The sequence below is a fragment of the Acinonyx jubatus genome, chromosome A1 (genome assembly GCF_027475565.1).
Source record: "Acinonyx jubatus isolate Ajub_Pintada_27869175 chromosome A1, VMU_Ajub_asm_v1.0, whole genome shotgun sequence".
In the NCBI taxonomy this organism is placed as follows: Eukaryota; Metazoa; Chordata; class Mammalia; order Carnivora; family Felidae; genus Acinonyx; species Acinonyx jubatus.
The window spans coordinates 178,069,769-178,358,126 of NC_069380.1; the positions used below are offsets into that span (position 1 = coordinate 178,069,769).

The following is a 288,358-nucleotide window of genomic DNA, read 5'->3' on the forward strand; positions in this document are numbered from 1 at the left end:
GCAAACGATGGGATGTATTGGTGGGGTGCCGGTGAACGGTTTAGAGAATTCAGTGCCATGGCTGACAGAAGGCCTCCTGCAAATGCTCCATCAGCTGGACGAGCAACACTGAGACATACTGCTCGGGTAGGAGGATTTGCCCCACACAGTCTTCCCCACACACAAGGAGGGCGCCAGGAGCTCGGCTTTAGGGAAGATGATGCCACGGGTGTGTGCAGGGCTGACTGAGCTTTGAAGGTGTGACTGAGTGAAAAAATCCCACTGCAGGACCTTCGTGTTTTTCTTAGCACTCTTGACTTGGTTCACCAGACAGACTACAACTACCATGAGGACAGAGGATTCAAACCCCATCGCTTCTTGGCCTTTTGGCTAAGATCAAGCGAGGATTCAAACCCCAGGTCTACCCCGTTTCCCCACTTTTTCTATCTGCTTCTCTCTGCAGGGGTGGTCCCAGAAATGTGAACCATGGCTACAGAAAGCTTTGGCAAGAGAAAACCTAGTTTCTGACCTTCAAGTGGAAAGTGCAGAAGAAGGGCTCTGATTGGCCCAGCTGGGGTGCCATGCCTATCTTTGCTCTAAGAGTGATAGCCAATGGGATGGGTCACTCTTGACTGTCCAGCGTGGGTCATCTGCTCCACTGCTGCAGCCAGTGCCCTTAACAGAAGACCAGGGCCAACAAGGACACCATTTCGAAGCTCTGAGCTGTGCAGGGAGGAGGGGCCACAGGAGCAGTGGGACACAATTCTTATGCTGGACCTGTTGTGATTGGTCAGGGACAGCATTGATACTCCTTTGAAGACACTGCAAAACCAACCTTCAATGCGTGGGGTGGAGTTTCACAGCAGAAGAGAGAATGCACAGATGGCCGGTGTGTTTAGAGAGTGCAGTCCTGGGGGTGGGGGGTGGCCCTGGGTTGATGGTGAGACACTGGAGTGGATAGTTGGGAAGGAGGGCCTGGACACATGTGGGGAATAATGGTGAATTCTACACCATTATAGGTTCCTCCAATGTAAGAAATATTCAGCTAACAAATATTAGCTGAAATATTAGGGGAAAAGCCTCCACAGCCAAGTGAAGGGGACTTGACTCCCTCTGTCACCCTCTCCCCAGTGGCCTAGAGAAGGTCATGCATATTAGTGTCACCTAAGTGACTTTCTCATGGGATTCAGGGCCACACCATTTTGCCTCTGTCTCTGCCTGAGCTTCATTCACATTTACGGGTAGGTCCCTCAAACTTTGGTGTGCATATGACCATGGATAAAAGAAAGTCTCTGGGCCCATCCCAGTTGAGAAAGGGTGGTGGGCCAGTGGGTCTGGGATGGGGTTCAGGCATCTGTATTTTTAACAAGCTGCCCAAAGTGATTCTGATGTGGTTGGTGGTGCAATGTACCTGGAGGAAGGTTGCACAGGATAATGTCAGAAAAAGGAAGAGGGAATTGGCTACTTGTCTGTTAAAGGCTGATGTCCCATTATCTGCAACAGCCCTGGCTGAGCAGTCCTTTTAATCTAATGATAGAATGAGTGGTGGTTCTGGCAAAAGAAAAACCAAGAAAAACCGTCTCCTGCACAGGGGGATGGGCAGGGAGGAAATGGTTAGGAAGGGGCAGGTCAAAAATTAGGGAAACACAGATGCAGTGGGGGGGGGGGGGGGAGAAAAGAGAGAGAGAGAGAAAATTCATTCAGAAAGGCCACTTTATTGATGGAGATAAAACTGAAAGGAGCTTTCCATAGCCCTCCCTCACTCACTTCAGTGGTTTCACTGGGCGTCTGAGACTGGCGGGGGCAGGCGTGTGGCCAGCCAGCTCCTCGCTGCCTGCTCCATGTCAGGCGGCCACATCAAAACACATCACAGCTCATAAAGACTTGCAAATGCACCTCAGAATTCCCCCAATGGTTCCTGGAATTTTTTTTTTTTTTAATATTGTACAAAATATGTTAAGTAGGAAAGGTCAGCTGTGCTGTGACACCTACAGGACGTCCTTTTAGGATTACCGTCCCTGAAACATTACTTCTTATTGCAGTGAAACCTCTAGAAGGTAGAGCTGTACAAAAAAAGGAAAAAAAAATTCTAAACAATTTTATTTTAAGAAGAGCAGCAACTTAACACTGCTGTAGTTCATTGAAATTTTCTTTCTCAAAAATACATTCCTAAATATACAAACTATACAATCTTGTCATTTTAATGCTGGTTTTTTGTTGTTGTTGCTTTTTTTTTTTAATAATAGAACCCAAACTAAAAAAAAAAAAAAAAAAAAATCTGTTCGTCTTCACACCGACAAGAGCGCTAGAGGGCTTGTGACCCAGTACCTTCATATAACACCACATAAATAACTTTAGCCACAGTCTATGTTCACAGCGTGGTCAGTGGAACAAAGGAAATACTTTTCTGGTGATTAGACATCGTCTGCAGAGAGGGTCGGGATATTTATCCGAGGCTGGGTAAAAAATGCCATCTTCTCCCTGCAAAAGAGGCCAGCCCTTTAGACATATTATGGTCAGGATCATTCTTTGTTGTAGGGCTGCCTTGTGCACTGCAGGATGTTTAACAGCATCCCTGGCACCGTGTGTCAGCATCAGCTCCCCCCACCCCCTTCCAGTTGTGACAACCAAAAATGTCCCCAGATGTTACCAAAGGTCCCTGTGGTGCCCACGTCATCCCTGGTTGGGAACCTCTCATTGAGGGACATTGGCAGGACCAGCCACCTTCAATTCAAGTTATGGGCCTCTCTGAGTTTAAAAGGGTCCCTGGGTCATTTGTAGTGTTGTTTGTCTTAGATTCCCAGTTGCTTACAAAGTAAGAGATGTCCAAATACAATTACGCAAATGACAGTATATTTAAAATGTTTCTACTCCAGAAAGGCTTTTTTTTTTTTTTTTAGCAGCACATACAAAACCATGAGTGCCTTACCTGAGAGATATCATGAGTCTAAACGCAAGGCCCTCTGTGAATGGGAGGTCCCAGCCAAGTGGCATTTGGGGCCCTCCCATGATCTGGCTGGATCCGGGCAAGAAGATGCCTCCCTGAGACCCTGGCAGGCAGCAGGCAGAGCCAGGGAGGCCAGGCGAGCATCCGTCACCCCAGGCTTATGTATCATTTCAGCCAATCCTCCATAATGACTGGTAATGGAAATGCTAAGAGGAAAGGCCAGAGCAGGTGGCTCATTCATTAAACAAGAGGAGCTAACAAATTAGCTCGAGTTGTGTGGGGACTGATAAAGACAGCTGAGGGAAAGCACTGTGGAGCCCACAGAGTACCAGGGATGGCTCAGCAGAGCATGTGCATCTGTCACAGGGAGAGCTGGTGCTCTGCCAGCGGAGGGGGCTCAGGACAGCGGCCAGTGAGACGGAGGCCAGATAGGCTGGGTGTGAAAGGGTGGGGCCCACCTGCATACCTGAAAGACTGCACTTCCGGGGGCTCCTTACAGCTCTGGCCCCGAAGCCTGTGCACATCCTTGGCAGCTGCCCGCATCATCTTGTCTGTCTGAAGCTCACCCTTGTGCTCTGCTCGGTCCATCTGTAGGGCAAAGCAAGCAGGGCTGTGAGGTGGCACAGGGTCCTTAGGGCCTCTAGAAAGGGGTCAGCCAGAGAACACTTTCTAGCACAAATGAGGGGTCTACTATAGTCAAGAGGTCTGAGGATCGCAGAACAGACACACTCACTGTTTCTGTTCCACCAGGAACCTCTGCTCACAAAGGTGAGAAGTGATCCCACCGTCTGCCAGGGTGGACAGGTTTTGGGGGCCAGGGAGCTGAATACCCGTGTGGTATGGAGATGCGTGCTGCCTAGTGAAATGTGTGCTACCTTTCTAATCCTCAGGGTCACCTAGAAAGGTAACTATGATACTTACTTCTACGTTACAGATGAGGAAACTGAGGTTCGGGCATGTTAAGACATTTCTTTAATGTCAAACACCTAAGAAGTGGTGGAAACACAATTCCAATCATGCAGCTGTGCCCAAGGGCTTTGGGAACATTGCACCCCTTCTTCCTAAGGCAAACCTACAGAAGCACTTTTGAGAATAAACCACAAAGAGCCCTGAAGTATCCATGTACCACATACTTGAAAACACTGCTTGATGATGGAATTTTGGTCAATGAAGCCATCATCTAAATGTTTCTTTAGTAGAAGGTCATTATCAGTCAGTCATGGATGTACTATTCTTTTGCTATTGAAAGGCCAAGTTTTCTTAACCGATATTTTCTTAAGGCAGGGCACACAGGGCACATATGTACTTGTTTTCTTCTTCTTCTTTTTTTTTTTTTTTGCCTTGCCAACCAGGAACCTCAAAGAGAAATGTAACAGACCACTACAATTAAGTTAGGGATATGTTTATTTCCTTCTCTCCTTTAAAATGTTTTCTAACTTTATATTTTCCTGTAATGCTCTTATTGTAACCCTATGATAAGTATACAGGGTATAAGTGGTAAATTAGAAATAAACATTTCTGGAACTTAAAAAAAATTTTTTTTAATGTTTACTTTTGAGAGAGAGAGAGAAAGAGCACAAGTGGGGGAGGGGCAGAGAGAAAGAGAAAGAGAAAAAGAAAGAGAAAGAGAGAGAGAGAGAGAGAGAGAGAGAGAGAGAGAGAGAGAATCTGAAGCAGGCTCCAGGCTCCAGGCTGTCAGCACAGAGCCTGATGTGGGGCTTGAACACACGGACCATGAGATTATGACTTGAGCCGAAGTTGGATGCTTAACCGACTGAGTCACCCAGGTGCCCCAATGTTTCTGGAACTTCTGAATTACCAGAGTCAATTTGAAGTCCTCAGGCCAGTCCAGACTTTAGAAGGTCACCACCACTTTCCTACTCTAAGGCATTATCACCTGTATTAAGAGCTGAGGCTTCAGCTAATGGCTCTCCCAACAATCCAGGCAAGTATCTTCTGTAAGGTGCTTTTTGCACGGTTTGGCTGTGAGCAGAGAAAACTAGCAAAGGTCATGCCTGCCATGGGTGACAGTCCAGGAGTGGCAGATAGTATATAAATGAGTTGAAAATGGACTCTGTGTATTGACCATATGTTGTTACTTCTTCATGACAGGCTGGGACCTGTCAGCTTACGAGCCCACTGGTGTCAAAGTCAAGTTTTACGCATCCAATTGCTTTATTTATTTGTTTATTTATTTGAAAGAGAGAGACAGAGACAGAGACAGAGACAGAGAGAGAGAGAGAGAGAGAGAAAGAGAGATAGAGAAAGAGAGAGAGAGAGAGAGAGAGAGAGCGCACACACGTGCCAGGGAAGGGCAGAGGAAGAGGGAGAGAGAATTCTAAGCAGGCTTCATGCCCAGCACAGAGCTCAACACAAGGCTCAAGCCCACAACCCTGAGCTGAAATCAACAGATGCTTAACTGGCTGAGCCACCCTCACCAACTGCTTTAAATGTAGCTCAGATTTTTTTTAGCCATTTAGAAACTGCCAGCTCTACATACCCCATGAAGCTGTACCCTTTGCTAGCCATTAATAAGATAAAGCCCAGGGTTATAAAAGACCCTAAGCCACTGCTGCTTTGGAGCTCTCTGAACTGGAAAGTCCTCCTGTGTTGCTGAGGGACAACATCTAGATGCCCGTGCCCTTTCTCTACTGGCATTTCCCCTGCCCTCCTCCCCTCTAGGTGGTGACCCAGAGCAGTGGCCATGGGGAGTTCTCATGCTATGAGGGACTTCTTCCACATGCAAACTTGTATCTTTGGAGATACCCACTCTGTGGGACCACACTGGGCAGACACTGGGGCAGGTCAGCATTTTGTATTTACTCTATTAAAGTGTGTGTCCCAGCGCAGATTAGATACCCGATGTTTCATGAATATACATGTGAATAATAAGGCCTTGTACACATAAACAGGGAAATACAGCAAAAGGGTCTGATACCCAGATCAAGAGTTAATAAAGTTTACTAGGCAAAGGGATTCCTTGGTCCCTTTGCTGATGGACATGGGGGGGACCCTGGGAAAACTCTCAGTGGGTCACAGGATTGTAGGAGCTATTCAAAGCTCTGGTCTCCCTCCCCTGCAGCAGCAGATGGTCCCCAGGGCAGAGGGAGCCATCTCCCTTGCCTCTTGCACAGCCCTTACCCGCTTCTCCAGCATCCTCAGCAGCAGACGGAAGCGCTCGTCCTCACGCAACCACTGTGGCAACTCCTTCTCCCCATGGCTCTTGGCTTGTTCAAGCTGCTCCTTGAGCTCCTTCAGCACTGAGATCTCCTGAGTCAGCTGGCTGTGCCAGGTCCTGGTCGCCTGCAGGTCTAGCTCAAGGTCCAGTGATGTGCGGATCAGGCGCTCAGCTCGCAAGGATTTGACGGATGAAGGCTGCAGGGGTAGGCATAGCTCTGACTGGTTATTAGAGGGCTGGGTTCAGTGAGCCCCTACAAACTGCTCCCCTGACCCTCAAATACCCTTTTGTGTTCAACCGCAGGCTTCCACTCCTTCAAAAATGGGGCTCGCCCTCCCCCAGAGCCTGTCGATTTCTCCCACTCCCACAGCTTATCTGTTGAGCACCTGTATGTCCCAGGCATGGCGCTGGGAGGTAGAGCTGAGATTCTTCCCCAGGCAGGTGGCTCCAGAACCACCTGCTCACCCTCCACACTGCCCAATTGCCCTGCTCTCAGTGCCCCGATTCACACTTGGCTCCTGGATTCTTGTCATTATCCTGCTCTGAAGTTGTTTCTTCCTCAGTGCAGGTCTGAGCTCACTTGAGGGCAGACATTAGGTCTTCTCAACTTTATGTTCCCGTAACGGATGAGTGTTGGTTCTGCTTGTCCAGCACTTGCTTCCCCTTGCAGTAACAGTGCCCTCATCTTCCCTTGGGGATCCACTCCTACTTCACATTCAACCTACATGGTGGTTCATACGGGACTTCAGGGACAGGATGTGACCCGAAACTTGGCAGTGAGAACCTCAGTGACTGTTTCAGGGGTGAGTATGTTATCTAAGCCTAGCCAATAACCTCCAGTACCGGCACTTTTGCTTAAAAAAAAAAAAAGCCATGAAAAAAAGAGCATCCTTTACACACAGTTTGTTAAGCCAACAAGATATCAACCTGGAACTGATCGTGGCCATCTTTCCTACCATACGGTGTGACCCTTTTTAAGAATTAAGCTAGGGGTGCCTAGGTGGCTCAGTTGTTTGAGTGTCTGACTTCAGCTCAGGTCATAATCTCGTGGTTTGTGAGTTCGAGCTCCACGTCGAACTCGCTGCAGTCAGCACAGAGCCCGCTTCGGATACTCTGTCCCCCTTTCTCTCCGCCTTTCCTCCGCTTGCACTGTCTCTCAAAAATAATAAATAAACATTAAAAAAAAGAATTAAGCTATCTGGGGGGAGCAGTGCCATGAGAGGGGGACTGGGGCTTGAGGACACTCTCTCAACAAAGGATCAATTCATGCCTGCAGGTCCAGCATCCTGGGGTTTTCCACTAATGAGCCAGTGAATTCTCCTTTGCACTCTCCAGCTAAATTTGAGCTGAGTTCTTCTTATACCCATACAGATACAGTTATCTGTATGGACGAGATCCCCAGTAATACAACCGTTTCTTCTCCTTCTCTTATCACAAAACAATAATGATTTAAAAATGGCTGACTGAGGGAGGCAGAATTCTAAGCCAGCCCCAAGTTTCCCACCACCAACACCACCCCCTACCCCAGGCATGCCCTCCCTGTATAATGCCCCCTCTTCAGTTCAGGGCTGGGGGCACCTGTGAATACCATGGGATAGCACTCCCATGATTAAGGGGTGACTTTCCTGGTGGGCCCGACCTCATCCACTGAGGCGAACTGGGCCCTTTCTGGAAAGAGATCTCCTGCCGGCCTTGAAGAAGCAATGTGTGTTGTGAAAAGGGCCACATGGCAAGGACATGAGGATGACTTTTTCATCCATTTCCTGCATCTAGCAAGAAAAGACAAGGGATTCTGCCAATGTCCTGGGGGAGCCTGGAAGTGAATCTTTCCCTACTCAAACTCCAGATGAGGATGTAGTCCGCCAACACCTAGATTTTAGCCTGATGAGATGCTGAGCAGAGAATCCGGCTATCTGTGCCTGAATTCCTGACCTGTGGAAACTATGAGATCCTGAATTTGTATCGTTTTAAGCTGCTAAGTTTGCTGCGATGTGTTATGCAACAGAAACCAAACATAATGACTAACAGATTGATCTGAGAGATGGCACATAAGACATTACTGCCAGAGCTGAGCCATCCTCAGTTAAGGCTGGCAAGCATACTTTTGGGACCGTGAAACAGCTCAGTGCACAAGTTCAAGTTCTATAATACCCTTTGAGGGAGACCATCATCTAGTGTGTGTTCATGAAGGAGCAGGGTCAGGAAATTCAGTTGAGTGATCTGTGTGACTCAAGTTCTCAGAGTAACTCATGAGGCTCTTTTGCTTTGTTCTGACTGATGTCCAACCTTGGAAACCTGCCTGGACAGGCCGAAGCAGAGAGAGACAGAGCTCAGGCAGCAAGGGGAAGAAGGATTGCAGGACCCAAGGGCCCTGGCCCAGCCTCGGGACTCTCCTGCCTCTCAGAACAGAGTTAGGATCTGAAGGAAACGTGGGCTCAGATCCAGCAAGGGTTCTGTCAGGAAGTCTTCCCATTGGCTAAGGGAAAAAGAGGTGAAGAGGGGGAAATTGTGTAGGCCTGTCTTGACACGGAGTTGTAGGAACCACAGGGGGAGCAGGTAGGAGCTTCCATGGAGGCCTTTCTCCAGGTGTGGATCATGAACACCTGCCTTATCAAAATGCAGTTTCCAGGACCCCACCCCAGCTACCGAATGAGACTGTCTGGGAGTGTGGCCTGGGAAATGTGCACTGTCAGGAACCTCCTTAGAGGACTCTTGGTGCTCCAGAGACCCTGCAGCACCAGACAGGGCTGGAGGAGGGGGGCCCCAGGTGGGCAGTGGGCCATCCCTGTCACCTGAAGCCATGTCCACAGGCCCCTGCTGCCAACACTTTTGCCCTTCCCTGTGGCCTTCTTTCTCCTGTGCTCTCTAGTTCTTTCTGGAGCCTTGGGGGGTGGTGATGATAGACAAAGGTCCTATTCCTGACTCCTCTGTCTGCAGCAGGTCCGCAGGAACTTCCTGTGCTTGGTGCTGCTGGTACTCTCTCTCCCTGCATGTTCTTTTCGCTTTGCACCCTCTGCTTGTCTTTCTGACATTCTAACTCCTGCTTCTTCTGGTTCTGCAAACTCACCAGAGCTGCTGTAGACTCTGTGCTGAAAGCCCAGAGTGGGAAGGGCTGTCTGCATCCCCTACAGCTCTGACTGGTAACAAAGTCCATACCAGGAGCCAGTCCTTTGCCTAACACCACTCGGTCCCCATCCCTGAGCCAAGCCTCCATCAGGCAAGGTAGGACCTTCTCTGCAAAGGCAGCTCATGGCCTCTCCCTAGTGCTCTTCCAGCTGGACCGAGAGAAACCCATTTGCACCTCCCCGTTCCCGGTTGCTGCTTGGAGGTGTCTGGCTTCTCTACCAGCAGGGAGGGCTGTCAGAACCTTTGCTCGGTCAGCTGGATGTCACACTGAGCAGAGTGGAGCAAGGGGCAGGCTTCCATCAGTGACTGTGAGATTTTGAGTTGGTTAGCTCTTAATGACTTTGATTTCTACCCTGGAAGATAAGGCCAAGTACCATACTCTGAATCTAACCTATCTGTCATCATAATAATGCTACATTTACAGTTTGGAACCTTCCCCAGTGCCTACACAGGCTTTACAGTTGGTGAACACCATCAGGCTTGCAAAAGCAACATTGTTCAAACCGGTGGCTGAGAAGAAATGGTCAGACATGGGGGGTTGTGCTCGTGAGGGGTGGGAATGATGGTGGAGCAGGTGTACAAACGGCTTTGAGGTGACTGTCTTACCCTCTTCATCCGGACACTGCGCCGCTCCAGGGAGTTTCGAACAAAAGGTGGCTTCTTGGACAGCGTGGAGCTGTCACTGTCACTTCGGTTCAGCTGCAGGAAAAAAGTCCTGGGAAGTTAATTGGGGCCAGAGTACATCTGGAAGCACGCTGGGGCCAGAAGGGTGTTGGGGTTCCCGTGTGGTTGGCAGCACAGTGGGGCTGACACCAGACAGTGTGACGCCAACATCTCATGCCCCCCGGACCTACGACACCAAGGCCTGTTCGCATCCACTGTTCCCTGTCACCTGTAGAGCCCGCCTTGATGGCTCAAATGGAGCGGCTGTCAAGATACATGAGAAATATGAAATATGAGATAAGAACGAGCTCTGTGAGCTCCTGCCCTCCTCCGATTCCCTTCAATCACTCAGTTATCTGGACTCTCCCCAGAGGGCTAACACTCCCCCTCCACGGCCAGAGATCAGGAAGGACGCTTTTCTACTGAGAGTGCCCCAGACAGCGGAGGACTGGAGAGGGAGGCTGGAAGGGCAGCCCAGCCTAGGATGTGCAGGGCACAGGCTTCTTTCTCAAGTCACATTTCCGAGGTGATGGGATGGCCGCAGGCAGATGCCGCAGAGCCTGTTTGTTCTGGCAGGCAGCTGTCTGCTCACTTCTCAGGCCTCTCCCGAGTGTTTGTGTCAGTTGCTTTTGTGGTTACAGATAAGTACTAGTGATAATGATATTAATAGTCCTGCAGTGCAGATGCACACGGACACGGGCAACCCCAGGGATGTAACTGACAAAAGCTACTGCAGGAGGCAGTCTTTACAGAATCAGAAACAGAGTAACAGTAACAATACATGCCATGTGCTTTATGGACAGTTATATTTAATCCTCAAACAATCCCAATGGAGGGAATTGAGACCCGGGAAGATTAAGACACTTTTACAAACCACATGGCTGGGGAGCATCAGAACAAGAGTTCAAGTTCCAGTCAATCTGACTCTAAGGCTGGGTCCCCTCCTGGCCCCCAGGATGCACGGAGGGCTCAGAGATAAAAAGGATCTAGAGAAGGAGGGGTGGGCCATCTTGACTGGGGTGGATTTGTACAAACGGACTAGCTGGATTTCATACCAGGAGGGGGCTTTGGCCTACACTGCTCCAGGCCAATGGTGACACTCATGGAATGTGTGTGATACCAACTAGAAACACTGATCAGGACAACTGATCCTTATGTCATAGTTGTTCTGGGACTAAAGATGATGTTAGAAAAGAGTGATGAAAACTACATTAAGTCCTTAGCCTTAATTTTTCCTTATGTGAAGATGTTTGGTTGCATTTACTCTCAGACATGGTAGAGAATACTGTTGCTTTATTATTTCCATGTAATGGTTAGGGACACTAGGAACAAAGAGGTGAGATAATTGACAGTTCTGGGCAGCTAGTTCAGGAATGAGAATTTTGGAAGGCCTGTTTTCATCAGGTCAGGATGAGCCAACCAACACATGTGGCAACACTGCTGGTGATTGTGCAAGTGTCAAATACACAGGGGTCGTGGAGAACTGGCAGGGAGTGGAACACATTGTCCCTATGCTCATGGACTTCAAGTTCAGTAGGGGACCAATCCAGGGCAACTAACCAAATGACACAGGCTGTGCTGATGACCAAAGAAGGGAGATACCCAGCAGAGGACACTTGGTGTGCAGAAGTGTGGCATCAGGCCAGCAAAGTAAACTATTCCTATGTACCCTGGGAGAGGGCAAGGGAAGTCTTTGGGAGGTAGCTCTGAGTAACAGAAGGGCTGTGGGCTCTAGGGTCAGACCCCTGGATTTGCACCTAATAAGCTGTGTGACCCAGAGGACAGTACTCTGACTTTCTGAGTCTCAGTTTCTGCATCTGTGAAATGGGGTAAACATGATTTGCCCTGCAGAGTTGTTGCTGAGACTAGATGACACAGAAAATGTTTGTTTTGTAAGGAAATGGTGCTTATTAGCATTTGCAACTCCATTCCATGGGTGGGGAAATCCCCACCTTCTGACTCACAGTAGGAGACAAAGCCCACCTTCCACTAAGGAAGCTGGAAAGCGCCAAAGTCTTGCTTTCCCGGTCTCACTTGCAGCTAGAAGCAGGCGTGGGACTAGGCTCTGTCCATTGCATGCAACTGCCCAGGCTTTCAATCATAATCTGGCTAGCCCAATGCTGTTACTGTGCCTCTCAGATTTCACCAGACCACTTGCTTTTGTTCAATGAGCGTGCCCTTTCTGGGAGTATCTCAGGGAGAAGCCATCCCTGGTGAGCAGTGGTGCCCGCATCAGCAACCACAGCTTCCCTGGCCTCCTATAGGGTCAGGACTCTCAGGGGGAGGGATCGATATTGAACCCTGTGGCAGGAGTGGGACCAGCTGGGCCACGTCTGGCAGCAGCACTGGTATTATCCTCACTAGACTGGTTTTGTGGGATGATTTTAGCTGTGGTCTGGCCTGCCCCTCTTCCTGCCTGATTTCTGAGGCTGGTTCTACAACCTTCCAATGAATATGTGAGCTCCTCAGTTTCTTTTCCAGGAAATTCTTTCCTGCATATACTGCTCACAGTGTGTTTCCACTGTTTGCCATTAAGAACCCTGATTGGCACAGGACTTGATGGTAGGAAGTGGAGTGCCAGAGTCCCAGACTGGAAAACATGGAGCTGGCTGTGTACTGGGGGCAGGCTGGGGCACAGACCCCAGTATTTCCTGTGGGGAGTGTGGTGATATTCATTTTGTGGGTTCAAAACAGAGGGTTAAGTTGTCACCAGACCTCATGCCATCAGGGTTTTCAGGGAAGTGATAGGGAAAAATTCAGGATGTTGTACCACTGGCCTCTTTTTGCAGCCTTCAGTAAAATTTTACAAGAAAGAGACAACCTGCGGCTGAAGTGGGACAGTCAGAAAGCAAAAAGGAAAAACACTGGCATCCCTGCTTTTTGAAAGTGCATGTTACGCCACTTTGCTTTTACAAAAGACCTACATTGGTGCCTGTTTTCACTAGTTGAAAGACATGTGAAGGAGGATTTTTACTTTCGTGAAAAAGGCAAAAAGATAAAACAACACCTAGTGTTTCTTTTGCAGTGAGCCCTCATGGAGGCAGCGGCACCCTGAATGTGACAGGGGCACCTCTGAGCTCCTTCCCCAGGACCACACCGAGCATCTCAGCATCAGGCTGCCACAGCCTTGAACTGTGTCTGTGAGCATCTCCATTAATTCTGCGCATCTTTTAGCAGGATGCATCGTAAGGCATCAGAAAAGCCTAAGAGAGGTTATTTTTTAGGTCTGGAAGGGCTAAAAACATTTTCCACAAAAATTAATGGTAATTGCTTCTCTGCTTTATGCCACTGTGGTGTTGCCATACGAAAGGCCCTTCCCATCTGTTGCATGTGATGCATGCTGCCTAGGAATTTCTTAACTTGCAGCCTTGCCGGGTTGGAAACTAGTCCAGATAATGAAATATGGGAAGGGCCCACCATCGTGCTAGGTGTGTTATAGATGCTTAATAAATAGGATCAGAACTCCTGGTTATGTGAAAACGCCAGTCCTGAGAAAGGGCCGCTGAAAGGGAGTCCATCCAAACAGGGGACCAGAATCTTACTAGTAAGTACTGGGGAAAAAACTTGGAGACTTTAGTTGGAAAAGAGAAACACTTTACAGGAGTTATTACCTTCTATCTTCCATTTGACAAAATTACAACTGCGTTCGAATTCTGATGAAAAAGAATGAATCAATCATTTCTTCTGGTGTGATTTTTCTGTCAAGTGACATTCTTCACTTTGTGTTTGAATTCCAGGGCACAGTCACAAAAACAGCAATTTTGCCAAAACCAGAGGGTGTTCTCCATTACCCTAAGGGCTTTTCTAAATCTTTCAAATTATTCACACTTGCAGCATGAGTTGGGATTTTTCTCTTCTTCAGCTGTGATTCAGGAATTCCTTAACATCAAACTTACATTCAGTGACTTCAGGAAACTCTGTACCTTTCTCAAGATAGGCAGCCAATGGGCAGATGCTGACAAGCTCAAACGATTAGCTAGAGGCTTGACACAGAAGGGAGGGGTTTCTGTTATTTCTAGGAGGGACGTGGGGAATAACTGGCAAGTAGCTAGTAAGTTGGTTACAGTGCCATATTATGAAAAAATTAGCTTCTCCAATATAATTCTGGCTTTGGATACTGAATATCAGACATCGAAGATATCCCTCGGGGCACCTGGGTGGCTCAATCGGTTAAGTGTCAGTCTCTTGATCTCAGCACAGGTCACGATCTCACAGTTTCGTGAGTTCGAACCCCACATCAGGCTTTGTGCTGACAGTGCAGACCCTGCTTGGGATTCTCCTTCTTTCTCTGCCCCTCCCCCATTCACACTCTGTCTCTCCCAAAATAAATAAATAAGCTTAAAAAAAAAAAAAAAAGGAAGAAGAAAATGCCCCTCAATATCCCCTCCCCTTCCCAAATAGCATAGATGGTTAATTGACAGGTTGATGCAGGCAGGTTCCATGGGCCTTTCCTTCTGTGATGACTTACTGAAACACTAGACAAGGAAAGTTCTGCTTATGCTTCTAGTTGTTGTTCGCTGGTTCTCTGTGCAGAGGGGAAGGAAGGATGTTGACATACCACTGAGCCCAGGACTCAGGTAAGGTGTGCATGTGTCATATCTGTGCCATCCCTGAGGAAGGTTGGGAACCCCTGAGACGTGGTAAGCGCTTCACTTACAGGATGAAAGATGGAGGCTGGCCTACAAGGGGCAGACTAATGAGATAGACAGGTAAAGGTGTGAGGGAAAGAGCCTCCTGCAGGATTTCTGAACCTCAGGGCAGCCTATAGGAGAAGGCTAGCAACCAAAATAGGTAAAGAGGGCCAGGTGGCCAGAGGGAACTTGAAAGCTGCTCTTCTCCAATCATCTAAGGGAAGCTGCCCCACTGCTTAGCTCCAGCCAGCTGTTGCCATGAGACAATGTGTGGCCCATGGTGCCAGACAGTTTATTATTTTTTTTCAAGAGAAACTAGAATTTTATGTTAAATGTCTTCATTTTTACTTCATTTTTAATTGCCTTCCCTAAGTTTTCAGTGTTGGCAACAGGTTCAATTAAAACCAAACTTGTGACTAAATGGTATGGGCATGTTGCCTTTTTGCAACCTCGGGCCGCACACCGGATCGCCATGGGAGTGGGGAAGAAACGCCAGCTCAGGGATGGTGAGGGGTCAGTCTGACCTCAGCAAGCAGTCATGTAGAAGGGAAGGGCAGGATGTAAACAAGGAGGGAAAAGTTGGTTGGAATTATTAAAAATTGGCCACGTACTGGTTACCAAGCTTTTCCTACACTTTCTCTAATGCAGTCCCTAAAACAATCCTTTGAAGTCAGTCTATTAATTCCACATGAGGTGAGGTATTAACTTGCATGAGGATACCTGACAAAGTGAGGGTAACCAGAACTTGCACCCAGAACTCTGTGAGGCTGAAAACACTCACCACTCTATAGGAAGCAGGTACTCTGGGAGGAGGGCAGTACCACACATTTGCTTACCCGGCACACATACTGGCTTTGGGGTCCTGGGGAGAAGGTCTTAGAGCGGATAATGGTGCTCCCTCGAAGAAACGGCCCTGGGGATGGTGTGCCCACCCGTCGGTCCTTGGGCCGCACCACTGTGGGAGATGGGGCCGGGGTCTCTGTGTTGGTCTCTTTGTCCACCTGAAGAAGAAGTCAGAGCTTTGAGGCCACTTGTATCCACAGAGTATTGGCCACCCAGCCCAAGAGTTGTGGGGCTGACTCCCCAGCCATCCCCATTCCTGTCATGTGGACTTTGGCCCACAGACATAGTTGGGGGCTTCCTAGGCCCTGGCCCTGCCAGCGAGGACAGTGTCCAAGGCCCCAAGTGCTGGCCCCTATTCCTCCATGACTCCTGTGGGCTGGAGCACATTCAGTCCCCAAACAAGCTCACGTGAGCAGTATTTGGATGGATGTCCTCAACTTCATACCCTCAGGACTTATATGCCAACCACATTTTGACAAAGCCACATCCAAGGCCTCCCCTGCTGCAGCCAAGTGCTTTCCTGGAATTTTGGAGGCAACCTGCAAATCTCCTATTTTAAACTAGGCGTTCAGGTTTTCTACCATCCTTTCATAGTTACTGGCAAAAGACAAACGACAACATCTAAATGCAGGGTCCTGTTAGCCAAGACAGTGCTTTCTAGAATTTTGAAAAAGGTGCCTGCTTTGGCTGGAGAAATTATGGCCTCTTGGTGGGGAGCCGTTAGAAGGCAGCCCTAAGTTCTTCTCCAGCCCCTCTTGGCCAGGTACCTTTGTGCAGTGCACAACTTGCAACTCCAACCCTGCCTGCACACCATGGGGTGCTCTATTTCCTGCCGGTGGAAAAAACAGACAGACCTCTATGGAGAGTGAAGCTGGTTATAGTGTGTAACCCTAAGTGCAGCAGGGAAGGAGGTGGTGAGGGGAAACTGACTGGACTCCTTTTTCCTAGTGTACTTTGGGCAGATCCAAATGAAGAAATACATTCTTCTGAAACCTCAGAGCTGGTCTGCAAGGTCAGTATTATGGTCTCCATTTTAGAGATGAGCAAATGAAGGCTGGAGAGGGATGAAGGCACCTGCCTAAGACCACACAGCAAGAGGGTAGCAGAGCCAGCATCTGAACCCAGACTCATCTGGCTGCCAAGCTTTAGGTCAGTCCAGAGAAACAGGGGAGCTATGGAGGGCAGGAGAGATGAGGGGAGAGCCAGCCTCCTGCGGTTCACTGTCAGAGATGACCCCAAATACAGGCAGGACACTCCTCTGCAACCTTCTGCAGGTCACCCTGTCCTAAGGGCCTGTCCCCGGATGATGGAGGAGCATTTTCGGAATGCCTGGACTCAAGCACTGAGGGCTATTTCTCCAAGACAGCCCTTCCTGCCTCCCTGGCTCTGCCTACCTTTAATGCTGGGCACTCATGCCTATGCGGCAAGGCTTTCTCAGCGAAAACATCCTCCTCTCCCTCCTCCTCTTCCTCCTCTGCTGCTTCGTTCTCGCTGGTCTCCTCATACCTCCTGTGATGACAAAGAGCTTTGGTTACCTGCCCAGAGACCACTCTGAGCTGCTCACCTGTCTTTAAATGTACCCAGGGCAGGGCTTCCAAGCCTTTTCACAACCGAGGACACATTTAAACAAACCAAAAAAATTAGGTCTAATTGGCATACAACAAAATGCATTCTTATCACTGTACAGTTTCATGAGTTTTGACCCATGTATTCCCCTGTGTAGTCATTGCCACACTTGAGATACAGAACATTCCATTACCCTGAAAGGTTTCTTGTACCCTTTCCTATTTAATCTGTCCCCATCCCAAGCCCGCCACTGATCAGCTTTCTGTCACTACAGATTGAATCTGAGTTTTCTAACATTTCACATACATGGAATCAGAAAGTGTGTGCTCTTTTGTCCCTGAACTATGCTGGTGCCTGTTCACTTCTTTTTATTGAAGAGTAGCATTCCCAATAGGATGGACAGATCGCAATTCAGATAGCCATTCATCAGGTGATGAACGCTTGAATGACTTCCATTTCTTAGCAATTATGAATAAAGCTTCTTAAAGACATTCACCTACAATTCTATGTAGATACAGGTTTTCACTTCTCTTGGCTATTGTATTAGTTTGTTGGGGTTGCCACAGCACAATACCGCAGACTGGGTGGCTTAACGAACAGAAATTATTTCTCACAGTTCTGAAGGCTGAAAGTCCAAGATCAAGATGTGGACAGCTTTGGTTTCCTCTGATGCCTCTCTCTCTGGCTTGCAGATGACCACCTTCTTGATGTCCTCAAGTGGTATTCCCTCTGTGTGCACATCCCTGATGTCTCTCTGTGCCCAAATTTCCTCCTCTTACAAGGACAATAGTCATACCAGATTAGGACCTACCCACATTTTGATGGCCTCATGTTAACTTCTTCATTTCTTTTAAGGCCCCATCTTTACATTACAGTCACATTCTGAGGTATGAGCAAGGGTCAGAGCTTCAGCATATGAATTTGGATGGGCGGGTGGGGACACAATTCAGACCGTAACAGATGTATACCGAGGAGTAGAGCTGGGTCATACAGTAAGTATAGGTTTACCCCTTTAAGAAACTGACAAACTGGTTTTCCCACCGACAATATTATGAGAATTTCAGTTCCTCATCTCTATTTGCTATTGTCAGTCTCGAAGTTCAGTCATTCTGCTGGGGGTGTGTTCATATCTCATTGTGGTTTTAATTTGCACTTTCCTGCATTTACTGACCATTCGTATATTTTCCTTCGTGAAGTATCTGTCAGAGTATGTGGCCTGCTTTAAAACTTGGGTTGTCATTTTATTACTGAGATGTCAGAGTTCATTACATCTCCTGGATATGAACTCTTCGTACATATTTGCTCCACGTCTGTGGCATGCCTTTTCATTTTCTAAATAGTATCTTCCAAAGAACTTTGGTAGTGATAAAGTCCAACCTGGCAAGTTTTTTTTCTTTTATGATTTGTGTTTCTTCTGTCCTGCCTAAGAAATCGCTACCTGTCTCAAGGTTACAAAGAGTTTCTTTTATATTTTCTTTTAGTAGTTTTATAGTTTTACTATATGATCCATTTCAGATTAATTTTTGTATGTGGTGCTCAAAGGTTTTATTCTATATGGATATCCAATGGTGTTCTGGTACCATTTGTTGCAAAGAGTTTATTTTTGGTGATATCTTTCACAATGATTCTTTCCCTTCAGACTCCAGGGTTGGGAGGAGTTCTTGTGGCAAAGGGACTGCATTTGTTAATTGCTAATTTTTCTTTAGTCCCATTTTTACTTCTCAAAGACATACATAACTGCCAGACTTCTGATCAGCAGGAGACAGAGTTGCCATACTGAGTCAAAGGAATTCCAGCCAAAAGCAGAGAATTGGATATCCAGTAAGCTGGCTCAGTGAGACTGTGGACAAAAATAAAATCTCCCTTGGGATTTTCCTGATGGGGAGAAAAGATCTTGGATCTCCAGCCCCAGTCGCTGGACCAAAACCTCCCCTGTTCTTAGATGGGGACCAGTGCTAACAGAGACTCCTTGCTCTCCCACCCTTGCTTCACATCATCTTGATCTACACATAAAAGGACCACTGAACATGGGAACACACAAAGAGCACCTCCCTAAGAATATGGCAGATGCCACATTGACCAGCATTTAATGAAGGCTTACTAAGCGCCAGGTGCTATGCTAAGGCCTTACAACAACACTGAAAGCAATTATCGTCTCCATTTTACAGATTCAAAAGCTGAGGATCAGGCAGTTGACAGGCCTTGTCTCATGTCACAGACCACGAAGTGGTACAGCCAGGTTTCCAATCCAAGGCTGTCCAACTCCACTGTAAGTGCTTAATGACTACGAAGTCTTTTCTTTTTGACCGGGAACCTGATCTAAAGATTTCTGGAAAGGAAAAAAAAACAAAACTCAATTGTAGAGAAAAATGATTAAAGTAGACATCTTTTCACCCTTTAGAGTGGCAAAATATATAGATATCAGATAATATCAAGTGCTGGTGAAGGCATGGAAAATAGGCATATCTCCGCAGGGAATAGACATCAGAGCAGCCAATTTACACTCTGAAGTCACTTTAGCAGTATCTTCTAAAATAAAACACGTGTGTATTCTTGATTAAGTACTGTAGTTAGATTATATTGAGTATTGGAGAGGGTGTAGCTTAAGGGTCCTTTTACTCGCTGCTGGTAGGAGCATTTGCTAGTACAATCTTATTTGAGAACTATTCTGCAATGCCTATTAAAATATAAAGCACACATGCCCTGAGGCCCAGCAATGCTATTTCTCAACCTCTGCCCTAGACAAACACACACAAGTTCTCAAGGAGGCAAATACAAGGACTTTCACCCTAGCATTGTGATTATATTCTCTTTTATTTTCTAATACTCTTAGAATTTTGTTTTGCTTGTGGATCTTAAAAAAAAATCCAGTCTTGTGATTATATGCACTAAAGAAACCTAAGAAAATAAAAGGAGGGAGTAACTATGGTACCCTGGCCCTTGGGTGCTGAGAGAGAAGGAGTGGAAATTAGCAGAGGGCCAGTCTTTGGGGGACCTCCACACATGACTCTGGAGTGGAGCAGGCACAGCAAACCTAGTTAACATTCCAGGACCAAGAGAAGCCTCCAGTCTGGGCGGGGGGGGGGGGGGGGGGGGGGGGCGCGGTGCTGTGGATGGATTTACTCCAGTACAGCAGCTCTGGGATTCCCAGTCCTCTTTGTAAGTCAGTGTCTAGGGAAGTTTGAATGGCAGGGGTGGGGAGAGAGGGGGCCACAAAGGGATAGAGAACAGAAGGCAGTTGCTAGGGGATGGCTTGAAAAGTCTCACCACAAGCTTGGAATTTGGCAGAAACCACTGATCTTGTGCCAGGGTTTTGGAACACAGGTCCTGGGCCTTTCCGGCATCAGACCTTTGCACAGCCTAGCCTAGCACAGCAGTGTGCCACAGAGAGTTAGAGAGAGAGAGGGAGAGGAGAGAGGGAGAAGGAAAGGGGAGGTAGAAATGAATGTAAAGAGAGAGGAAAGAGGGGGAAAGAAAGGGACACAGGGAGGGAGAAAGAGAGAAAGAGAGAAACAGATAATTTAGAGAGAGCCCTAAAACAAACAAATGAACACATAAAAATTCAGGGACCTTACCCCACCCTTTATCACATGGAGAAATAAACAGTAAAAGAGAAGTGTGCCTGTGGGCCATATCCAGCCTACCGCCTGTTTTGGACAGCCCAAGCTGTGAATGGTTTTTATATTTTTAAATGGCTAAAAAACACAAACAAACAAACAAAGAATGATATTTCATGACCTGTGAAAATTACACGAAATTCAAATTTCAGTGCCCATAAGTAAAGCTTCAGTGGTGGGGACATGATGGCAAGTATCATCTACAGATACTTTGATGCTGTAACAGGAGGGCTGAATAGATGCACCAGAATCCACAGGGCCCACAAAGCAGACATTTACTATCTGGACCTTTCCAGAAAACATTTGCTGACCCCCTTCTGAGACCAAATGTATAACTGGAGGCTGTAACAGAATAATGCAGAAGAGCTACTGAGTGCTTCCCATGGGACAAAGTCTGTGCTAAGTGCTTATCTTATCATGTATAATTCCATTGAGTCTACAAAATACCCCATGTGTTGTAGACACTCATTAAATCTGTATTTCACAGAGGCAGAAATGGAGGTTTAAAGCCATTGTTCTTGGCCCTGGCTGCACATTAGGATCACCCAGGGAGCTTTTAAAACTTACTGATGCTCAGGCCTCACCCAGACCCAGGGTCCCACAGGAAGCTGGTTGAGTAAAACTCAGAATCCCTATCTGTCTGAATTCAGAGCACGTGCACTTAAGCCCAACTGTACTTCCCCCAAATGGCAAATTCACAGGCTGTGGTCATTTCTGAGATGGGATTCGCCTTCTCCCTTCCTAGCTGGGAGCTGGCGTTCCTTCTCATTTCCTGAATGATCATTTCTACCATCTGTTGGGTGTCCGCTATGAGCTTTGCGCTTTATCTTCATTATAGTGGCTTTTCCTTTAGTGGTCTGCAGTAAGTCCACTCAGTCAGTGTGATGTCCCACTTTTCCAGACGAGGCTCAGCCAAGGTTAGAATGACTGTCCTGACAGTGGCTGCCCTTGTGGTGGAGGGCAGCGACCGGCCCAGACTGGCCTTCCAGAGAGCCAGTTATGCTCTGCCTCTTGATGCGGATGCTGGTCACACGGGTAGTTTGGTTTCTGAAAATTCACTGAGCTGTACACTTAGGGGAACTTTTGTGTGTTGTGCCACGCCGCAAGAAAAAGTTAAAAATGCTTTGCCAAAGGTTACACAAAAAACCATGAAGCTAAGATTTGAATCCTGGTCTATACTATTTTTTCCTAAATGTGTACTGAGACTTTTCTTTCAGGATACAAGAGACTAAGAAGCACTGAACCACACAGACAGAACACTGTCTCCAGTTCTTCTGTGGACACCGAGGAGAAGTCTCTCTCTGGAAGCATGTCTCTAATATATCTGGAGAGAGAAGACCTCAGGCCTGGAGACTTAGCAAGCAATACGTCTAGGTGGGTTTTAATGCTCTTGCTTTATTTTCATTACATTTAAGTTTTCCAGTTACCTTCTGAGGCAGACATGGCTCATGGTCTCCCTAGTATCCATTTCTACTTTCTTAGTAACAGAACCCTGATTTTTGTATCCCTTGCAGTTAGGTACGCCAAATGGCTAAGCTCAGCCAGTGAGAACCAAGCAGAAACTGCTGGGTGGGACTTTGAGGAATGCTCCTTGGTTAAAAGGCATACAGGCACATTCTTTTGTCTTTCCTCTTTTCTGATGCTTGCCTGATGATTGGTGACTCAGCAGCCATTTTGAGCTACAAAGAAGCCTCAGCGATGGCAGTCACCCAGTAGGAAAAGCAAAGCAGAAATAGAGGAGGACACTGGGTTCCCTGTAATGCCATGGAGCTGACAGATAAGGCTTGGATTGCTTCTTCCCATTCTTCTTTTTAAGTAACAAAGCAATAAACTATCTTATTTAAGCCTATTATTTCTCCTCCCTGTTCCTAGCAGTCAAATGAAATTCCTTATTGAAACATCTTCAATTTATGGCAGATGATATTTACTTTCCATTTATAGTAATATAATTTTTTTTTTTTTTTACCAACATAAATGTGAGTCAAGTTAGGCACTAATATGTGACCTAGCATGAGTGATTTATAGCTCACAAAATGACAAACTGAGAAGAAATTTTGGGAACTATCATACCAGGCTATACACAGTTGATTTTGGAACAACATGGATTTGAATTGCACTAGTCCACTTATATGTGGATTTTTTTTTTTTGAATAGTTACTTCTGATTTTCTTAACATTTCCCTTTTTCTGGTTTATTATAAGAATACAGTATGTCACACATACATACAGTATGTACAACATACAAAGTTTATATTAATGGACTGTTTATATTATTGGTAAGACTTCTGGTCAACAGTAGACTATTAGTAGTTAAGTTTTGGGGAAGTCAAAGTTCTGTGTAGATTTTGGACCATGCGGTGGCTCAGTGCCCCTAGCCCCTGCGTTGTTCAAGGGTCAATAGTACTGCCTTGTTGCCTATAGAGAACCCATGAGGAGAGAGGTTCTCTGTCTTCCCAGGGGAACACTTCTCTTGGTTGCCTTGGAGTTTGGGGAGCTCATTCCTGCATCCAGGTCCAAGCCAGATCAGTTCCTGAGGCCCAAGTGAGCCCTCACTTACCAGCTGTCTTCCAGGGTCTGTGTGTTGATCCTTCCCTCCTGCCTCTTCTCCAGCTCCACTGCTGTCTGTTCCAACAGAGCAGACACGGCATCCTGTGGAGACAAAGGCCCAAGGGTTCATCTGCATACTACTTGCAAGAATCACAGCTTAGAGTGTGAACTTCCCCGTGAACTGAGACTAACATTGAAGTCCAGAGTGGGTATGTGTCTTGCCCCAAGGTCACTTATAAACTGGAAATACGGCACTTAGTTCATCTAATTTGCGATTCTCCTGAGAATAACTCCTGTATGCACAGACAGACTTTTGGAAGACAGTCAAGTTTAGGAGTTGAGTGAGGCAGAAATATAGGTCTCTCGCTGTAAAGAGATTATAGTGTAGTCAGGGAAACCATCACATGAACTGTCAATAATGTGATAATGTGAAACAATGTGATCAGGACTTTGCCAGAGGTTAAGCTTTGGATATTTAGGAACAACAGAGCAATGGCACTGTCAGGTTGGAATTGCATTCAGGGAAGACTTCCTGGAGGAAGAACATCTATACTGAATGGTGTCTACAATGAGGAAGCCTGTGTGACTTGAAGAAATTAATCTGAGACTCAATTTCCTCTAGAGTAGTTTCTAATAACTACTACAAAAGGTTGCTATGAACATTGAGAATATATACATAAGATATATAAAGAAGAGTACCTAGCACATAATTAGCACTCAGTAAATGGCAGCTCATAGTAAAGCAAAAACTGACCTTGTAGCTTTCTGAGCACATGGCTAATTTGCAAACACCCTTTGTAGTGTGGGCCAGAGCTTGGAAAAATCCCTGAAATTTTCTTTTAGGGAACAGGGGACTAACACCAATTGGAGGCCTGGTATACGTCAGGCACTGGACAGACAACTTATGTGTAACATCTTATATAATCTCTACAACTATTCTGAGAGGTAGAGATTATGATTATTCCCTTGAGAAATGGAACAAGGAAACTAATTGTGCCTAAGGTTGGTGTCACTTACCCAAGGACATGCTCCAGAAAGTAAAGGATGTTTTCAAGATATTTGCCAGCTCATGGACTCCTTTTTGGAGTGAGGAAGACCTAGCTTTGTTGTTTATTGGATGTATGTCCTTAGGTAACCTTTCTGAGCCTTGGTAAGTGGCACATAATAAATAGGACAGTGCCTGACACAAAAGGAAATGCAGGAAATGATAAGGATTATGAAAAAGAAGGAAGAGGAGGAGGAGGGGAGGGGAGGTTGGGGGGAAATAGATTTGATCCTTCCCCTTATCCTTACCACCTGACCTAGCCCATCTTCTCCATTGAAATTCTGGGCAATGACTGTCCAAAGTAACCAAGTACTGACAGAAGGAAGACACACTACAGAGAATTATGAGCTAATTTGAATCCCAAACGCTTTCTCTTTGGGATTCCAAAAGGATCCTGTATGCTGTGACACTCTATGTCCAAGGGCAACTTCACTGCTTGGTTGAATCTTGGCTAGCAGATGTGAGCTTCCCAAGTACAGAAAACAATTTCAGGACATTAAAAAGAAATTGTTTTTAATGTTTATTTATTTTTGAAGGAGAGAGAGAGACAGAGCATGAGCAGGGGAGGGGCACAGAGGGAGGGAGACACAGAATCCAAAGTAGGCTCTAGGCTCTGAGCTGTCAGCACAGAGCCCAACGCGGGGCTCGAACCCCCAAACTGCGAGATCATGACCTGAGCTGAAGTCGGAAGCCCAACCGACTAAGCCACTCAGGCGCCCCCCAGGACATTTTAAAGTGTATTGCACTAAAATGAAACCAATACATATTTTTAAACCAAAAATAGGCAAATGTAAGATTTTTAAGAAATATACAATAATGAAACAAATACCATTTATCAAGCACTTACAGAGTGCTCTTCACATATACTTCTTCAAACCTTCCTAACCACCTTTTTAGATAAGGATTTGGCATGAAAAAAGAGGTTCAGAGCAGTGAAATGACTGATCTGTCACCCACCTAACATACCCCGGTCAGTGTTGTTTTCTGCTGTGTCTTACAGCAAGCCTCCACCAGGGACCACTAGGCAGATAGCAGTATCTCAATAAAGGTTCATTTTCTACCTTCTACAGGTTTCTCCTTCCTTTTCTACTTCATTAAAAAAAAATCATAAATTAAGGTTTTCATCAGGCTAGTTATACTATGGCAAGCAAAGTGCAGAAGGGGGGAACACAGATGAGGAAGGGGAAGGTTGCAGATAGGGGCTACCTGCCCGTTTGCAGAGGTCTCTCCTATCTCATCATCTTCTTCTCTGTTCCAATACCCTCTGTTGCTTCCCCCACCTCTGAGGCCCAGTCATCTCCAATTCTGGGAGAGCTTTGCCTGTCATCCATCCAGGTGCTGCACACCTAGGAGGGTGGTGCAAACCCGGGGCCCAACTCACCGTGCTTTCAGAACCTGGGGTGGGGACCTTGGCTCCCACTGGCTTGGGCTCCCTGCTCTGCTTCTTCAAGTATTTGTAGCTCAGGAGGTTGTACCAGCGAGTCGACCTCTCCCCAGACCGACAGACCTCAGCCAGGCTGATCTGGGCGCCTCCCTAGTTGAGGACAGGAAAAGGCATAAACCAGGGCTGACAAGGTATATTCTGACAAGGCTCCTGGGGAGAGTATGAGAAACATCCCCAGATGAGATAGCAGCTTCCGGGAGGAGGAAAGGGCTAGTTGTTAATTATTTCCAATAACTCATTTATTCACTAACTTACTCATTCATTGGTTTACTCATTCACCAAATCTTTACTAAGCACCTATCGTATGTTTTTTTTTTTTAATTATGACAAAACCCATAAAATTTACCATCTCCTGCCCCCAGCTTTACTGAGATGTAACTGAAATGTAACACTGTACTAGTTTAAGATGTACAACATAAAGATTTGGGTGGTGCCTGGCTGGTTCAGTTGGTAGAGCATGCGACTCTTGATCTGAGGGTCCTGAGTTCGAGGTTCACGTTGGGCATAGAGTTTACTTAAAAAAAAAAAAAAACAATTTGGTATGGTATTTATTATGAAATGATCACCACAGTAAGTTTACATCCACTACCTCATGGCTAGAAATTTTTTTTCTTATAATGAGACCTTTAAGATCTCCTCTCCTAACAACTTCCAAATATGCAATACAGTGTTGTTTATGTACCATAGTCCCCACGGACTACAGTGCATGGTTAGACCTTATTTACCCTATGACTGGAAGTTTGTACCTTTTGACCCTTCACCCATTTCCCCTACCCCCCGCCTCTGACAGCAATCAATTTGTTTTTCGTTATTATGAGTTTGGTTTTATAGATTTCACATGCAAGTGAGATCATACAAGTATTTGTATTTCTCTTTCTGGGTTATTTCACTTCATATAACGTTCTCAAGGTCCATCCATGTTGTCACATAAAATTTGCCATCTTAATTAAAGTGTATATAGTTCAGTAGTGTTAAATACAGTTACATTGTTATGAAACAGATATCCAGTACTTTTTTCATCTTGGAAATCTGAAACTCTATACCCATTAAGTAACTTCCCTCTTCCCTTCCCCTGGTCCCTGGCAACCACTATTCTACTTTCTGTTTCTGTGAATTTGATGACCCTAGGTCCCTCCTATAAGTGGAATCACACAACATTTGTCTTTTTGTGACTGGCTTATGTGATTTAACACAGTGTTCTCAAAGTTCATTCATGTTGTAGCATGGGACGGGATTTCTTTCCTTTTTAAGGCTGACTAATATTCCATTATATCAAGAGACCACATTTTTAAATCCATTTATCCACTGATACACTTTTAGGTTGCTTCTGTCTCATGGCTATTGTGAAGAATGTTGCTATCACTGGGTGTAACCTTGGATATATACCCAGTTGTGAGATTGCTAGATCGTATGGTAATTCTATTTTTAATTTTTTGAGAAACCCCCACCCTCGTTTCCATAGCAGCTCTGCATAATGTTTTACCACCAACAGTGCACAAGGGGTTTCTTTATTCCACACCCTTGCAAACATTTGCTATTTCTTGTCTCTTTGATAACAGCCTTTCTGAGAAGGGTGAGGTGCTATCTCACTGTGACTCTGATTTGCATTTCCCTGATGATTAGTGATGGTGAGCATCTTTTTCTGTACCTGTTGGCCTTCTGTATGTCTTCTTTAGAAAAATGTTTATTAAGAGCCTCTGCACATTTTTATATTGGATTTTTTGCTTTTTTGCTATGGAGTTGTATGAGTTCTTTATACATTTTGGGTATTAACCCCTTATCAGATACATGATTTGCAAATATTTCCTCCTATTCAGCAGGTTGCCTTTCCATTTTGTTGATGATTTCCTTTGCTGTACAGATTTTTAATTTGATGTAGTCCCATCTGTTTATTTTTGCTTTTGTTGCCTGTGCTTTTGGAGTCAGATCCAAAAATTATCACCAAGACCAATGTCAAGGAAGAAGATTTTGAACAACTCAAAGGGCCAGCAACAGGGGACTGGAAGAATAAACTATAACATATCTACACAATGGGATATTATATAGACATGTATAAAAAATGAGGAAGATCTCTAGGTGCTGATGTGGACAGACTTCCAGGCTGTATTGTTAAGGGAAAAAATAGAATAGTGCAGAAGAGAATATGCAGTATGCTACTTTTTGTATAAGAAATGGAAAGAGGGATAAGAATACATATATTCTCTCTCTCCATACATATATATACATACATATATGTATGTATACATATATGTATGTATATATATACATATGTATATATACGTATATATGTATACATATATGTATACATATGTATATATATACGTATATATGTATACATATATGTATACATATATATATTTCTTTTTCTGGCTTATGTATATATACATACTATATTGCACCATATTTGAAGTGCAAAGGGTAGTGAACATTATCACATGTACATATGTGCAACAAGAAATAATGGGAAGATAAAGACAACACTAATCAAAGTGGGTAGCTATACAGGGTAGGTGGGATTGGGTGCAAGGGAAAGGGAAGCAAGATTGCTTTTGAGTAAACCTTTCTATACAGTTTTTCTTTGAATGGTGTAAATGGATGCCTTAAGATGAAAACAACCTCCACAAAATTAATCTCACTGAATATAACCTCCCAGAGAGGGGATTTATTTCCAGTGACTTGACTTTTTACCATACATCCTTAGTGGAAAAAATGACCAAATACTTTTAATCACTCTTCACAGGTCTTACTATTGTTTCAACATGTCCTCTTTGGAAGAGCCCTGACCAGGTTTGGGGTTAGCAAATTCACTGTCCTGAAACACAAGAGTGGCTGTGCCAGAGGGTGGTAGAAATACCACAAGCTGGTTTGTGAAGTGGGCCAGTAGCTGAGTGGAGGCTTGGGTGGTACCTGGGATGGGGAGGGGGCTCCCCAATCTACCTAGGATCCTTTCTACCAGTTTTTCCTTCTATTAGGATGCACCAGGGCGTGGCATGGACTGTGCAAACTCATTGTGTGTCTAAAGGTTAATTTCTAGAACAGTGGTGAGCAAGTGAAGAAAACAAGGTAAATGACTCCTACCTGCAGGACTAGAGTCTGTTCAGGAATTAAATACCTGTGCATTTTAGTCACCTGTAATAAATTTAAATATACACAAATATGTGTATATTACTCATTTACTCAATAAATATCCTCTGAGCACTTTGCAGACTCTGGAGCCATAGAAACATGTAAGACAGGATGTTGCCCCCAAAGGGGTCACACTTTCTTGTGAAGACAGACAAATGTGTCAGATATTACAGTTCAGAACATGCCAGGCCATGTTTGAGGGGCAAGGGGGAAAGAATATAATGACAGCTTTGAGGTGTAACACTGCCATCAGATTATTATTAATTCCAACAAGATATACTGTCTATTTTGGGCTGGCTCATAGGTATAAATGTGGTCTACTTTGGTAAATGATGCCCTGTGAGGGCATTCATTTATTTATTCACTACACACAGGTAGCTAAGTAGCCTCTATGTGCCAGACACTGTTTTGAAGGCTGGGGATACAGTAGGATTTAAGGCAGATAAGAATCTCTGTCCTCATGAGCTTACATTCCAGTCTGGGGGAATCAGATAAACAAATCTGTAAGTAAAGTCAGTGTACTATTTCATGCATTACTAAGAAAGAAAAATAGTTGTCAATTACACTCTGACCTGTCATCTAGTATAAACTGCATCTTGATTCTAGAGATTTGATAAAATGTGAGAATCATGTATACCCTAAAATCTGTAATACTGATAAATGTTAGGTGGGGGAACGCACTGCAGAGAAAAATAACACGGGGGCAGGGGACAAGAGTGGAGGGGGAATGTAATTTTTAAATAGGATGGAAGAAAGACCTCCCTGAGAAGGTGACATCTGGGTCAAGCCCACAATGAGGTGGGAGAGTGAGCCCTGTCCATCAGTATCTGGGAGAAGAGAATTCTGGTCAGAGGGGCCAGCAAGTGCAAAGGCCTGGGGCAAGGAGCATGCTGGTATATTCAAGGGGGAACAGGGAGGCTGGAGGAAGAGTCTGGGGATAAAATCTGAGAGATAACAAGAGACAGATCCCCGAGGGCCTTGGAGGGCAGGCAAGGGGCCCAGGAGTTGACTCCAGATGGACACAGAAGCGAATGTAAAGTTTTAGGTAGAGGAGTGGTAAGCACTGATTTGCAATTTAATAGGATCACTCTGGTGACTGTGTTGAGAGGAGATGAAGGGAGGCAAGGACAGACCAAGGAGACCCAGGAGAGACTGCTGCGCAATCCAGGTGACAGACAGCAGTGGGACAGGAGCAGCGCTAAGTGGCCAGGGTCTGGGGATCTTCTGAAGAGGGACCTGCCAGGAATTCCTGAAGGATTAGATGTGGAGCGGAGAGGAAGAGACAGGTCAAGGATGAGCCTGTGGTCTCTGGCCTGGGCAGTGGAAGAACAGAGTTGCTTTTAGCTGAGACAGTAAAAACACAGGAAGACAGATCAGGAGTGTGCTTATGGACAAGTTCATCTGAGATGCCTCCTGGACAAGCAAGAGAAGATGTGGAACAGACAGCAGAGGTGTTATGCAGCTGCGAGTGGGGAGGCCCAGGCTGGAGCCATACATCTGACATGGTGTTTGAAGCGGGAGAATGAGATGAGATTACCAAGGCAGTGAATGCAAACAAACAGCAAAGGGGAGAGGGGCGAGTCCTGAGCCCTGACACACAGCAGTTGGGGAAATGAGAAGAATCAGCCAAGGAGACAGAGATGCCAGTGATGAGGGAAGAACACTGACAGTGAGGTGCTGGGGAAGCCAAGTCAGGGCAAAGGAGGCCGAGGAGAACTCTGGGAGCAACTGAACCAAACACAGTCGACAGGCCAAGGAGGGTGAGGATGGAGAAGTGGCCACTGGGGTTAGCAACGAGGAGGCCACGGATGACCTCGGGGAGCACATTTCTAGCAGAATGACGATGGCGAAATCCCACGGAACTGGGTTACGGAGAGAACAATTCACCTTTTGCTATAAAGGAAAGAAACAAAGTAGTAGCTGGAGGGAGAAATGGGTAAAATCTTTCTTTTTGTTTTTTTTTTTGTTTATTTTTTTGTTTCTTAAGAGAATTAATAGCCTGTTGGTGTACTGATAGGCCAGGCCCATCAGAGGAGTGAAGACTGAAGAGAGGAAAGAGCCAGAAAATAACAGGTAGCGAGAAGTCGCCTCACATGGCAGTGGGGGGGGGGGGCCGACCTCAGTGCCAGGAGAAATGGCAAGACCCCAAGAACCGTGGGGAGCAAGGCCCTCAGCAGGGGGAGTATGAGGGTAGGAGAAGAGGCCAGAAGTCTGAGGACAGGGGAGAGGGTAAGAATTCGCCCCTGGGAAGGGGAAGGCAGTACCAGTGCTGAGTAGCATTAGGGCTCATGTGAGGTTTGTGACCACAATTTTAACAAGAGACCATACGGCATGGCTGTGTTTTAGTGCATGGGCGGAGAGTTCACTTTGACAGGGCTGGGTTTTCCCAGGTGGGGATGGCAAGGTGAAAAAAGCCTCTTTGTTGTAATGGTTAACTATGGAATAGGAGGGGTGCCTGCGAAGTGGGCTTTCTTAACAGAACCTTCTCTGAGTGGCACTGACCTTAGCAGCTAGGGAGTGGACAACAGGGTACAGCTGGAAAGCCTGTGACCCCGATTATGCCATGCTAAAGCATTCAGTAGAACAGTTGCCGGAGATAGTGGGCAAGGCAGGCCACGTGTTCATCCAAACCCATAATCCAGGTCTGTGGACAGGGGGGACGTGGTAACCACCTGAGAGGCGGGACAGTATGAAGGCTATGTGTAAAGAAGCTGCAACCAGGAAGCGGACTTCTCCACTTACTCGATGGATGACCTGGGCAGGTTACTTAGCCCTTTTGCGTCTTGATCCTTCATCTGTCAAGTGGAGGCAATCCTAACGCTTCTTCCTCAGGCCACTGTGAGGGTTAAGGGAGACACTGCATGCAGATTTCTTAGCCCAGTACTACACACAGACGCTGCTCAGGATGGGTACCACTGTGGCAGCCTGGCTCATTAAGCAGCTCAAAGCAGACCAGGGATTCCCCAAACCCAGCAGTGTAGGGAGACCGCGTGGGAGCACACGGCCTTTCTAGTGTCTCACTTCCTCGCTTACTCCTCTAGCCACCAAAAGACGGCAGCCTGACACTCTATATCCCCACAGGATACGGGAAAGTACATTTCCCATTGGCCACAGACAGAGACAAGCCACAGTGGGATGAGCGCTTTGGCTGCTGCCATGGCAACCAGCAATGGCCACACTTCAATTAGGAAGGAGAAATAAAAGACATCCAATTAGGAGAAGAAAATAGGATTGAGTCTCTTCTCATTGAGGAATTCCCAGGGCTGAGGAAATGTTTCACAGAAGAGCCTGGGATTGGAAAAGCTTTCTGCTCTGGTGCCCAATATCTACCATGCTCACCAGTCTTCAGTCACTGTCCTACCTGTGGGTTCCAGGGAGCACCATACTGGTACAAACACCAAGGGGCTGATGTGGGTGGGCTGCAGAAAGCGAGCTGCCTAGCTTCTAACTGCTCATGGCTCTTCTTGACTGTGTGACCTTGGGAAGGATCTTTTACCTCTCTCTGCCTCGGTTTCCTCACTGATATAACAGTACTTGTTTTATAAGATTTTAGTGAGGGTCAGATAGAGAAACTACACATAAGGGGCTTAGCTCAATGCCCACCACATAAACTGCATTCAATCTATGGATGCTACTGCATTACTGTCAGTAGTAACATCAACAACATAAATGGCAATGATGCTGTTTTGTACCCCAGCTGAGGAGAGCAGGGGACTGATAGTCAGTGAGCATCTAGTATGTGCAGACACACTGTTGTTTTACATCCTTGCTATGGGGACCAGCGGCAATCAGCAGTACTTGGGAGCTTATCAGAAATGCAGAATCTCTTGGTGCCTGCCCCCACTACTGCCCCAGACTTGCTGGATCAGAATCTGAATTTTAACCGGAACCCCAGGTAACTTGTGTGCATGTTCAAATTCCAGAAACACAGCTTTAATCCTCGTTTAATCCTCAGAGAACCATCTGTGAGGTGGGCAGTGTTAGCTGGATTTTACAGATAAGGAAACTGAGACTGAGAATTAAAGAGTCATAGGCAACGCAGCCTCGGGCACAAGGGATGAAGCCCTGCAGTTCCATGGTTGACAAAGGGGCTTCTCGCTTCCTCGCCCCCTGCTCTCAATGAGTGTGCCAATGCTGTTCACCTGTGCAACAGTCCCTGCCTGGAACCCAAGACAAGCTTCACACTACAGCCTGTGTTTTCTCCAAGCCTTCTCCCTGAAATACAAGGTGGGCCAATCTCCAGAAGGACAGAAGTCTGGACAGACAGTCAGACAGAGAGACAGGCACAGCCCTCACCAGGCACTCCTCCAGATGGCTTCTGTCAGTGGTACAGACATCAACTCTTAAGGTCTTCTGGTGAAGGGCTGGATAGGACATGGACACCCAGAACATTTCATTGAACATGAGAGTGTCTGAGGCATCCAGGGGCCGGGTCCGGAACAGGCAGGTGGTGCTTTCGGAGCAGGGAAGGATAGCTACACGAATGTTCCTAGAGAGAGACAGAGGAGAGCCTGAGTCAGCCTGGGTCTGGGATAATGTGTTGGGCTAAACTGTTGCCGCAAATCCCTAAGACAATAACAGTGGAGGAGTTTGTAATTTCTCAAGCGGTTATGCAGATATTTGTAAGGGAAGCAGAGAGGGTCCCAAGGATAACAATTGCTCTTCCTTCTCCCAAATCTCCGATCCTTAGAACCTCAAAGAGTATGGAACCTGAGGTCAACAGTGTGCAAACTTCTGTGCACAGAAGGATCAGCAAGATTGTTAACACTCAGGAATCCTTATACAGCTGCTGGTAGGAAGGCAAAATGCTACCGCCCCTGCAGAGGGGAATGTGACAACCCTAACACAATTCCAGATGCACTGGCCTTGTGACCCCATTCACCTTGCTTCTAGACACTCTTCCACAAACACCACTGTACAAGTACCAATGAGATATGGAGAAGGTTACTTGTTCTGGCACTGTTTGTAAGAGCAAATGACTAAAGGCAACCCTAGTGTCTAATCTTCTTTATTCTGTTTGTCCTGCTTTCCTCCTGTCTTTCCCTTTCCCACATGTCACAGACTCAGATGCTGGCCGGGTACAGACCTCAGAAATATAAGCTCCCGCTGCTGCCCCAATGCCTATCATCTAAAGGAGAAACCTGCAGGCAGGTGAATGCAATGAAACATAAACCCGGTCTGCCAAGGCAAGAGCCAACAGGCAAATAGCACAGGTGTTTGCTGTATAATCAACTGTAAGGTAATACCCATCACGCCCTTCCAATAGAAGCACAGTGACAGGCGCAGGCTCTTGAGAATTTCAGGCCTCTTTCTGTGTGCAGTATTTGAGCTTAGAGCAGATAATAGGGGCCATGACCCTCTTCTTTGTGAGGCTTCAAGTTCAAAGGGCAAGGATTTGCTCACCACCCTGCTCTTAGTGCTGGCACATGGTAGGTGCTCACAATGTACTTGCGAAGGAACTGAAGCTGCCTACAGTGCTTCTCGTTCCAGTCAGCGAGTTTGCCATCACGCCTGTATCCACATCCACATTCACAATACTGACACTGTGCATCATGGTCACACAGATGAAATATGCACGGGGCCCGAGGGTGCAGCGGGCAAGGGCAGGAGAGTGCCCCCGGGGATGGCTGCAGAGGTTGAGAGGCTCATACAAACCCTGTCAGCCACATACTCACACTTTCTGGTCTTGTTGCAGCAACAGAGCAGAAAGGTTACTGAGCTGGATGATTAATATTGCAAATTGCTTATTCTTCTCATCGTACCTGAAATGGAGAGGGACATATGGAGCATGTATGAGTAACACATTTCTCTCTCTCTTAATCATCACAGACATGGCTGCTGGCTGCTTGGGGGACTGTGGGGAACTTGAGAGCACAGGCCCAGGCCATGCTCTCTTGAGAGCACAGGCCATGTAGGGATGCAGGTTCAGACCTGCCGGTCTGAAATTTTATTTTAATTGTTTTTTTTAAATGAAGTGTCAGCTTAGATTTCCGTTTACTTTTTTTTTTTTTTTACATTTATTTATTTTGAGAGAGACAGAGTGTGAGCGGGGAAGGGCCAGAGAGAGAGGGAGAATCCCCAGCAGGCTCCACGCGGTCAATGCGCAGAGCCCAACGCGGGGCTTCAACACCATGAAACCGTGCCGTCATGACCCAAGCCGAAATCGAGAGTGGGATGCTCAACCGACTGAGCCACCCAGGTGCCCCTATCAGTCTGAATGTTTAAGGAGAAGCCAGAAGATTGTGCTGTGTGAAATCTCTTGATACTTGAATATTGGCAATTTCTACCAAAAATAATATTGTGGCCATCCTGCATCAAGAGAAAACACAGGAACAACAATCTGGGCTGCAGCCCCCAATGGCTGAAACTTCAATGGGACAGTAAGCCAAAAAACCACAGCAACAATGGCCCCAAAAAACAAGGCACAGGAGGTCTTGGTCATGGTCTTGCTCTGCCACTGGCCAGCTTAGTGAGTTGGGGCAAGTAACAAGGTCTTCAAAGCCTCATTCTTCTCTTTGGTAAAATGTGGAGGTGAGAGGGAGGGAAAGGATGGCCCTCTTTAGTTAGGAGGCCACAAGTGTCGGCAGGTCCTGCTGGTTCTGCCTTTCTCCCCTAGGCAGCCATGAAGGTCAAAACTGAGAAGATGCTGCTGACCACCCATGTGCTCCTGCCCTCCCAGTCACTTACTTCAGGGCAATCTGAACCCGGGTTGCACCCACTGCTTCGGATTCGTCACTGTCAAAAGCGGCAGCTTCTGAAGCACCCGGTCTGAGAGGCAACACAGGGAAGAAGGAGGGTCAGGCTTCCCTGCAGTCACCTGGGGCCAAAGTCATCTTCCAGAAACAGGGTTCCCTCTGGGAGGGCACAGTCGGGTCCTCAAGGAGGAAAGTCTGGGTCAGCTCAGACTCCCTGCAGATTCCGCCTTCCCACGACTGCTCGGGATTCCTGTCTTGAAGGGGCTGCACTTCCTCCAGCATGAACTCCCCCAGCCATACGCTCCTTAATGGCAATCGTGGAACTAGCACTCCCGCGAATGTGAAGTGCCCCCAGCCCCAGGAGGAGCAGCACTGTCTGCATCTTCAGCCTATACCACACAGGGCTGAGTCACCTGGCCATGCCCTTCTGTGGGTTCCTCCCACATACCTGAGGGGGCCCAGGCTCTGCATACTCAGACTTCCCAGAGACAGTCAAGACTCAGGGACCCACCTCTGCACAGAAGCCTCATACACACCACTGTCCCCGGCCACGGATTCATCTGACACAGCAGCTGACACACAGGCCACTTTCAGGCTGCACCCCTGGGCTGTATTCACAGCTGGAGAAAGGAAGGATGGCAAGACAGGATTCAGAAACCAGGACACTGTCTTTGCAACACACACTTATGATCTACCCTCTGCCCCAAGAGAGTCCTGCCAAACACCACCACTGAACTCGACAGCAAGGTCCTGCCTTCCTTTGGGGTGAAGGAAGGGGTAGCGGATGATTCTGTGTTTAGCATCCCACACTTGGAAGCCAAACTGCATGGGTTCAAATCTCAGCTCCACCACTTACTGCTTCATGACACTGGGACATGGATTTCACCTCTCGAACCCTTGGATTCCTTATCTGTAAAATGGGAATAACAACACTTACCTGGTAGGGCTGCTGGGGGGACTCAATGAGACATTATAGGGAAGTCCTCAGTACAGAGACTGGTGCAGGAAAACGCTGTAAAATTCAGCACCACTATCCTTATTGCAACGGTCATTCCCAGCACTATGGTGATGCCTTCTAGATCAATCCCTACACACCTGGGGCGGGGCGGGGCAAAGTAACAACTGCTGGACCCTTGGGAGGGGCAAGTGGAAGAAAAGGGAAGATTTCAGCACGAGCTATCCTGCTCTGCCTGTCCCATTCCACTCCTAACTCAGCTCTCCAGCTCCCTCCCCTTGATGGAGGGCCTCAAAGGTCTCCGACCCAGGGCTCAGACCAGGCACTTGGCTCATGCTGCACATTCCTTCCTTCTTCAAGTCACAAGCGCTGGAGGCGTGGCAGGCCAGGCTCAGAGCTACCAGCACGGATAGGAAGGCTCCTGAGCTCCGTGCAGTGGGGGGGCAAGACCAGATTCAGGCCCTTCGACCTCACAGCTGGCACTTCTGACTCCCTGCTGTGTGCCAGGCCCTGGGGCAGCCTGGAGAAGAGGCTGGGGATGGGCCAGGCTGGGGAAAGGGATGGTGACATTGAGCCTGGGAGAAGCAAAGTGGCCATCTGGGTGCAGGTCTCCCAACCCGTGTTCCATGCCTGCTGCAGCCAGCGGAGACCTCCCGCCTTCAGACCCATGCATCTCCACCCTTCACTAAACCACTTAAGGAGATTAATTTGTCTGCTGACTGAACAGCGGCACTAATCACATAACCTGCTTAGTGTCAAGCTCAGCCTGGCATCGCTCACTGCAGGGACGGCTTTTGGAGATGGCATGAAGGGAATGCCATCCTGAGACATGTGTGGTCCTTGGCCCACAAGCACTGAGGACACTCTGGGGGAGAGAAGGAGGGTCACTCCCAGCACTTTGCTGGGTCCCTGACTTGGCTTATTGCCAGCCTTTGACAGCATGTCAAGAGCTCTTCTGGAGCCTCATTACAGGTTCCACCTGCACTCGCTCCTCTCCAGGGGACAATTTTCTGAAGTTTGCCACCTGCTGTAGTAGGAAGCTGTTTTTATTTTTGTTTGAGAGCACTCAGCAAGACTCCCTTCCTGATGAGGGAGCCCCAGGGATCTCTCGGCACCTCTTCTAAGGAAATGGCTGGCAATCACCCAGCAGACCCTTTAATTAACCAGGAAATCTCGTCTCCCCCCCTCCCCCCCCCCACCCTTGCTCCCACCAGCCCTTGCACACGAAGAGATAATTCTGGGCATAGCGGCAGCCCTCCTGCCCATTTCTGGAGCCTTATGGCTGAGATGGGTCTAGCTTCTTCCAGCTGGCATCACAAGGAGCCAGGAGCAGGAGCCCTGTGTGCACGAAGCCAGCACATGTCTTAGTATGGGTTCTGGGCAGGTGGTCCTGACCGTATCTTGTATACCTATACTCAATAAGTCATGGCCAGGAAAGCCTGGGAGCCCCAGGGCACCCTGCTCACAGTTCTGACCTTCACATCAGATGGGTGTGGTGGGGCCAGTGAGCACCAGAAGTGTCCTAGGAATAAACACACAGGGCTGCCTCACATCCTGAGAGGAGTGTGACAATAAAGAGGTTGGGTTCTGGGGTCAGGAAAACCCAGATTCCAATCCCTTCTTTCCCATTTGCTGGCTGGGGGACCTATAGCAAGTGATATCACCTCTCTAAACCTCTGTCTCCTCATCTGTGAAATGGGCATAACAGAAGTAACCTATTTCACTGTATAAACCACACAGCCCGTCACACAACATACCCCAATAAAATGTAACTATTATAATATATGCTGGCTGCTAAAGAATTTTTCTCCTAATAAATCATAACTGTCACCATCATCATCTTCTGTTTTAGAGATTCCTACCTGAATCTCAATCTATACCAAAATATTCTTTCTGACCCCATGCAGAGTGGGAGCCAGATCCTGTCATTCCCTGGCTTCAAATGGTCATATGGGTCCTTGCTGCTATTAGGATAAAATCCAAACTCCTTACCATGGCCCACCAGGCCTTAAATGACTGGGCCCTTCCTGATTCTCTGGTTTGCTGGTGACCTCTAACCTGTGGCCTCAGAGGTTTTGCTCTTACTTTTCCCAAAGCTGGCTCCTTCTCACCGTTTAAATGCTCACCCAAATGTCGTCTTCCTTCACAACCCAGTCTGAACTGGCAGCTCCACCCCGACCTGAGGGGCCCCATCACATCCCATTTTGTTTTCCTCCTAGGGCCTTTACTGGTCTGGTTGTATAGTTAATGTCTGTGCCTTCAATGGCATGTAAGCTTCTTGGGGACAGGGACCTGGAGCTTGCCAGTCTTCCATACTGTGTCCTTGTGAGTCACCCTGTGCCTGGCACATGGCCCATATGCTGACTGAATAAATGAAGGAATCCATGTACAGACATTAGCACAAGATCTGGCATTTAGTTTTAACAGATACTTAATATCAATTGAATGAATGGATCCATCATGGAAAAACTCTTAGCCCAGGATCTGGAACGTAGTGAGTACGTAAAAATAATGTCTCCTGAATGAATAAATGGACTGATATACACATAAAGCCTGGGCAGATAGAAAGCAGTCGGTAAATGGCCCTAATTATCACTGGGGTCTGCACTCAGGCCTGAGTGCAGTTCCTACCCTGCCTGCCCACCCCCCCCCCCCAACCATGGTTCCCCTCTGTACCTTGGCCCAACTGTTTGCCTTCCGTTCCTGGTTCCTCTGGCCGGTACCTCTCCCGGGTGCCACTGCCAAGGCTCAGTTCACAAAGAGTGGCACTCAGCTCTGGGTCGTCAAACTCCAGGGGGCTCAGGAAGGTGTCTCCAGCCAGCAGGGGGTCAGCAATGAGAGGGGAGCAGGGCGGGGACGGAGAGGAGAGTGAGGAGCGGGGGGACAGGGAGGTCATGGACTTCGGGGTGCCAGACAGGGAGCGCAGGGCCTGCAGGCGGCTGCCCCCCTCCGCCTTTTGGGTCTTGGCCACCTCGTCCTCATGGATAGTGGTGATGCAGCCTGAGGGCCGGAAGCCCGTGGCCCCCTCCAGGAGCAGAAACTCCACCTTGCTCTGCAGCTCCGAGTCCAGCTGCTCGAAGGGGTCGTAGTAGAGATCAGTGAAGCTGGCTGAGGTGGAGGAGTCCAGGCTAGAGGCGGCTAGGGAGCCCCGGCTGGATGCAAGGGATCCAGGACTGCTGCCTGAGGAGAGGGACTGCATGCTGCTTGAGAGGCTGGGGGCACGAAGACAACAGAGGGTGAGGACACACAGAAGGAAATGGGCTACCCTGAACCTCCTTCTTGGCTCTGAGAAGCACTACGGCTGCTCAGAACACTTAATTTTGTTGGACCCTCTTGACAGTCTCCAGGGGAGACCATACACCCCCATTTCACTAAAAAGGCATCCTGAGAAGGCCACATAATCAGAAAGTGGCAGAAGGGGGATTCCAATCCAAGTCAGCGGCCTTAAAAGTCCACTTTTTCCCGTTTGCCAAACCTCCACTGGCCGTAGTCCATTTTTACGCTATGTTTCCTTGTATGAATCCAGCCCTATTTCTTGATATTTTTCTTCAAATAAACTCACTCTTTACTCTTCAACACATTTATTTTAAAAGTAAACTTTACACCCTAAGTGGGATTGGAAAAGCAGCATCATTTATGACAAATAGAAGGCAAGGATTAAAAATATCTGATGGAACAAAATATATTAAATTCCAGGGATACGCTGTTGCCCACTGAGGCCCAGGCCTGAGGCCTGCTCTCTCTGCATTGGCAAAGCAGGTGGGCAGATATTAGAGATGTGAATGGCACCTGACAGGGGGGGGTCTTCTCCTCGGTGCTGTCAGGAGGGCTGAGGGCACCATAGTGCAGACAGGTGAGGGACCCTGCCCTGGCCATGCCACACCAGCCTCGAGTCCACCAGCCTAACCAGCTGCCCACTGTGCTTCCAAATGTCCACACTCAAGCCATGGAGGACCCAGGAAGGGCAGAGCCTGGGCGACCTCAGGATGCTGGTGTCTGGCTGTCCCCAAGGCCACACTCGTGGCCCACCGCTCACCTTTTCAGCTGGGTATGCAGAGCTGCTACCTGCCGGGTGGCTTCCTCCAGTTCTCTCACCAGCTGGTTCCTCTTACTGTTTAACTTTAACCTGAAGGAAGAGAAGGCATGAGTGGGGAGCACAGGGCGGGGGTGGGGGGGAATCCAGCCTCCATCTTCCTAGACGAAGAATCACAGGCATATACGTGTGAAGATGTACATGCAGATCCACAGACACACAAGAATTTTCTGGGAGTGTTTTACTATGATCTTTGGGGGAGATATGGCCCCCACATATGATCCTATAGGAACTGCTATATTCGTCACCTACTATATACCAGGCACTGTGCTAGGAAATGGGTAACACTGCCTTCATTCATTTGTACAAGAACCCTGCACAGCAAAATGGTTTTTACCACTTTACATATGAGGAAATTGAGGCGCTTAAGAGTTAAATAATTTAACGCTGGAGGATTAGTGGTAGAATTAGAATTCCACCCAAGCAGCCCTCCCTTCTCCTCCTTTTCCCTCCTTCCTTCCCATCCATTGGCCCCTACTCACCCACCAATATTTGCTTAGTGCCTACCTCATACGAGAACCTGGTGGCACTTGGCACTAGGGATAAAGATATAAGCAAAACAGAACTTGTTTCTGCACTTATGGAGCTCACATTCTGCTGGGGAGGGTGGGGGAGGACACACATTAAAAAAATACTCAAATATCAAATATCTAATGAACATACTGTGTGTCAAGGTTTAGGAATAAAAAGTACGGAATAGTGGAAAAGAACACAGGAGAGACCCAATTTAGACTAGCAGGTGGGATTCTTGGAGCAAGTGACTTTGTGGCTTAGCCTGTGCTGTCCTGAGCTCCCTGGGCTCACAGTTGGACCTTTCATAGCTTCCCTGGCAGCTGGGTAGGTGGGGCATGGGACCAGGTTCTGGCCAATAGGAGGTGAGCAAAGGATGCGCATCAGGCTGAGGTAGTTAAGAGATGTTGGTGGATCTTCCCCACTGCTCCCTGAGGGCTCTAAAGGAGCTCGTGCCACAGACGGAAGAGCCTGGGTCCCTGAATGACCAAACACACATAAGGCTGCCTGTCAGCCAGGAAAACTTCTACTGTATTTAGCCATAGAAATTTAGGGGGTTGTTTCCTGCAGCAGGTGGCCTCTCCTGACTAGCAGAGAAATTTAAGCTAATATGAAGGATGGGCAGGAGTTGGCCAGGAAAAGCGCAGGGGAAAGAACATTCCAAGAGGGGAATCACAGCAGGGACCTCTTTCATTTTAAAGACATCATGGCTGCTGTGAGGAAAATGGGCAGGAGGCTGTGGATGGGAGACAGGGACAAGAGTTGGGGTGGCTATGATGGTGTGCTTCAGATGGAGCAGACAGAGAAAGGTCATGGGCTGGATGAGGGGCAAGGCCGAGGGAGTTAAGAGGAAGACTGTGAGGTCCCTGCCACTAGCAACTGAATGGATCTGAGATGGCTTCTGTCGGGATGGGAGAGTGATGGGCAGAGCAGCCCAGGGGAAGGGAAGAGTTCCCTTATGGATGTGTGGGTATGAACACTGAACAGGTGAGCTGTTGTAAATGTGGGGGACTCCCATCACATGATGACCACATGAAAAAGATGACCATCTTCTATGGACCAGATTGTGTCCCCTTACCCCCAAAGTCATATACTGAAGTCTTAATAACCTAGTACCTCAAAATGTGACTGTACTTGGAGATAAGGCCTTTAAAGAATTAAGGTAAAATGAGGTCATATGGATGAGTCTTAATCCAACATGACCGGTGTTCTTATAGGAGGAGATTAGGACACAGACATGCATGCAGAGCGGACCATGTGAAGTCATGGTAGACGTTCATGTATGGATGGCCACCTTCAAGCTAAGGAGAGAAACTTCCAAAGAAACAATCCTGGCAGCACTCTGGTCTTGGACTTCAGGTTCCAGAACTGTGAGACAATACATTTCGCCTATTTTGTGGTACTTTGGTGTGGCAGACCTAACAAACGAATGTACTGCCTTAGGGTAAAATATAGTGGGGGGAAAAAAGGGAGGGCCCAGGACTAAGCTCTGAGTATAAACAGCACAACAAGGTTGAATGGACCAGCAACAGTTGGCAAAGGAATCTGAGAAAATGAGCCCAGAAGGCCCAGAGAAGATGCATGGAGTGTGGTGGAGTGTCCTGGAACTTGGGAGCAAAGATCTGCACCAAGGCAAGTCTCATATCTGATACTAAAGCCCAATTCAGTAACTATCTCCCTGGAGGCAAAATCCTTGCATTTAGAAGTAACCACTGGATATAGGCCCATCTCTCAGGTTCTCTCCTGAGATCCTGCATGGAGGGCAGCTTGGATGGGCTCTAAGCAGTGTGCTGGCTCCAGGAATGGCTCCCTCTAACCCCTGGAGTGAGCCCACTCTAAGGTCCCAGGATCTGACAGGGAAGGGGCTCCATCAAGCAAGGCTGTGCCCTAACAAATGCATGATGTGGGCTGCCCTCGTGTATCCGCTAGATTTATGGTTCTCAGTGTGTGGTCCACAGACCTCCTGTAGCAGAAAGGAAGGAGTGCTTATTAAATGCTCAATCTTGGGGCCTACTTTGATCAACTGACTCAGAAAGTGTGGGGCAGGGCTCAGGAATCTGCATCTCCATTAGGGCTCACAGGTGATTTTTAGGCACACTAAGGTTTATGAGCTGCTGCACTGGTTGGAGGCTGGACGTTGTATCTCCCACAGACAAATGTGTTCCACTGTCGGCCTCATATCCCCTTATGCCACCCTGCTAGAGAAGGAATGACTGACCCGTTTGCAGAGCACAGCCAATCCGGCCTACGGCCTGGGAAAAAGAGTTCATTCTCATGGGAAAACCTAATCATGCCATCCCTCCACCAACACAGGCCCTGCAATGAAGACCAGAGCTTGCTCTAGACAACTGAGCAAGGTGGTGAGGGACTCGACATGGTCCTTGGCCAGCTCCATCCCTGGCGCTATTCTTCCAGAGTCCTGCTTAGGGCTGGTGGGGCAGGCAGCAGACTGGCAGATGGAGCCCATAATGAATAAAATCCTCGACTCTCAGTGGAATGGACAAGACCGTGGGATCTCCTGACTCTCCGTAAGACCAAGCCGGGGCTCACCATTTCTACCTGCATTTTCCTGTTTTCTGGGAGAAAGATCATAGAGACGTATTCTGGCAGTAAATGCAGGTCACACTGGAGCCCAGCTAGGATGCCAAGGGGACTGGGAATCGGGTGGCCTCAACTTCCTGTGCACAGGGGCGTAGCTGCCAGCAGCAACATGCAGGTGCCGAGGCCTCCTAGCATAGGCGTTGGGCTTAGCAGGACATATGGCATTTGTGTGTGATGCCTGGCACATGCTGGGAAGCCACGGATGCATCAGCGTGGAAGTAGGAAGAGGATCCAGAAGGTGGAGCTAGAATCCCCACGAGCTGTGGCTCAGTACCTGGGGTGCTGGTTAAAAATGCAAAAGCTTGGGCTACATCTCAGGCCTGGGGAATTAGTCCCTGGGGAGGAGTCCAGGGAGTCCACACTCTAACAAGCACCCTTTGTGACTGCAGAGCAGCTCTCAGAAGTGGTGGTGAGGGCCCACGGAAAGGGACGGGGGTATGGGGTGCAGGGATGTCTGACTGTGACTGATCTGTGATTGAGGTTTGGCAGGTCTGTGGTTCCTTCCTGGGTATGTCTATTCCTGTCCATCTCAAAGGCCCCTTGAGTGGAGAGGCTGATGTATGAGGGTAAGGAGCATCATACGCTCATTTGGAGGCTGGGAGGAGACAACGAGAGAGAAGAGAAAGGAACATAAGAAACAAAAGACAGAAAGAGACCTAGACAGAGAACAGCAGAGTCCAGGGGATGAACATATACAGAAAAACACGGGACTAGAAGCAAAGAGCTGTAGACACAGACAAGAGATTGCTGGGTTGGTTTTCTCCTCTCTCCTCTGGAGGATGATCAGAGCCATCAGCATTGTCCCTACCCTTCCTGAGGCTCTCTCCTCTTCCTGCCCACATGCCCCCCCCAGCTTCCCTCTGCACATATCTCTGGGACCTCTGGGCTGCCTGGCTCAGCCACTGCTATGGGGTGGGGATTCTGGCTTCCCTGGACTGGCTGTGTAAACTTGCCATTCTCAGCGGCAATCGGACCTTTGAAAGACAGGGCTGAGACAATAATAAAAGCCCTTTTGACCGGGCAGTGGCCTCAGCAAGCACGGGCCCCAGAGCCAGCAAGCCTGGGTTCTAATCTCAGCTCTGCCATGTGGTGGTGTTGACCGAGCCTCGGTTTCCTCACCTATAAAATAGAGAATAGTCTCAGGGTTGCTGAGAGATTTAAATGAGATGATACAGGATACTGGGTCTAGCACATAGTGGCGGCTTTTGCCTGTAGCATAGGAGTCTCTAAGATAACCTCCAATCTTACTTTCAAGAAACCAAAATTATTATAGCAGGGAAGAGCCTCAAATCACAATCTGATCCAACTGCCTGCCTTCAGACTATATAGGTATTCAATACGTAGTTATAGTTTTTTTCCCTATCAGGCAACTGAAGTCCATATTGGTCAATGACTTGCTCAGGGTCAGCAGTGGGATGGGTTTCTTTTTTGATCCAACAAGGAGTAAGGCTGCCATGAAATGTGTTCTCTTCAGCTGCTGGCAGTGAGCATCATCAACAGTGAAAGGTTCCCCATGGAAGCTGTAGAGTCTGGGAATAAGTGAGGGACCCAGGGGACTGTTAGAAGAGGCCAGAAGATACACGCAGAAGCCTGGCAAGGGTGTGCGTAGGCTGGCTAACCATTTATTCAACTAACACTGGAGGTACGAGGGTATATAGACACAAGCCTTCTGCCCAAAGTATGCAGCCCCAGGGAGAGCAGGACAGAGTCTTGCTGCTGACGATTTCTAGCAGGTGCTTCAAGGGCTGCAAAACACCAATTATGGAAGCCCTGTCCTACTCCTCCTCCACTTGTCTGGTGGTGGGTCACCCCATCAGCCATCCCTTCCAGGGGAGGATAGAAACACTTCCCTGGTAGCCATTCTGAGAAAGGGCTTAAGGATAAATGGACTCTGCTGTGCTTACAAGAGGCCAGGCAGAGGCTGGTCAACGTGACCCTCGGGCACCCTACCATGTGCAAGGGGGGTTTATTCAGGTGCTGGAGTTGGATGTCAGCTGGGTGCTAGAGAGCTCAGAAGGCTCCCGAAGGGGAGATGCAGAGAGCGCACATCCAGGCCCCTAGGACTCCTGGTCCGCTTCCACTGGGCTGGAGGCAAGTTTACCTGCTTTATAAACTGGGCTTCTGCCTCTGATTTCACTGGAAAAGAGGAATTTCCTTGCTCATTCTTGCCCCCAAACACAAATGCACATGCACGCACACATACACAAACACACACACGTATGTGAAAATCACTACCTTTGCTTCTAAGCTCCTTAAGGGTAGGTACCTTGCTCACTAAAGTCTGCTGCCTAAAAAAGTGAAAGTAACTAGAATAGATTTTAAAGGCACTGGGGCAGGGATTGTGACTTATTAATTTCTGAATCCTCCAAACTGCCTTGCACGGAAAATATGTACCAAAAAAGCCCATTTCTCAAATAAATGAATAAACGATACCCTGACGGACAGAATGAAAGAATGAATGAGAAGCTGAGGACTGCAGGGCCTGCCCTGAGCACAGGGTTGTGTTCTGTGCATGTGGGTGTGGAGGCTGGGGAGACAGTGAAGGAAATCAAGTCTGTTATCCAGAGAACATAAACCAGTAGCTTTTGGGTTAAACCAAGCCCACAGATGAAGGTGATTTAGCCTTCACAATATTACTAAAAGTTATTAAATTAGTTGTCAATAGTTAAAAATACAGACAATTCTTTTCTTGAAATATGGGGACCTCTGGCAGCCTAAGGCCTGAATTCCCACCAGCCAGTGGTGGGAGTTGGCACCCACGAGGGACAAGGGGGGTTCTGTGCACTCCAGTGGGACCCAATCTATCAGCAGGTGGGCCTCCAGCATTTGTATTGCCTGTTTGGCTCCTATCAGTATCTCATTCTGCACCCACATCGAAATTAGTGTTTTTCAAAGTACAAACTGCAACCCCTTAGCATGAGGTGAAATCAATTTAGCGGGTCATGTTGTCATGTAAAGGAATGCAAGAGAGAAAATATCAGAGGGCTATCACACATAGTAAGAGTATACATGCTCTATTTTGTCCCTATCATGTGAGTCACTGTCACCGAGTTGGCAAATGACTACTCTACATTACATAGGGTTGTGTGGCTTATGTTAGTCAGAAGATAATTTCTGAAAACCTGCACCCGAGCACACTTTTTGGTGCTGCGATTCCCTGTGTAAACTCCTAGGTATCTGGTATTCCGGGTGGTGAATCATTTCCCCCAGTTTGCTACTTTAGCAAGTTGCAAGATTTCTACACTGAGTGTTCTTAGAGAGGAGCCCTTACGCCCCAGGTGGTCCCTCTCACCCCTCCTGCTTCCGTGGAAGACAGACCCAGGAGGGTGGGTCCCAGGCCCCTTTTGGCCCCAGCCCAGCCCCACCTCTCTGTCAGCGCCTTGCTCTGGGTGTCCCGGGCTGCCTGCAGGTCCTTCTCCAGCCGCTTCCGGGCCATCTCCAGCTGCTCCACCTCCCCCTGGGTCCACTTTCGGGGGCTGATGAAGCGCATCTCCTTCAGCAGCTCCTCCTTCTCGTTGATGAGGATCAGCCGGTCCCTTTCGGAGTCTAGCACTCCGGGCCAGGCCTCACTGTCAAGCTTGGCCAGCTGGATCTTCAGGTTGGCGATCCTGTGGGCAGAGAGGGGAGCATGACAGGTGTTCCCAGCGGCACTGTGGGAGCAGGGTAACAGACTGTGTTTCCAACGTTATGAGGTACCAGGAGCCATGACATCCTCAGAGCAATCTTTGGCAATGACTGTCTTCCCTTGGACCAGCAGGCCATCTCAAGGAACATATTTTCATCTAACAAACACAAATGGTGCCTACCGTGTGCCAACAGTGAGTAGGCTCTGCAGGGGTGGGAACGGGATGTAAACAAAGCAATGTCCTTGCCCTCAGGGATATTAAGCCTGGTAGAACAGAGAGCTGGATTCATCACCAGGCAATAGCCTCCTACCGCCAGCTATGTGACCTTGGGCAAGTCACTTCATCTCTCTGGAAGGAACAACAAAGGCTCCTTTGTCATGGGGTTGTGGTAGAAAGTTTTTAGACATATTCCATGAACTCTCAAAGCATGGTATTTGGCACATAGTAAGCACTCAAATGAATGTTTCTGCTGCTATTGTTATTACCTGGTCTAACCACTTACTAGATATATAACATTGGGTAAACTCCCCAAGACTTGTTCTGAAAATGAGCAATAATGTGCTCAGAGTGTCTGGCACATAACTCGTGCCCAACCAATGGCAGTCATGGACCCACTACAATGACAGACAGCAAACCCTGAAATTGGTAACTGTATGTTCCTAGCCCAAAGAATGGTGTCAGCACAGTGTGGTATAACCAACTGTGGATTTGGGGTCAGAGGCCTTTAGCCAAAGTCTTGGCTTTGGCCTTGACAGAAGGACCATTCTTTTTTTTTTTTTTTTTTTTTTAAATGTTTATTTTTATTTTTGAGAGAGAGAGAGAGAGAGAGAGAGAGCAAGCATGAGCAGGGGAGGGGAAGAGAGAGAGAGGGACATATGGAATCAGAAGCAGGCTCCAGACTCTGAGCTGTAGCATAGAGCCAGATGTAGGGTTCGAACTCACAAATCATGAGATCATGACCTGAGCTGAAGTTGGACGCTTAACCAACTGGACCACCCAGGTGCCCCTATAAAAAGACCATTCTTAAGAAATCATTTTGGTATCATAAGCTTCTAGTACACTGCCTGGTACACTGTAGGCACTTATTAAATGTTAAAAGGAAGGAGGTGGGAGCTCAATCCCTTAACTTTTTTGAGATGCAGTACCCTCACCTGTGAGGTGGAACATGCAAGGTGGGTTATGAGAACTGACTGAAAACTTATCATAAAGAGTTCTTTATACATTGCCAAGTGCCCATACAGATTAGGTATAATTACCTTTGGATCCAAGAAAGATTCACAATATAACTAAGATTATTGCTACAAATATCCAAAGAAATCATGATGTGACCCTTTAGGATTCAGCCTTTGCAAAAAGGGCTTTCAGCTATCACATCCTAGCCTCACCTGATCCATAAAGGGTGGTAAGAAATGGCAGTGAATCTGTTGGACAGATGTCTAGAAATAGGATATGGTTCACCTAAGACTGCAAGTCATAAAAGTGGCCAATACATGTTGAGAGCCCAGGTCTCTGGACTCCCAGCTCAATCTTATCTGCAGATATGTGGCCCAACTGTTATTTTATAAAAACATCATTAGGGTCAAAATCTCCACACTGTGCAGTAAAAATCCCATGCAGACAAACACATCTAGGTTTGCTCATTGCCCAGCCAAATGTATCAGAGGGATTCTTAGAGTTGATTAATTTAAATTCTGCATTCACAAAGAGAGTAATCTGGGATAACTTGGTAGCTTCCACCACTCTGAGGATGGAGTGGCGTGGACAGGTCTGGCGGGGGCTCCATTGCGCACAGTACACTGAAGGCTTGATCGATGCTTACATGTACTTTCTAGTGGTGCTTTCCCAGTGTTCCTTAACCTTCAGGCCACCTTTGGTGAAGCTGATGAAACTACTAGACTCACTCTGCAGAAATGCACATGTGACAAAACGTGGCACACAGACCTTTCATTACAGCTACCTGCCCTCCTACCTGGAGTCCTGCAGCCTGCTTTCCATTCAGTGGCTGCTCTATCCTTGACACTTAAACTACCTCTGGGTGAAGAGTGAGGCTCAAAGCTGGATTTAAGCAGACGAGCCAGGAAGCTTTGTGATGGGAAGTTTAATGGTTCAACCCCAGAGGGAAGATTTCAATTCTTCAGTCTCTCCAGAATGGATCTTCTAATATAGGCATCATTGCAGACTGGAATATATCCAGGGTTCAGAGTGGTCCCCCTTCAGAGGGGACACGTGGCTGTCCAAATGCAGAAGTCTTGTTGTTTTGCTGGGCCTCTAGGGGGAGCTGAAATAATGCACAGTGTTTTTTTTCTACCTGACCAGTATCCAATTTCTCCTCCTTCTGTTAACAACACTCCCAAGTTTTCTTTGGGATATCACTCCTCCAATACTTAAGTCTTTTGGTTCCCACAAATCTGACCTCAATCCCCTTCCTAGAGTTGGGCACATGACCCATGCCTGGACCTTCAGAGAATTCTAATTCCTCCAACGCTGCAACAATAATTGGATCACTAGGAAAAGCCAGGGAGCCTCAAGCCTTAAACCTGTTAAATCTGTTGGGATAGGTAGGTCCTCCTGCTGCTGGGGTTGCTAACCTGATAGTATATAACTCTAGAATTGCTGGGGGTCACCTTTACATTTTGAAAGGAAAGTCTGTCAACACAAAGGCAAGCAGGGTAGAGAAAAGAAGAGAAACTGAGTTTATGTAACCTGATTTGAATCCCTGGATCCAGCTGTGTCTGAAGCTGGTTTATCCTAGGACTTTGGAATTCAATAAGCTGACAAATTCCCTTTTTTATTTCTTCTACTTTCTATAGGATTTCTGTCATTGCTGCAAAGGGTTTTGCTGCTCACACAGAGTTGGCAGAGGGGCAGAACTAGGCACTGCCACACCCTACGTGGCCTGGCTTAGAATGCCATGGGCCAGGCAGTGTAACCTAAGGAGGAATGGATGTGATATTCCTAGCTTATTCACCATTATACTCTGTGGGTTCTTACCCAGTAAGGCTGGCCCTGTGCATAGGAAGCTCACAGACTTGGAGCCAGATTGTCCAGAGTTCAAATTCTGACTCCATCATCTTGAAAAGTCATGATCTCATATTTTACCTTTCTCTTCTCTAACATGGAAATCATATAAGATGTGCTATAAGGTTGCTTTTAAAGTTAAATGAGATGATACACATACAAATGCTTTAATACAACACCTGGCCCATAACAGATGCTCTAAAAACATCACATTTGATTACTGTTTTAATTTTATTTGTGGCAGTGGAACCCAACTGCTTAGGAGACTGTGAAGCCACAAAATATCTAGTCACTGGGATCTACACTGTTTATAAGCATAGCTTGCTCCCAGTTGGGCAGGAGACACTCAAGTGTTCAGTATCCAGAGGTTTTTCTCCTATTGCTAAAACCTCAGAAGTGCTCCTTCAAACCAGACTACTCACAGGATCATTGGAAAACCCTGATTAGAGAAACTGAGCTCAGCAAGTGGAAAGAGAACTAGGCTCTGAGATTTAACAGATTTGGGTGCAAAACACAGCTTCTACTTTTTATCTAGTGAAGTGTCCCTGGCTCAGTCATTTCCTGAGTTCAGAGAAGGTTAAAATATATGTGTCATAATAGTTATCTTCATAATCTTTGATTATTAAAGATGAGGTGTGTGAAAAGCCAGGCATGGGGCAGGCACTCTGCAATGGCAATTATCATTGTTGGAACCATCCCGCCCCCAGCCCCTAATTACCTTCTCTTAGCTTCTTCATATCGAAGGCGCAATCTGACCTTCTCTGCCAACTGATTGTTGCTGCTTGCGCCAAACTGGGGGAAAGAACAAAGTGGGGAATTATATGGCCACTGTGGCCGGTGTTGAGGTGGATTTCAAGAGCTCACGAGAGACTTGACAGCTTGCGTGGGAAGTAGCTAAGAATAGCCCCCAATTACCAAGCTGGCTGTGTGATAGCAGGGAAGCTAGTCAGGCAAAGACACTTCCTGCAGGCTGTGGGAAGACCCTCAAATTCAGACATCTATCATTTCTAGAAGAGAAGCTGAGAGCCCAGAATATCATCTTGCAGCCCCGAATGGCTTAGAGCCCATTCAAGCCCCAGCAGCATGGAGGACAGCTGGTCAGGAGGAAACAGGGACAGCCAATATACAAGAAAGGCATCCTGGGGGTGCTGGGGAGGGGCTCAACTGAAAACCCAGGGAGGCTGCAGCCAGGACTGAAACACTGAGTGAGCGAGGAGAAGGTCCTAGAACCTTCAGGGAGGCCTACAGATGGCTTGTAGCTGGACACATGGGTGGTCTGGAGACGGAAGGGACAGCCCATTTGCCATGTCTTTCTGTCAAGAGTGGCAAGAAGCTACAAGGTTCACCCAAGCAGATATGGATATAGCTTCTCTTCACAAGTGGGGACACAGCTATATGAAGAATCAGATAGGAATAGCATTTAGCCATGGAGGCTGGGAGGCGACTTTGCTCAATGTCACCTGCTCTAGGAAAACAAAAGTTCTCCAAACATTCCAGATGGCTATGGGTCAGTCCTGCTCTAAAGCTTTCATGAAATAAATCTGGATGGTGCTCACACTATTCACTACGGTGCCCAGACTGAGCTTTTGAAGAGAGCTGTCTGAAAGCTGCATGTATTGTTTCAGGATGAACAGAAGGAAAGTATCATCTGCTTCACAGCTGGTGAAAGAAAAACAGAATGGTGTTGCAAATCTGTAGGAAGGAAACCAGAGAGAGCCACTGGTCCTTCACACATGCTTTCTGTGCAGCATCTAGAGACGCAAACGCATGGCTAGGCAACACTCAAGACCGAGGCTTTCCCCCCACAGCGCCGGCTTTCCCCCCACACCATCATCTCATGTCATCCTGGGGCCAAGAGGTCTGCAAGAGAATGGAGCTCCAGGAGGCCACGTTAGCAGGCAGGCCCACAGAGAGATACCAGTCACCTCCCAAGGTGAGAAATGAGAAGGCGGCTGCCCACTACGGCAGCCTCCTGGGTACAACTTCTACTCACACTTCCCGAGATGTCTGTCTGGGAGCTCACGTCCAGGTACTGTTTCGGCAGTGAGAAACCTGAACTTTCCAGAGAGCTGCTGCTGGACCACAGGTCAGAGTGGGACCCTCTGTCGATGAGGAAGCCGTCCTTCAGCATGGCGAGGCTCTAAGGAGGGGAGGGCAAGGTTAGCAACACAACTTTCTGGGAGGGAGCTCTGGTTTGTCACCCTCCATGTGCTCTCCTCTCCACTTCTGTAATGTGGTAGGAATCCTAGCTCACTCTGGATATTCCACTTACCTCGTAAAGAGCTGGCAGCAAGTGGGTGGTTGCTCAGTGCCGGGTACTGTGCTGGGTGTTCTACTCAGGAAAGACTGGCATGGACACTGGCTCTAGAGCTACACTGCCTGACTTGGAATCCTTGCTCTGTTACTTGCTAGCTGTGTGACCTGAGCTAGTTGATTAAGCTCTCTGTGCCTCAGTTCCCCCTCCTAAACAAATAGGGATAACCACAGGGCCTGTCTCATAGGACTACCATACTGATTTAATGAGATGGCCAGTATAACGTGCTAGTACAGCCAACGCTCAGTAATTGTCAGCTTTATCATCATCTTACTTAATCCTCACATCAGTCCTCTGAAAAATGACCTAGGATTATCCCCATTTCTTTGCTAAGGGAGTTGTTACATGCAAAGGCTGGCAAATGACAGAGCAGGATGTGGTCCTGGCCTGACTGAAGATGCAGTGCTCTTAAGTGAGAGTCATGATAGGAACATGGCTCACGACTGTCCACGAGTGCCTGAACGCTTTCATCAGGTTGCTGCCCTGGGCAAGAGCTTCAAAATCATTCTGTTTGTCCTAGAGCATAAAGCTCCCTTCACTAAATCAGTTATAGCAACCCCAAGCCTGAGTCCTAATCTGCCAGTGGGAACACAAACAAACACAGTATCTCAGAGGTCAGGGTCATTCCGGTGAGGGGAGGTAGAGTGTCTAAGGGTTAAAAGAATAGACATCTGTGTCAGTGTTTATGGGTTCGAATCCTCGCTCCACCATGGACTCTGGGCTGTGTAGCAGTTATCTGTATGAAGGGAATAACCTAGGGCTGATGTAAGAGATAAGTGAGATATAATGCATGCAAAGTGTCCAGTTCAGTTGCCTGGCATGTTAAATCACACCAATTATCATTTGTCTGGTCCTCAGCAGAGGAAGAGCATGCAATGTAATTCTTATAAAGATGTTACATTTCGGTGTCAGGGCTGTGGATGTCAAAACCATCTCCCTCCGTTTGGTTCTTTGAGAAGTAAGCCAGGTGGCCAGAGCCAGTGACAAGGACATGACCTTTGGACTCGACCAGATGGCTCCTAGTACAACTCTGCCAGTGATGTGACTTTAGGCAAGCCACCTATCGCTTCTGATCCTCCTTTTCCTACTCTACACAGTGAGACTGAAAGCCCAAAAAACTAGTGATGAGAGCTCAGTGATCTGTGCAGCATGTGGAAGTAGTGTGAGTCTTGGCACAGAAAAGTGCTCCGGGCACACGTGGGCAGCTCTGTCAGTTAAGCATCCAACTTTGGCTCAGGTCATGATCTCATGGTTTGTGGGTTCAAGTCCCATGTCGGGCTCTGTGCTGACAGTGTAGAGCCCTGCTTAGGATTCTCTCTTTCTGCCCCTCCCCGATTTGTGTTTCTCTCTCAAAATAAATAAACTTAAAAAAAAAAAAAAAGAAAGAAAAAGAAAGAAAGGTGCTCTGAAGAAATTGAGAGATGGGACCCACATCACTGGAGCTCTCATACCTTAATGAGATCTTGCTTTTCTTTTTCTCCACAAGTGATGGCCTTTTTGATGGCTTTTGTTTCTCTCAACACAGCCTGAGCTTCATCCAGTTTGTAGCTGCCCTGAGCATCGGACATTTTCTTATCGATTCTAGGAAACAGTCAATGGGAAAGGTCAGAAAAAGATAGGGTGAGGGATGAAGTCTCCTCAGGGGATAAGACGATAGGCTTTGGTCCTGCAGCAAGGCTCCTCTCTGTCCTGCACACCCTCCCTTCCCCAGGTCTAGCTGCCTGTGAAATATCCCACAGGGTGGGGCTGCAGAAGCAACACCACTCTTCAAGTCAAGGGTCCTCTAAGCATCAGCTCTTACAGGAAGTGTTCCCTGATTACCTCCCTGCTTCCTCCAGGCTAGGCTAGGTGTTCCCATCACACTGCACATAGCTGGACACTGCAATCATTATGTTGTGTTCTAGTTAGCAGGGCATGTGGTAGTATCCTTGACTTGTTACTAACAGGCTTGGGACAGGGGCAGGATTGAAAATGTTTAAGTAGTTTCGGTATCTGGCACAGGACAGTCCTTTAACTCAAGGTCTCTCAACCTCAGCATCTTGACATTTGGGTAGGATGATTCTTTGTTGTGGGGGGCTGTCCTGCACATCGTCGGGTATTTAGTAGCACCCTTGGCCTCTGCCCACTAGGTGCCAGTAGCATCTTGGCCCCAAGCTGTGACAACCAAAAATGCCTCCATACTTTGCCTAGTGTCCCTTTGGGAAGAAGAGCAAGATCTCCCTCAATTGAGACCCACTGCCTTTACTAAGTATTTGCTGAGTAAACACACAAGGAAGGAAAGGTGTGAATGATGGAAAACTCTCAGCCCTGCTACTTAGTAGTGTGACCTTGGGCATGGCACTTAACAAGAGGCTTAGCTTCCTCCTCTAAAATAACCTGGGTAATGTCACCTGCCCAGCCCATGTTCATGAAGCTGTTAGGAATGTCAAATGGGATAAGTAAAGGATGGATAATCAAGTGCACTGGGAGGTACGGGATAAAATCAGCTTATCTAGGCCCCATATACAGGTTCATTTTGGAGGGTGGAGGGGGAGTTTAAAAAAAAAAGAAAAAAGTTAAGGACCACAATGCCACTTTCTGAAGGTCAGACCAAACCAGAGATGGTGGAGGTCTCCACCCTCTGGGGAAGGAGGCTGGGGTATGGAGAACCTTCAGAAGGCAGAGATAAATTTTAACTGCTTCACACTTTCCCCAAAGGCTAGGCCTGAAGTTTTAGTCCCCAGTGGAGAAAAGGAAGTTTTACCATCTGAGGGAACATCACAAACCCATTATTTCAGGATGAGAAACCGCTCACAGGCACTCCTCTCTGGTTTCCTGCTAGAAGCCAAATTGTCCTGGACTAAAAATAACCTGAGTGGGGAATCACTGATGGGGGGAGCAGGTTTTCATCCTGGTCTGTCTGTGCCTCCGAACAGGAGAGAGGGAGAGGACTCGGGAAAGAACTCCGGTCTCAGCACGGCCCTCCCCCTTCCCTTCCCTTCCGTTATTTCAGCCTCCGTGGAGAGAAAACAAAGCCCCATTTATGTCTCCCCACTAAAAATAGCCTGTCTATTCCTTTCGAGGACTTGGGCCTGAGCAAGCCTGCCAGGTTGGCTAACACTGGTCTCAAATTTAGTTTGAAAAATTAGTCTAAATGGAGCTTTCTGCAGCAGAGGCGTGCCCGAGATGCTCTGTGGAGGGGAGGATCCCCCAGGATGGGAGGTGGCCCGGCCCCAAATGGAGGGGAGAAGGGCAGGGAAGATGCCATTTGCTTGAGTCGGGCTGGGGGCTCTGGGGAGGGGGCTGTGCCCAGCTGTCCTCTGCCAACAGGGTGAGGATGGCTTTGAATCCTCAGCAGGATAAGACAGAAGCGGTTTGTCTGCTGTGCCTTGGGCTCCTCAGACAGCCTCTACCTGATTTCCCTCAGGGGCCTTAGCAACCCAGGCTCTGGAATTTGGCTCCAGAGAGTAGCTCCAAGAGGGAACACTCTTGGGATTGAGGTTGGGGGGAGGGGAACAAAGGGTCACCATTATGTGCTCAGTGAATGAATCTCTCTCTCTTTTTTTTTTAAGGGAAAGAAAAGTTATGTGGTTGTAGGGGAGAGGAGGGTGTAGCGGGCTGCATGTGTTCTAGAATTTCCAAATTATGCGGCTGTCCGGAGATTCACACACCCGGGAGCCGCAGGACAGCCACGCAGAAGCAGGGCAAAGGCTCTGACAGCAGGCAGCTCTTCTTGGCAATTCTTACCTGGGCACGATGGCTTTGGGGGACGTGCCTTGAGATGCTGCACTGCTCCCCACCCACAGGGGTGACATGCCACATCGCATCTCCTTCCTGTTTACAAGGGCTCAGGGCAGCTGACAGGCCCAGGTCCTTTTGATTTTTCTTCTCAGGCTCCTAAGAGGCATCCTTCAATCCTCATCAACATTTCCTTTTTTTAAAAAAACTGGGGCTGCTGACCGTGAACTGGACAAATGGAAGAGTTTCACCTTCCCCCATGCTCTCAAAGGGAGGAGGCTGAGATAGAAGTGATTAGATCACCTCCCACCACTAGCTTCTGAAAAAGATCCCAAGGAAAGAGGCCTCATGTTTTCTGGGTATGATGAGGGGGTTATCCAGGATGAGGCCAGGAAGGAAGGTATTAGCACATGAGCTTCTAAATCCAACAGTCCTGGGTTCAAATTCCAGCTATGATGCTTACCAACGGGGGGTGGGGGTGGGGGGTGGGGGGGGTATATTTTCACCCTCATCAGTGCCCTCATCTATAAAGTGGGGCAGAACAAAAACTTCTCTTAAAGGGGCAAAGACAATGAAACGAGGTGACTGATGCACAGTCATTGCCCAGCACAGACCCTAGCCTGGGGTAAATACAGAGTTCATCTGAGTTCCTCCCCATATCCAAGCAGGCACCCAGCTAGAGGTCACCCCCAACACCCCTTACTGACCCTCACACTCACTGCCAGGCACTGTCACATGCTTTAGTTTCATCTTTACAGTGACTGATTTTTCAGATAAACCAAAGCTCAAGGGGATTATGTCATTTTTGTAAGGTCCCAGGGAACTGGGATTTGAACCCAGGCCATCTGCCTCTTGCAGCTACATTCCTAACCCTCTATGCCAAGGTGTGTATTAAAGCAGATGTCTTCCTCCACACTGAATGTGGAGCCAGCTTTGAGCGTGGGCAGTCAGAACTACCAGGAGTCTTATCTGGGCCTGATATCAAACATCAGTTGGGCGGAGGGAGGAGAGAAAGAAGGCTTGTCTTTGGGGTTTCAGCATCAGCTTACCAAAGAACAAGAATTTTCAATGCTGCTACAGGGTGACAAAGTGGTAAAACAGGTTTGTGGTGGCTCAGAGAATAATGGGAAATGTTCTAACCAGAAGCTCCTGAAGACTGCAGGAAGGGGGAGGAGGGAAAGGCCCCTGCGGTAAGATGACGTGGGAGTGAGTAGTCTTTCAACTATGTGTTCAGAATTTGGAGGGCTCATGAGGTTATTTGCTTTATAGGTCACGAGAAGGAATTTTCTAAGCTCATATTACTGCTCTCAACTGTCACTGGCATACGTACATATACATATATTAATAACATATGTACCTATATAAGCACACATATATAAACCATAATTTATAATAACTTGGAATACCAAAAGAACCCTATTATACACAATCTATAATACAAAGCCATACTTTCTTAAACCTTGTGTGGTGGGGGATTCATGGTAGCTCTCCCCTCCAGACAGTGGGGGCTTGAGGGATGGGAAGACGTGAACAAGAACCAACCAACCCCTCCAGTGGTCACAGTTCCCTGGATTAAGAGAGCCTACAGACAGACATCCCCAGGCTTGGAGCTGTGGCCACAGAGTGGTGGGGGTGAATTTGAGGTTCAGAGAATGAGGAAGAGGTATAGTCAGACAGCGAGAAAAAGCAAGTGACTATAGAAGCTGCTGACTGTAGAGATGTGGCCTCCCTGGGAATCTACATGAGATGTCCCTTAGGACAGAGAAATCTCCTGGATGCTCTCCCTGGGGCTTCCAAGAGGGGTCCCAGGCACCTCTGTAATAACTATACACTGAGTCCTTCAGACATACCGAACATGACTCAATGCAGGTTTGCTGCATGTGTGATTATTCCTAATAATAGCGTGACTCAGTTTCCTCATCTATAAAGTGGAGTTGGCCAAAAGAACATTCTTTAGAGAGTTGCAGTGAGGATCAAATGAAGTCACTCAAGCAGAAACACTGAAAGTGCTTCCCGGCAGAGTAACTGCTCAACAAATCTTGCTAGTATAATAACGATAAATAGCCATCAACGCACCTGCTCTAAAGAAACAATAGAGATGTACCTTGGTGGCAAGTCAGCTTCTACAAGTGAAAATTACACTTGGTCAAAGTTATCCTGGGAACTCCTTAAGTCATCTATCTAGCACAGTGTGCGTGGCACCATGCATGCTCTTCTAGCGACTGGTGCTGGGGAAGAGGCCCTTGCTCCTACTGTGGGGCACATTCGCTGTTCGTCTTTAGGGGTTATGGGGAAAAAAAGTTTGTTTTTGTGTGTGTATCAGATCCTACTGGATCTACTGGAGGACATGAGACAGGTGCCCATAAGTGCCCAGCAATACTCGTTTCTATGACAGAATACTTGTTTTTACGACTAAAACTCAACTGAACGGAACAGACTTTAATGGCTTCAGGAATTCAGAGATCTCTGGTTTGAAAGGATTCCTCTCTTCTCCTTCTGAACCTCAACCTTGGGTGACAGTATCTTGAGTAAACACCAGTGGAGTAGAACTGGGATCAAATGATTAGAGTGGCCTTAAAGAAGAGAGGGAGAGAGAGAGAAAGAGAGAGAGAGGCAGGAAGGGGATTACGGGGCATCCCTATGCTCTGCATGGCAGGGTAGACTTACTTCTTCAGGGTCTGAAAGCCACGCTCTTTGAACTGCAGCTCCTGCTGGAGGTGAACCATCTCTCTCTTTAGCTTGTTGACCTGGATGGCAGAAGGCCACACATGGGGCTAGATCAGAGGTTGATACAGAACTGCAGGCTGCCTTCTCCTCTAAGGGGAACCCAGAGCCCCCCCACTGCCCCTCAGGCCACAGGGTCACAACACTATCCCCTCAGTGATGCTGCCTTGGTCTCTGCAGCTGCTCGTGTAGTCAGCATCCAAGCCTGGCTGTCCTGCAGGTCAATCCTGGCTAGCCCTCACTTGAGGGAAACAGGAAGTGGACAGGTGTCAGCTGACCTGGGATAGAACTTGGCCTTCCCATTGCCTTGCTGGACGACCTCTCTCGAGCCATCTCACCTCCCTGAGACTCCCTCTCCTGTTCTGATAGGTGAGGAATATGGTAATTCACAGGGCTGTGCATGGGTATGGAGGTGAGAGGCAGTGCAATAACTTTAGAGGCAAGACATGGCCCGGGAGCTGGATTTGGCTTGCAGGAATGCTGTGTTTGGTTTGCAGTTATAAAATTTAAAAATTTAATTGCTAATAATGAAATATGGAGAGATTTCACATAATAAGCCTAAGTATAGCTCTCTTCTAAAAACAGAAGATCTGCCAACACTGAGCCCTCATTCCAGCACAGCCACAATAGGGTAGGGCTGAAACTCAACTACCCCTTTAGACAGGGCACACCTCTCTAAGGCTACACTCTTCCCAGCACACCCTACTGCTTCACCCCTGGCCCACTTCCCCCTTTTGTTTTCTTGTAGGCATGATTTTGGAAAACCTACCTGAAGTTATCACTGAGCCTGCGTTCCAAATACTGGCTTTCCCTTGAACAAGTCACTTAACTGCTGTGTCATAGTTCCACACCAGTAAAATGGGAATGATATTTATTCCCAAGAAGTCATGAAGTAATTATCATGAAGGAACTAAATAAGACAATATAGAATAAGCCATAGCTAGGAAGAGAGCACACTGCGTTAAGAACTGTAAGTTCTTTGACCTTGTGTAAGCCCTGAATCCTTGTGACCTTGGGGCAAGTTACCCTAAGCTTCTGTTTGCTCATCTTTAAGTGCAGATATGGACAACAGCTGCTTCGTGGGTTTGCTGGAGGAACACGAGACCGCATTCATGAAGCACTGAGCACCATGCTTGGTCTACAGTGACATGGTCGCTGCTGTTACCATTACAATTACTGTGACAGCTGCTACCACTGCTACTACTGCTGTTATTTAGGGTCCTGTCAGTCAGCACCAGCCATCACTGCCTGGTGGAAGCGTCTCCTTTGGTCCAGTGGGTGGGCAAGTGGTCTGTGGCTGCCTCGGTGACCCCCCTTCCACAGTGCAGGCAAAGAGGCCCTACCCGGGATTTTGCTGTGGCAATTTCAGCTTTCAGGATCTCAGGGTCATACTTAGAGCTGGATGACGAACCCGACACCACTGCAACGAAAAAGAAAAAAAAAAAAAGTTCTGTAGAAGAAACACATTTTGGGAGAGATGGCTTATTTGGACATCTACATAAACCCAGAAAAGAATCACTAATCATGAACAAACTAAATGCCCAACAAGGGGGGGGATTTTTATTTTTTATTTTTTTAAGTTTATTTATTTATTTTGAGACAGAGAGCACACAAGCAGGGGAGGAGCAGAGACAGGGAGAGGACTCCCAAGCAGGCTCTGCACCATCACTGCAGAGCCGGATGTGGGGCTTGAACTCATGAACTCTGAGATCATGACCTGAGCTGAGATCAAGAGTCAGACGCTTAACTGGCTGAGCCACCCAGGCACCCCAGTGAAGGGGAATTTTGCTAAATAAATATGGTACATGCATAAGTGAGGATGATACAACTTAACGTGATTTAAAACAATTGTACACAGGAATTCTGAACAAGGGAAAATGTCCAAAACTTACTGCCACCTGAAAACAGTAGTTTATAAAAAGCCATAAAGAGTAACTTAAATTTGTTAAATATACACAGTTAACAAACATATATATACACATATGCATCTAGAAAAAGCACAGAAAGAAATATAACAAAAAGATAATGTTGATATGTAGAGATATGGATGATACATAAGACCAATTTTCATCTTTGTATTTTTATTTTCCACACTAAGAGGAATACATTTTTATAATCAGAAAAATAACTAAAAGTATTATTTATTGTACTCTACAATATTAATGTACTTTAAAAAAATTTACTTGAGAGCATGCAAGCAGGGGAGAGGGAGAGAACTCCATGCTCAGTGCAGAGCCCAAGGTGGGGCTCAATCTCACAACCCTGAGATCATGACCCGAACGGATGTCAAGAGTTATCAAGAAGCACTTAACCAACTGAGTCACCCAGGTGCCCCCTTAATGTACATTTTTAAGGGAAAATAAATTACCCATAACCCCACCACCCTAATTCAATTCTCTTTTCTCAAAGTTACTTTGATTATCCGCAGTTGTTATGTAGTTGTAATTACTGCATTTAAAAAATTTTAAAATAGTATTTATGTCTTGAAAAGATATTTTAAGGCTTACAAAAATGAACGTAACAGAGTAAAATACATTTGAAGTAAGGACATGAGACGAAGGGAAGACAAGAATGAGGAATCACATCCACAGGTGTGAGGTTAGTTAGGGCTCATGCAAACATGGAGGGTCCCCTTCCTTACCAGACACCACAAACCTGGCTCTGAGCTTCCTAACTGGTGATGTGAAGAGGGAAAGGGGCCCAATGTACAATTCATGGTGTCCTTAATATAAGCACAACCCCACTGTTCACGAAAAGGATAGGGGTTCTTAGTATGGAGCAGAGAAGAGCTTCTCCCCTGGGGCCTTAATCCCAACCAGGTGTGCAATTCCATCATTTCCTACCCCCCCGCCCCCCACCCCTCACATCCCACCTAGTGTCTTCTGGACACTATGTGTGCACGTGCACAGTGAGATCAACTGCTGGGGCCTGGAGTTTCCTGAGGACAGAGACTGGTGGCAATTTCCATTGTTGGGAGGTAGGGCCTTCTGGTTATGCACGAGTTAAAATGGAACACTGAAAAGTTCCGGAGAAGGGAAATAAAACTGTCTGCATAATAACAGTAAAGATGATAGGCGGTGTTGCCTTTGTGCCCAGTTTACAGTGATGATGATGAGGAGGAGGAGGCTTTACCAGAAGAGATGGGTGGTGGGAACATCTGGATGGGTGGGGAAGACCTTGCAGTCCCCATTGTCAGCTTGGAATAGGGACTTCAGAATCACATGTTTGTTTCCAACTGGAAGCTTTCATTTCCTGCATTCTAATTCCTCTGATGTTTGCTGAACTTAGGGATTTCAGGGTGGGATTTGGCTGGATACATAGCTGGAGGCAGTGATTTAAGCAATTTCCCCCTGACAGTCTTTTTTCAACAAAATTTTGAGGTCATTAATATTTGTTACCCACTGATTAATTGTAAGAACATGATGAAAAGAGTCATTGGTGAAGAAAAAAGATGGGGATACACTCAAAAGGGGGTGTCCATTCTATGAGCACCCCATCCTGTCAACCACTCTACTAACCAGGCTGTGCCACTGGACTTGGGTCTACACCACAGCGAACTGTAAACGAGAGAGTGTTAGCAGCCTGGGAGAACCCATGAAGAACTGTAAGACCTACCCTAACAGGGAGAGCATGACTGTGGGGACCAGAAACACCAGTGCTGATCTGTGGAAAGTGGGCGTGCTCCTTGGACATGCTCAAAAATCTTGGAGGGAAGGGAACCCAAAAAAGGACAGACTCCTGGGGCACCTGGGTGGTTCAGTCGGTTGAGCATCTGACTTTGGCTCAGGTCATGAGCTTGCGGTTCGTAAGTTCGAGCCCCACGTTGGGCTCTCTGCTGTCAGTACAGAGTCTGCTTTAGATCCTCTGTCTCCCTCTCTCTGCCCCTCCCCTGCTTGCTCTCTCTTTCAAAAATAAATATTTTTAAAAGTTAATGAAAAAAAAAAGGAGAGGCTTGATTTTATTCCTATTAAAAAAAAAAAAAAAGAATGGACTCCCACCAACTGAGCCACTGGGGGCTTGGATTCTTATGCTTTGGAGTACCACCGTGAAGTGCACTATTTGTATCCAAAGCTGTTAAAATGGGATGTAGTCTGTTACCATTTTTTTTTTAAGTTTATTTATTTTGAGAGAGAGCAAGAGCATGGGAGTGAGCTGGGGGGGGGGGGGGGCGAGGAGAGAGAGAGAGAGAGAGAGAGAGAGAGAGAGAGAGAGAGAGAGAGAGAGAGAGAATCCCAAGCGCCTCCACACTGATACAGGGTTTGATCCCATGAACTGTGAGATCATGACCTGAGCTGAAATCAAGAGTCAAAAACACTTAACTGACTGAGCCACCCAGGCATCCTGCCTGTTATCATTTCTTAAGTAAACATTTTACATAAGTAAAAGATGCATGTGGAAAGGTGCACAAATCATGTGTGCAGCTTGGTGAATTTTCACAAAAGAAACACACTCAGCCAATAAGCACCACAATCAAGAAAAAGGTCATTGACCTCCTTCCCCTTGTGCCACTATCCCCTCACTATCCCTCCAACAAAGGAATTTTATATTCGAACAGGACCTCACAGGGTGACTTTAAATGCCCACCTTTTTATAGCTTTTGATTTGTAAGCTTTTTTTCAAGTTACAGATGACCACAAGTTTAACAGTCCAACATAGTACAAGGTTTGTTATAAAAAGAGAACATTCCCCAGGTCCCTATCCCTCACTCCTGAAAAGGGAATCATTTCAATGTGTTTAGCTAATTTCTTGATTACCAAGAGGCAGCAAGTTATTTTTGTTTTAGGCATTATGTACTTACTTACCTCTCTGGAGGACAGGGAGTTAGCTTCCCACCCTTCTCCAGGCCTGACATGGTACATGTGCACCCCTCCCAGCTCCCCATCCTCGGAGACAGCATAATCTTGGTGAAAGCCATCTTCAGTGTTTGCATTACTTTCACTCTGTAAACACAACTTGGGCCAGAGGCATGTAGCTGACTTTGCTTACTTTTCTTTTCCGGCACATTTTTTTGGGTTTGTTTTTCCTAGAGTTAATAATTGTCATTTTTATGCTTGCTCACTTTCTACAAACTGATCACAGATTCAACCTCACGCTCTGCCAGTTATCTGAATCTCCCCTCACAGGGTCCAGGTCCGTCTGCGTCCTGCTGGTTTCTGCCCTTTGGCTCTGCCTGGCCCAGGCACGTGCCTGCTTTGGCGTGAGCTGGTTGCTCTCTGTGCTGCGGGCATCCTGAGATGCCCTTCCTGCCTCTCTCCTCTTTCCTAAACACCATGTCTTCCCCTCCTACCAGCTCATTTCAGTAGAACACCAGCAGCTTCCCAAGGAGGAGGCCACAAAGGAAAGAAGCTTTTGAAATCATGCATGTCTAAAAATACCTTTGTTCTACCCTATGGTTGATTAAAGGTAGTTTTGCAGGATATAGAATTCTAGGTCGTAAGTGATTTTCCTTAAAAATTTGAAGTCATGGCTCCATTGTTCTAGGTTTCTAGTGTTACTGCTGAGCTACTCTGAGCTCTGATAATTTTTGTGTGGCCTGGTTTTTCTCTCTGAACGCTTTCAGGATCTTGGATCGTTCCATGTTTGAAGCGGTACAAAGGTATGTCTTGGTGTGAGTGGACTTTCATGCATTGTGCTCACTAAGCCCTTTCAATCTAAGAACTCTCTTCCAACTGTTCTGGGAAATTCTTCTGAAATTATTTTACCTGATGCTTCTTCTTCTCTGTTTCCTCTGGAACTTTTCATTATTCTGATAGGTTTCCTGGCCTGGTGCTCTACTTTTTTTTTTTTCCCCCTCTCTTCTTTTCCACCTCATTGTATTTTTGCTCTGATTTTTTAGAAGATTTCTTCGGGCTTACTTTCCAATCTTCCTACGGATTTTAAATTTCTGCTACAGCATTTTAATTTCTAAAGATTCTTTTGTGTTCTCTTAATGTTCCCTTCTATAAAATATAGCATCTCTTGTGGCGCCTGGGTGGCGCAGTCAGTTGGGCGTCCGACTTCAGCTCAGGTCACGATCTCGCGGTCCGTGAGTTCGAGCCCCGCATCGGGCTCTGGGCTGATGGCTCAGAGCCTGGAGCCTGTTTCCGATTCTGTGTCTCCCTCTCGGCCCCTCCCCCGTTCATGCTCTCTCTCTGTCTCAAAAATAAATAAATGTTAAAAAAAATAATAAAAAAATAAAAAAATAAAATAAAATATAGCATCCCGTTCTTGTTTCATGGGTGTGTAGCTTCTCTTGATGTTTTCTCCACGTATACTCCCTGTTCCCACAAGGCCTCCCCATCACCAAGGGTTTGTTTTCATCTCTATTTTGCATGTCAGAGGCTTTGCTCAGGTGTCTGGAATCTCAGTTGTCTGCTCCAAAAGCAGAATGGAGGGGCACCTGGGTGGCTTAGTCAGATGAGCGACCAACTTTGGCTCAGGTCATGATCTCATGGTTTGTGAGTTCGAGCCCCGCGTCGGGCTCTGTGCTGACAGCTCAGAGCCTGGAGCCTGCTTCGGATTCTGTGTCTCCCTCTCTCTCTCTGCCCTTCCTCCACTCATGCTGTGTCTCTGTCTCAGAAATAAACATTAGAAAAAATTAAAAAAAAAAAAGCAGAATGGAGTGAGGTTTGTTGACTGTGGCTTATATGGTACATGCTTTGGCTGGACTGTTTCATCTAGAAATGCTCAATGTCTTTACATCTCTTTTATCTGGTCAGATTCCCTAGACTCTCCAGCCTGGGTGGTAATAGCCTGGCACCATTCTGGGGACCAAGTGGTACATGTGAGCTGGGATCTCAAATCCTATGGGTCCGAGTTCACTTAATCACTGTGTTTTCACTGTGGTGCACCCCACCTTGTATCCTGCCAGGTTGGAGATGGGCTGTATGATTTGGGGAAGAGATTTGCTTGTCCTTTTCCTAAAACAGCTTTTACCCAATCCTCTTTATTTCAGGGCCTCCTCAAACTTGACTTACATTCCCAAAGACAGCTGAGGATTCCAATTCCCACGACTTTTGCCAGTGATCTACGTAGACCAGAGTGCTGGTTTTCCTCACGATCAGCTTGTATTCTCTTTTCTCAGGTCTATCAGATAGGTTGTCACCTGCCCATCTGCTTTCCAGCTTCCACATCTTATTGTCACTCTTTTTTCTCCCAGTCTCCCTGTCTTTGTGCATGTACTCCTTAAAAAGGAAATCTCTTATTTTGCATTTTCTTGGTTTCAGGAGTGAGGGAAATCAGGTAGGTGGTTCAACTGGCATTTTTAATTACAAGGTTCCCAATGATTGCTTTTTCAAATGGGAAACCAAGGCCTAGAAAGAGGAAGGAACATGGTGAGGGCCCAAAGAACCCAGTTATCCTGAGTTCTCATCTTTCAGAGGATGGGAGAACCCAAATGTAACACAAGAACCTTAGAATTTGATGACTTGTATTAAATTAAGAGAAAATTAAAAAAAAAAAATTTTTAATGTTTTTATTTATTTCTGAGACAGAGGGAGACAGAGTATGAGTGGGGAAGGGGCAGAAAGAGATGGAGACACAGAATGTGAAGCAGACTCCAGGCTCTGAGCTGTCAGCACAGAGCCCGATGTGGGACTCAAACTCATGGACTGCGAGATCATGACCTGAGCCAAAGTTGGATGCTTAACCGACTGAGCCACCCAGGTGCCCCAAGAGAAATGTTTTTGAGGTTAGATACTCCTGGGTATAAAGGCTCTGCCACTTTTTACTAGTGTGACCTTGAAGAAGCTCCTTCCCCTCTCTGGGCCTCAGTTTCCTGATATGTAAAAAAGAAACAATACTTGCAGGATAGTTGGGAGGGGAAGGTTACTTTAAATAATGGATGTGGAATGCCCATCACATTGCCCTGCAGGAATGTAACAGGTGCACAATAAATATTAGTTCTCTTCTCTTTCCCCATGGAGCCAGAGACTGCACCAGAGGTGCTGACAAAGCCTCCACCCCCAGGACCCCACCTGTGGCCAGGCCCCACCTCAGCCAAGGCCAGGTGGCAAAACTCTCACAAGCTCAGGCAAGCCATCTGAATTAGAAACAAGGCATGTGACCTCACCAGTCTATCAACATGTTGGAGAGCTTGACTTGGAAGACAAAGCTGGTTTTAAAACCCATAGAAAGTCATGAGGAGGAAGGGTCATGTCTTTTTAACTGGGATGCTTAGGCTGGGGATGCCCCAATTCCTGGATGGTTTGGATCCCAGATCTGGTTACCAGAGATGACCTCAGTCACTTTAGGTGGAAGTTCTTTAACATTCAAACCAGTGGTGCCTTTGAACTTGATGGAGTCATATGATAAGACTGCATCATTATTTCCTACCACTAATCATGTATTTATTCTTATTAGTTCCAGGAATCTGTTAAAATCTTTTGTCATTTCAATGCCAGTAAATTAATAATATCAAACAATTGTTATTATTTATTGAGCTTAAGAATATGACAAGTACTTTTCCAAGTACTTTACATCTGTTAACTAATTTAAGTCTCATAACACCCCAATGAAGGTGATACCATTATTATTTTTTAAAATGTTTATTTATTTTTGAGAGAAAGAGAGAGAGAGCAGGTGAAGGGCAGACAGAGAGGGAGACATAGAATCTGAAGCAGGCTCCAGGCTCTGAGCTGTCAGCACAGAACCTGATGTGGGGATTGAACTTACAAACTGTAAGATCATGATCTGAGCTGAAGTCGACACTTAACCGACCGAGCCACCCAGGTGCCCTAAGGTGATACCATTTTTATGTCAATTTTATAGAAGAATTTGAGGCAGAGAGAAGTAGCATATAACTTGGGCAAAGTTACACAGCTAGTAAATGGCATATCCTGGATGTGAACCCAGGCAGTCTAGCTCGAGTTCATACTCTCAAAATATTATGTAAAGTATTTAAGAAGAATGTTGAGCCATTAACATATTCTAAGGGTACTGGTTTACTGATACCAGTGGTTTTAAACTGGGAGAATTTTGCATCCCCCTAGAGTATATTTGGCAATGTCTGGAGACATTTTTGGTTGTTATAGCCTGCGGTAGGGGGTACTATTAGCATCTAGTGGGTAGAGACCAGAAGTGCTGCTCAACAACCCACAATATATAGGACAGTCCCTACAGTGAAGATTTAGCTGGCCTCCAATGTCAGTAGTACTGAGGTTGAGAAACTCTGACATGGACCCAGGAGAGGAAGGTACCATAACATTTTATATTTAAACAGAAGGGATCATACACATAAAGAGGTGAAGTATGTTCTCCAAGAGGACACAGTAACAGTGGAGATTCAAACTCAGGCCCTCTGACTTCAAAGTCCAATGATGGTCATCTCCTACCATCAGGCTTCTCTGTGGAAATATATCATTCCTGCCCATTTGGCTCTTTTCCCCACCTTGACTTTTTATTTTGGAAACTAAATGTATAGCAAATTTGAAAGACTAATATAATATTAATACACCCTTCTTTTCCTAGGTCCACCAATTTTTAACATTTCCCCACATTTGTTCTATCTATCCCTCCCTCCTCTCCAATTCTTCCTCTCACTGAGACGCCTGGTTCATAGAAAGCCCTCAATGAATGATTACTGAAAATGGTGGGTGGCCAAAAAATGCAAACCTGTCCTCTATTCAAAACCACCAACATGTCATTGGCAGCTACTGATCAGCTTACTGAGACTGATGGCATAGTTATATTGTTTTTTTTTCCTGCTAGATCTTTTTTGAAATTAAGGTGTAGACATGATGCCACATGCATGTCTTAAGAACAAGGACATTCTCCTACATAGCCACAATATGATGATCACAATTAAGACAATCTTCCAAATATCTGAGAATGTCTGTTATGGCTGCTTCCTCCTCACCCTCCCACCCCCCTGCCTGCAACCTCAACCCAGGGTCTAACCAGGGTGCAAACATTTAATCTGGTTTATGCCTCCATTGGTTTTTGTTGTTGTTGTTAAGTATAGAAGAGTTTCCCCTCTTTCTAGTTTTTCACACTTTTCCCCCCTCGAAGAGTCCAGGCCAATTATCTTGTAGGACATTCCACATTATGGAGCTGTCTGGCTGTTTCTTGATGATTTGATGGATGGTAAATATTTTTGTCAAGAATCCTCCACAATGTTCTTACTGCATCCCATCAGAAAGCACACGATGTCAGTTCGTCTCCTTACGGTGATGCTAATTTTACACCTGTGTAAGGCGGTAGCTGCAGTTCTTTCCATGTGAAAATACACTTTACCTTCTGAAATTCGTAACTGATTTGTGGGGTGATACTTTGGGTCCATGTAAGCATCCTGTCCCCCAAAATACGAAGGTTCATTTTTATACACACTTGTCACTTCTCAGACTGCAGGGCTTTAGGAGAAAACAAAATCACCCCACCTCTTCAAATCTGAGCTTCACTAGGGACAATAATATCTCCCTGCCAGGACTGTAGCAAGGATGATGCTATAGATTGAATTCCCTCCTCCCTGCCCCCAATCCATATGTTGAAGCCCTAACCCCCAATGGGATGGTATCTGAAGAAAGGTCTTTGGGAGGTGATTAGGTTTAGATGAGGTCACGAGGGTGGGGCTTTCATGATGGGATTAGTGACTGTACAAGAAGAGACTGTGCTCTCTGTCTCCCTCTCTGCTATGTGATGACACAGTGAGAAGGCAGCCATCTGCCAGCCAGAAAGAGGGCTCTCACTAGAATCAGACCATGCTGACACCCTGATCTTGGACTTCAAGCTCCAGAACTATGGGAAAATATATTTCTGTTGTTTAAGCCACCTAGTCTCTGAGATTCTGTTATGGCAGCCTGAGCTGCCTAAAACAGATTAAGTGCTAAAACGCTCATGACAGTCTCTAGGACATTACTTGACCTAGAAAAAGGTAATAAGTATAATATAGTTCTTTTCCATAATCTGAGACTCTGGGGATTTGCTTGAGTCGCCAGGGAAAAGGGCAGGGCTGGGAAAGTGAGTAACTGGGCAAGTTCTGTCCCCAAGGCGGACTGAACTTTTCAAAATGAGGGCTTCACACAGGAGAAGTATCCAGTGACGCAGCCAAGCTATGTCAACCTAACAGCATGGCCTAGTGCTGGCCCCTTCGCCCACACTGAGGATGCTGGAGGGGCAGATGGGATGGATTTACAACTTACTGCTGCTCTCACCAGCTCTAAGACCCTGGGCATGTCATCAACTCCACTAACCTGTTTCCTTCCCTATTACAGGGGATATTAACTGTCCTCATCCACAGGATTATTATGAGGATTCAGTGAAATAGCATTTTCAGCCTGACATGTACTAAGCACTCAAAAAACATGGGGCAGGGCTGGTTATTAGAAATAGTGGTAAAAGACAAAAAACCCCAACACATTGGCAAATGTAAGTAGGCTCCTGAACAGGTACTGGTCTGGTACTGCACTGGGAATGAAGGACTGGGGCCTTGGCATGCCTATTCTCCTGAAGATACCAGTGCGAACCAGGGAGACAGGAGCCCCGCCCTTACAGAGTTAACATGCCACTGGACGTAATACAGACATGTAAGCAGATGTCTTGTGACACATGCAATGAAGAAAATAAACAGAGAGCCATTACAAAGGCTAACACTGGGGAAGGGAGTCTGTTGATGGAGCTGTCAGAAGCGAGCCTCTCAGAGGAGATGACAGGAAGAATGGGACTGGAAGGGTGAGACCAGAAGGGTAAGAGGGAACCAGCTATGCAAACAGACAGAAAAGCATCCTAGGCAGGGGTGCAGCAAGTGCAAAAGTGCCAAGGTGGAAAGGTGCAGGGCAGGCTAGGGGAGCAGAGTGGGGGGCTCTGGAGCCCAGTGAACGAGGAATGGAGTGCAGCAAGTGGCCGCATGAGACAAGGCTGGGGTGGCTGCAGGAGCCTGACCACAAAGGGCAGTGGAGGCTGTGGAAGGAACGATGGGAAGCCACTGAAGGTTTTTTGTTTAAATTGTGGTGAAATATACATAGCGTAAAATTCATTTTTAAGTGTCCAGTTCAGGGGCATTAAGTACATTTACAGTGTTGTGCAACCACCACCACTGTCCATCTCCAGACCATTTTCATCCTCCCAACTTCAAGCTCTCTCCATTGAAGAAGAACTCCCTACACCCCACATCCTCTAGCCTTTGAAGGGCTTTAAATGAGGAGGTCTGTAAGCTGGCTGATAGTCTGAGATGACTGCAGACGAATGAAAGGCATGGAATGAAAGAGGCATATGAATCACTGCAAGGCAGAAGCAGAAGGGCTTCGGAGAGGATGGTGGTTTGCACGAGAAGCAGAGATGGAAGAAAACTGGCAGATCTGAGAAGCACTGAGAGGCGAGCCAGACAGGACTGGGTGCAGTCCTTCCCGCCATCGTGCAGGGGTGCGGGCGCTGGTGGCGGGAGGTACTCACAGCTGACCTGGGAGCCCAGCTTGTGCTCCCAGACGGCGTGCAGCTGCTGATACTCCTGCTGTGCGAGCTCTAGGCGCTGTTGCTTCACCTGGTAGATCTCCTTCTGCGCGCTCAAGGCCTCCTGGGCCACCACCAGGTAATCCTTCAGCATGTGCTCCTGCTCCTGCCGCCATTGCACCCGGGGGTCCTCGATCTGAGTGGTTTCTGGAACAGACCCCAGAGACCCTAGGTCAGCACCTCACCAAGACATGTTGGGTCGGTGGCCTGTGGGATGCACTACCAGAAAACAGAGAATATAGTAAACGGAGTATCACGATAAAAGCGGATGCATTAAACTTACCTGTTAAGCAACAGAGACTCTCCATTTGGGTTAAGGCAACAAAAACAATATAAACCAGAATTAATTTCCATACCCAAAGCCAGTCTGTCTCAGAACAGCAAGGAGAAGGACCAGGTTTGAGTTCTAATCTAGACAGAGGCTCAAGGATATTACAGATCCTTACGGTCATCAGTTTTGGTAAAGAGTGAAGAAAAAGAAAACAAAAAATATTTTAGAGGCTATGAAAAATAGGGACCCGTTGCCTGCTGGAAATGTAAATTAGTAACAGATTTAGAAGAGGACTATCCGACGATGCACATTAAGAGCCTTGAAATGTGAATACCCTGTGACCAATAATTCCCCCATAGTATTAACCAGTAATTCCCCCACAATAATTTATTACCAAGTGTAATAAAAAATTCAGGCAAAGATGCCTTTGTACCAAACTGTGATAATAGTGATGAAAAGGATAACAAGCGCTAATATAACATCTACTCTATGCCAAGCACTGTTCTAACTACTGTACATCTCTTTGCCCCTTCAATCCTCACACTAACCCTAAAAGTAGATTTTGTTATAACCCCCACTACATGAAAGAGAAAATCTAGGCACAGATTAAATACCTTGCTCAAGGTCACATGGAAAATAACTGGTCAAGTCTGCTATATTTACACAACACGCTGCCACAGCCACCAAAGATAGTGTCTTCAAAGAAATGCGAATGAAACAGAAAGAGGCCTATTATGTATAAGTGAGTGGAGGTGCAGGGGGCAAAACTGAATAATGCTGTATTTATTGAAACAATATGTACATTCTCAAAAGCATTAGGAGAATGCTTAGCAAATTATCAGCAGTAGATCTGTCTTGGTGGTACGATATTTCTTCATTCTTTTAAAAAAATGCAATAAATATGTACAGTGATCATTCGAAAAAAGGTCAAAATCCAAAAAAACAATAATTTTTTTATATGTACAATGGAATACTATTTGGCAACGAGAAAGAATGAAATATGGCCTTTTGTAGCAACGTGGATGGAACTGGAGAGTGTAATGCTAAGTGAAATAAGTCATACAGAGAAAGATACCATGTTTTCACTCTTATGTGGATCCTAAGAAACTTAACAAAAGACCATGGGGGAGGAGAAGGGGAAAAAAAAGTTACAGAGAGGGGAGAAGCCAAACCATAAGAGACTTAAAAACTGAGAATAAACTGAGGGTTGATAGGGGGTGGGAGGGAGGGGAAAGTGGGTGATGGGCATTGAGGAGGACACTTGTTGGGATGAGCACTGGGAGTTGTATGGAAACCAATTTGATAATAAATTTCATATTAAGAAAAAAAGAAAAAAATTACTACCTATTAGAAAAACAAAAACAAAAAAATTTTTAAAGCTAATTTATTTATTTTGAGACAGAAAGAGAGAGAGAGAGAGAGCAGGAGGGGCAGAGAGAGAGAAGAAGACAAAGAGAATCTAAGCAGGCTAGAGGTTATCAGCACAGAGCCCGATGCAGGGCTTGAACTCACCAACTGTGAGATCATCAGCTAAGCCAAAACCAAGAGTTGGACGCTTAACCAAGCAAGCCACTCAGGTGCCCCAAGATAGACATTAAGAAAAAAAAAGGGATAGCTAACAGCTGAACAGACATGGAAGATATCAAAGCAATGTCAAGGAATCGATGCCCCTCAGCTGCCAACCCTTCAGCCATCTCCCCGCTGGTGGGTGGGGTTGGGGGGCAAAACACACCAGAAACTGTATAATCATGGTCATGTGGTGAATCCAGCCAGTGGACAGGTTCTGCTTAACCGAAAGTGTTTTATTAATTTTAAGTTGGTTACTGGTATATAAAAACAGGGAGATGTAAACATTACAATCCTGATCTCTGTTTTTTTCAGAAGATCTGGCCATGCTGAGTCCACAGTTTGCCACAGACCCAAGTACTCCATCAGTCTGCTGGTCTGCTTCATTCATTTATGTCATGGGTCTGACTCCTGGGGAATTTGAGTTTGTGCCTCCTTTTGTAGGGCCGATAGCTCCCATTCCTCATTCACCAAATGAGCATTTCCAATGAAAGAAAGAAGGTATAGGGAGGATGATCACAGAAGCAGCAGGGCCAAGTTACTGTCCCTACCAGTAACTGCTGTGTTACAATGGGCAGGTTGCTTAACCTTTCTGCATCTACCTCTGTAATTGTTAAAGAGGGTAACAGGTCCTGCTTACCCTGCTTCTAGGAAGCTATAAAGCACTTCTGCCCAGGTAAAGTAAACAAACGTTGGTGAGAGTAAAGCCCAAACTATTTACTGGGGCCAGTTTTTTAATTGTGAATAGCAATTCTTTAAACTCTTCCTCCTCCCTTTTTCTGGGAAAGAAAACAAAGTCTAAAGATTGCTGGCAGGAGCCACAAGATTGTTTCTCATAAGGAAAGCTCTGCAACCCTTCCACCAGGAAAGGAGGAGGAATATTTACAAGAAAAGATTAAAAAGGGGAGCATTTGGGGCGCCTGGGTGGTTCAGTTGGTTAAGCATCTGACTTCGACTCAGGTCACGATCTCGTGGTTTGTGAGTTCGAGCCCTGTGTCGAGCATTGTGCTGACAGCTCAGAGCCTGGAGCCTGCTTCAGATTCTGTGTCTCCCTCCCTCTCTGCCCCTCCTCCGCTCACGCTCTGTCTTTCTCAAAAATAAACACAAATAATAATAATAAATAAAAAAATAAAAAGGGGGGAGCATTTTATAAAGCTGGGTCCTGTGTCCCATCAGTAGATATGGATGCCCTCAGAGTCAGGGACTCCTGAGTGCCCAAGCATTAGCCTCAGACATCCAGCTGACAGAGCCCACAGAAGATACAGCTGATCATGGCCAGGCTGGAGATGTTTTCTAAAATATGTAAATTTTTAAAGTTTACACTTTTGGGGAAAAATACAAAAAAGGAAAATCTCACAATTCTACTACCGCAAATTTATAAAACAAGTGAGAGTTTCCATGTCTCTAATCCTACTCCCTACAGGTAACTGCTGCTAGGAGTCTCACACACTAAAAGATACTGCCCTTTAATTACACATAAACCTGTTTGTTGATACATATGTGTCTGTATACAAAAACTTATTTTTAATGCAACATGGCCCCATGTTATATATACTGGTCTGTAATTTGCTTTCATCTGCAAATGATAGATATTGTTCATCCTTCCTTATTGGGTGAAGATTTACCTCAAGTCTTTTTGTTTATTCTTTTTTTTTAGTTTTATTACTGTTTTTATTTATTTTTTCATTTTTTATTTACCTTGATCATTTAAATGGTTGCATAGTATTCCATGGAATGGGATTAGGCTGTATTTATGGTAGGGTATTAGTGGCTTCCCAGACTTCTACTGGGAAATATTTGGATTGTTTTAAGTTTTTTTGCTATTACAAACAATGTTGCAGCGACAACTGTTAAAAAAAATACTTGTGTGAACTTGTATGATTAATTCTGCAAGATATACTTAATACAGGGACTACCTTTGGAAAGGTTGTACCAATTCTTATTCTCACAAACAGCCTATGAAAGTGCCTTTTCCCCCAGATTCTCAGCAAAATTGCTTTAAAAAATGTTGGTACTTCATCCAGTAATTTTGGGTCCTGGCAGTATATTAGAATCAGCTGAGGAGCTACAAAACAGCAAAAACACAAAAAACCCTGAACCCTGCGCCAGAACATTTATATCAGAATTTCCATGAGTGGGACCCAGGCACTGACACTTGTGAAAGTTTCCCCAGGTGTCTGTCCCCAGACAGACGTGGCTGAGAAACCTTGACTGACACAATTAGAATCACTTGGGGGGAATTTTAACACTCCTGATACCCAAGCCCCACCCCTGGATCAATTAGATCAGAATCTCTGGGGGTGGGGATGAGGCAGTGGTGATTTGCAAAGCTCCCCAAATATTCCAGTGTGCCACCAAAGGTGAAAACCACTCTCTCAGAGGTGACAGCACAGATGCGCTGAGCGCTCACTGAAGCTGGCAGGCAAGGCTGGCAGGTGTGATGCTGAGCTCCAGGTAGGATCTCCCGCCAAAGGGCTGGCTGAGATGCTGGCCCTTGACCAGCAGCAAGGGCACACCTGGATGAACCCTCCCCAGAGCGTTCTGTTTAGTAGCGCCCTCTCTGTGGCCAAGGTCCTCTACTCCTTGGAATATAAAAGTATGGGAGAGCCTTAATTGGAGGCTGGCTACCAATTTGGGTGGCCCAGTCTCTCTTTCATAGTAGAAACCAACACAGATAGATGAATGCACACGTAGACAAACAACACGCAACCTCATATCAGAACACTGGTTTCAACCTGGCTACATGTTGGAACTACCCCAGAGATTTCCACTTAATTGGTCTACAGTATGAAGTGGGCATCAATGTATGGCTTAAATCAACTTTATTAAGGCAAAATTTAAATACGATCAATACAGGCATTGTGTATAGTTCGATATGTTTTGACAAATGTATACACCATAAACCATCGCTTAAATCGATGGGTAAAATGTTCCCTTTACCTCAATGATTCCTGTACTCTTTCCTTGTTACTCCCACCCACCTCCTCCCTCCTCTTCAGCCTATTCAGAACTTCCTATCGATGGATGCATAAGTGTATGATCTCTGAGCCTTCCTTCTTATGCTCAGCATAAGGCTTTGAGACTCATTTATGTTGTATCAGTGACTTGCTTATTACTGCTGAATAAAATTCTATTGTATGAATATATCACAGTTCACTTTTTGAAAAACCTTTAGGTTGTCTCTCTCTAGTTTGGGATTATCATGAAAAGCTGTAATGAACATGCATACACAAATCTTTGTATGGGCATATATTTGCATTTCTCCTAGTTAAAATTATCCAGCAATGGAATTGCTGGGTTGTATTGTAAGCATATGTTGAATTTTATTAAAAAAAAACTGGCAAACTGGGGCGCCTGGGTGGCTCAGTCAGTTAAGCGTGTGACTTCGGCTCAGGTCAGATCTTACAGTTCATGAGTTCAAGCCTTGCATCGGGCTCTCTGCTGTCAGCACAGATCCTACTTTGGATCTTCTGTCCTCTCCACCCCCCACCTCTCAAAAATAAATAAACATTAAAAAAGAATAGAAAAACTGTTTTCCAAAATGGCTGTTCCAATTTACATTCTCACCACTAATTTAGTGGAGTTGTAATTCTTCCATATTCGCCAACCACTGGTATTGTTAATCTTCATTTCAGTCATTATAGTGGGTATGCTGTGGTACTCGCCTGCAGTTTAAATCTGCATTTCCCCAAGGACTGATGATGGAAACATACTTTTATGTGTCCATTGGCCATCTGTATGTCTTTAGTGTTTTTTAAATCTCTTTCTTATTTTTTTTATTGGGTTGCTGGGCTTCTTACTATTTTAAGATAGGAGTCCTTTTATATATTCTTGATATAGGTCCTCTGTTAGATCTAAATATTGTAAGTATTTTTTCCTTACCTGTGGCTTACCTTTTCAGTTTCTTACTGGTGTCTTTTGAACAATAGAGGTTTAAATTCAATGAAGCCCCATTCATCAATTTTTCTTTTATAGTTAGTGGTTTTGGGGTCTTGTCCCCCCCCCCCCCCCCAAAAAATCTTTGCCTGTTCTACAATCTTGAAGATTTTTCTCCTATGTTTTCTTCTAGATGTTCTCTAGTTTTCCATTTTATGTTTGGGTCTATGGTCATTTTGAGTTTATTTTTATACACGGTGTGAGGTGGGGGACAGAAGTGGGTGTATTTTTTTCCATGTGGACCAGCAACTATTGAAAAGACTGTCCTTTAGGATACCGGGCTTTTCAAAAGTTCCCAGGGGTGTCTAGGGAGTTGTGTTAACAGCCTTTGTCCTGTATTAGTCAGACTCTGAGAGGGTCCCCCCAGGCCCAGCCTCTTCTGCTGGTACCCTCCTTCCTGAGTCTATCACATTTGAATAGATATCTTTACATCAGGCAGGATCCTTGAGATCACCTCGGCTAGTTATTTTTTAGTTCTCATTTTTTTTAATTAAAGCTATACATGGGCACAGTTTAATCACTGAGCATTTTACACACCTGGCTACATAAAACATCATTACCCCATCCTCTTCCCTCTCAGGCTCTCCTCCCCAGAAGGCAGCTACTGCCAACACTTAGCTAAGCGCAGCCATCACTGAGAACCCCTTCTCTATCCTCCTTCGTGCTCCAAACCTCCATCTACAAACGTATTCCACACACGTTCTCCACACTCACAAGCTCTGCATATAATCCACACACCACCTCCTCCACACACCACACGCATACCCACACGGCTAATGCTAGTGCATTCTCCAAGGGCTTTAACAACAATTGTCTTAAAAACAGCTGAACATCTGGAGAATGCCCAACCTTGTTACTATGCAAAGGAATGCAAATGAAAAGCAGTGAAGCAACAGTTTAAACGTATAATGAATTTATCAAGAAATAAGGAAATGAAAATCACCCCTTACTGATCAAGGCATGAGGATAACAGTACCCTTACTGCCTATGGCAATACAGGTTGATACAGTCTTTTGGAAGTTCTTATCAATTTAGGAACGAATATGTGTCAGAAGTCTCAAAAATGTTCATAGTCTCTTGCTTAGTAATCCTATATTTGGAAATATAAACTTAGGAAATTGTCGCAAAGGAGAGGAGCAATATGAATAATGATTCTCCCCCTATTTATTTATAACAAATAGATGGAAATAGTGCAGGAGGTCAGCAATAGGGGTAATTATGGTGCATTTGTTTTATGTGTTAAAATGTATTGATTACATTCATTTGATGTACTAAAAATGACAATATGAAAACTGTGTGGCATCTCTCAAATACTCATAACACAATATGAAGGGAAAACACTAGAACACATAATTTGATCCCTGATTAAAACCATCTAATCAAGGGTGCTTAGGCTGCTCAGTTGGTTAAGTGTCTAACTCTTGATTTCAGCTCAGGTCATGATATCACAGTTTGTGAGGTCTGTGGGCCTGCGGGTCTGGGGCACCGCAATCAGGCTCTGTGCTGACAGTGTGGAACCCGCTTAGGATTCTCTCTCCCTCTGTCTCTGCCCCTCCCCCTGCTCATGTGCACTCTCTCTCTCTCTCTCTCTCTCTCTCTCTCAAAATAAATAAACTTAAAAAGAAACCCAAAACACAAAAACCATCTAATCATGATGGATGGAAACAGTCTGTGGGAGTACTGAACACTCACATCTGAAATAATGAAATGGGTTATATTTTGGAAACAGTTGTCTATATTTGTTGGTTCTCACTCCTCTGTCTGTCTGTCTGTCTCTCTCTCTCTCTCTCTATCTACATATCTATATCTATATATAGATATAGATAAAGAGAGAGTGCACAAGCGAGGGAGAGGGACAGAGGGAGAAAGAGAGAGAGAATCTTAAGCAGACTCCACGCTCAGCAAGGAGCCTGACATGGGGCTCGATCCCATGACCCTAAGATCATGACCTGAGCTACTGACTGAGCCACCTCAGGCGCTGCTCCCCCACCCCTACCCCTGGTCTTCTTTCAGACTCACTCCAGTCAGGCCTTTGCCCTGAGTCCTTGTCCACAGCTTCCCTCGAAAGTTGGGTGTATCTCAGTCTTCATATCTGACCCATCAGAAGCATCTGACAGGGCTGACGACACTCTCCTCAACATGCTTCCTTCAGGATGGCCTGGTTTTCCTTCTGCCTTTCTGGTCACTCCTCACGTTTTTCTCCTTTCTGCACCCACTTACTATCTGAGAACCCCAAGACTCATTCCTTGGTCCTCTTCTCTTTGATTTACTATCTGAGAACCCCAAGACTCATTCCTTGGCCCTCTTCTCTTTGATTTACTCCTTTGGTGATCTCAGCTAGCTTCATGTCTTTAAATACTACTGTGTTGTATGCCAACAACTCCCAGACAACTAGCTTTAGCCCAGATCTCTTATCCAAACTCCAGATTCCTCCATCAAACATACCAGACTTCTCCCTCAAGTCTTAGATGTGTAACAGGTATAGAAGACTCGACATGTCCAAAATCATTTTCCTCCCTACACCCAATACTCTAGTTTTTTCCATTCAATAAATGGCAACTCCATCCTGCCAGCTGCTCTGCCCCATGAGGGCCATTCATTCCTCTTTCTCTCATGTTCCATATGCAGTCTACCAAGAAATCCTGTTGTCTCTACCTTGAAAATACATCCACATCTGGCCACTTTTCACTACCTCTACCACCAAGGCCTTGGTCTGGGGCACTGCCCTCAGTCACCTGGATGACTGCAATCATCTCTCACAAGCTTCTCTGCTTCTGTCCTTGCTCCACTAAGTTCTATTCTCAGCAAAGCAGCCAGAGTGGCCCTTTTAAGACATAAAGCAGATCATGCCACTCATCAGCTGAAAACTCTCCAATGGCTCTCATCTCACACGGAGCAAAAAGCTAGAGCCCTTAAGGCAAACCACCACCCCATCTATGCCCTGCAACTCTCTGGCCTGAGGTCCTTCTCCCGGCTTCCTTACTCACTCTGCCATGTGCACACCTGCCTCCTTGTCATCCCCATGCAAGCTAAACGTGGCCACTACTCAGAGTTCTTGCTCTAACAATTCTCTACCTGAAAGACCCCCTTATCTCCCTCAAGTCTTAGTTCAAATCTCATTTTCTCAACCAGGTCTTCTTCCTGAAGACCATGGCCACTGTCCCTCCCCACCACCCTCAAACTCATCCCAGCACGTCTCAGCCCACACTCTTTTTCTTTCTCCTGTAATACTTTAATTGTCTAATGTACTACATAATATGCTTATTTGTGTTATTTTTTTGTCTCTTCTGCCAGAATGAAAGCTCTCTAAGGGCCAGAATCACTGCCATTACAAACACTCTCATGTATCCCAAGTTCCAAGAACAGTGCCTGGAACATTGCAGATAGTCAGTGAATATTTGCTGAATGAATGAATGCTGGACAGTGGATTGAACCTATTCAATTCTCTTATGTTTATAACTGGAGAAGGTAATTTCAGTCTGTGAACAACACACACACAGAGGACTGGTCTGAGTCCCCGGCTCTGAATGCTTAGGCCTCGAGGGTCACACTCCCACCACCTGTACCCCACACAGGCTCCATCTGCAGAAGGTGGTGCCCTCCATCCAACCAGGACACCTTCAAAGCAAAAGGCACCCAGTGGTCTGAGAGCTGGTAAAACTGTCAGAATTCTTCCTATTGTGGCCCCCATTTACTTACCCACCCATACATCCCATTTCTGCCATCATCTCCTCAAGAGTAAACTCTGCCACTGCTTGCTATTCCTTCCTGCCTTCTATTTCTCCAACAACTCCCAGAAGCACCTTAAAATACTGCTCTTGCCATCAGATTTTAATGAGGGGGATGAACTCAGTAATTAGACACAAGGAGTAGACTGGTTTGGGTCCCTATACATCACTGTTGAACCCAGCATACCGTGCAGCCCTCCAAGCATTAACCTCATTCCCTGTACACACTCAATTAGGCATATTTACTTCTCATTCTCTAGCATGCAATTGTGAGCGCTAATAAAAACCTCTGCTACCCCCAACAATGCAATTAATGTCATTAGCTGTCTCTCAGAAACTTGTCTACACTTTGGTGCCGACGAAGTCTGCTCATTCATCCATTTAGTCATGAGTTCATGCACGTATGCCCTTTCCTATTTAGCAAAGATTAAGTGCATACCTACTATGTGCCTTACCAAGCACAGGCCTGGGGCGGCATGATGAATTAGACACTGCCCTGCTTTACAACAGGCAAATGGTTATACCACAGAGTGATGAGGGGCACGACAGAGGCATAGCCAGGTGCTACTGAACTTGGAGGAGAAAGCGAATTGGGGAGCACACTCGGCTCCCTAGTAGCAGTTCGAATCCCAGCTCTGCTGTGCTTTAGCCCTGAGTGTCAAGCAGTCAGTGATGACCTTTAAGTTGCATTTATAAGACAGGGATAATCATCCTAACACCCCTCAGGGGAGCCAGGAGGATTAAGTGAGAAGGCGTCTATCAGGTGTCTATTCCAGCACATGGCACAGATTGTGTGGTCAGTAAACAGAGGCTACTAGGATCTCGTGCCCTATTCTCAGCCTTCAGGCCTGGCCAGGCACATCCCATTTCATTCCATTCACCTCTTTCCTGACAGGACAAAGGGAATCCTACACTTCAGAAGGCTGGAAGCAAGACAGGCATGGACACGTGGGGCAGTGAATTTCAGAGGACAGGACATAATCTTGGCCAAGAAGGTGTACAAAGGATGAAGCCCAGGGGCGCCTGGGTGGCTTGGTTGGTTAAGCGTCCGACTTCGGCTCAGGTCATGATCTCAGGGTCCGTGAGTTCAAGCCCCGCGTCGGGCTCTGTGCTGACAGCTCAGAGCCTGGAGCCTGTTTCAGATTCTGTGTCTCCCTCTCTCTCTGCTCCTCCCCTGTTCATGCTCTGTCTCTCTCTGTCTCAAAAATAAATAAACGTTAAAAAAAAAAATTAAAAAAAAAAAAAAAAAGGATGAAGCCCAAATACCCATTAAGTCTCCTTGGCTCAGGGACCGTGACCTGGGTTCCTCCACCTGTTAGACAACACGCTTGTCCCTTTTTCAACCTATTCTTACATCATTGCCTCAGAGACAAAGACACTAGGAATCTTTACTCTGGATCAGGATACTTGGATCATGTACATGAAGCAAAGGTCAGCTGACCACTATAATGAGCTAGAGACACCACAACTGATACCAATCCACTATGGACACACATGTATGCATGCTGCTAGGGACATGCCGGGGCTCTGGTCTGGTAATGACAATGACACATCTGCCTTACATGGAAAAAAATCTGTACGCACAAAAATTGGTATATGTTAGGGGCGTCTGGGTGGCGCAGTCGGTTAAGCGTCCAACTTCAGCCAGGTCACAATCTCGCGGTCCGGGAGTTCAAGCCCTGCGTCGGGCTCTGGGCTGATGGCTCAGAGCCTGGAGCCTGTTTCCGATTCTGTGTCTCCCTCTCTCTCTGCCCCTCCCCCGTTCATGCTCTGTCTCTCTCTGTCCCAAAAATAAATAAACGTTGAAAAATTGGTATATGTTAAAGAAAAGGATATCTGCATATACACACAAACATACAATCGGAGTATTTCTGGAATGATACACAAGAAATTATTAGCAGTGGTTGCTTCTGTAAAATTGGGGAGATGGGTTGTGAGGGGAGAGTTTTAGATTCTATTTAAAATCCTTCTAAATGGTTATTTTGTACGAGCATACATTATCTATCTATATCTACATCGACATCTCCATCTCACTCTATATAAAACAAAACACAATCTGGCTTCAAGAGCCTCTGCCGGCAGCTCTTCCAGACTTGGGGGGTGGGTGTGGAGGTAGAGGGATGGGGTGCAAGATGGGGAAGGGATGCTGGACAGGAACTTACTGGTGTTGTGGTCTATGAAGTAGTCTCCGACCTGTGGGTCATACGCCTCTTCCCATCCTAGTGGCAACTCATCACTAATGCAGTCAGCAAAGGTGAGTGGTTTGGTGTACCTGGCAAGGGAGAGGAGAAACACACTCCATCAGCCCAAGGTCCCCAAAGCCCTGCAATTCACTGCTTCTCTCAGGCCCCCACTCCTCTGGATTGACCCAGCAGAGCCACAGACTTTGCACTGACCCCAACTCTGCTGTGCCCAAGGCCCCCAGGAAGGTGAGTGCATGGCAGCAGCAGCAGGATTACATCACCCAGGAGGGAAGCAGGGATTCGGCATTCCAGGCCTAACTCTGCCACTGATTTGGGAATGATGTGAGCACGTCAGCTTCCTTCTCTGGGCCTCTGTTTCTGCATCTCTGGGCAGTGTGCAGAAAAAGGTTCGAAGGTCAAGTCTCACTTCTGGACTGGGACTCCAGCCCTCACTGGCTTCTTCATCTGTGACTCACTTGCCCACCCCACCCCCAGTCTTCATCCTGGCTCTACCCTATGTCTGTTGTGCCCACTTGCCCTCTGGAAAGCTGGCTTACAGCAGCATCTAGAATGACAGATGTTCCATCCTTATGAATTTGGCCAGAAGCAGTATTTATCTGCTTCTTGAGCCGTTTCTAAATGCCTATACCCACCTCTGTCCTTCCCCAGATAACCCAGGCCAAACTGATCTTTTTGGTAATAACCACTCTCTAAGACCCCATTTTGGTGTTCAGTGGTGGTAATCACCCACTTGGTGGCTAAGTCAGACAGACAAATCATCCAACTAAATGAACTAAGGCCTGTCAAGGCTGGAAAACAGCACAAACCATCGTTTAAGCATTTCAGTCAGAGTGCAAGGAGCCACGAACCTACAGCCAATCAGCCTGAGTGGCCCCTCCAAAAAGCCCCTTTGGTTTCTCCTATTACTGCCTCTGCTTAAAACCCATACTCAGATGTTCTCTCTCTCCAGTCTGTTCCCAAGCCCTCAGAGTCCTGGAAGGCCACAGGGCTCTGTTTCGTCACCCTTTGGATAGAGTGGCTAGCTTACACACGACAGGACAGGAAGAAAATAGACTGAAATAGGGTCCAGCATTTCTGATCAAGACCTTCCCTCCAAGCCTCAGAAAACTACCCTCTCTCCTGTACTGTGCAATCTCCTTTCCTATAACCACTCCAGCTCAGATTTAAAGCAAAATATATAGGGGAGGGGTGCCTGGGTGGCTCAGTTGGTTAAGCATCTCACCCCTGATCTCAGCTCAGGTCATGATCTCACACTTCATGTGTTCAATCCCTGTGTCAGGCTCTGTGCTGACAGCATGGAGCCTGCCTGGGATTCTCTGTCTCCCTCTCTCTCTACTCCTCCCCTTGCCCTCTCAAAAATAAACATTTAAAATATATGTGTGTGTGTGTGTGTATACACACACACACACACACACAATAGATATATATATACACTATACTACTATACACACACACACACACACACACACACACACACACATATGTGGGAGAAAAGAAACACTGAAAAAGCCTCTGGTGGACAGAATGTGGTGTGCCCAACGTGCCACTACATATCCAAGGTCAGGAAGGCTGCGAAAAATACCTACTGAATAAATGGAGATTCCAAAAGCTTCCGTTAGTCAGTAAGTTACTGCTGCATTGTGGGAGATGATGAGGGTGAGGCTAGAGGTAAATATGATATGCAAAAGACTAAGCACCGTCAAATAAGGATTCAATAAGCATCACTTATATTGGCTGTGTGGGTTTGGCAACTTATTTAACTTCTCTGAACCTTAGTATTTGTATCTGAAAAGTGGGATAATAATAACTGTCCAGGTTAGGTTAACTAACGTCATGTTTTAAGAGCATTTAGCACAGATACTGGTGTGAATGAGTGCTCACAAAACATCAGTTATTGTTATCTCCATTTCCCAGAAGGGGAAACTGAGGCTAAGAAAGACTAAATAACATTCTCCAAGTCAATGACAAGACTGGGATTTCAAGCAAGGAAATGTGTCTCCAGAACTCCTGCTGTGTGTGAGCTCAAGAGTTCTTTTGAAAGTTGACATCTTCAGTGCATCTCCTGAGCCCCATGGAAAAATCACAAGCCACTGTCTTGGAGTCAAAGCAGGGAAAAATGGAGAAGACACACAGGTGATAGGGACTTCCCTCAGCAGACGATACTCCTCATTCAGGTACACCTGTGCCAGTCTGGATAGAAGTCCTGCAAAGCGGTCTTCAGCCCATGCCACCACCACCACCGCATGCCCTGCCCAGACTTCAGAAACAAAAGGCCACATCCCATAGTGCCTCCCTCTCCTCAAACTTCACCAAGTGGTTCTCCCTTACAGACAATGAAGACCAGTGAACTCCAAGAGCCAAATCTCATCCAACAACATTTTATGCAGCAAATCTTTGAAAGAGCCTCTGAAGAAAAAGTCCACACACAGGCATACCTCTCCACGGAGAGTTACTCTCTTACTGAGGAAAGAAAAATCTGTGAGGGACCAGGAATGTTAGAGTCAGACCTCTTTTTCTGACTCATTCTTCTCTCTGCCCTCTGCCCTGAAAGCCTTGCCTGCCAGCCTGGCTGCAGAGATATGAATCTTACTATATATACCTTTTGCCACCCAGAAAACCAAAAAGATACGTCCCTTTCTGACAGTTCCCCTGGATCATCACCTTTCAAAATTCCTCCCTAGGGATTAATTAAATGCTTTCATCAATGGTGCATCTAAGCAACAGATTCCTGTGTCCCCCACAACTGGTGCTTGATAAATATTTGTGGAATGGGTGACTGTAATAATGAATATGTAGGAATGAAAAATAAATGTATTGTTCTACATTTTGCTAATATGGAAGGATGCTCTCAATATATTATGAGAACAACACTGTTGAAAGAGAAAATTGACAGGATACTACTATTGTATATTTTGCCTAAAAATTTGTGTGCAAGTGTGTGTGCATATTGCATGCGTGTGTGGAGAGAAACGGGGTGCTCACTTTGGCAGCACATATGGAAGAGAAACTAGAAAGATGTACATTAAAATGTTACCTTGGTACACAGATTTTAATGTAATTTCTTTTACTAATTTCTCTGTAATGTTCATGTATCAGTGTAATTAAACTATTTAATAATGGCTAAATCTAAGCCTAGAAAGCAAGTTATATATGTCATGTTCTCTCTCTGGGTAGTAGGCACTATTGTTTCATTTTACGAATGAGAAAACATGCTCAATATCACACAGTTAGTAAACCACAGAAGTATAACCTGAAGCCCCACTACCTGACTCCCAAACCTGAGCTTTGCTCATAAAAATTAACAAGACCAAGAACAATCTGGAACACAAAGTAGGCTATGCCAGAGATACAGATGACGACTCTGGACCATCAGGGGCAAGTCTGAAGTAGGCAAAAGGCACTGGAGCTTTGGTATATTTGCACCTTCAGCCCCCTGTGCCTTGGTACGAAGATGTTCAACACATTGGATAATCCACAGCTGCTTAATGAAAAGACAATCAAATGTTTCAAAGTCATCCAAGTCATCAATACCAGTGATTCACTGAACTCTCTGTGAGGGTGAGGACTGGAGATGGGGCAGGTCTGCAACACCAAAATGCATCACTTTTCCAGAAAACCATACACCCGGCTGATCATTCCAGCCTTCGACACTGAGGAGTCAGAACTGAGATAAGTAAGCGCAAACATCAGTAATGTGACTGTCATAGAGATATCCTACAGGAGGCTCTGAGAGGTGGACTTCTACTTGCCGCAAACACAGAAACTGTGCCCATCAGGGATAAAGAAGAGTGAGTCAAGAGGGCACCCAAAGACAGAAGAAGAGGGCATGTGGAGAAAGGCAGGCTCTGGTTTGACATTCAGGGTTCCCCCTCAAAGCAATCTTGGGGGAAAAGCCAGAGGGCTGATATCCTGGATCCCAGAGCTCTTCCATGGGAAAGAGAAAAGCTTCTATTGGGAGACTATGCAACTTACAAGAAATCTGGACAGCAACATTCTCTCTGGAACAAATGCCAAGAAGGAGATGAATTATTCAGTGTGCAGCAACGTGTCATTCAGAGAATCAGGATGAAGAGAAGTGTTTTTAGCTGCACAAAGATTTAAACACACACACACACGTATATGCACGTGCACACATTCACTCTTCCTGCCAGAGAGAAGAACGGTCTGTTTAAACCAGTTCCCCCTGGGAAACTGTGGGTGCTTCTCTGGCCTGCAATGTTTCCCCTTGGGCAAGTGCCAAGAATGTGAGCTGGGAAGAGATGTCTGCTTTCAGATGTGGCCCAGACTTGGGGGCTTGCCTGGAACTCCCTGCCCCCACCCTCTGATGAAGCGATTCACCCCATTTCAGCTTCAGGGCAGTCTCCAGCCTCCACGTCCTGGGCTACTGAAAACCCCAATCATGAAATCGAAATGCCCCAAACGCTGGAGGGGCAAGAGGGAAGAGGGCCAAGCAAAAACTAGTTCTGCCTCTTCTTAATTACAAATCTCTGAAGGAACACAAACATTCCTGAATGTTTCACAACAGGTCCTCCTGGAAAAGAGGCCCGGATGTGTCACCTTGGAGACAGGTAGGTTCTGCCAGGATCACCCTATGGGGATCACACTACAGGGAGCACAAGGGCACACCTGTCCAGGAACACAGGCTCCTTGCCCTCCTCCAGCTTCGTGTTGCTTTCCTACGGTCTGTGGGAGAGGCTCCCAGATTGCCATGGCTGGCATTCGGTATTCAGGCGGTGCATCCCTTCTAAGCAGGCAGCTCAGAGAATGAACGGAAGACCTTTTGCCAAGTCTAACACTGGGTGGTGATTCTCTGGAGACTGAAGAACGCGTAGCATATCTTTCATGTTCTTAATGCTTCCCCAGCAATCTGAATGCTTCCCACAGTAACCTCATTATGGCCTTCCAGCAGGATGCTGGCCCCCAACTGGGCTCTCTCAGAGGGCCAGCTGGGCGGGATCACTTTCTAAAGGGCCCTCCAGATTCTAAGCCAAGAACTGTCCAAACTTTCAGCGGAACCTCTCCTCCCAGCTCAGGCAGGATGAGCCAGCCGGCTCGTCCGCCCCGGGTGTTTCACACGCATAGTTCCCATAGCTTAGATTGCACAACTGACTTCGCAGCCTCACCTCCAGGCTGCTGCAGAGCACAGCTGCCCCTTCACCTTTTGCACCTTGAAGGCTGGGGTGGGTAGGAAGAAAGTGCAATATTTGAAGTCCTCCTTCATTCCTTTAATTCAGTTCTGTTCAAACACCTTCATTCATACGTCTAACAAGTCTGGGGAAGACAAAATCTCAGAGCTTGTTAGGAGAGCTGCGCACACAGAACAGCTGAAACTTCCTAAATGCCAAATGCAGAAGTGGACAAGACAGACAGGGACCTGTCCTTACATTCTAGTAGGAGACACACCCCAACCAGGAAGCAAGTCACCGAAATCATGTCAGAGATTCATGCTATTCAGAAAAATACAAGGGGGTGGGATCAAAGGTAATGGGGTGGGGGGTGGAAGAGAGGGAGTGTCAAGGGAAGCCTCTTGCAGAAGATGATCTTGGAGCGGAGACCCGATGCTGGGAAGCAACGGGAAAGGCCAGTTGGGGCGGGACAATGTTGGTGAGTTTGAGGAGGAAAAAGGCCACATAACATATCTTTATGTTATAAGCGATGTGGTAGGGACACAAGGGTGAAGAGGACAGACTTTTAGGGCTCTGGGGTCCCTGATAAGTGCCACCCCTGTGCCAAGTGGCAGAAGGTGATCTAGAGAAGCTCCCTGCCTCACCTTCTGCTCTCCTTCTCTCTCTCTCCTGTCCATCAGTCCTTCAAGCAACACATATTTACTGCACAGACACAGTAGCCTGGTCCCATGCCAGACACCATGAGGGCTCCAACACTTGCATAAGCCTCGTTTCTGCCTTCAGGAGAAGTGGGTCTGGCTAGGGAGCCAAGGCTTACCCTTAAAACAGGCAGTGACCCATCCCCATGGCATTTGGTGATTGCATACGAAGTGGCTATGCTACCCGGGGCTGTGAACCACAGGCAATTAGAGGATGTAGGGATGGTTACTAAGCTGCTAGGTCAGCTGTTCAGACGTGAAAGGCCAAGGGTTTGGGAGACTGGAGAGACTGGGGAAACAGGGTGTCGTCAGGAAAGGCTGAAGGAGGCAGGAAGGAAGAAGAAGGTGGTCGGCTTCACAGCTACTGTGGAGACAGGTCAGCTACTACCCACAAAGGCTCAGGAACTCATGCTAGTCTGAAAACTTTGCTCCACCTCTTCCACAATCACAGGCGTGCTACGTAACCTCTTTAGGAGGAGTTTCCTTCTCTGTGAAACTTAGAGTCCCAATCTCATAAGGGTGTGGTGGGGATCAAACAAGATAACCCATATGAAGTGCTGTGCACAGGGCCTGGAATGTAATAAGCCCTCAGTCACTGTGGGTTGTTAACGGGATCTGTTGAGAGGCTTTCTGCTCTGTGCATTGTGAGAATTGTGCATCACCTTTCCTCTTAGGTGGTCAGATGTGTTAGTGATCCTCATCAGCATCATTCTTCATCTCAAGAGATAACCCATGGTGGCTAAAACTCCCAAGCTCTACAGTCAGCCACCTGTGTCCCCAAGCAGGCACTGTCACTTACTTTTTGTCCTTGGGCATGAACCCTAACCTTCCTGAATTTGCTTCTTTGTCTGTATAGTGGGGATGTAGAGAATGATGACCTAGTTAAGATGACCTGTGCGGACCCCATGGCATACAGGGCTTCAACCAACATTAGCTGGTATTATGAGTTAGGTTTTCTATCCCTATTTCCATGAAGGGGAAACCGAGGCAAAATAATCGTCCAGGTTAATAGCCAATACACCCTGCACTGTACTCCACAGCCTCCTTTCCTGGAGGGGCTGGGACTACGTATACTCTCCCTTTTTGGATTAAAAAAGGGTTTGTCTCTCCCAATCTGCTCTCTGGAGGAGGTGTTTACACCAGGAACTCCCCAGCTCTCCTCTTAAACAATTCCCTCCCTTCCTCCCTCCACTCTCAAAACACCTGTCTCAACATTCTGGTGTTTTTGCCCCCAGACCTCTTTGCTTCCCTACTTTGGTTGGGCTGATTTATCCAGAAGCTTTCTTGGCCTAGTCCACTCCCATTCCTGGAATTTTTTTATGGGGAAAAGATGAGGAAGGAGCAAAGCAGGAGGGAGGGTTCCAGACTGCTCTCCATGCACTCCTCTCCTCTTTAGGTTGCCCCCTTCCCATACACACCAGTGGCTTACCCCCCTGCTAAATATTGTCTTCACTCTGCCCCCACTGAGTTCTTGGGGCCAGTCTCCTTCCTCTACCTCCATCCCCAGGTCTCTAGGTCTAACCATTCCCCAATTCCCTCCAGCTCACTGACACAGTGATAAATCCATGCTGCTATCCCTCTGCATACCACTTGCTGGGATTTAAGATTATGGCCCTGAGAACCAGATGGTGCATTAGAGTAGGCATGGCCAACTGACTACCGGAAGGCCAAATTCAGCCTAGAGCCTGCAGTAGCTTGTTTTAGCAGTAGCTTGTAGCACTTTGTTTTAAAAGTGGAATTACCATGACTTTTGGGGGCAGCACTCTTACTGAACACCTTACCCTGCTCTATAACATGTCACTCCAACTTGTGTCTTACCAAAAGGCAGCATAGAGTAATGGTTGAGAGTACAGGGCTCTGGAGCTAGACTCCTGGGTTTGAATCCAGGCTCTGCCATTTTCAAGCTGTATGACCTTGGGCAAGACACTTAAACTCTCTGCAGTCCAGCCTTCAAATGTGAAAAACAGGAAAAATAATAATGCATTTATTGAACACTATGTGCCAGGAACTCTTCTATGCACTTTGTGTATATTAACTTACTTGGCCCTCATAACTACCCTTTTAGGAAGGTACCTTTCAGATCTACTTCACAGTGTTGAGAATTAAATGAGATAATGCATAAAACAGAAATTTGGAATACAGTGAATAAATGTGAGCAATTCATTATTATCTTCATTGCTGTCCAAAGGAGGCCTCTAATGCAGAGGTATTAATGAATGATAAAACTGAACAGGACATCTGGAATCTGACAAACCAACCCCCTTGTTTTACTGAGGATGATGCGAAAACTGAGGCACAGAGAGAAAAGACTTGTCCAGAGCCACCCAAGAACCCATTAGCAGAGACTAAAACCTGGAATCAGTCCCAGGCCTGCATCACACTCATGACACCAAGAGATCAAGCCAACCTGGTGCTGAATTTGGCTCCGTATGAAATGCAGTGAAAATCTGAACACCCTGCAAGACATAATTACTGATAGTATTTTCTGGGCTAACTAACCCTGCAAAACTAAGGAGAATTACCACTGGGCAAGAATCCACTCATGGAGAGACAAGGCTGGGAGATGGACCCTTCGTTTTGCCCATTTCCTCATTAGAGGGCAACTTCCTGAAAGCCCAACACCACAACAGAACAGGGCACCTGCTTTATGTGTTTGTCCCTCACCCAGCTCCTCCCCAGCTTCATCCTCATTCCTGAATTGGAGCTAGGCTAAGACAGTTCTGTGCCCTATAGAAAGGGCCAGTTCTGTCCTTCTTAGCTGTGTAAATTTAGCCTATTCCTTCCCCAGCTCTGAGCCTCAGTTTCCCCATAGGTATAAAATGGTTAAGAAAGTCTGCCTTGCAGGGTTCTTGCAGAGGCTAAATGAATTAGTACATGAGAATGACTCAACACAGCACTTGGCATGTACTGTTGGGTAGGCTATGGAGAGCTCCTCCTTTCTGTAGTCAGGACCTTGAGGACACTCACCCCCCAGCTTTACTCCTTCTGGTCCCATGAGCTAGGGGTCTCCCCAGGTGCTCCAGCTCTAAGAGCAGAGACTATAGCCCACCCTTCCCTGGAATTTGACTATTCCTCTGTTCTGTGAGCTCTGACCCTCCCCCACCCATGCAGGCCAGAAGAGCTGGTCCTTCTAGAAGTAATTGGCTATGAAGGCTTCTCCGGGATCCTGCCTTGATCTGTGGCCCCTTCCATGACAGCACCACTTAGAGCACTGGAAGGGGAAAGACGAGATCTGGGTTTGAATCTTGATGCTGCCACCAGATTAGCCATGGAAGAAGAAGCCAGGTTTCCTACCCTTTCTGGGCTTCCCATCTGCAAAACAAGGGAGTTGTAATATGGTATCTTTAAGGCCCCCTTTGCAGTTTTAGCCTGCATAAATCTATTATTTGGCTGCCTGTCCCAAAGGTCAAGAGCATTGTGTGGTTGCAGTGAAACAAGAATGAAAACATCTTTTGCTGAAATCCTGTTAAGTATGAGGCACTGGACCATATGTTCTATATAAAGTAAATCATTTCCTTTATCTTCACAACATTTCTGTGAGGCAGGTATTGCCACCTTTATTTAACCAACAAAGAAACCAATGCTGAATCATTACCATCACCACCACCACCACCACCATCATCATCATCAATGCTAAATTTTGTTGAGGGTTTACAAAGTACCAGGCACTATTCAGGCTCCCTTACATAGACTATATTTCAATGATTCTAAGCTGCACATTTAAAAATACATCTTAACATCTCTGAAATTGGGATGTGTCTTGCCACTGCTTACTGACATCTTCCACTGTCAGCCAGGCTGCAGTCCTGATGGAGGTGTTCCTGCCTGTGTACAGACATCAAAGACGTCATGGGCTTAGGATAAGATCCCAGAGAGGACAGTGGAGCACTTTTATCCCCTAGGAACCAAATGGTTGTGGGGAAGGGATGAGGAGGCAGTGACCAGACACGATTAGCAACATTCCCCAAGCAGGAGTGCAAAGTAGGCTAACTCTACATGATTGCCTAGCTGGCTTCAGAGCTCAGCACCAAAGCCTTTGACTTCCTTTATAACAAGGCTGTACCACCAACACTTTGAGGGTAACAAGGAAGCTATTCAAAACACAGACACCAATAATCCTGAGTTAAAAAGTGACTCCAAAGAATTGGATTCATGAAACTAACACAACACTGTATGTGAACTATACTGGATTTAAAAGAAAATAAATTAAAAAAAAAAAAAGAACTGGATTTGGAATAGGAAGATGTTTTAGGAATCCTGGATCTTTACTTTGTTTATCTAGTGGGGTTTTGTTTTTTTGTATGTATAAAAGTGATATGTGAGTTAAAAAAAATCTAAGTTTGAAAGATTTATTTCAATAAGTATGAGATATGTGTTTTATGTAATTTTAAAACACTGGATTATAATTTAATTGGTAGCATTTTCCCTTTCTTAGTGGCACATGAAATAATGGTGCTTCTTAAAAAAATGAATGTTGAGTTGATTTGTAATAACCCCAAGCTGGGAACAACCCAAATGTCCATTAATAGTTGAATGGATAGACAAATGTATATCATATAATGGAATACTACACAGTAATATAAAGGAACAAACTATTAATCCATGCAACAATGTATATGAATCTCAGAAACATTATGCTGGATATAAGTCAGGGAAACAGAGACTATACTATATAATTCCATTTATATAAAATTCTGGAAAATAAAACATAACCTATCGGGACAGAAAGCAGATCTGAGTTTGCCTGTGGATCCAGGTGGAAAGAGAGAGGGGTTACAAAGGGGCACAAAGATGGAAATGTTTGTTATATTGATTATGAAGATGGGTTCACAGATGTACATATGTATGTCAAAACTCATCAAATTGCCTCTTTAAATGCATACCATTTAGTGTTTCAATAATTGATTTCTCAATAAAATTGTAAAGAAAAAAGGAAAGAAAAACCCTATATTCAATGCAATAGAATAATAATTTAAGATAATCTTATAAGTACTACTATCAGGTCCATTTTAGAGATGTGGAAACTGAGGCAGAGAGCAGTGAGCTGATACACCCAGGAACACTCAGGTAGTTGAGACGTAAATCCAACTGGCCTCAATTCTCAGGTCTGCCACTGAGTGACTGCAGCCATGGCCTTTTCCCATCCTGGGCCACTATTTCCCCATCCCTACCATGAAAAGATGACACAGTGATTGCTAAGGGGTTTTTCAGTACTGAGTTTCCAAGACTGCCCTAAGTACTTGTCCACGGTCACACAGCCACAAAGAAGGAGATTCTCCTAGGCACCCAGATTTCCTGACTCCTCCCCCAGTTTCTGGTGTCTATATTCACTCATTCTATGAGCACCCCTCCTGACATCTCCTTATTATATACAGCAGTAGTTCTCAACCTTGAGTTGTATCAGAATCCTCTAGAGGGCTTGGTAACCCACAGATGGTTGCAAACCCCTCCACCCAGGTTCTGATTCAATAGGTTTCTGATTCTGGGCAGGGCTGAGAATTTGCATTTGCTACAAGCTCCCAGGTAATGCTGATATTTCTGGTCCTGGTACCATACTAGGACCCACCAGTGGGTCCTAAGCCTCCTCTACCTATAGCCTCCTCTACCTCATAACTGCAGGGACTTTATTTATTTATTTTTTAAGTTTATTTATTTTGAGAGGGGGGAGGGCAGAGAGAGAGAAAGAGGGTCCCGAGCAGGCTCCACAATCAGCACAGAGCTGACGTGGAGACCGACCTGAGGCTTAAACCCATGTACTGACAGATCATGACCTGAGCAGAAATCAGGAGTTGGAAGCCTAACCGACTGAACCACCCAGGTGCCCCATAACCGCAGGGGCTTTAAAGAATGGTATCCAACCTTGTGTTCAAGAAATGCCTCTCCTTCTCCATGAAAGCTTTCTGCCTCCCGCCCCACTCTGCAGAGCCTGGTCACGGTCACCCATCCTCTCCCAGAGCACAGCCATGTAGGCAGACTGTATCAGCCCTTTGCCAGTGTTTGCTGAGTTCCTGTCCCACACAGTATCTTGCCTGAGGTCCCACAGCCAGTGAGCATGGAGACAGCATTTGGATCTGATCCAGGAACTCAGGTTCTCAACTACTGGGCTGGTCTATTTATAGTAGGCCCTTAGTGAGCATCATTTTCTTTCCTATTTATTTCACATCAAATGCCTTTTTTCACTTTGCATCCCTTTGCAGATGGAAGGCCAAGCAGGGCTGGGGGCTGGGGTGGGGGCAGCTGGCAGTACCTGGCCTGCCAGCTTTACAGGATCTTGTTCTACAGGTGCAGGACTAGATCACAGAGTCCACTGGCCCTATCTCTGCAACCATCAAGGGTATTCTGGGCACCCTTTGTGTCTTCAGATTGACACCTGCCATCTCATGCTATAGCCCACACAACTTCTATCAGCCTGGGCCCTCCAAACTCTATATCTTGCTATCTCTTGCTGCCCCTGTATGCATATATCAGGGGCTCCAAAAACCTGGCTTCCAACCACCCCTCTTTTCCAAGGCTTTCCACCAGGATCACTGAAAGAAGCCTTTTCAAAGCTGAACCATGTATTTGACACTAGATGTGACCTGCCAAAGCCCTGGGGGGGCATGACTCTGCCCCCCACACCCCCTAACACTATCCTATGGGCAGCAGGGCCAACGCAGCTTCCTGGGTTGCCCACCTAGACAGTTAGGACCTTCCTGATATCTCTCCTAGATATTGCAGCTGGCTGCTCTAGGAAAGCACAAGCCGGCATGGCCTGGCTGTGTCTGAGAATCTGAAAAGCTGCAGACACCCAAGTGTCTGCTGACTGCATCACAGTGAGCAGACTGATCTAGCCCAGAAGCTCACCTTGTCTGTCCATCTGACTGCTACTTCCTTATTTTCCAAGATCACAGAGGACTACAGTAACTGACTACAAAGGAGCTTTGCACAGGAGTTGAAAAGAAAATGGTTTCACCTCTAAGAAATAGGACTTTTTTTAAGGGTTTATTTTCCTCCCATCATTTCCTTTTTAAAGAAGAAAATAAATAGAATGTTGTTCCCTGAAGGAAAGCCCTACCTAACAAGTGAACGTTCAACACCAAAGTGTTCTGAGCTGAAGACAGCTGAATTAAAGTCAGCAGCGAAACAAATAAGCAATTAAAACAGCTATTTCAGGAAGCCCTGGAAAGCAGCAGATACAATATGAATTATTCATTCATACTGCCGGGATGACTTCTGGGCATTGTCTTCTGTGCTCTGTTCTCTTGCTCTTGTTCATTCAGCCATTCAAGCACAGAGAGGGGACACAATACCCCGGCCCTGGGACACGGGTGCCCGAGCACACGCACACGCACACATACACCCCACAAGGAGGCCAGGTGGCCACTCCAGATGGTGAGCCACACTGAAAAGAAACCCACAAGTTGGCAGCCGCCTTCAGCTCCAGTGCCAGGGGAGAATGTATGAATATCCAACTGGCCCAAGAGGATTGTGGGGAGAGGAAGAGAGAGGGAGAGAGGTGTCACAAAAGATCACCTGCGCAGTGCAAGAGACTATATACAGTGTTCCTAATATTCCACAAGCTTCCTAACTGCTCTGAGATTGATCTGGGGGCTTTAAAGGCAATGGGTGGGATCTGAGATATCAGCTGATCCCCACCCTGAGCCCGCCTAGGGTCTGGATATCAAAGGGTGCATCCAGCTGGCCTGGAAGGGCTCCATCTGGACTCTGAAGTCATCAGTCCTCACTGCCTGCCTATAGGAGAAGCTCTGCTATGTATCTTCTCTCCATCTAGGTGATGGTGATCAAGTCCTTTTCGTCCTTGGGCCTCTGTTTCGCCATCAATGAAACAAGGGGAATGGATTCAACCAGACCCTTCCAGATGTGGCATTTCATGGTGCCATTTTGTCATGAAAATCTAATATCTGAAGGTCAGTGCTCCTCTGTAAGGACCAAGCGTCAAAACCTCCAGAGAGTAATAACGCTAGCACATGCTCAGTCCCTTATGTGTACAACATGGCATTAAACTCTCACAGCAAGCCGTTTAAGTGGCTCATATGAGCCCTGGCATAAATGAGAGGAGCCTTAGAGAACAACATTAAGTTGCCCAAGGCTGCTCAGCTATAAGAGGCAGCTTGAGGACTTGAATTTAGATCTTAATTAAAAAAATGAGTGGAGATCTCTGACTTACACTATTGGGGGGGCCAGAAGAGGGAATTAATTTAAAACTATCCCCTATAGGTTTACAGGGCTCTGTTGCTGACAGCTCAGAGCCTGGAGCCTGCTTCAGATTCTGTCTCCCTCTCTCTCTGCCTCGCCTGCTCGCATTGTCTCTCTCTCTCTCAAAAATAAAGACACATTAACAAAATAAAAAAAAAGAGCAGGGGGCACCTGGGTAGCTCAGTCAGTTAGGCCTCCGACTTTGGCTCAGGCCATGATCTCGTAGTTCGTGAGTTCGAGCTCTGGGCCAGGCTCTGTGCTGACAGCTCAGAGCCTGGAGCTTGCTTCAGGTTCTGTCTCTCTCTCGCTCTCTCTCTCTCTGCCCCTTCCTCACGCTCTCTCTCTCTCTCTCTCTCAAAAATAAATAATCATTAAGAAGAAAAAAAAAAAACCAAACTATCCGCTATAGGTTTAAACAATAAAGTCTGGTAAGAAGGGGGGTTAAAAAAAGAAGGAAAACTGGTAAGAAGAGAAAATAAAGGCTATCTTTACACCCAGCTACAAACTGGAAATTAGGAATTTTATTGGGAAAACCACAGGTGAGGGTGTGAAAGACAAGGAGGAAAAGAACTGTGTATTAGGTAAACTAATAGAGACGTTCATCTTGGAGCCCTGGGAGCAGAAGTCAAGGCTGATGACCGATAAAACAGGGGTCAGAGAAGCACCTGATTCCTCAAAGACAAGGGGCCTCACTTGTCTCACTGTTTTCAACCTACTCAGGTGCAACGTTTTATACACAAAGATGTTTAATGCAGCACTGTTTGTCATACAAAAAGATGGACACAGCCTCAAAATTGATAGGGAATGAATGGTGGGTAATAACCATTCAATGCAACTGTTTGAAATGTTTCTCATGAAACATTTTGGATGATACAGGAAAGAATGCTTATATTACAGAATTTAAGAGGGAATAAAAAAGCAGAATACAAAACTGTGCAGGAAGAGATGCCTGGGTAGCTCAGTCGGTTAAGCATCTGACTTTGGCTCAAGTCATGATCTCACGGTTTGTGAGCCCTGCATCAGGCTCTGTGTTGATGGCTCAGAGCCTGGAGCCTGCTTCAGATTCTGTGTCTCTCTTTCTCTCTGCCCCTCCCCTGCTCATGCTCTGTCTTTCTCTCTCTCAAAAATAAAATAAAAATATTCAAAAAAAAAAAAAAAGAAAGAAAGAAATTGTGTACACAGCGTAATCTTACCTGCCTGCAAGAAAAAGGAAAAATGACTACAAGGAAAAATGCCAAAATGTTGACCATGTTCACCTTTCAGTGGTGGGGTAATGTTCAGAGATTTTTTCTTTCTGCTGTTTTTATAACCAGAAAAAAGACAGAAAAAACACTAAAAATACCAAGTATATCTTCCTACTCCATTTCAGTTCTTCTATTTAGAACCTCTTCCTACCCCTTCATAAAAAAAAGTCATTTCAAAATGAACCCTAATTTTCTTAGAGAAAAATTCAAAGTATAGAAATGTATTAAAACATTGAAAGAAAACAAGCAGAAACACTAGTTACATGATCCTTGCTGAGGAGTGGAGCCAGGAAGCACAGTGGAGGCCAGTGGGACTCCCAGCGCGGCCCTGGGCCGGTTGCCAGCAGAGGAATACACTCAGCCCCCCTGGGTCTCCTCCCCAAAGCCTGCAGACCCCCAAAGGGACCAGCCTGGGAGGCTGTCTAGGGGCTGAGGTGAAAGGGCCTGGAGAGACTTGATAATTATTTCTAGATCCTCCTCCCAAAGGCATATGGGTAGAAGAACATAGAAGAAAACCAAACCACTGTCAATCACCCGAAATTATAACCAGTTAGGTTTTGCTGGAGGAGTGCCAGAGGAGGGTAATAAAGAGGGGGCAGCCTGGAATAGTCTGTGTCAAACTGAAAGTTGATGGAGATCAGATCATCCTGTCAGAACACAAACTGGTAAAACCATAGTTTGAATACTTGGCCATAGGAGCTATTAAAACAACTCTCACCCACTCCCCCAAACTCCTCTGTCTTGACAAGGTTCTGGCTCAGAAAAATGGCAGCTTCCTGCTGCTTCTGGTGAGGACACACGGCTCCAAGACCACTCAATGCATACTCCATGCTATTTCCGATGCTCCATGCCTTTGTCTTTGCTATTCCTTCTGCCTAGAACGTCTTTTCCTGGGCATCTGTTTATCTAAGGCAGGGGTTGAAGAGTTGTTATTATTATTATTATTATTATTATTATTATTATTTACCGTATGTCCTTTCATTGTTTATGTGTCTGTCACTTCCATGAGTTTTAAGAGGGCCTGAGCTGTGTCTTATCAATCATGGTAACCTCAGCATCTTACATGAATGGGCACCAAGCAAATGTTTACTGAATGAATAAATGAACTCATTAAAGAACAAATGAAGAAGGAAATATTTCACTGGAATTCCCAGCAGGGTTCACAGAGAGGCCTTCTACCTTCCAAGTTTTGCTTGTCCTAACAAAGGGAAATTTGCAAATGAAGAAATACTTCAGGGTCCTCAGAGTTCTTCCGCATGCCTGACCTTATTTGAGTCTCAAAAAACTATCAGGACAACAGAATTTTTACCATCATCATCACTTCCCCATTTTACAGATGAGCAAACCAGACACTCTGAGACTTTCCTAAACTGACAGGGCTCCTGGGTTTGTAACAAGATTAGACAGGCCACCTGAGCCCTGGCCCACTGCTTGTTCCTCTCCACCGCGAACTCTCTCAATGGGTCTCCTTCCTCATTCCCAGCTCGCAACTAGAGAAATGTGGCAACAGTCCATTCTCCTTCCCCTGGGAGCGCACATCACAGTGGGTAGTGACAGAGGCCTTGGGCCCCTACTCTCATTTCACTCATTAGAATAATCATCAGCGTGTAGAAGTGGATCTCCTTCTAGCACAGGCATTCTGCAGCCCTTGGATAGTCTGCTTATAGGCCTGGGGGAAGGAGCTGACACTGGAGAGTGGGAAGGATCCTTGTGGATTCTCTATGGGCTTCAGTTATTGGTGAGCCACTGCTCCACCACTACAGAAGATCCCCAGACCAGAGTAGGGCATGGGCTAGGGCCTCTCCCAGCCCAGCTGACACAGAGAGCCCTTGCCTGACACTGAGGTACTACTGCTTCTTTTCCATGGACATCAACACAGAGGAGACTGGAGCCTACCTTACTTAGGTCAGGGGAGCAGGCAAGGTCTTTGGGACCACAGAGAGCTGGCTTCCCAGCTATGAGGGCTTGTGCCACGCTCTTCCCCTCTGTGGCCTCATACAGCATGCCCCCAGCACAGAACAGGGCTCAACAAGCATGAGTTCCTTTGCTTCCTTCTACTTTCCCAAGACTTCCCATCTCTGTATCTGCTTGTTGACATGTGGACTGTCTGTCTTTGCCACATAAACAGAGCCGACAGGCCTAACTTGCCACTGTCTTACTATAATGGAGCACAGAAATAGTTGATGTTCTCTACTATCTACTGAATGAATGAAACATAGGACTCGTGAGCATTCCTTCCTTTTCAAAGGGAAAGGTTTTGAGTTTGTGGGGGCTTTTTTTGAGGGGTCTTCTCCCCCCTTTCTCTCTCTCCCAAGGTAAAGTCACTGAGCCCAACACTTACAAAGCCAGCTCCAGACTCCTGCAAAGAGTCCCAGGGGCACAAAGCACACAGTCCACTCCAAGGCCTATAATAGGTTCACCTTGAACTCAATGCCCTCCACAAAGTCCAAGGCGAACTGAAAACCCCCCGAAGAACAGGCCCTGAGAAACCTCCTTGCAAAGACTTTGAACTGGCAGACCCAAAACAGGTCCACCAAGGAGAAACTCGCTGATGGAGTGGACTCCGTGGGCATCCAGTAACCTCTCTCTCCAGGCTGGCAAAAGTCAGGCCCTGGAACTGGGTCCATGGTGAACACCCACGCATCCCGTGAACTTCAGGAATAATTATTTATTCTTGTACACAGGGCACTGCTAGTGCCAGGCACACCCCAGGTTCCCCAAAAATGTAGAATGTGGAAAAGAAAGGATGATTTTTTAGTAAGCTAAAATGTACTTTAGAAATTTATCCAAATACTCAAAATTTTGCTTTTCCCTAAAGAACAGGAAAACCAACGAGAAAGCATTCAATAATGAACCCCTATCTGCTCAAGTGCATCAATACTGAAAAACAAAAGATGACAACACATTCATTTTTTGAAAGAGCCTAAGCCAACGAACAAATAACTTTTACACAGCTTTTATGCACCTGGCACCAAATACTATATATGAGCTTAAAATCAGCTAGAAATAAACACATATTCATTCACACATGATAATATACATGGAGGGATGAAAACAATGAAGACATTGTTCAAAACGAAACTTTCGTGAAATGTGCCACAGGATTCACAAAAAGGAGAGATTTGTGCATGGGGGAGTATTCCCAGGAGGCTCCAGAAAGGAGGCAGGAAGCCTAAGGGCAGGGATTGTTCAACCAAATAAATAATGTTGTATGTCTCCTACCTTCACAACCATGCCCTGTGCAGCAGAGGAAACTAAGGCCTTGAGAGGGGCTGTGGCTGGCCCAATGGTACACGGCTATAAATCAACAGCTGGCAAGACCTCAGTTCAGAGGCAAAGGCAGTCCAGCCCCCTTGGGGGCTTAGGGAGGGGAAGGGCGCCAACCCTCATTCTTTGGGGTGGGAGATGAGAAGGCTCAGCAAGGTCAAAGCTGGTGGATGCCAGGAGCAGGGCTGTCATTAAGTTTGCACATTAGTAGCTTCTTGTCTCTTTACTTAAGAACTTTACATGCAAAGGGCAAGAACTGCCTCAGGGTCTGGAAGAACAGCGTGGCACTGGAAGAAAATTCTGGAAGGAAGAGCCAGGCTGGTCACGGTGGTGTAGCTCCAAGGAAGCTGGGGGTGGGGGGAGGTGAGGGGAGAGGTCAGGGTGGCCTTTCCTTAGGGAAGGCAGGAGGAGGAGGTGAGTAGACCTGCCAGTGTGAGTCTGAGAGACCCAGGGGAGGGTTTCCAAGTGGGAGAGAAGGCTGCTAGTGAGGTAGAAGGAACGGGTGGGCTTTGTAGCACACAGGTCTGGGTTCAAATTGGAGTTCAGCCATGCACCAGCTGAGTAACTTCGATTTATTAGTGATCATGACCGTGATAGTTCTCATTTACAGAGCATTACTGTGTGGCAAGCACCAACATAAGAGTTACACACACCAACTCAATTTAATCCTCACAGCAATCCTGTGGGAAGATTCTACTTTGTCTAATTAAGGATTGTCATCCGCATTTTAGATGGAAATTGAGGACTGGAAAAGGTAAGCCAGTTGCTCGAGGCCTCACAACTGGAAAGTGGTAGAGCTGGGGTCTGAACCCCCGCAAGCAGTTTCTGTGCTCTTAACCACCACGCACCATGCCATTAGTAAAACAGGGAAGTTTTAAAACCAAGTTTAAAACATACCAAGTGATTTTCACAATCAGAAAAATGAAGAATGGAAGGCCCCGGCACCAAGTTGGAATTCAATGAATGGTAAGGGAACAATCAAGGGACAAACCCAAAGCACAGCTGAGGTCACTCAGGCACAGGAAGTAGCTGTCAAGGGGATACTGTGTGGTTCTTGCTTCGTCAATGTTATCTGATCACCTGGCAGAGAGGTCCCATTCTTCAGATGACAAAACTAAGGCTCAGGGAGGTTAACCTGCTTAAAGTCAGAGTTGGGAAGCAGTGGGGATAGGAAGCCAAGAATGTCTCAATTACTGGGTATACTCAGTAAGTGTGTATGCAACATATTTTCAGGTTGTAGTCGTTGATGTTTATTGAGCTCTTACCCCGTGCCTGGTTTTGTGCTCAGCGCTCTGTGTGCCCTGTCTCATTCTACACACCCAACCATCCTCGAGGTGGGTACTCAGATTAGTGCCAGTTAACTGGATAGAGGGTCCTAAGGGTGGGAAGGGGCAGCTCTGGAGTCTGAATCCACATCAGCTTCTTTTACTGCACCAGCCACCCACTACATCATTCCAGGATGACTGGGCAGAGAATGTGGAGCCAACCAGGGTATCCTGGATGGAAAGAATACAGGGAATGAGAAGGTCACTGGGCAGCCACGCTGGTCTCAGGGCTGAGTGGAGAGTCTACTAAACGACACCATCAGGATCTGAGTTGGCACAGATCCAGCATATCTGTGTATGCTGCCTTGCTGTCTCCCTGCCCTTCTCACACTCCCCCTCTGCCAGAGATGCCTGACCCCCTTCTCTGGGGAAACTCACCCCCGGGCATCAAGACCCCCCACCCCCACCTTCACCAGGTGCCCCAGGGGGCATTCTCTTCTGGTCTTCCAGCACTTCATTTGGACCTCCTTCCCATTGTGTCCTGCCCTTCTCTCTCCTACTAGAATGCAAGTTGCTTTGAGGCCAAGTGTATGTTGCATTCACTTCTGAATGCCATCAGTATTTTACATAGCCCGTGTGGATACCACGCTTTTCCGTGGGACACAGGACACTCCACGTGGCATATGTAAAGGCAGGAGTAAGCACTGGGTCTCTCAGTGAGAAAAGGATACCCTTTTCAATTCCCCTTTAGATTTTCAGATTCCAACGAGAACAGTCTCAGTCCGGTGATAACTCTGTCCTTAACCTACAACATCTGCCAGGCTCCTTTTTGCATAAAGTTAGATCAGACTGCAGGTTCACAGCCTCCCCATGAACTGTGAGCTAGGGATTGAGAACATTATTTTGCTTCATGGCTTTTGCCCACAGTTGGGAAGAGGGAAAATAGGAAGAAGATGTACCAATGACTGAAGTTTGGAAAACCCTTACTTAACCCAATGTCTGCAGTCTTAGGCATTAATGTGCATTTGCTGAACACATAGCTGAGTAAGCCAATGAGGAGATGAACGAGTGAATGAATGAATGATCATGATAACGACAGGCTCTCCTCCATTTCCTCCCTGCTTCCTGCCTCATCTTGCCTTTGGCCAGATACCATTCATCTCTGAGTGGAGAAAAAGAGAACATAGCTTAAAAATAGAGGGCCCAGGGTATGTGGGAAAATTAGTACACCTGGTCCATGTGGACAGTCTCTTGGACTGGCCCTGGGGACCAGCAGGGGAAAGTATGAAGGACAGTTGTTGGGATTTTGCTGCCAAACACCGATTTCTACCTCTCTGGGTGGGCACATTGCCAATTTTCTGGGGGGCATCACCTCTCTAGGATTCACAGCCCGTGTGCTTTGGTGGGGAGGTGATTTCACCCCAGCTCTGGAGATACAGGCCTGACCAACCCTCCATGCTGTGCCCCCAAACCATGGCTCCTGGTCAGGGGCAGGCAAGTGACCCAGCATGGGCCAGTGAGAGCCAGAACTTCTGACTGAGCCATGAAGGAGAGAAACCTCTTTCTGGACTTGTCCTGAATCCTAGAAGCCCATCACATCAAAACTGAGAATGAAACCAACAAAGCAACAGGCAGAGTTGGGAGGTGAGAGAAGCTATGGCCTGACACTATCACTAAGCCAACAGCAATTTTTTCCTGGATTTTTCCAGTATGTGACCTCTAGTATTTAAATGTTTTATTTTTTTTAATTTATTTTGAGAGATCACGTGCACAAGTGAGGGAGGAGCAAAGAGAAAGGGAGAGAGAGATTCCTAAGCAGGCTCCATATTGTCAGCACAGAACCCCACATGGGGCTCGATCTCATTAACAGTGAGATAGCGACCTGAGCCAAAATCAAGAGTTGGACGCTTAACCAACCAAGCCACCCAGATGCCCCTGTGGCCTCTAGTATTTAATGTCCAATGCAGCTGAGGGCTTTTCCACGGGACCCTGTAAGAATAACCTGGAGATAAAAGATGAAACAGGTGTTTTAAATAGCAGAGGTAGAGACAGCTCACATTTGGAGGGCCCAAGTGGATCACCACCCTTTCTGCTAGGTGAAATGTTGAGTACTGCTTTGAGGAGACCAAGGTCACTAAGAAACCTTGTACCTGTGTCTTCTGCAACCTGTTAGTTACAAGGTTGGGGCTGGTGGAGCTGCTGGTCCAGACCACCTCTTCTCCAAGCAGGAGGGTTTGGAAGACCCTGGCCCAGTGGGCCAGAAGCACTCAAGCTCATTCCCAGCCCTGTGCTGCTATCTGCCAGCAGAAGCAAAGTGAAGAGCCAGTTTAATGAGGGAGAAGGAAAACAGAATTCCTTGAGGATCCTATTGCCTTGTAAGAGACCAGGATGTCACTCCTAGCTTGGAGTAGCCACTCACTGACTGTGTGACCGTGGGCAAATTCTGTGACAGGTGCACAGTGAGTATTAGAGGGCTGGTAATACCGCCTACAGGGATATACTGAAGGCGAGGCTGCTTGACCATGAGTAGGTCCTGCAGAGAGGGACAGGAGGCAGGAAGTTTTTATAGGGAAGAGAAAAGGGGGGGTCTCTGGAACCTAGAGGTGGAAAATATTTAATACAAACAAAAACAAAAACCTCCCTACAGTCGTAAAGTGGGGGAATGCTGTATATGAAAGGAGATTTCAGGAGGCTTGCTCAGAAATAGGTGTGCATGGGGAGAACTAGACTGGGGTGTTAACAACCTAGGTGCCCAAGAGGTCCTGCCCCTCTGTGGCCGAGTGACCCTGAAAGTCCCTGTGACACAATAATGGCACCTCAGTACTGAAGACTTTGAAATCACATCTACTCATTGTGGAGATGGGCAAACTGAGGCCCAGGGAGGGGAATTGACTTGGCCATGGTCACTCAGTGGCAGAGCTGGATGTAGAACCCAGCTTGTTCCAGAACCCCAGGCATGTCAGGCATTCACAGCCTTGCTGTGCCTCAATTTTCTCCTCTGTAAAATGGGGTAACAGTAGTTCCCACCTCACAGGGCTATGGGTGGTTTACAGGACAATGAGTGTACCACCCCAGGCATCATATCTGGCATATGAAAAGCAGTCAAGGCATGTTAGCTATTATAATTTCCAGACTACTCAGGAACTTTTCCACCAGGAGAGAAACCCCTTTATTCCTACATTGCCAAGAACCCAGATTATAGTCTGGGAACTGGGCACCCCACCCCAACCAAATTCCTCTTAGGCCACATTCGGGAAAGGCCTCATAAGGCTCTTTCCTGGGTTGATAATTTCTATCTTCCTTTGTGTTTCTCAAGTGGACCCTAACCAGCCTCCTCCTCTATCCTCCATGCCCCCAGCTTTCCGGAGGGAGCCTTTGTGTTTCCTCCTTGGAGAAGCCCTTGTTTGTGATGGCCATCACTCCCAGCTGGCAAGTCAGAGAAGCTGTCCTCCGGCCGCTCCAACATCGAGGTGGGATAAAGGCAGGCCTGTGCTCGCGGCCAAGCTCCCACCCCACCCCGGAACTTGCTGAGAGGTGTGTTTCCCCAAAGGGACAATGATGTGTGGCCCTTCCCTCTGCAGGCAGTGCCAGCGCGCTTCCCATCCGGCCGTGGATTAAAGGAGCCTGGGTAAGTGCCCAGGCGGAATAAAGCCTGCAAACATCCTGGGGACGTGCCCGTCCTTGGCAGTAGAACAGTAGAGAGGGTGAGGGCAACAGCTTGGGTCTCCCTGAGCTGCACCCTACCTCAACGTGTGCGCAGGCACATGCATGCACGTGCACACACACACACACGCACAACACTGCAGTCATATCCCGGGAGCTCAGGGCCTGTTCTGTCATTTGGCAAGCTGTGTGCTCTGCACCCATCACTTCATCTCTCCGTGCAGTACCCCACACCTGCCAAATGGGGCTGACAGTTAGCACCCACCTCACAGGGTAAAGAGGCCCAGGCATGCCAGGTGTTTGCACAGTGCTTAGGCAGAATAGGTGCTTGATACTCTACACTCAGTACTCTTTGCCATGGTAGGTACTACAAATAACTAAATCACTATCACAAGAACGACACTCCTCTGGCCCTTCAGACCAGGTTAGATCCCAGCTTCACCTCAAATGACTTACAGTCTTTCCTTGTGGACAGTGACCTCCCTCAAGGACAAGCATCAGAATTGTGTAGATCACTGCAGTTTCCCCAGTGGTCAGGGCACAGAATAATGCCCGGTGCTTATGGTGATAATGAACATATAGGGATTTGGCTTTTGGGCTGACTTTGCCTAAAAATGACTTTATAAAAAAAATCACTATCAGATTTCACCCAGGGTAGTTAATAAACGAAATAGATCCACACATGGCTTCCTCTTCCCCTTTTTTAGACCCCTCCCCTGACACTACAATTCAGGATGTATGTGAGAAAACGAGGCCTGTGTCCAGATTGGGCCATGAACTGTCAGAATGGCAAAAACAGGGTTTTAGTTCCATCTTGGTGGGAGAACCACAAACATGTCCCAACAGAATGAGCAAAAATTTTGTAAGACTGCTTCCTCAACACGAGTATCTCGACAAAAGGTGCAAGGAGATCCTAGAGCAGCCACTGGGATCTGTGGCACAGATTTCCAAATTCCCTCTCCAGGCAAGGCAAGGTGAGGTGAGCACTGTGGAAGGAAGATTGGAATCTGAGAGTGAACCGCTCCAACATGGTGGACGAGAGAATCAGTCCCCTTGGAACTGTCTCACTCTGGGAGAGTCTGCCCTAGAGCACAGCTGGACCAAACCAGTTAGTTAAAGCAAGAATTCACAGTATCCTAGGCCCCAGGAAACAGCACACACCCCAGTGCTCCAAAGTCACGGCAGATGACCTGGAGAGACCCTGGCCATGGTCCCTGAGAAGGACTGTTGTCACTCAGGGGCCAGTCTAGTGGGTTAGGGGTTCTTGCCAATGCCTGGGGGTGATTTCTGAGGACCCCATCAGGAAAGGAAGAAGAAACCTAGAGTAACAAGCCCAGTGTCCCAGATTCAGAATGATTTTCTTAGGATTAGGAAATAATGCCTATCTAAGACAGGGGCTATAGGTGTATTTCCTGTTCTGCTCAACTCCCCCTGTTCTTTATGGCCCCTGAGACTCCCAGCAGACCCTCAGAGCATTTGTCCAGTGCCCCCATGTCAGACAGAAAGCATCTGGGGGACTGACGGTGACACAGCTCCTGACTTAACCACATGGCTCCACAAATCATTTTATAGGTACCAAAACATCCACCATCCCGTTAAAAAATAAGGCATGTCTGGCAATCATTTCTAAACCACCACCAATTTATGGAACTATCTCACTCAAAGAGCATTCCAAACTTGGGCCCTGGGAGGTCCTCAGCTTTTACTTTTTAACTAATTCTAACTAGTCACACAGGTTTCTCAACAATGGCTCAGCTGAATTCCTTTGCTTACAGCAAAACAGTGTATTCTGCATGCATTTATTCCCTCAACAAGCATTCAGGCATGCCTGGTAAGTGCAATGTGTGTGCTATCTCTTTAAAGTGTTTTTGCATCTCCAAAATACAGATTCCTAGCATAACTCCAGATCTGCTGACATGGGTCTATAAACCTGCCCTTCCCACACCCTTCTCCTCTTTGCTTCTTATATCAGACACAAGGCACCTAATTAATTCCAGGGAGGCCTAAGCTCCATGCAGCTGGAGAGCCAGTGCTGTGGCATCCCAGGCCACGGCTCTTGAAGGTGCCTGCCTCCCTTGGCCATCTGTTTCCGTTGAGATGGGATCAGTCATTTCTCCCTGACAAGGCGGTGTAGGGCAGAGCTCCTCACACCACACAAAGTCCTTGACTGCTGGCAATACTCTTATTCCCAGCCTTGATGTGGTTCTAAGAGGCTTCTGTCCTATTGCAGCCTCGTTAATTTTAGACCTTGGATTTGGATGTAGAGTGTCACTGCCATTGTGAACTGCAGCTCCACAGAAAAACTGGGCCACAGAGGAATAAAAAAATTCTGGTAAAAACTACAGACAATACTTGGTAGTAATAATAATAATTTTAGTATATGTGCTACCAAAGCAAACACAATAATTAATATTTCCTGAGGCTATACTGAGTTCCAGGAACTAAAGTAAGCTCTTACTGCAGCTATCTTGTTTAATCCTCATAAAAACCCTGTGAAGTAGCAATGAACATTTTCCCCTTTTATACAGGTGGGGAAACTTGAGATTCTGTTGTCTCTTGTTAAGAGTCACACAGATGGTACAAGTAGATGCTGGGATCGAAACCCAAGTGTCCTGACTCCAGAGCCCACACGCTTAGTCATGGGAAAGTCAATGACTAGATAATTATTATCTTGATCCCTGTACTTAGAAGATCAATTAGGGAAGCAACAGTCCTCATGATCTAAAAACTTCACCTATGAATGAAGTACTTAGAAAATCAGCACTACTCAAATATTATTCCCCATCTAATATCAGTGTCTAGCCCGTTAACATTTCAGGTCAGCATCCTCGTGGGTTTGGTTGGATGTCTCAGCAATCGACAAAGCAGTGCAAGTACAATGCACATCAACGGAAAGGGAAATAGCTAATATTCTAAATGATGTGGGATTTCATGAAGTTGGTGAAAGCAAAGCCAAAGAAGTAGTCACACTGGGTCCAAAAAGTGGCAGAGCTCCTCAGTTAACAACTGAGAAGACCCGCCGGGGTGAAGAGACAAAAGAGGCCCTTTAAATAAGGAAATAAATGAGGCCCTTGGGAGCTGCTGAAGCTCTCTCTCGTATTTTGCAAAAATGACCTTCCTTATGAGTCTGCTGGGAAGGTCACGTGAGGAGAGAAAGCTCTTTTTGCTATTGTTAATTGTGCCAAAATAATTATGCAAAAGGGAACTCACTCTGTTCATACTAAGCATTACGGCACAGTTGCAACTATGACTTAAATTTTGTTGACTAGAACATAAAATACACTTATTGTCATAACTTTCAGTTTTGTTTCTCAAAAGCAAAGTCCTAATAAAATCCGCCCCCCACCCAGTATTTATGGTGAATGTTTGACCTCTATTTTAAGTGATTTCTTTTCTAAATGAAACCTCCCCTTGGAATAGGAACCCCCCTCCCCCCGCACTGCTCTGTCAAGCTGTCCCTGCTTCCTGCGGTGGGAGACACATGCGGAGGGTTGAGCAATTATACCAGTGCCTCAGACATGCAGAGAGGCTTTCCTTCATCATAGTACTTTCTCATCTACTGTTTCATCAGATGACTTCAAGAACTCTAGGAGTTAAGGAAACCATGGACTGTTATCCCACACACGTGTACCCACTTTGTAATTTGCAAAGCTCTTATGCAAAGCTCTTATCACTTCTGTTATCTCATCTTGACCCAAAGGACACTTCTACAAGGCAAAAGTAACACTCACATGTTACAGGAGAGGAAACAGAATCAGACGGAAAGAACATGCCCGAGGCGCCATCACTTATTGGTGGAAGAATTAGGCTTGGAACCCAGGTTTTCACTGCTTATTTTCTTCCATGGGATACCTGACTCTCTCACGCTTCGAGGAACAAATGAAAATTCTGCAAGCTACTGAACATTTTTTCAGGCCAATAAAGTCTTTTCAGAAACTATCTGCAAGCCTTAAAACACCCCAACATACCTTCTTTCCTTTCACAGAAATGGTCCCAGGTCTTCAAGCAAAATAGTGATAATTAGTACATTTCCACGGCCCTATCCTGACTGTTCTAGGTGGAAAATAAGTATCAGAGGAGCTCTAATTCAAATGCTCAGAATGTAGAGGCCTTAAAAGCCTCTGTTTGAGTCTGCTGCCTGATAGCTTCCTGTCAGCTACAGTCAGGTGTTGCAGTGCCCTCTATTCCTAACTGAGCCAAGGGAGAAGCATATGAATGATCAAGAAATGCCATCAGTGGGAGACTGAGTTGGGGTGCTGGGAAAAACCTTCAGTCCTTCTGAACCCCGAAGGACTAGGAAGAAACACCCCTGGAAGCAAGAGTTCAACTTCTGAGGTATAAATCACAACATTTTTGCAAACAGCCCTGTGTGCTGTTGCTGACAAACAGCATGGTGTGGTTGGTGGAAGCAGGAATGTTCTAGAATCACTAGAATCATTAGTGTTCTAGAATCACTAGAGCTCTGCAGCCTTGGGCAAACTACTTCCTCTCTTTGAGGCTTGGTTTTCCTCACCTATACGATGGGGATCATCAATTAACACCCGTTGTGAAAGTATGTGACAGAATGTGGATACACGGTTAGCACAGTGCCTGTTTCATAGTAAACGCTCAAAACATAGGCTATTAAGAATAAATTCAAGTGGATGGCACATGATTTGTATTCAATAAATGTTAGGTCCTTCCATCAAAAAACTACTTATGTGTCCCCTAGTGAGGGGACTTCTTGACCTTCAAAGCTATTACTACAGCTTTGTGCAAATGGGAGAGAGAACTAAAGTCAGGCAAGTTCTGTACTGGGAGTCCCCCAGCAATGGGAAGTGCATGCAGGGGCCTTAGGAGGACTCTCAGGGCTGGGCCGGTGGTTATGGAACAAGAACTCCAACCTCTGGGAGCCCAGTTGTTCCTTGGATGGCATAAACAGGAATGAGTTGTTTAACCTTGGAACTGAAAATGCCCTTTGTTCCCTGCCTGATGCCCAGACACAGGTACTTGGCAATGCACACTTGGATAAGCCCACTGGCTCAGGGTGGGAATGCTTAGGAGCCCCACAACAGTGACCTCAATGCAGGTACAACATGATCTGCCTCTGTGCTTTCAAACCCTCGTTCTCTGCTGAGGAATCTCCAATGGCTCCCCGTCACATACAGGCTTCCTTAGCTGGGTCAAGAATCTTCCTCATCTACCCTCTGGGAGTTCTCTGCCTTTCCACAAACTGCCTCCTCTATGCAGTATGGTCTAGTCACCGGGTCCCTTCCTACTTAGATGTCTCAGCATGTGAGGTGTTCCATGACCCCTTGCACCACCCTCGAACACATGAGCGTCGGCCTTTCTAAGTCCTATAAAATCTCAGGGCCTCCACAAGGTCTCTAGGGATCTCCCTCTGCATGAACCCCAGCAGCATGAATCCAACACTTTAATTTCACCGCTTAAAACCTGAGTACACACATCACAGGCTGAACTGTAAGCTCCTGGGAGGTGGGGGCTGTGCCACATGTGCGATTCGCCCACAGCATCTTAACACTGTGACCTGGACCCAGCCAAGTGCCTGCCAAATAAATACCTGCCCAGCCTCATTTGTGCTGACTCTACTTTTCCATGGTTCCTTCCTGGTTCAGCTCTGGTGACCCCCAGAACGTACAATCTTTATCTGTATGTTTTTCCCTCTCCCTTCCTCTGCTCCACACAATTCAGATAAAACCAGATCCGCTGGACTCCAGTTGTGTCTAACCTTCCCCACCTCTGAAGTCTCTTAGTGGGCTCCACCATCGCTCACCACCCTCTGCACTGAAACTACCCACTACGGAGAGGCCAGTTCCAGCAGCTAATGAAGCTCTTGGAACCAGCACCCACAGAGACAGGACAGAGTCTGAGACAGGCTGCATGCTCCACTCTAGACCCTGCAGCCTGCCGGCACTGGGCAGGGAGCAGCGTGGCTCTAAATGTGTGGAGCAATCCCAATTTGCTAACACCCCCCACTGTCAGCCCACCTGGGGAAATGGGGGCAGGCTCAAATGCTGCCAGCAAGAGATGACAAGGGCTTTCTTTTGCTGACTGTAGGTGAATCACTGGGTCCTCTGCATGGCTTACTTAAGAGGGGGTCAGGGGAGGATTTGGCTGGCCAAGCCCTTGGCAGGGGTGTATCTATTGATTGGCACCTTACTTTTCCTCAAATTCATTTTTCATCAGCAAATGACACCTGTACCCCTTTGAAGAGGAATGGATATTCTCCCCCATTTGAAAGGCCTGTTACCCGGAAGGAAAAAGATGAAAAGATAAAAACCACCATTCCAGGTTTAGATCTGAAGCGTACCAGCCTTTTGATGTGTACGATGAGAGGTGGGGATTGAAATCTGGGTCCCGCTCTGCCCCTGCCCTGAGACATTAGTATCATCCAACAGCACGACTTGTTCATGCCTGGAGCTTGGGCTGGAGAGGTTTCCCTCGGTCAGTATTGAGCTGAGGATCCATTATATATGGCCCCCTCTGTGCCTGCTAAATGCCAAGTAAATGTTTGGCCTCCAAAGAATGCACACTCTACTGGCCCCACCCTGGAGGGCTTACACCCTCCTTCTCTACCTGGTTAGCATGTCTGCACCCTGCATACCTAGTCTGAGCACCTCTGATGAGAGCAAGTCCCAGGACCCACCAACCCACCTGCCAGAACCTTGTAACTCTCTACTGTTACAGCTGTCACACTGGCTGTTAGGATTCCTGAGTCTTTGATTATTGCACTGGCGTCTCCCAGTAAGCTTCACAAGGGCAGGGATGTGTCTGCTTTGCCCTATTGGTCTCTCTGGCTCCATGCACAGTAGCTGCTGCACAGAAAGCTCTCAGGAGGGCGTAGACTCTGGAGTCAGACTGCCTGAGTTCTAATTATGGCTCCATCACACATTAGCTGTGTGATATAGGCAAGTAACTTAACCACTCTGTGCCTCACTTTCCTTGTAAAATAAGGATAAGAATAGTAACTACCGATATCCAAGAGCAATATGAACTTAGGTACACAGAAAAGCTTTGTAAATGAATTTCCATAACAGTATTATTCATGATAGCCCAAAGTGGAAATAACCCAAGTGTCACCAATGGGTAAACCAAATGTGGTATATTCACAATGGAAGATTATTTGGCAATAAAAAGGAATGAGTACTAATACAGGCTACAACATGGATGAACCTTGAAAATATCGTGGTGAGTGAAATAAGTCAGACACAAAATGCCACATAACTGAATGGCTCCATTTATATGAAATGCCCAGACTAAGTAAAGCTATAGCGACAAAAAGTAGATTATTGGTTATCTAGGGCTGGGAGTGGGGGTAGGAGGAGATTGAGGGAATAATGGCTAAGGGGTACAGGGTTCCTTTCTGGGGTGCTAAAATGTTCTAAAAGTGATTCTGGTGATGGTTGCAAAACTCTGAATATACTAAAAGCTACATAGTTATGTTTTAAATGGGTTCCTTATAGGACATGTGAATTATATCTCAACAAAGCTGTGTAAAAAATTATAGTATCTATCTTACAGTGTTGTTAGAAAGATTACATTAAACGTATTGTTTGTGTGGGGCACCTGCGTGGCTCAGTCCGTCAAGCATCTGACTTCGACTCAGGTCATGATCTCGAGGTTCATGAGTTCGAGCTCCACACTGGGCTCTCCTCTGCCAGTACAGAGCCTGCTTTGGATCCTCTGTCTCCCTCTCTCTCTGCCCCTCTCCCACACATGTGTGCACACTCTCTCAGTCTCAAAAATAAGAAAATTTTAAAAATGTTTTACTTGTGAAATTGTTTATCTAAGCTAGCTGCACAATAATTAGTATTCATTAAACCTTGATTATGCACTGGGAGCTCTGCTAAGCACTTTACAAAGAGAACCTTACTTCAACCACATAGCCCCATGAGGTAAGCACTCACCCACTTTATAGATGAGGAAGCTGAGGCACACAGACAATAAGTAACTCACCTACAGTGACATGACGGGTAAGTGGCAAAGGCGGGCAAACCCACAAACTGAACTGTCACACACAGAAAGAACGATATTCTCCAAACCCAGGGGCCCCTGGACTTGAAGCGAGACCCACTTGGCAAAAATAGACAAACAATATTCTCCTTCACATCAGATGGGAGTGCCCTTGACAGGCCCCCATGACCTGTCAACTGGCATTCCCTCCCCCTTGGCAACTGAGGGGCGGCTCCCTCCCTCCCCAAGTCCCAGGTCCCTCACCCCAACCCCTCTGCTCTTTAAGAGCCCAGCTGGTGCAGCTCTGCCTCCCCCCTCTCAAAGCTCCTCCCTTCGCATACCTCCATGTGTTCTCACACATGCAAATGGTCATGGGCCAGGACTGGTTTCTTTAGCACCTCTCAACGTTTTTAACCCAGGAAAAGTCCCTTCCAATTCACAGTTTTTAAATATTTTTTGAAAATAAAAGAGACCCTGTCATGTCCCTGTTAAAGATTTTCCAGTGGTTTCTCACTGTGTTTAGAACAAAGCTTGCACTTTTGCCCAGGCCTAAAGGCCCCGCCAGTCTGACTCTCCAGCCTCCTCCAGCTCTGATCATTTTTTTTCCAAGGCTCACTCTACTCCAGCCACCTAGCACATTCTGACCCATGCCAGGAATGCCCTTCTCCTCTCTCCGCATGGCTAGCTTCTGGGCTTTCAGAGCCCGGTTTAACTGTCACCTTCCCAGACAGGTTTTATCTGAGTCATCTTAATTAGGTCCCCCTTGGGCATTCTCCATCAACGACACCATTTTATTTCCTTCATGGAACTCAAGACAAATGACAATTTCATGTTTGTGTCTTTATTTAGTCCTGTAATATCTGTCCCCAGTACCCACTGTAATGCAAACTGGGCTACAAGATCCACAAAAGCAGGGGGCCAGGTCTGTCTTGTTCATCACCAGGCCTGTATGGTGGGTGCTTAACATAGATTTTAGGGCTTCTCCACCTTGGCCTTCACCATGAGCCCTTGATGACTTTTTGGGCCAGATTATCCTTGGTTGTAGGGGAGCTGTCCTAAGCACTGTGGAATGTTTATCCACATCTCTGGTCTCTAACCATTAGATGTACCCCCCTCCCAGTTATGACAACAAAAATGTCTACAGATATTGTCAAATGTTCCCAGGGGTAGAGGCGGATGGGGGAGGAGGTGTCAAAATCTTTCCCAGTTAAGAACAACTGGTATATTTGTTGAAAGATACAATAAGTCAAAAGTAAGGAAAAGAGGGGTGCTTGGGTGACTCAGTTGAGTGTTGGACTTTGGTAAGGAAAAGAGGGGCACCTGGGTGGCTCAGCTGGTTGAGTGTTGGACTTTGGTTCAGGTTGTGATCTCACAGTTCGTGGGTTTGGGCCCCGTGTCGAGCTCTGCACTGGCAGTGCAGAGCCTGCTTGAAATTCTTGCTCTCTCCTCTCTCTCTGCTCTTCTCCCAGCTTATGTTTTCTCTCTCCCTCTCAAAATAAATAAATAAACTTAAAAAAAAAAGAAATAAAAAGTAAGGAAAAGAGAATTCATCCATAAGAGCCATATAGTTTGAGAGTGGGGTATCTGAACGCCAGGCAGGGCTGTTTGCCACCTCGTAGAAGAATGGTCAGGGAGAGGACAGTTGCAAAGTCCAGGTGTCCACAGAACCCAGACAATTTTTCACCATCAGTTGGTGTAGGTGGTTGGGTGGCTGGTAAGGGGAGTAAAGGATGATGCTCATTTTTCTTGGGTTGTCACCCTTATCTTTATATAACCCAAAACTTCCCAGCTCAGTGCTAATTTTTAACTATGGTCATTGTACCTTAGAAATAACACATGCTTTGCAATCAAGATTGTTAACAATGGCTGATATTTGTTGAGCACATACACCACCGAGTTTAATAGCAGAGCCTGGGCATCACTGCCTCAACACACCAAAGAAACTATAACAGGTTAGGCAGATAGAGTAGGTTAGGTAGCTTACCCGTGGGCACAAGCTGTGAGGTGAAGGTGCAGGGATTTGAACCCACTCAGTGTAACTCTTTGCAATAACTACTAATTTATATGGGTTTCCTAGCAAGTCAGAACACCAACCGCACAATGAACTTTATCTCTATTCCCTAGAGATAAGCCAGCCTCTAAACACACAGGAGGGTGTTCTCGTACACACGCTGAATCCCTTTGGCTGGGGATCACAAAGAGGTGTTAAACCACAAGGTATTGCTTTTGAAAATGAGAATGTGCCCTGGTTCTTCAGCTAAATCCCAAATTACAGAAGCAGAGATGGCAGACCACACTGGAAAGGCCTTTGAAAGGTTCTCAAACTGGGTTCTATTCAAGAGTATGTGGGATATAGGAGACCCCCATATCCAGGCAGGCCGGTGACATTGAGAAGCAAAGGGAGAGCTTCACACGTCATTTTTTACACAATGGCTCCACTGATAAAAAAAATTTAAAAGAAATATTGAAAACTCCTGAATAGAGTCCATTGTCCAAATTTTACAGATGAGAAAAACGGAGGACCAGAGAGGAAAAGTGACTTGCCTTAAGCCACACAGACTCCCCTGTTTGCTGAAGGGGGAAGGAAAGGAAGGACTCTGCAGGTGGATGAAGGTGTGTTTGAATCCCGGTTCTGCCATTTAACTAAGTTCTCTAAGATTCAGTTTAGTATTTTGAGAAATTAAAGTGATCATATCTCCCTTAACAAGTTTTATGAACAATTAAATAAGGTAATAAAGTGGTAGGAAGACTAGGTGTTTTCAGGTGCTGGCTGTCAGAGCAACTTGGAGATCGCACAGGGGTCAGAACAGAGGCTAGGAACCTACTAGATGGATCTATGTTCAAATCCTGGCACTTCCCCCACCAGCTGTGTTACTGTGAGCAGCTCATTCCAACTCCTGAGCCCTGATTCCTCATCTGCTTAAGTGGTGTGTGTCCTTGCTTATAGGTGTGTTGGGAAGCCCAGATCATACGAGGCATGCGAAGTGCCTGGGACATAACAGACACTAAATAAGCACCTGCTTCTTTCTCTGACTTCTGTGGCACCTTGGTTGGGGAACTGCTGCAGACATGTTCCCGTGGGTGCCCAGCGAGCATGCACCAGGAACCTCATTTCCTCCAGGGCATGCGATGCTGAGGAATCTTGGGAGGCACACCTGCACCAGCAAGAAGAAGGTCTGGATGATGAGCGGAGCGTGACTTAGAAGCCCCCACCTCACAGCTCCCTCAGAAAGAATGTATTGCATGACTGAACCTTTTATCTTGATTTTTTTGAGAGGGGGTAAAAAATAAAGGCAAGAACTTCAAGGTCAGGTTCACTTCCCTGCAGGCTCCTCCTGGGCTGAAGTGAAATTTCAAGAATGCAGCCTCTGGGCCCAGTTTACATTCCCACCCTCTCTGGTATCCAGGATACCAGAGGGACCTGTCGCATTCCATCCCACCAATCAGCCTCCTCAGTCACATTGTGCTGGGGGCAGGGCCTACCACTGGTTCTTGGGAGAAGCATCACTGCCTTAGCAGGAGGGTCATCCATTCATTCATTTGTGCAACATTTATGTTCAGAGCTTACTGGAGCCAGGCACTGGGGATACGGTTTTTATGGAAAACCAGCCCAAGCTCCTGCTCTGGGGGAGTTTGCAGTGCAGTAAAGAAGACAGCCAGACATAATGTGAGCAGTTCTATGAAGCAGCAGCACACAGTGGCATGAAACTGTATATGGCGGGGGGTGGGGAGGGGGGGGTCTGACCGACTCAGTTATGTTAGAGGAGGCTTCCTTGAATAAATGATGATTAAGCTCAAGGCTGAAGGGTGAGTAGGTGTAAATAGGTGAAGAGGCAAATACATTGGTAGAGAAACTAGCATTTGCAAAGCCTCTGTAATTGCCAGAGTACGGGGGTGGGGGAAGGTTGAGGTGGGGGACAGTATGGGCCTGGAGGGGCAAAATCAGGGTTAGACTTATGTGAGTATTCTATGGGCCATGTTAGAGCATCAAAGTGTTTCATGCAAGGGGATGGCATTGATCAGACTGCCTAAGAACCTCATAATAAGATCACCTTGGAGAACAGAGTGGGAGGGCAGGGTATGATGAAAAGAAACGGCACAAGTTAGGAAATTTTAGTAGCATGTCCAAGCCCCCAAAATGAGGGACTTGGGATGATGGTGGTTTGGAGGGCTATGCAGGTAGAGCCCGAGTTGGCGGTATTCTTTCCAAAAGTCGGTCTCCTTCTGGAAGGCCCTGGCAGTCACATCAGCACTAACCTCAGTGTTTCTCGATGGACATTCCCTCAGAGTAGCATCTCTGGGTTACAGTGGTCACAGAGGTGGCCCCATTAGGAATCTGATAAAACTACATCTGGCCTTGCATCAAAATCACTGCAGGGAAGAAATGCCATTTTCCCCACGGTGAGGCTCACAACACCAAGGCCACGTTATCAGACTTAAAGGCTCTGAAGAGATGGTCGAAGATTATAATGACATACACATTTTCCAGGCACCTCTAGTGCAAAATGGATGCCCCTTCCAGTTTTAGAAAGGGGGTGGGGGGTCTATAGATGCTTGTTTGACATTATATGCAGGAAACATGCTCAAAAACCATTTGAGGAAGGGAGGAGGACAGGGAGACAAGAGGGCAAGAACATAGCTAATTGGCTAGTTAGTAGTTTCTTGGACAGCCCATGAGCCTCATGGAATTCTTAGTCTCATGCACACGGAGATGCTGGCTGGCTTTCGGCCTAGTTAGATGGATAAACAAACCTGGCTACCCTGAATCTGGGGGTCTACCCTCTGAGATCAGGAAGTCAGGAGGCCCAAGATAAGGTTGAGACTCTAAAGGTTTCTCCATTCTTTTTTTTTAAAATTAAAAAAATATATATAATGAAAAACAAAACAAAACAAGAAACAACCCACAAACATAAGTGACAAAAACCTTTTCCCTCTGGGACACCTCGGTGGCTCAGTCAGCTGAGTGTCCGACTCTGGCTCAGGTCGTCATCTCTATCTCGCGGTTCCTGAGTTCACGCCACACACCAGGCTCACTGCTGTCAGCTTGTCAGCGCAGAGCCTGCTTTGGATCCTCAGTCTCCCTCTCTCTGCCCCTCCCCTGCTTGCACTGTCCCCAAAATAAACAAACATTAAAAAAAAACAAAAACAAAACTTTTCCCTCCTCACCATAGATGCAAGCCCCTAAAGGACCATGAATGTTAAGATTTCCTGTGTGTCCTTCCGGAAATATTTTCATAGACATAGCAGCATGAGTATGTACCTAGCAAGCACCCATGTGCACACCCACACACATATATACATGATTACACACACTTAAACTCTACTTCATGAAACCTAAGAAAGCAAGCCTCAATTATAAAAGTTTTCTTATTTATAAAATGAAGAAAGAAAAACACTGCCAATAAACTATAGCCCAGTGCTTTCTTTACCTCAGAAGATTTACTTTATCTGTATTGAAAAAGCTCATTTAGACTTACTTAGACTCGCAGCTCTTTTTTCCATACACGGAAAGAAAAACAAGCAAAATAAATTAGCTAAGGTATTGATAACCCACAACTCTTTCTCAACGCTGACTCATGGACACCTGTGTGTCCCTCACAGCACCATTCTTGGTGCCACTGAGTGCTGAGCCAGCATTTCTTTGAAGAGAGCTCCAATGATGTCTCTGTGATTTTCTTCCAAGCTACTGAGAGTTACTTTGAGTTTTGATTCTGGTGCCTTCCCGATTTTGCCAGAGGATGCCAAAGATAAGAACAAAGGTCTGTCCACAGTTGCTCTTAAATGGTTTGTGGGGGAAACAGCACCAGTTACGTTAGCGGGAACACCAGAGTTTGTGCATCGGTGGGCCATGACCATGGCCAACAGCATTTCTAAGATTCATCTCCAATTTGAAGATGTTAACACATAAAACAAACAAAACTCACAAGTTAATCTAAAAAGTGATGAATTATACTACAATGTATACACAACCTCCCTCAACTCTCAGTTGACTTGGGGTTGCAAAGTCAAATCACAACACAAGCCTGGCAGGTAAGTGAGTAAAGTGGGAAAGGTAGGGGCATATAAACAGGAAGTGGTTCTAAAGCAGCAATTCTCCAAGGGTGGTCCTACACCAGCAGCTATATTAATCCTGTGTGGGCTAAACGTTTCCATGGAATAGAGAATTCCTTCAGTCCTCTCCATAAGACTAGTACATATGGATGTACAAGTATTTTTAACCCCATTTCTTTTAACATAAAACATACTATTCTGAATCTTGCTATTTGCTTAATTGTATACCTTGGGATTCTTTCCATATCAGCACCAGTAGCTCTACCTCATGCTTAACTACCTACATGGCACTCCACTCCACTGCATGGATGTCCCTCACCTTACCTACACAGCTCCTAGGCTATTTTCTGGTTTTGTTGCTGTCACACCCAAAGCTACGTGAGGAAGTGGCAAAGCTGTAGTCTGAAGCACGATCTCCTGTGTGGGGAGGGGGTATGATGGTGATCATCATCTTCCCCGTGTGGAAGGCAGTACTCTGGTAATCCCTGTGTGGAAGGTGGTACTCTGGTGATCCCCGCTGTGTGGGAAGGGGTATTCTGGTGATCCCCCATGTGGGAGGGGGTACTCTAGTGATCCCCTATGTAGGAAGGGGTACTTTGATGATCCCCCCATGTGGGAAGCAGTACTCTGGTGATCCCCCTTTGTGGGAGTTGGTACTCTGGTGACCCCCCCATGTGGAAGGTGGTACTGTAGTGATCCCCTGTGTGGGAGGGGGAATGCTGGTGAGCCCCGTGTGGGAAGCGGTTACTCTGGTGATCCCCCTGTGTGGGAGGGGGTACTCCGGTGATCCCAAACCTGGCTGTGTGAGACACCCACAAGTGACTGTCGTGAGGTCAGTTTGGGGCTCTGGGGAGGCAGGAAGGGATTGGTTGTGGAGGATTCTGGATGTACTAGAAGATTCAGCAGCTGTAGGGGTAAGGATGGTGAAGAGGGACAGCTCTTTCCTGTTCTTCCTCTTCCTAATCTGCAGAGCCCTGTAGCCCCTAAATCCGGCCACTGTCTGCCTACAGCCCCAGATCCCCTCACTGCATCCTGCTCTCTGCTCTAGGTCCCCTTCTCCTGCCCTGCCAGCCCCACCCACCTCCTTCTATTTGAACAGAGGAAAGAGAAAGGCAAAGAGGGCCTCAGGGAATGAGAGCCTGTGAAGTTGGAGGGAGGCATTAGTTTCATTATCCCAGTATCCCCTCCCACCAAATCATCCCTCTTCAGCATATTCTGTACACATATGGCAGGCTCTGTAGGGGTAGGTGTAACAATAATGTTAGTGAACACTATGCTGAGCATACACAATCCCAATTAATCCTCATAATTTTGAAGGTACCAATTGTTAGCTCCATTTTATTGACAGGAAAACTGAGCCTTGAAAAATGTGAAAGCCTTTGCTCAAGTTACACAGCACATAAGTGGACTCCCTGCACAGAATGCCCTAGTTTTCCAAAGGTTCCTTCTAAGCTGGTGTTTCTTAAGCAGCAAACTGAAACTCAGAAGTCTTTTTCTTGGTGAGTGCAGGTCCCAGGCTAATCCCTAAGACCCTCCCACCAGGTACTATGTCTGTGGATGCAGTGAGGGGGACCAGGCTAGGGAGTGACAGGGGAGCAGAGACTCCTTCAGGTAATCAAGTGAGGAACTTACATTTTTAACCAAAGCCACAGTTTTTAATAAATACAGCTTTACATAATTTTACTTTCCCCTTTATCTTTCTACCCTTTTTTAAAAAGTTTATTTATCTTGAGAGAGAGTGCATGTAGAGGAGGGGGAGAGGAGGAGAGGGGGAGAGAGAGAGAGCAAGAGCACAAGTGGGGGAGGGGCAGAGAGAGAGAGAGGGAGAGAGAATCCCTAGCAGACTGGGCACTGTGAGCACGGAGCCTGATGTGGGGCTTGACCTCATGAACCATGAGATCATGACCTGAGTCGAAATCAAGAGCTGGATGCTCAACCGATGGAGCCACCCAGGCACCCCTATCTCTTTAACTATTGTTTGGCCCTATTGCTCCCACTCGCATTCACTGACCACCCAAAATGGTGGAAGGTCTTCCTAAGCTTTCCTCTCTTCCAGTGGGCAATGGGCACAAGGTCCTGGAATTCATACAAAGTAACAAAAAGGCAGTCTACTAATTCCGGGTTCATTAGCATGGCTCGTTAATTATAAATACTCCCCCCTCCAGCCACCCCTCTCCCCAAAATACCCAAAGCAGATTAAGGTTTAACTTTTGCTGGCAGAACACCTGCTTCTGAAATTCCTCCTCCCTCTGCCTCCTAGGATTTACAACACAAAAGTAAACATTTACACTGGTTAAGATTTACCAAAAGGAAGTGAGGCCTGGAATGAATCCTTTGAAGTTCTGTCTCAAAAGAAGAAGGAGCCCTTTTTTAAATATATAAAATAAGAAACCTCAAAGCCTTCTGAGTGATGTCTGACTTGGGTTTGGAGGTAACCAGGCCTTCTCAATTTTTCACTTGGAACTTGACATCAGCATATGTTAAATCTTAAGTATAACTCAAAACTACAGGTCTCTCTGCTCCAGGGTAAATGAGGTTATCAGTCAATAATGCAATCAAGTAGCTTCCTGGAAACTCTAGGGTAGAACTTTCTTCCTGATGAGATATTACCAAGGGGGTAGAAAACGGTACCCTATAGAGGGGGAGCCAAAGGGCAAGGCCAACTTTACAGGCGGGAAAGATCTTGAGACCCACCTGTTCCCTCCAGACAAAGCTGATTTTCTCAGTGAGGCATGTCTGTTTTACTGGAGGTGGGAGAGGGACAGGGCACAACCAGACCAGGATAGATGTTGGCTAAGTTGACAGAGTAAGTACCAGGTGCCCCAGCAACCAGAGTCACCACACACTGAGGTCACACAGATACCTTTGGGGAAAAGGAAATAAAAAAAATTCCCCATACCTACCCCAAGATTGCTGGCATAAGCCAATGGAAATGCTATAGTCAGGAAAGGAAGGATGACAGTAGTTGTGTATCTGCATCCAATCAGAACCTTGTATTCCTTTAGTGACAGCACCTACAGAGCAATCAACCAAGAACCTGAGCACATGGGGCAAGTCCCAGGCAGTGGTTGTGTGCATCTCTGAGTGAAGGAAGAGCGGTCCCAGGCAGTGGTTGTGTGCATCCCTGAGTGAAGGAAGAGCGGACAAAGCAAGGACTCACCACGAAATAGCACCATTGATAACTGACTTTGTCCTAGGCACCTGTCAGCTGCCCAGTTAGTTCACTAGTCTCCGCTGCGGCCCAGGGAACAAGTGTTTGTATCCACACTGTGCAGATGAGATCATTGAGACTAGCTAACTTGGCCAAGGTTACAAATGATGCCTAAGCCCATTTTCTATTGCATTACAGTCTTCAAATGGAAGGTGTGTATTAAAAGCTGCTGCATGATACACTCGAAGCAGCAGTGAACCTGGAATCCTCCGCTGTGGGAGGCCCAGCTCAGCTTTCCTTAGCTGGGTGACCTTGAGCAAGTCATTTAGCCCTCTGCAGGTGTTTCTGATCTCACTTCTGTCCTTAACCTCAGCATTTTAATGGGTTGCATAGTGGAACAAAGAGTCCACATCCACCTACTTGCTCCAACTTCCTGGCTGATCCAGCCAAGCATTCAGAATTTTATCAGCATGAATGCAACGTATTTAGTAAGGCTTTTCCCTGCTCCTGGGTCCCCTATAAAGAAAGAAGCATGGGGGCACCTGGGTGGCTCAGTCAGTTAAGCGTCTGACTCTTGATCTCAGCAGAGGTCTTGATCTCATGGTCGGGAGTTCAAGGCTCACAATGGGCTCTGCACTGGGCATGAAGCCTATGTTGAGAGAAGAGGAAAAAAAAAAGCATGCTCCTTCCAAAATGAGCTTATATTATCATTATATATCCTTCCAGAGTTGGGAAAACAGCCAACTCTGTTGATGCTACAAGACACCATTTTACACTTGGGCTTTTGTTAGGTGAACATCTACAAACACTGGCTTTTCATGGTTCTTCAATCAAATTCAGCCCCAGCAAGGCCTCTTTACTTGGAGAGAGAGACACACACACATCCAGAGCCCCTGAGCATTTATTCTTGCTGCCTCCAGCTTCCTAGGGCCTCACTAAGCCACAATGTCACTCAGAGGAACAACAAATTCAGAACCAGAACTGCTGGTTCTGGTTCTCAATTTGATCCAAGGACCAATTACAAACCCATTTCTCTGCACTTCTAAAGCTCCATTTTCCAACTTGTCAATTGGGTATGAAAGAATTTACCTCACAAGGTTGTCAGTGAAGAGCTCATGAGACCCCAGAAAGTAAAACCCTTTTAATCATAAACAGTCTAGCATTTACTATGTGCTGGGCCCTTTAACACACCATTTGAATGAGTCAATATCAGACACGCATGTCAGAAACAAATACAAAAATGTAGGACACAGGCTGAACAAATGAACCAACTGATAAATGAAGGAATGGAGGGAAGGAGAGGGGGAAGGAATTAGGAAGGCCAGTGGGGCCCTGAGTCATGTTCAGAAATTCTGGGGTTTTCTATGGGCACTGGAGAACCATGACAAGTTTCCGAGAAGAGCGATTTGCTCTGGAAAGCCCTATGGAAGAAAATTCCAATAGGAGCTGCAACCTGAGCTGCTGGGAAATGATCTTGGAGTCTAGCCACCCTGTTCGCCAGAGATGATTACAACAGCCAGTGCCAAAAAGGACACCTGAACTCAGACGGTGGCCATGGGGACCACAAAGGGCCAACAACTGCCAGCGGGGTGGGTCAGACTCTAAAAGACCTCAGCTCCCAAACGATCTCAACAGCTCTGTCCTCTCCAAAACGCAGATTTACAAGGATAAATTCTCCCAGATGCTCATTTTTGTTCTAGGTCTCAAGTGTGAAATAAGGCTGTCATGCCAGTGTCCTGAACCACTAACTTCTGTGCCCACATTCACCTCATTACCTTTAAACAAAATAAAACACAATCAGTGCTATACTCTCAAGTTCACTGGAGTATTATTCACAATAGCCAAAAAGGTGGAAGCAACCCCAGTGTCCATCAATGGATGAATGGGAAAACAACAGGTGGCATGTACATACAATGGAATATTATTCAGCCTTTAAAAAGAAGGAAGCTCTGACGCATGCTACAACATGGATGAACCTTACATTATGCTAGCGCATGACGCTACCTGAAATAAGACGGTCACACAAACACCAATACTGTATTATTCCACTGACATGAAATAGCTGAAGTAGTCAAATTCACAGAAAGTAAAATGGTGGTAGCCAGGGACTGAGGGAGAGGTGAATGAGGAGTTAGAATTTCATGGGTACAGAATTTTGGTTTTGCAAGATGAAAAGAGTTTGGGATATGGACAGTAATGATGGGTGCATAGCAATGTGGATGTGCTTAATCCTATAGAACCAGACACTTAAAAGTGCTTAAGACTGTACATTTTGCTATGTGGATTTTACCAGAATTTTTTTAAAGTTTGGCGGGGGGGGGGGGGGGGAGGGAGGAAAGAAGGAAAAAAAGGAAGGAAGGAATCATTGCTGGACTGTCAGTAAATGGGGCAGCCTGAAACAATGCAGCTCTCTGCCAAACAGGCACACCTCATCTGAGAACCTCCTCCCTCTCTTGCAGGCAACTTCTCATTATTGCTTAAAAATTCCCTTAACCCCTTCCCCCTGTCCCACCTGATGCTGGCTCAGACCCTTTTAATATCTGAGTGGCGGGAGTCAGCCTTAGGGTGGCTGACTTTGCCATCTTATCCTATACCTTGGGACACCTGAAGTTCCCAGTGACCAACACTGACCACATCCATCACTCCAAGACCCCAGCCCTCTCCAGCCTCAGGAACAACAGCCCCACGTCCTTGCTGGCATTTCATGTGAGACTGGCAGTTTCCAGAAAATGCTTTATGTCAAGAAGAGGTGAAGTGCCCTGTGGGAACTATCTGTAAGGGCTCCTATCAGAGAGCCCCAGGGCCTGCTTTCTGAGAGGCACAGGAAGGACACAGATGGTCACAACGCCGAGCACAGAATGAGGCCATGGAGTTCAGTTTATTTCTGCCCACCTCTGTCCTCATCACTGACTCAAAGAAGATCAGCTTAGAATGAGGAAATGCCTCCATCAATCCCTCCCTTTGCAAAAAGCCGGAAAACTTGCTCTACTGGATCCTATCACTTATTCAGGTATTTTGAACTCAGCTATTAGGTATGTACACATTCAGGATTACTATGTCTTTTTGATGAATTAACCCATTATTACAAAAGCTCTGTCTCTGTATATGGTAACACTCTGGTTTTCGTATACTCTGTATTTTGTCTTATAGCTATTCCAGTTTTCTTTTGATTAGTATTTCCCCATCCTTTTACTACTCGTGTTTTCCTATCCTCTTAGTTTTAGCCCAGCTGTCTATTTACGTTTAAAATGAATCTATCATAGGCAGCTTATAAACTTGAGGGTTGTTTTTTTTTTTTCTCCTCCAACCTGACAGTATCTGCCTTTTAACTGGAGTGCTTAATCCATTTACTTTTAATAAATTATTAATACAGCTGGATTAAAGTCTATGAACTTGCCAGTTGTTTTCCATTTGTCTCATCTGTTTGGTTGTTCTTTTTCCTACTTTAAAGACATCATCCACAATATACTATTTATGTTTGCTTTAAACAGTTAGCTTTTAAAGAAATTATGAAAAATTTTATAAGTCTTTTATATTTCCGGGGCCCTTAATTTCTTATGGAGATCCAAGTTTCCATTTGATAAGATTTTCTTTCAGCCTGAAGAATTCCTTTTGACATTTCTTTTTTTGTAAGTCAGCTGGTGACAATTTCTCTCAGCTTTTATCTGAAAATATCTTGGTTTTACCCTCACTTTTAAGGATTTTTTTTGTTGGATAGAGAATTGTAGGCTGACTCCCCCCCCCCCCCCCCAACCCCTCCCCAGCTTTAAGCTTTGCACTGTAGAGATATAATACAATTATACTTGGGCTTTGTTTCTGATGAGAAGACAGTAAAGTGTACTCATTGTTTTCCTGTACATAGTATTTATTCGCTGCCTGATTTTAAGGTTTTTCTCTTTTCTCTTTCGGTTTCAGCAACTTGATTATGACGTGTCTGGATGGGGTTTTCCACATGATTCTCCTGCGTGGGGTTTGTTGAACTTCTTGGATCTATAGGTTGATATTTTTCATCAACTTTGGAACTTTTTGGACATTATATCTTCAAATATATTTTCTTCCGCAATTTCTGTCTCTGTCTCCTTTCAAGAATCCAGGGGCGCCTGGGTGGCTCAGTCGGTTAAGCATCTGACTTCAGCTCAGGGTATGATCTCACTGTTCGTGGGTTCGAGCCCCACATCAGCTTGGAGCCCGGAGCCTGCTTTGGATTCTGTGTCTCCCTCTCTCTCTCTCTGCCCCTCCCCCACTCACACTCTCTCTCTCAAAAGTAAATAAACATTAAAAAAATAAAAACAAAAAAAGAATCCAAATACCCATTTGTTAGACTGCCTGATGTCCCACAGATCGCTGAGGTTCTCACCTTTTTTCCCCAGCTTTTCTTCTCTCGGTGCCTTGTGTGGAGAGTTTCTTTTGCCCTGACTTCACACTCATGTTCCTTTTTCCTACAATATCCAGGCTACTATTAGATCCATCTAGCGGATTTCTCATTTGGGATACTGTAGTTTTCATCTAGAATTTTTATTTTCTTCCATTTCTCTACTGGTTTATCTCCCTTTGAATTCTTTTTTTTTTCAACATTTATTTATTTTTGGGACAGAGAGAGACAGAGCATGAACGGGGGAGGGGCAGAGAGAGAGGGAGACACAGAATCGGAAACAGGCTCCAGGCTCCGAGCCATCAGCCCAGAGCCTGACGCGGGGCTCGAACTCACGGACCGCGAGATCGTGACCTGGCTGAAGTCGGACGCTTAACCGACTGCGCCACCCAGGCGCCCCATATCTCCCTTTGAATTCTTAAACATAATACTTTAAGGTCATTTGCTGCTAATTCCATCACCTCTACCATCTCTGGGTCTCTAGAGTCTTTCCTTCTATGTCTAAGTAACTATTCTATCATATGCTGGACATGATGAATACTGAGCTGCTGAGAATCTGTTTAAAAACGTTTTGTTGTGATCGGCAGTGAATTTATTGGCAGATCAGCTTTATTCTCTTGCAGCTTTTTAAGCTTTGTTGAGCCATGAGTTTAATGATGGAAGTCACTTGTTAAGAATGGTGGAACAGAGAAGTATAAGGAACCTGGGTCTTTGATGACTATGTGGAACCACCACTCTAATCCTGATTGGCCTTTTATTTTTTTAATGTGATAAAGAAGTAAAGTACTATCTTGAAGGTAAGCCATTGTTATTTCTGACTTGTACTGCCAGCAGCTAAACACTCTGTTAAAAGTACTAAATATCTACTAAGTAAAGCAGGTGTTGGGAGATAAAGTAATTTACAAGTTAGATGTGGTTCTTGACCTGTCAGCGCTTACAGTCTAGAGCAGGAGGTGGCAAACTAGGGCCTGCAGGCCAAACTCATGCATTGCCTGTTTCTGTAAATAAAGTTTTCAATGGGACAGAGCCAATATTTGTTTACATATTATCTATGACTGCCTTTGTGCTATAAAGTTGGGTAGTTAAGACAGGCAGTATGGTCCACAAAACCTAAAATATTTACTATCTAGTTTTTTATAGAAAAAGGTTGCTGAGTCTTGTCTAGGGTAATAGTTCTCAAACGTTCTGGTCTCAGGACCCCTTCACTGTCTTAAAACTTGAGGACTCCAAAGAGTTTTTGTTCATGTGAGTTTTATTTATCAATATTTACCATATTAGAATCAGAGAAAATGTGAAAACACTTATTTCTTTGAAAATAATAGTAATCCCATCACATGTTAACATAAACAATGTTATAATTAAATGTTTTTAATTTATACATGTATAATTTAAATGTTTTTATAATTAAATGTTTTCTAAGTCCCCTCCAAAAACATTAGTGAGAAGAGCGGCATTACTTTATATTTTTGCAAAATTCTTTAATGTACAGCTGAAGAGAAGATAGCTGAGTCCTAAGATCTGCTTTTGCATCAGGGGTGTTGCAAAATCACACAGTATGTAGCCTCTGGAAAACTCCACTGTCCTCTTGTTATAGATAGAAAGTAAAAAAAAAGCAAATAACTTCTTAGTATTATCATGAAGTTTTGACTTTGCAGACTCACTGAGAGAATCTCAGGGACCACACTTTGAGAATGGCTGTCTAGAAAAGTCCTAGGCGGACATTAAACAAATAACATGAGGTTGGGGCACCTGGGTGGCTCAGTTGGTTAAGCGTCTAACTTCAGCTCAGGTCATGATTTCATAGCTGGTGGGTTCAAGCCCCACATAAGGCTCTGTGCTGACAGCTCAGCCTGGAGCCTGGAGTCTGCTTTGGATTCTGTGTCTCCCTCTCTCTCTGCCCTTCTCCCACTCCCACTCTGTCTCGCTTTCAAAAATAAACAAACATTAAATAATTTTTTTAAAAGAAATAAATGGTCTAATTAAATAATTATCATTAAACAATTGATTAAAATTTTTTTTAAATTCAAATTAAATGACAGCTCAAGCTGTCAGCACTGGGCCTGTCCCTGGGCTTGAACCCAGTCACTGGGAGATCATGACCTAAGCCGAAGTCAGCCACTTAACCAACTGAGCTACTCAAGCACCTGTAATAATTGATTTAAAAGAAAAGAATACTGCTCTTCGAGAGAATGTAAACACTGAACCTGGCCCCATCTGGGGAGTCGGGGAGTGATTTCTTGACTAAATGGTGTTTCAGGCTGGGCTTGGAAAAGACAGTTAAGCAGGTGAAGGCAAGAGAGGGGAAGCTCTCCCTTCCTTCAGTGTGTCTGCTCCTCCTGCCTGGCTAAGGAAATTGGGTTAGGCTCTGGGGAAGGATCAGAAATGAGGATGACTTTCCCATGACATCCTCCCCTGGGGGGACCAAGGCAGAGATGTGCTCTGGGAAAGAAAGGGAAAGCTTTAACCCCAGGGTCCTCCTGACATGCCTGGAATCTATCCCAGGGACAGGGAAATCCTGATTTCTCTGGGACAAAAGCTGGTGTTCAACAGATGGGGCACTATATGGAGGCCCAAATGCTGACACACAGGGGACCCAGGCAACGCAGGCCTGAGGAAAGTTATCCAGGTCCTTAGGATGTGGTATCCTATGGTAACAGAGGTAGCAACATCAACCCTTAGCTCACTGTCTTCCTTTAAGGCATTCGGAACCACTCGTCATCCAGATGGTTAGAGGCTGTCAAAGTTACTGGCTGAGGGACCAGAGCAGCTCCCTTCCACCAGACTGCCTGGCCTCATCCCATTTCCCAGTTGCCCACTCTGCAAACACTCACTCTCAAACCCAGATTCTGCCAAGTTTCAAGATGGATATTGGAGGCTGCCTCTGTTCTTTTTCCCCCTGACATGCCCACCTTGGGGTGGAAAACCACCAGATTCCAGCTACCATCTCACCCCAACATCCCCACTTGAGAAAAAAAGCAGGCAGAGAAGAAAACAACCCCTGGCTGATGGAAGGCAGCTGATTCTCTTCTGTTCACAGTAATGATGCCCTAAAGTTATCAAAAACACGTAAGGAGTCTTGAAGTATTCGATAGGGCTTCTCTGTATTAGTTCCTTGAATCCTCTCAGTAACCCCATGAGATCAGTTTACATATTATCCCATTTTACAGATGAGAAACTGAAGCACAGAAAGATCTTGCAGCCGACCCAGGTGACAAAGTCAGGAAGAAGTGGAATCAGCATTAAACCCAGGCAATTTGGTTTCTAAGATTCAGCTCCTCAAATGTACATTTTACTGCCTTTCTATATTCAAAAGGACACAAGGAGTTAGTTTTTTAAAAAGTATCTGTGTAGGGGCACCTGCGTGGCTCAGTCAGTTAAGCGTCCAACTTTGGCTTAGGTCGTGATGTCACAGTTCGTGAGTTTGAGCTCTGCATCAGGTTCTCTGCTGTCAGCACAGAGCCTGCTTCAGATCCTGTGTCACCCCCACCCCAGCCCCTTCCCAGCTCACTCATTCTTTCTCTCTCTCTCTCTCTCAAAATAAATAAATAAACTTAAAAAGTATCTGTGTAGATGTTCAACACCGCTAATCATTAGGGAAATGCAAATCAAAACCACGAGATACCATCTCATATCCATTCAGACGGCTAATATAAAAAAACCCAGGAAATGACAAGTGTCTTGGTGGGGGTGTAGGGAAATTGGAAGCCTTGTGCACTGCTGGTGTGAAGGTAAAATGGTGCAGCCACTGTGGAAAAGAGTGTAATGGCTCCTCAAAAAATTAAAAGTAGAATTACCATATGACCCAGAAATTCCACTTCTGGGAATATATCCAAGAGATTTAAGGCAATGACAGGAATAGACATCCGTACACCCTTGTTTATAGTGGCATTCATGATAATCAAAAGGTGAAAGCAACCCATGTGTCCACAAATGGATGAGTGGATAAATATAGTATATACACACACAATGGAATACTATTCAGCCTTAAAAAGGAAAGAAATTCTGACAACTAAGGGAAATGCTAAGGGAATTATGCTAAGGAAAATAAGCCAGTCACAAAAAAGACAAATACTACATGATTCCAGTCATATGAGGTACCCAGAGCAGTCAAATTGGTAGAAACAGAAAGTAGAATGGTGTTTGTCAGGGGCTGGGGGAGAGGTGAATGAGGAGGTAAGAGTTTAATGGATACAGAGTTTCAGTTTTACAAGATGAAAAGAGTTCTGGAGATGGATGGTGGTGATGGTTGCACAGCACTGTGAATGTGCTAAATTCCCCTGAATTGGACCCTTAAGTGGTTAAAACGGTAAATTTTATATTTTCCCCAATCAAAAATAAATTTATGTGCTTTTCTATTTAAAAAAATTTTTTAATGTTTATTTATTTTTGGGAGAGAGAGAGAGACAGAGACAGAGCACAAGTGGGGCAGGGGCAGAGAGAGGGAGACACAGACTCTGAAGTAGACTCTGGGCTTGGAGCTGTCAGCACACAGCCTAACGTGGGGCTCAAACTCACAAACGGTGAGATCATGACCTGAGCCAAAGTCATCTGCTTAACCGACTGAGCCACCCAGGAGCCCCTTTTTATTTTAGGGAGATGGAGGGACAGTGTGGGAATGTGAGAGAGAGTGAGAGGGAGAAGAGGGTGCGAGAGAATCTCAAGCAGGCTCCATTCTTAACACAGAGCCTGACTCGGGGCTCAATTCCATTACCCTGGGATCATGACCTGAAAGAATATCAAGAGTCAGACGACCAACCAACTGAGCCACCCAGGTACCCCAAGGATAATTTTTCAAGTTTACCTTTTAAAACATTAATTTAGGGGCACCTGAGTGGCTCAGTACATTGATCTGACTCGACTTCAGTTCAGGTCATGATCTCACGGTTTGTGGGTTCAAGCCCCACATCAGGCTCCGTGCTGACATTGCGGAGTCTGACTGGGATTCTCCCCACTCTCTCTGCACCTCCCCAGCTCTCACACGTGCTCTCTCAAAATAAACATTTAAAAACATAAGTATCCTTGTAATACACCTTAGAATGTTTATTATTATAATTACAGTAGGAATTACCTGAATAATTTTTTTTTTTTTTTAAGTGTGGAGGGAGTGACTACATTTCTGAACTTCTGGAACTGAGAGAGCCTTTGCAAACAGATTAAGTGCTATGGCCTTTCCCTGGTCCACATGCCAAGCCAGAAGAGGTGATTAGCAGGCTTAAACTACTGGTTTCTAATCAGAAAGTTAAAAAAAAAAAAGCCTTTGTCAAAGAAAACAGAACAAAGGGCCAGTAGGCCCAGGGGTTATACAATAAAAGCTGGCTCATGCTGTGTAAAAAGGCCCTTCCATCTCCTCATGGCTGTGTCCTCCTAACACCATGCTCTTCATGACATCCAGGGCTATTGTACTGTATTGATAACACATCATTCAGTGTGGTGTGGGCCCTCACAAAGGCAGGCAGCGCCCCTGTGTGCAAGCAGGACATTTGGGAGACAAATCCCAGGAGTCGTTAGCAACTGCATCGACACTGTGAACTGTTCCCATACACTTGCCTCTCCTTCCCACACAATACTGCTTCTCTGTCTCTGTCTCTCTCCAGTGTGTTGAGGATATTGGGAATACTGGAGAACAGGACTCTTTCTGAAAAGGCCTCCATGCTCACTTTTCCAAACAGCTATAGATTCTAAGAGGCCAGGGGCCAGAGAGGGAAATAGAAGAGGACAGTATGGTAGGGGGAAGGGCCCTGGTGCAGTGCCTGGGAGCTGACAGGGAGCATGTGTCCTGTGGGTCATCAAAACCTCACCTCCTCCACACACCCCGGCCATGCTACCCACCAACCACTGGGCAGCACCTCCTGTCCTCACTGCCCTACAGAGGAGGGTCTGTGGGAGCTGGCTGCCTGTGGACTCTAGGAAGGACGCAGAACTTCCTCCAGCGCCCGGATTCCAGCCATAGCACCCTGGAGAGTGCGAGAGCTTAACTAATTCTCAAATCAGGACACATACACAAAACCCTCTGAGAAGTGGTGGAGAACTCAGCTAGTGTTAGCAATGTTACATCAATGCAAGCCAAAGACCTCCAGGAGACAAAGTGACAGTGACGAGCACTGAGCCGTCCTGGATGGAAACCCGACTCTCTTGCTAACTTGCTGTGTGACCCTGATAAATTCCCTAACCTCCCTGGGCCTCAGCTGCTTCATTTGGAAGGCGAGGACAAGCAAAACAGTAAATGCTTATGAAATTCCTTGGTACCCAGCAGCTGTCACAACCTCCAGGAAGTTTCCAGAGCATCTAATAAGACTTTTGAATATAAAATCTTGACCAAATGATAGCACAGCACTGTCCTCCTCCTACAAGCAAATCAAGTGTCATTTGAGGAGATGAGAAGAAAAAGGGAGTAGATTCAGAAATAACACCCTTATGAAGAAAGCACAAAAGAAACTCAGTAATTACCTACAACCTTAGCAGCAAACATCCGGAGGATTTGGACACAGCCCACATTAACTAGAACTGGACGCTCCCCTTTCATCACGTCAATTTAAGAAGCATTTGCTGAGGGCCTACTGCATACTGAAGTCTCAGCTGCTCTGCCTGCCCCTAGAACTCAGCCAATCCTATCTTTTCAAAGGACCAAGGAAGGTTCTTAGCCTACTTTGGACTGAGAGCAGACTGCCCTTATCCTGACCTCAGGCATCAAGAGGTCAGTGAGGTCCCCTGTGGTCATAGCCATCTGGGATAACTGTAGAGTCGCACCAAGACCCCTACATCCTGCTGGTGCTCAAAAGTCCCCTGCCCGCCAAACACACAGAGATAAGCAAGCAGGATCAGAAGACGGACCCTGGACTTGCAAAGCAGGTTTCATGGTGCTAAAGTGAAGAATAAGGAACTGCATCTTGTTTTTCGACAGAGGTGATGGGCCATGTTATCAGATCACAGGCATCTGGCTCTACCTTCACTGACATGATTGAGACAGCCTGTCCAGGGCTTCTCCCTGTGTGATTTCTGTTGGGTCAACAGTTACTGGTTTGGCAAACAGCAATTCAGAGCCTTCCACAGAAAATCAGGGTAGCAAACACTGAGAAACTGGCGGAAAATACTTGTGGGAGTTCCATGGTCCAATAGCGCTATTCTTTACCTCTCTTCCTGTCTGATGAGGCGGCTTGCGCAAGCTAGCGGCTCTGGATGTGGGGTCAGGCCGGGGCTGGCAAACTGGCCTGGAGTCTTGTCTTCTACATCAGGAGTCTCCTTGACCGGCAGAAAACAGAGCTGGGCTCCCACACAGGTGGGCTGTATCCCCAGCCAACCAGAGCCATGGGCTCTCCCAGGGTCCTACGCTTGCCCTCTGGCTCCAAAACTTGACCGCATGAAGAAGAAAGGAGTCAAAAGGTGACAGACTTCCTTATCAGGAGGCTTGCAGTCCTCACCCTTTACTCTGTGACTTTCCCTTGGCCTCTCAGCTGCCTTGAGGGGTATCCATTCATTTATTAGTACCAATCAAGTGTTCGACACCACTGTGCTGGGCCTGGGAGAACACAGACACGAAAAGAATGATGGCTCCGTGATGGGTGCATGTGACAAGGGTGCACAGAGGGGCCCTGACCAGAGCTGGGACAAGGCAGGCTCCCCACAAGAGGAGGCCCTTATGCTTAGCAGCACAGGGAGGGAGGAACAGCAGGCAGGGCACACACACTGTTCATGCAGGCGGGGAGGAGAGGGTTTCAAGTTGAAGGCATATGAGAATCCTCTGGGTAGCATATTTAAAATGCACATTCCTGAAAGCCCCAATGAGATTCTGATTCAGTAGATTTCAGGTGGGGGCCCAGAAATCTGTTTTATGAGCTCCTTGGGGGAGTCTAAGGCAGGAGGTCTATGGACCACACTCTGAGAAACCCTGCTTTGAAGGAATGGAAAAAAAAAAAAAAAGAGCCATTTGTGGCTTTGATGGAATATTGGTTTATTTTCCTGGAATTTTCCCAAAGGGACTTTGGCCAGCTCATTAATGATTCGTTCTTCCGTCATTTTACACAGACAGACATGCCAACATCAAACAAACTAGAAATGAACTCAGGGAGGGTGTTAGGAGCCTCCACTCACAGGGATGGCTGTCACTGTGTTCCACGAGATGACAATGGGCATCATCTCAGGAATGTGTCAGGTCAAAGTCCATGTTTACACCAAAGGCTGTCTACAGGTGAACTGGGGCCCAGAAAGCAGTGATGGGAAAGCCTCCTGGAATCTGGCCACACCTCCTCACCAACCTCACACCAGGGAAGGCAGGGCAGTCTTTAGATGTCTTTCAGACTTTCTCTGCAGCCCACAGCTGGCTCCCTGCCCCTCCTGTCCTGGGTCCCCCCTACCAGAAGCCTGGCCTTTGACACCCCAGCGCCACCTCACTCAGGCTCCTCCTAGCTTGGACCAGGGATTGCATGTTGGGGCTCTGGCTCAACCAGCCTAAGCCTTGGCCGAAGGGATTGTTTCTACTAGTACCTGTGCAGCAATATTTTTGTCCTATTCAGTGCTAGTTCCAGGGAGTCCACCATTTATTTCGCTGGCTCAAGCCTCTGCCTGGGAAGCTTATGGGGGATTCCCAGACCTCCTTGCTCTTGCCACTGGTCTCTGAGGCCTGGAACCCTGCCTTTGTGATCTCTGCCAAGTGCCTGCTGGGCTGCCTCCTTATTATGTGTTAGAGCCACAGGCACTAGCCTCCCAATGCTTCCCAACTTCCCACTGCCCCATGTTCCCAAGGGCCGAGTTCGGCTACCCTGGGGACTTCCCACACAGTCTGCATCTGCTTGGACCCAGCTGCTGAATACGCTGCAGCCTCAGGACCTGCCTTTTGTCAGCAGGTGTGATCCCCTTTCAACTGACCTTCACACCCCATCCAGCTTCAATCCCTCATCCCATGCGGAGCTCTGGGAACAGGCTAAGAACTCTTTTCCACGGACAGTGTTTATAACTGGTTGTAATAATCCAGTGTTTACTGATAATACAGCTATGTGGGATACCCTACATCAGAGTTTAGTAAGAGGCACAGTCAGCCATAGAACAAAAACCAAAAATTAAGGTGAACAAACAAGCCAAGGCTATGCAATGTAGTACTGAATGGTCTGGTTAGTGTTACTCAAACACGAACGTGCGTAAGGGCCACTGAGATCTTGTTAAAATGCAGTTTCTTATGCTTGCTTCGGCAGTACACATATACTAAAATTGGAACAATGCAGAGAAGGTTACCACGGCCCCTCCGCAATGACCCACAAATTCACGTAGCATTTCATGTTTAAAAACAAACAACAACAAAAATCAGTTTCTGATTCAGCAGGTCTGGGGTGGAGCCTGAGATTCTGCATTTTTAGCAAGGTCCCAGGCGATGCTGATGTGCTGGTCCACAGCCCACACTTCCCGTAGCAAGAAGGCAGGGATCACACAAACGAGTGGGAGTTAACCACACAGAGGTGAGGCCAGAAGCAGAGCTCAGAATCCAGCATGTGCTCAGATACAGTAACCACCAGGTCTTACTCACTGCCACCGAATCAGAACAATCTACTCTAGAAGTTCTGAGAAAGAATGACCTGGGGATGGCCACGTGCCCACAGCCTGTCCTGAGCAGACAGTTGCTGTGGTTGGCACCACGGCATCCCTGACGCTTCCCTTGTCATGGTTTCCTGTACCAGACTGAGTCCAAGTCAAGGTCAGCTCTGTGATTTTTCCAAACCAGCATTTCTCATACGAATTTGAAATTCTGGACACCAAGTTAGCTGTGGTTGCTGGGCTGAAGGGTTATGAGACAGGCTGGGGCCATGAAGGCGATAGGGGTCATCTAATGCTGTGGTAATATCATAACTGCTAACATTTTTGAGTATTTAGTCTGAGCCTTGCTGTCGGTTAAGTGCCTTACATGGGTTCAATGTATGAATGAATGAATGTATCAATGAATCCATGGATTCAAAGTGGATGGCAATTTAAGAGTGAGAGCTCTGAAGCCAGACAACCCGAAACTGAACCCCAGTTTTGCCACTTTCTGTGTGACCTGGGGCAAATCACATTAGCCCCCTCTATGCCTCCACCTCCTCCTCTGTAGATGGGGAGAGTTGTAGTACCTCTCCTAGATAGTCAGTGTGACAGCTGGCTGAACTAATAAATATAGAATATTTAGCGTAGCACTTAGCATTCAATAAAATCCTGGCTATTATTTTTTATGCTTAGCCTTATTTGTAGAAAACCAGGAAACTGAGGCTGAAAGAGATTAACTAGGTTGCCTGAAGTTACACAGCAAGTTAGAGGCAGAACTGATTCGAAACAAGGTTTGCAAATTTATGCAATTTATTTTAGATTTGTTGTTTGTAGATTTCAGGAGGCAGCAGAAACCTCTCATGGCCTCCAGAGGCAGCTCCCACCTGCCCAGCAATGGGGGCTGCTATTCCCTTTCTTAGATTCCTGTGAAATCTAAGCTCATAGCAGCCTCTTTTTTCAAGAACCACCTCGTGTGGGCTTTTCCTGCTTTTGACTAGAACAGACTTGACTTAAAGTAGATCCCTTCCAGGCAGGAGGAGGGAGGGAGATGATGGATGAGGGAAGAGGGAAGGCCCCATGAGGCAGGTAGCATCACCCGTGGCCTGGGAGGGAGGTGGGACTTCCCCGGATATAGGCAGGGGCTGGGAAACAGGCCCACAACAGGAGAATGGCAAAGTGCAGGACATGTTTGGGCACTGCCACTAACCCAGGTGGACTACAAGCAAGAGGACCAATGAAAACAGCTCCGTAACCACAGCTAACAATGACTGGCACTTACAATGCTGTTGGGCACTGTGTAAAGTATTTTAGACAGTTTAATTTAAACTTACTGAAATTGTACAAAGTATGGTTATGTAAGGGGATGTTTTGTTTCTTATACACACATATACAGGCATTCAGACACAAAAGATACTAAACACTGAAGTATTTAGTGGCAAAGAGACATGATGTCTAACTTGAGTAATAACCAATTTACTCTTAAATGGTTTATATATATAATGGTCTTATATATTAAATTATATGCGTTTGTATACATATACAAACATACATAGACTCACAAACTTACACGTAGGGAAAATGAGAGACTATAAGGTAACTGGGTAACATAAAAATTGGTAAATGTGGGTAAAGGAATGGAAATTTCTTACATTTTTGCAACTTTCCTGTAAGTTTAAAATTATATCAAAATTTACAAGATTCCAAAATGTGCATGGGAAAAAGATTTTTAAAATATCTTTAAAAATAGTATGAGGTCAATACTACTATCACCACCATCTTATTAATGAGGAAAGTGAGGCAAAGAATGAGAGATGTAGAAAATGGAGTGGGACCAGCTTCAAGAGGTTTTGACTGTCAAACTCAGAAGGATGTCCCTCAGTAAACTCAGGAAGGCCCTAAAGAGTATGAAGAGAGGGGTGGTCAGCATTGGGTTATGTAAGACTAATCTGAAAGCAGGCTACAGGTTGGCTGGAGGGGGGGCCTCTCATTTTGTCTTTATTTTCAATTAAGCTTCAATAGGAATGAACAGAAAAGGAAGGTGTCAGAGTCTACAAAAGAAAGGGCAGAAGAATTGGCAGTTAGATAGGAGGAAGAATCCAGATGATGGAAACAGGGGTTGCCTGTGTGTGGTGGGGGAACTGGGTAAGTGGGGACCAGGTGGGAGGGGTACCTACATTTTGCTGTATACCTTTTGGATCTTCAGAATTTGAACCATGCAGGTTTAGAGTGGCATTTTCTCATGGTAATGGCAGAAAAGGCAAGAGACCAGGGCTGGATTCAGGTTTAGATCTGTGGTAGACTGACTGCATGCAGTGTTTGTCTGGACCCAGAAATGATGGCCAGCAGATAACTGGAAATGGGCATTTGAGCTTTCACTGTGGAGGAGGTAGCAGAAAGCCTGGGGTTGGTCACAGGACACTATTAGGGAACAGCAATAGGAGATAAAGCCAAAAAATGCCTTTCCTTTCCTGCAGAAGAGTGACTGCCGGGGCACCTGGGTGGCTCAGTTGGTTAAGCATCTGACTTCAGCTCAGGTCATTGTCTCATGGTTCATGAGTTTGAGCCCCGCATCAGACTCTCTTCTGTCAGTGCAAAGCCTGCTTGGGATCCTCTGCCCCCCTCTCTTCTTGTCCCTCCCCAATTCATGCATGCTCTCATGTGCTCTCTCTCAAAAATACATAAACATTTAAAGAAAAAAAAAGAGTGACTGCCAATAAAGGAGGTGTGTCAACACCACCACTATATGCCTGTGCATTGTTGGTGGGAATGTAAATTGGTATAGCCACTATGAAAAAACAGTATGGGGGTTCCTCAAAAAAATTAAAAGTAGAACTACCATATGACCTAGCAATCCCACCTCTGGGTATTTATTTGAAGCAAATGAAAACACTAATTCAAAAAGGTATCTGCACCCCATGTTCAGTGCAGCATCATTTACAACAGCCAAGATATGGAAACCGATGAATGAATGGGTAAAGAAAATGTGGTGTATGTATACAATGGAATACTACCACCATAAAGAACAATGAAATATTGTGTTAATATGGATGGACCTTGAGGGCATTAAGGTAAGTGAAATAAGACAGAGAAAGATAAATACTGTATGATTTCATACGTGGAATCCAAAAACAAAACAAAACAAGCTCACAGATACAGAGAACAGATCGGTGGTTGGCAGAGGCAGGAGATGTGACGGGCAAAATAAGTGAAGGAGGTCAAAAGGTACAAACTTCCATTTATAAAAATAAGTCCTGGAGATATAATATACAGCATGGTGACTACAATTAACAATATTGCATTGCATTATTTGAAAATTCCTAAGAGTAAATATTAAAAGTTCTCATCACAAGAAGAAAAAATTATAACTGTATTGATGGATGTTAACTGGACTTTTGTGATGATCATTTTGCAATATATACAAAACTGAATCATTACATTGTACACCTAAAACTAAATGTATATGTCAATTATATCTCAGCAAAATAAATAAAAATAAAGGAAAAAAAGGACATCGGTGACGGAGGAGGGGCAGCCACATTGTTAAGTCAAGGAAGATATCACTGTGTGGCTCCTGTGACCTTTCTGGAACTGTGATCAGAGCATGGGGGGGGGGAGGGGGGAGCACTAAAACGTGAATAGGGGTTATGGAGCCAGTGGTTACAGGACTCCTGTGTTCTTCAGAGGGAGGGGTATGGGGTAGGAGCATACAGACTGAAGACTGATTCTTGGAGAGGGAACACCTGAGCACACTGGAGAGAACTCCACAGATGCCTGAAGAAAGGAAGAGATTTCTTTGCTATGAGGACCAAGAAGTAGGCCAGGTTGCAGAAGAGGCTGGAGGGATTCTAGTCCTGGTTGGGTTCAGTGGTTCTCAAACTTAAGAGGGCATCAAAATCACTTGGGGGTTCTTTTTACAAATGTGGAGTCTGAGTTCCACATAACCCGTAGATTCTGATTATGTTGACTGGCTGGGCCTGGAAATCTGCATCTGAGCCACTCTTAGGGGGTCCAGATGTATGCATTCAATAGACGATGCTGCCTCAGGGGAAAACTAGCTCCTTGGCCAAAGTTAAGAAGAAACCGTGTTTGTTACCACTAAATTGAATGTGCAAGCTACTGACTGGAATTAAGAAAACCTGGTCAAAGAGGGGGACAGGCCATCATTATAGATGTACTTTATTTAAAGGTAAAAGCAAATTCAGTGTTTCTAATTAGTTTCTAATTACAGAACTTTACAACTTTATGGCTTGACCTCTGGTGTCATTCACAAGGTCTGCTATTTTCTTTTAAAAAATGTTTTTAAGTTTATTTATTTATTTTGAGAGAGAGAGAGTACATGCAGGCACAAGAGAGCATGGGCAGGGAATGGGCAGAGAGAGAGAGAGACAGAGAGACAGAGAGAGAGAATCCCAAGTAGGCTCTATGCTATCAGAGCAGAGCTTGATGTGGGCTTGAACTCAGGATCCATGAGATTATGACCTGAGCTGAAATCAAGAGGTAGACATTTAACCAACTGAGTCACCTAGGTGCCCCAGAAATGCTATTTTCTAACACAGGATCCTCTTCATTTTCCTAGTGTGTAATTACATTATGTTTTCATTATTTCTCTATAAATTCCATGAAGGGCAATGTCTGCCTTTGATCACTGCTGTACCCCTTTCCTAGCACAGCTCCCACCAAAAACCAAATACATGCAGGTAAGGTATTCTTTTGTTTCACTTCTACCCAATGTGCCAAAGAACTGCAAGGTAACTCATGCCCAGCGAGAGCCAGTTTGGGCCTGAGATGACCCAAATGACTTCTAGTGAACCCCAAACAAACATCCCACAGCATGTTCTGCTGGGCAAGCAAGAATGTTGCAGACCAAGCCCATGTGCTGTGAAGACACCAAGGTCCAAGAGGAACTTGATTCTTGCTAAGTCTTTGGTGCCAAAGTAATAAGAGATGGAGCTCTACTGAACACAGTCACTAAGGAAGGTGAAGAAGGATGCTGATCACCACCATGGACCAAAGAATTTGGTCAGGTCACTGAACCCTGGGGGGAGCTTGTAAAACCTACTGTACTCAGAAAAACAGCTCACTCACCCTGCTTACTGAAGGAGGACATCTGCTAAAACGAGTAGAGCAAACACAAAAGTCTGGCTCTCCAAACAGACCCTGAGCATTGGAAGAAGTTGCCACTGCAGGAATCACCATAGTGAAGGGGGCTCTGGGCTGAATTACCAGTATGAAGTCAGTGTTGCTCTCCCTGACAGCCTTGCCTGACCTACAGGATGCTGAAGAACGTGCATTTTGGGGGCAGGCAGACTGATTTTGAATCCCGGTTCTGCCACTTACTAGCTTATAATCCTGGGCCAAATTTTCAAACTCCCTAAGCCTCAGTTTCCCCATCAGCAGAATGGAGATAGTATCTGTTCTTACCTCATTGGGCTGCTATGAGAATTAAATTGGAAAATGCATTCAGAGCCCACAGCCCAGACCTTGGCATAATCTAAAGTCTTAATAAATGTTAGCTATTATTAGTTCTTACCCACAGGCTATGATCTATATGGTGACAATGTCTGCACTCCCCACTCTCTTGGAGGCTCAAGGACACAGATGTATGTATGAAATCCAGACTGGGTTCTGCTGAGGTCAGACAGAAGGCCCAACCCCCAGGCTTACATCTCCACAGCAGCTTAGACCAATTTATTCAGAAGCATTACTGCTGCAATGGGAATTTAAAGATTTTCACATTAAGGCAAAGAGGAACCTAAATCTCTCTGATCCTTAACATGCCAGGAAAGAAATCACAAGACAGGTACAGAAGAGGGGAAACTGCTCAACGGGAAGGTGATTGACATCCCCCATAGATCTACTTCTTCCCTTCCACAACTATTTTTTAAATACTAAAATCATACTAAAATACTAAAATACTAATTAGTATTTTTTAAATACTAAATCATCTCAATTTTTCTAGGTAGAACTGTATAAATCTTTAGTTTAAAACCTTTTAGACGGTACTCTCATGTAATCTCACTGACACTCTACAAGTGCTTATGAGGAAAGACAATATTTACCTACAGTCATGGTTCTCCAATCTGGCTCTACCCTAGAAATCCTATGCCCAGACCATACCCTAGTCCAATTAAACCAGAATGTCTGGGAGTGGACCAGACATGGGTATTTTTTTTTATGTTTATTTATCTATTTTGAGAGTGGGGAGGGGCAGAGAGAGAATCCCAACCAGGCTCTGCACTGTCAGCACAGAGCCTGACACAGGGCTCAAACTCATGAACCTGTGAGATCATGACCTGAACAAAAACCAAAAGTTGGATGCTTACCTGACTAAGCCCCCCAGGCATCTCAGACATGGGTATTTTTTAGCACTCCCCTCTTGTGAGTCCAACATGCAATCAAACTTGAGAATCACTGACTGATCCTATTGTCCCCCAGCTCCTATCGCTGTTGTGGAAAGGAGATCAAGGGTTATTATTCCCTGTGGTAGAGCAATGGAGACTAGGGCTCAGGGAAGGCAAGTGACTTGTTGCTCTGAAGAAGGGCCAGAAAGAATCTAAAACTCACAACTGAGGAGCATTCATCTCCTGGCTCAGTGCACTCCTATAGCATGCCAGCCCCTGGGCTACCTAATAACCACGGATGGAGAACACCCAGGTAGTCAAGCTGTTCTACTACGGAAGGTAAATGGGGAAGGCCTTTCTAAACTTCATTTGTGAACTGAAGCTTGAAGCAAAGATGCTGAGCAATGGTGGGGCCTGCTGAAGGTCCAGCTTGGACAAAATAAGATTGGGGATGATACTAAAAATGTTCGTAAGGCAATGAAGACCATTTCAGTTGGTTGCACCTACCTGGGCTCTGAAGGTTCTTCAAATCTGGTCAATTTTTGCCTGTGACTACTAACAAAATATCTTAGGTCATTCTGCCTGCAAACATTTGGCCAGTGGTTCCCAGATTTGAAGGGGCAGCAGAGTCACCTGGAGGGACCTTAAAAGATCACAGGGCTCCACTCCCAGAATTTTTGATTCAGTAGGGCAAAGGTGGACATGAGAATCTGTGTTTCTAACAAGTTCCTAGGAGAAGCTGATATGCTTGCTAGTCTGGGACCACATTTTGACAACTTGGTCTGGGTGACCAGTGAGGAGGCTGATGAAATACCCAGGGTCTCCAACTGGCAGCTGGCAAATGTTTGTTTTATGTCAGCAATGGAACTAAAGCACTCAGGCTGGTTTTGAAACTCCCTGAGCTGTTAAGATATCTTTTAATAGTCCTATCTAGCAAAAGTCATTGTTTACTGGAAAGATGTTTATCTCTTAAATAAGATCAGATTTTTCAGAGAAACAAAAAGAAAGTGGTTTATGTCCAAAAGACCTGGTACTCTAAATATATGAATTGAGGAGTGACTATATAATGATCGATAAAGCTATAAAATATACTGAGGAGGCCTTAATTGTTGCATTTAGAACTATCCAGAGAGTGGAACTTGAATATAATGAGACACCTCTAATTTGGTATTGGTCAACCCTATGAAGTATATTCTAACTTATTCTCATTTTGCCAGTGAAGAAATTGAGGCTCAGGAGGGTTTACATAACTTAACCAAGGTCACGGAACTTGTGACAAGGTGACAAGGATGGGATGTAAAATCCAAATTGTGGTCAAGGGGACCAGCACAAACAATGCCTCCCTAGAGGGTTTGTGAGGATTCAGTGAGAAGAGGCACTTACCTCTTCCACACACCTCTGCTACACTCCTTAGGGTTGAAGTAGGACTGGGCGGATGGCATAAGTTCCCAGGGGTGAAGGAGCCCAGTGACCCTTTCTCCACTCTTTCTCTGCAGAGCAGCTCAGCACTGATGTCCTCTGATTCTCTCCAGAGTATGGATACATAAATGCTATACATTCTAATGTGAAGAGAAGTCTTTCTGGCTTCTGGAATCCCCTTAGACTTCCTGCTTCCCTGTGCTTTATTTCACAATGGAGGAGAAAACCATTCCACATTTTGCCACCACTGGGCTTCAGGTTAGCCAAAGACCTAGAACAACTGGTGTGCTCCGAGCAATCAGAGCTATGCAGGTAAACAGTGCTTGCTTATGAAACCACTTCCTTTAGCATAAGAAGGAGGGCCAGGTTACCTCACCAGCTGTCTTCAGTTCCCCTATCTATAAAACAGGAATAATATGGTACTCTCTCCCAGGTTAATGTGAAGAGTCAATGAGCCAAATGCCAGTGGCTCTGCAAAGTATAGAGCAAAGACCCTCAGATTCACCTGGGGACCTGATGGAAATGCAAATTTCCAGGCCCCACAGCAGTCCTACTGAGTAGAGTTGGGGGGTGGGGGAGGAGGTGGGACTTGGGGAGTGGGGTTTAACAAGGCCTCCAGGGGGTTCTGAGGCTTCCCCACGTTGACAACCTCTGCTCTAAAGTCTAAGTTCCATGAGGACAGGATTTTTGTTGGTCCAATCACTGCTGAGTCTCCAGTGCTGGGACAATGCCTTATATATTACAGGCACCCTATCCTTTTACAGGCACTCAATAAATATTTCTGATTAAAGGAGTCCACATGAAACAGTGGAGGAAGGAAACCAAGGTTCAGAGAGCCTGGTGTTTCCAACTATATTTGCCCAGCTTGATGACTCTCTCACTAATTTGTAGTAAATATTACGAGTTGGACACTGACTGTCGTGTCTCACTCTCGCATTTCTAGCTCTTAGCGCACACAGTGCCCAGCTCATCGGAACAGGCTCTTGGCAACACCCTACTGAAGGCACAAATGTCTCCAGTTCCAAAGCTAAATTCACAGCACAACTGCCAACAGGTGCGGCGGACAGGTCTGTCCCTCCATCTTCCTAAGATGGGGAAAAGAATTCTAGAGAACACCAAGCCCCCAGTTATAATGCAACTTATCTGTTCAACTATTTGCCCTTCTCCCTTGCCCAAGGGTACACCCTGCTGTAGCAGGGACTTTGCTCTGATCCTCAGCACTAGCAACGGAGCCTGAAGCCCAGTAGGCACTCAATAAATACCTGCTGAATGAATGGCCAACCCCTGGCTGGGTGGGACGAGATAAATACCAATGCCCTTCTGCACCACCACCATGCTAAAATCAGCAGGTTCTCAAACAGCTCTCAAACAGTCCTGGGGGTGAAGGGGAGGGGGGAGGCACTTCTCGAGCGAAGAGACATGGTATCAAGCAGTTACAAATGAATTCCAGATACCTCCAGTTTTTGCATCAGCCTTTTTAGTTCTGCCATGACAACTGCAATTCATTACCCCTGCTTCACACACAGCCCTGGTGCCAGCTCACTGGCAAGAGTCACTTCACTCCAGAAATTCCAAAGAAGGGCTTGTCTCCGATAAGACTAGTGTAAAAGAATTTATTGACTTATTTATATAATGAGGGCTGCCAAGGTGGTTTGCAAGCTCTGATGTCAATCTGGCTCAGATGAGCCCTGGCTTACAGGAAGACACTTGAGTTGGTAAGGAAGGAACAATGGTTCCTGTTCCTCTACCAATGCACAGGAGGGCAAATGAGCCTGACGAGTAACAGCTCCCATTAGAAAGCCTCATGTGCACTAAGCACTGGGCTAAGAATTGACATGTCTGGTGTCATTTCTTCCTCCGGGGGTAGGTAGGTCCTACTCTGAGAAGAAACTTGTTCAAGGCCACTTACTACGTGTAATGACGGGGCCAGAACTTGATTTGGTGCCCTGTGAAGATCTTTATGAAGACCTTATCTACTTGCAGGGAATAGCGTGGAACGTCAGACCAATGTTGGGCTGGAAGCACACATTTTCCTCCACAGAGAACAAGATGCTGATAGGTGTGTTTCTGTTGGTTTCTCTGTAGTTAGAAAGGTCCTCTTCCCTCTGCTTCCCCCCCTCTCCAAATTTATTGATTGTGCAGTGGTGCAAAGAGTAAGGCTTTGAAATCAGATGGGCCTAGATTCAGATTCTAATTCTGCCTCATTCTACCTGTGTGACCTTAAATTTAACACTTGACCATTCTTAGCCTCAGTTTCCCCATTTGCAAAATGCCAGGAATATACAATGAGCACGTGACAGATACTAGATAACGATGATTAAATATAACTATTATCATCCTCATTATCACCAATGTTAATGCCAGTTATTGTTCTTGTTGCTAGTAATACAAAGACAAACCACGCACTTGGAAGAAATTCCTAGAATACAAAGTGAAATGCTAAGAGTCCTATCTAAGAAAAGACATCACAAATGTTCGATCAGAAGGCTATCCCAAGGTCACCTCATCCTAGCAGCCACCTGATGCCTGTATCTTGCTATTTTATCCTTCCAAGTCAGGTACCAGTCAGTGGATCCTAAGGCTGCCCCAGTGACCAATGAAACAAGTAACCACCACTGGGCAGGGAGGAAGACAGTGTGGGGACAGCTGGGCTGCTACGGAACCAGGCCCAGCAACAGCAGGCAGCCGGCTGGGGAAAGTCAGCAGCTGCCGTTGGCCTGGTGTCCTGGCTGCCAGAGTGTGATGAATGGAGCAGGGGAGGAAAAAAGGCAACAAAGGTGGCCCTAATCTTGATGCAGCTTCACTTTTTTTCTGTCTGACCATTGAGTGAGAACTTAAGCCACGGTGTTTTTTCTTTGGCAGACATTTGAAACTGAAAGATCCCATTTCTTTCTACCGGTGAGATGTCATGGGTAGAAGCACTGAGGAGGCGAATGGGGCTGGGGAGGTGGGGCGGGGGCGGTAGGGGGAAGGGGAGGATGTGACCCACGGCACTTGTCCATTTTTCCCTTCTTTCTCACTCTCTCTTCTCCATCCCCCACTATGTCCAGCATCTTTATAGAATGTTCTATGTTCTCCCAACACAGCAACACTAAACGCCTGTCCCCGTCTCAATTATTTTGGCAAGAGGTTTACTGCTCAGGAGCTGGAGGCTTAATGGCCTGCTGGCGAAGGTTAAATAACAAAACACCACTGTATCCAGTTTCTGAGTTTTCTCTTCTTTTATCTCACTCTGAAACAGGGATTCAAGGCAGCCGAGAAGCCCGTCAGCAGCAAGCAGGGACTCTCGCTGTTCTGCCTAAGGGTTTGTAGCTGGCTGGCCCTCTCCATACTGGGAGACGCAGGGCATGTGAATTTTTCACACACACACTCAGCCCAGATCCAGCCATCTGCCCTTGTCCAAGTGGAAGCACTAGGAGATGTCACCCAAGCCATTTCTCCAAGGGAAGTAGGGGTCTTATCCAGGGCCCCTCGCTGAGCTGGGGGCTGTAGATCCTCACTGCCTGGAGGCAGGCATGGCCAGAGAGAGCTCCTGACAGTCAGCATGGACTGCCAACTGCACCTGAATTGGCAACCCCTAAAATGCCACCAAAACCTGACCAAGACTTCTTCTATCCAAGATGCTGTGTGGCAGCACGCCAGCCACCTTCTAACTCCCATTTCTTTGAGCCTTGTCTCCCCTTATGTGCACCTGAGCTTGGTGTTCCTACCCTTGCAGTAACTAAGGCAACCTGATTCTCTTCTCTTCAAAAGAGCAGTGTTTCATAGCTACCTGGGATCCCAGGGGATTGGAGAATCAGGTCAGTTCGGCTAGGCAAAAAGCCGGAAGGGTGGTGACAGAGAGTAGCTGCCTTGGCTACTAATTCCCTGGCCATCGAGAACATTTACCCAAGCGACTTGGAAACGACTTTGAGCTCTCAACACACACTGCATCCTTTAGAGTTTCTCTGCCTCCATCTCTGCTCTCTCCTTCCCAGAGCTCTGGTTAGCTGGCTGCTCCCAGAAGGGGGGGGGGGTGCCCAACAGTCTCCTAATCCCCCAAGGATTTCATAGGCTTCTCTGATCAAGCCTCCTCTGCAACACAGCTCCCTGAGAACCCTAGCAAGTTTTCGACCTTATTGACAGGGGACTCTGGAGTAGCTACAGCAAATATGAGTGTGGATTTAAGAGTCCAACTACCTGGCTTCCAATCTGGGGTGCAGCACCTCCCGGTGACCTTGACCAAGTTAATCTTTCTAAGTCTCAGTTTCCTCATCTGAAAATGAAAATAATAACAGTACTTACCGCACAAGGTTGGCAAAAGGATGGCATGTGATAATAGAAAAGGCTCAGCCCAGTGTGTAGCATAAATTCAGTATCCTAGGACACAACTCACCAACAGTCGTGACAGCATGAAAGAAACCTGCTGGTCTACACCACCAGAAAGGATTATGGAAAATAACTGAGCCACAAGCATAAAATATTCCCAAAATATTATGTGGGTAGGAGAAACTGGATCTGATTTTTAGGGAAAAGTTTACATAAGAGAAAGAGGGAAAAAGATCTTTCCTAAAGATTCAAGGTGTGACCTTGGGCAAGTCACTTGTCTCTGAGTCTTAGTTTCATCAGTGAAATGAGAGGGCTGGGTTACAAGAGAAGAAAGGTCCTTCCCAGCTGAAAACTGGGGAGAGAGCTGGGCAGAGAGTCTCCATTTGACTCAAGTGTTTCACAGGCATTTTCTAATAAAAGCTAAAAGAACTAGCGTTCCCACGTACCTCGTGGGTATCAGGCTCCGTGCTAAATGCCCTATCTGATTTAGCTTATTTAATGTCCATAACATTATGGACAACTATATGTATGTCTCTATCACAGAAAAGACTCAGAGGAAATATGCGACTTGCCAAGGTCACTCACTCAGGTAGCAAGTAGCAGATCCAAAATGCCAGGATTCTTTTTTTTTTTTTTTTTAACGTTTACTTATTTTTGAGAGAGAGAGAGAGAGAGAGAGAGAGAAAGAATGCACCTGTGAGCAGGGGAGGGGCAGAGAGAGAGAGGGAGAGAGAGAATCCCAAGTGGGCCCCCTGCTGTCAGCCCAGAAGCTGACCCAGAGCTTGAACCCATGAACTGTGAGAGCACCAGCCGAGCCAAAAACCAACAGTCAAATGCTTAACCAGCTGACCACCCAGGCACCCCAAGATGCCAGGATTCAAAGGCTCACACTCTTTCCGTTGTCCATACTTGCTCTCTGGTTAACTGTGGCCTGGTCACACCAGAATGGTACAGGTAAGTGAAATCATGCTTGTCCTTGCTCCATTCCCCAAGGCCAAATTCCTTAGGCAAGGGAGCACAGGCCTTGCTTCAGCAACTAATTCAGTAGGCAGCTGAGTAGTGCAGTGGTTAGAAATGCGTTTTCTGGTTGCAATGTACCTAGCATTGGCATTACAGCTTCAGGAAAGTTGAGTGGCTTTCACCAAATTCAACCCCGCCAGCCTCTGTTTCCCCATTGTACCTATTCGCAGTGTTATTAGAGGGATTAAAGGAAATCACCCATGTACTCAGCAGACTGCCTGAATATAATAAATGCTCAGTCGTTATTTCCTACCCAGCTAAATAGAAGAGCATATAGGCAGTGATGAGCAGTTTTGAAATTAATCTATGGCAGGAATATGGCAGGGATCCAAGAGCCCCCTGAAATTATGTGCCAAAATTATGCACTTGCACTTTCCTTCAGGAAGCATTTTTTTTTTTTTAATTTGCATACAAGTTAGTTAGCCTATAGCGCAATAATGATTTCAGGAGAACTGTGCTTCATCTCCTACATAGTAACACCCAGTGCTCATCCCCACAAGTGTCCTCCTTAATGCCCCTTGCCCATTTAGCCCATCACCCCAACTCACAACCCCTCCAGGGCCCTCAGTTTGTTTTCTATATTTAAGAGTCTCTTATATTTTGCCCCGCCTCCCTGTTTTTATATTATTTTTGCTTCCCTTCCCTTATGTTCATCTGTTTTGTATCTTAAATGTTCAGGAAGCATCTTTAACCTTTGTCAGATTCTCATAAGGGTCTGTGGCCAGAAGGAGGTTAAGAGCTTAAGACTGTAGACCAACTTCCTACAATATAAATCATTTCTGAAATAACAAGGTTACTAGCAAAAGTTCCTCCTATCATGAGAGAAGTTGCTGGGTCCTCTTGACATAGCCTCTTAGCCATGTGGGCCTCCGGTACTTATCACATAGCCCCAGAAACTGTGCCTACAGAGTTCCCAGGTGGTTCCTGGAAGAAGGTCTGAACACACACCACAGATAAAGCAGGAATTAGGCTTCAAGAACCTTCTCTGGCAGGACCAGTTCAAACAACCCATTCTTCCTCGGAGAACAATCAGCATATTTGTTTTTGCATACCACTAAGTTAAATACACAAGGAATGCTGGCCCTTTGCTGGGAGCTCCCAGAAGCACCCAGAGCCATTCTGCTAAAGGAACAGTGCTCCAAAGGGCTGGGGAGACCTGAGCTGCAGCACCTGATTCCCCACAGGCCCGGCACCTTCCCAGGCTAGCCTGTGGTGCCGCTGGAGCCTTTGGCCCAGTAGGCAGGGCCCAAGCTGCCCACTGGACCCTCTCCGGTTGTTGGGACAACCGTCCTCAGGAATTTCGGCCTCCCAGTCTTGCCCTGGGTGAGAAGGGAAGAGAGTTGGCAAGGCCGCCTGCCTGGCTGCTCTTCCGACCCGCTGGTGAAAGGGGAAGCTGAAAACTGGATTCCCTACCCCCAGTAGCCTCCATGCCGGACAACACACGAAACAGCTCAGCCCCAGAGGGAGGAATGTGCCAAGACATTCTTCAGGGTTGGTAACCCGAGACGCTATTTTGTTCTTCGTGGCTAAGAAATCACTTTTCTGACTGAAGGACCCTTTGACTTACTTCTTTTAAATTCAGGGGAATGGGCGGGCATCTCCCTGATTCAGGTAAGGAAAAAGCCAAGACAAATGCAAACACACACACACACACACACACACACACACACACACACACACTTAAGGAGCAGAATTTTTTATGTGATCTTCTGCTTCACAGCATTAATCAGTTGCAGAGATGTAACTACCCTGGCAGAATTGATTTCCCCCATCCCACCACCCCAAAGAAGAAGTCTGGCTCGTTTATGCTTTAATTTTTTTCCTCTTCCTCGTTATAGTCCCCTCTCCCCATTCGGCCATGGAGTCAAGAGGGGTAAGACGAGGCCAAGGAGTCCGAAATCACATTTGAGACCTGGCAGGGTCCTGTGACCATCTAATAAACTGTCTTCTCTCACCAATGGAGCACTTTACCTCAAAGAGGTCAAGTGCTTTACCTGAGGCCACACAGGCACGACTACAAGACAAAATTTCCTAATGGGGTGTACAGGAGGGAAATTCCAGAGAGCCACAAGTGGATGTCCTCTGCTCATCTCTTTCTCAAAATTTCCAGTTGGCCCACCACAACAGTGACTTTAGGGTTACACTAGGTACACTTCAGCACCCCAAACTCAGTCCCCACCCCCACCAGCCCAGTCTGGGTGGAATGACCAGGAGGTAGGAAGATGCATTAAAACTAATGACTTGCAAGGTGAAGTGAGCAGCTTAGTTAAATGCCAGTATGTTTTTAATTCCTCTCCACTGCTTACCAATCTGCCTAAAAACAAAGGCTGGGGACACCTGTTGCTTGGATATGGGCAGGCTACAGTACAGAGCTACAATATAATGGCACTGGATTTTTTTTTTCTGCTCCACTGTATTTTTGAGGATCTCTTCCTTTTATGACAATAGATGTTACTGGTTTCCCATATGTGAGAGTTGAAAATTTTCAAATTTTCAAATTCAGTTGATTTAAAGTCAAATATTAAATAAGCAACAGTACAAGTCGATATAGTATAAAATCATGATGGTGGTTCACATGATACTAAAATTTGAAAAATAATGCTGTAGCCAAGTCAGTTTTACACTTGCCCTCTTCCAAGGGTAAACAATTGAGAAGCTTTCTCTAGCTGTATTATCCTCTCAGAGCCTCAGAGAAGTCCCTAAATTCACGACTAGGGTGAGGGAGCACTGCTGGGTGCAGGGCTGTCTCAGTCCTCCAACATCCCACTGCTGACAGCACACTGGCCTCAGTAAGCTTCAGGAACCAAAACTGGGGAGGAAACAGAAGACTGAACCTGTGTATGTTCTAGATGAGAACAAGGGGCTGCCTAGTGCACCAACACTGTAACAGCGTCCCTGGGGACAGATGACCCTGAGGGGGAATGAAGAGGAAGGAAAGTGAGTCCCGACAAGGTTAGAACGTCAGAGCTGGTAAGGAAAATGGTGTATTATGGCAAGTGGTGGAAAGATCAACATATTCAAGCAAATCACACCTCTGGGCCTCAACTTTTCTCTTACCTTTGAAAGTAAGAGCTGGGCCCTGATCATCTATGCCCCTTTCAATTTTTAGAGTTCGACTATTACTCCTTCCCTTCCAAGAAAACCATTAATCTTACAAAGTGGGAACCTGAGGCTTAGAGTTAAAGCAGCTTGCCCAAGGGATGTTTTCTCTAGCATTAAAAAAATAAAAAAAATTTCTTTTCCAAGGGTACCTGGCTGGTCCAGTAGGTAAAGCATATGACTCTTGATCTTGAGGTCATGAGTGCAAGCCTCAGAATGGGCATAGGGCTTATTTAAAAAAAAAAAATGATCTTCCATATTACATTGAGACATCCCACATGGTACTGAGAATAGAGTAAGCACCCAGTAAATGTTAAATGAATTAACTTAAAGTGCTCACAGAAACTACTGGGAATCTCTGCTCTAATTTTCTTTCTGCTCCTTTTTTTAAAACCCTTGCTACACACCCTGTCTTGGACTTTCCGGGACCTCCATCCCAACCCCATAAGACGAAGGGTCCAAAAAATTCATCTCTATTGCTCTGCAGGCACCTAACACCCAAAGGTCACACTGACCAGGTGAAAATTCCACATTCCTAAGACACTAAGACCACAGACCAAGACAGCGAAGGACAACAAAGCAATCTCAGAGGGTGGTTCTCGCCTCCTCTCAGGACATACATGCGGAGGGTGTGTGTATGTGTGTGTGGAAAGAAATGCCAAGCAATCAAAACCGGGTGAAAGTCTGGAAGCTAAGAGCCATGCCATACCAGTCATCTCAGACTCCACCTGCCTCAGCAAAATAATAAATAAATAAATATATATATATATATATGTGTATATATATATGTATATATATACGTATATATATACGTATATATATATATATATACGTATATATATATATATCCTGTGCTACAGCCGCCTTAGTGCCCACCAAGGTCAGGACGCACTGGTGCAGAGCTGAGGAACTCCGGACCCCGAGAGGAAGAAAGGGAGAACGAGGCGATGGGCAGGGCTTTGCGGGAGGCCTCTCACCTCCATCTACATCCTAACAGCTTCCAAGTTGCTGTGAGATTCCTGGAGAACCAGTCTCCCAGATCAGCCCTCCCCCGCTCCTTCCTTTCCTTCCCACTCGGGCCTCCAGCACCCCTGGCTGCTCCTATGCTCTTCTCAAGAGCCTCCCAGGCACCTGTCAAAAACCACACTCTAGGCTGCCTTCCCCTCCGCGTACAGTCCTTCCTCCAGCAGTTTCCCACTGAATCCTGGGTCCCTACCACCCCCACCAAACTAGATGCTTCCCCATCACCCCCCTCATGCTGGGGAAAGCCTCCTTGGGAAGCCCCAGAATCACAAGGCAAAGTTGCCCGCCCCCCAGCCCCCGCCCGACCTCTTCCTAAAAGGGGCGGGGGGCGGGGCTAGAGCTTAAGGTCAAAACTCTGGGCAGGTGCCGGCTGGGGCCTAAGTCCTCCATCGGGGAGTCGGTGGGGGCTATGGTCAACCCACTGGCCGTCCCCTCCTCCCAGCAGCCCACCCGGGCAGGAGCAGCGCTCCAGACCGCGGGGGGTGGGGGTGGGGATGGGGGCGGCAAACTGAAGAAAGCGCAAGAGGCTCGCAGAGTTCCCTTGCTCCCCCTGCCCAGTCCAGGCTGGTAGCCCCAGGCCAGCCCGGGAGGTGTGGGGGCTGCCCGGAGTCCTACCTGTCTCGCGGGTCGATCCAGCTGGTGGTGCGGCTCGTGTGGTCTATGTAGTAGACCTTGCCGTCGAAGTCGCGCGCCTCCTCCCAGCCCTCCGGCAGGGGCAGCTCCGGCCGGGGCATCTTCCCGAGCGCGGCCCGCGCTCCCCCATGCAGCTCCCGGCCGCCGCGGGGGCACCCGGCTCAGCGGCTCCGGCCGGCCGTACCCGGCCCGGGCGGCCGCCGAGGCACCATGATGGGGGGGTGGGGAGGTGGCGCCCGCGGACTGGGGGCCCTAGTGGGGGCTGGCCCGGGTGGCGCCGCGGTCCATGCGGCCCTGCGGCTCCCGCCCGGCGCCGCCCGCTGCTCCCGCCGCCGGCCTCTCACGCTGCCATGTGCGCCCGCAGCGGCGCGGTGCGGGCCCGGGTACGCGCCCGGCCGGCGGGGCAGAGCGAGCCAAGCGCAGCTGCCTCCTGCTCTCCTCCGCCGCGCGGCGCGCTGCGCCCTCCACGCCGCCGCCGCCTCCTCCTCTTCCTCCCCCAGGCCGGGCGCAGTCGCCCCTCTCCACTGAGCCGTTCTGCGCTCGCTCGCTTTGCGACTTCTGCCTCCGCCAGGTGCGGCTCGGGCGGTGCAGGTAACCGCGCTGCCCCGGAAACGGGAGGCGGAGCGCTGGGCGCCTGGGTTCCCGGGTCCCCTCCCCGCGCCCAGCGCTGTGAGGGCGGGTCCTAGGCCCCGAGACGCGCCCCCTCGTGGGACTGTCCGAACCGGTGGCCGCCCTTGCAAGGGGAAAGGCAGACAGCCCGTACCTGGGTCCGGGACAAGGAATGGAGCCCCAGGTGGTGGAGCAGGACCCGCTGTGCCTCTGCTTTTCAACGCTCCCGGCTCACTCCACCCCGTGTCCGGGCTCTTGGTACAGGTGGCCCCAAATCTTACAACTCCCCACTTCTCTGTTATGTAGCATCAGGAGTCAGGAAAGAAGTGGTTAAATGGAAACATTCTTGCGAATCAGGGAACATAAGTTTTCCAGGATCTCTGGTCCCTTCCCCCAACACACTCACCATCTGTCTCCCTCTCATTCCATTCTTCTCCCCGTGTTGTTTCACCATCCCCCCACCCCTGTATTTGCTAATGTAGCTAGCTCTCCTCAGGGTCCCTAAGATTAGGAGTACATACTATGAATCCCCTCCCCGGGGAGGACTTCCAAAGAGTGTCAGGGGAAACATTGTGTAAAGTAATATAATGATGGTGTTGTTAGCTGAATTGAGTACTTAGCCCTTCCCAGACTGTGGGCTAGCAGCTTCACATGTGGCTCTGTCCTGTGATACTTTGAGGTAGGTATGTTATGGATTTGGGGGAAAATACAAGACAGCAAAACAAAGTTCCATTTTGAAAAAAAATTAGAAGAAAATTTAAAATCGTAATATTTCTTGAGAAATTAAAAGTATGTAATTAAATATAAAAAGGTGGCATGATTAGGTTAAGGATCAACTGGCTTGTCTGTGTTTCCTGAATGTATATTTTACCATTTTTGCCCTGGATATTTGGCAGGAAGCTGGCCTGGAGGACTGGAGCCCATTGCGGTGTATCCTCTTGTCTGAGCCCCACAGTCTCCCAGAGGAGCCAGCATCCTGTGCTGTATGGGCCAGAGTGTGCTGAGCAAGGGAAGGAATCCCATGCTTTTGGCCTCATTTTCTCTTGATAGGTAAGACCCACCATGGCAGTTCCTTACCTCCCATGCAAAGTCAGTTACTTCCCTGAGGCTAGACCTAGAGCTCAGTGTTTGGCCCTGCCTACCCTCCTTCATTCCATAGATGCCATGCACAGAAGTCCAGAATCATGGGTCTCAAGACTGGCCCACAACACCCCTAAGTAGGAGTTCTTCATCCTTTTAAGGGGGATTCCCACAGCCCTCTTCACTTCCTCTACTGGGCCAAACTTTCACAATATAAAAACCTATTACTGATTAGAGCAATAGCTCAAAAGCGAAGCCAAAATGGCGCTAGGTGCTTCACACACACAATCTCATTTAGTTCTCACAACAACCCTTTGGAGTAGGGAATACTTATACCCATTGTTATTGATGAGAAAACCAAGGCTCTAAAATGCTGTATTATTGGCCAGGGAAACAGAACTAATAAGTAGACTCAGGTCTGTTTGTCTTCGCCACTCAACCATTAACCTATACTTTCTTTCTTCTTTTAATTACTCTGTAACTCTTGGACCTACCCGTGGTCTGGATCTGGAATATTATGGATACTGATGAATGCTTATCTCTGTTGATACTTGCTTCATAAAGATTTTGCTAAGAAACAAATTCTCTTCAGTCTGTTTGGGTCCCAAACCTGTCCTATTTTCTGCCTGTGTGACCTTGAATAACTTGCTTAACTAAAGTCTCAACTCTTAGGTCTGAAAAATATACAGATTTAATAGGGCTTTTTAAAAATTATTATTTAAAAACGTTTAAAATGTTTATTTATTTTTGAGAGAGAGCGAGAGAGAGAGCGCACAATTGGGGGAAGGGCAGAGGGAGACACAGAATTTGAAACAGGCTCCAGTCTCTGAGCTGTCAGCACAGAGCCCAGCACAGGGCTTGAACTCACAAACCATGAGATCATGACCAGAGCCTAAGTTGGATGCTTAACTGACTGAGTCACCCAGGAGCCCCCATGGGGCTTGTTTTAACGGCTAAAGGAGATGAGACATGCAGAGGGCTTGGCACCCACTGTAAGCCATCCTCTCAGGGGCCTCATTGTGGTACATTTGGAGCTCCATGCCTGGCAGCAAGCAATGTCCCTGTGAAGTATGAATCAATGAAGTATTTTCTGTTCCAAACACAAACCCATGTCCTTTCCATCCCTGCAAATTGTATGTGGTTGCTTGTGACAATCATCCCAACTGCTGATTTCAGTTTTGTCTTCTCTTGCAACCCAGCCTTCTCACCTGTTGGTGTCAGTTGTGAAGGGAAACACAGTGTAGACTACCAAATCCTGCTTTCTTTTTAGTCCAGGTGCCCAAGCCCTGGATTTTCCAAATGCCTTGTTTCTTTGGATCTTTAGACGTGAGCAGAGGAGCAGGAAAGAGAGACCAAAACTGGAATTGACTCCTTAAAGCCTTGGTCTGCTTTTCTGTCCCTCCTACTTCCATTCTTCCCCCCAACACACACAAAAGAATCCTAGGTTATCTCCCAGAAGCTGCAAGCAGGGTGAGGTAATAAAACAGATGACTGCCTGCCCCATGTGATGGCGGATGAATCATCCCCAGGCATTCTGCAAGGCTGAAGACAAACGTGAAAGGGATTAAAGGTAAAACCAGCCCAGCCACGTGATAGGGCAAACTGGACATTATTCTACAGGTGACTAAACTGCAGGAATGTGAACTGAAGACAAGAAGCCCAGCCTCTCCCGGCCTTCCTCCTGGGGCTGTGTCTGGCTGCCCGTGAGCTGAGTCCGAGGCATGGCCAGTACCGGAGCTGAGCAGAAGTGACTATAGGACAAGACTTTCTTCGTGTACTTTCACATCCAGGTGGCCCATAGGAGACACCTGAGCCCAGGACAGGTTCTCTTGGTTTTTTTTGTTTGTTTGTTTGTTTTAAAGCTTATTTATTTATTTATTTTCAATATATGAAATTTATTGTCAAATTGGTTTCCATACAACACCCAGTGCTCATCCCAAAATCTCTTGTTTTTTAAAAAGACGCCCACTTAAAACCTTGCCCCCTCTGCATGAGCAAAGGAGAAAGGCCAGTTTGCACATATGTGTTTCAGAGAATGTTTGAGTGGCAGGGTAACATATTTCATGAAGATGGTAAGGAGGAGAAATTAAGCTTTAAAAAAAAAGGAACAGAAATGTCAGCAGTAGTTTCTTGTTAGCTTCTAAATTCTTCAGGGAAATGAAGGCTGTGAAGACCTCTGCGGAGATTTTTCTTCCTATTCCATGTTTGTAACTCCCTGCCTCATGCTGTCCTTCCCACACACACTTCCTTTTGTATGATTGAGCCCAGAATGTCCCTTTTCTATAGCCATGCATTATTTGAGGTTCATAACTGGGCTCATGGACTGTTCTTTTCAATGATGGGAAACATGTCCTAAGCCGGAGAAAATTGGGCTTGAAGAAACCTTGGCAATAGGAGAACCGAGGTAGAAGAGATGGCTTTTTAATTTATTTCTGGGTCCTCAGTGCTTAATACAGTGCTTGAAAATAAATCAAAATAAGTCTAGCACAGCCTACTCATTTTACAAGTAGAAGGGGTGTCTGAATAATGACTCATTGCCCTTGTTTTTACCAGTTCCATTTTACAGATATGTAAACTGAGATTCTAAGACGTAAGGTGACTTTCTTGCAGTGACATAGCATATAATAGAGTCAAGATTCCAACTCAGCTCCTTCTAGTAAGTAGGTTTTGGCTTCTGAATTCATAACTGTGTGGGCTCTAGAGTGTCAGTGAAAGAGGAACTTCAGGACACAGTCTGGTTGGAAGGGGGTAGAGGAGTATCCAGGAGATTATCTTGAACTCCTGCTTTCATTTGAATTGCTTATCTACTTGGAGTGGCTGGACATGGGAGCCGGCATACTGAGGTCATAGCTGAGTTTACAATGAGAGGGCAGGATTGAGGCAGGGGTTCTGAGTTCTAAGCAGAAGACAGACCAACCTGATTCTTTACCTCTACCAGTGCTTTCAACAAGACCCTCCTGGGGGATTAGGTATCAGGGGTTCGAAGCCCAAGCTGTCACCATTGGAAGGAGGAGCACTTTTCTCCCCATGCTGCCTGCCTCTCTCCCCCCTTTTTATCCCTTTCTTGTTCATTTACTAACTGAACTGGATTTCTTCTGGACAGGAGGCTACCCTGGGGCTGGTAGGAGAGGTTTTGACTTTCCCATCCAAGAGTCTTCTGGGTACTGGGGGCTAGGAGCTGTTGAGTCTTTCCCTGGAGGATGAGGAAATGAATTCTGCACTGAAGGAGGAGGTGGAGATCTCAGTTTCAAGGGTGGGGGTGTGGAGAGGAGAGAGAGAGTGTGAGCAGAGGGAGGGAGTTCCTGCAGAGCAGTGCTTTCCTCTGCCCCCACCCCAGCAGCAGCAGAGGAGCCCTGGTGGGAAATAGGGGTGGGGGTGCAAGTGCAGTAACCAGCAAGCTGGCGGAAAGAAGCCTCTCTCGAGTATTTATAGAGCTTGCATCGCCATGGTACCCAGGCGCTGAAATTAAACTCCAGCCCAACTGCTTAGAGACGGGTGGGAAGAAAGACTCTTTACCTGTCCATTGCTCACAGTTTGACGTCTCATTCTCAGAATTTTAGATGAGCAATCTGAGGGAATTTTGTAAGATACTGGCAAGAAGAGTGTAGGGCTGGGGCTTAAACCCAGATGAGTTGCCTCAACAGGGGGGCTGGCGGAGTAATGGAAAATACATAGGCAGGGGAGAAGAAATCCGTGTGCGAAACTTGGCTTTGCATCTTGGCTATTGTGTGGGGCTTTGAGCATATGAGACTGCATCTCCTTGAGCCTCAGTTTCCTTGTTTGTAAAATGAGAGCAACAGTACCCACTTTCCTGTCAACATGTGACAACTACATGAGCTAATGTAAATGAAGCACACTCTCAGCCCCTGAAACACAGTGGTTCTTTTAAAGGTGGGTCCCTTTCTTTCTCAGCTCCTTAGTCATTTATTCAACCAGACTCTTGTCTGTCAGCTGTGTACCAGACCATGGGTGAAGCACTCAGGACACAGGGTGGTTTCTGGACTCATGGAGCTTAAGTTTGGCAAGGGGGATATACAATGTACAAATCAACAACTGAAGAAGTAATTGCACATTGTGGTCAATAACAAGACAGGAACAATGGTGCTATGATAAAATTTCATAGGGTGGGGATTGGTAGAAAATCTACTTTACATAGAGCCAAAGGAGAAAGCCCTTCTGAAGGGTAACATTTCTCCAGAAAGCTGAGGTGGCCAGCAATGTCAAGAGGCAAGGCATGTACATTCCAGCCTATGGGAGCAGCAGAGAGAAAGACCCTGAACATTTGGTATGTTCAATGCCCCCAAAGAGCACTGTTTCCATTCCACTGAAAACCACAGGAGGTTGTTTCCATGAGGGAAACAAGGTAGGAGGTGGTCACCCTAAAATCTTGCAAGGTTCTCCAAACACATGGCTTCCTGTTCTGTCATTGACACACTGATTCAGACTGAACAGAGTTCTTTCTCCTCAGCACTGGTTACTCAGCTGGGTATTTAGCCTCCAAAGGTCTGAAACAGCTCGGTAAAAGTTTAGATCCTTTGTTTACTCCATCTTTAATTTTCAAAAGTTTAATTGTGTGTCTCAGTATGGATTTCTCTAGGTTCATCTTGTTTGGGGTTCACTAAGCTTCTTGAAGCCATAGTTTGATGACTCCTGTCAAAGTTGGGAGTTTTTCAGCCACTATTTCTGATTCCTTTTACAGTTCCACCCTTTCTCCTCTCTTTGTGGGACTCCCATCTTTTATTATAGTTCCACAGATCCCTGGGGCTCTGTGCTTCTCCCCGCCCCCCCAGTCTATTTTCTCTCTGTTGTTCAGATTAGGTCATGTCTGTCCGTTGTTCTCTTTTCCAGATCACTGATTCTTTCCTCTGTCTCTTACCTTCTGCTCTTGAACCCAGGCACTGAGCTTTTCATGTCTGAGTTGTTAAATTTTTCAGTTCAAACATTTCCATTTGTTCTCCTTTATGTCATTTATTCCTCTGCTAAGGCTTTCTTTCTTTCTTTTTTTTTTTTCATTTTGTGTTAACTGTGTTTATCATTACTTATTGAAGCATTTTTACCATGACTGCTTTAAATTTTTTGTCAGAAATTCTAACATCTCTATTGTTTTAGTGTTGGCATCTATTGATTGTCTTTTTTTAAAATTCAGTTTGAAATCTCCCTGATCCTTGTTATGCTGAGTGGGTTTTTTTTTTTCTTTTTCTTTTTCTTCTTTTTCTTTTTGTCTGAAACCTGGACATTTTTATATTATGTTCTGAGACTCCGGATCTTATTAAACTGGTTGTTAGCTGGCTTTCTCTAATACTGTTCCAGCAGAGGTGGGGGATGGTTGAAGGGGGTGGAGAGATATGGCACCCGGTTACTGCCAGGTGGAGGTGGAAGTCCAAATTCCCACTTGGTCTTGTTGACACCTGGGAGGTACCCTTTGGCCTTCTCTGACACAATCCCAGGAGTGTTGGGGCTCCTTATTAAAGCCTCTTAAAGAGGGAAGCTTAGGGTTCCTACTTGGCTTTTGCTGGTGTGACTGAAAATTGGGCCACAGTTTTTGTTTTTCCATGGTATTTAGCTAGAGTAAGATGGTTATTGTCTAAATGATCTCTGTGTGCTAGTCTGCCCCTTTTCTGGCCCTCTGGCTGACTTTTGTCAAACATTTTTTGTATGGACCTATTGACATTTCTGGGTTTTCTGTTTCTCCAGCACAACAGTCAGGGACATGTGAAGCAAAAAGAAAATCCAGGGAACCCGTGTCATTTCTCAGGTCCTGAGGTCCCTAGCCACCTGCCTCCTTTTCTGCACTTGAAGAGTTGTCCTACATTTGTTTTCTGTATAATGTCCAAAGGTCTTGGTTATACTTAGTGGAAGGAGTAGGGAAAAGTATACCTATTACTTCTTTCTAGAAGCAGAAGTTTATTGCTTACTTTGAGCCAACAAAACTCAGTGTGTCTAAGTTGGAATTCACCCCTTTTCCTGCAGTTAGTTGCTTCCCTGTTCCTCCTCCCCACTCTACATCCCTATTTCCATTCATGTTTCCTACAGTTACCTAAGTAGGAAACTGAGAATTCTGCCTTTGTGGCCTCCCGTACTCTCTTCCTTCTTTTTGACCTAAGCCCTAGCTCAGGCCCTTTTGTCTGATTCTTGTCATTTGTTTTTTATTTATTTTTAAGAGAGAGAGAGAGAGAGAGAGAGAGCGCAAGCATGTGTGAGCAAGCTGGGGGAGGGGCAGAAGGAGAGGGAGGGAAAGAATCTTAAGCAGTCTCCACGCCCAGCCTGACATGGGGCTCAGTCTCACATCTGTGAGATCATGACCTGAGCTGAAATCAAGAGTTGGACGCTTAACTGAGCCATGCAGGCGCCCCTAATTTTTTTTTCTTTTTTAATGTTTATTTATTTTGGAGAGAAAGAGAAAGTGTGAGTGCAAGCATGGGAAAGGCATAGAGACAGAGGAACAGAGGATCTGAAGTGGGCTGTATGCTGATAGCAGAGAGCCTGATGGAGGATGTGAACTCACGAACCGTGAGATCATGACCTGAGCCAAAATTGGATGTTTAGCCGACTAAGCCACCCAGGTGCCCCATGACTGTTGTCATTTGAATGGTGTCTTAACTGATCTCATGACTTGTATTCTCCCCAATCTCTATCCCTCCAGAATACCTCCTAATCTTTTTGAAGTGACTGTCGACAGGTGCATTCCTCAGAGTTAAACTGGAATATAGACTGACAATGAATACATGTGGAAAATGTTGGCTTTGATAAAGAGATTTCTTTACTGAAGGACTTCTCAGAGCATTCGGTGTACCTACATCCACAGTGAATTTTTCCAAGAAAGCCATACAGAATGCAGAATTGCCCGAACTTTTTTGACTACCATATCCTATTTCTTCCTGAGGCATCTCTGGAATACGGTGATATAAAACAGAGGTTGGCAAATGTTTTCTGTAAAGTACCAGATAATAAATATTTTCAGCTTGGGAGGCCATATGGTCTCTGTTGTAACTACTCACCTCTTCTGTTGTAGCTGAAAGCGGCCATACACAGTATGTAAACAAGTGGCTGTGTGCCAGTAAAACTTCATTTACGAAACAGACCTCTGGCCTGCAGGTTTTGGTTTACCTACCCCTGTTCTAAAACATTACTTTAATTACAGAGACTTGGGTGTCACCCTAGACCTCTCCCTTTCCTCTACTTCCTGTGTACATCCCACCTGCCAGGGCCTTGAACCCTATCTCCAAAGTATATACATCTGTTGTGGTCTCCATTTCCACTTGTGCTACTTTAGATGCAGGCCGCCATCACCAGCACCTTATGCAGCTCCCAGCTGGCCTTCCTCTTTCGCTTATCCCATCATTCTGTAGAGTGTGACAGAACATTTGGTGTTAACCTCTTAACAGCTCTTCACTGGTCTTAGGATAAAGTCCCAGCAACTCCGTGCGTGTTGCAGGGTCCAGTGTGGACTGATCCTGGTGTGCTCTCCCAGTCTTGATTCCGTGCCTCCTGTGTGACTGAGTTTGTGTATGTGCCTTATACATGCTCTCTCTCCTCGCTCTGGACATGCACCCAGGCTCTTTTTTCTGTTTAGGCTACTCCCGCTTTGTCTTCAGCTGGTGAATTCTCCTTCAGCTTGCAGCTTAGATGTGCCTTCTTTCTTCACTGTCCACGGTTGGGTTGTGTGTCCCGCCATCTACTTTATTCTTTAGCGATCTGGCCTTATCATTAAAAAAATTTTTTTTTAAAGTTTATTTATTTATTTTGAGAGAGCGCACCTGCATGCAAGCATGGGAGGGGCAGAGAGAGAGAGAGAGAGAGAGAGAGAGAGAGAGGGAGAGAGAGAGAATCCCAAGCAGGCTCCACATTGCCACAGATGGCGGGGCTCAAACTCAGGAACCGTGAGATCGTGACCTGAGCTGAAATCAAGAGCTGGTCACTTAACTGACTGAGCCACCCAGGCGCCCCTCTAGCCTCATCATTTTATTTCTTTATTTCTGTTTTTTTTTTTTCCTTTCTCCCAACTGGACCGTAAACCCTGTGAGGATAGGGTTGTTTACTTTATTTTTCCCACATGCCCAGTGCCTAAAGGCAGGCCTGGCACAGAGTGACATGGGCATGTGTCAGAGGACATACCTGATCAGAGCCTAAGATTCCCTGCCGCCACCTTTTAACCATTTTTCCTCCTTGTCGGGAGCAGATGGCATTAATCTGCTGGAAGAATTATGAGTCCATATGCCCCTCTAAGAAATAATTTGCCCATCTGTGGTGAGGAATAAGCATGCAGCATCCAAGGGTCCTTATGGAAAGATTTTTCTTTCTCGTTTGAGTCGGAAGGTTCTTTCTCAAAACTCTTTATTTGAGAGCTCTCTAACTTTCTTTACAGAGTTCTATATCTGTCAAAACATGAAGAAGAAGCCAAATGCAATGATCCACAAGTGTATCCTGGAGTACCTTTTTAAACAAAAAGCTACAAAGAGCATCCTTGGGACAGCTGGGTAAACACGAAGAGGAACTGTGTGTTAGACACTAGGATGTCAGTGTTAAGGGTCTCACAAGTGGTCATGGTACTTACTGTAGTTATGTAGGAGGATAACCCTAGTTCTTAGACAAAGGCAGAGGCATTTAGAGCAAAGTGTCATGATGTCTACAACTTATATTCAAACAACTTGGCGACTAGATGAGCATTTCAGAGGGAGGGAAGGAGAGAGAAGACACATATGGACAAACATGTTAATTGGCGAATAATATCAAAGGTACTGTATATTTTATTCAGCTCTCATCTTAGCACAGCATCTGGCATGGGATACACCTCTGAAAATGTTGGCTTAACTGTGACAGCAACAACTAGATGGCCTAAAAGTGTGCACCGAGTTAAGATGATCTATTGTCTTCCTATTTATGAACTTCAGATATTGGGCTGTGAGCAGCTTTGTAACCACAAACCAGCCAACGGTCATCTCTCTCCTGGTAAACCAAACGGTCTGAGCTCCAAATATGTTTCAAATTGCTTAACATTTTTACAGTAAGCCTTTATAAAGGAAACCAAACAAAGATAGGGAAGACACTTGCCCAGTTATAGTCCAAGTTAGGGAAAAGAAATCTGGGTTTGGATGTGACTGTGATGTTACAGTCTCTGAACCAAAATAAGGATGGAGACACGCTCTGGCCTGTCTTCTTGGACAGCTCTCTGGATGTCCCTTTACGAGCTCAGCTGCAGGTGGCATGCAGCCTCCGATGTCCACCCCATGCTCCAGTTCAATGACTGAAATTGCCTGGAAGGCTGAAGACTTGCACCTGCATGGAATCAGCAGGGATCCGTGGGCAGGTGGAACCCCTTCCCTGGCCTCAGTCACTTGGTGGCTTACGTTGCTATTTCATGGTGATCATACATAAGGTCCAGCCCAGAAGAGGAAGCCCCTACATTTGGCAGCCCTTAAGTCAATATGACAGGCCTTCAGAGACTGGCTTGCCCTCCGACATGGCCATGGGCCAGAGGATGGGATGAGAGCAGGCATCAGTTAAGCCCCGTAGGTGTCTCATCTCTGTCACCAGGGACTTCTGGGGTGGGGGTGGGGACAACAATGAGGGATAATAATGACAGTTGTGGCCACTGACTGAGCACTTACCTGTTCCAGGCACTGAGCTGGCACTTCCCACATTTCTAGCCTCAAAATTTAAGTAACCCAGGATTCAGCCCTGGGCCTGCCTGACTTTAAGATGCAGGCTATAGGGTAGCCGATGTAATGTAAGCAACTCCCCACCCCGGGAATGTAGAAGAGTCCAGTGGCACATGGGGTCTTGGTACAGTTCTAGATTAATCTAAATGGTGGTATAACTCATTACGAGGGCACAGAGAGTAAGAAACTCCTCCCTTCCACAGGTTTTCTTGTTTAGCTCCAGCACCTCCAAAAAGAAACTAATTTCCAATCAGCAAGTTAATAAGTAACACAGTTGCCCCTACGAGGGTCAAGGGTCACGAGCGTGCTATCAGTGAGTGCCTAGATTGGGCAGGGGGATTCCTGAGGGAGGTGGGAGGCAAATTCTGTCTCCACTGGAACCACCGACATGGACACAGCCCACGGCCTGGAGTTTGTTCGGCAGAGCCCTCCCGTCCGCAGGGAGGCCAGGAACTCCCTTCTTCCAGGTGGTGGGGAAGCTCTCCATCTGTACCTCATCTGATGAAGCGGGAGCTGGGGCTCGCATCACAAATGGAGTTTCTGAGCCAGAAAGCTGGCAAACCGTAAGTCCAGAGAGCCTCTGAGGAATGAATGAACGCGTGTGTTTTGTGAACTTCAAAGGGTCATGCACAAGTAAGTGACAGGTGCCTGAGTCTAGGCTTTGGCGGTGACCGGGAGCTGCTCCTGAGCCTGATTCTTCAGCTTCGCCTCTTGTACTGAAGATGAGTTGGGCTGACTTCTTCCCATCTGCACTTGAGAACCAGGGCCTGGGATGTGGGCTGTGTGTTTGGGACAGCGTGTGTTGTGTGCCTGGAGGTAGGGAGCGTGTATCTGCACTCTCAGATGTCTGTGGAGCCGACAGACCAGGTGGCTATTGCCACAGAGGTCCACTGTGTTGCTGAATCCACCACACGGGTGACGTTCTTTTGTCTCTTTCCCCTTGCTGTGCCCTTCAACAAAGATGCTGGCCTGAGAAATAAACAACAACACACACACACACACACTTCATGATACTTCTCTCTGTGCTCCCTGCACCCTCTTCCTAGATTGCTTAAAAGCACCCCCTGCAAAACACGCTGTGTTGCACCTCTCCGGAGAGGTGAGAGGTGGGTCGAGGGTGTCTTGGGTTGAGTTCCCCTGGGAAAGACTCTGGGCTAGAGGTTTGCGTGCAGGCTGTTTCTTAAAGAGTGCACCAGGACCACCTGGGAAGGAGTTGAGGGCCCAGGATTGGGCAGCATGGAGGTCAGGCTGTGATGGCACACCAAGGGTGATCTCAGCCAATCCTCTTTCCAGCTCTGGAGCTGGGATAGCCCTTCACCGAGGCATGCAGCCTGCCTTTGTACCCCTGTATTGACCAGACCAGTGCTAGATGACTCTCACCCTTCTACCAGACCTACCAGATGGCCCCCTTCCGAGAGGGGGGCTTTGAAGTGTCTGCAGGCAGCATTCTTGGGGCTGGTGGGGGGGAAAGGGGTGGGAGGGAGGAATAAATGCCTGAGTCCCCAACAAAGGGATCTGTGCCCACTGCAGGGGGTGGTATGCACTGTGGCCCAAACAGTGTCTTTGTCAGCTGGTTAAACCCACCCTTAAAATTTGGAAGAATGTAGAAAATGTTCTCTGGCTGCTTCTGCCACAGTTATTATTAATTTTATAATGGTGCCAGGCCAGAGTTCCTGACCCTTGAGTTTCAAAGTGCCCACATCATTGAAGTCAACAGAGAAAGCTTTTTCAGAATTGTGGTTGACACCATGTTAGATTAGTTTCAGGTGTACAATAGAGAAAGCTTTTAACCCATGGATATCCTCTGTCTTTTCTTCTCCCCATGCCTCTTTGACGTTTTTATTCTCTTTTGTGTCCTACCACCCCAACCCCACGCCAGTCTCCTGGAAATTTACTGATTTCCATGATGTAGATATCCCCACCATGGCTCATTTCAAGCCCCCAGGGTGATGTCACTGAACACAAGGCTGGGAGGAGACCCATGTATCAGCCTGGTGAGTGGTTCCTGAGTATAAGGAGTCCATGCTGTGTGGAGCCTCAGGGAGAAGCTGGGTTTGAGGCCATGGGGCAGTGGGGTGAGGCCTGCGTGTCATTGGTAGATGAGGGCTTGTCTGCCTTCCCTCTGTTCTTAGGGCATCATCCATACTCCATTTCAGGGACTGTGTGACCGCCAGCAGAGGGGCCAGATGGGAAGGAGGAAATAAAACATAACCCTGTCATCTCGGGTCCTAGCACCTCCCCCCAAGTGCCAGGGGAAGGTCCTCTCATTTGGACTGCTCTGGCAGTCATCAGTGTAATGTTCATGAGGCTGCCCCTTGCTGCAGACAGAGCCCACAGCTGTTCTGTCTCAGGAATGCTCTATGCCTCTGGCTTCTCAGGGAGGTCTGCGGGGTGGAGGGAGGATCTGGGAGGGGTGGGGCAGAGCAATCAATTCTCTCCTCTCTGGGCTCATGGCTCGGCTCGTGAACTCAGCTACTGAGAACTCCCAGATGGTGAGCCGAGGAGAATCAGGGCAGAGCTTTATTAGTCTAGTTCTAGAACCCCTGGCTTGGGGGCTGTTCCTTGGATGAACATAGGCAAGTCCTGGTAAATGTCTCCTTAGGGAGAATTAGCCTCCCTAACCAGAGGGCAGAGGCTTCTTTCCAAAGGCTGTGGTCTGGGGAGAAATGAGGGAGGGAAGGGGTCAGGGGAAAATGAGCTAGAGCAGTGATTCTCAATGGAGGGTGATCCCCCCCTCCGGCCCTCATAAGGCATTTGGCAATGTCTGGAGACATTTTGGGTTGTCACAGCAGGGAAACTCGGGACACACAGACAGGGAACCACCACTGGCATCTAGTGGGTAGAAGCCAAGGATGCCACTAAACACCCCACACTGCACCAAGCCAGCCCCCATGACAGAGCACCCCTGGCTCCAAATGTTGCTGATGCCCAGATTGAGGAAACTCGCACTAGAGCAGAGGCTGGTCCGATGGGCAGAATAACCGCTCCTTACATGGTTGACACTGAGGGGTAGTCTTGCTCCCCATATATTCAAGAGGAAAGGAGGGAGTGAGGGACATCTAGTTCCCTATACACAGCTCAACCCTGGGAGAGGTTCTCTAGGCTGGTGTTGATAAGAGGTTTCCTGTCTTCCCAAGGGAAGGAAAAAGACCCATGGTAGGTGGGCAAGAAACTTGGCAGGAAGCCGTGAGGGGCTGGATGCCTTTTTGGCTATTAAGATGCAGTCTATATCTTCCCAGGACACTAGTGATACACATGCCCTTTTCCTTTCTTCCAAATCCCCATCACCCACTGTGTAGTTCTTTCCCCAGCACTTCCACGTTGTGTTGCTATTGTTTATGTTCCTCACTAGTTCCTGGGTAGCTGTGTTTTATTCATCCTTGTATCCCTAGCACCTGGCTTTTCAACCGAACACCTAAGCTATGTTGGGCACTATTTATTGATAGAATGGACAAAATGAGTGATGTCAGTAGATATCCTATCAGCAGTTAATGTTTTTTGTCCAGGAAGTTATCTTCCTTGGGGGAACCATCCCTTCCCTCTTCTTTATGGTCCTGATGGGATTTGGGCCCATCCAAGTTCTCTGGGAGTTTGAGGGAGAATCTCTCTGCCTTTTCCATGGGTACCATGGGGACATGGGTGAGAGGGTGCTAGTAATCATCTTTCCCACATGTGGAGAAAGCCCACCTGGGAATAAAGCCACATCTCAAGGGAAGCAGAACTGGAAGAGGAGCAAAGACATCCTTTGAGTGTCTGGATCCAGCCATGTCTGAAGCCATCATGTTTTTGAACTTCCCAGTTTTTGCTTTGAGTTAGTTGGGGTTCTGTCACATATCATCTCTAGTCTCCTGATTAATCTAGTGATGCCACCTGGGGGCAGAGCCAAGCACTGTTCATTGTCTCCATCTCCTGTAGCTCGTGTGCTTGCCTTAAAGGCAGCTGGACAGATTGCTTCTGGCCAGGGGCCCCTCCTTGGAATAAAATCTACATGAGGTTGTGAGATCGAACCCTGTGTCAGGCTCCTTGCTGACAGCGTGGAGTCTGCTTCGGATTCTCTCTCCCCTCTTCTCTCTGCTTCTTCCTGCCTGTGCTCTTTCTATCTCAAAATAAATAAACTTAAAAAAAAAAACCTTAAAAAGGTGGAGGGAAAGTAAAGAAGCATGTTAGAATGAAATCTGCATGTATTTGGCTGAGCTAACACCAAGATAAGGGCTGTGGAGGGGGTGGCCCAGGAGTGGACATGATGGTAATAGACTGGGAACAGAACTTCCAGCCCCCTGGGAGGGGCCTGTTTTGTTGTGTACCTTCTGGTTAGTTACTTCAGTTCTCTAAGCTCCTCCTGGCCTCTCAGGTGGTGGTAAAATTCAAATACAATCCATGTGGGCAAAAGGGTTTATGAATGCATAAGCGTAAGGAGATCACTTTCACTGCCACTGGAGTTGGTTTAGAGGGAGAAGGCAGCCAGGGTGGGGAGCCATTGGAAGGGTGTAGAGAAGGGAGAGGGGGAGAGAATGAGGGGAGTGCTTTGTACAGGTGGCCACACCCATGGAGCACTAAAGACAGGTGGGGACAGGCAAGAGGAGGTTCTGTTCTGTTCTGCCCAGGCCTGGGGACCCTGGAGCCCTGGGAAGGCTTGTGGAGCTGGTTTGGGTGCCAGGTGGTCACCTCCTACTTACTGAGAACCCAGATAAGGACCCAAGCAAGGCATTCCTAGTTCCTCTCTGGCAGGATGGCCACTGGGAAGGTTGTCCTTGAGGGGTCACAGGCCTCCCACCGTTAGGGCCTGCTAGCAGAGAGAGGCTCTTTTGCTTTATGTAGCTTGTGTGGTAGGAAGATGGAGGGGCAGTGGAACCTTGACTTCTTCACAAATCAAGACTTCAAGACTGGGACTGTGTGTGCAGCTAGTTTCAAGGCGGGAGCCCCACCTTCAGTCCTCACTGACTAAGAATAATAGTAATTTGTGGTCAGTCAGTAGCCATCCCTATGTGCTAGGCACTAGATTGGGTGTTTATTGCAACAATCCTGTGAGATAGTATTCTACCAATTTTACAGGGAGGAAACTGAGTCTTCAGAGGTTAAGAGCCAAGGCTTACCTAGAAAGTAGAACAGTTGGGATTTAAAGCAGCGTTTGTTTTTTGTTTTTGACTCCAAAGACCATAATTCAAAAAAGGCCTGATGTTTTTCCTGAATAGTAGCTTACTATTTAATATGCCCTTGTTAAGTGACCGGCACTGCCCAGCACTTTACATGTAAACCCTTCTGGAGCCGACAGACGCAGCTCTAGGAAGATTTTGTAGGAAAGGCCGCCATCTAGTGGCCAAACTGCAAACCCAGCATTTTCCAGGAAGAAGTGATCGCTGGGGAAGGTGGGGCTTTGGGAAACAGGAGAAGTCAGTGCTGGTGCAGCCTTGCTTTTGGAGGGCTGCTGCACAGTCATAGTGCCAGCTCTGGGCATCAGAGGAGGCTCAGGCTGCCCAGCTGCCTCAGGATGGAAGGTGGGACTTGGGTGTGGCAAACCAGAATTGTCCTGGAAAGTCCCAACTTGGGCCCCTCAGAGGCTCCCTAAAGGTAAGCCTTAGACTTCTTAAACCCCTCTCCTGAGGTGTTGAGTACTTTCACTGGAGTGGGATGGGGAGGAGAGACGTTGGTGCACATGAGGCTTTCCTTGGAGGGCTACACTGGGATCCTGCCCTTGATGCTCTGTGTCGTACAGACACTATCCCCAACACGCAGGGAGTCCCACAGCCTCGTCCTCCCTTCTCTAATGGTGTTCTGAGGAGCTCTCCTTCTGTTCTCCCCAATCACCCCTGTTCAGGTTCTCAATCTGGGCTGGTCCATTCGGGCTGTTACAATTTCCCAGGCTCTATTTTGTTGGCTCCCCTTTACTCCCTTCTTTGCTTGTGGAAGGATTTCCTAATCGTGGAGGGTGGAGGACCCCATGTAGGCCCCCTCCAGCCCTGCAGGAGAATGTTCAGCTTCCTGGCCTGATTTTCATTCCTGCTTCAATCTCTCCCACACTCCTCATCCCAGGCCCGCGCCACCTGTTGGGCTCTGACTTGGTGCTTCTCAGTCCTGGCAAGGCTGCACATGAAAATCACATGGGGAGCTTCCATACCTCCCCGTGCCCACAGCCCTGGAGATTCTGGTTTAATTGACCTGGGACCTGGGGGTCGTAGGTATGTTTCAAAAGCCCCCAGCTGATTGTAATACGTGGCCAGGGGGCTCATGCATAGCCATTGTTCCAGCCTTTCTGGACTTCTCCCCAGTCGACTTGCATATTTTTTTCTCTCTCCTGTGTCTAACACATACTTCCCTCTCAGCCCAGAGTGCCCTCTTCCACCTTTTCCAAATGACACTCTCTTACCTGTGAAGACTCAGCACAAATGCTCGTGGAGAGAACTTGCAGCCCTCTCCTCTAGGCTTCACATTTTTGTTTATTTTCTTTTAGAGAGTGTGTGTGTGTGGGAGGAGCTGAAGGGGAGAGAGAGAGAGAGAGGAAAGAGAACGAACAAATCTTGAGCAGGTTCCATGCTCAGTGTAGAGCCCAACTCGGGGCTCAATCCCATGACTCTGGGATCATGAACAGAGCTGAGATCAAGAGTTGGACGCTCAACTGACTGAGCCACCCAGGCACCCCATGGGATTCACATTTTTATGCATCACTTCTATGTGCCCTTGAGCCTACTGTGTCCCATTGATTGGCTTGTTTCTCCTCACACCTTGGACTATGAGATCTTGGACCGTGAGATACTTATCTTTGTATGCCCAGCTTCTAACATGCTGGACAAAATTGTGCTCGGTGATTGAATATTGATGGATATCAACATTGATGAGGGTCTTTCTCACATAGTCTGTCTTCATGTTGCTGAGACCTTCGACCTTGCAAATGTCAATCTTTCTGAGGAGCCCTTGAGGCTATGAACCAGGGTTTCACACTGAGAGTACCTGTTCATGTTCCCTAGGTCTGGAAGAGGGGAATTGCCATGTGGAGTGCGATTTGAGGGAAGGTCCTCCTTCATCTTCCCAACCCCTGCATAAAAATCTCACCCATGTGATGAATGGCTCATTCCTCAATTTTCACACTTAGAAAACCTGTGCTTGGAGCAAAGATTTAAAAGTAATAAAAACTAACATTTCCTGAGTACTTAGCATACGTTAGTGATACATACAGTATCTTATTTAGTCATCATGGCAGCCTTGTTCTTACTAATCCTCACGTACAGGTGAGGGAACAGAGGCTCTTGGACATGAGTTACATGTCAGAGACTGCTTGGGCTCACTAATATCCAGTCTCCTCTTCTGAAGGTCAGAGTCAAACTACATTTTCTAGTCTCTCTTGCAGCAGGTGGGTCCATGGATATATGAGAATGGAGAGGCTATGTCTCATTTTCAGGTAGAGCCCATTCAAAATAAAATAGTTACACATGTGGTCTTGGGTCTTGTGTCATCAACCAGCTCAATGGAGAGGATGTTGAAGATTCTGAAGACCTAGAAGACTGAGCCGCAAGGTGAAAGGAGGCTGGGGCCCTGAGTGACTGAATGGAGCAGAGCCATTCCCATCCCTGACCCACAGTGGATGACTATATGAGTAAGAATTCAACTTTTTTTGTGTTAACTTATGCTGGGTATATCTCTTATACAACAGCTATTACTATTTACTCTAATCATCTCAAGCTCCCATGTTTAGGGAGTCATGGAGTTAGAACATGTTTCCAGGCAGGCCGTCTTTGCACAATTCTATCCCCTGCACTGCCTTTCCAGAATTCTGTATCAAGGTACAAATGCTCTGGGAGAGGTCAAGAATTTCCTCCCGTCATTCTAGGACCATTCTAGCCTGAGAAAAGTCAGGAGAGGATTTTTACCCAAGGCTGTCTTCCCCTTCCATGTTACTGATTCATGTGTGTGTATTGTGAGGGCTTGGACTGGTCTAGGTGTAGGAGGAAACTCATAGATAATTCAAAGATGGTTGGCATACAAGAGGAGAGTTTCAGGTTCTAGTGAATTTCTGGTGACATTTTGTGATTCCCTGTCTGCCACACTATTTGGCCACCCCTTTGGGTCTACCTGCCACCTAAGAGTCTGGTTGGGGCAGAGGAGCTCTGGGCTAAACGAGCTCCCCACTGGCTTCTTGCCTGTGATTAACTGTCATGTTTTGTCCCACTGGCTGCTTCTACCCAGGGAGACACAACAGAGTAACACCTTTGTAGCCCCCAACAAACCAGGATTCAGGCTGGCCCCATGATCAGTTGGAGGCTGCTCTGTGAGTATATATCCAAGTGACCCTGACACCATTCAGATTAAAGGCAGGTAGCAGCTGGACCAAAGCACATAGGAGGAACTGATTCCTGCCTCCCTCCTGAAGGGAAATGGTGCAAACTCACGGCACTTGGCAAAAGTGTTCACATATGCTTCTGAGAGGGAAGTTGTCCGAAACGTGTTTGTTCCCCTGTGTGGTTTACTGAAGCCTTGCCTGCTGTGCTGATAATGCTAACAGGGCCCATGAGACTTGACAACCTGGTGTAAAGCAGGCCAGCCTTGCCTCTCTCTCCCTTTCCTTCTGTCTGGGGAAACCACCCCTGGCCTGGCTGGATGACTGGGAAGGCAGCAGTGACTCGAAGCACTGGAAGGGTTTCGGTGGTGTCCTCCCTAGACCTCCTGGGGAGGCCTTGAAGTCAGCCACAGCTAGGCTTGAATCTTATTCCACCACTTACTGGCTGTGGATAATTGGCTTTAGTTTCCTCACCTGCAGAATGAATGCTACCAGGAGCTTGTCCTTGCAATCCAGCCACTCAATGCACTTCCATTTCCTTCTGAAATCCCAAATGCCTTCATATCAGGTCAGTGGCCGCCAGCCTTCTCCTTCACCTCACACAGATGACCACGTCAGCCATACTGTGTCCAGAGCACTTGTTTATGAAAAGACTCCCTCTTGTTTTTAATGAAAGAAAGACTGAAGGGTTTTTTTCTTTTTAATCTGTGCATCTTCCGGTTCCTGCTAACCTCTTTTGAGTTCAGACTATCTCACCACAGATCCTTTGGATATTCTGTTCCCTAGGTCTGGAATGCTTTTCAGTCTCTTCACCTGGTTAACTCTTTCAGCCCCCAGCAACTTCTGTGATGTTCTCACTCTAGGTCACCTCTCCAGTAATGTGCTTCCATAGCTTTATACATCTATCCTTCTTGGCGCTTAGTACCCCTGCCATTTTCACTGCTTAGTGTAATGATTTGACTATCATCTGTTTACATCCTTGGCCCTTAGTTTCAAGAGGCGAGGACCCATGTTTATGCCTGCCCACCTCCTTTATCCCCAGAACTTAGCACAGGACCTGGCACATGACAAGCTCTCTCTATAATGTTGCTGAATGAATGAAAGGTGAGGATTAAATGAAAATATTGTGTGCAGAGCACTTAGCACTGTTCTTGGCATTAGTAAGCATCAATAAATATTAGCTATTGATTATGGTATTCCTCTGTGGCCTTGGTGGAAGAAAATTCATCCAAATCATAAGTGTTCTCCTTATTTGGGTTGCCCCAAGTGTGCAAATATGGGAGTAAATTAATCTGGAAGAAAATATAAACACACACAAATACATGCACATCTCCCAGTGAGGTGAGAGGGTTTGCCCTCACTTCCTGTCAGCACTTCCTGGAAGTAGAATGTGGCATCAGGGAGAAAGAAGCCTGACTGTCCCTTGAGGGCTGGAGGGACCCACCCATGCATGGATCCAGCCCCAGGCCCAGACTTTCCTCACTTCTGATCCATGCAGAAAAGGGGGCTGCAGATGTAGGCAGAGATCATTCTAGCACTCAGAGCAGTTTGGGGAGCATTGAGCTGCCTTCTAACAAAAGTTCCTCCCAAAGTTTGAAATACCAGCTCAGCCTGTATGTCTAGGAAGCTCCCTTTTCCTCCATCAGCCTTTACATTTTCCTCACCTCAAAGCATTTCCACAGAAGACCAGTGTCCACAGGAGTTTTAGAGACTTTATTTATGTATAAACAATTTAAACACTTTGCCATAAATTATCTTTGCCTGTCCCTAGTCTTTGCTTAGCAGCAAATTAAAATTAATATAAAAACTCGATGAACAATTCATACATGTATATTACAAAAAAGTTCCTGTACCAAAGTTCTTATTAGACTTTTTTTTTTATTTTTTATTTTTTGTGTTTTTTTTTTTTTTTAATTTTTTATTTTCTCTCCTCATGGTGACTGTCATGTGATTGTCTCAGTTTCTGGACCAAACAAACACACTAATAATTTAAAATCTGAAACGGTGATTGTGCCTTGAGGCTTATGTATGTACAGGGTGATCTGAAGTGGTGCCCATTAGCAAGAGTGTCACAATGCCACACCTCTACTGCAACTGATACCCACGAACTACGGAATCTAAACAGACTACACCCTGTAACTGCGTATTACTGTCCACAATGGAATCTTCAAAGACAAAAGAGTATGAAATTTATCTGTAGTGATTATAGCCACCATTTTGAATTAAATTGTACACTCTGCGCTCAAATAAATTAACTCAGGCCGGACTAAGTTGGGACCTGAGAGTTAAGTGCTGAACGGTATTATCTCGCTTTGATTTTTTGATAGTAATTTCCTTTTGTGTGTGTGTGTTTTTAGTTTTTTTTTTTCTTTCTTTAAAAAGTATTTCCAGTGCTCACTGTTTCACTTGTATCCCCCCCTCCCCGGTCGCTACACACAAATCACCCCCAAAGTCGTGTTTTCAATGCACCTGTACTGGTTGAAACGAAAACGTCTGTGGTATTTGTCCAACAAGCAGTCTGAATCGATTTCCTCAGCTGGTCTGTGACGCTGGCCCTGGTGGATGTGTCTGCGTCGCTCACGTGTGGATGAGTGAGGTAATAGAATAGGAGGCCTTCTTGTCTTCACGTCTTTGTTTTTCAGTCGTGTGTACGTGTTTTGTTTTTTGTTTTTTTTTTTGTGTTGTTTTGTTTTTTCTGTTCTCTTGTTCCTTTTAGACATTTCACATCTTTTTTTTTTTTTTTTTTTTTTTTCCTGTGTAGACCCAGAACAAGTGGGTCATATTTTAGGGGAACTTGAAACATTTTGTGTGTTTGTTCATTCATTCGTTTGTTTTGTTTTCCTCAGAATTTTCAGCCAGGCTTTAGTCTACTTCAGGATGTGGGACTTCTTGCTTAGATAGTAGCATTTGAACTCAAAAAATGTGAGCTTCCTTGCCACTTGGTATCCTAAAGCAGCCCGGCCTTAGTGCCCCTGTTAGGTCTTCATCTCCTTAGGAGAGGAGATAACAGTTACTCCCGCCAAGCCATCCAGACAGGGAATGGCAGCAGATTATTTTGTTACCTCTTTCCCATCTCATTCTGTCTTAAAAACTGGATGTTGCTGCTACTGTCTGCAAGCTCTGGGTATTGCTCTACAGGAAGCACGTAATACCCCTCATAACCTTGCACACGTCCCGTGCTCAGGAGCTGCTGCTTCTCGCCCTCAGTCCACAGGCGGCTCCCCTCTCGCCCATCCCTGGCTTTCTGCTGCTCCTTGGCCCAGGCAGTGCCCAGGGCCCTCTGTCTCGCCTGGTCCAGGACGCGGGCCTTCTCTTCGTCCAGGGTGTCGGGGGTGAGGCCGTAGCGGATACTGAGCAGCAGTGTGGAGTACTGGAATTCAATGTTGGTGAACCTTCGAGTCCTGCCGTTGACCAGCAGTGTGGGCTGCGACACGGTCACGTTCACCCCGCTCTCTAGCACCTTGCGGCCTATGGTGGTGCCCAGCGTGACCAGATCACCATCGGCTGAGCCAATCTTCACAAAGTAGTGGGTGTCCTTGCCTTCAATGCTGTAGTGCATCTTGTCCAGGTAATAGGCATTGTTCAGCACGGAAGCCACCTTGCGGCTGTCCTCGCTGGCAATGCTGGACACGCCGGTAGTCACTTGTCCTTCTTTGATGGCAAACATGACGCCTTTGCCGATGATGGGTGTGGTGGTGGCAAACCAGTGGCCTGCTTTCTCTCGGATGTTGGCATGGAGCTTTTTTGAGATAACTTGCCCTTCCAGAGCCATGAAGGCCTGATTATGCCTCTCAGTTGTCTGCTGGACACCTGTAATGAGCTGTGGGCAGAAGAAAACACAGAAGGCTGAGATGATGGTCTGGGCAGCTCTTTACATGGGCCAAGAAGCTCATTAAAAAAAGGCTCAGAAAGGGGAATGCTTGGACTCCCTGTAAGAACTAGTCTTCTATCTGTAATGATGCCAGCTAATACGTCCTACCTTTTGAAACTAGCAGAGGCTGGCTGGTTCCCAGTGCTCTGATGGTGTGACCTGTCCGCCTTGTAACTGTGACCCTAACTAAAAAGACAGTACAGAGGTTTGCCACCTTGCTGACATCTATACCCAGGCCTACCCACTTACCATGTCTCTCCATTATTAGAGAAGAGAGAGTCACTCTGCCCTCAGATGGTTTGGCAGCTGCCTTGCACACTTCAGACCCAGGACTATCCTGACCTGTAGGGCAGGGTGTTTGTTTGAGAAGCTATGAACCCTGCTGCTGTGACCTAGATTTTTTTCGAGGCCAATGCCCTGAGCATTCATTAACTTCCTTGGGTTAAGACCTTGCTACTCAAAGCATGGCTAGCAGCAGAAGAATCGCCGGGACCTGCCTTGTTAGAAAAGCAGAATCTCAGGCCTTACTCCAGGCCTACTGAGTCAGAAGCTACATCTTAACGAGGCATACCCTAGGTGGTTTGTGTGCATATTAATGTTTCAGAAGCACCAGACTAAGAGGTTCTGGCATTGTGGGCCAGAGGGAATATCCCTGGGCTTTGAGTCATTTGCTTTGGATCCTAGCCCCAGTTCTGCAGAGGGACGAAATCACCATTATCTCCTTGGCCTTGAGCTCTCTACTCACAAATTACAACTCCTCTCAATTGGTGGTTGGGGGACAGGCTGGGATAATGGAAGAGGCTGTGTTTGGGAGGTAACAGCACTTAGATAAATGAGAGAAATGATGGCTATTCATCCACTGAGTGGTCCCCGAAGGGCAGAGCTGAGAGGACGTTGTTCTCAATTACCCACCAGCTCCTCCTTGTCTCTCTCTAGTTACACAGTGTGGATGATTATTCAGAGCAGCTGAGACCTTTCAGACTTTTATGTTGCTGGGCACTGTTCTGTAACAGGGGTTATCTGAACACTGTTGCCCACCCCTCCTGTCTGACCGTGCCAGTATCTCCGCAGCACCCAAATGGAAACTGACCACCTCTCGGTCATCACTGAAAGACCCAAGCACAAATTATGTTCTGAAAACTCAATCTGTATACATTTGGGCCATAAAATGCTGAGGTTTTATGTCAGGCATAAAAATGTTCTTTAATGGGATAGAAACTGCAAACCACAGTTATATTATGTCCCATAAAAGCCAAAAGGGTTATGATCTTATAGGCAGTGCAGATGGTAGGTTGCTACTAGGTTTCTCGGTGCTATTGTTAATCAAGGAGTGACTCAAGGGTATATCCTGAACAGATAATGATACCACAATTAAGGTCATAATTGAGGTTGGGAAGAAATATTTGCTGCACCAGACAGGTGATAGCCCTGACATTCGCTTTCCTGGGAAGTCACAATGTTTCAGGCACCTTTTTATACCCAGCTCTGATGTTTTCCTCCCCTACTGATGTGCCCTTGGCTCCCATGCGGTTCTGTCTGCAACAGGGAATGAGGACAATAATTCATATTCTTGGCAGGAACCTCCGCTTACCTGTCCATTCTCACTGGCTTGACTCTCTGACAATTCATAGGGAGGAGGCACGAAATACATTTTGGCTCTTGGGAAGCCAGGAATTATGTTGCTAAGCTGAAATCCAAACATCACAAGCCAGCTTTTCACATCTATGGTGGAAACAAAAATAAAGATTTCTGAATCATGATGGATGGAAAGCAGTTGAGGATCTTGGGGAGAGAACAAAACAAAATGGGTGGTTGGGTGTGGAGTCCAGCAGGCAAAAGCTTGTGAAGGTCTCCTGGTCTGGACCCAGAGCTGCTTTACATGGGTCCTAGGAAGGATGTTCTTCCAACCTTGGTCACTTGATAACCCCATGTGGTGATGTAGGAGGCCAGTGCTGGCGGAAGATCTAGTTTTGATTCCCCTTACTTTGTGACCTTGGGTAAGTTCCTGCCCCTCTCTAAGTTTCAGGTTCTTCAGATGTGAATTGGGATGATAGCTAGGCCAGTGTTGTTGGGTTGTTGTGAAAGTTGAAGGAGAAATCCATGTAAAGGACTTGTCACAGTGCCTGGGACATAGATAGCTCAATAAATATGAACTCCTTCACTTGGCAAGTATTTAAGGAGGCATCTGTGATAGGCCAGTTAATGTGTTTGGAAGATGGACATACAATGATCAACTAGATGGATAAGTGATGATTATTAACACTACGTAAGACATTGGCAGGGGTAGGAGGCTGCCCTGAGGCTGGCTTTTTATAGAAAGGGTGTTCCAAAGGTATATGGAAGGCCCAAAGTCTTCTGGCTCCTGAGACCCTTTTTTTCAGGTACCTACTCTTCAGAGAGAGGCCAGGAGAGTGCTCTTGCATGCCCAGAGTAAGACTTCCCTTCCCCTGCCAGGGTCATGACTGAGTCCCTTGTTTTGGGAATTCTATCTCTTGCCCCATGGTCCTGCTGTCCATTGAATGATTCAGGCTCTCAGAGTAAGACCGAGGCCCTCAGGCTGCCTTGTCTCCTTCCACAGTGATCAGCAGAGAGCCTGGGACATGAATCCCTTGAGCACTCAAAGTCTCACCCATGGCATCGGCCTGGAGCCCAGCAGGAATCTCCCTTTTATGCTCCTTATCCCTGTTTATAATGGGCACCCCAACATCATGCCCTATGTCTCTCCACTTCTCCTACCGTTGCTGGGCCTGGAGGTACAAGTGCTCCTTGTTGCAGTCATTACTGACCCCTGAGCCACTCACTCACCTGCAATTTCTTGGTGATTTCCTGCTCCACTGTCCTTCTCTCCACCTGTTTCTAAATTCGTTCTTAGTGACTTCGTTATATAAGGATTAATCCTTCCAACATTCTGGCCTCTTCATTCCTTCGATGCCCCCTCCCCCAACCCCCATATTCATCCTCTGGACCCTGTCATCACCAATGATTCTGATCTACCATTATCTCAATCATGCACATCACCCTCTGACCACCACCTGGACTCCTTTCTAGTTTACTCATTTTGTAACCTGACACCCATGCTCCTTGATCCTCTCTCCCCCTCCCTGGGACCTTCAAAACCTCCTGAGCTTCTTGTCCCTGTTCCTCATCATGTTGTTCTTTTTTCTTACCTAGCACATATCCATAGCCAATCATTAGAATCATTCCTTGCATATATTCCCAGATCCTGTGTCCCGTTCTCACTTTATCACTTGCTCGGTGAAAATCACAATTTTGGTTAAATCCACATGTTTGCCCATTCCTTATTTGGACCTGTGCAGCTGAATATGTCTGGAGAAACAAACTTAACTACACTGACTGGTGTCCCTTTAGATTCTTGACCGTGAACCTCAATTGTGCCTTCCTGCTGCCTGACAATATTCCCTTCCTCCATCAGTCAATCTCCCATTCTGCTGGGTGATGTTACATTTCTCCTCTCCCCTAACACCCTCAACATCTGCTTTCCCTTCTCACTAGAGCAGCTGACATTGTTTCCTATTCTGAAAACAAAAACAAAAACACCCTGATGCAGCCAGAGGGGAATTCCCCTAAACTCTCATCACATTTACTGGCCTTCCAGAATCAGTACCCGTATTTCCCACCTTTTTCTTGTTAATCTAGATGAGCTGTTAAAGTCAACCCTCCGTGTGTGCAGTTGGTAGCATCTTTTCTTGCCCACCCAAGGATATCACTCCAGCAACTCTCTCTCTCTTCCCCATAGCACCAAATTATTCCCTCTTCCAATGGATCAACCCTGTCAGCATACAAAAATGCTACCAAATGTCCACCTTAAAAGAAATTCCTGGGGCACCTGGTGGCTCAGTTGGTTAAGTGTCTGACTCTTGATTTCGGCTCAGGTCATGATATCATGGTTTGTGAGATGGAGCCCCATGTTGGGCTCTGCACTGACAGCATGGAGCCTGCTTGGGATTCTCTCTCTCTTCCTCTCTCTGCCTTTCTCCTCCTTATGCATCCATGCTCTCTCTTTCTCTCAAATATTTATATTAAAATTTATAATAAAAATTATATAAAAATAAATTTATTGTCCCTATTCTCCCATTTGCTACCATCTTTTCTTTCACCCTCCTTGATAAAAACTTCTCAAGATCAAAATAATTCTTTCCACTTCTTGTTTCCTATTCTCCTTTGAACCAGACTTTGTCCCCAACTATTCCACTGAACCAACTCTTGTTAAGGTCATGAATGACCTCCATGTTGCTAAGTCATATATTAATCTTGGGTCCTTATCTTATTTGACTTATCAGAAATATTTGACAGGTTGAATGCTTGACTTTCTGGCCAACACATTCACTTGCTTGTCCTTCTCCTACTGTGGTAGCCATTCTTTGTCCCTTCTTGGTTCCTCCTCATCTGCCTCATGATCTCTTTTTTAAAAAAATTTTTAATGTTCATTTGTTTTTGAGAGAGAGAGTGTGAGGTGGGGAGGGGCAGAGAGAGAGGGAGACACAGAATCTGAAGCAGGGTCCAGGCTCTGAGCTGTCAGAGCTGGTTGTGGGGCTTGAACTCATGGACTGCGAGATCATGACCTGAGCTGAAGTCAAACGCTTAACTGACTGAGCCACCCAGTTTCCCCCTCCTGATCTCTTTAATGTTGGAATGCCCTAGACTCAGTCTCTGAACATCTCCACTCTATCTACTCTCACAAACATGGTGATCTTATCCATCCTTAGGGCCCTAGCTACCATCTAAATGCTGATGCTGACTCCAAAATTTTTATCTCCATCCTGTGTCTCTCCTTGAACTCTAAACTAATATATCTAATTACATTTCAAAATTTTGTCCAAAACTGAACCCCTGATCTTCCTCCCCAAACCTGTCCCGTCACAGACTTTTCCATCCCAGATAATGGCCACTCCATCCTTCCAGCTACCATCCTTAACTCCTTTCTTTTCCTTGCTTTCCACATCTAAATCTACTGATAAATCCTCTACTTTTTTTTTATTGAGGTAATATTCACATAACATAAAATTCATCATTTTAATCATTTTAAAGTGCAGAGTTCAGTGGCTTCTAGTATATCCACAATGTTGTACAACCATCATTACTCTTTAATTCCAGAACATTTTCATCACCTCAAAAAGAAGCCTTATACCTATTAGCAGTCATTCTACATTCTTCTTTCCCCTCAGTCCCTGACCACCACCAAACTGCTTTCTATCTCTGTGCATTTGCCTATTCTGGACATTTCTTATAAACGCAATCATACAATATGTGACCTTTTGTGTCTGGCTTCTTTCACTTAATGTATTCAAGGTTCATCCTTGTTGTAGCATGTACCAATAGTTCATTTCTTTTTATGGCTAATAATATTCCATTGTTTGTATATACCACATTTTCTTTATCCATTCATCAGTTAATGGATATCTGGGTAGGTTTTACTCACAGATTTTTGTTTGAAAACCCATTTTCAGTTCTCTTGCTTATATACAAACTTAGGTGTGAAATTGCTGAATTGCCGAGTAAAGGGTGAAATCCTCTACTTTTGCTTTTAAAACAGACCCAGAATCTGTGTCCATTTCTTGTCACTTCACCACCTTGACCTTGGCCCATCATCCCTCACCTGGACTTCTAAGTGGCCTCCCTGCTTCCATCTTGCTGCCCCACAATGTCTTACCAGCATAGCAGATAAGACAGAACCAGGCTTTATTTTATTTTTTTATTTTAGAAAGAGAGAAGTGAGAGAGCATAAGCAGGAGAGAGGGGCAGAGGGAGACAGAGGGAGAAACCCAAGCAGGCTCCATGCTTAATGCAGAGCCTGATGTGGAGCTCAATCCCATGACCCTGGGATGATGACCTGAGCTGAAATCACGAGTCGGACATTCAATCAAATGAGCCACCTAGGTGCTCCCAGAACGAGCCTTTAAACCTGGAGTAGACCATGCCATGCCTCTGCTGAGAACACTCCAGGAAACCCCCTTTTTTTCTCAGTGAAGAAGCCAAAGTCTTCCTACTGGTCTATAAGGGCACTCATTATCTGTTGGACCTCAGGTTCTCCCTTTCTCTTCCTTGCTCACACAGCTCCAGCCTTGATGCTGTTTCTTGAACATGTCAGGCACACACTCATCTTGGGGGCTTTGCATCAACAAACTCCTCTGCCCAGAGTGTACTTCCCTAAAAGTATTTTCTGGCTTTCTGACCTCTTTTAAGTCTTGTTCAAATGTTGCCTCTTCAATAAGACAAACCCAACCACCACATTTAAAATCTGTCCCCCTTCTCCACCACCAGCAATGCCAAGTCCCCTTACTCTGTTCATTGTCTCCACCCCTCTGTCCCTAAAGTAATCACATTCTAACACGCTGTATCATTTGTGTACTTATTGTTTACTGTTTGTCTCTCTCAGAATGTAATTTCCTTCCGGGCAGGGAGGTAAAAGCTTTGTTTTATCCACTGATGCCCTCCCAGGTCCTATGATAATGCCTGGCACAAAATAGGTGATCGGTAAGTTTCCATGGAGTGAATGAATGAAAGAACACTGAATGTATGTGGCAAAAGCTGCCCTGACTAGTGTAAGTTTGACAGAGGAACTAATGGTACCTAAGAGCATACTTCTGAAGAGGTTAAGAAGACTTCCTGCCCTGGGACTGCTGTGAGGGTTTTAATGTTAGCTTTGCTACTAAATATATAGGCATAAAAGAACCTTCTGATGAGAGGGAATCTGGGATCCACAGTCCATCCATCATCCTTGGGCACAGACTAGTTCCTTCAATAACTTGGTAACTACTCTGTTAGGGATAGCCCATATAAAAGTCATTTAAGAATACAGATTTGCAGTTGCCTTAAGAAGTGTGTTTGCATCAAGCAGAGAGAAGCCTGTCTCTAATCCAGCAATGATCCTATATTTACAGAGCACCTATTCTGTGCAAGCTAGGTGCTGGCTGCTGTGGAGGATAAATTTCCCCACTTTGGATATTCATGGTTACTCAGTGCAATTGTTTTGCCATATCCAGGTATTTAGTTACTGATTGAAAAAACAAATCTGCCTGTTCCATTTAAGCCCATTTTATTTTTAGTTTCTAATGTTTGTTTATTCATTCAAGTTTATTTATTTTGAGAGAGACAGAGCATGAGCAGGGGAGGGGCAGAGAGTGAGGGAGAATCCCAAGTAGGTTCTGTGCTGTCAGCACAGAGCCTGATGTGGGGGTCAAACTCATAAAACTGTGAGATCATGACCTGAGTCAAAAATCAAGAGTTAGACGCTCAACTAACTGAGCCACCCAGGCTTCCCTCAAAATAAATAAACTTAGGGGCACCTGGGTGGCTCAGTTGGTTGAGCATCCAACTTCTGCTTAGGACATGATCTCATGGTTTCTGAGTTTGAGGCTTGCATTGGGTGTTCTGTCAGTGCAGAGCTGGCTTTGGATCCTCTTTCTGTCCCCTTCTCTCTCTGCCCCTCCCCCATCATGTGCATGCATGACCCTCTTCCCCCCCCCCCCCCCCAAAAATAAACAAACTTGACAGCACGCAGGTAAATGGGGAGGGGTAGAGAGAGAATCTCAAGCAGGCACCATGCTGTCAGCACAGAGCCCAATTCAGGGCTTGAATCCACAAACCATGGGATCATGATGTTGGCTGAAATCGAGTTGAATGCTTAACTGACAGAACCACCCAGGTGCCCTCACTTAAGTCCATTTTAAAAAAGAAACTTTATGTTACTATCATAAATGGGAAAGCCGACTCACTTGATGCAAACAGAATAACTGTAAAATTAAAGAAAACAAAGCCATGCAATTAAATTAGAGAAGGATTTTTGTTACCTGAGGGAAGTCTCAGACCTGCTCTCTCCGTTAAAAGGGGGAGATTGGAAGTGTTAATGAGGTGTGAAGTACACACCAGCATTGGGTGGAGACTCTTTCCTAGACTGGATTGGAAGAATAAAAAGCACTAAAGAGGCGAACTTTCCTCATCTGTGTTTCCATGTTCTTTAATACCTCATCTGTGCACCATATAAAATCATCCTCTCTTTCATCAGGGGTACATAGGGTATGTGGGGAATTCCCAGAAAGGCATGAGAAGTCTTGCTCTCAAAGACTCTCCCCATCCTGATCTTTTCACTGCAGGGATCCCTCCTTAGTACTCAGGAGATGATGTTGAGAACCCCCTGCCTTTGAGACTGGAAACTTTAATGGCCACTCCCATGAACATCCATAGCACAAGTCATCTACCTTCTTTTTCTTTCCTTAAAGTTTCTAACGTGGCTTAGTTTCGGAGTCTAAACCTATTCTGAAATGTTTATTCACATTCTCATCTCCTCCATTCTGCTAGAAGGCGCTTTCAGCACCACACAAACACCCCTCTTCCTTTTTGGAGTAATTAGTGTTATCTGGTGACGGTCTCCTTAAATAGTCTGTAGAGAGGGAGCCACTGGGGCAGGAGCCAGCGAGGTGGACGCTCCTAATGGCTCATTACTGTCCTTCTCTCATGTTCTTCAGAGTACGTGATTATGTTGGGGCCACGGAGCATACTGTCTGTCTCTGAAAACACTGTCAGAACAGCATCTTAGGTGTTAAGTGTAGATCTGAGAAGAGGGTAATGTGAGAAAGAGGTTGCGCCTCCCTCTTCACTTAGGGAAATTAAACTCCACAAAACCCTATCATCCTCACAGATGCCTGAGGTTTGTGAGCCCACAGACCCGCCAGGGAGAAGAAAGGGTGGAAAGAAAATACAAGTCATGGCGGATGACACCTAGGACATTTGCTTAGCTCACATCTGTCTGGGGCTTCAGGTTTGCCGAACCAGTGCCACTCAGGCCAGAGTTTGGATCTGTTTCAGGGTGGATCTGGAGACCCCTCCCCACATTCCTTAGAAAATTATGCAAAGGTGGCATCTCCACTCTTCACCTATGAACTCCACCACGTTTGTGGCTGCCTGTAAATAACAAATACATCCCTATCCTTTATGAGCCTTAGCACTGCGCTAGGCATTTCACACTTCAGGACTCATTTACTTTTCATAGCCCCATGGGGTGGGCGCTATTATCACCCTTTTGCTGATGAAGAAATAAAGCCTCAGAAAGTTGAAGATCTCATCCAAGTCACACAGGAAGTGAGGAGCAAGGCCAAAACTGGGGTCTTGAGGTGTACCTAGGGTTCTAACATCGGAATGAACAGGCCTAAATTACAGGCCAGACATGGGGATGGGCACAGGTCCCCATTTGTTCGGGACTGAGGAGCTTCCTGTGATGTCCAAACTGGAAAAGACGGAGGCCCTGCAGGTTGTTGGGGGAGGGAGTCTGCCTCCCAGTATGTTTTTTTTACATCCTTTCCCCTAATACCTGTTTATCACAGATATATTAATTGTCAACATATTACCTTAAAAAAATACTTGTTGGAAAGGGTGCTGCTTAGGAGCCCATGGGTGGGAAAAGAACCACTTCTTCTGGCCTTCTTTCACCCCTCTGGATGGCTACACCTCTGCTCCAGCCTGGATGTCTAATGGGCACTCAACACTGTCCTCTTTCGTACTTGGTTCTCAGGAGGAAGCAGAACCTCCCCCCAGCCTCAGCAGCTGCCTCTTGCATTCAGAGAGCTCTGTTTCCAAAACATTCAACGATTTCTTTTGAGCACTGGAGAGAGAAGGTTCTGTTCTCTGTGTTCCTCCTGACTACATCTTAATTACTTCTGCTTAAATTGTGAGCGGCAAGTTCAACCACTCTGCTTGTCTCCTAAGTGGCAAATTAAGACTAATTTAGACGGGGTTTACAGATTAGCCAACATTCAAACAGCAGAGAATGATTTGGTGTTCTCTGCTGGGATCCTCTCTCCAGGGGGCAGCTCATCTTGAATGGGCAGCAGTTGTGGGCTTGTGCCTGCTATGACTCTGCCTGGGCCCTCCTTTCCCCAGCTTGGACTGTTCACATCAGCTCTATACACGTGCTTCTCTAATGCCACCTTTTATTTTAGACTCTTTTGAATGGTTTCTGGATTCAATTTTGTTGGACTTAGTTTTTTGATTCCCATTTATTGAGTCTCCATGAAACACTGGAATGAGGAAAGGCATATTGCTTTTCAGAAAATTCTGATAATTCTTTTTTGTCCTTTTCAGAAGAACCAGGAAAATAGCTGAGGGGGTCAGTGAGGTTGACTGTGCTCTGTGGATGATTTTGTTTGGGTCTTGGCAGCTCTAAGTGTCCATTCAGCCCACTCTGAGAAGGCTTCCTTTTTATTTGACACTAGCTGCCTCATCCCTAAGTTATCCAGGGCTTTGGGAAGCACAGTCTGGAGGGTGAGGGAATTCTTTTCCGAAGGCTAAGATAGGCATGGTCTACCTTCCTATTCTCATTGTTTCCTATGTCTTAAACACTCTTCCTTGCCTTCCACCTCTTCATAAAGGTCTCTGCTCAAATGTTGTCTCCTCAGCCCTCTGTGAGCACCTTTAATATAGGAGAACTTTCCCATCATTCTCTGACTAAAACCTTATCCTATTTTATCTCATAGCACTTATTTTTACCTGATATGTATATGTATGTTTTCCTGACAGGTCCTTTAATTTGAAACTGCAGTGAAATGGGGGATAAAAGTCATGCTGAGCCATGGGGAAGAGAGATCATGGCAGGACCTCTCAATAAGGTGTGGTGGGGGAGAACAGGAGGGAACTAGCTGGCCCATAGTTCCTGTGCTCAAGAGGTACCAGCTGCTTCAGTTGTAGGGGGAATGCTGGGCTCAACTTCAAAGGCTCTGGAACTTGACAATGAGATACCACATGGCCACAAGTTGATCTTTAAGGTCATCTTTCTGTAGCATGAGACACTGAGGGCAGCCCTGTGCTCAACTAGTTGCTGCTTCCATTTCTGAGGGTGGGCAAGTGACCCCTGGTCACCTGAAGGTAAGGACCTTTTGAGTTTGATGTCTCCTTGGCTCATGGCCAAGAGCTGTGGGTTTCCCAGAACTTGGAGGGTCCTGGACTTGGGGTCCTTACTGTTTCTACTCTATAACGCATGGACAGGTGAGATGACCCTGGCTTCCTTGCTGAAAGTTGGTCTCTTTGCATCTATCCATCCATCCATCCTGATTTTCTTATTTTCCTGAGGATAAGGACTTTATCTTGTTCTCCACTGCATCTCTGGTACTTAGTCTATGTTAGATATTATGAAAATATTTGTTGAATGGGTGAATGGATGGAAGATAGATGGAGGTATGTGGATGGATGGATAGGGACGCTCATTTTACCAATTTCTCACTTTTCGTGAGGAAGTAGATTATTTGCCCTCCTCAGCCTCTCTATCCATACCCTTCTCCAAGCTTCCCATGTCCTTTTGACTTTTGTTCATAGTCTTTCTTTAGCCTTGAGCTCATATCTGCCAACCCAAATCCCCTTCATTCTTCAGGCCCAGTATGACATGAGGCCCTTCTGTGCACTGTGTCACAGTTTTCAAATTTGAAGTCATCTACACACACATACACACCCCTTTGAGAGAAGGGCATTTGTCTTGTTCATCATTGTATCCCTAGAATCTAGCATAATGCCACTGTACAAATGCTTGTTGAATAGGTAACAGACATCTATACAGTAGCACAGATTTAATTCTGCTTTGCATTATCATTGGCTGTTTGTGTTTGTATCTTGGCAGCCTGGTTGTGAGGTCAGGAACTGGGTCTTAGTCATCTCATGCCTATGGTTACTCAATGCTTCATTTGTCAAGATAATAGTTATAGCATGAGCAGATACTCTTTTTTGAATATTGACTGTCTAAATTTGCCAGGCACTAAACTTTACCTGTATTAAGTACACTTACTTCTTGCAGTTACCCCGTGGGGTTAGTTTATTAGTGCCTTTCACAGAGAAGAAAACTACAGCTCAGACAGTTAAGACACTGAGCTCAAAGTCCTTTGGCTTGTAAGTAGAAGAGAATTTGAACCAGATATTTCAGACACCAGAGTCCCATTATTTCCCCCTTCATGAGTCTGCTTTCCTCTCTTGGGGTAGGAAGGGCTCTTATAAAAGCTATTTCAACTAAATGGGCTTGAAAATGGTCAGGACATCTTCAAACAGATCTGAAGACTGCTCTGTACTGGTGTCACTTGACTGTTCTAGATACTGTACAGACCAGTGTTTATAGCTCTCCAGGATTCCCCTGTCATCAGAAGTAAGACCTTCTTTTGAAGTTCCTGACAATCTACCAGGACAATCACCCCACAGGGAGCCACTGCCCAAATGAGGTGGTAAAGTCCTCACCTGTCACGTAGTTCTTCAAATCCAGCTCATTGCTGAGAGGATTGTTGCTCTTGAACATATACAAATTAAAGGGGGCTGGCTCCTTGCCCACATTTTTCCACATGGTATAGTCTGGAGAGGTCCATCGTCCTGCCAGCACATCATAATCACGCTGAGTGAAGTGGACCAGCTTGGTCAGGGGATCATAGAGTCCACCATGGAAGCCAATGACCATCTGGAAGTCAGGGTTAGAGTCATAATAAATCTCCCCATAGGCCGTATACTGCAGTTGTTTGATCATGAGACCATTGATGCTGAACACAGCCAGAGGAGTGCCTGTGTTATCTGAGGCAACGTAGTACTCCTCCCCACTGCTGCTCTCCATGGCAAAGAGGTGACCTTGGAGGTCATAGTAGAGTGAGGTTATCTCTGAGTTGGAGTGATTATAGACATGGGTGATGCGGGTTGGGTTGTGAAGGTCAGAGTAGAAATACTGCAGGTGGTGGCCCAGGTTGGTCTTGTAGGAAGCCCGCCGCCCCACACCATCGTAGCGGTACTGGACACTCCACCCACTGGCCTTGTTGTAGGCTCTTGTTAGGAGGCCCTTGGAGTTATACTCAAAGATGTCAGCCCCTCTCTGGCACAGATAGCCATCATCATCAATTTTGTATTGCACATCACCGAGTCTGGTTATCCTATCCCGGAGATCATAGCGCAGGGGCATAAGGCGCACACTATTTCCCGGGTTCAGCAAATGGAGGTTCCCATTGAGGTCATAGCTATAGCGCCAGGTTGGGCGGTCATTGACAGCCACACTCTGGAGCTGCCCATCTCCATCATAGTCATAGGTATACTTTGTGGTGTTAGCATAGGGCCCCAGTTTTAGCTCCCTCTTTATCACCCTTCCCATACTGTCATACTGCACCGTCATCCAGTACATAAGGGACCGAAACATCTCATACTGGACTTCCTTGATCCGCCCGTGGGTGTCAAAGTGTTTGCTGAGGGTCATTACAGCAGTGGTGATGATCTGGTTGATGTCATAATAGATGACTCCAAACTTGCCAAAATGCTCCACCTTGCCAGAAATTTCATCATAGCGGTAGAGGTCAACAGGAAGGGGAGTCTCACTTATGACGGGCTTGATGCTTGCAATCCGGAAGCTGTTGTCATGATAGGTGTAGTCAAACCTGGCATTGACCATGCCTTCCTCAGAGAACCTGTAGATCTGCTTGTCCACAAGTGGGCCAATCTTCCGGTACCTGATTGTGCAGGAGAAACCTCCACTCTGGAGACTGACCATTTTTAAAACACCAGTGGTCTCATCATACCCAAAAGTGACAGCAGTACTGTCATAGACAATCTCTGATAGCTTGGAGAGTTTCCCATACTTGTAGAATACCTGACGCCCAGTGCCCAAAAAGGACGTCTTGAGGATGCGGCCATCATCACTGTAGTCAAAAATGACTGAAGCATTGCTTTCAGGGGGATTATAAATGTTGCGGATGTAGCCAATGGAGGTATGGGTGGACATGCTGTGCCGGGCGACACTGGGCATGGTGACGGCGTGGAGACGGTCGGAGGAGTCATACTCAAATATGTACTGACGCTGACTCTGAAGCAGGAGGACCATAGACTGGAGGAAGGAAAGAGGGGAGGAACATATGATTTGGTTCTTTAGGACCAGGCACTCAAATGGACAGAATCTGTTCCATTCCCCAAAATGGTAATTCAAAAGCCATGGAAGGATGGGGAAGTTTATACCAGAGATTATGACTAGATTGATTTCACTGGGCATGCTAACTCTGATGGATCATGGTCACTACCCAGACCAGTGCTTCCCAAACTTTACTGTGCATATGAAATAACCAGGGATCTTGTTAAAAGGCAGATTCTGATCTAGTAGTTTGTTGGGGGAGAAGGGGGGATCTGACCTGAGAATTTGCTTTTGTAACAAGCTATCAAGTGATCCTGATGTTGGTTGGACCATACTTTGAGTAGAGAGGGCTTGAAGGACTGAGGTGATAGGCACTGAGTTTGCCTCCAGGCTCAAACAAGAAATCCTGTGATTGTTTAGAAATGACTACCATTGGCCCAGCAGGAGACAGGTATGACACACATACTATGCTTTGATCACCCCTCATTAAATCTAAAGAGAAGGTGTATCTTCCATTTATAAAATACTGAGAAGATTACATAACCCAGAATCATCAAATTTGGGGGGGAATAAAATGGCCTCAAATTTCAGGCAATTGGGAGATTCTTGCCTTCTCTCATCAACCATTCTAGTATTTTGTGGCATAATGGGAACAGGATTCAGGGGTGACCAAAGGGACGACAGCCCCACTCTTATAGAGAGGGTCACAGCTCTGTTTACAAGTGACTACTGTAATTGTGAGGCAAGAAAGGAAGAAATAGAAATGGAACCCCTATCAAGGTGAGTACAGATGAGAGGTCCAGGCTGAGCAAGCCCCCACCTAATGACTAGATGACCAGGACAGCCTTCATGAGTCTTGACTTGTGCCCCCAAGGGATTCCTTCCTTCCTTCCTTCCTCCCTCCCTCCCTCCCTCCCTCCCTCCCTCCCTCCCTCCCTCCCTTCCTTCCTTCCTTCCTTCCTTCCTTCCTTCCTTCCTTGATTTTATTTTTTATTTTTTTAAATTTACATCCAAATTAGCATATAGTGCAACAATGGTTTCAGGAGTAGATTCAACCAAGGGATCTCTTCTTACTGCTGCTCCAACCTGACCCTTTCTCACACAAAGACCTGAATCTGGCACTTTCAGACACAGGGAATTAGGTAGAGAGAATCCATTGGCTGTTTCAGCCAATAGGTCAAGTAGGAGGATGTTGCTCTGTGTGCTTGAGATTTAGGCAAAATTCCCTACCCTGATAGCTTAACTTCAGGCAAGGCATAAATGAATCACTGCATTTCCAATTCATAAATAATGATTAGCCGTGATACCAGTGGGATAATTCTGTCTGCTTCCGCAGCACTTTTTGGGTTTTTTTTTGGGAATAAAATTAGACAATCCATTCTTTTTGCCATTACTGAGTGTCTAGCACTTTTTTTCTTTTGGTAATAGTGATGAGCTATGAATAACATTTTCCTTCAGATTTTCCTCCCTCCCAGTGAGGATGGAAGTGTGAGGGGAGACCTTGTAGAGTCAAAGTAAAGATGTTCAATGTCTTATGGCAAAGCATATCGGGTCAGCTTAAAAAGAGGAGTGTGAATAAGGGAAAGCTCCAGCTGAGTGAGGGCAGCACGTTCACTTACCTTATCAAGGTAGGAGTAGCTCCACACTTTCCCATCAGCAAACATGCGGGACACAATTCGTCCCTGCTTGTCAATGTCTGTCCTTTCACTCATGGCTCCACGCTGAAGGCCAGCCAAGCGCCCATTGAAGAAGTATGAGACATTGACTGCTGCCAACCCACTACTGGGGAGCCAGAGGAATGGGCGCCCCACCTGGTCATAAATGATCCTCAGAGTGAACTTCCGGTGATCATCATAGATCTTTTCTGTCCGAATATTCCGGTCATAATCAATGGACAAGAGATTTCTTCCATGGACCTAAGAAAACACAATGGGCTTGGTATGAAAGATAACACCTGGGCATGTTGGCTTATATGGAGGACATGGCTGGCATGGCTAGGGAATGAGTGTGCGTTGGAGGAAGAACCCACCTTGAAGTTATTTAGAGTAGTGTTTTCTAAACTCCTTTACATCACGGTACACAAAGAAAATGGTAACATTTGTAGGGTGCACTAGGATACAAAATGAGGCTGCTTATGGTCAAGGATGACTAATCTGGGCATGGCTGCCCTGAGCAGTTATGTAGGCCATGCACTACACAATTATAAGGAATGCCATCATGTCATAGAGAGTGTGAATGGTAAAAAATGTGCACTGCACGAATTAGCCGTACACAATAGCCCTGGGCACTGGAGTTCTGACTGTTCTGCCTGGCCACCTTGGAGAGCAAGATAATATGTATATTTGCACACTTTCAACCCTCTTGGTTTTTTTTTTTTTTTTGGCACATCACCAGCTGAGTAGCTAATGATCTTTAAGAGCAGATGCCAAGATTTCTTCTGAAACTCAAGTAAAGGTAGCTAGGAAGGTGGGGAGGTTGTCTAAGAAATCCATATTTCACAAAGACCTGGGAATAAGAAGGCTTATTGCTATGTGAACCTCTTTACTCCTATCTAGAGAAAAATCTTGCCACTGTCAAGGATGCAAGATATCAGTGGAAGACCTTATCAGGGCTGGGGAATTCCAACAAAGGGAACTGTTTTACTTAGATTTGAAAGGAATAGTGGAACACATCTAGACATAATTTAATATTTATTTAGAAGTTGATCTGAACAGTGAAGAGCATCTGTCCCAGAAGGCAGAGCTGGGTGACTAGACTCTGGTTAGGGGCAAAGGAGAGGGACTCTTGAGATTCAGCTAGTCTTGACTGGATAACTGGAAGTGAATAAAATGAGGCTGACTGAGCCCAGGTTCTTTCAACATAATTGGTTGCAAATCCAGATGTCCCTGGGGTGACTACTGAAGGCAAAGGAAGATGTACACAGGCAGAAAGAAAAGTAAGAGACATCTGGTACCTCCTTACCTTACCTAATAATTTAATAGCTCCTAACAATAATAATGATGATGGTGATGTTGCTGATGGTGGTGGTGATAACTTTAACACATGCTGAGGGCTAGACATAGGCATTGCGTTAGGTAATTTGCATCTCTTGTCTGAGTTGGTGCCCACAAGGACTGCTTGACAAGTGAGGAAATGGCCTGAAGCAGACAGGTTACATACTTGCTCAAGGTCACATAACAATGAAGTGGTAGGGTTGGTCTGGAACTTAGGTCTTCAGACCTGATCCATTTAACCACTTAAACATTTAATCAGCCATACTGATTCATGAATTATATATTCATTGTCTGCCCTGAGGTGTGAAATGCTGAGGAAACTGTAAAGCATAGCATAGCCCCTGAAGTCTCCATGTTATAGCCTGAAAATACCACAGACTTTTGTTTTCTAGGGTGCCTCATTGTACACAGGTAAAGAACTACATTTCACAGCTTCCTCTGGAGAGATGGGTGGCTGACATGATGTAAGTGGTAGTTGTCATCTGGGTCTCCTGGGAACCTTAAAGGAGGATGACATAGTTATGATACAGGCACCCTTTTGTTCTTCCCACTCTCCTCCTTTACCTGGGTGAAATGTGGTTATGATCCCTGGAGTTCTAGCATTCACCATGTAAATATGGGTGACTTTGAGAATGGAAGTCTCAAGGATGATGGTCATTCAGAGAGAGTCTAGATCCCTGTTGACCTAGGTGTCTTTAATGGTCATCCATACCAGCCATGAATGGCTCACCTCTAGACTCCTTTTATGTTATAAAAAATAATAAGGCCATATCTTATTTAAGCTCTTGTTATTTCTAATGCCTGTTACTAGCAGTTGAGACTGAACTAAACGAAGATAAGCCCCTCATACTTTGGCAGGTACTGTGCTGGGTACTTTATATACCTTATCCCAGTTTAATTCTCACAACATAGGTAGAAATTATTTTATATATGGGCAGTTGAACTCAGAGGGGTCATAAATCTAGATAAGTGGTGGAGGCTGGATTTGAACCCAGGACTACTTGACTCCTCAAACCATTGCTATTTCCATGGAGTCATCTCAGGGAGAAAGGGATAAAACACTTGAGATAGAACATTTTGGAAAGAAAATGCATCAAAGCATGGATATAGGCATAAAGGTGGTGAGCTGTTGGGATTGAGACCCCCAACTTCAAGTGGAGGATTCATACAATCAAATGTGCAGCCATGGGGAAGAACAGTCAAGAAAGTAAAGGGAGAGTGGTAGGATTTTTAAAAAACATGTCCAAAAGTGAATGCAGTCAGAATTATTGAGGATCTTGATCCCAAATTAGAGTCACCATATCCAAAGGAAACCACTAGATGGGGTCAGAATGATAAATTCCTCTGGAAAAAGAAATTTGGCTTTATTGGGTTGCTTCGTTTGGAACAAATGCAGAAGGCCATCAAAATTCTTAATCCTATGAGTTTGAAAATTTCAGTTTAAGACTTTGCCAACATTTTATTAGGCAGAATGAATAATTTGGCAACAATGAGGAAGGATTTTTAGGGTTTCCTGAGCCAACTGCTGGGGACTCCTTACCATACCTCTCTATTTCCCATCTCCTTGGTCATCCTTCTATCCTCTTTCCTTACTAATTTTCCTTTTTTCTTCTCTTTGCTAATATCATACAGCTCCCTGTGCATTTATTATTTATTGAGCATTAAATCTCTGCTAATGTCAGGCTTGGTGCCTCCTCTGGAATGCAGGGATGAACAACACCAACAAAGCAATGCATTTTGAGAATTTATGATGGGCTTAGTGTGTTCTCAGAGCTACACTTGTTTTATCTTATTTAATCCCCACGACACTCTCAGGCAAGCACTATTATCCCCACTTTACATACAAGGAACAGATAGGTTTAAGTGCTCTGTTCAAGCTTATACAAATAGTAAGTGGTGGAGCTAGGATTTCAGTCCAGAGCTCGCTGTCTTCACCCGTAGGCTGTACCACCTCAATGACCAGCTGCTCTCTATCAGGCATACAATTTTAAGCCACCTGTGATGCTCTCTCAAAGCACTGCTGATGGGCTGATTCTGCAGCTGCTGAATCAGCCCCCTAGGGAATACGGGCTGGATGATTCTGTTGTGTACTCTTGGTTAAAATACAGTCGGATTAATAAAAGTCCCTATCTTCAGCTACCTGAGAGAGACCAACAGGCAAATCGTATAAATAACAATAATATAATAGTATGTATATGTATCTGTGTATATATATGAATATATACTATAACATGTAGCTGTAGGAGAGAACAACATGTAAATCGTATATACAAGCATGACTATCATTGTAACAATTATATTAGTATGTGAGGGTGCTAAGACTGCAGAAGGAACTGAATAGTGGGCAAAACCAGCAAAGGGGTTCCTAAATTCTGACTGCCAACATTTGGGTTTATTGCTACTACTTAGAACTAACAAGGGCTCTGACCCCTGGCCTGGGTGCATCAACCAAAAAGAAGTAATAACCATTACTAACCATTAGCCATTGATACTTTAAGCTGGGATCCACCATGTCCTTGGGAATGCAATTTAGTTGTAGCACTGGTTCAAATGAACTTTACTGAACTTTATTTTCCTCCCCCTAACTTTATTGACATATAGTTGATATACATCACTATATATGTTTAAATTATGTAGCATAATAGACTTATGTGTATAATGAAATGATTTCCCAAATAAGTTTAGTTAATATCTGTCATCTCATACAGATAATGGTTTTTATTTTTCTTTAAAAATTTTTTTCACTTTGTGATGAGACCCCTTAGGATTTTACTCTCTTAACAGTTTTCTACATATCATACAGCAGTGTTAACTATGATCACCATGCTGTACATTATATCCCTAGTACTTATTCATCTTATAACTGGAAGCCTGTACTTTTTGACCACCTTCCTCCAATTCCCACCCCCCACCCCACCTCTGGTAACCATAAATCTGATCTCTTTCTAAGTTTTCATTATTTATTTATTTTTAAGATTCCACATATGAGATCATACAGTATTTGTCTTTCTCTAACTTATTTCACTTAGCATAATATCAAGAACCATCCATGTCATTGCAAATGGAAGGATTTCCTCATTCTTTATGGCTGAATAATATTCCATTATAAATATATACAACAACTTTTTTATCCCTCCATCTGTTGATGAATACACAGGTTGTTTTCATGTCTTGGCTATTGTAAGTAATGCTGCAATGGACATGGGAGTACAGATATATATTTGACATACAGCTTTCATTTCCTTTGGAAATGAATTCCAGAAGTGGAATTGCTGGATTATGTGGAAGTTATATTTTAAAAATTTTGAGGATCCTCTATACTGTTTTCCATAGTGGCTGCACCGATTTACAGTCTTACCAATAGTGCACAAGAGTTCCCTTTTCTCCACATCCTTGCCAGCATTTACTCTTGTCTTTTTGATGGCTGTCCTAACAGGTGTGAGGTGTTACTGTGGTTTTGATTTGTATTTCCCTCACAATTAGTGATGTTGAGCATCTTTTCATGTACCTTTTGGCTATTCATATATCTTCTATGGAAAAAATGTTTATTCAGGTCCTTTGCCTATTTTTATTATGTATGTATGTGGGTAGGTAGGTAGGTATTCATTGATTCAAGTAATCTCTATGCCCACGTGGAGCTCAAACATGACTCTGAGATCAAGAGCTGCATGCTCTACTGAGCCAGCCAGGTATCCTCCCCACCTTGCCCATTTTTAAATTGGATTATTTTAATTTTGCTATTGAGTTGTAGGACTTTTTTAAAAAAATATTTTGGATACTAACCCCTTATCAGCTATATAATTCATAAATACTTTCTCCCTTTCTTTAGGTTGTCTTTTTGTGTTGTTAGTTGTTTCTTTTGCTGTGTAGAAGCTTTTCAGTTTCATGATGTCCTGTTTGTTTATTTTGATTTTGTTGCTTGTGCTTTAGGTGTCGTATATATAAAAAAAAATCATTGCCAAGACCCATGTCAATGAGTTTTTTCTTGTTTTCTTTTAGGGATTTGATAGTTTTGGTTCTTACATTTAGGTCTTTAATCCATTTTGAATTAATTTTTGTGAGTGGTGTAAGATTTGGGTCCACTTTCATTCTTTTATAAGTGAATATCCAGTTTTCCCATCACCATTTATTAAAGAGATTGTCTTTTCTCCATTGAGTATTCTTGGCTCCCTTGTCAAATATTAGTTGGCTGTATATGCTTGGGTTTATTTCTGGGTTCTCAATTCTGTTCCACTGGTCTTTTTAAAATACCACTACTGTATTAATTACTATAACTTTATAGTATAGCTTGCAATCAGGAAGTATGATGCCTCTTGCTTTGTTTTTCTTTCTCAGGATTACTTTGGCTATTCATGTCTTTTGTGGTTCCAAATTTTAGGATTTTTTCTCCAACTTCTGTAAAAAATGTCATTGAAATCTTGATAAAGATTGCATTAAATCTATATATGCCTTTTGGGCAATGTGACAACCATGAAGCAATATTTCATTGTTGTGAGTTGCATTTTCCTGAAGATTAGTGATATTGAGAATATTTTCAGGTGCCCTTGGCCACTTGTATGTCTTTTTGGGGAAAATATCCAAATCCTTTGCCCATTTTTAAATCAAGTTACTTGCTTTTGGATATTAAGTTGTATAAACTCTTGATATATTTTGGATATTAATCCTTTATCAGATGTATGATTTGTAAACATCTTCTCCCATTTATAGGTTGCCTTTTCATTTTGTTGATGGTTTCCTTTGCTGTGCAAAATATTTTTATTTGGTGTAGTCCCAATAGCTTATTTTGGCTTTTGTTTCCCTTGCCTGAGGAGACACATGCATGAATATGTTACTAAGGCTGATGTCCAAGAGATTACTGCATGCTTTCTTTGAGGAGTTTTATGATTTCAGGTCTTAATCAACTTTGAATCTTTAATCCATTTTTATTTACTTTTTTGTATATAGTGTAAGACAGTGGTCTAGTTTCATTCTTTTGCATGTAGCTGTCCAGTTTCCCCAGTATCATTTATTGAAGAGACTGTCTTTTCCACATTTATATTCTTGTTTCCCTTGTAGATTGATTGACCATGTATGTGTGGGTTTTTCTCTAAGCCTTCTACTCTATTAATCTATGTGTCTGTTTTTGTGACAGTATCATACTGTTTGGATTACCTGAGTCTTGTAGTATATCTTGAAATCAAGGATTGTGATGCTTACAGCTTTGTTCTTCCTCAAGATTGCTTTGGCTTTTCTTTTGTGGTTCCATACAGATTTTAGGATTCTTTGCTCTAGTTCTGTGAAAAATATTTTGATAGTTTGATTGGGATTGCATTGAATCTATAGATTTTGTTGGGTAGTATGGACATATTTGACAATATTAATTCCAATCCATGAGCACAGAGTACCTTCTCCTTTATTTGTGTCATTTTTATTTATTTTTTCATCCATCTTATAATTTTCAGAGTACAGGTGAAAAACCTGTTTTCTCGTACACCTCCTTGGTTAAATTTTTTCCTAGGTATTTTATTTTTTCTTAAAATGACTGAAGTTTCTTTCTTATTCAGGCTAAGTCCAGGAGACTCTCCAAGGTAGCTGCTGTCCTTCCAGGATGCTTTAATATTATGGTACTTTTATATAGATACAAACTTCTCTGACATCTCTTTCACTTCATTTTTTAAATTAATTTTTGATTTTTATTATTGATGTATAGTTGACATATAATATTAGTTTTAAGTGTTAACATAGTGATTCAACAAATGTAAATGTTACTCAATGCTCACCGTGATAAATGTAGTCACTGTCACCATACAATGCTACTACAATATTATTGACTATATTTAATATGCTGTACTTTTCATCTCCATAACTTACTTATTTTATAGATGGAAGTTTGTACTTCTTAATCCCCTTCACCTGTTTGCCCTTACCCCTAATCCCCTCCCTTTGGCAACCACCAGTTTTTTTCTATTTATGAGTTTGTTTCTGTTTGGTTGTTTGGTTTTTTAGATTCCACATATAAATGAAATCATATGGTATTTGTCTTTCTCTGTCTGGCTTATTTCACTTAGCATAATGCCATGTTGTCACAAATGGCAAGACTTCATTCTTTTTTATGGCTGAGTAATATTCCTCACACATATACATGTATGTAGGTATGTATCAAATCTTTATTGCTTCCATATCTTGGCTACTGTAAACAATACTGCAATAAATACAGGGACACATGTATCTTTTTGAATCCATGTTTTTGTTTCCTTTGGCTAAGTACTCAGTAGTGGAATGACTGGATCATATAGTATTTTTATTTTTAAAATTTTGAGGAAGAGCCATATTGCTTTCTACAGTGGTTGTACCAATTTACATTCCCACCAACAGTGCACAAGAATACCCTCTCCTCCACATCCTTGCCAACACTTGCTATTTCTTATCTTTTTGATACTAGCCATTCTGACTGGTGATATCTGACTGCGGTTTTGATTTGCATTTCTCTGATTACTAGTAATGTTGAGCATCTTTTCATATGTCTGTTTCCCATCTGTAGTCTTCTTTGGAAAAATGTTTATTTAAGTCCTCTGCCCGTTTTGTAATTGGATTATTATTATTTTTTGGAGTTGTATAAATTCTGTATTTTAGATACTGGATATTAACCCCTTCTTGGCCATATCATTAGCAAATATCTTCTCCCATTCAGTAGGTTGTTTTTTTGCTTTGTTGCATTCCTTTGCTATGCAAAAGATTTTTATTTTTGTGTGGTCCAAATAGTTTATTTTTGCTTTTGTTTGCCCTGTCTAAGGAGGCATATACATACATATGTTTCCAAGGCTGTTGTCCACGAGGTGACTGTCTATGTTTTCTTTTAGGAGTTTTATAGTTTCAGGTTTCACATGTAGGTCTATAATTCATTTTGAGTTTCTTTTGTGTATGCTGTGAGAAAGTTATATTGTTTCACTATTTGTATGTAGCTGTCCAATTTTCCCAACACCATTTATTGATTAGACTGTCTTTTTCTCATTATATATTCTTGCCTCCTTTGTCACTGATTAATGGACTATATAAATGTGGGTTTATTTCTGGGCTCTCTATCCTGTTCCATTGATATTTTTGTGTCAGTACCATACTGTTTTGATCACTATAGGTTTGTATTTATATCTTGAAATCAAGGAGTGTGATACCTCTAGTTTTGTTCTTCCTCAAGGTAGCATTGGCTATTTGGGGTCTTGTGGTTCCACACTAATTTTAGTATTGTTTGTTTTATTTATGTGAAAAATGCTATTGGTATTTTGACAGGAATTGCATTGAATCTGTGGATTTAATTGGGTAGTATGGACATTTTAAGAATGTTACTTCTTCCAATCCATGAGCATGGTATATCTTTACATTTATTTGTGTCATCTCCAATTTCTTTCATCAGTGATTTACATTTTTTTAGAGTGTGGGTCTTTCAGTTCTTTGGTTAAATTTATCCCTAGGTATTTTATTCTTTTTGATGCAATTATAAATGGGATTGTTTTCTCAATTTCTCTCTGATACCTTGTTATTAGTATATAGAAATGAAACTGATTTCTGTATGGTAATTTAATATCCTGTGACTTCATTGAATTCCCCTATTCTAATATTTTTTTGGTGGAGTCTTTAGGGTTTTCTATACATAGTATCAGGACATCTGTGAATAGTGACAGATTTACTTCTTTCTTTCCAATTTGGATTTTCTTTATTGTCTAATAATTCTGGCTAGGACTTCCAATACTGTGTTGAATAAAAATGGCAAAAGTTAGCATCCTTTTCTTGTTTCTGATCTTAAAAGAAAAGTGTTTGGCTTTTCACCACTGAGTGTGATGTTGGCTGTGGGTCTGTCATATTCAACCTTTATTATGTGGAGGTACATTCCTTCTGTACTTACTTTGTTGACAGTTTTTATCGTAAATGGATGTTGAAATGCTTTGTTTGAATCTATTGAGATGACCATGATTTTTATCTTTCATATTGTTAATGTGGTGTGTCACATTGCTTGGTCTGCATATGTTGAACCATCCTTGCATCTTTGGAATAAATTCCACCTGATTGTGGTGTATGAACCTTTTAATATATTGTTGAATTTGGTTTGGTAATATTTTGTTGAGGTGTTTTGCATCTATGTTAATAGTGTGTGTGTATGTGGTGTGTGTATGTATTATATATATATATACATATAAATATGTACACATATCTATATACACATATATATATACATATATATACGTATATATATATATATACATACACACACACAAACACTCTGGTGTGTGTATGTACACACAAACACACACACACACACATAGTGTGTGATACAAAAATCAAAGTGATACCAAAATTAAAGATACCACACACACACACATATATATATAATATGCATTATTAATTTTATTATAATAATATGCATTATTAAATTTTGGTATATATGTGTGTGTGTGTGTGTGTGTGTGTGTGTGTGGCATCTTTGATTTTGGTATCAAGGTAGCGTTGGCTTCATAAATTCAGTTTGGAAGAACTCCTTTCTCTTCAATTTTGAGAAGGATAGGTACTAATTCTTCTTTAAATGTTTTTGGTGAATTCACCTTCGAAGCTGTCTGGTTCTGGACTTTGGCTTTTGTTTTGTTTAAAATTATGGGTTCGGGGTTCCTGGGTGACTCAGTCCGTTAAGCATCTGACTTCAGCTCAGCTTATGATCTCACAGTTGGTGAGTTCAAGACCCACATCAGGCTCTCTCTACTGTCAGCACTGAGCCCGCTTTGAGTCCTCTGTCTCCCTCTCTCTCTCTGCCCCTCCCCTGCTTTCTCTCTCTCTCTCTCCCCAAAATAAATAAACATTAAAAAGATTATGGATTCAGTTTCATTACCTCTAATCTGTCTATTCAAGTTTTCTATTTGTTCATGGTTTAGTCTCGGAAGGATGTTGGTTTCTAGGAACTTATTCATTTCTTCTAGCTTGTCCAAATTGTTGGCATATAATTGTTCATAGTAATCTCTGTTATCCTTCATATTTCTGTGGTGTTAGATGTAACTTTTCCTCATTCATTTCCTTTTTTATTTGGGCCTTCTTTTTTCCAAATGAGGCTGGCTAAAGGTTTATTGATTTGTTCATCTTTTCAAAGAACAAGCTTTTAGTTTCATTGATATTACTATTTTTAAGTTTCTATTGCATTTCTGTGCTGATCTTTATTATTTTCTTCCTTCTATTAACTTTGGGTTTTTTTTGTGCCTGTTATTTTCCCACTTCTTTAAGTCATAGATTGTTCATTTGGAATTTTTCTTGTTTCTTGAGGTAGGCCTGTATTGCCATAAACTTCTCTCTTAGAACTGCTTTTGCTGTGTCTCATGGATTTTGGAAAATTATGTTTCCATTTTTATTTGTCTCAAGGTGTTTTTAATTTCCTTTTCATTTCCTCATTGACCCACTGGTTGCTGAGTAACATGTTGCTTACTCCCCATGTTTTTGTGTTTTCCCCCATTTTTGTTCTGGTAAATGATTTCTAGTTTCATACAATTGTGATTGGAAGGTATGCTTGATACAATTTCAATCCTCTTGAATGTATTGAGACCTGTTTTGTGGCTCAACATGTGATCTATCCTGGAGAATACTCCATGTCCACTTGAAAATGATGTGTATTTTGTACTTTTTTTTTTATTCTGTACTTTTTTAAATGAAATGTTCTCTCTCTCTCTATATATATATAACTACATGTAACTATATATATAACTATACATATATGTAACTATATATATACATATATATACATATATATATATATATACATATATATAGTTATATATATATGACATTAAGTCTATCTGGTTTAATGTGCCATTTAAGACCAAAATTTCCTTATTAATTTTCTGTTTCCAAAATCTATTCATTGATGTAAGTGGGTTATTAAAATACCCTACTATTATTGGATTACTGTCATTTTCTCCTTTTATGTCCTGTTAATATTTATTTAGGTGCTCCTATTTTGGCTGTATAAACATTTATGAATGTTACATCTTTCGTGGATTGACTGCTGTATCATTACATCATGCTTTTTCGTCTTTTGTTACAGTCTTTGTTTTAAAGTCTATTTTGTATGAATAAAAAAATCTTTATTTTTTTTAGAGAAACCATTTATTTTTGAAGGCATGATCAAGCCATAATTTATAATTCTCAACTTAGAAAATCAGAAATTTCGGTGATCACAGCAAAACATGGACAGTTTTTACAAATTCTAACACATCTATGTGACAGAGTTGTGCCTCCAATAAGAAATCCTGCTTTTAAAGGACTTGAAATGGTGTAAGGAAACACATATGTGATATTAATCAAAAACAGGAATAAAATTAATTATATAGTGTGGTCTTTACCATGTAAAATATATGAATATGCATTATTAATTTTTGGTTTTTTAGCGGGAGAAATAAGAGCATGCAAACGACTCTTTTAAAAAGGCATTCTCTTTTTACGATAAATGTTAACCTTTTAAAGTAATTTTAATTTTTTTAATGTTTATTTATTTTTGAGACAGAGAGAGACAGAGCATGAATGGGGGAGGGTCAGAGAGAGAGGGAGACACAGAATCTGAAGCAGGCTCCAGGCTCTGAGCTGTCAGCACAGAGCCCGACGTGGGGCTTGAACTCACAGACCATGAGATCATCACCTGAGCCGAAGTCGGATGCTTAACCGACTGAGCCACCCAGGCGCCCCTTAAAGTAATTTTAAAGAACAATTTCTTATATCCTTCAATTTCCTGAAAGAACATTGTTCATATATATTTTTTTAAATATAATTTATTGTCAAGTCAGCTAACATACAGTGTATACAGTGGCTCTTCACTTCAGGAGTTGATTCCCATGATTCATCACTTACATACAACACCCAGTGCTCATCCCAACAAGTGCCTTCCTCAATGCTTATCCCCCATTTTCCCCTCTCTCCTGCCCTCCTTCCCCATCAACCCTTGGTTTGTTCTCTGTATTTAAAAGTCTCTTATTGTTTGCTTCCCTCTCTGTTTGAAACTCTCTTTTTCCCCTTCCCTTCCCCCCATGGTCTTCTGTTAAGTTTCTCAAATTCTACATATGAGTGAAAACATATGATATCTGTCTTTCTCTGACTGACTTATTCCCTTAGCAAAAAAGGGGGCGTCTCGGTGCCTTAGTCTGTTGAATGTGTGACTCTTGATTCTGGGTGGGGTCATGATCTCAGGGTCATGGAAACGAGCCCTGAATTGGGCTCTGCACTGAGCATGGAGCCTGCTTAAGATTCTCTCTCTCTCTCTCTCTCTCTCTCTCTCTCTCTGCCCCTCTCTCTTGCTCGTGTGCTCGCCTGCTCTCTAAAATTAAAAAAAGTCTATTTTGTCTGGTATAATTATATTGCTATTCCAGTTTCTTTTTGTTTCCATTTACATGGAATATCTTTTTCCAGCCCTTTACTTTCAGTCTGTGTTTGGCTTTAGGTCTAAAGTTAGTCTCTTGTAGGCAAGATATAGATGGGTCTTTTTTTTTTTAATGTTTGTTTGTTTATTTTGACAGACAGAGACTGTGAGTAGGGGAGGAGCAGAGAAAGAGGGAGAGAGAATCCTAAGCAGGCTCTGCACTGTCAGCACAGAGCCTGACATGGGACTCCATCCCACGAATCACAACATCATGACCTGAGCCAAAATCTAGACTTAGCCCCTCAACCAACTGAGCCACCCAGGCACCCCAGGTCTTGTTTATTATCCATTCAGCTACCCTCTGTATTTAAATTTTTTTTTTTTAACGTTTATTTATTTTTGAGACAGAGAGAGACAGAGCATGAACAGGGGAGGGGCAGAGAGAGAGGGAGACACAGAATCTGAAACAGGCTCCAGGCTCTGAGCTGTCAGCACAGAGCCCGACGCGGGGCTTGAACTCACGGACCATGAGATCATGACCTGAGCCGAAGTCGGACGCTTAACCGACTGAGCCACCCAGGTGCCCCTACCCTCTGTATTTTAATTGGAGTATTTATTCATTTACATTTAAAGTAATTATCGATATTTACTTATTGCCATTTTGTTAATTGTTTTCTCATTGTTTTTGTATTCTCTTGGTCTCTTCCTTTGAAATTTGATGGTTTTCTTTAGTGTTATGTTTGGGTTTTTTTCTCTTTATTTTTTTTTAATTTTTTTTTAAAATGTTTATTTATTTCTGAGACAGAGAGAGACAGAGCATGAGTGGGGAGGGGCAGAGAGAGAGGGAGACACAGAATGTGAAGCAGGCTCCAGGCTCTGAGCTGTCAGCACAGAGCCTGATGCGGGGCTTGAACCCACAAACCATGAGATCATGACCTGAGCCGAAGTCAGTTGCTCAACTGACTGAGCCACCCAGGCACCCCTATTTTTTTTGTATATGTATTGTAGGATTTTGTTTTGTGGTCACCATGATGTTCATATATATTTACATATATATGGTATATTTACATATATGCATAGCATACTTACACATATATGTCTGTTTTAAGCTGATAGTTTTTTAAGTCTGAACACATTTTAAAAGCACTTTTTAATGCCCTCCCCCATTTTATATTTTGATGTCTTATTTTACATATTTTTATTTTGTGTATACACCTTAACTACTTATTATAGTTGTTAATACTACTTTTGTCTTTTAACTTTCATACTCACTCTTTAAGTGGCCAATTTACTGCTTTTACTGTATTTGCCTTTACCAGTGGGATTTTTTTTTCTTTCATATTTTCTTAAAATTTCTAGTATGGTATTTTCCTTTAGGCTTAAAGAAGATCCTTTAATATTTCTTATAAGGCTGGTTTAGTGGTGATGAACTTTTTAGCTTTTGCTCTGCTGGTGAACGCTTTATCTCTCCTTCAATTCTGTAAGATAACCTTGCCAGGTAGAGCAAACCTTGTTTGCAAGTTTTTTCTTTTTAGCACTTTAAATATATCCTGTCACTCCTTCTGGCCTGCAAAATTTCTGCTGACAAATTTTCTTTTGCTGCCTTTAAGATTTTCTCTTTAACTTTTGCCATTTTAATTATAATATGTCCTGGTGTAGATCTCATTGAGTTTATCTTGTTTGGAACTTTCTGTCCTACATGGGCTTAGATGTCTGTTTTTCCCTCCACAGGTTAGGGAAGTTTTCAGTCATTATTTCTTCAACTAAATTTTCTGCCCCTTTCTCTTTTCCTTCTGGGACCCCTATAATAAATATCAATATGATCAATGCTGTTCTAGAGGTCCTTTAAACTATTCTCATTTTTTAAAATTCTTTTTTCCTTTTGCTGTTCTGATCAGGTGGTTTATACTATTCTGTCTTCCAGGTTGCTGATCTGTTCTGTACCATCTAATCTGCTGTTTAGTGTATTTTTCTAGTGTATTTTTCAGTTCAGTGACTGCATTCTCCAGCTCTGTGACTTCTGTTTGGTACTTTCTTGTATTTTGTAACTCTTTGTTGAAGTTCTCGTTGTATTCATCCTTCTTTATCCTGAGTTTAGTGAGCTCTTTATGACCATTACTTTGAACTCTTTATCAGGTAAATCACTTTTTTCTGTTTTTTCCATCTGAGGTTTTATCTTGTTCTTTTGTTTAAAATATAGTCCCTTGTCTCCTCATTTTGTTTGTGTGTTTCTTTTTATGAATTAGGTGGAACAGCCAGCTGTCCTAATCTTGAGAGTGGCCTTATGTAGAAATGTCCCCCTGTGTAAACAGTATGTGTCTGGCAGGATGGCTGGAGCTGGAGTGGATGCAGATCAGGGAATCCTGGGGTGCTCTGTGCTGGGGCTGCTCTGTTGAGACAGTTGAGCTGAAGCAGGCATGGGCTTGGGGGGTTTCAAGGGTTTTGCCTCTGGCTGTTCCCTAGTAGGATGGCTGTTTGCCTCTGGCTGTTCTCTAGTAGGATGGCATGGGCCAGAGTTCCCACAGTGTGCTGCATCAGTGTATAGGTCTTTCACCTCCTTGGTTAAATGTTTTCCTAATGATTTTATTCTTCGTGATGTAATTATAAATGGGCTTGTCTTCTTAATTTCTTTCTAATAGTTCATTATGTATAGAAACAAAACATATTTTTGTGTATTGATTTTTGTATATTGTAACATTTCTGAATTTGTTTTTGCTAACAGTTTTTGATGGAGTCTTTAGGGTTTTCTGTATTTAATATTATGTCATCTGAAGATAGTGACAGTTTTACTTCTTCCTTCCCAATTTGGATGTCTTTTATTTCTTCTTCTTGCCTAACTGCTCTGGCTAGGATTTTCAATACTATGTTGAATAAGAGGTGAAAATACAGGTTTGAAGGGATACATGGGATCCCTGTAACATGGGATACCCCAATGTTAATAGCATTATCAACAATACCCAAACTATGGAGATAGCCCAGATGTCCATTGACTGATCAGTGAATAAAGAGGTGGTATATACACAATGGAATATTACTCAGTCATCAAAAATCGGCATTTTCAAATGACACGGATGTAGCTAGAATATATTATGCTAAGTGAAATAAATCAATCAGAGATGGAAAAATACCATATGATTTCATTAATATGTGGAATTTAAGAAACAAAACAGATGAACACATGGGAAGGTGAGGGAAGAGGAGAGAGGGAAACAAACCACAAGAGACTCTTAATGATAGAGAACAAACTGAGAGTTGATGGAGGGAGGTGGGTGGGAGATGGGCTAAATGGGTGATGGATTTACATTAAGGAAGGCAATTGTTGTGATGATCACTGGGGGTTTTATGTAATTGATGAATCACTGAATTCTATTCCTGAAACCAATATTGCATTGTATGTTGGCTAACTAAAATTTAAATTAAAAAAAAAACCCAAAAAACACAAAGACACACACACACACAAAACAGAGGTGAGAGTAGGCATCTTTGTCTTATTTCTGATCTTGGAGGAAAGGCTTTCAGCTTTTCATCAATGCCTTTGATGTTAATTGTGGGCTTTTCATAAATGGCCTTTATTGTGTTGAAGAATGTTTCCTATGTACCTGCTTGGTTGAGAGTTTTTATCCTAAATGTTGAATTTTATCAAAAGCTTTTCTGCATCTATTGAGATAATCATATGATTTTTACCCTTAATTTTGTTAATAAAATGGGTCATAATGACTGATTTCCACATGTTGAAACATTTTTGTTTCCCTGGATAAAAAACCCCACTTGCTCATGGTGTATGACCCTTTATTATTGAATTTGGTTTGCTAATATTTTGTTGAGAAGTTTTACAACTATGTTCGTCAGGGATGTTGCCTGTAATTTTCTTTTCTTGTGGTGTCTTTATCTGGTTTTGGTATCAAGGTAATGCTGGCCTCATAAAATGAGTTTGGAAGAGTTTGCTCCTCTTCCATTTTTGGAAGAGTTTTAGAAGGGTAGATATTAATTCTTTGTATATCTGGTAGAATTCACCAGTGAAGCTGGACTTTTGTTTGTTGAGACTTTTTATTTTTAATCTTTTTTTTTAATGTTTATTTATTTTAGGGAGATGGGGGCAGAGAGAGAGGGAGACACAGAATCTGAAGCAGGCTCCAGGCTCTGAGCTGTCAGTACAGAGCCTGGTGTGGGGCTCGAACTCATGAAATGTGAGATCATGACTTGAGGCAAAGTTGGATGCTTAACGAACTAAGCCACCCAAGCACCCCAAGTTTTGGTGTTTCATTTTCATTTCTTTCAAGAAACTTTCTATTTCTCTTTTGAATTCTTCTTTGATTCGTTGATTGTTCAAAAGAGTGTTATTTAATTTCCATGTATTTGTGAATTTTCCAGTTTTCTTCCTATTACTGATTTCTGGTTTTATCTTATTGTGGTTGGAGAAGATGCCCTCTATGATTTCAAACTTCTTGAATTTTCTAAGACCTGTTTTGTGGCCCTACATATGGTCTATCCCCCCAAAATGTTCCATGTGCACTTGAGAAGAATGTGTATTCAGCTGTTGTTGGATAGAAGATTCTGTATATGTCTGTTAGGTCCATTTCGTCTATAATGTTGTTCAGATCCGCTGTTTCCTTATTGCTTCTCTGTATAGATGATTATTGAAAGTGGGGTATTAAAGTCCCCAACTATTACTGTATTGCTGTTTATTTCTCCTTTTAGTTCTGTTAGTTTTTCTTTTTATATATTTAGGCACTCCACTGTTGGGTAAATAAATATTTATAACTGTTATATCTTCTTGATGGATTGACTACTTTATTACTATATAATGATCTACTTGCCATCTTTCTACTATTTTTAGTTTAAAGTCTATTTTGTCTGATAGAAGTGTAGGGATTCCTGCATTTTTGTTGTTGTTGTTAATACATGTTTGAAATCTTTTTTTCATCTCTTCAGTCTCAATGTATATGTGTCTTTAAGCATAACATGAATCTCGTGTATACAGGATATTGCTGAATTTTGTTTTTAGCCATCCTGACATTCTATGACTTTTCATTGCAGAATTTGATGTGTTGATGGGTAGGACTTGCCATTTAAAAAATTGTTTTCTAGATGTTTTGTAGATCCGTTGTTATTTCTTATACTACTTTTTGGGGGAGTGCTTGTCTTTTGGTATAAGTATGCTTAGACTTCTTTAATATTTTCTTTTGTGTATTCACTATAGGTTTTTTCTCTTATTACCCTGAGGGCTACATAAATAATCTTCAAATTATTATAATGTATTTTAAACTGCTACAAACTTAACTTTAATAGAATTCCTAAACTTTATACCTTTACTTCTCTTTCTTGTCACATTTCAAGTTATTTATGTTATAGTTTACATATTTTTTTTTATTATGTAACTAATAGATTACTGTAGTTAGGGGTTGTTTTAAAACATTTAAAAAATATTTATTTTTGGGGGGGAGGGGCAGAGAGAGAGAAAGGAGAGAGAGAATCCCAAGTAGACTCCTCACTCAGTGTGGAGCCAGATGCAAGGGTTGAGCTCACAAACCATGAGATCATGACCTGAGCCGAAACTGAGAGTCAGACACATAACCAACTGAGCTACCCAGGTGTACTACATTTATTTTATAACTTTTAAACTAGAGTTGTGAATTAGATGCCACCATTAACATATTACAGAATCTAACATTGACTACATATTTACAATTAAAAGGAGTTTTATGCTTTCTTATTTTTTAAACATTTACTTTTAAGTACTCTCTATACCCAATGTGGGGCTCCAAGATCAAGAGTTGTATGCTTCATGGACTGAGCCAGCCAGGCACCCCTCTTTTTTTTTTAATATTAATTAGTATCCTTTTGTTTGCAGTTAAAGAACTCTGTTTAGCATTTCTTGTAAGGCAGGTGTAGTGGTGATTAACTTCCTCAGCTTTTGTTTGTTTAGGAAAGTCTGTGTTCCCTTGAAAGTAATCTCTACACCCAATGTGGGGCTCAAACTCATGACCTCAAGATCAAGAGTTGCACATTCTACTGACTGAGCCAGCCAGGCACCCCATGTATTTGACTTTTGACAATTTAATTATAATGTGTCTTGGTGTTGGCCTATTCAAAGTCAACTATTTGGGAGGTTTTGGGCCTCATGGATGTCCATTTCTTTCCCCAGGTTTGAGAAGTTTTCAGCCATTATTACTTCAAATATAGTTTCCCTTTCTCTTTGTCTTCTTCCTCTGGAATTCCCCTAATGCAGATATTGTTTCTTTTGAATATGTCTCATAAATTCTGTAGGCTTTCCCTACTCATTTTTATCCTTTTTTCTTTTTACTACTCTGGGTAATTTCAAATGTCCTATATTCCAGGTTATTGATTCTTCTGCATTATCAAGTCTGCCTTTGTAGCACTATACTGAACTCTTCAGTCACTATATTTTTCAGGTCTAGGATTTTTATGTTTTCTATTTTTTTTTAAGTTTATGTATTTTGAGAGAGACAGAGACAGCATAAGTGGGGGAGGGGCAGAGAGATGGAGAGAGAGAGGAGACAGAATCCCAAGCAAGCTCTGTGCTGCCAGCACAAAGCCCAATGTGGAGCTTGAACCCACGAAACTGCAAGATCATGACCTGAGTTGAAACCAAGAGTCGGATGCTTAACCGACTGAGTCACCCAGGTGCCTAGATGTTTTCTGTTTCTTTGTTGAACTTCTTATCTTGTTCATTAGTTTATTAGTTTCCTTTGGTGGTGTCATATTTACCTGATTTATTGTGATCCTTGATTCCTTGCATTTGTATCTGCACATTTGAGTAAGTGGTCTCGCCTTTAAGACTTCATAGATTTACTTTGGTAAAGACAGTTCTTCACTAGTTAGCCCAGTTTGGGTTTCTGGATATGTCTGATGGTAATGTCCTTGGGCGAGTGGGCCTTGCTTCAGGGTTAATTTCTGGGCAAGGCAACTACCTGAGCTTTGAAGTCAAGGGTGAAAACAAGCTGCAGTGGACTTCTGGCTTGGTTCCTTGTCCAGATGAAGCTGTAGGATGGGCTCTGTGGTTTCCTGGTTCTCTGGTCAGGCTTATTAGACTGTTGGGCCTGGGTACTGTATTTAATCAAAAAATGGGACCGTGAATTAGCTTCTCTGCCCTGGCAGGATAGCAGAATGGGATCTAGGTCCTTCACAGCTTATTGTTTAGGAATCCAAATCAGGGAAGAGTTTGCACTGAATTCCCTGTCTACACAGAGTCACTGTTTTTGTTCTGCAGAAGAGGAAAGCCAGGGGCTCTGCATTCTTTCCAAGTGCCACTGTAAGAAGGGCAATGCAGCTTCCTATGTGATACGGTTAGGTTCTGTGGTAGGGCAGGCTGAAAGCTGTATTCAGCAATAAGCAGGGCTATGAATTAGTTTCCTTGTCCACGTGCAGCAGCAGAACTAGTTCCAAAGCTTGTAAGACTCTGTGGTCTTGACTCAAGCCAACCCTTGCTCCAAGTTCCTTAGCTGAATAGGGCCACTGGCTTTGCTCTGTAGGCTATCAGCTTGTGTGCTTACCTCTCAGCTTGCTGAGAGGTATATAACCAGATTTCAGACATTGCCACCAGCCCCTCTGGCCAGTCAGGATGGGAAATCACATTCAGCAGTGGGTGTGGTTATGATTTAGCTCCCTTGCCTGGGTAGAGTAAAAGGGCCCACTCCAAGAACCTCCAAAATTTTCTGAATAGGTTTTCTGGTTGATAGTGGCCAGGAGCTATATTAAGCAGTGGGTGGGGCTGTGAACTAACTCCTCCTGTGTGGGCATACCCTCCTTGTCTGGTACTGGTTGTACTTTGGGGGTGATCAGCTCTGTCTGCCTTCCTCTTAGCTTTTCACTACTGGGCCATTCAGCTGCCAGGTGGTCTCACCAGCCCTCCCAGTCAGATGGGGCTGGGAGCCACACTCAACAGTGCATGGGGTTATGGTTCAGCTCTCCTGCCTGGGGAGGGGCTCCAGGGCCAGTGAAACTCCTCATTTGAGGACCTACATCAGGCAGATTTGCACCCTGCTGAGTTCCATGTTAAGATTGCACCAACAATTTGGTTCTGCAGATGAGCTGCTGGTTGGGAGTACTACTTGGGCTCTGTGGGTAAGAACTTGGTCTGCCAAGATTGGTGTGCTGGCTGTTGGCAAGCTTCTCCTTTTGTCTCTATCATAATCAGTTTCCTAGGGATCAAGCCCTGCAGATTCTCCTGTAGTCCTTGTAGGGCAAGACTGGAGTAGGAGCTTTCACAAAGTAACCCACAGGCTGTGTGTGTGTGTGTGTGTGTGTGTGTGTGGCTAGATGTCCCATCTGGTTCCCTTTCACCCCTGGAGGACCTGAAGGCTCAAGGGAGACCACTCTACATGGTGCGGCACTGGCCTTGGGGAGGGACAATGTGGTCAATATGTAGCTGTTCCTCTTAGCCTTCTAATCCAATCTGTCTTGGTCTCTGTGGTTCAGGGCAGTACTTCAGCCTCACCCCCATGTTCTAGGATTGTGTCAGTGGTGTCCTGTCCATTAAGTTATTTATTCTTGAGAGGGGGAGAGCGACTTACGTCATCATCTTGGTGATGTCATTCTGAGTTAGCTTTTGAAATGTGTAATTTCTATAAAAATGTGCAATCCTTCTAATAATTAAGTTTACTGGAAGCTGAGCCAAGGTGTTTAGGCCTGTTGAGTAATCAAGTATCTTTAATTACTAGGGTACCATTTGTGAAGAGGAGATGCCTTGGCTGTGGGGTGTGGGATGCGGGAGGGCTGGAAAGGCATGCTCAGTACTTCCTGGGCATCTGCCTCCAGTTTAGAGTGTGCAGGAGCTTTAATGTAGCCACACTGTTCTTTTATTCTGAATTAAATTACCCATCTAACAATATTTAAATTAACCTTGAGGCTTCCTGGAGAACATAAAAGTTATTTTGAATTATTTTCACTGCCAGGATCAGCACAATTCCCTTCCCAGTCAGCTTGGTAGGTATTCAGTGACAGAGAAACCAATTTTTAAATTAATACAATTTTGTGTTTGTAAGGAAGCCATTATTTTTAATTATCGGGCATTTTCCTCAGCCTGGCTTCCCCAGTTAATAAAACTCAGCTATTTAGCATGGTTTTTATTTTTGCAGAGGGCGGACTTTGGGAAGTAGTTTCCCCTGTGGAATCTCCCCCCAGAATGTTTTGATCTCACCAAGTATACGCCTGTCACAAGGAGGCTCGTAAAAAACCCTGAGAAAAGGAAACGCTGTCGTCAAAATGGCCCTGCTGGGCCTATAACCGGTGACTCTAACTTAGCTCGAGGGGCAATGACAGGAGCTGGTGATTTGAGAAACATGAAGGAGGAAATTAACACTGGGCTAGATCCCCTCCAGGAAATGGCACTGTTGCACGGCAGGAGAGGTTTCAGATAGACTTGCAGAGGAATACCTTGCCTGTTGTGTTTTGAGTGTGGGAAACCCCAAAAAGGTGAGGGGGGGGAGAGCTTTCCCATGCCTGGAGGCATTTAAAAGCCAATTTCCTGCCTTGGAGAGTTTAGGTATTCATCTACCCAGAGGAAAAGTGAGGCCAGGATGACATCTTCATTTCCTGTCTGGGTCAGTCCTCTGGGATTTATAAAGCAGCTCTCCCTAGTTGCCATACAAGACTCAATGCTACATTGGGATCAGTGCTTGTGCAGACAAAACAACTTGCTATAAATTTAATATTAGCTTAAATAATGCATAATTAGAGGGGTAAGCCTCTGCAAACACATTAAATAATGTATTCCCTAAGCAAACATTATTTTTGGATGGCTTGCTGTTTTGGATGATGGTGAGGTGGAAGGGTAGACCTGAATTTGAGCTTCAGTTTTAACTCTGCAGTTTTGACACTGATTGGCTTTGTCATTGCAAAGCAGTCTTGCACCTTGAATGCCTCAGTTTCCTTATCTGTAATGGCCTGTGAGCTGCTGGTGGGTAGGGACTTCCTTTTTCTTAGTGTCCATGTTATTTTTCAAAGTTCTTGGTACTCAGCAAACATTTGTGAATAAGAGGGTTGAATTAGACCCACCATAAGAACCATGGCAACTCTGACGATGTACAGTTCTAATACGGAAAACTGGGAAGAGAAAATGTGATCTCCAAATAACTGAAGGGCTTCATTCCAAAGAGCAATTAGAGTCATTCTGGGAGGGTCCCCAAATCTGGAATTAATAGAGGTTTCAGAGAGTGGATTTTCATGACGTTAACTTAAAATCCCATTTATCAATTCACTAAATATTTACTGAGCACCTACTATGTCCTTGTTACTGTGACCGGCACTTAGGATAGAGCAAGACAATTATGGCTCTTGCTCTCATGGAACTTACAGGTCAGAGGAGGGTAAAGACACATGAACCAACCATGAAAATATTAGTGCTGTAAGGAGAGTAAACACTGGGAAGGAGGGAAGGATACTTAGAACTGGGCACACAAGGACCTTTTCTTACAGGAAGTGCTGCCTCCGTGGGGGCTTGAAGGAGGAGTAAGACTTTACAGGTGAGGGCAGGAAAAGAGTTGAAGAGAATAGTCCAGGTGGGGAGGTCAGCAAGTGAAAGCCTGAGTAAGAAGCGAAGGTCCCACACTGGTAGACAACTTAGTTTCAGGTGCTGTGGGAATATTCTAGTAGAGGTGGGCGGTCTGTTGGCATGGATGTGGCAGAAAAGAGAGGCATCTGTATGTAGACTCAGCCCTGGCAGCCTGAACAGACTTGTACCTGTCACCTTTCAACCTGAACTTTCCAGAATGCAAGTATGTTTTTTCCTCCTAGCCTCTAAGGAGGACAGTAGGTAGTCCAGTCTGCAGATGAATGCTCCTTTGCACTCACCAATGTGTCAATCTGGGGAGGACTTGTGTATTTCTAAGATCCTTACCAGGGTCACTAAGGGTCTGTCCCTGTGACCTTGCCCCTACCTAGTTTGCTCCAGTCACGCTAGCTCTCTTGCTCAGGATATAAGCAACAGTTTCTTCTGCTTCAAGGCATTTGAACATGCTGATACACTGGCACAGGTTTGCCTCCCATCCCATGCCTGGAAAATCCTTATTCTTCAGTTCTCAGCTCAAGTGTCATTTTCTTTCTTTTGAAAAATATATTTATTTATTTTGAAAGAGAGCATGAGTGGGGAGATGGGCAGAGAGAGAAGGAAGAGAGAGATAGACTCCTAACCAGGCCCCACACTGTCAGCACAGAGCCTGACGTGGGGCTCTATTCCATGAACCGCAAGATCATAACCTGAGTGAAAATCAAGAATTGGACACTTAACCGACTGAGCCACCCAGGTGCCTCTCAAATGTAATTTTCTTAGTGTGGCCTAACCTAAATCAGATATTCCCTCTTATCTGCACCCTGTATTTTTCTTTATGGCACCCATCACAGTGTCTTTATATTATTTGTTCATTTATTCGATTATTAAATGTTTCCCTTTGCTAGGGCATGAGGGTCTTTTCACTCTTCCAGCACTCCATCCAAAAATAGGAAGTCACCCAAAAGTAATACTTGGTTGGGGAATACGTTGTTTAATGTGTTTGCAGAGGCTTGCCCTTCTAATTATATATTAAGTTGGTATTAAATTTATCACAAAGTCCTGTCTGCACAGGCACTACTCACATTGAGTCTTGTCTCTTTGGTTCACCAATATACACTGAGTGCCTAGTACAGTGCCAAAACTCAGATGTTTGGAATATAAAATATTGGTGCAGGATGAAAGCACTGTGGCAGGAAGGGGCTGGTAAAACTCAGGCTTTCATGATAACTGTGAGTGTTAACAGAGCTGCTTGAGTGGGCTCCATGCAGAATTGCATTCACAAGCATGTGTCTGCATGCACAGTTGCCTCCCATCTCAGTCCTATGTCACTGTCATTTGGCACAAAGGCAAAACTAACACAAGCCAGTGTATAATTACAATGTCATATTAATCACATGAAAACCAAAAACAAAATTACTAACTCCCACCTCTTCTTGGGAAGAACACTAATACCACTATCATGATGGAAGATGATCTTAGAAGTGATTTTTCTTTTGTTCTGCTACCTACTCGTGTAGTTGTTTCTTGCTTCTACAGTCTCCCAGCAAATTGTAATCAGGAGGAAATATCCTAGAGGGTGGTTGTATGCTTCCTTTTCAGAGAGAATCATGCACTAAATCCATTTCAGGAAAAAGCTGAAGTTTTAATTCTCAGTAGAAGAGGAGGTTGGTTTCTGTTCTTCCAAAAAATCTAGAAAAAGACTTTCTGGTGGAGATGCATTAATAAACCCTCAGCGCCAGGAGTTTACCTTACGGATTAGGCTCTGGAGGGATGTAGAATATATTTGGTGTGTGTGTGTATGCGTGAGAGAGAGAGATATTTAACCTGCTATCTTCCTTATTTGGGTGTAGCACCCCATTTCTGTAAGGTTTCCTGTGTTTAGATGGTTTTACTGAGATGTCCATCACAAGATACATGTGTCCATGTGTGACCCAATCCTGGCCAATCATAGATCTGCATCTGTACCAGGTTAGACACCTGGGATTATTACCATTTTTTAAATATAAGTGCTGTGGGAGATCCTTTCCTCTGGGTTCAGTAAGCTAAGTTGATGTCAGCCTGAAGTCAATTTTGGCCAACTCTGCCTGAACCCTCAGTGTGGAGAGGTCATTGGTCTACCACGGGAGAAAATGAGGCCAACTGCCAAGAAAAATAATGCTGGATGAAGGGGGACCATGAGAAAGAGAGAAAAAGAGATATCAGCCTGATGACATCATTTGGGCCTTTGGGGACCCATTAGGCAAGACAATGAATGCCCCTTTTTTATTATGCTAGTTTGAGTGTACTTCCTGTCTTTTGCAGTGGAAAGATTCCTGACAGATATAGGGCAAATGTGTTGGTGAACTCATGCCTGCTTTGGGTGAAAGGTGGGGGGGGGGGGAGGGAATTCACACACTTCTAAGGAGGAGCCTTAAGGAGGCATGTCCTCACCTCTTCTTCATCTATTGTCTGAGTGCCTACCACATGGCACTTGTCACCAGGGATACAGTGGTGAGATGGTTCCTGTGCTCATGGAGCTTATAGATGCCCTGATACAACAGTTTCATGTGCTTTTGCAAGGCTGGGGAGAACAGAGAAACGAGTGTAGTGGAAAAGACTCTTTCAAATGAGATTACTTGGGACATCCTTAGGAGACATAATGAAAATTATTCTCACATTGAGTTTGGGCCAGGAAGAAGGGACTAGCACTCCAAATTTTGTCGAAGCATCATAAAGTTTTTGGTGGAAGGATGTGGTTCTTTGATGGTCTATATTTACCATCTTACATTAGACCAGCCTATATGGAAATGCTATTGACACATTACTCACCTAAGAGATGTTCCTGACTGGATTGCTGGGAGGAGGGCTACCTAGGTGGCTTAGAATTTCACTGGGCACTGGTCTATCATGGTAGCTTCACTGGAAATTTTGGTTTCTTCTGAATCCTAGGGAAGCTCAGAGCCTTGGGGCCTTGCGTAATTCAACTGGCCAGACTTCCAGGAGCTTGATAGTCCCTGGAAAGGTAAGTCTGTTGTTTTCAATGCTTGATACCCTCAGTTGCTGCACCATAGGTTCTCTGCAAATTCCCTGCTTTCCATGAAGGAGCAACACTTTCTTCCCTATTCCAAGAGTCAGGGCTGGGGCTGCCAGAATGCCACATGTCTGTCATGGGTTTCAGTTCCTAGCTTTTCTCCTTCACAAAGCCTGGTAGGCCACCTCACAAAGTCTAGACAGCCACTCAGTTTCCCAGTCCATATGACTAGGGAGAGGAACCCTCAAAAGGAGAGCATGATACAGCAACCCTGCTACTTGTCAAATCCTGTTAATTATGTGTGCTAAATCGCTCTCAGATCTTTCCTTCCCTCTTCTTTCTCTCTTTAGTGTTAGTGATTTGGTTCTTTGTTTGGATTACTGCAATTGCTTTTGTGCTGTCCCTGTCTTCCTATCTTGTCCCCTTCTGATCTATCATCCTCCACATCTAAGGAAGCCTGAGAGGTCTTTCTAAGACTACACATCCCAACACATCACTCTGCTAATCAAACCCTGGAACAGCTCCCCATAGTCCTCTTGATAAATGTCAGCCTAGCAAAATATGCTTTTCCATGTGCTGCCTCTGGCCAACTCATTTTTTTTTTTTTCCTGCACCACAATGTAACACATTCCCCTTCCCCATGGCCAGACTGAGTTAAGGTTTCCTGAAATGCTCTTCCCTTTTTGGACCTCTTTGTTGTCTCACAGGCAACACTGTTGGTCTCATCACTTCTTCCCTGTATCTTTGCCAGGCTAATTCCCACTGCTCTGCAGAACTGATTCCAACCTTTCTGTATGAGGTGGCAGAGAACCTGCTATGTGTTCACCTCTCTTGGTTTTTTTCTTCTTAGGCACCCAGAAAGACAACATTTCCTAGGCTTCTGTGCAGGTCAGTGGAAACGTTCTCACTAGGGTGGGTGGAAGTGATGTACACCATGTCCATCTCTGCTCATTCAGCCCCTTGTTCCTTCCAGAGCAACCTGAGAGGTCATTTGCTTACTGTGGCGGGGTCACAAGACAGCAAATGCCGTGAATCATCACTAGGTCAAGCTGCCTGCCTTATGTGGAAGGTGATGTGGTAAGCTCCTGAGATTTCAGGGCTTATTTATTATCTGGCCTCATCTCAGCCCCTCCTGACACAATGAACTATCCAGTGTTCCTTGTGACACTGCCTCTGTTACAGCTTACACCACACTGTTTACATTGGCCTCTCTACTAGATTGCAAGCTCTTTACTGGTGAGGATTTAGTTTTCTCTCACCTCCATAGTGCTTGGCATATAGTTGGCACTTAGCCCACATCTTTTTAAAAGAATTTATAATATTGGTTTAATTTGCAGCCCAAATGCAGAGGAGACTTAAATCAAGGAGAAAATTTTAAAAAATGTGTTAGTTATACACAGGAAAACAATTACAGCTATAAAATGTAATGTTCTCCTCTAAGAGTCCATTTGACGATGGAAGTCAAGACAGAGTGAAAAGAAATGTCAGGCCTGGAGGTAAGGAGAGAAGAAACTGCTTGCCTTGTGGGGGCCAACAGGTACCTGTGGTTCAGGGGCTGCAAACTTCCCTGCCCTGGGCTCATAAAGAATCTGACAAAAAGGACACTCCCCAGTTCTCTTGATCCACATCCTGCCTCACCTTTCCTTTACACCTTCTTGCAATTGCTTTGCTCTCCTGCAATTTCTAGGAGTTGCTTTTATTTCATTCACTAAACAATTTATGAATTGAATTAAAATAAATGAGATGCAAATAAATTCCAGGCTTTCTCCCTCATTTTCAAATTACATTTTCAGTCCACTCAACCTGTTATAATCTCATAGTGATTTTCATTTAAGAGAGCTAAATGGATATGTGATTATTGTTACAGGAACTAACACCAGACAATTAAATGTTGAGGTGTTGATAGATAAAGCTGTGTTTTGATTTGCATAAACATGATGCCAGCAAATCTAAACCTGGCAGAAATTCAGTTATAAGATTTGCGTGCCTAACTTCTGCTAATTACCACAAGTACCATTATTAAGATTTTTAATATTCAGTGTTGGGATTATAGCCATTTTATTTTAGGGCCACATTTATCTTTATTTGGAAAACTTAGTCAAAAAGCATAACTGATTTATCAGAGAAAAGGCACGATTACTACTTATAATCAACTTCTACAGTACAGCATATCAAAAATCAATTACACAGGCCTGAAATCCAGTCATTAAGGATTTAGCTACTAATCTCATTTCATTTTTTGTCTTTGGGAAGATAGTGCCGTTTGCAACTTTGCAGATACCAGCGTTGGAAGGAAAACATGGGAGACTGCTGATAACCTAATGTGAACAATGAAACTCCAGCTGGATGAAAGCAGAATCTTAATATGCAGTGGCCTGGCTCTGCATGGAGGTAACGTGGGCCGGGTGGATTTCAATCCAATAACAGGCAAAAGTTAAGCTGATGGTGACACTTCTACTCTTTTCCATTGTTTACTGTCTTCCTAGTGCTTATCTTAATCATAATTATTTTAGTTATTTATCACTGTATTCACTATCTGCCCTTCTTGTCCCTTTCCCCCATCCCTGACTGTAAGCTGCAGGAGGGTAGGCTTGATGTGTCATATAGATCTTCAGTGCCTGACAAGTGGTAGGTGTTTAGTGAATATGTGAATTTGGTGAAGACTGGGATCCCTGCCCCCCCCCCCCCCACCATGGGGAAAGAGGTTAGCATGATGTTAAAAATCAGTCAGATGAGTGAGTAGGGCAGGACCCCGATTATCTGGATGACTATGAATTTAAACAGGAAGCTATGGGGCTTGGTGGTTAAGAATACTGGCTAGTGAGCCAGACACAAATATGGAACTAGGACTGAGTCCTGGCTTTGCCATTTTCTAGCCATGGTGCCTTTGGACGGGTTATGTAGCTCCCAGAGCCTGTGTTTCTTTATCTGAAAAACAGGGATAACTATCCCCATGTGGTTGTTGAAAATAAGTAAAGCACTTAACTAATCCTCAATGAGTATTGTGTCTTTGTTTTTAAAAGAAGTAACTTTGGGGTCAGTTGCCTAGTCTGGGGAAGCTATGGTTTGTTAAAACTTTCTGCTTGGTTAGCTTGTTATTTCCTCTTGGGAAGCCTCCCCTTATCACCTTAGGCTGGGCAATCTCTCCTGCTCTGTGATTCCATCAGGCCCTGGATGTTCCTCTCACTTATCCCATTGGATTATCCTGCATCTATATATTCTACTGGACTGTTAACTCCTTGAGTGTAAAGAGTACATTATAAAATTTGTGTTCTTTCAGTATTCATCAAATTCCTCAGCACATAGTAGGCACTGGCACTTGGTGCTAAGTCGCTTGTCAAATTGGCCAAAGAGTGAAAGTTGAGAAAGAAGATGGCAAGTGTGACAAGAAGACTGAAGCTATCTCTAGCTAGAGCATAAGGTAAATCCCCACCTTGTTTTCTCCTAGGCAATGGAGAGGTTTTCCCAAAGGGACTGGGCTTCTATCTTCTGAGGGAAAGACTTTGTCTTTTCCAGGGAAGAAAGGAGTAATGGAGGCTTGGGACCTAGGAAATTTGCTCAGCTCCTGAGCAAAGGGTGTGTATCCCCTACCACTTTGTGGTGACAGATAGGGTGGAATCACTTACCCGGAGCTTCCTGCCAAAGATGGTGACTTTGCCTTTAATCTGTTCCTTTCTTAGGCGCCACTCAATGGAATTTAGGCCATTCTCCATGGGCAGGGAGATGTTGCAGCGCCCAATGGTGGGGGTGATGGTACCTGCTAGGACATGGGGCTCACTGTGGAAGCTGACACCCATTCCATTGGCATACATCACCCTCAGGGTACCGTTATTACAGAGCTGGTAGCTGTTCCGCACTTGATCTGGAGAAATGTAAGTGGGGGTGGGGATATGGAAAGAAATTATCCACTCTGTTAGTCATAAGAGAACAGAACCCCTATTTTTATAGGTTTCCATGGTACTTTGCAGCTGTCAGTCTAAGGCTGCCTTCAATTAGCACCCATACAATGTTAAGGTGAGTAGCAGAGATGCTACTGATCCATGGAAAGAAAAACATTATTAATATGTGGCACTCCAGAAATAATTATGCTGTGATATTTTTCTTTTACTCACTGAATACTATTAATAGTACCTTTAAAGATGTCTATGCCTACACAATTTGTGTCAATCAAATCCCTAATCTTTAACATATATGTTTTAAATGGTAAAAAAAAATGACTTAATTTTTCCCCCCTTTTGCCTACCACCTAACCTGAAGTTGATGGTCTAGCTACAGATCAGATCAGGAGAAAAAAAGCAACCTTCTTGCCCCTCATGCTTCTGCTGCTGACTCCACTATGATGCCACCTTTACTTAAGAGAACTCTGAAGAGATTCAAACAGCTTAAGGTAGACTGAGCTAGGGGGTGCTGATAACACGCGTTTATCTCCCCAAAGAGAATCTACACTAGTCAATCAGACTTCTGACCTTTTCCTTATCAAAAAGTTCCAGGAAGGAAATATGAGTCCAAAACTCCTTTTACAGATACGTTTCTTCCTGATTATTTGGGCAAAGGAGTCCAGCTGGGCTGGCCTCTGAGATGCTGACTTTTGGGATTGTGAGCAAATGTGTATCTGTCACTCCTGCAACTGCAGCCATCATGCAGAAAGACAGAATCTACATCATTAATCATTTGGCAGAGCAGAAATAGAGTCATTGAAACAGGCTCTGTCGTGGGATAATAGTGCAGAAATGTCACCATTTATCTACTGAGAGGACACTTTTATCCTCTGACAACGGGCTAGCCCACTGACATTATATCTTAATTAAAAGAAAAATTAATCTGCACAATTCCTTTTCTTGCCAGCTCTTGTGCTTGTCCTGGAATTTGTGTCATGTCAAACAGCAATAGTAACTATGGGGTGGTCAGAAACCTTTGTGATCCCAGTCTTGGCAAGAGATTGCTAAAGGCTTTGATTCCAGGACAATCAACTCAACAAACAAGTGGCACCAGAATGGAGCCAAAAAAGGAAGAGGTGAACCCAAGAGGATAAATAGCCTTTGAGAAGCTAACTCTGTGTGTTGGGTTAGTGGGGAGTGCTGATGATGGAGAGGTAAGAGCAAGTGGGTATGACAACTGACATTTTCAGATAAGTATGTAGACATTCCTAAATTCCTGGACATTTCGTTTAGTATAGATGACATTCTTCTGAATCTGATTAAGTCATTTTCTACAAGACTGACCTCTTGTAGAATTTGTTTTCTGTGGACACTTGAGTAAAATAGCAAGGTAATAGGTGTTCCACGGTTCTGGAGGTCCTCTCAGGCTTGCCTGGGGTCTGTGGGTGAGTTTAGTGGGCAGGGGCTTACCTTGTACCACCGTGTAGGAGGCCTCCACTGAAGACAGATTGGTAATGACAGTGACATCATCATCACGGTTGGAGTTCTCAATGTCAATGGTGATGGATTTCTCCATTTCCCGGTGCAGACTGGTCACCACCCCCGTGGGGCGTGTCACATTGGTCAGGCGGCCTTCGTGGTCATAGCTGGAAGACAGACACACTGGTTGGAAGCACAGTTACTCGAGCTGAAGGCTTTCCCACCACTCAGAACCTCACAAGGCCAGAGAGAGGTTGGAAGGTAGAATGGCTGGGTAGTGTATCACACAGAGGCTCCTTGTCACAATCAGCAAGACCTGGCATTGGAGACCATCTATGCTCATATAATTTCACCTCACTTGCCACCTCAAAGTCCTCTGGACAGTCAACCTAGGCCAAATATCACCTCCAGGACTTGGCTCAAGCACAGCAGGTCTGGCTGCCTATAACCCTTTCTCTGGTTTTATAGTCCCAAACTAACCACAGCTCCCCAAGCAGCTTTCTTAGACAGCTTTCCCAATGAATTACTTGACTTCACCCAAGTCTACGTATACCAGTGATCAAGTTCTGCTGCTAGAAAGTTGCCTGAAATTGGGCCCTTCTCCTTTATCTGTATGTCATTACTTTTTTCTTGAACTGTGGAATTGTTTTTTCTGCCTCCTTTAGCAAAAAGCCTTGCTATTCCACTTGGTGGAACATTTTCCCACTCTGAAAGTTTCATTGTAATCAGAAAGCTGGACCTTCCATATGCCCAAGTAAGAGACTCTTTTTAAGGTCTGAGCATAGAGGCCTTTGAGCTTTCCCAGATGATATCTGTTACTAGAGATATCTGTTACCAGAGAGGGGAGGAAGGTAGAGGAAAGAAGGTAGTTTGCTTAACCTTTAGGTGTGACTCCCTCTGGACTGGGGACAAAGGTGGTAAGTTCTCAGTGATGGAGACTGAAGCTTGTACAGCATATGAACAGAACCATTATGGCCTATCTGGCTTTGTTGCTTAGAACTACGGAAGCAAATATGGATGGAAAATGGATTCAGAAAGACAGTAAGTGATTTGAGAAAACATGATAAGAAATTTTTGCTTCCCAGGATGTTTGAAGGCAGAGAACAGAACCACATTAAGCTGGGTGGCCAGTTGGACAAAGGGAGGGAAGAGCTTTGAATGAAGGGCCCAGTGTTTGGCTCTACCCTCATCACTTGCCCAGGGCACTAGGCAATAGGTGGTACAGATATTACACTAACTGGACCACTATAGACACAGATGGGAGTCAGGCCCTCCAGGTCAAAGGGACTCCCTTTTGTCTTCTTATCTATTAAAGAAACTGCCTCTCAAAGATGTTATTTACTAATAGTGACAAATTTGTTAAATGATTAGGTAGATAGCTACCTATAAAGCCACAAAAATTGACGACAGTGATTTCTATCTATTGGAATGAAAAAATGTATATTATTGAGTGGAGTATAAAAATATATTCCACTGATAGTATAATGAGTATATATAGAAGAAATTGTCTTAAAATATAGACATCACAACATTAAGGGTGGTTTTTCTACCTGTGTTTGTATGTTCCCCTATTTTAGGAATTATTTCTAACCAATATGCCTGACTGTTAGGTTTTCTGATTAGAAACAAAAGGTATTTAAATGAAATAGTAAATGCCTAAGAGTTGTTTTTTTTAAAAGATAAAATTGACCAACCTTAAAAGACAAGAGTTCTCAAAAATCAGAGAGGTTACAACTGATATGACAAATACAAAAGATCATAACAGATTACTACCAAGGAGTTTCAATCAGTAATCAAAAGCGTTCCAACAAACAAAACTACAGGGCCAGATGGCTTCACTGGTGAATGCTACCAAACATTGAAAAACTTATTGATAGAAATCCTTCTCAAACTCTTGAAGGAACTATTCCAAACTCATTTTATGAGGCCAGCATTACCCTGCTACCAAGATAGGGGCACCACACAAAAAGAAAATGAATATCTCAGATGAATATAGATACTCCAACATATTCATATTTAAATCAAATACAGAAAATCATATTCAATAGTACATTGATAGATGTATTCCAGGGATGCAAGGGTGGTTCAACAGATGCATAAAAAGCATCTGACAAAATCCAACACCCATTAATGACAAAAACTCTCAACAAAGTGGGTATAGAGGGAATGTACCTCAAAGGTCATATATGACGGATCCACATACAACATCATACCCACTGGTGGGAAACTGAAATCTTTTCCTCTAAGATCAGGAACAAGACAGGACAACTAAGAAAATGAAATGCATCCAAATAAGACAGAAGTAAAACTGTCATTATTTGCAGATGATGACTTAACCTAAAAACTTAGAACCAATAAATTCAGTAAAGTTGAAGAATACCACTGTGTTTCTATACACTAAGAACAAACTAGCAGAAAGTCAATCCCATTTACAATTGGATCAAAAAGAATAAAAAAGCTAGGAAAAAAATTAACAAAGGGCATAAAAGACCTCTTATACTAAAAGCTATGACATTGATGAAAGATAGTCCATTGTTCATGGACTGGAATAATCAATGCAATCCCTAACAAAATTCCAATGGAATTATTCAGAGAAATAGAACAAATAGTTCTAAAGTTTGTATGGAGCCACAAAAGCAATGTTGAGAGAAAGAAACAAAGCTGGAAGCATCATGCTCCCTGATTTCAAACTAAATTACAGAGCTATCGTAATCAAAACAGTAATCAAACAGTTTTTATGAGCATAAAAACAGATACACAGATCAATAGAGCAAAATAGAGAGTCCAGAAATAAACACACATATATATGGTCAATTAGTTTACCATAAAGGAGCTAAGAATATACAATGGGGAAAGGACCGTTTCTTTAATAAATGGTATTGGGAAAACTGGACAGCCACATGCAAAATAATGAAAATGGGACATTATCTTACTCGATACACAGAAATTAACTCAAAAGGATAAAAACCATTAAACTAGAAGAAAACAGGTGGTAAGCTCCTTGATGTCAGTCTTGGTAATTTTTTGATTTGACACCCAAACCAAAGGCAACAAAAGCAAAAAAGATGTGGGACTGCATCAAATTAAAAAGCTTCATAGTAAAGGAAACCAACAAAATGAAAAGGCAACCTACAGAATAGGAGAAAATATTTGCAGATCATATATCTGATAAAGTTTTAATATCCAAAAACTATAAAAAAAAACCTCATACAATTCAAGAGCAAACAACCTGATTAAAAAATATACAGAGGATCTGAATGGACATTTTCCCAAAGACGACACATGGATGGCCAACAGGTACATGAAAAGGTGCTCAACACCACTAAGCAATGGGAAATGCAAATCAAAACCATAATAAGATATTACCTCACACCTATTAGAATGTCTTTTATCAAAAAGAAGTAAGTGTTGGTGAGGATATGGAGAAAAGGGAACCCTTGTGCCTTGGTGGTAGGAATGTAAATTGGTGCAGCCAGTATAGAAAACAATATGGTGGTTCCTCAAAAAATAAAAAAAAAAAAAAGAATTACCATATAATCCAGCAATTCCACTTTAGGTATCTATCCAAACTCAAAAAGATATATGCAGCCCATGTTCATTGCAGCGTTATTTACAATAGTCTAGATATGGAAACAACCTAAGTGTTCATCAGTGGATGAATGGATAAAGAAGATGTGGTATATATATACACTCAGCCATAAAAAGAATGAAATCTTGCAATTTATGACAACATGGATGGACCTTGAGGGCATTATGCTAAGTGAACTAAGTTAGAGACAAATACCATATGATATTATATGTGGAATCTTTAAAAAACCCTGAACTCATAGACACAGAGAATATGGTGGTGGTTACCAGAAATGAGGGATGAGTGAAAGGGGTCAAAAGGTATAAATTTCTAGATATAAAATAAATATGAGGATGTAGGGGCACTTGGGTGACTCAGTCAGTGAAGCGTCTGACTTCGGCTCAGGTCATGATCTCACGGTTCATGAGTTCGACCCCTGCATTGGGCTCTCTGCTGTCAGCACAGAGCCTGCTTTGGATCCTCTCTCTCTCCCTTTCCCCTGCTCAAGCTCTTTCTCAAAAATAAACAAACATTAAAAAAAATATGAGGATATAATGTATGGCATGGTGATAGGTAATAGCACTGTACTGCATATTTGAAAATTGCTAAGAGAATAAATCTTAGAAGTTCTCATCACAAGAAAAATTTTCATAACTCTATAGTGATAGATGTTAATTAGACTTATTGTGGTGATCATTTCACAATATATACAAACATCAAATCATGTTGTACACTTGGAACTAATATATATCAATTTTACCTCAATAAGAAAATAAAACACTTCTAAGGGTTTGCATATGGGTGCCTAATGGAGTACTCGACAAGAGACAATATCCTCAAGTCCCACAGTCAAGCAGGGACTTGTATGAGGAGTTCGTGGTCTGGGATCCAGGCAAAGATTGAATTCCAATGTACCTGGACACATACAATGGTGCTTATGAGAGAAGTGGTAGAAACTGGAGATTCTACACAGAGGAACAGAAGTTTGGGGCTGAGGCCAGGATCTCAGGGGTCACAGGAAGAAAAACATGTTCTAATTTTCAAAGAAGAGTAAGTTTCCTACAACCGTGCTTACTTGCCCAGGGAGTATCTTCAGATTCAGGTCTTTTTGCAAATAAGTCTACACATAGTTTCAAGGTGCTATGAATTCCTGTAATGGGATCTCAAGGCCATTCAAGGGAACTACTACAGCCTTGGCCTGTGTGGAGCTGAAGGTTGCTTTTGACTCATTTATTCAAGTATTTACTGAGTGCCTACTATATGCCAGGCATTGTACATGGCACTGGGGGCATGACTAGAAACAAGATGGATGAGAATCCCTGTCTCCATGATGTGTACATGATGGACAGAGTATGTCAGATGGTAACAAGTGGCAAGGAGTAAAATAAGGGAGAGAGAGAGAGAGTGTATGTGTGTAAGAGTGGTTGTAATTTTAAGTATGGTCCTGTGCCTTTCAGGGATACAGGCTACTCTTCTCCAGATGATCATATGTAAAAGTACCATGAAACAAAAAAAGTTCACCATCATTTTAGGAGGAACAGGAAAACCTCATGCATTTGAACCCCTATAATGGACAATTTGATAATAGGATTTACCTACACTATGAAAAAGCAGCTCTTCAAAAGAGAAAAAAAATCATGCAGTTTACATGTAACTTGTGAACACTTTTAAAAAGCGTACTGCCCATATTTTTATTAAACTAGGGACCCTTCCTGGAAAATACTGTCCCAGTTAGAGCTAACGTCTAAAGATGTACCTGAGGCTGAACTTCTTTATTATAGTCTCTAAGTCAGGCCTAATTCAGACTGGCCTTCTGAGAGTGACATTGGTTTGTCCTCAATCAGATAAGACAACATATTGTCTCTGAAAAGCATTGGTCTTTAGGTAGAACTGCTAGAAAGGAAGGTGAAAATCTATGAGGTGTTTGGGTTACAGTATAGCTTTAACCTAACTTGGTGTGAGAGTTACAGATGGCACTAAGATGGTGCCTTAGGGACAGTGTCACTGGCTGGTAAAGTTTGATCAAGCCCCAGTGCCCTGGAGGATGCTAGGATGCTTCAGAAATCTGAGAAAGACAGCTTTGCCCAAAGAAAAAAAGAGAGCAAGGAAAAGCAATTCTACAACGCAGTAAATTTCCAGCAGGTGGCAACAGCTTCCTTTGCATGCTCCCAAACCCATTTGACTACCAACTGGAAGTGAACATTCCTGAATCTAGAAGTGGATCAACAATAGGGTCTTCTGTTCTCTCTCTTGTACCCCATTCCCTCTGCCGACAACCCCTACCCAACTTACTAAGTTCTTGGCCAGCAGCAACACCTAGACAGAAAGCAAACAAGGACTCCAAATACAAGTAAGCTTCACTATCAAGGAGAGCCAGATACTTATAAATTCCATACCAGACTTAGTGGTGACTGGGGGAATCACGCCTTAGAAATTTTCCCCAACCAGCATCCCACTGGTTAATACCTGCAGCAGCAGGCAGTATGACCAAGCGCTGCCTGCAGGAGTGACGGAAAACAGCTTTTTGGCAAAACAAACAGTGGGACTATTAAGTATGAGATAATTGTTAGGGGAAATATGACCAGCTCTCACATCTTTTAATATACCTAGCACTTTATCTGTATTGATCTGCTTCTGCTAAAGAGGAAATTCAGAGTTTATCTACCTGTCTGTGCAATCAAGTGTGTTGCTGGACCTACTGGCAAATTACAGGAGTCCCACCAGGATCTTGACTTTTAGATTCTAATTTCCGCACCCATGGCAAACATGAATAATCAGCAAAGTTAATGAACACTTGCTCTCCCAGGTGCTGTGCATGTCCAATATCCTGAAATTGGAGGGGCAAGCAGGCAATAGGAATTGGAGCTCTTGTTAGGATGTTCTCTGAAGTTCAATATCAGAGACCGAACAGTGCAAATCACTTAGAAGTCAGGGAGAGGGGACATGAATATCTTGAGGCCACAAGATGACATTAAAGTTAGGGAGACAATGTGACTAAACAATTCTAAAATCTACATGGACAATCAATCCTGCTGCAAGCTAAAGTAGGGTACTTTTAAGAAATGCTTTACAAATGTACTTACTCATAGAAAGTTGTCCATCCTGTTTCATCACTCTTGGTGGCTAGGAGGCCAGTGTTCCCATCGTAGGTCATGAGGCCAAGCTCCAGATTCTGTGTGGACACGACTTTGAGACCTCCATTGGTGCCCACGGTGAGGGTGATGATCTGGTTGTCAGGCATGAGCAGGTGGCGGGGCATGCCACTACTGTCCCGACGGATCTTTAGGGAATTCCCATTATTGTCAATCAATTCGGTGACATCATTGTCAGCACTATATGTGAAATTGTACAAGTACTCCCCTGTCACCAGGCTCACGGTGTACTGGTGGATGCCATCAGCGTTGAAAACATACAACTCCTGTTCTCCGGGGGATGCAGCCTCATACTGGTTGAAAGCATTAAGAACAGGCTTGTTTTTGCTGACCGCCCTAATCCGAATATTTCCAAGATCTGCGATGTAGATGGTACCATCTGGAGCTACAGCTAAGGATGATGGGGAATTCAAGATGGCATCAGTCGCATAGGCATCGTCTCCTGAGTAGCAGTTGCAATTGACATCATTTTTGCAGTCACAGTCTGAGGCTGCCCCAGCTAAGAGGCAGATCTCCCCATTTGTTGTTACCTGGCGTAGACGATTAATCTTCTTCTCATCTGTCTCAGTGATATAGAGGACCCCAGTGTGAGAAATAGCAATGGCACTGGCTGACTCCAGAGCGGAGTGAATGGCTAGTTTGCTGAGTGAGTAGTCAATTCCAGGAACCTGGCAATGCATGGGGCGTCCTGCAATGATGCTGACTTGGTGATTCTCAGTGATTCGAAGGATGACGTTGTTCTCAAGAACATACAAGGAGTTGTCCATGGGGTTGACAGCAAGGTCTGTTGGCCACTCCAGGCGAACCTGTGGATGACACGGCATTAAAGAGCAGCCTCTAACATGCCCAACATTGAACTGTAGGGCACTTATACTGGTTTTATGCAACTGGTGAAAAAAAAACTTTCTTTTTTAACCACACTGTATAAGAAGTACCCATCATCAAACCACTTGCCCATTGCCCATGTTGAGTGTACACAATGAAGAAGAGGCCAAGTAACAAACATCTCCTATTATATCATCTGCTATAGCTGGAGGAGGTCACCAGCTCTACTCTTGATGTTCTTCTCAGCCCCAGATGATTGGACCAAGGTCAGAGTCATATATAGTTGGACAAATAATTCACTGCACAAGGGGCTAAAGTAATTCCTTCTATCCTCTGCTCATCCAGCCATAGGCTTAAGGAGGCTATGTTCATATAGAGGTGGAACTTTTATCTCATACACAAAAGAAGCCATGCTGTTTGGAAGATGGCCCTGACCCAAGGGCAGCCAATGCACAGGCTGGCTAGTGAACTACAACTTGGGCATTCGCTTGAAGAAATGAACTGGACCTTCTCTGCAAAACTGAAATGAAAATCTCTGTGGCAAGTTTTCAGTTTGTTGTGGAATTTCAGCTGAAATTAATGAGGTTGATTGAAGGTTGAAAAGGCCCTCATAGGAAGGGCAAGCATATATTCCAGGTTGTTTGAGGATCCATGTAATAAACATCATTTTCTCCTGCTGTCCATTTAAGTGAGCCGCTGTTCTCTGCCCCCTTAAGAACTCATACTAAAGGAATATCACTTGGAGAAATATTGTAGAGGGCTCTGCTCTAGTTACTACTTCACAAAGTAAAGGTTTATATAGTGAGGATGCAATCATTTTAGATTAACAGTGAAGTTCTGATTGACATATAACACTGTATAGTACATTCTCAAACCTGCAATAATGATGGAGAAGAGAGGTAATTACACAGTAACTCCTACCCTGTAATCTGCCACGGCTGGAGTGTGTCACTAGCTCCACTTTTTGAGCTGAATCCCACCCTCCCCCTTTCCTTTCTCTCTTGCTCTCTCATTCTTGTCTAACATTTCTCATTCCATTTTGCTGCCTAGTTCATCTCAAGCCTTCTACAAACCACCCTGTAATCTGTATCTATATCTTTTCCTCCCATTCCACTTTCAACCCAAACAGGCTGCAGGTGAGAACTTCAGGCCAAGAACCAGGTGTGGCACAGTGATGAGAAGTAAATCCCACCTGGGCCACATCCATGCTGGAGTCACAGCTCAGTGGCCGGACAGCAGTGAGGTCATTGGAGCCCAGCAAAGTGGAGATGATTCCATTCTGGTCAACCTTCCGGATCATGGTGGCATCAACAAAGTACATGAGTCCGTTCTTGTCCACTGCAATACCTGATCAAGACAAACAGCGAACGTGTGTCTCTTGACAAGGAGTAGGGCTTGTGGGGGTGGAGGTGGGGATGCCCTATTGGGCATTAGCTTCTTGATCTTCTCGAACTCGGGAACATACTGGATGGATTAGCAGACCCAGAGCAGTGGCTCTCAGCTTTTTAAGGTAAAACCCTTTCTCATAGGCACTCTGTTGAGATCTGCATAATTACTAGGGTGCTAGCTACATTACCACCCAATTGAAGAATGAACTTTGGGCTGCAAATGAACCAAGACTGCGAATGAATGAATGGGGAAATAACTTGGCATCTGCTCTCTTTAGAAAAGAAGTTATTTCCCAAGTTCATTGCTTGAAAAATTATTGGTAGTAAATTACTTGAACAACCTTCACAACTAATTACAACAATGAGGTTCAGAAACAATGATTCCTGTAGTCACAAACTTCCAATTCAAAATATATCCTCCAGGAAACATTCTCAATTAAGCCTTGACTCTACTCGGTACGCCCTGGGGGAACACCTGTTCTAGCACTCTCCTGGTAAGATGCAGACAGTGGCTTCTATTTCTTTGGCACCTTCACCCTAGTGCCCATGCCCAAGGCCATTCATCCTTACTCCATATTGCCAGATGCTTTAGTGATAGCTAAAAATGTTAATAAGAATTGGGGCTTCAAAGGATCAATAGGTCTTTATGCCTAAGTATCTTTGGTCCTTTTCCAACAGAGATCCATTGGTTCTAAGAACACCTCCCCCCTAATCCCAGACTCTTGGAAATTATACCCATTCTTAATTGCTACCATTTATTGGGCATTTACAAAATGTCAGGCTCTGTGCTTATGACTATGTACACTATTGTCTAACATAAACATCTGGGAGTGGTTGGAGGCCCCCCCCCACTGGGCTCTGTTCTGTCTCCAGCCCACACAGCTGTCACTCTGGCTCATGGAGCTAATATTTCCCTCTGACTCTGTGACTGGCAGCATTCAGAAGTCTCCAGGAACAATCCAACCCACTTTCCGTTTGTAGCATATGTGGGTGATGAAGTTTACTTCAAATAAACAATTTTTTTAAATACTCACCCACACACCAAAGCAATCTATCAGAGTTAAATTATTGTAGAGAAATCTGTATTTGTGACTGCCTGGACTTAGTTCAGTTCCAGTTAAGAAGAAAGACAACCTTGTGGCAAGGTCATTCTGGAGGAGGGGTTTTCTTCTTTTGTAACCTTTACCTCGAGGGCTCATCAGGGTTGCATCCACAGCCTTCCCCCCATCTCCACAGCGGGCTTCATCAAAGGGCAAGCACTGCTCTCCAGTCCCTGCCACCACTTCTGAATTCCCAGCCAGGTCTTTAGCTCCACTCAGAGACTTGACTCGGTAGATTCGCCGACTGTTGGTGTCAGACACGTAGAGAGAGCCGGACACAGGGTCTACTGCCAAATAGTACTTGTGTGCTGGGTTGTTGCTTTAGAAGAAGCAGAAAGAGAAATGAGAAGGGGGCTATGCAGCTGGTCTACTGGATCAAAGAGATGACAAAAATCCTGGTAAGACTCTGTTTCTAGTGTCTTTCCACTTTATTGAACTGGAAAGAATCTAGCATAACAACCTAGTGTTCTAACATATCATGGCTCTTAGCTATTTCTTTTAATTGGACCTAAGCTCTTCATGCTATTTAGAGAGTTCATCCTTTCCCATCATACTAAAATACCATTGCTTCATTTAGCTGGTACAAAAGATCCCAGTCTGGTCCTGCTTTTGTGTCAGTGTTTTGTGTGTATCAGCCTTCTTTATTTTCCCCCATGGGTTTGATATATTTCTCAAGTGGGATTGAGGAACACTTCCATGAGACAAGGTTTTCTTTTAATCCATGCTTCCTTAATGTCTCCAGGGAACTAGATCATTAATACTAGGGCAACCTGGAATTTTCCTGACTTTCTGATGGGAGGCTCCCAGATCGATCCCCAGTCCTCAGCCTCAGGTCTTCTCTACTATTTCTCAGTGTGGATATGAATAAAGCTGGCATTTTAAAAAAATGATATTTTGCTGATATCACATCCAGAATCTATATTACTGAGGGAGAAGTTACAGTTTTAATATTTTATGTAATGGTGAGGTCACAAACGTGGATGAAGAGCTGCTAGGGCCCTAAGTGACACTAGACATGTGTGTGAGAAATGTAATAGGAAGGCACTATTCCTCAGAGACCTGGGCCTCTTTCTCTGCCATGCATCTAGCTGCCCTATATGTTGCTGATAAGGATAGGACTAAGCCACAGGAAACTCTAAACTCGGTGTGACCCAGCTGGTGACCTTAAGTAAGTCTTTTGGCTGTGTTGGGTCCTAGACTGCTTATTTGGATAATGAAGAAATCAGATCATTTCTCATGTCCCTTTTGGCTCAAAACCCTACAGTTTCTTCCCTTTGCAGTGTCTGTCATTTGTTGGAGGTTGAGACCAGAATAGGTATTCATGCTATTCCTATACTGGTTATTAAAATCACCACCTCTAGGTTGCAAACAGTGAATGCCTCTCTGCCTTAGGATGCCACATGCCAAAAATCAGCATAGGCCTTTTGTTTTTCAGTTATTTCTCAATTGTAGTTTGGAATTATGGGAAGAAAGGGGATGGAAGAGGTGAAGGAAAGGTGAGGGTGATGATAGTGTTGGATGCATTTGTCCTGTAGACATTAGCTGGTAAATTACTAATTAAAACACCCCCATTTGGATTCTTCCTTGATTTAAGGAAGAAAAGAACTAGGAAGCTATTTTTAGGAACAATTTGTGAGTCAAGACCATCTTTAATTCCAACTTCTCCTCAGGTTGCTAGAAGTCAAGGTCTTTCTAAAATTCCAGCCTAGATAACTAGTTTAAAAGAGTAGGCTACCAGGGTTCCATTCCTTTCCGTTCCTTTCCTTTCCTTCCTCTTCCTCTTTCTCCTTTTCTTTCTTTCTTTCTTTCTTTCTTTCTTTCTTTCTTTCTTTCTTTCTTTCTTTCTTTCTTTCTTTCTTTCTTTCTTCTTTTGCTATTAAGTCTTTAGAGAATATCCACATATGCAAAACAAATTAGGGCAGAAAGGGAAAACTTCATGCTATTTTTTTAATTAGATGCTGTACTTTGTTACCGAATGATAGTAGCTGGCTAGCATCATGAGCAGAAGGATCAGGGCACTGCACATCTGTGCCTATCTGTGAGCAAGATAATTAATTCTGGACTTTCTTGGGAGCCTGATTCAAAGAGCCTTTTCAAAAACTCTGGTAGAAGAGCAGACAATTAAGGGTGTGAGGTCAGTTCTTGTTGGGGTCTCATTCTTCCCCATGGCCTCATACTTGCTCCAACCAAGATTCTTACAGAGAATCTCAGGTATGGACAGCCCATACTTCCACATTTGTGGCTATGGTGAAGGTCAAATGAGGTATGTGAGTTTGAACTGGGATGTCCTTTCAGGGCATTGTAGATTTATTTTTGCTTGGCCCAGTTGGGGTGCCTATAGGCAGCCAGTTTGGGAGTACCTGAGGAAGAGGCAGAGGGTGCATACGCATAGCTTTTCCACTGAAGTGGATGATCTTATACAACTTGACTCCATTTTTGTCTAATTCTCACCTAACATCAGGAAGAAGCCCCTTCCATGTTTCATTTCAAGAAGTGAGGAGAAACATTCCCTTGAGTATTAAGATACATTATTTTGTTTTTCTCTCTTCTTCTAAATAAAAAGGTCACTTTTCTTCTATTTCAGTGCAACCTTGGGACAAGCTGGAGTTTTCCTAGCTTTGTAATGGGAAGCTCCCCAGAGCCATATGCACAAATATGTGTGTTGTACACTCCATATGTGAATTTCACCAGTATGGTTTTAAATGATAACCTGGAGCAGTTGAATGACAAAGGCTATTTAGACAAAAGTACTTGGTCTACACACTTCATACTACTTAAAAGTGATTTAACTCCATGAAAATTCCCAATGCATCTGACTGTTGGATTCATTCTGACCAGCAGATTGGCAATTAACTTGTTTTTTTTTTAAATGACCATATATCCAGGGGAAAAAATCATTAATGAGTTGAAAATGAGTTTTTGACCCGTTTCCAGTTCATTAAAGCTTTTGTGAACCCAGTCCAGCATTTACAAAAGCCAGAAGTTTGCCTCAACTGTTTAGCCCAATTATGGACCGCGCTGAGCAGTCAGGATAAAAGTTCGCTGAGGGTTCATTATCTTGCACTTGCATCTCCCGGAAATTCTAATTACTGTCAGCTTATTTGGTTGCTTTTTGACTGCATTTCATAATTGCTAAAGCTTATCATATCCACAACACACAATTAGCACATAAAAAAGTTACTATATTTGGTACATAAAAATACACAACATTACACAAGAAGCACAAAACAAAAAGCAAACACAAGGAAGCAAACGAACCATATCAAATTATATGGGAAAGAGTTCTTCGTCTTACCTATGTTTAAACTCTTTATTTCTTTATAGAAAGAAAACAGAAGGAAAAAGAACAAACAGTTAGCTGAAGAATTGATGATAAAGCAAACATAACATTTTCATTTCTTGTATAAAGGGACCCAAAAAAAGGCACTCGTCTTCCTTTTTTTTTCCCTTCTAGCTAACAGCTCCTGGCTCAATTACTTGGGGAACACCCCTGATTTTGGACTCTTCCTGGCCATTGAAAAATCTACAGAAGAATGCTTGAATTCTCTGACCAGCAATGTGGCTGTCACATGACACAGGTGGCAACAGGTGAAAGAGGTCTTTTGGCTAATGAAAGATGGCAAATAGTTTCCCTCTTGAGTGCCAATACTGATTGATTAGTGATGCCTGCCAGGAGCACAGAAGTAGAAGGATTCTGAAGCCAAATGCCAATCAGCTGTAACAAGTGCTGGGACTCGTTTGTAATGTCTGCCCTGGGTGTGGGAGGGAACCTGGTGCCACCTGTGCCACCTATATGTTATTGGTGCATCACAGGGTAGAGTCAGTACCATCCAAGACAGCCTCTTCCCAAATCCATCTGCAGTTTGGCAAACATTCTGTTGAACCCTGAGAGTCTCAACCATTTCCTATCCCTGTTCTATGACACCTTCCCTCTCTCTAACTCAATTTGCATGTGTGGGGCCCCTTGTATGCATTCTTTCCTACAGATAACATTCATACATGAAATTCATAGATATTAATATTCTCTATAATTGGAGCCAAAGACTCCATTTACCATTTCTTTTTTGGAAAAGTGGTAAAAGTGTTGCTGTTCTTTTTTTTAATTTTAATTTTAATGTTTATTTTTATTTTTGAGAGAGAATGTGTGAGAAGGGAAGGAGCAGAGAGAGAAAGGGGACAGAGGATCCGAAGCATTTTTTAAGAACAAAAATACATGTCAATTTCAACAGGAAAGAGGCTAGAAGTTAATAACATTAGGGCAAAGAGGAGAGATGCTAAGGCCTCAAGTAAAGAGAACTGCTTCTCATTCCTGAGACTTCTAGGCCAAAGTGGAAGGAGTCTCTAACCCCCTCTTTCCCTCCTGGCTGAGGGAGGAGGCTTCAGGGGAGGGACAAAGAGAACTAATGCCCTGATTCCTGCTTAGGTGCAGCCTGGGCCTCTGCCAGGGGCCATGATTAGTGGTGGGTTTGCACAGGGATTACATTTTTATATTTTATTCCAATGTGTTAGTTTTCGTTAAAAAAAAAGTTAATTAAATGATGCTGATAACTCCTGAGCTCTGACTGACATAGTGCAATTTAAGATTCATTCTGCAAAGCCTGGTGTGTCAGGGTGGCAGCCGGGAATTCTCGCGTCTATTTTATATTGCTTAATGAAAGTGAAATGTTATCTGCCACCAGTGGTAGTCATATTTGGCTCTTAATTATTGCAATATCAATTCCAGTGTTTTAGTCAAGATTTTGTGAAAAGACTGGATGGGATTTGGGTCTGCAGACCTGACCTACTTCTTTCCTAAGAACATGTGCTTTAAGTTGATTAATATAATATCTATGCTGGGGAAAGGAGAAGGGCAGGAGTGGCAGACCAAGTCACTGAGGGTACAGTCCAAATGATCATATGGATATGAGCTTTGGAGACCAACTGAGGTCACCACTATTCCAGTCCAAGGCCATTGGCAGCATGGGTACTTAGTAGCCAACGAACCAAAATAATGGCATTGAGTCAATCGATGTAGATCAGCACAGGTGCCTTACATACAAAGGACAGGCCAAGGCTTTGTGTGTGCAATAATGCAAACCCTTTAGGCACAGCCTTCAAGGGCAGAGTGGTGTCTTAGATTCAAGAAGTGAGATGGCTTAGCTCATCAACATTTGACACTGTTGCCTCCTTCCCTTCCAACTCCCTCTGTGCCACAGAATAGGGTAGTATTGGAGTGGCCACAGTTTGTTTGTTTCAGTTCTAATGAAAGAGAAGTTAGCTGGGATAAATTCAGTTTAGGGGGGACATGCTTATGTGTTAATTAGTTAATTAATATGCTTAAATTAGTTTTAGGGGGACATGCTTATGTGGCTCATATGTGGTCCTTTCATTATCTAGTTAGATTACTGCTAGTGTTGAGGTGCCTGGGTGGCTTGGTCGGTTGAGCGTCCGACTTCGGCTCAGGTCATGATCTCACGGTCTGTGAATTCGAGCCCTGCTTCGGGCTCTGTGCTGACAGCTCAGAGCCTGAAGCCTGTTTCAGATTCTGTGTCTCCTTCTCTCTCTGCCCCTCCCCTGTTCATGCTCTGTCTCTCTCTGTCTCAAAAATAAATAAACGTTAAAAAAAAAAAGATTACTGCTAGTGATTCTGGTATAGGAATGGCTTTCAGGAAAGCTTCCGCCCTATTGTTCAGACTCACTAAGCATTATTACTGGAAGTGTAATGCCCAATGTCACCAAATGGGTGTGGTGTGGCTTGCTCCAAGTGGGGCCTTAGCTCATTCCATTGATGTTATGGCTTCCACAACTTGAGAGACATGGGACCAAGGACAGATTCCAACAAAAGGGAGGACACTGGTGCATGTCTCCTTTAACTCAAGAAGTGTGTCCTGAGCCCCTGATGTGGACCAGAAACTGTTCCAGGCATCAAGGGGCAAAGATGCCAAAGGTGTCTGCTCTACAGAAGCTTATACACTAGTGCCCTAAAGACTTATACAGAATATTTCACTATTACCAGGACATCAGTGACAGGCTGGTTAATGAGTGTCAACTCAAAGACTATTTAGATTATTCACTGTACAAGGAAACCTGAAATGCACAGAAATATTATTAAAGAAGCCTGATAAAGATTTTTCCAAATTTTACAACTCTAACAATGTTCATAACATCACCAGTAATCACTTGTAGACATGAAACATTTACTAACTTACCAATAATCTGAAACAAATCTTGACTATAGCTATGCCAGAGGAAAGACTGAATATTGCTCTATTCTTTTTATAGGTAATGACATTACACAATCATTGTCATATTAAAAGACAATCAAAAACTATGCAGCCAAAAAGTGTAGGAAAACAAGTATCATGGAAGTGTAATAGTAGTTAATTAATAAAACATTTTAGGTAATTCATCTGGATTTTGTGATGTTTGCACTAATTATCAGCTTTTCAAAATGTGCAATTTCTGTTGGTTTCCTTTTTCATCCTAAATAATACTACATTTCATTCAAAGTTATGTTAAGATTTAGTCCCCATGAAACCTGGACCTGCCTTTGGTAAAGGACTTTGAAAACAGTGCCAAGAACTGCCCCAAATTTTATGGGGTATTGTTGTTATTGTTATTCTGGGTAGGGGTGATATATTATATTTTGTTTCCTGACTTTGGTATTTATAGCCTGATCACACAGGGAAAGCATATAACTAGAACTTTATATTCCTCCCTATCATTCTATGCCCGTATCAAGAAGGGTCTTTTCTCATTGAAATTCTCAGGCAAAGCTTATCTTTGATGAAGCTTTCTTCTAACTTCTGCTGCTCTTGCCCTCTTTCTTAGGCTCCCATTCTCTTGTGATTCTTCCCTCTCTATCACTAAAACATCTGGCATGGACAATTCCCTTCCCTGAAGATCTTCCCTGATAAAGCTATTGCTGTTGATCCACATCAATAGAACCATCAGAATCTCAGCATGGGAGGGACAGAAGGATCATACCTCAAGATCATAAAAGCCATATATGAAAGACCACTGCAAATATCATCCTCAAGGGAAAAAACCAAGAGTTTTCCCCCTAAGGTCAGGAACACGACAAGGATGTCTACTCTCACCACTGTTATTCAACATAGTGTTGGAAGTCCTAGCCTCAGCAATCAGACAACACAAAGAAAGAAAAGGCATCCAAACTGGCAAGGAGAAAATCAAACTCTCACTCTTTTCAGACAACATGATACTCTATGTGGAAACCCAAAAGATTCCGACAAAAAACTGCTACAACTGATCTATGAATTCAGCAAAATCACAGGATATAAAATTAATGTACAGAAATAGGTTGCATTTCTATACACCAATAATGAAACAGCAGAAAGAAATCATGGAATCAGTCCCATTTAGAACTGCACCAAAAAAAACATAAAATACCTAGGAATCAACTTAACCAAAGAGGTAAAAAATCTGAAAACTATAGAAAGCTTATAAAAGAAATTGAAGATCTCTCTCTCTCTCTCTCTCTCTCTCTCTCTCTCTCTCTCACACACACACACACACACACACACACACACACACACACACACAAATGGAAAAACATTCAATGCTCATGGATTGGAAGAACAAATATTGTTAAAATGTCAATACTACCCAAAGCAATCTACACATTCAATGCAATCCCAATCAAAATTGCACTGGCATTCTTCTCAAAGCTAGGACAAATAATCCTACAATTTGTATGGAACAACAAAAGACCCCAAATAGCCAAAGCAATCCTGAAAAAGAAAACTAAAGCTGGAGGCATCATACTCCCTGACTTCAAGCTGTATTACAAAGCTATAATCATCAAGACAGTATGGTACTGGCACAAAAACAGACACAGGGATCAATGCAACAGAATAGAGAACCCAGATATGGACCCACAAATGTATGGCCAACTAATCTTTGACAAAGCAGGAAAGAATATCCAAAGGAAAAAAGTCTCTTCAGCAAATGGTGTTGGGAAAACTGGACAGTGACATGCAGAAGAATGAAAATGGACCACTTTCTTACACCATACACAAAAATAAACTCAAAATGGATGAAAGACCTCAATGTCAGACAGGAAGCCATCAAAATCCTAGAGGAGAAAACAGACAGCCACCTCTTTGACCTTGGTTACAGCAACTTCTTACTTGACATGTCTCTGGAGGCAAGGGTAACAAAGGCAAAAATGGACTATTGGGACCTCATCAAGATAAAAAGCTTCTGCACAGCAAAATAAACAATCAGCAAAACTAAAAGGCAACTGACAGATTGAGAGAAGATATTTGCAAATAACATCAGATAAAGGGTTAGTATCCAAAATCTATAAAGAAGTTATCTAACTCAACACCCCCACCAAAAAAACCCCAAAAACAAATAATCCAGTGAAGAAATGGGCAAAAGACATAAATAGACACTTTTCCAAAGAAGACATCCAGATGGCTGAGAACACCTGAAAAAATGCTCAACATCACCCATCACCAGGGAAATACAAAGCAAAACCACAATGAGATACCACCTCACACCTGTCATAATGGCTAAAATTAACAACTCAGGCAACAACAGATGTTGGCGGGGATGTGAAGAAAGAGGAACACTTTTGAACTGATGGTGGGAATGCAAACTGGTACAACCACTCTGGAAAACAGTATGGAGGTTCCTCAAAAAATTAAAAATAGAACTACCCTACGTCCCAGCAAGTGCACTACTAGGTATTTATCAAAGGATACAGAAGTGCTGTTTCAAAGGGGCACACATACCCCAATGTTTATAGCACCAGTATCAATAATAGCCAAAGTATGGAAAGAGCCCAGATATCCATCAAGTGATAAATATATAAAGAAAATGTGGTATGTGTGTGTGTTGTATATATACATGTATATATGTATATATATATATATGTGTGTGTGTGTGTGTATATATATATATATATATACACACACACACATACATACATACACACACACAATGGAATATTACTTGGTGATCAAAAAGAATGAACTCTTGCCATATGCAACAATGTGGATGGAACTAGAATGTATTATGCTAACCAAAATTAGTCAGAGAAAGGTAAATACCATACAACTTCATTCATATGTGGAATTTAAGATACAAAACAAATGAACATAAGGGAAGGGAAGCAAAAATAATATAAAAACAGGAGGACAAACCATCAGAGACTCTTAAATACAGAGAACAAACTGAGGGTTGCTGAAGGGGTTTTAGGTTGGGGGATGGGCTAAATGGACAAGGGGCATTAAGGAGGACACTTTTTGGGATGAGTGGTGGGTATTATATGTAAGTGATGAATCACTAAATTCTATTCCTGAAATCATTATTACACTATATGTTAACTAACTTGGATATATAAAAAAAGAATCTCAGCATGGGAAAGCGTTTTAGTTGGGGAACAAAAGCATTTTTCGTATCATAACATAATTTTATATTTGGAAAGTAAAAAGTTTTTTAGTATTTCAAACACTATGGAAAGTGTGAGATTCTTATGTTTAGCACAAGAGGCCAAGTTAAGACAAGGCAGAGAGACACTGTCCCATACCTTATAATTTATTGCCTTATATTGGGATCCAATTCCAAAGATGTTCTCAATTGAGGAGGAAGAAAGATTTTTCTGTGCCAGAAATTCACTCTAAGGTGTTAGTCACTGACAAATTTACTCTCTAAGGCTGGGGTTTTCTAAGGATTACCTGGAGTGAGTGTAGTTATAAGAAAGGGAATATGCCACTAAAAGTGGGGTATCAGGCTTTTTGGGGAAGTGCATGATGAAAATGTCTTGAATGCTGGTGGAACTGCAGCATACAAATGATAACCATTTTACGTAAGAATAAGGCTCTTTCTAACATTAGAAGTTTTCCAAGTGTGTAGAACTCTGCCCCTGTATGTTTTTGTATAGACAAAGGAAGGAGGAAGAGAGAAGGAACCATGGGAACATTATATAAAATTCTGACTCAGATGCTTAGATCTGGGGTGGGTAAGTGAGATACGGATGGGCACTGAATCCTGAAACTAAATCATTTAGCTGCCAACTCACAATGGAGAAAAGACATAAGCAAGACAGGTCTCTTTCCCCTCCTCCCTCCCTCCCCTGGTTACTGTTTTTGAAGAGAGGGGATTGACAGCCTTAGTTTTCAGTTATGTGGTGGGAAGAAAAGAAAAATCAAACCAGTATTCTTGTAAAAGCTTAACTTCTAATCGTCTCTGGATACCTGGCTGATGAAAGCAAGAACAAGTCTAAAGGCAGTTAAAACGGAAAAAGAAACCACACAGCTATTGAGGGAAATTGATAGTTACACTCCCTCCAGCTGTCCTTAATGTCACCATGTGGGTGTGGTGTGCTGCTCTGAGTGGGCCCTTAGCTGTTATCATTAATGTTGTGGCCTCTACAAATTGAGAGACCTAGAATCAAGGACAGATTCCAAGAAAGGAGGAAAATGGTCTGTGTCTCCTTTAACTCAAGAAATGTGCCTTAAGCCCCCAGTGTGGACAAGGCATTGCTCTAGGTATCAAGGGGGAAAGATGCCAAAGGTACCTGGGCTATGGAAGTTCACACACTAGGACTCTAGAAGACTTACATGGAAATAACTGAAAAACAAGGCAATAAATGGGGTCACTTTTGTGGAAAATTAGAGTTAAGTGACCCAGAGGAGGGTGAGAATTATTTCTGCTAGAGAGGTCAGGCTTCATGGAGAGGGGACCTTCAAAATGAGCATTAAAGATGGACATGATGAGGCTGATTAGACAAAGTATTTTAAGTAGAGCAAGTAGCATGAGTCCAGGTTTGGAGGTGGGAATGCAGTAGGCAAGTGCTGATTTAGCTCTGAGCACCTAGACCCATGACAAAGAAGTAAGGGCCAGACAATGGAGAGTTGGTTATAAATGTCAGATTTAAAAATGCAACCCTCATGGAAAAGCAGAATGCTACCTTCACTCCCTTCCCTGACTCCTGCCATGGCTCTCCACTGCCAACGGGATTCCTGAGAAAAGGACTCTCCTAGGATAAAAAGGGAAACGAACATCTTGGGAAGGGGACCTAGTTGGGTAGCTCTAGAAAATGTGGTTTGTCTGATTGGCAATTTGACAGCTTGAGGATTATCTATTTGTCTCCTTCTCCTCTCACTGTTTATCTTTTGCTTATTATACTCTTCTAGTCTACTCCATGACTTCCCCTTCTTTATTTCCATGATGGGTGGTTGTTGGTTCTTCTACAATACTCATCCTGAATTGTCTCTACTTGCCTAGGTTCCCATCTGTCATCTTCAAATGGGTGCTCTTTGAGCCTTGTGTTTCATCCCCTTCTAGACCTTTAGAGCCCAGCACATGCTTGGCTCACATTATGTTCAGTAAATGCCTACTGGATCACTGAATCTGTAACCTTCTTGGGGGTGACGCTGGGGTTTTCTTCTCTCTCTTTCTCTCTCTCTCTCTCTCTCTCTCTCTCTCTCTCTCTCTCTTAACCGCCCAGTGCTTGGCACAGTCTCAGGTCCCAGGAATAGTCAGCAGTACTTGCTGATGGTCTAATCACTGATCTCTCTCCCAGAAGGGGCCACTAAAATGCAAGTGCAACCTGTGGCTTCTTCTAAGTCCTTCACATGGTAGCTGAGGCTACTTTAGAAAGCACCACCACCTCCTTGGTTGTTCAGGTCAAGATGCTCATCATAATCCTTGATTCTTCTTCTTTTTTTCTTTTTCTTTTTTTCCATTTCTTACACCTGATCCATGAACAATTCCCATCACATTTACTTTGAAAATATATCCCAGTTGGAATACTTCCTTATCTACCCTGCTACCCCTCTAGTCTACATCACCATCACCCAGACCCTGGTCAGCTATTACAGCTTCCCTATGGGCTTCTCTGCTTCCACTCTTGCACCCCTACAGTCCATTCATCTACACAATGGCCAGAATAATCTTTAAAAAGGCAATAAGATCATGTCAACTCTATTGTACTTTCTACTTTAACCTCCAACAGCTGTCCATTGTAATAAGAATATAATTTACACTCGTCAACAAGGTCCATAAGATGCTGAAGCATTGATCCCCTACTGACCTCTCTGACCTCCTCTGAAACACTTCCTTCTGAGTTTACCACCATGCAACCATATTGGACTCTGTCAATCCCTTAAGTAAACCAGACTATTGCCTGATATTAGGGCTTTTGCACAACTTCTCTCTCCCTGGAATACTTTCCCCCAGATCTTCACATGGCTGACCTCATCATTTAGGCCCTATCTCAGATGACACATCTCAGATGTTCCCTAACTATCTTATGTAGCTTCCTTATCCTTCCTACTCCACACAGTAGTACCTAATTATTACCCTGTTAGGTTTTCCTTAAAGCATTATAATTTTTTAAATTTGTCCACATGAATTGGTGTGAAGTTTCCTATAAAACCATAAACACAACAGCTAGGGCTTTGCTTGTTCCTACCCTCTCCCTCATGTCCTAACAGATAGTCCTTGGCACATGGTATACATTCACCAAGTATTTTGTCCCTTATTTATAGAATTCATTTATCCCTCCACTTACAGATCACTTTCTAGGTTTTAGGGCCTGGAGTCAACTTTGCTGGGAAGAGAGTTTATAAGAACTTTCATCCAGCACAGAGGAATCTGGACTTCAGAGTTAGTAGCAAGCAATGACCAGGAGGAATCTACCAGGTGTGGCCAGAAATTAACTAGCAAGGACTATGCAGTAATTCTAAGTCATATCCTAGTGAATGTGCAAAGACCCAGAGAATTTATAGAAAGGTAGTACATAGAGGCACAAAATATAAACATTTGAATTAGTAAATGAACATTAGTGGTTCTCAAACTCTCATGTACATCACCATCTTCTACAGAGCTTGTCAAAGATAAAAACTGCCTTGGCTCATCTCTAGGCTTACTGAATCAGTGCTCTGGGGTGGGCTCCAGGAGTCTGTATTTTTAAGAAGTGTCACTTTAGAAACCACTGAAACAGATGAACAGCTTGAAGTAGTGGTTCTTTCATTGTTTGGTATGTATCAGATTCTTGTGTGGAGATTCTTGTGTGGATTCTTGTATTTACAAATACAGCTACACAGGTCCCACACCAAGCACTATGACCTAAAGCTTTCACCCTTGGTTGTTTGTAAGTCAGGTGTTAACAATTGTATCCAATATGTGTGTGGTGTTTTATAGATTCAAAAAGAATTTCCCCAACTATTATTTGATTACAGGCCTAGGTTTTGAAGCTCAGCCCATTTTGTGGGATATATATTCTCTGGAGAACCCCCAATTAAGCCATAATTTGCCCAGGGAAGTTTTGTAGCAATGGGAACAATAGAGCAAAGGAAGGTTTTCTGTGTGGCCACTTACCGTAACTCCAAAATGCTGGTCACATTTCGAGAAGGAAAAATGCGCCGGATGTAATTGAAGTCTCCAACGAAGAGGCTCCCATCAATTCCAACGGCCAGAGCTACTGGGGCCAGTAGCTTGTTGCCTTCAGCAAGGCCATTGCAACTAGGACAGGAAATGCTTCGTCGGCGGCCATTGCCCATAATGCTGGTGATGATGGCAGGCTGCTGGGTCAGGAACTGGTTCTCCCCCGTGCCCTTGTGTAGGATTCCTGGGGAGCAGGAAATGGGGATAGTTACTGCAACCCTCTGGGGAGGATACTTCTATTGGCTTACTGAGGGTGAAGGGCAGTGGCAGAGAGAAGAGAAATAGTAGGAAACTTTGATCTTTGGAGAACTTGCCTTTTTCCTCATGATGCTGTAATGGAGTGGCTAAACCCCAAGGCTAAGATATTGCCTGTAGGGATAACTGAAGAAGAATTGTGAGGTACACTAAGGCAGATGGTCTGGGAAAAACAGCCTGAGATTCTTTGACATTTAAAAGGAGAAGGTGGGAAAACCTATGAGTGTTTTGGACATTTGATGAAAAATGCTAAGGGAAGGGGAGGGGCCACCACTTAAATGTCAAGCCTGCCGAGAAGTTTCCGGAGGGGAGATCAGGATGTATTTGGGAAAGTAAATGTGCCCACATACCACTTTTAACATTGAGAATGTGATGTTTGTCCAGGGACCAGCCACCGAGGTTGGAAGGGTCTAGCTCGAATCCTTGAAGGAGGGCTGTCCTTTTCTCCCACAGTATTAGACTGGGGCAGGTCTCATATTCAAACCCAACAGATACTGAAAGATAAAAGTGGGTGGGGCAGAATGGAGAAAAGAGAGTTTACTTGATTACTTCAAAGCTTTCCAGCTGGAATGAGAAACACATGTTCATGGTAATACAGATTCCTTTCCAAAAGCCCACTGAAGGAGGTGGGTTGATTGCTTTTTCTCCTTGTGATTCCACACAATATTAAATTCAGATTTCAAGCTGAACTCAACCTTGAAACTTACACAGTAGTACTCTGTAGGGATAGAAAGACTTTTCCAATGAACAGCTGGCTTTCAAAATACGACCCTAGTGATGTGGAAGGAGGAGAAGAATCATTTAAAAACGAAATACAACTCTCCTTTATAGATGGACAGGAGACTGTTTCTTTCAGCCTGCTGTTCACGGCATGCATTTATCATATTCTATGTTATTTATTTTCGCTCACTAGGAGGAAGGCCTATGGAAGCATAGTGGCTCATTTATAAGGAGATTCTGTAGGCAACAGCTTGTATAAGTTAAAGCTCTTTGTACGATCACTCAGGATTCCAGAGAGTGCCAGGCAAGGCAGGCATGGGGACAAAGCCTGCCAATTATGTGACAATTCAGTGGGGAACAGAATCCAAAGACTGTAAAAATCCTACATTTGCCACATGGACAAATGGGAGAGGGAGGTGGGAGATGAAGGACTTCAGTTCTAACTCTGCTCCAGCTCACACTTCCTCGTGGCTCTGTTTTCCCATGTGTAAAACAGAGCAAGTGAAACCTCAATTTCTCAGAGAGATGTAGTAGGGATAAATGAGACAAAATGCCAAGATGCCATACATTTTTAATTGCAACATTGCTTTAGAAATATGAGGCACTGTTATTATCGCTATTCCTACTACATTAAATTCTTAACTATGTGTGTCACCTTTGGGGATTCTCCACAGCTTCTTTTAAATCCTGAGATATAGGAGCATCAATATGAATTGGAGATACATTTTATTAAAAAAACCCCCACATATATTTCTTAACTTGTCTTCTGAAAATTCCAAGAAACAACAATGAAATCAATGGCAAAGAGAATTTCTAGTGCCTAGCTTGTGGCCTTGAAATATTATTTCTCATTAAAAGGAAATCAGGCAGGGCTCCTTGAAGAAATGGCTGGAGCAAGAAATGAACAAGATGAGACTAGGGTATTTTATCATACCAGATAGCAAGGAAGAAATCAAAATCTCCTAGGGTTTTGTCAAAAGATAGGGAGTCAGCTTGAAGAGTGTCCCACTGACCAAAGATGGGATAGTTTGACCCTCAGTAGAGATAATAACTTCAATGGATTGAAACATATTAGACACATTTTATTCTATGAGTTCATAATGGTATTAGGAAATTAATTTGCCACTGTTAGAGGATGTTAGAGAACAAACTTATTATATTGAAAACAGTATATAAAGGCAAACAATCAAGAATTTATTTCTTCTTTCTTATTTGAACTCTACCTCCTATAACCAAGTAGTTAATGAGAGAATATCTCTATGTAAAAGTATTCTAGCTAATAAATGGAAAAGCAATGAAAAAATTAAAATATGACTTTGCAATTCTTAATGACCTAATGGATCTAGGTAATGAGCATCAGTGGCCTCTGAAATCACAAAAGGATAAACAAGATGACATTAGGTGCCTCCTGATGGGAGACAACAGTACCACCTATCTAGTTGTCCTGCTGAAAAAAAAATTAGAGAATAAAATACTCAGGAATTAATTTAATCAAGGAGGTGAAAGACCTATATGTTGAAAACTATAAAACACTGATGAAAGAAATTGAAGAAGACACAAATAAATGGAAATATATTCTGTGCTCATGAATTAGAATAATTAACATCATTAAAATGCCCACACTACCCAAAGCAATCTACGGATTCATTGCAATCCCTAACAAAATTCCAATGGCACAGAATAGAAACACAAAAATAGAACAAACAATCCTAAAATGTGTATCAAGCTGCAATAGACCCCAAGTAGTCAAAGCAATCTTGAGAAAGAACAAACCTAGAGGCATTACACTCCCTGATTTCAAACTATATCACAAAGCTATAGTAATCAAATCTGTATAGTGAGGGCATGAAAACAGACACACAGGTCAATAGAACAAAATAGAGAGCCCAGAAATAAACCCATACATATATGGCCAATTAATTCAAAGCAAAGGAGCCAAGAATATACAACAGGGAAAAGACAGTCCCTTCAATAGATGGTGTTGGGAAAACTGGACAGCCATGTGAAAAATAATGAAACTGGATCACCATCTTACACCATACACAAAAATTAATGCAAAATGGATTAAAGACTTGAATTTAAGACCTGAAACCATACAACTCCTAGAAGAAAACACAGGGGGTAATCTCCTTGACGTCGGTCTTAGTAATAATTTTTTGATTTGACACCAAAAGCACAGCCAACAAAAAGCAAAAATAAACAAGTGGGACTGCATCAAATTAAAATGCCTCTGTGATGGGGTGCCTGGGTGGCTCAGTCAGTTGAATGTTCAGGTCATGATCTCCTGGTTTGTGAGTTCGAGCCCCACATCTGGCTCTATGCTGACAGCTCAGAGCCTGGAGCCTGCTTCAGATTCTATGTCTCCCTCTCTCTTTCCCCATCCCCTGCTCATACTCTGTTCCTCTCTCTCAAAAATAAATAAACATTAAAAAAATTAAAAAAAATTAAAATGCTTCTGTACAACAAAGGAAATAATCAATAAAATGAAAAGACAACCTACTGAATAGGAAAAAAAATAGTTGCAAATCATATATCTGATAAGGAGTTAATATCTAAAATATATAAAGAACTCATACAACTCCATAGCAAAAAGGCAAACAATCCAATGAAAAATGGGCAAAGGATCTGAACACACATTCCAAAGAAGACATAGAGAAGGCCAAGATGTTCATGAAAAGATGCTCAACTTCATTAATTATCAGGGAATTGCAAATCAAAACCACAATGAGATACCATCTCATACCTGTCTGAATGGCTGTTATCAAAAAGACAAGAAATAACAAGTACCGGTGGAGATGTGGAATAAAGGGAACTCTTGTGCACTGCTGGTGGAAATGTAAATTGGTGCAGCCACTATGGAACACAGTATGGAGGTTCTTAAAAAAAAAAAAACAAAAAAAAAACTACAAATAGAACTACCATATGACCCAGCAATTTCACTTCTGGGTATCTATCCAAAGAAAATGAAAACACAAACTCAAAAAGATATCTGCACCCCATGTTCATTGCAGCATTATTTACAATAGCTAAGATATGGAAATAGTCTAAGTGCCCAATAACGGCTGAATGAATAAAGAATGTGTGTGTGTGTGTGTGTGTGTGTGTGTGTGTGTGTGTGTGTGTGTAGTATTATTCAGCCACAGAAAAGAGTGATATTTTGCCATTTGGGAAACAGGGATGGACCTTGAAGGCATTATGTTAAATTAGATAAGTTAGAGAAAAGACAGATACTGTATGATTTCACTTCGATGTAGAATCATCTAAAAAAAATAAAACAAAGCTCACAGATATAGAGTTAGATTGGGTCTTGCTGGAGGCAGCAGGTGGGGGTGAAAGAAATGAGTGAAGGGAGTCAAAGGTACAAATTTCCAGTAATAAAATAAATAAGTGTTGGGGATATAATGTGTGGCATGGTGACTGTAGTTAATAATACTGTATTGCATATTGTAAGTTAAGAAAGTAGAGCTTAAAAGTTCTCATCACAAGAAAAAAAATTCGTAACAATCTGTGTGATGGATGTTAACTAGATTTGTGTATATATTGCACCCAATATATACCAATATGGAATCATGTTGTACACCTGAAACTAATACAATGTTGCATGTCAATTATACCTCAGATAAAAAAAAAATCAAACCTGAACCTGAAAAAGCCTCGAGTCTCAACTCTCAGTTTACAGGAGATAACAGAACAAAGGAAGACATTAAACAGCCACAGGGGTGCAATCAGAAAATAAATTAGACTATGGAAAATTCTACAGACAAATAATGCACTTTGTCCAAAATAAAATATAGAACTTAAAAAAAGAGCTAGAGATAGAAGGGAAAACCACAGATTAAAGAAATTTAAGAGAAATCAAAATTGCAAAAGGTGGATCTTATTTGGATTCTGACTCAAACGAAGCACTAATATTTTATGATACTCATTAGACAATCGAAATATTGAATAATGGGCTATTTAAAGATATTAAGAAGTAATCATTTAAAAATTGTGATAATTATATTGTCGTCATTCTTTTGTAGTGTGTTTTTGAGATACATTGTGAAATATTATGGATGAATTTATATGATATCTGAGACTTCCTTCAGAAAGTCATGGGAAGCAGGCAGGTGGATGAAAGGATGGACTTGATAATGTCAGAAGCTAGATACATGGGGGTGCATTATAATACTGCATCTACGTTTTGATGTTGCATATTTTTTTGATATTGGTAAAGGCTGATATAATATTTGATTAGCTACTTTATAGTAAATGCACTAGTTAGTTCAATAACATGACTATCTTTTATGAAGTTAATAACTCCCTTTGCTGATGAGGCAGACTACTAGGGCCATACCCTGAGCATGTGAAACCTGCTAGGTACATGACGTTAGGCATCTTACTTACCCTCTCCCTCATGTCCTACTGCACAATGGGGGTTATGAGAGTGCCTCCCTGATAAAATTATTGACAGGCTACCCCATACAAAGGATTTTAGCTCAGTGCTCTGCACAAAAGGAGTGTCTGACAAACATTGGCTTCCAACTACCATGAAAATTTCTAAGTTTGCTGGTTTCTTATTTTGGTAACTTATTATAGTTCTTGGAAATCACAAGGCTAGTGGTGAAGAAAATACAGGATTCTGGATTTTAATTAATCCCACCCAGACTTCCACAAGTAGGAAAAGACACTAGGTATGTTGATATCAATCTCAGCTCACAACTTTTCAGAGATTGGTAACCAACAGACCCTTCTCTTATGGTAGTCTTTCATCAGTGGGCAGTTAAGCTATTCCCTAAAAGGCACAGCTTGAAACACAGCACGTGGCTTTCACACCCCCTCCATCTTCTGATTCTCCTGATGCATTCTGGGAACATGATCTAGCTCCACCTCTTTCCCCTATCTTGAATATTCTCCTTGTCCATACATTCCAGCCACACTGCCCTTCTCTTTGTCCTTCAAACACACTTTAGTCTTCTCACTTTTTCTGCCAGAAAGATAATGCTTTGTTCCTGATTTTCACATGGCTCCTTCTTGCCATTCAAGCCTCTGCTGAAGTGTCACCTGCCAAGAAGTCTTCCCTGAATGCCCACCCACAGTTGCTCCTCCTTCCCAGTAAATTATTTTTACTTTAATATTAGCACTTATCACTGCTTGATATTTTCTTGTTCAGTGTGTGTTTATTATCTTGATCCCCCACTAGTACAAAAGGTCCATGAAATAGGACTCTTGTCTATCTTACTGACCAATGCATTCCTATCTACTGGGATAGTGTGTGGCACATATTAGGAACTCAATATTGATCAAATTAATGCATGACTAAATCCAAGGATCAATAAGGAGTTGAAACTGAAACATACCAACAGCATCAGAGAGTCCGTAAACCCTTTGGCCATATGCATCTGTCTTATCCCAGATGAAGGTGTAGGCCAGGTTGGGAGAGGCCTGGAATGACTTCTGGAAGAGGTGCCCCTCTACAGCTACCATCAGATGAACCTTGATAAGATTCAGGGGCACCGTGGACTGGGTCATGGTGATCTTCAACAGAGACTTATAGCCTGCGGTCCTGGAGCTCAGGTAGCGAAGCTTCACAGTGGAACCAGGGAGCTCAATTTCTTCATGAAGAACCTGGAGAGGAAACATAGGGTGGACATGAGACATGCTTCATCCAGTGACCCCCGGACAGGTGGGCTGCTCACAACCCTGAGTCTGCCTGTCTGCTGCTGCCCTCACAAAGCATCATGCCTTATGTGGGGTGCAAGAACCACTACCCACGACTGAGAGAAAAAAAAACAACCAAAACTTTATCCTACACCATGGAGTAAAGGGGTTGAGGTTATGATTTTTGGATTAATAATTATTCCTGGTCACTATTGTGTTTCTTTTTAAAAACCACACTGTTGGCAAAAGATGTAAATAAGAACAGCAGGCTTTATTGCTAGCTGCATGTAAGGAGGCCACAAGAGGCTGTAATTATATGAACCTGCAACTTCCAGTGACAATTGGTATAAAGCAACAGGGAGGCAATAATGTAATATGCCCTCTGTCCTAACACTGATGTAGATCATTAAAGTGCCTCTTATCATGTATCTCTGTGACTAACAGGAATAAAAATGCAATTTGCAGGTGGGTTGCACATATGTATATTGTTTTTTTTTATTTTATTAAAAGCTCCGTTGACTGCCAAAGTCTTGAATGACTATCTGGAAACATCTGGAAGATATAGGAGAGAATCAGTTGTCTCTCCAGTGGCCATAAATTCTATTGTGTTCCTACTTTTTGTCTCTCTCCCTTAATATTAGTCTCTGGCCCACCCAGAGAGTGAGATATGGTGAGAGGAAGTTGGCCAGCCAGTTTGGGTTAGGGGAGGATTTGAAGAGACCTACCCTAGTACCTGCCATTCCTACCTGAGTCTCAGGCACGATGGGATTCTGCCCAGGGGCGGCGCTGAAGAAAGTGGACAGCGGGGAGGAGATGATGATTGGATCTGGTCGGACAAAGCCACTGAGGTCACAGCTGGGGATGGAGTTCTCCTCAGTCTTCATTACCAGGGTGTCCATGGCGTAAAAGCTATTCCATGGCAGCCACACGGTGCGCTCCTGGCTCATGAATGGGGCTCGCTCGAAGTGCAGGGTCAAGGAGGCACCCCCATTGGCAATCAGGTCAAACCTGAAGAGGGGGCAAGTGGGCTCTTAGGAATGAACTTAGCTTTAGACAAGGCAGGGGCTCTGAACTGTGCACCTGAGGGCAGTAGGAGGGGCAGAGCACACGAGAGATGAACGTGGGCTTTGAAGGCAGATGGTCTGAGTTAAAATACAATCTCTATCAATGACTTGTCCTGTGATTCTGTGAAAGAACCCTCTCTGAGCCCCAGTGTCTTCATCTGCGAATTGGGACTAATTATACCAAGTTCACAGTATGGCTGAGAGAATGAAATGTGACGACTGCAGAGCAGGGGTCAGCAAACTAAGCCCATGAGCTAAATCCAGCCCGCCACCTGTTTTGGCAAACAAAAGTTTCATTGGAGTACAGCCACGCCGATTTGTTTACTTATCCTCTCCAGCTGATTTTGTGCTACAAAGGCAGAGCTGAGTACTTGTAACAGAAACCATATGGCATGCAAATCCTAAAATATTTACTATCTGGCCCTTTACAGAAAACGTTTCTCCGCCCCTGCTGTAAAGCACTTAGCATCATGCTAGGTTGATACAAGTATTCAAAACATAGTAGAGTTATAATGATCAATGAATGCTAAGTCATGGGAGGGGCTTTCTTATCTACCTGGGCTGTTTTATATTTACATATATATATATATATATATATATATGTTTCATAGAGGCTTAATTTTTGAGATACAGTTGACATATAACACTAGTTTCAGGTGTAGTACAACATAATGGTTTGATATATGCATAAGGTACAAAATGATGGCCACAAGAAGTCTAGTTAACATCTATCACTACACATAGTTAAATTTTTTTTCTTGCAATGAAAACTTTTAAGATTCTCTTAGCAACTTTCAATATGCAATACAATATTATTAACTATAGTCTCCATGCTGTACATTACATCTGCAGGATTTATTTATTTTATAACTTTATACTTTTGACCCCTTCATCGATTGTGGCCTGTTTCTGATATATTTTTTTAAAGTTTATTTATTTTGAGAGAGGGGTAGAGCATGAGTGGGGGAGGCAGAGGGAGAGGGAGAGAGAGAATCGCAAGCAGGCTACCTGCTGTCAGTGCAGAGCCCCACATGAGGGCTTGATCTGAATAACCGTGAGACCGGAGCTCTCAGTGCAGAGCCCCACATGAGGGCTTGATCTCAAGAACTGTGAGACCACGACCTGAGCTGAAACTAAGAGGCAGATGCTTAACCTGAGCCACCCTGGCATCCCTTTGATAATTGTCCTTAAACCTTATTCCTGTTTGTTTTTCGAGAGCTGGACAAAGGTATATTGCTAGTAAGGTAAAATGAAGGTAGTTCTTTCCCAATTAACAGAAAAGAAGGAGGTTAATGGAGAGAAGTCTCCCAATTTTGAGTTTTATTCCTCCATCAAGATCTCAACTGTTTGAGGGAAGTAGTGCTTTTCTGTTCACTTCAGAATTTCCAGCAGTTAACAGAGCTCCTGGATCATAGTAAAAACTCAGTGCAAATATACAGACCCACTGGCTTCACCCAATTTGGGTAATACTTTTGGTGTTTTTTGTTTGTTTCATTTTTTGTTTGTTTGCTTTGGTGTTTTTTTTTTTAACAGACAAAAATGAATGAGCAAGAAGCACATGAACATTAAGGTGAATATCAGAGCATGTATGGCACAACAATTTATTACATGAACTTGTTTGTCTATTTATTTTGGGGAATGCATACTGCTGGGGATAGGATGGGTATAGGATGCAGAAGAGAGTCGAATGTTTTGATGTGAAATTGGTATGAAAGAACCAAATCATCAATGTCTGTGGGACACCCCACTATATGACAGATTGTGTAATTCCTCAGAGCATTCCCAAATACATCCTGTTACTTCCAGGGCTTTGCAACCTGAACAAGCTGAAGAAATCACTAATCCTGAAGGTTGGATAGATGATATGGGAAGTGGGTCTGGGCTGTAATTAGTCAAGAAGCAGCTCAGAAGGATGGGGCAGCATAAGGTAGGGACAGGCAGCAGGCCAAGGACTTAGAAATGTCCTCTGTATTGTCATAGGACTGTGCAGAGTGGGAACACTGGCTTCTAAGAATGAACAAGGGCTGAGGTAGTTCTGCGTATTACATAGTCACCGTCCTAATGCTTTAAAATAGTTAGATTTGGCTACAGAAATGTATGAGATATCAGAAAGTTTGTGAATACTGAGATTTTGATGGAAATCATCAGATGTCTTCTTTGGGTTTCAGAGGTGGGAATATGAGAATAGGGCTATTGTCAGCTGGTAAATTTTGAAACTACCAGCAAGGCTACCTTAGAATATTAGAAAGTAAGGCCTGACTCTTCACCAGAGAAAGGCAAGACTCATAGTTCTTACCCACATGCTATGTCCATGATTTTGCAGACTGCAGTTTTATGGAAAAAGTGTTACATCAGATTTACAGCAACCATCTTCTTTTACATTTGGAATAGAATGCAATAGTTTGAGGGCTTGGGTTTTTTGTTTATTTGTTTGTTTGTTTGTTTTTTTTTAGCCCAGGGTGGTTGAGTGATTTCCCCATCCCATAGATTTCTCTTCTTCTTCTTCTTCTTCTTCTTCTTCTTCTTCTTCTTCTTCTTCTTCTTCTTCTTCTTCTTCTTCCTTCTTCTTCTTCTTCTTCTTCTTCTTCTTCTTCTTCTTCTTCTTCCTCTTCCTCTTCCTCTTCCTCTTCCTCTCCTCCCCCTCCTCCTCCTCCTCCTCCTCCTCCTCCTTCTTCCTCTTCTTTAAATTTCAACTCCATGCCCGGTGGATTAAGGAAATAACATAGCTTTCATCTTGGTGGGGGCTGCATGGGTGCATGTTTCCAATCAGAAGATAATAGGAAAAGGTTGCCTCCTTCACACAGCAGGGTGACAGCTAAATGTATTTAATTAGACTTTTCTGATTACATCCCACCCCCTCAAAACAGGCACAAAAACAACACAGCTCCTAAAGCCACAGATGAAAGCAGAAGGGGTTCACCACAGGACACTATGTCATGTGGATGCTTGTCACCCTGCACTGACTTCGATTTAAAATAGGAGAGAATTTCCAAGAGCCAATTTGCCTTTTTCTTTCTAGAATCTGCCCTCCCCTAGCTGCAATCCCAGTACATGTACACACACAGAAAAGTATTTACCTGACAGGGAAAAAGGGAGAATGATGGTTATTGGCAGCCTTGGACAGGCTGGCCCTTCTATTTGTTTTTCATGTTAGATACTATACCACAAAGCAAAAAAATGTATTTGGGGGGATCCACACTAGGGGTCTTGCCTGGTGGTCACTATAGTCCACAAGGGGAAGCCATGTGGTTGTAAGCCAATAGCATGATCTGTATTTTTGCCTGCATCCTCAGTTCTGAGTAGGTAGAACCCCGCAAAGATACTTACGTGCCATCTTGGCGGGTGATGGTGTAGCCATATTTTGGGTACTTGACAAAAGACACATTCACACCAACCAGAGGAGTCCCATCTGTAGTTACTACTTGGCCTCGAATGAGAGAAACCAAGCTGAGAGAAAAAGAAACACAAGTCTTGAGCCACACACAGGAAAATAAGACAAGGGGGCATGTCAAGTTCTCCTTCCATCTTGCCATTGTCTCCACCCATCCTCATCTGGTTCCTAAGGTAAGAAGACTCTCAACATTAATTTCTGGATTCACATAATCACACCTCACGGAGAGGTCTTAACGCTTGCTTTCCTTGAGGAACAGAGCTGATGACATGTTGGAGTGAAATCCACGGGCAGCATCTCTAGTCACTTGGCTGGCCAATGGGGTCTCCTGTGCACATTCCCTCTACCCTTGGCCTTGCTCCATTTCTTGACATCATTTGGCTTTTGTGTGGCCCAAGCTTCAGGCTGCCCTCATCACTCGCGCTTGTGCCTTAGTCTGGCACAGACAGTATTATACTCGGGTGAGAGCTTCCCCATCTGGCTACTCATTTCCTTTTTTGGTCTTGGAGAAAGGCAATGTTACTCTTCTCCTCCAGGCTGGGATGTCAGAGGGAATGGAGAGAAGTGCACAGAGGTGTTTTTTTATGGGGCTGGGACATATACATACATTGTTTTTTTGCTGCTCTTTAAGAGCAAAATTTCTCACAATCCATGACATCCTGAGGAAAAGAGAGTATTGGAGCTTTACGTATTTTTTTCTGGTAGAACTATCCTGGGTTCTGACTTCCATGTAACTATATTTCTCTTATATCAAATTCCTGCTATCTTGGTGGGGCAGGGGCAGGGGTGGTTGAAATCCCCCTCAACTTTTTTCCACTGTCAGAGAAAGCTGTCCTCTCTCCAGATCATAGTAACTAGAACTTTTGCAAGAATGACAGTATCAACAAGCAACGTCTGGGAAATCCCCTAAAGCAAGAGAGATGCCACAACAGTCCTCTCAAAATCCATACAGGGAGAATGCACATGCCTCCTCTTACCTAAATTTTCTTGACTTCATAGAGAAATGGGTTACTGAGAAGTTCCATTTTTGCACTGAGTCTCCAGCCTATTAGGCAGGTCTGCAGCTATATTGTTAGACTTCAAGCCACTGGGCAATTTGACAAAGGCAGAGAGGTTCTCAGGTTTCCAGGTTCCTGGACATACTCCCAATTTCTGGGCTAGGTAATCAAGCTGACCTATTCTTTGCCAGAATCTTGTCCAAGTCTGTTTGATTTTTGGATCGCACTTACTTCTGCTATCTCAGGTGGGATGCAGGCATGGAGGAATGCTTTCTCCTGGCACCTCTCTTTTTATTAGCAATAACTACCCCCAGCCCCTGCCATGGTTCAACTCCAACCCTTTGATGATCTCACGAGGGTTTAGACTGTTCCACTGACAGCTCTAATTGTCTGCTACTGGCTGCCTGACAAATGCATCCCATTTTTAGCTGGTTCCAACCATAATGCCAGAGGCTTTTGAAAGTGGAAAACTAAATTATGAAAATAATTCTTTTGTTCAATTCCATTTCCTTATCTTAGTGCAGACTAAGATTTCTTTCATGCCTTCCAAGGCACGATTTTAAAATCGATGTGTGTTGATGACCACAAGGTACAAAGTGTTTATGATGAGAAAACAAAGCTGGGAGTACATCTCGCAGTGGGTTTTTTCCCCTCCTTTTTTTTACACAACTGTTATTTATTTTAAATCGTTCCTATAGCATAAGACTTTAAGAGCACCACAGGAATAAAAGGGGCCTGGTTGCCTAGGCTTCCTACTCTCTATTTTCCTAGTTCCTCATTGTTGCTGGCTTCATATCGTTTCCAGGCAGACAATTCACAGAAAAGACTCAGCTGAGACATGCTATCAGTTCGTTTCTATTTATGATTATTGATGTGTAACAATTATCACATTATCTAGATAGTGAGATCTGCTCTATAAATTATAGTGGTGGAGTCAAGGCATTTTAGTTATTTTTGTATGCCATTATCTTGGGGAAACGCCTTCTTAGAAGTCTTGAATTAACTTCTTTTTTACTCCTAGCCTTCTCCTTCATTTTTTTTTTTTTTTTTTTTTTTTTTTTTTTTTTTTGGTCAGAGGATAATACGCTAAAATTCACATGCTTGGTGAGCTTCAACCTATGTCTTGGAGTTACATTTTGCATTTCTGAATTATGTATCTACACCAACATGCTGGAGTGTGGGCTCATTTGGGTGGTTCTATTTATTGCTACTTTCAAAGCATCAGAGAGGCTTTCTCTAAAGCAAGTTTCTTTTGCCCAGATCTCCGGGGCTGCTATGGTCCACAAATATTCTGGAGTCCTTACCTCCTCTTCTGCATCTTGGCTGTGGCTCAAGGTGCCTTCTGGAAGTGTTAACTTTGGTGAGGAGGATAAAATTGAATTTTAAGGGACAAAAAGGAGAATAACAGGAAATTACTGGATTTAGGGTAGAAAAAATGAAATGTTAATAGGAAACTGAACAGAGCATGGGCTTTGGAAAGATGCATTTACAGTATTAGCAAACTGTATGTAAACTATAGTGAAATGCTTATGGCCTGGTGCTAGGGCCATTCAGGACTCTTGGGCAACAGGAATTATGTTCATAATTAAGGGAAATATACCTGTAGAATCCCTAAGAACTAGGATTTAATAAGCAAGTACTTTTTTGATCAGATGTTTATGGTTTCTTTTATTTTTGAGGGGTTCTTGTATTAAGGTAATAATATAACTGTGTGAGTATATTCTATAGTATTATTCTAATTTTATCAATCAAGCAAATGAAGTTTATAAGGTTAAATAAGTTGTCTAATATGACACGGCTAGAGGGGTGCTAGGGCTGAAATAGAAGAGGGCTGAGATGATTTTTTTTTCTTTTTAGTAAAACTAGGACAGAGAGAGGCTAAAGTTGCTAGCCCAATGTGACCTTGCTAGCCCAAGAGCCCTCATATTAAAAGAGCTGTCAGGAACTGGGGCTGCACAACTTCCCAGAGAGTTCTAAGGGGTTGTAGAATTAACTGGCTGTACCATTATTCCTTACCTCCCCATCCCACCTTTGCCAGGCTCTCCCAGGGAGAAGCAGAGTCTGAGTCATGACCTGCTGATGCTTCCTCCCCAAAGTCTAAGGTGGGGGCACCAAGAGAATCATTTATAAAGCTAGGGGCTCCTGTAAGAAGTGAGAGCAGGTATTTTATTTGCTGGCTGGAAGGCTGCTTGGGCAGCGTACTTCCTGAGTTGCTTCTGGGCCTCCCCAGAATGAAGTAGGATAAAGAGAACTAAGAGAAGAATGGCATGAGAAGGATAGTTAGTGGGGTGAGGAGGCCAGAAGTGCCCCACTCAAGTTCAAGGTTCCTAGAGGCTTCATGAAAGAGGACCCAACCATCCATTCTTACTTCTCTACAGAAAGGAGCATAGAGATGAGACAGATATCCCCAAGAAGACTACGCCTGCCATCTTCACATCTGCAAGTACCGTCGACATCTGGACCCAGACCCACCAAGAGCAAGATCTGTGATATGTAGGCAGACCGTAAGAAGTCCCCTGCCTCTCCTATCCTTTCTCTTACCTCCAGAATCAGAAACAGTGCCTAGAAGGGAGAAGGGGATGGGATGTCTCAAAGCCAACTCTTCCCCCTGGCTCTCCTCTCTGGGTGTACAGTTCTAACTTGTCCTGGGAGGAAGGGCCAAACTTACTATATAATAAATCTAGAATTTGCCCCTAGAATATTCATAAGTCTCAAATTAGCAACTGAGAGCAAAAGTAAATATAAGAGAAACTCTATCATTGTGCAAAGAGGAGTAACATGCCCCAGCATGACATCTTGCCCAAAGTAGGCAGTTAGCAGATGCAATTGATGGGGTTGCTGTGCAGATTAGAGATGGTCTATATAAAGTGTCTGGCTCATAAGTGCTCAATAAATTCTAGCCACTGGCATTATCTTGGCTCTAAGGTACCAGAAATGATAAGCTATGTTATTAAGTTAATAATTGCTTTCAAAAATACTCTATTGAATGAAGTATTTCAGTGATGATCAAACAAAAGCCATTACCAGAGGTATTTTATAAAGAGAGATAAAGTAATGAAATGTTGTAAAATAATAGATTATAAAAATGATCTAAAAACCAGACAATGAACAGGTGTCTCCAGCAGGTTCTAGGTTGAAGGTGGCCAAATCCTACAGACAGATGAGGACTCTGCTCTGGGTCTCGACCCATAGAGAGCAAGGAGCTGCCCTCATGGGGTAGTTTCCAGGCCAACTGGGCCCATGGAAAAACGGGAGCACCTCTTCCTGCTCTGATAGGGAGGCAACCAGCCACCTCGGGGTCTGTGTGGACAGAAGGGTGCCCACCTGCTATTGAAGGGGTTGTCTCCAGGAATGATGTGGGTGCTGTCTTTGCCTGCCAAGAGCTTGATGCGGTCATAGAAGGACTTCACGGCAGGCGAGTCTGTCTGGCCCTGCTGAATGATGTCCAGGGGGTCCCGGGACCCTCGGCAGAGCAGGCTGTTCTGACAGGCAGACTGCAGGCAGCAGTCAGGGTCCAGGCAATCCACCAGGCCATCTGGAAGGGCAGAGGGAGAGCCAGGGTCAGTGCATTGCACAACACAAAGCTGCTGAGAGATGCTAACACCTTTGTCATGAACAGCATCAACTCTTCCCAAGGGCTTGAAGTGGCAGGTTTCACACGACAAGTCTAGTTTAATTCCAGTATATATGCATAGAAAATAAAAGACTGAAAGGAAATAGTTGAAAATGTGGACAAATGATTATCCCCAGGTAGTAGATTAGTGTGTTTCTCTCCTTCTTCTTTATTATACTTTGCTAGGATTTCTGCTTTTTCTGTTATGAGCAAGTATATTTGAGTGGTTGGAAATAAAACCAAATACTTTGCTTTTGGATAGAGCAGCACTAAAAATTACCCATAGCCAGTTCTCAGGGCCTTGTGCTAATTGGGTGCACAAATCATCAAAATGCATGGGATTCCTTAAATCTCAGTTTAATGGAGATAAATGTTCCATCTCTGCTCCTTGTCAGACAGGGATGGTACTGCTGACCAGTGTGAGAACTGGGTGGGTGAGTTTTGCATTTTCTGGGAAATGTGGAAAAATGGCTTTGGTTCCAGCACCAAGAAAGTAAGCTATCAGTTCACCCAATCGTTTCTGGTGCCACTTTGCTACACACCCGGAACACTTTGAACATCCTGATTTACTAGGTCCTTGGCCCTACATCCCTTTCCTGGGCTGTTTCTTATCATTCATGTACCATTCAACAAATATTTGAGTGCCATCCATGTTCTGGAAATGCAACATGGTATGAAGAACAAAGAATGATGGGGTTGGTCCTTAAGAAGCTGACAGTACAGTGGGGAAACAGAGGCGACTCATCTTTTACAACCCAGACTAGGTATGGCCACCTCTTCTAGGAAGCCTTCCTGGTGATGCCTCTGACTAGGTTATGGTACTCCTGCTCTGTGTATCCCTGAATCACAGTTTCTCAAAGAATGGTACTGCATCAAAATCCCATGGGTCTCAAGGGTCTATTCCCGAGCTTCCCAGGGAGAGCCTCCAGGAACAGGTCCTGGGATCTGCCTTTCACCCATGCTTGCCCGGTGATTCTAATGCGCAATAAATTTTAGAAACCTTTGTTAATGCCAACTTCCTTGGGCTAGAATCAATTATCTCTGTGTGCTTGCCTTCCTGTCTGGAAAATGAGCTCTTTGAAGAGAATAACAGTGTCTTATTCATTTCTACATTCATGCCTTACTTAGTGCCAGCCACGGAATTGCGTATTCAACAAAGGTTTGTTGAATGAATAAATGACTGTTTCCCATTCTTCACACGCGTGTTAGGGCTGAGCATGGGAATGTTTCGGGTAGTGTTTGCTCTTTGGAATTCCCTATTAGAATGGATTAGTTGGCCAACCCTTATTCACTCTGCTGGGAATTGACTGAACTCACAGTGGAGAAGATTGGAGAATAACTTGCTTGCACCTCCCAGATTTGATAGCAAGACACTTTGGGGCCATAATTAACATCATGGAAACACGTACTCAAACCCTGGGCTGGGACTTGACAGACACTTGTACTGGAACACTGAATCAGAGGCCTGGCTGCATGCTTTAAATTTACTACAATGTAATTTTTTGGCATTACTCTTTTCATTTGGTTCTGCTAACAAAATTGAAATATGTAATTTCACCGAAGTTCCACTGTAATTTACCAATTAATGTACAATTATTTTAATGCATTACTTTCTTTTTAGCAAACAAACAAATTAGGAGGTTGTGTGTTTTGCTTGGCTTTAAATTACTAAAACTAGCCTCTCATTTTCCACATGGGCAAATGTGGCTTCAGTGCCTTGTAACACATTTAGATTTACAGAATTTCCTAGAAATGCAGACCCAGGAGGGTGAGCAGGCGCACACACTTTAAATTTAGAGACTTTCGAAATCAAGGCTCTGAACACCTCTGCCTGATATGCTGGCTGAATCAGGTGCTCCCTAGAGCCTCACAAATCTCATACCCAAGAAATGGGGCCAGAGAATTGTATCTCAGCAGCAGGATGATGCTGGAGCACCATCACAGACCTATGTTCAGATCGTATAGTGGATCCCATAGCCACTGGCAGAATAAGAAAAAGAAAAGAAAAAACGCATAGCATTCTGCCTTTAACATCACCTTCCGTGGACTGCCTCCACCAGACAGAAGGAATCCACCACGGAATGCCTGCTTTGGATTTAAAATTATCCTGCTGAGATAGGTTGGCAGTGCTTCATTCAGCAGCTACAGAAACTTCGCAGGTGAGAAAAAACACACTGTTAGTAGCACTATAGATTTCTTTAAGGCCACTGGCCTCTTCTCATTAGAAGTTCCATCTGTCTCTGGTGGTCTTTCCCTCCTGAAGCTGGGAACATCTCCTACCCCCTATCCGATTTACCACCCCTTCCATCTAACCAGCTTGAGAACCTCATCAGGCTCAAATAATAACCTGGGACAGTTTTTCTATTAAGCACTCAACACTTTTCTCCCCAACCCCTGCTAGTCTGCCACTCATTCTGGACATGCAACTTCTTCCAAAGGGTGGACCTCAAATTTCCCTACTGTTTTGTCGATTCTTGGCTTTTTATTTAAGGGCCTGTCTGGCAGGAGATGTCCCATAAACACATCAGCAATCGCAGATGGCAAATGCTAAAAAAAGAAAAAAAAGGATAGAAATGATTTCCTCCTACATGTTTGCATTGAACTGCTCCAGAGATTGTGCATTTGGGGTTCTATCGGTTATTAAGTGTGAGCATACGTTATTCCTGTAATGACCTCATCATGTTGCATGATTATGGGCTGCTGCTGCCGAACACTTTCAAACGACACCGTGAACTTTAAATTGGCACTGCTATCTCCCAGCGGCCTGTCAGTCATGAGAGCCGCATCTTTATGCCAGCAAGCCCCTTGCATGGAGTCTGACATGGCAATCTTCAGTAAATTACCCTGTCACTGACAATCTTGCAGTTATCTTGCAAACAATCAAGCAGGCAATCAAACTGTCCTGAATTGCCAGTTCAGGACCCGAGAGGCTGCCAGCGTCTCTATTCAATAGGGGCGCGAGAGCGGCACAGCCCTCCCGTGACATTGGCCGATTTCTTTCTTTATTTATCCACCTACTTGTTTGTCTGGTGGGCTTTTACCCAGTGAGGGTGGTGAAAGAGGTGTGCAGAGACCTCAAAAAGGGCCCAATTCTGACTCAGCGTTTTGGGAAAATGACCCAGGCCATCCTGAGCAGGCCCCACAGCAGTGTCCCACGTTTGCCTAATGGGTCCTCATTTACTTCACTCTGTGAGATGTGGCCGTGGAGAATTATCTAGGTGCTTTCTGTCAGGATGCATGCTAAATCACAGCTCTGGCTATATTCCACATGTGTATGTCATACGCTAATTGCAATGGCCATTTCAGAGAAATATGGATGTGGAGAAACTTTCTGGGAACAATGTGGGAGGCATTCTTTTTACTGCTTTTGATAAAGAAAATCAGAGAGTCTTCCATAACAGGTCTGGCAACATGAAGCAGAAATCAGGTTGATGTTAAATTGATTCCTTTGAATTAGAATTCCTAAAGTAAAAAGGCAAAAAGTCTACACAGCATCAGAGGGAGGTTCCTGGCCTCTGGAATCAGACAGATTTGGGATTGAAGCTCATCTCCTCTAGTCCTCGGTTGTGTAAGCTTAGATAACCAATCTTGCCAAACTTTAATTTATTTGCCTGTAAAACTGAGGTATAATAATGCATATAGCATAGGGTGCTGTGATGGGGAATAAATGAACAGACACACACACACACACACACACACACACACACACACACATATCAGTTCGGCATAGTTTGTGTTCAATGAACTATAACCAGAAACCCTGCAAAGTTTTCAACTTTTTCAGTTTATAAAAACCAGACATGGCAGGGCACCTGGGTGGCTCAGTTGGTTAAATGTCCAACTTTAGCTCAGGTCATGATATCACGGTTTGTTGAGCCCTGCATCAGACTCTGTGCTGATAGTTCAGAGCCTGAAGCCTGCTTCCAATTCGGTGTCTCCCTCTCTTTCTGACCCTCTCCTGCTCATGTTCCGTCTCTGTCTCTCAAAAATGAAAAAAAAAAGTTAAAAAAATTAAAAACCAGACATGGTTATAAATGAAATTAATATCCCCTATTAGAGTCATTCACTGGTATTTGCTATGGGTAGGTTGAATCCTGTCAAAAATGCTATGTTTCTAAATAGCAATAGGTAAATGGACAGTATGAATAAATGCTATGGGTGGAACGAGATTTGCACATATCCTTGATTTAAATCCTCACATAACCCCACAGAGCAGAATAATATAACCCTTAAGCTGCATAGTCTGGATCAGGCTGTCTGGGTTTGACTCTCAGATCAGGTACCCAATCTGCTGACCCTGGGCTAGTAACCACTCTGCACCTCAGTTTCCTCGTGTACAAAATGAACTGATGACAATGATGTTAGAAAGCACAGTTTGGAGGATTAAAGCAGTTATTACACATATAGTACTTAGAACAGTGCCTGGTACAGTGACTACTCTGTTAACTGTGTGTTACGCCCATTATCACGCCATCATCCACTCTATAAAGTTGGAAACTGAGGCTCTGAGAAGCTGAGTAAGTTATCCAAGTGGCTACGAAGGAGTTTTGGATAAAAAGTAGGAAAAGGCAACCGGTGAGATCATTACTCTTTGTCTTCTTCATTATCAGGAGGAGGTGATGTTTCTTTCCCAAAGGGAGTGTGAAGACAGGGCAGTGGACACCCATCAACTCTGGAAGTGTGGGTGGCCGTGAGATTTAATTACCTTTGCAGGCTTGTCTACTCCTACAGTTGGGAAAGAATCTGGTTGGTTAAAATGAGCTTCTAAAAGGAATCAACATGAGAAACGAGATACCGGGGGATTTATTCCCTGCACTGCAGGCTGCTGGGGACCACACTATTTACCTGTGAGATTCAAAGCCCCCATTCAGCTGTTTACCATTGGCACAAGGTGGCACTTGCCTTCTGGGCTGGCTACAAGTTTGCGCCAGCTGTTTCCAGCCCCTGCCTAGTTCGCTCTGTTAGATTTTTAAAGGAGTTCCTTTAAAAGATTCAACCTCAAAGCCTTAACTGAACACTTACTAGTGAAGCTATGCTCAGGGGGAGGAGGCCATGGGTTAATGGAGAGGCTGCAGAGAGCCACAGTAGATACTGGGTATTTCAGAGTTGGTTGAAACATGAGCATGTTTTCTGTTTGGGGAAGGCTGCCCGAGTCTGTACATCACTCTTACAGGCAAGGGACATCTCCAGGAATGAGAGGGTGTTTATTTCATTCATTTCACTTATTTTCCTCTTTGATCTCTGTAAACTGGGCAGCTTATGGAGAATCCAGATGAAAGCATTTTGTTCAATTTTAGTGTCATTTATTCCCTGTAGCTTGGTATGCAAGTGATTCCCTTTATAACCTGCATGAACTCTCCAGCTTTCTTGGGTATTAAAGGCTTCAGAGAAACATCTAAATTTACTCTTCTTAGTTTCATTTTGTGACAGGGTGGCATGAATCGACTCCAACAACTCACTTCAGGTGTCGTGGGTAGCTCTGCTACAGTCTGCACATAGCACTTGATGGGAATGGGTTATCATCTCAGATTTTAAAATTGAGCTTCACTCTTTCCAGATTATGGTTTGGTGAGTGGCATCACCAACCACCAAATCTGCCTTCCCTACTCCTTGGGCCAAGAGGCTGGTTAAAACCTAGGTTTTGAAGAGTACCTATATTTCCATTCATCAGATGTTCAAGAATAGGCAAACTGAATCAATTATGGTAGAAAGTTAGGACTTGCAGTTACCTTAATGGGGAGGTACTGGCTGGGAAGGACACAGGAGAACCTTCTGGTTGCTGGAAAGGTTCTAGATCCTCACCTTATGCACCTGGCTATATAGGCTATATATATACATATATATATGTGTGTGTGTGTGTGTGTGTGTGCGTGTGTGTGTGTGTGTATACACACACATAAATATATACATATATATATATATATATATATATATACACACACACACACACACACATATCTATAGGATGTATACACACACACATTCATTCATCGGGATGTATATTTAAGATTATGCAATTTATGTACTTGCTAACAGACTGACTTCAGGCAAGATACCAACCTGCCTGTGCTCTGTCTTCCTTATTTGCAAAGTGGGCATGATGATACCTCACATGAACAATGAGAGGACTAAGATAATCCACGCAAGGTACATGAACAGTTGTGAGCACCTAGCAACCTAGTATGTGCTTCAGAATCTTTTCTATTTCTTTTCTCCTTTTTGAGTCTTCTTGGCATCGTATAGGTTTGTTTAGCACACAGAGTGAGGTACTTGCCAAGTTCTCATTTCCCTAAGGAAAATACAGGGAATCCAGGTGGTGGACCCAATAAATCCTAGGGTCATTCTTGAGATCAGTTAATGATGGAGAGGTAGAAAATTAACAAAGAGTGGAGGGAAGGGGGAGGCAACAAGTTGGGGCAAGAAGGAAGAAGCCTATGCTGTTTGGTTTTTGTGATGGAAATAAAAGAGTGGTGAGGGCTCGCTGGCAAAGGCTGGAAGTGTCTGAATGGCCAGGCACATAAAGAGGTTCTTGAGTAAAAAGAAATGAGGCAGCTGTAGTATTCTTTTTTGCCTTGGGAATTATTTTCTTTTAAGGTGAGCTCTTTTAGGACCGTGTCTAAAGTGTGTGGGGTCCCTAGCAAATATTTTTTGTCCGGGCCCCTGTCTACATAAACAGTTTGAGTTACCCAAATTGACATATCAGCACCATTCTGGCAGGCTGATCTCACATCATCTTGCAAAATTTTCCTCCAGCCAGCAGGAGCAATCTACTTGCCAATCTGTCCACTAGAATTAAGGCTGGTCAATGGGCCCTGAGATATCTCATAAATGCAAATCCCCAAATATCTCTGAGAATCTGGTCAACCTCACATGCATGGGGATGGGGTAAGGAATGAGAGAGGATCAGAAAGCACCCTGAAATGGAGAAATAGGGACCAGGGCTCAGGTGGGTCCTAGTCTGGGCTGGCGTGCTTCACCCATACAGCACTGCTGACCCTGGCCACTCCCTGCCACTGGAGGAAAACTTAGAAAATTTCAAAGGTGGGGGGCACTTCAAAGCTCAAGAACTCACTTGCCCAGAGCAGCACTGGATTCTTGGTCCAGTTAGACAAATAGCAAAATAATATGGGCTTTAGAGTCAGAATGGTTAAACCCTGTTCTATCATTCATTAGCTATGTAACCTTGGCAAGTGAGGCAAGTGACCGACTTCCTGTGACTCAGTTTTCCCACCTATAGAATGGACTTAATAGCACCTACTTCACCAAAGAGCATGGAGATTCTATAAGATGGTGCACATGAAATGAGATGATGAAGATATTGCACTGAATACACAGGAAGAGTTCAACTAGTGAAGGCTATTCTTCATAATATTTTCTGCACTCCACCAGGGAAGGTACTGTTCCATTTGCATTTTACCCAATGCCTGCTGACAAGTTGGAAGTGAGGGATAATTGAAAGTATTCTGGCTTGATGTAACTAAAAAGTGAAAGGAGCAGGCAAGGCTGACTTGATTTAACCTGGCAATATGAGATTAGTTCTTCATTGCCTCTGTTAGGTCTCCCACATTGCCAACCTTTTAAAGCAATAGATTGGCTGACAGGGTGCTCATTTGGAAGGTTTCACCTGCCATTAATACCCCGGCTGCCTGATGGACCATCGTTACACAGGCATCCCCTCCCTCCCAACCAGAGCAACCGCCATTCTTAAATATTGCAAGAAGTGGGATTGTATTTGTGCTGCTGCTGGAAGTCCTGTTGGAAGTTTTCCTCTCTCCTCTTGCCAACTCTTTTTTGACAGTCCCTGAGTTCCAAGGCCAGAGATCCTTGCTCCAAAGCACCTTTGGCTTTTCTTACACTTAGCAATGGAAGATCAATCATGTCTGACCAGAGATCTGGCAGAATGGAGGCCCACTGAGAGCTGCTTTTCTTGGTTTCCTACTCTTCAGGACACGTGCGAAAAAGAAAGCAAAGGCTGCTTAGGAAAACCCAGGCACTGTTACTGAAGACAGGAATATAATCTAGATAAGACCACTTTTTAATGGGACTCTAGCTTACCAGGAAGCTACTGGGGCATCTGGTCAACCCCTCACGTATGGGGTTAGGGGTAAGGGTTGGTAGAAATTTTGTGACAATGAGCTTGTAGTGTGTATCCAGTTTTTCTTTCTTTTTTTTTTTTTGAGTGTTTATCAAAAGTAAACAAATGGAAAACAAAAACAAAAACAAGCACCATCAATAAAAACCTTTAAAACCAATTCTTCTTAAAATATAACCAGCACTGGAATCACCCGGGACCTTGTTAAAATGTAGATTCTAATTCTCTGGTCCTACAGTGGTCTGCATTCCTTATGTTTCCAGGTAACGCTGATGCTACTGTTCTGAGCCCTGACTTCCAGAAGTCAGGCTCTGAACCACTGTTGGTCAAGGCATGCTTCCTGACCTCCTGCCCTGGAATCACCTCAGTGATTTTAAAATGCTGATTCTTGCTGTCACCCAGGCCTACTAAATTTCTGAGCATGGAAATGGAAAATTGGCATTTTAAAGAAGATTCCCAGGTCATTCTTTTGCCGACTAAATCTCAAGAACCCCTGCTCTGAATTATCGAGAATGTCCCACAAATATCCATAGCAGTATATCTGACTCTGAGAGACTAAAGTGGTTTTCCAAACTGGGGATGTTAATGGGGGTTCCCTGAAACATAGAAGCAGAGGTGACACTGGAGGATACAACTTGGGAAATGTTGGTGAAGCAGGTAAGCTAGTTTTTTTTTACAGCAGGACTTCTCAGAGCCTTTGACATGTGAATATGCATCATGAATCTTTAATATTGCAATGGAACATGAAGCATTTCCTGACCATGGACCCCTTTTGTCCCAGAGCATCTCCCCACAATAGTCTAGTGCAATACAGGTTGGGAAGCACTTCATGGACACAGAACTCTAGGTTTGGGAGCTCTGTCCTTGGAAGGACGAGCCACACCTTCATCTACTCAATACTCACAAGTGGTAGCCCTATCCTTGAATGACCTTCTCACCTTCTCACAAATGCACACTTTGGGATGATTAGGTGCAACACACAACACATCATCACTACTAGCACATTAGCTCAGAGTCCCTGTCCTTGGGCTTCTAGTGCCCCCCAAAGCCAGTGTATTTCAGCAAAAAGACCCTATGTTAAGTGACACAACCTGGGGGGGGCGGTCAGTAGGATGAGGAAGCATTAATGGCAACCATGTCTAATCAGAGCTAATGGTTGGCATTTATGAAAAGCTTACTGGGGTGGGGGGCATCTGGATGGTTCAATCCATTCGGTGTCTGACTGTCGATTTTGGCTCAGGTCATGATCTCAAGGTTCATGGGTTTGAACTGCACATTGGGCTTGGTGTTGGCAGTGTGGAGCCTGCTTGGGATTCTCTCCCTCTCCCTCTCTCTCCTTGCCTTCCCTGCTCATGCATTCTCTCTCAAAATAAATAAGTAAACATTAAAAAAAAAAAAAGAAAATCTTACTGTCTTACTGGGTGTTAGGCACCATGCTAAGTGCCCTACACTCATCCCCTCATTAAATCACCACCAGATTTTCAGGCATCATTAGCACCACTGTTTACAGATGAGGAACTGGAGATTTAGAAAGAAAATAACTTGCAGAAGACCACACAGCTTCTTGCATGTTGGGGCTGGGTTTGACCCAGTTTGTAGCACTCTGAAGCCAAGTCCTACATGGATCTGCAACATAAGGTCTGTTACAGTAGAATGTTCCAAATGGCTAACACACAGGAGTCATTGTGCCCACCACTATGACATGTTATTATCTGCACTAAGCTCTTTTACCTAAGGCAGGACTATGCCAATCAGAAGAGGAACAATTTAAATACATACTGGAGGGAGATTTACCTTTTGAAAATCTGGGATGCCAAGTGTTTTAGCTAATGGTTGGCATTAGCCAACCCTCTGCCTTCGCTCCCTCTTCTGATAGGTGGACCAACACAGGGCTGTTCCTCTGCCAGCCGCTTAAGCTCCTCTGTGCTTTGACAGCCTACACCTTGCACCTTATCCAGCCATCATCCCATATGCTCATAAGAACACTTTGAGGTGGCTTCTATGATGTCCATTTTGCGCATGAAGAAGTTGAGGCTTGGAGAGGTTAAGAGCCTTGTCCATAATCACACAGCTAGTAAATGATGGAGGAGTGATTCACCCTCTGGCTGTCCACCTCCAATGGCTTCTATCCTCAATTCTTCATAGGAGGCTATGAGTAGTCATGGCCTTATAAAGGTATCCGGTGAGTATTGTAGGACATGGGGAACAAAATACTGAGGCTTCAGAAAACATCTTCATTTTCTAGTTGTTCTTTCTCTCAGCCTGCTCTCTTTTTCCTTCCCCCCTTTTCCTCCCTCTGCTGCTTCTCCTCAACCAAAACAGAGCCTCTAGGAATAATGATCTCACTTGATGAGAACTGGCCCACCTTGGACATTCCCTGACAGGCCTCTCTGGCACAGTCTCACCCTTGTTAGCCTAGGGCCATGTTTTTTATACCTGGGGGATTTCTATCCTGGCTGCTGCCATCTCCCCACTTTTCTGTTACAAAAACTACTGGCAACAGAGAGCAAGGGTCTCTGATCTCAGCCACCGATGTCCCCAAATACTCACCCTCTGCCCGCTGTTCCTGGCCTCTTTCAGTCCAGTTATTCCCCCCTCCCCTGTGCCTCTCATCAACCTTGCTTTCAAAGAGCCCACTGACAGGTCAGACAGAAGCCAGCCCAGCAGGGGGTGGCGGGCTGGTGGGGTGGCAGACAATGACCTGCTGGGCCCCTCAGAAAGAAAAGGGGCTGTCACCACTGGCAACACCTTTGAGCAACAAGCTGGAACAGTTACTTTCCGTCTGAGGAGAGACCCCGTCTCCTGGGGGAAGGCGGAGGACTGTTCCCCCCACCCCTCCTTGAGCTAAGAGAATTAGCAGAGGGCAGGATGTCTGTCCTTTTGCTGCATGAAGAAGTTACCCCCAGACTGCCAATTGGGAGAAGGGAGCAGACTCAGCTATTATACAAGCTTCCTGCTGGATTAAGGAAATCTGAAGTACTAATTCCTACACATGACTATTGCCATGGTCCATGTACTATGCTTAGCAGTCCCTGGAGATCTCCTTGTTTCATTTCCACTTCCACTCTAGGGGCAGGCGTAGGGGCTAGGAGCCAGTATTGTACTCCCAATTAACATCACAGGAGCTGGAGGTTTGCAACTTATTGGCTGTGTGGCCTTGGGCTAATTAGCTTACCTCTCTGAGCCTTAGTTTTCTTTCTTATCAGTAAAGTGGAAATAACAACAACAACAACAATAATAGTTTAACAGGGCCTTTGTCAAAGATTAAATAGACCTTGTGCAAAGGCATTTAGTGTATAGCAACAATCTGTTTACTCTGGATTTATAGATGGAGAACCCAGTCCTAGAGAGGTTAGGTTACTAGAAAGGGTTGGGCAGCTGCTCATGACTGGTAGAGGTAGGATTCACACACAGGTGGCCCAGCCTCAAATATGCTGATCACTCTCACTACTTTACGCGTCACCAAGCTGGCCATGGTTTGTAAAGTCCGGCTTCGCTCAACAGTGATTCTTGGCAGCCCCTGCCTTTCCTCTTGTCTCAGAAGAGGACTATGGAGCTTGTATACCTACTGCTACCATCCCACAGGAGGTCCATGTGCAGGGTGAGCCAAGTTGAAAATAGAGATGAAGAGAAGTATAACTGTGTGTTCACGTCTTACTGAAAATAAATCATGTATCTTACATTTAGATTTTCTTTGCATTAATAAAATGGTATGAATGGTAGGTAGTGATTTGGATGTCATTGTATAGGTGTATTTTTAATCCTAAAATGAAATGTATTCATACTAAAATAATGTATTGCATTAAAGACAAGTGCTGTGTATCCTAGAGTCTTCTCATTAAAACCTCCATTCATTCAATTCATTTAATAATTAGTTGGCCAAGACAGAGAGGGACCCTGTAGTTAGGAACCTAGATTCTAGAAGGGAAACAATTAACAGATAAATGTATATAGACTTAAAATATTTTTTTAATGTTTATTTATTTTTGAGAGAGAGACAGAGTGTGATTGGGGAGAGGCAGAGAGAGAGGGAGACACAGAATCTGAAGCAGGCTCCAGGCTCTGAGCTGTTAGCACAGAGCCCGATGTGGGGCTTGAACCCATGAACTATGAGATCATGACCTGAGCCAAAGTTGGATGCTTAACCAACTGAGCCACTCACGTGCCCCTAAAAAGTTTTTTTTAATGTTTATTTTTGAGAGAGAGAGACAGAGAGAGAGAGAGAGAGAGAGAGAGAGAGAGAGAGACAGAATCTGAAGCAGGCTCCAGGCTCTGATCTGTCACACAGAGCCTAATGTGGGGTTTGAACTCACGAAACCATGAGATCGTGACCTGAGCCAAAGGTGGATGCTTAACTGACTGAGCCACCCAGGCACCTCTACATGTATAGTAGACTTTGAGAAGGTGGTAGTGTTTTAAAGAAAAGTAAGGCAGGACAAAGGGTAGGCGAGTGATGGAGGAGGGGGTTTGCTACTTATCTTTTTTTTTAAATTTTAATTAAAAAAAATTTTAACATTTATTTATTATTGAGAGACAGAGAGAGACAGAGCATGAGCAGAGGAGGGGCAGAGAGAGAGGGATACACAGAATCTGAAGCAGGCTCCAGGCTCTGAGCTGTCAGCACAGAGCCTGATGCGGGGCTCAAACTCACAAACCATGAGATCATGACCTAAGCCGAAGTCAGACACTTAGCTGACTGAGCCACCCAGGCGCCCCAAGGGTTTGCTACTTTAGATACAAGGCTTTCCAGAAGTGTTTGGGGAGACACCTGAAATGAGGAAACAAGTCATGGAAACCTTTGGAGGAAGAGCATTCTGGGCAGAAGAAACAGCAAGTACAAAGGCCCAGGGTGGCAATGTATCATCAGAGTAGAAACAACAAGATGGTGGACGTTGGGCGGGATAAGGGAGAAGAGTAGACAGAAGATGTAAGTGCTGAGTAGAAGCAAGAGCTCACTAACGCAGAGCAATGGAAGCCATTGTTGCGACCTGGACGCCATTCTGTGGGAGATATAATGCTCAGGGAAGGTTTGCATGGGGGCATGATGTGATCTGACTTTTAAAAGGATTCTTCTTTTTTTCAGACAGCCAGGAAGATGATGGGAATATAGACTGAGCATGCCTACCAAAAGCAGTTGACCATCTTTCAAAACAAGAAGAAGGTCCTGCTGGAAGAAATTGGCAAGGAGAAGCTCCTGCAATACTACAAAAACATTAGTCTGGGCTTTCAGACACCTAAGGAAACCACTGAGAGCACCTATACTGATAAGAAATGCCCTTTTACTGGTAATGTGTCCATCCGAGGGTAGATTCTGTCTGGTGTGGAGCCCAAGATGAAGATGCAGAGGACCACTGTCACCTGCAACTACTACCTCCACCACATCTGAAAATACAACCGATTCAAGAAATGCTGCAAGAACATGTCTGTGCCTCTGTCCCTCTGCTTCTGGGATGTCCAGATCAGTGACACTGTCACTGTGGGTGAGTGCTGGCCCTTGAGCAACACTGTGCACTTTAAGGTGCACGAGGTCACCAAGGCCACCAGCACCAAGAAGCAATTCCAGAAGTTCTATGACTTGACATCTGCCCATACCCCAAGAAAATAAAGTTATTTTCCCAGTCTTGGGCCTAGCTAAAAAAATAAAAATAAAAGGATTCTTCTGACTGCTTTGTGTGGAATAGGCTGGAAGTTGGAAGACCAATAGTCCATCCTAGTGAAATTGGTGGCATGATCTGGGTTGAGGTGGAAAGATATTACAAAACCATGACCTTGATGGTTGTGAATAAATGGAGGGCCAGACAAGGGTGCATGCCCAGATCTGTGTAGCAACATTCATAGACAAAGGTGGCACATGAGAAATTCAGGAATGACCATTGCAGCAGACCACATGATAGTTGGGAAGTGACAGTGGTGGTGTTGGACACCAAAGGGTGCTTCGAGTGATGGGCGCCAGTGGGCTGGACGTTTCTCCCTGGATCTGCTCTCCCTGAGCCATGTGTTTTATGAGAGAGCATAGCAGAAGTAAGAGTAGAGGAAGCTGGCCCCAGTGACTTCAGTGTCCCTTTCTCTATGGATTCCCCTTTCCCTTGCCTCTCTTCTCCCAGAACTCAGCAGCCTTGGACTCTTTGGAGAACCTAATATACAACTACTTTCAGAAGCAAGACATTTAGAATTAGGAGAACTGGGCTCCAATCCCAGCGCTTCGCTGTTGACTTTGGGCAAACTACTCTCTAGCTCCTCAGTTTCTTTGTTGGCTAAATGCAATCCTCCATTTTTAAATGTCGGCAACTGATTCAAAGATGTTTTGTAGGCCAGATATTATCTGAGTGAGCTATCCAGATCACTGGGTTGTGATCTCTGAGGGAAAATACCATTCATTGTAGCATGAGTGGGTGTGGGATTGAGGAGGATACTTTAGAACAGGGACCAAATAATGGATTTCTGATTTTGAAATGTTATGTATTACTTGACATGATGGGCTTTTGGTTGGGAACAGTGTGTGTGTGGTTAGAGGATCTGAAGTCACATTACATAGGGAGATACTAATAATTAGATCTGTCATTTCAATAAGGTGGCATTCAGGCACTTTCTATAAACTTTCTAGTCAAACCTCACAAAATGTCTGCGAGGTTGGTGTTGCTGTTCCTAGTTTACAGATGAGGAAACAGAGGCTTGGATGGGTTAGGTGCTTTGCTCAAGGAAGTAAAACCAGTAAGAACTGGAGCCAAAACTTACACAAGTCTGCTTGACCCAAGAGCCTGTGGACCCTGGCAGAAAAGGGCACAACATTGACTCTGTGCCTGAGGGAGAATGGGAGAAGCTCCAGGAAGTCACAAAGGTAAGAGACCAGGGCCAGCTACCACATACCCTCTCCTAGCATGCTCTTCCCACATCTGTCCTTTATTCCAGTGCTCTTAAAAATGGTGACAGATCCCGGGAAGTTGGGGCCCTGAGCCCCTCTCCATAGTCCCATCTCTGTGGCAGGTGAGTACAGTGATGAACCCAGGGTCCATATGCCAATCAAGTTGCCACTGCCTTGGGATGCAGAACTTTTTGGCCTGTACTCACCACCAGGTGACCCAGGGATGCCACACTTGGAGGAATCACTCTCTGTTAGCACTTGGGTTTCCCTCAAAATGACACCCATTGTGTCAAGTCAGTGATTCCCAAAGTGTCAGTATCACCTGGGTACTTGTTAGAAATGCATATCCCTCGGCCCTGCACCAGACCTACTGTATCAGAAACTCTGAGTGGGGCCCAGAAATCTGTGCATTATGCCTTCCAGGTGATTCTGATGCCCACCAAACCATAAGTGTTTTCCATGTATTAACTCATCTGAGCTCACAGCATCCTATGAGGGGGCAGCTAGCATTACAGAGGACAAAACAGACTTTCAGAGAACAGTTTGCCCCTATTCATACTGTGAATTAGTGGTTGAGCCAGGACGTGAACCCAGAGCTCCCTGGCCCCTAAGTCTCTTTATCACCCTGCCAGGCTGTCTCCCCTTACAGCGAAAGATGCACATATGCAATGGAAGAAACATAAGGACAGGCCACTGTTTCTCCTCTGCTGTAAGCATATGTGTTTAGGAATAACCCAAGAAGATAGATGATTGCAATTTTGAAGACCAAGATGCTAAATGGAGGAAGGCAAGGCAAGTACTTGGGGTGAACTTCACTCTGCCCATCAAGGCACATAAGACCTGGCTCTCTCTGTCCAGACCTGCTTCCCAAGCCTCACCCTCCACCACTCTCCACAAAGGGTTGTCCTGTCAGTCTTCTCAGAGGTCCCCAGATGTGTGCTGCTGCCTCATGCCTCTGTACATTTGCCAGTTTCTTTGCCCACAGTGCTTTCCCTACGTTCCTGAGAGAAGTGCTCTGTAGCTCTCTAAATTCAATTTTACCTGCTCTGGAAGCCTCTGAAGCCCCTTCCTTCTCTGGGCTGCCATAGCCCCTCAGCCTTATTCTTAAGTGTATTTTTTTAAATGTTCATTTATTTTTGAGAAGAGAGCACAAGCGGGGGAGGGGCAGAGAGTGAGGGAGACGTAGGATCTGAAGAGGGCTGTACACTGACAGCAAGTAAGCTGGATGTGGGGCTTGAACTCACCAACTGTGAGCTCATGACCTGAGCCAAAGTCAGACACTCAACCGACTGAGCCACCCAGGCGCCCCATCGTCTTTATTCTATCCTGAGTATATGGCTTTGTAGTGTCTGGTTTCACATATGTTTCATCCCCTCCACCAGACCTTGGATTCTTTGTGGACGAGTCTGTCTCATTCACTCATGTGGTCTGGCTCTGTGTGTGTGTGTGTGTGTGTGTGTGTGTGTGTGTGTGTGTGTGGCTGGTATAGGGCAAGGTGTTTGTTCACCACCATCCATGACAAGAGGTGCGAACAGGGTCAGGACTAGGGTAAAGTGAGTGAGGCTGGCTTCAGTGCACAATTAAAGGGGCTCACTCTCTCTCAGGTGCATGGGTGCCTAGTCTAGTTCTTAGGTCTCAGATTGACCTTATCAGTAATGCCAGGCACACATTCTCTTGAGGGTGACGGGGTCCCTGTGGGGGCAGCATGGCATAGAGGAAAGTGTGCTGGATTTACAGACAGGGAACCAGGCATCTGGCCCAGATCTGCCCTAGCCTGCTATTTGGCCTTGAAGAAGTTCCCTTCCCTCCCTGGGATTTTTGTACCTGCTGGAGAATCCATATTTTAGCCTCTCTGACTCTTACATTCCCAGATTCCATGATTATTGTGAATCAAAGAGGTAGTGTCCCTCAGCGTGTGTGGCCACAGAATTCTGGAAACGGGCTTAACAGATCAATGCTGAAATACCTTGAGCTCAGGAAAAGGGAGCGAATTCCCCTGGAAAGGTTTGGTTTTCATTGTGGGGGGGGGGAGGGGGAGAAGGGCAGGCCCTGACACAGAGCTTTGGAGCACACCTTGCAGTTTCCTTTGGATTCACGTTCGGCCACATAGTTCTGGCCCCTCTCCAATCCCCCAGAGCTCTTGGCTGAGAAGATAGAAAGTCAAATAAAAGAGCACAGGCCTTGGGCAGCTGCTCGTGCTGTGCTACAGAGAATGTCTAGCTATTTAAAGTCCAACTGTTCCACTTTCCCTGCTTGTACCCTAGCATTCCAGTGCGTAAGCACTTTGTGGGAAAAATGCATTCCACATAAAAACTGGGGGGTGGGGAAAGCTAACACCAATGCTATTTTTCAGAATGCTACAGAATTCATGTTTCTGAGGGGCAAAGGGTATTAAACACTCATAGATTGCCCTGCTCAGGTCCTGGACACAAGAGTCAGCTGCTGCAAGGGGCCCTCAAAGAAGGTTCTTGACTTGCATTCTGAGTCCTGGCATGGCTACATTTTAGCTGTGGGGCCTGGGTAAGCCAATCCACTTATCTGGCCCTTAGCATCTGCCTCGATGTAAAGGATACTGAAGGCTCTTCTGGGCTATTGTCGTGATTTTTTGGGGCAATGTGGGTAAAGTCTTAGTAAGTGCTCAATGCATCACGTCTCTGACATCAAGCCAAAGGACACTCCCTGTTCTGGAACTGTCCAGACCCCTCAGATATGTCCCTAGGAGATGTTAATATCTGTACCAGATTTCTCATTGTTGGCATTATTGACATCATGCCTTGTTGTGGGGGCTGTCCTGTGGATACAGGATTATTTTGCAGCATCCTGGGCCTCTACCCACTAGAGGCCAGTAGCATCTCCTTCCTTCCTCCCTGCTGTGACTCATAAAATATCTCCTGATGTTGTAAAATGTTCCTTGGAGAGTAAAGGTACCCCTGGTAGAGAAACACTGGTCTGGACTAAGGGGGGATTGTGGGAGCAAGAGAGCTAATCCTGGCACCAGGGCCCTTGAACCTTTATTCAAATGCTGGTCACAGGCACCAAGAGAATACTTGCTGCAATCCAGGAAGTTTCTCTGGCCAAGAAAAAATATAGGAAGCCAACACAAGGCTATAAATGCTACCTCTTTGCCACCAATTAAATCTGTGTTTTGATCCTTTAATTCCCTAAAATAAGTCCACAGTGTTTTAAATTATTAACTTTTTTTTTTTGCAAATTATGCATTTTAATCACAATTTTATGAAGAATATTTGATTTGATTTGTCATCAATCAGGGAAAATATAATCCCTTAAGAGACACTTAATAATCATTTAAACTACTAAAAACTTCATTATAAAACACTGAAGGTGTGATGTTAGGTAAACCCATGGACGTTTACCCCACCTGCCAACAATTCCACGGTAAAATACATTTAGTGTGAAAAGGTCTTCAATGGACAAGTTTTCTGTTTGAGGTGACTTTTACTGAGGCTTCTTTATAAAAAAATTCTGCACTTGTTTGACGCTTCTTCAGAAACAGACTCCAAATTTTGTTAGCATTTTAGAAATGAGCTGCTGCCTTTACAGTAGCAAAGCAATCTATCACAGTGGTTAGTTGGAAGCCTATTTTGAATATTACTTTCTCAAACCTCTGTATCCTTATCTGTGAAATGGAAAAACTATGAAGAGACAGATTCATAGAACCTCTGTTTCTGCTACGAGGACACAGACAACATACCAGGAGATACAGATGGGATAATTTAGGAGTGTGACATATGCTGTGAAGGAAACACCACAGGGGGATGGAAGAGAGACAGGGGTAGATTTTACAGGTCAAGACAGGCCTCTTTGGGGAGGGAGAATGGCTGCAAGGAGCCACTCATGCCAAATGCCCAGGTCAGAGCATTTCTGGCCCTGCGTCAGCAAAGGCCCTGAGGTGTGCCTCAACTTAGCATGTGAGGATGAGGGGCTGGCCAGAGAGGATGCAGCAGAGTGGCTGTGGAGGGCAGTTGGGGACAGGTGAGAGAGAAGGAAGGGACATGTCATAGAAGGCCCTGCAGGCTAAGGTGAAACATTTGATTTTGATTTTAACTACATGAGAAGCCCTTTGAGGGCATGGCATCTGATTTAAAATTCAAAATGATCTCTCAGGCTGCTGTGTGGAGGAATAGACAGCATGATGCAGGAGCAGTAGCATAGACCCCCACCTGTTGGTTGCCTTTCCCATTACCCAGATGCATACAAAGCTCTGCACAGGGCTCACTGCATGTAAACTCTCAACCAATGTCACTGATTATAGTCTTTATATGCAATAAAGAATGGATTCTATCTTTTTTTTTAAGTTCCATAGAAAACTGGCCCCCAACCCTCAGTTTCCTAAACAGAAGGTTCTCTAGTTAAATATGTTCCCAGAGGTCAAAGATCTTATTTACACTAGATGATCCAGAATAATTTCAGCCCTCTGTTGCCATGTGGTCCTCAGTTGGGGTTAGTTCTGCTTCCCTCCCAAGGAAAAGAGACCCAGTGCCTGGCCAGCTGGCAGTGGCCTCACGGCCAAATTTTCCTCCTAAGCATTAGATATATCGTCTTCCTCTCTGGGAGCTAATTGGGGACTCTGTTTATGACTCCAGATACATTTGCCACAAGGTCTTTGGACTGCAAGGGGAATCCTCATCCAACCCAATTAATAGAGCAATGTTGCACTTCTAAGCTGACCCCCACCCAACCAATCCATCAACATGATTTGCACACATTAATCAAGGCATTTACAATGGGTTCACCAAGCTTCATCTCTCATTGGATGGAGAAATGGGACTATTTGGACTTGACAACTATAACTCTTCCAGAGTCCCTGAAGTCCTAAGCTTGGCTCTGCTAAATGCACAGACAAGGTGTTATTAATTAACAATTGAGATAAATGCCGGAATAGCATCCCTGAATCATGTCAAACCAATTTGGATGGTTATGGGATGGGGAAAGGGGGGAGGAGGCCGTGGGCAAGGGGTGGGCTTTGTCTGTTCCAAGTGCTTTGGACAGACTCCAGTGTTATTTCTCCTCATTTAGACCTGGCTGGAGTGCCTGGAACTCAGGCCAGCATCCACATCTCTTAACCCAAGGCAGCCTCCTTTGGAGACAAACAAGGAACCAAACTCCGCAGATGGAGGAGAGCTGGAAAATACTGTTGTGAAGAGCAGCCTGAGTGGAGCCTTTAATTTAAGGAGAGAAATGTAGAAGCTGCTGGTGGATGGAAGAGCCACAATCAGGGGTTAATGACCACACAGAATGGTGGCTTTGAAGACTCTCCTAGGAGAAAGACTGAAGACATTGGCCTCCATATTGTGATGGGCTTTCTCTCCTGTCCTGTGGCCGACACCCACACTCCGTGATAGTCACTTCTCTATGCTCCCACTGAAGGAAGGTCTTCCACTCTGTCAGCCTGACTATAATAATTATAATAATGTGTTTATACATCTTATCTTTCCAGATGGATGTGGACTCTTTGCAGACATGTATCATATCTTATTATTTCCAGTGTCTAACATTCAGTAAACCCTCAATGAATCTTTGTTAAACCATGAACAAATAGCTAGTGGATGGGTGGATGGATGCAAATCTCCTGATGATGGAGAGTTAAAGGAGTTTTAAAATTTGAAGGTTTTTAAGTTTTTTTTTTTTTTATTTTCAGAGACAGAGAGAGAGAGAGAGAGAGCAAGCACAAGGAGGTGAGGGACAAAGAGAAGGAGAGACAGAATCCCAAGCAGGCTCTGCATGATCAGCACAGAGCCTGGTGCGGGGCTCGAGCTCATGAACCATGAAATCATGATCTAAGCTGAGATCAAGAGTCATATGCTTAACTGACTGAGCCACCCAGGAGGCCAAAAGGTTTTTTTTAATTTGGAAGCAAACATTGGTCACCTCTTCATCTGGGAATGGGAAACACTTCTAAAACACACTCAAATTATTCACTTGAAAACTAAACATGAGAAAGTGTTAATATTTTTTCAATTACTTTTTTTAAGTTTATTTAGTGATTTTGAGAGAGAGAAAGAGAGAGATTGTGTGTGTGAATGGGGGAGGGGCAGAGACAGAATCCCAGCTAGGCTCTGCACTGTCAGCATGAAGCCCAATGTGGGGCTCGGCAAAGGGCTCAAACTCATGAACTGTGAGATCATGACATGAGCTGAAATCAAGAGTCAGAGGCTTAACCGAATGAGCCACCCAGGTGCCCCATTTATTTCTTCTTGAAATAAAACTCCCCTTTCCTCACTTTACTTCTTTTGTGTTCTAGGAATTCTAGGAGGGAGGGTTTGGGGTGTAGGCACTATGACCTTGGGCTGGGTCAGCCCACTCAGTGGAAACTATTATTTAAACAAGTTTGGGTCTGCAGACCACTTGTATCAGAATCCTCTGGGGTGTTTGGCAAAAATGCAGAGTCCTATATCCCATATTTGACTTAATAAATCAGAATCTCAAGGGCAGGGGCCTAGAAATTGAAATGTTTTTTAATTCCTTTTTTAATGTTTATTCATTTTTTCAGGGAAAGAGAGAGAGAGAGAGAGAGAGAGAGAGAGAGAGAGAGAGAGAGAACATGAGCAGAGGAGGGGCAGAAAGAGAAGGAGACACTGAATAAGAATCAGGCTCCAGGCTCTGAGCTGTCAGCACAGAGCCCAATACGGTGCTGGAGCTCACAAACCGTGAGATCATGACCTGAGCTGAAGTTGGGTTCTTAACTAACTGAGCCACCCAGGTGCCCCTAGAAATCTAAATTTTAAGCAAGCTCTCCAGGGTGGTATACAATGCTGAAATTTGATAGGCACTAGTTAGAACCTCAGTGGTTATGGACTGTGGGAAAATTATTGATTGGGCTCCATCTATGTGGATTTGGCATCCGTTCTAGAAAATAGCAGCAACATCACTACTAATGACATTAGAGCTGGCAGCAGCCAACATGTGGGGACATCCCATGAGCCAGGCACTTTGTGAAACATATTGCATATGTTCCTCAGTGAAACTTCACATCTACTAATGGAGGTGGCATTATCATGCCTATTTCAGAGACAAGAAAAGACTTTGAGGAGTCAAGTTACTTGCAGAAGTGGGACACAAAGACTGATCCCTGAGCCTAGGCTTTTAACCTTTATGATGTTAGGGTGTCACCTGAGTAACCAGAGAAGTGACAGGAGAAGGAATAAAAGTCTAACTTTCAGGGCTGTGTTCAAGCAACAGAGGGAAACACAGACAGCTCGCTAATGCAGTAAAGCAGGATGTGATGCAAGTGGGACTGTGGACAAGCTCAGCTTAGGAAGGGCTTTCTCCCACCCCCTCCACTCCAGGCCCCCACCCACAGACTGGAGAGGACATCTGATGGGATTCCATGGGCACTTCAGACAGATTCCCAGGTTGGCTTGAAATGATGGGAGCTGGGCTTTGTAGAGACAGAGGGCTGGAGCTCCTGACTCTTAAGTTCTGGGTGATAAAAGGGTGTGGGGAAGAAGGGCCTGTCTTTCTAGGCCAGACGGTCTAACAACGTTTCCCCACTTCGAGGTTCCCACTTTTAGAGGAAATCTACACCCTTTCTCCTACCCCTGGCTGTGATGAACTAAATCTCACACCTCTGACTTGGTGGTGATAATTAAATATTATCCGCCTGTCACTTGATGCACATGTTGTGTGTATTCTCAGACTTTAATGAGCTGGTATTTGTCTTCTGTAAGCAAAAATATTTCTTTGAGTCTCTTCTTTTTCAAATTGGGGTGAGCAGTTCAAGTGAAGATCTCTCACTATTAAAAAGACAGTCTACTTGTCGGCATGTGTGTCTGAACTGTTTCTACTTCTTCTTAGGGTCAATGGCAGGGAAAGCTTGCCCCTTCAGAATCAGCCATTGCTTTCCTGAGGTTAAGTTAGCGGTCACGTGGTTGGGGGGGGGCGGTTGTTGGGAGACTTTGAAAGGGATGGGATTAAGAATGCAGGGAACCAGCATAAACTGGTTTTGTGGGATATTTGAATGCAGCTTTTTCCAACAGGGCTTCTCCTATAAGCACTGCAGAATCCAGAAAATATTTGAGTGAAAATTTTCTCAAGTCTTCTAAGGAAGGCACTTAGCTAGTACCATTCTAGATGCATAGGAGGAGTTAACTCATTCCATATAATGAATGTCTTAGGACAGTGGCTCTCAAAGAGAACCTGCATCAACATTACTTGGAAATTTACCAGAAGTTAAAATTCTTGCATCCCACCCCAGGTCTGTGGAATCAGAAATTCGGGGGGATTTAGCAATCAGTGTTCAATCAAGCCTTCCAGGTAGTTTTGCTA

The 288,358-nt window shown here is 44.7% G+C and overlaps 2 protein-coding genes, 1 non-coding gene and 1 pseudogene across 5 annotated transcripts in view; 2 read left to right on the forward strand and 2 right to left on the reverse strand.

Moving 5' to 3' along the window:
* Positions 1 to 1,674: 1,674 nt before the first annotated feature.
* Positions 1,675 to 155,540, reverse strand: WWC1 (WW and C2 domain containing 1). 3 transcript variants are annotated; one of them, XM_027033974.2, is made up of 23 exons: positions 155,408 to 155,540; positions 83,051 to 83,160; positions 71,331 to 71,534; positions 60,308 to 60,384; positions 58,908 to 58,987; positions 53,975 to 54,104; positions 52,203 to 52,349; positions 50,928 to 51,001; positions 46,931 to 47,173; positions 40,398 to 40,487; positions 39,038 to 39,573; positions 35,918 to 36,026; positions 35,399 to 35,479; positions 34,387 to 34,473; positions 33,008 to 33,200; positions 25,523 to 25,675; positions 23,107 to 23,198; positions 16,762 to 16,876; positions 15,361 to 15,525; positions 9,837 to 9,929; positions 6,068 to 6,301; positions 3,393 to 3,514; positions 1,675 to 2,460 (listed from the first exon to the last, which is right to left on the reverse strand). In XM_027033974.2, the coding sequence occupies exons 1-23, from the start codon at positions 155,524 to 155,526 to the stop codon at positions 2,394 to 2,396; spliced, it is 3,321 nt and encodes a 1,106-aa protein (XP_026889775.1). In that variant the 5' UTR covers positions 155,527 to 155,540; the 3' UTR covers positions 1,675 to 2,393. The 3 variants fall into 3 exon arrangements, with proteins under 3 accessions (XP_026889775.1, XP_053082655.1, XP_026889781.1); XM_053226680.1 differs by lacking the exon at positions 155,408 to 155,540 and adding an exon at positions 114,846 to 116,006; XM_027033980.2 differs by lacking the exon at positions 155,408 to 155,540 and having other exon boundaries at positions 71,338 to 71,534.
* Positions 137,250 to 137,353, forward strand: LOC113594874 (U6 spliceosomal RNA). Its single transcript, XR_003415352.1, has one exon. It is a non-coding gene; the product is annotated as a U6 spliceosomal RNA (small nuclear RNA).
* Positions 155,541 to 176,734: 21,194 nt separating the features above from the next.
* TENM2 (teneurin transmembrane protein 2) overlaps positions 176,735 to 288,358 on the reverse strand; it is a 982,382-nt gene continuing 870,758 nt past the window's right edge. The window contains exons 15-31 of the mRNA XM_053222896.1: positions 267,775 to 267,882; positions 264,830 to 265,243; positions 260,444 to 260,563; positions 256,799 to 257,060; positions 255,752 to 256,019; positions 250,043 to 250,186; positions 249,372 to 249,621; positions 239,335 to 239,355; positions 236,126 to 236,358; positions 234,744 to 234,898; positions 232,658 to 233,532; positions 225,998 to 226,173; positions 224,276 to 224,511; positions 194,397 to 194,693; positions 191,142 to 192,756; positions 180,505 to 180,635; positions 176,735 to 178,862 (exon numbers count right to left, since the gene is read on the reverse strand). Coding sequence (XP_053078871.1) covers positions 178,101 to 178,862; positions 180,505 to 180,635; positions 191,142 to 192,756; positions 194,397 to 194,693; positions 224,276 to 224,511; positions 225,998 to 226,173; positions 232,658 to 233,532; positions 234,744 to 234,898; positions 236,126 to 236,358; positions 239,335 to 239,355; positions 249,372 to 249,621; positions 250,043 to 250,186; positions 255,752 to 256,019; positions 256,799 to 257,060; positions 260,444 to 260,563; positions 264,830 to 265,243; positions 267,775 to 267,882 — 6,067 coding nt within the window. The 3' untranslated portion in view covers positions 176,735 to 178,100. The remainder of the gene's footprint in view (positions 178,863 to 180,504; positions 180,636 to 191,141; positions 192,757 to 194,396; positions 194,694 to 224,275; positions 224,512 to 225,997; positions 226,174 to 232,657; positions 233,533 to 234,743; positions 234,899 to 236,125; positions 236,359 to 239,334; positions 239,356 to 249,371; positions 249,622 to 250,042; positions 250,187 to 255,751; positions 256,020 to 256,798; positions 257,061 to 260,443; positions 260,564 to 264,829; positions 265,244 to 267,774; positions 267,883 to 288,358) is intronic.
* LOC113592612 (40S ribosomal protein S11-like) lies at positions 277,440 to 278,900 on the forward strand (annotated as a pseudogene).

Coding starts and splice junctions, on each gene's coding strand:
- WWC1 (XM_027033974.2), bottom strand. CDS start 155,526: ATGCCCCGGCCGGAGCTGCCCCTGCCGGAGGGCTGGGAGGAGGCGCGC. Junction 71,535..83,050: donor CTTCATAGACCACAACACCA/GTAAGTTCCTGT, acceptor GGTCTGTTCCAG/AAACCACTCAGATCGAGGAC. Junction 51,002..52,202: donor AGACAGACATCTCGGGAAGT/GTGAGTAGAAGT, acceptor TCTTTCCCCCAG/TTTGGCGCAAGCAGCAACAA.